The sequence below is a fragment of the Bombina bombina genome, chromosome 1 (assembly GCF_027579735.1).
Source record: "Bombina bombina isolate aBomBom1 chromosome 1, aBomBom1.pri, whole genome shotgun sequence".
NCBI classification, from domain to species: Eukaryota; Metazoa; Chordata; class Amphibia; order Anura; family Bombinatoridae; genus Bombina; species Bombina bombina.
In genome coordinates this window covers 74266758-74555115 of record NC_069499.1, presented here as the reverse complement: position 1 = coordinate 74555115, position 288358 = coordinate 74266758, and the positions used below count along the sequence as shown (strand labels likewise).

At 38.2% G+C, this 288358-nt stretch overlaps 2 protein-coding genes across 7 annotated transcripts; one reads left to right on the top strand and one right to left on the bottom strand.

Moving 5' to 3' along the window:
- Positions 1 to 71568: 71568 nt before the first annotated feature.
- On the bottom strand, positions 71569 to 134912 carry SLC25A29 (solute carrier family 25 member 29). Of its 2 annotated transcripts, XM_053697459.1 has the most exons (5): positions 134663 to 134912; positions 103877 to 103920; positions 97852 to 97936; positions 77578 to 77661; positions 71569 to 73929 (listed from the first exon to the last, which is right to left on the bottom strand). In XM_053697459.1, the coding sequence occupies exon 5, from the start codon at positions 73924 to 73926 to the stop codon at positions 73186 to 73188; it is 741 nt and encodes a 246-aa protein (XP_053553434.1). In that variant the 5' UTR covers positions 73927 to 73929; positions 77578 to 77661; positions 97852 to 97936; positions 103877 to 103920; positions 134663 to 134912; the 3' UTR covers positions 71569 to 73185. The 2 variants fall into 2 exon arrangements, with proteins under 2 accessions (XP_053553434.1, XP_053553433.1); XM_053697458.1 differs by lacking the exon at positions 97852 to 97936.
- Positions 134913 to 135848: 936 nt separating this feature from the next.
- On the top strand, positions 135849 to 280365 carry SLC25A47 (solute carrier family 25 member 47). 5 transcript variants are annotated; one of them, XM_053697454.1, is made up of 8 exons: positions 135849 to 136133; positions 209978 to 211355; positions 212626 to 212870; positions 247264 to 247307; positions 253683 to 253754; positions 254124 to 254306; positions 261049 to 261319; positions 273664 to 280365. In XM_053697454.1, exons 3-8 carry the CDS (start codon positions 212840 to 212842, stop codon positions 273942 to 273944), a joined length of 882 nt encoding a protein of 293 aa, XP_053553429.1. In that variant the 5' UTR covers positions 135849 to 136133; positions 209978 to 211355; positions 212626 to 212839; the 3' UTR covers positions 273945 to 280365. The 5 variants fall into 5 exon arrangements, with proteins under 5 accessions (XP_053553429.1, XP_053553430.1, XP_053553428.1 ...); XM_053697455.1 differs by lacking the exon at positions 209978 to 211355 and having other exon boundaries at positions 261049 to 261310; XM_053697453.1 differs by lacking the exon at positions 209978 to 211355.
- Positions 280366 to 288358: the final 7993 nt, after the last annotated feature.

The window sequence follows — 288358 nt, the reverse complement described above, 5'->3', positions numbered from 1 at the left end:
GAAGGTTCTAGGGTCCCTTCTGGCGGTTCTAAGGCCACGGGGCATAGCTTTAGCCCCTTACCTAGACGACATTCTGATTCAGGCGTCGACTCTTCAAATCGCCAAGTCCCATACGGACATTGTTCTGGCTTTTCTGAGGTCTCATGGGTGGAAAGTGAACATAGAAAAGAGTTCTCTCTCCTCTCACAAGAGTTTCCTTCCTAGGAACTCTAATAGATTCAGTAGAAATCAAAAAATTTCTGACAGAAGTCAGGATATCAAAGCTTCTAACCTCTTGCTGTGCTCTTCATTCCACTCCTCAGCCATCAGTGGCTCAGTGTATGGAAATGATCAGCCTAATAGTAGCGGCAATGGACATAGTTCCGTTTGCCCGCCTACATCTCAGACCACTGCAACTTTGCATGCTCAACCAGTGGAATGGGGACTACACAGATTTGTCTCCTCTGTTAGATCTGGATCAAGAGACCAGGGATTCTTTTCTCTGGTAGTTATCTCGGGTCCATCTGTCCAGGGGAATGAGTTTCCGCAGGCCAGAGTGGACTATAGTGACGACAGATGCCAACCTTCTGGGCTGGGGCACAGTCTGGAACTCCCTGAAGGCTCAGGGTTCGTGGACTCAGGAGGAAGCCCTCCTTCCGATAAACATTCTGGAACTAAGAGCGATATTCAATGCTCTTCAGGCTTGGCCTCAACTAGCTGCAGCCAAGTTCATCAGATTTCAGTTGGACAATATCACGACTGTAGCCTATATCAACCATCATGGGGGAACAAGGAGTCCCCTGGCCATGATGGAGGTTTCCAAGATAATTCTATGGGCAGAGATTCACTCTTGCCATCTCTCAGCTATCCATATCCCAGGAGTAGAGAACTGGGAGGCAGATTTTCTAAGTCGGCAGACTTTTCATCCGGGGGAGTGGGAGCTCCATCCGGAGGTATTTGCCCAGCTGATTCATCTATGGGGCAAACCAGAACTGGATCTGATGGCGTCTCATCAGAACGCCAAGCTTCCTCGTTACGGGTCCAGGTCAAGGGATCCCCAGGCAACGCTGATAGATGCTCTAGCAGTGCCCTGGTCTTTCAACCTGGCTTATGTGTTTCCACCATTTCCTCTCCTTCCTCGTCTGATTGCCAAGATCAAGCAGGAGAGAGCTTTGGTGATTTTGATAGCACCTGCGTGGCCACGCAGGACTTGGTATGCAGATCTGGTGGACATGTCATCCTTCCCACCATGGACTCTGCCGCTGAGGGAGGACCTTCTACTCCAAGGTCCATTCAAACATCCAAATCTAGTTTCTCTGCGTCTGACTGCTTGGAGATTGAACGCTTGATTTTATCAAAGCGTGGTTTCTCCGAGTCGGTCATTGATACCTTGATTCAGGCTCGAAAGCCTGTCACCAGGAAAATCTATCATAAGATATGGTGTAAATATCTTCATTGGTGTGAATCCAAGGGTTACTCGTGGAGTAAAGTCAGGATTCCTAGGATACTATCTTTTCTCCAAGATGGATTGGAAAAGGGATTATCGGCTAGTTCCTTAAAGGGACAGATTTCTGCTCTGTCTATTCTTTTTCACAAGCGCCTGGCTGATGTTCCAGACGTTCAGGCATTTTGTCAGGCTTTGGTTAGAATCAGGCCTGTGTTTAAACCTGTTGCTCCGCCATGGAGTTTAAATTTGGTTCATAAGGTTCTTCAAGGGGTTCCATTTGAACCCTTGCATTCCATAGATATCAAGCTGTTATCTTGGAAAGTTCTGTTTTTAGTAGCCATCTCTTCGGCTCGAAGAGTTTTAGAGTTATCTGCCTTGCAGTGTGATTCCCCTTATCTGATCTTCCATGCAGATAAGGTAGTTTTACGTACCAAACCTGGGTTTCTTCCTAAGGTAGTATCTAATAGGAATATCAATCAGGAAATTGTTGTTCCTTCACTGTGTCCTAATCCTTCTTCAAAGAAGGAACGTCTATTACACAATCTTGACGTGGTTCGTGCTTTAAAGTTTTATTTACAAGCTACTAAGGATTTTCGTCAAACATCTGCATTGTTTGTCGTCTACTCTGGACAGAGGAGAGGCCAAAAGGCTTCGGCATCTTCTCTTTCTTTTTGGCTGAGAAGCATAATCCGTTTAGCTTATGAGACTGCTTCGCTTCATACTTTTTCCAAATTTTCCAAATTTGATACTTTTGCTTCTTCGGAGGCTATTTTTGGGAGAAAGGTCTTACAGGCAGTGGTGCCTTCCGTTTAAGTACCTGCCTTGTCCCTCCCTTCATCTGTGTCCTAAAGCTTTGGTATTGGTATCCCACAAGTAATGGATGAATCCGTGGACTGGATACACCTTACAAGAGAAAACAAAATTTATGCTTACCTGATAAATTTCTTTCTCTTGTGCTGTATCCAGTCCACGGCCTGCCCTGTCACTTTAAGGCAGGTGTTTTTTATTTTTAAACTACAGTCACCACTGCACCCTATAGTTTCTCCTTTTTTCTTGCTTGTCTTCGGTCGAATGACTGGGGGTGGCAGTTAGGGGAGGAGCTATATAGACAGCTCTGCTGTGGGTGTCCTCTTGCATCTTCCTGTTGGGAAGGAGAATATCCCACAAGTAATGGATGAATCCGTGGACTGGATACACCACAAGAGAAAGAGATTTACCAGGTAAGCATACATTTTGTTTTTTTACATAGAGATGTTCAGGAGATATTTTCTAGTCAACTTTTTACAGCTATACTACATCACTTTCAAGTGTTTAAACATTTGGGTATTATGGCCCTTTAAATTTTGTGCAGATCTTAAATTTATTACCATTACCAGTGTGTAATTATGATCTTTTGACATGACAGAGTACTCAGTCTTGGACCTTTTGTCAACATCACAATGTTTTGTTCCACAAACTCATATCCAATGGTGTTTTATTTTACTCTCTAGCTTGAGATCTTGGTTTTCTCTTATTTAGACGGTATTTTATCTGACATTTTTACTTACATTCCAGTGAGTAGTCTCTGGCCCCTCTCAGAGCGGGACCTAGGATTTTATTGAGACCTTTCGTAGTCTCTAAGAATTTTTTTTTCAAGGGTCCATCCTTAAAATAGAATATATCAGATCCATTTTCAGTTGGTTTAGGAGGGTCAGTTCATGACCTCTATAGCCCTGAGGGATGCATACCTTCATGCCCTGATCTTCAGGGATCTTTTTAAAAATTTTATGGGTTTGCCCTTCTGGGCAAACATTTTTGATTTGTAGCCCTGCCATTTGGCCTGGCCTCTGCTCCAAGGATCTTTAAAAGGGTGTTTGGAGCGTTTATTTCAGTGGTCAGATTGCGAGGATTCTATCACTCTCTAAACCTGACGTGGTTATTCTTGATTAATGTGAATTATGTTATATGGACATTGTCTTTTTTTTTTTAAATGTTCCTATCGGAGCTAGGCGAGTCATACTCTCTTGGCTTGACTTACACATCAACCTTATGCATATCCACCTGTGACATTAGGGCATGGAAGTAGTGGACCTCATGGCATCTACCATGGATATTATCTTTTTGCTCATCTTCTTCTACACCTATGTGGGCTCAGACTTTGGAACAGAGATCATTCTGACCTTCGTCCTGGAAACCATTTGAGAGATTGTATATTTTGAAGAATGTTCATTTTGAGTTAGTCGTGGAGTCGACAGGCGTCAGCCTCCGGGCTGGGGAGCGGTTTTAGGTTCCCTGAGGGCTCAGGGAATCTGGTCCCCTGAAGAGTCTTCTCTTCCCATTATCAGTCTCATTCAAAAACGATCATCAAGGCGCTATGCCTTTGCCTCTACAGATACCTTCGGAACAACTTACAGTCTGTGTTTTTTTTATTAATCATCAAGGACAAGAGTTACTTGGCTATAAAGGAGGTCTCTCAATTATCTATTGGGAGGTATATCCTGAGCAGAGAGACGTTCAATCCAGGCGAGTGGGCCCTTCCTCCAGTGGTGTTCTTGGAGATAATCCTCAGCTCCTGGAAGATGACTTAATGGTATATCTATCAGTCTGTTTCTCTAGGACCAGGGTTCAATACTGTATAAAACATATATTATGTTTTATCGTATAGTTAGGGTTCATTGAATTGTTCATATTATTTATCTGTTCCCTCCGTTTGCTCCTCCCCCCAGGGTCATAGCTCATATCATCAGTGAGGTGGTTGGAGACAGATCTTATGGCCTCTCGTTTCAATACTAAACTGCCCAGATAGAGTCTAGGCCAGCTTGGCCTCGCAGGACTTGGTTCATAGACCTTGGGAAGATGTCATCCTCCCCTTAGTGGAGGTTGCTTCAAAGAGTGGACTTTCTATTTCAAGGTCCATTCCTGATCTGATTCTTTGAGGTTGACTAGGTGGAGATTGATAGTCTAGTCCTGTCTAAATAGGATTGTTGATCTCGTTTCTAAGGGATGTATCTCAATGTGTGGTATACCTACCTATCCTGGTGCGAGAAATCTTATGGACGTTCAGTCCTTTGTTAATCCTGTTGCTCCTTCTTGGAGCCTTAATCTTGATTTTCGGGTTCCTCATCGGGCTCAGTTTGAGTCTATGCAATCTGTTGAGATCAAACTTTTATCTTGGAAAATTTTCTACTCAGGGTGGTCTCTGGCTGCTATATCTTCAGGAGATGTAGTCCTTTCCCTTTGTCCTATTCTACTCAGAAGGGACGTTCATGGCACAACCTGGATGTTGTGCGTACTGTGGAGTTCTATTCTGACTTCCATGGATTTTATACAACCTACTCCATGTTTGTTATGTGTGCTGGTAGGCACAAGGGTCAAAGTGAGCATTGCCCTATCCTTCTTTTTCGCTGAGGAGTATCACGCACTTGGCTTCTGAGGGAGTTGGTCAGCAGCCACCTGAGAGGATTATGACTTCCTCTTCCTGTGCAGTGTCCTCTTCTCTGGCTTTTAAGAACAAAGCATCTATGGATTAGATCTTCCTGGGCCTTTTTGCATACTTTTTATAATTTTTTTCAAGTTTGATGTTTTTGCCTCTACTACGGCTTCTTTTAGGAGAAATGTGCTTCAAACGGTGGTGCCTTCAGTTTAGGGCCGCCTGCCTGATTTCCCTCCCAGTTCATTTTGTGTCCTCTCTAGCTTGGGTACTGGATTCCCAACAGTAATGAATGAATTTGCGGACTCTCCATGCCATTGGAAAGAAAACAAAATTCATGCTGATAAATTATTTTCTTTGCTGGCATGGAGAGTCTACTAAACTGCCCTATTGTTTTTAAGGCAGCATATTTTCCTACTCTTCTGGCGTCTCTATACCCCTAGTGTTTCTCTTACTTTTCCTTATTTCCTTGGCTGAATGACTGGGGAAGTATGGGAAGTGGAAGGGATACTTAATGTTTTGATTGGGGTGTATTTGTCTCCTCCTGGTTGCCAGGTGTTAAATTCCAAACAGTAATTTATAAATCTGTTAACTCTCCATGCCAGGAAAGAGAATAATTTATCAGGTATACATATTGTTTTTTTCTTATCCTCGGCTTGAACTACTGAGAGGGTAGGGGAAGTGGAAGGGATATTTAATGCTGTGCTTGGGGTGTCTTTGCCTCCTCCTAGTAGCCAGGTGAAATATTTTTCATAGGTAATTAATTAATTAATTTGTGGACTTTCACTGCTAAGAAAGAAAATAAATTGTCAGGTAAGCCTAAATTATGTTTTTAATGGCTTGTTGCCTATCGAGTTGGGAACAGTTGACAGACATCCAGCTGGCTGACTTGGACCCCAGGTTCATAAGGTTCACAGTACACTGTAACATATATTAAGGGGGCAAGTCTGAATGGCCTTCGGTACTTCAGGGACCTTAAGTTGAGGGCAGAGTTTTATGGCTCAGTAAAGGTAGCTACAGTCTATGGAGCTCATGTTTGAGGAGTCTTTTTATTTGCATGCACTTAGTGAGGGTGCCTGACACTACAGAAGCACCACCGGGTCCTCCGACTGGACTTACCTTCCGGACCACTGTGGTGTGAAGCAGTGAAACTTAGCTAAGTGCTTCTTTTCTAACATCTTACCTCCATGTACCTGCGTCATACCGCGCATTGGCCTTGTGGCGGGGCGCGGGCCCTACGGCTTGTGCTGCACACTATTTTGGCACATTTCTTGTCTCTGAGTGAAAGGGTGTGATTTACACTGCATAGTTTGTGCAGATTGAAGCGGAAGCGTGGGGAAACCGGCCTGACACGGAGGTGTTGAGACACCTCAGACAGGGCATTTTAGCAAATTTGGGCAGTAATCGACATAGCTGTGGGGTTTCATATTGTTTGCTCAAATTTCCTTTGCATACACTATGCATACACTATGCATGTTAGCAGTAGTTGCTCCTCCCCATTGTACATTATAGAGGACTCTGATAGAACCTAGTCAAGAGGATAATTACTCTATTCCTGTATTTGACTCAAATAATTGTATGTTATGCAAAGTACATACAGTGTGTCCCGAGCTCAATTATACAGTTCATGCCTTCTGTTCTGCAGTGTCAGTCAGGGTGCCCTGGTTATCGGATATCTGCGTTGTCCCCACTACCTCAGTCTACCCCTGGATGTTCTATTGACTATCTGACCTCAGTATGTCCAGATATACCAGTACTACAGCTGCAGATGGCAACCCCTTTTACAACGCATGCTGTTCTCTGCGAACCCCTTTCTCAATCTCATCCTGGGGAATGAACTTTTCCACATGATTTCGCAGCCTATCTACAATCTGCAGATTCTGCGTCCCTGAGAGCTATGCTAGTTGCAAGGAAGAGCCATGTTAAACACTGTTCCTTTAAGTTCCTGGCGTACAGAGGTTATTATTCTCCTGATAAACATTCTGGAGCTGAGGGCCATCTTCAATGCTCTTCTGTTGTGGCTTCAGGTACGTTATGTCAGTTATATTCGATTTCACTCGGACAACTTCACTACCGTGGCATATGTCAACCATAAGGGTGGAACTCACAGCTCTCTGGCGATGCTGGAGGTGTCTCACATTTTTCAATGAGCAGACACATTCCAATGCCAAATATCAGCCATCCCCATTCCAGGTGTGGAGAACTGGAAAATGGATTTTCTGAGCAGACAGACTCTTCACTCAGGGAAATGGTCTCTAAACCAGGAGATTTTTTGTGAGATCACCCGCAGGTGGGGGTCTCCGGAGATAGATCTGATGGCTTCCCGCCTCAATGCCAAACTACCGAGATACGGGTCGAGATCAAGAGATCCTTAGGCAGAGTTGGGGGACATTTTAGCAGTTCCTTGACTTTTGAATCTAGTGCATCTTTTTTCACCAATTGTTCTGCTCCCTCGAGTAATAGTTCGAATCAAACAGGAGGGAATTTGGTATGCAGACCTCATGAGAATGTTGTCTGCTCCTCAATGACGGCTCCCTCAGAGGCTGGACCTTCTGACTCCGGGTCAGTCGTTCTATAAAAATCTAGATTTTCTGAGGCTGACTGCATGGAGATTGAATGAATAGTTTTGTCTCTGAGAGTTTTCTCTGAACAGTGATTGATACTCTGGTTCAGGCACAAAAGCCCGTTACCAGACATATTTACCATAGGGTTTGGAGGGCTTACCTGTCTTGGTGTGCGGAGTGTGGGTTCCGTAGCACAGGGTGAAGTTTCTTCAGTTCCTACAGGATGGTTTGGAGAAGGGCCTGTTGGCTAGTTCACTTGAAGGGGCCATTTATCTTTCAAAGTCTAGATTCTCTGAGGCTGACTGCATTGAGATTTAACGCTTAGTTTTGTCTTAGAGAAGATTCCATAAGAAGGTGATCAATGCGCTGATTCATGCCAGGAAGACGGTTACCAGGTGTATTTACCATAAGGTATTGAAGGTGTATCTGTCCTAGTGTGCAGATCGTGGTTTTCCTTGGGACATGGTAAAGTTTGTGTGTATTATTAAATTTCTTCAAGATGGTTTAGAGAAGGGCCTGTTGGCTAGTTTTCTTAAAGGTCAGATTTCTGCTCTTTCTGTATTGTTGTATAAGAGGTTGGCTTGTTTGATGTTCAGTCGTTTGTTCAAGCTATTGCTAGAATTAGAGCTGTTTTCAAACTTATTCCTCCTCCACAGATTCTTAAAGGGACAGTCTATCCCTGAAATGTTATTGTTTAAAAAGATAGTTAATCCCTTTATTATCCATTCCCCAGTTTTGCATAACCAACACAGTTATATTAATACACTTTTAACCTCTGTGATTACCTTGAGGCCAATTTATCGAGCCCCATATGGGCCCCATTGCAATAGGAGTTAAGAAGCAGTGGTCTTAAGACCGCTGCTCCTTAACTCGTCCGCCACTTCTGAGGCAGCGGACAGCAATCCGCCCAATCGCATACGATTGGGTTGATTGACATCCCCTGCTAGCGGCCGATTGGCCTCAAATATTCAGGGGGCGGCATTGCACAAGTATTTCTAGTGAAATACTTGTGCAATGATAAATGCAGACAGCGTATGCTGTCGGTATTTATCAATGTGCGTCGGACATTGATAATTTGGCCCCCTTGTATCTAACCCTCTGCAAACTGCCCCCTTATTTCAGTTCTTTCGACAGACTTGCATTTTAGCCAATCAGGGCTGGCTCCTAGGTAACTCCACGTGTGTGAGCACAATGTTATCTATATGACACATGTGACGAATCAAACATTCTCAACGTCACAATAGAGGAGTGAGGGCATGAAGGGGTTAATGGCACACAGCTCTGGTTCCCTTTACCTTGCAACTCTGCAAAAGGACCTTAAAAGGGACACCTCATTAGTCCCCAAATCTTGTCCACACTGCTCTAATTAACAATTTCCCTTCTGCCACCACCAAAACTTTTAAATTAAAGGGGAGTTTTAGGGAACCCCTAAAAACTCACACTATTTAACAATTAGGTAATGTGCCTTTAACCTTGTCTCAACAGGAGTGTGAATTTGGATATTAGAGCCCAAAAGACAGAATGGGATTTAATATGTGTTCAATAACAAAAATATCAATACAGGTTACACAGTGCAAAATTATAAAGACATTCAAAATAACATACAATTGCAAAGCAACAGTTCTTTAAAAAGAAAATGGGACATGAAAAGAATTACACACAATATCTAACTTATTACCAAGTTCCTTTAGATATGTGGAGAGCTGCCATTCCAGATGTTTAGTGGCTTGAGTCCCAGGCAGTTCTGCCCACCAAGTCTTTCTGTTACATATTTTAAACCAAACTTTCTTTGTCTTGTCAAAGACAACACCCTGGTTATAATTTACAACGAGTGCAGCCAATGCAAGCAAGTCTTAGCTCCCAGTAGGGGAGGAGCTTTTTGCATTCCTACACACAGGGCTAAGGAGAGAGAAGGAAGGGAGGAGGGGGAAGGAAGAAGGGGGGGGTCTCAGCTTACAGCAAGCAGATTTCACACAGAGAAAAAAAAGGCAATTCACATTAACCTCTTCCAGGCTGAGGACACAATACCACCTCTGCCGGGTAGCCAATCCAGGTATCAACTACTCAACATGATTGTATCATGACACCTCCCCTTTTAAAATGGTAGAAATAGGGGGTCAGCCCACGCTGATCCCCTATGTCAACCTAAATCCTAGTCTTTCCTTGTTCATAAGACCAGATCTGCCTTTTCTGCACACTCTCTGCATTCATTTGCCCACTGTAACATTTAGCATCAGCTGACACAATTTCCCTTGTGGAGGACATTTCCTTGCAGGGTATCACACACTAGCTCTCACTCATAAAGGGATCTAGCACCCCCTCAGGGTAACTCACTAGGGGACTAAGAGAAATTCTTGCTATTCTTAGGCCAGATACTCCACTGTTCACACCTACCCCAATATGCTCTGTAGGAGTAGCAGGTTCATTAGTCACTGCAGCTACATCTCCCTCCCCCTCTTCTTCACATCTGCCATTCCTGTAGGGGAGGTCCACAGCCACACCCAGGGTCCCATCCTGTTTTACTCTCTGTAACAGGGCAGGATGTACTCTGGCCCCTACACCAGCCATGCCATTCACTCCTCCTTGCATATGCAATGCTGGTTCTAGCACAGAAGGGTATACACACTCAGTCTGCCCTTCTGCCCAACCCTGCTGCTCTCTCACAGTCCCACACACTGCATCAGGCATACCATTGTCACAATCAATGGCAGTATAACCCTTTCTTTCATGTAATTGGCAAGAGTCCATGAGCTAGTGACATATGGGATATACAATCCTACCAGGAGGTGCAAAGTTTCCCAAACCTCAAAATGCCTATAAATACACCCCTCACCACACCCACAAGGTGAGGTGGTGAAGTAAGTTTGTGCTAAGATTTCTACGTTGATATGCGCTTCTCAGCATTGTTGAAGCCCGATTCCTCTCAGAGTACAGCGAATGTCAGAGGGACGTGAAGGGAGTATCACCTATTGAATACGATGATTTCTCTAATGGGGGTCTTTTTCATGGGTTCTCTGTTATCGGTCGTAGAGATTCATCTCCTACCTCCCTTTTCAGATCGACGATATACTTTCAATTTACCATTACCTCTACTAATAACTGTTTTAGTACTGGTTTGGCTATCTGCTATATGTGGATGGGTGTCTTTTGGTAAGTATGTTTTCATTACTTAAGACACTCTCAGCTATGGTTTGGCACTTTATGCAAATTATATAAAGTTCTAAATATATGTATTGTACTTATATTTGCCATGAGTCAGGTTCATGTATTTCCTTCTGCAGACTGTCAGTTTCATATTTGGGAATATAAACACTTTAAGAAATGTATTTCTTACCTGGGGTTTAGTCTTTTTTCAATTTGACTACTTTTTTGCAATTGCGGGTGTTAGGCCCGCGGGTGCGTCAAATGTTAGACTTTATTGCGTCATTTTTGGCGCAAACTTTTTTTGGCGCGAAAAAATACGTTTTTGACGCAACTTCGTCATTTCCGGCGTCATACGTGACGCCGAGACCTTTCACACGGCGGCGTCATTAGTGACGCAAGTGTGTCATTTCCGGTCATTTTTTGGCACCAAAAAAGTTTACGTTACGTTGTGCGTCATACTTGGCGCCAAATTTTTTTTCATTATTTCAATACCCCATTGTTGTTTGCCTCCTGCTTTCTTTTCTATCAAGAGGCCTATGCTTTTGCATTTTTTCCCATTCCTGAAACTGTCATTTAAGGAAATAGATAATGTTGCTTTATATGTTGTTTTTTTCTCTTACATTGAGCAAGATGTCCCAATCTGATCCTGCCTCTGAAGTTTCTGCTGGAACATTGCTGCCTGACATCGGTTCTACCAAAGCTAAGTGCATTTGTTGTAAAATTGTAGAAACGATTCCACCGAATGTCATTTGTAATAGTTAACATGCAGATAGTGTTTCTATCAGTAATAGTACATTGCCAGTTGCAGTTCCTTCAACTTCTAATGTGCATGATATACCTGTAAATTTTAAAGAATTTGTTTCTGATTCTATTATGAAGGCTTTGTCTGCATTTCCACCTTCTAATAAACGTAAAAGGTCTTTTAAAACTTCTCATTTAGCTGATGAAATTTCAAATGACCAACAACATAATAATTCCTCCTCTTCTGATGAGGATCTATCTGAAACAGAAGATCCTTCCTCAGATATTGACACTGACAAATCTACTTATTTATTTAAAATAGAGTATATGCGTTCTTTATTAAAAGAAGTGTTAATTACTTTGGATATTGAGGTAACCAGTCCTATTGACGTTCAGTCTAATAAACGTTTAAATGCTGTTTTTAAACCTCCTGTGGTTTCACCAGGTGTTTTTCCCATTCCTGAAGCTATTTCTGATATGATTTCTAGGGAATGGAATAAGCCAGGTACTTCCTTTATTCCTTCTTCAAGGTTTAAGAGATTGTATCCTTTACCAGCAAAATCTATAGAGTTTTGGGAAAAGATCCCCAAAGTTGATGGGACTATTTCTACTCTTGCTAAACGTACCACTATTCCTATGGAAGATAGCACTTCCTTTAAGGATCCTTTAGATAGGAAGCTTGAATCTTATCTAAGGAAGGCCTATTTATATTCAGGTCTATTTGTTTGGGTGATGTTGCGGCTGCATCAACTTTCTGGTTGGAAAATTTAGCGCAACATGAATTGGATTTTGACATATCTAGCATTGTTCGCTTACTGCAACATGCTAATCATTTTATTTGTGATGCCATTTTTGATATTATCAAAATTGATGTTAGATCCATGTCTTTAGCTGTATTAGCTAGAAGAGCTTTGTGGCTTAAATCTAAATCTAGATTACTATCTCTTTCTTTCCAAGGTAATAATTTATTTGGTTCTCAGTTGGATTCTATTATTTCAACTATCACTGGAGGAAAAGGAGTTTTTTTGCCTCAGGATAAAAAACCTAAGGGTAAATCTAAGGCTTCTAACCGTTTTCGTTCCTTTCGTCAGAATAAGGAACAAAAACTCAATCCTCCTCCCAAGGAATCTGCTTCCAGTTGGAAGCCTTCCTCAAATTGGAATAAATCCAAGCCATTTAGGAAACCAAAGTCTGCCCCTAAGTCCGCATGAAGGTTGCGGCCCTCATTCCAGCTCAGCTGGTAGGGGGCAGATTAAGGTTTTTCAAGAATTTTTGAATAAAATCTGTCCAAAATCATTGGATTCAGAGCATTGTCTCTCAAGGGTATCGAATAGGATTCAGAGTAAGACCTCCTGTGAGAAGATTTTTTCTCTCATGCATCCCTGTAAATCCAGTAAAAGCTCAGGCTTTTCTGAAGTGTGTTTCAGACCTGGAGTCTTCAGGGGTAATCATGCCAGTTCCTCCTCAGGAACAAGGTTTGGGGTTTTATTCAAACCTATTCATTGTACTAAAGAAAGAAAATTTGTTCAGACCAGTTCTGGATCTGAAAATTTTGAATCGTTTTGTAAGCGTACCAACTTTCAAGATGGTGACTATAAGGACTATTCTGCCTTTTGTTCAGCAAGGACATTATATGTCCACAATAGACTTGCAGGATGCATACCTTCATATTCCGATTCATCCAGAACACTATCAGTTTCTGAGATTCTCTTTTCTAGACAAGCATTACCAATGTGTTGCTCTTCCATTTGGCCTAGCAACAGCTCCAAGAATCTTTTCAAAGGTTCTGGATGCCCTACTATCTGTAATCAGAGAACAGGGTATTGCGGTGTTTCCTTATTTGGACGATATCTTGGTACTAGCTCAGTCTTTACATACTGCAGAATCTCACACGAATCAACTAGTGTTGTTTCTTCGGAAACATGGTTGGAGGATCAATTTACCAAAAAGTTTCTTGATTCCTCAGACAAGGGTCACCTTTTTAGGCTTCCAGATAGATTCAGTGTCCATGACTCTGTCTCTAACAGACAAGAGACGTTTAAAATTGGTCGCAGCATGCCGGCTCCTTCAGTCTCAGTCATTCCCTTCAGTGGCTATGTGCATGGAAGTTTTAGGTCTCATGACTGCAGCATCGGACGCAATCCCCTTTGCTCGTTTTCACATGAGACCTCTACAGCTTTGTATGCTGAATCAATGGTGCAGGGATTATACAAAGATATCACAAATAATATCCTTTAATCCCAATGTACGACACTCTCTGACATGGTGGATAGATCCCCATCATTTGGTTCAAGGGGCTTCTTTTGTTCGCCCAACCTGGACTGTGATCACAACAGATGCGAGTCTTTCAGGTTGGGGAGCTGTTTGGGGATCTCTGACAGCACAAGGGGTTTGGAAATCTCAAGAGGCGAGATTACCAATAAATATTTTAGAACTCCGTGCAATTCTCAGGGCTCTTCAGTTCTGGCCTCTGCTAAAGAGAGAACCGTTCATTTGTTTTCAGACAGACAATATCACAACTGTGGCTTATGTCAATCATCAGGGTGGGACTCACAGTCCCCAAGCTATGAAAGAAGTATCTCAGATACTTGCCTGGGCGGAATCCAGCTCCTGTCTAATCTCTGCGGTGCATATCCCAGGCGTAGACAATTGGGAGGCGGATTATCTCAGCCGCCAGACTTTACATCCAGGGGAGTGGTCTCTCCATCCAGATGTGTTTTCTCAGATTCTTCAGATGGGGGGGCTTCCAGAGATAGATCTCATGGCCTCTCATCTAAACAAGAAACTCCCCAGATACCTGTCCAGGTCCAGGGATGTTCAGGTGGAAGCAGTGGATGCGCTGACACTTCCTTGGTGTTATCAACCTGCTTATATCTTCCCGCCTCTAGTTCTCCTTCCAAGAGTGATCTCCAAAATCATCATGGAACAGTCTTTTGTGTTGCTGGTGGCTCCAGCATGGCCACACAGGTTTTGGTATGCGGATCTGGTGCGGATGTCCAATTGCCCGCCTTGGCCACTTCCGTTTCGGCCGGACCTACTATCTCAAGGTCCATTTTTCCATCAGGATCTCAAATCATTAAATTTGAAGGTGTGGAAATTGAACGCTTAGTTCTGAGTCATAGAGGTTTCTCTGACTCAGTGATTAATACTATGTTACAAGCTCGTAAATCTTTCTCTAGGAAGATTTATTATAGAGTTTGGAAGACTTACATTTCATGGTGTTCTTCTCATAAATTCTCCTGGCATTCTTTTAGAATTCCTAGAATTTTACAGTTCCTTCAGGATGGTTTGGATAAGGGTTTGTCTGCAAGTTCCTTGAAAGGACAAATCTCCGCTCTTTCTGTTTTATTTCACAGAAAGATTGCTATACTTCCTGATATTCACTGTTTTGTACAGGCTTTAGTTCGTATTAAGCCTGTCATTAAATCAATTTCTCCTCCTTGGAGTCTTAATTTGGTTCTGAAGGCGTAACAGGCTCCTCCATTTGAGCCTATGCATTCTTTGGACATTAAACTACTTTCTTGGAAAGTGTTGTTCCTTTTGACTATCTCTTCTGCTAGAAGAGTTTCTGAGCTATCTGCTCTTTCTTGTGAGTCTCCTTTTCTGATTTTTCATCAGGATAAGGCAGTTTTGCAGACTTCTTTTCAATTTTTACCTAAGGTTGTGAATTCTAACAACATTAGTAGAGAAATTGTTGTCCCTTCCTTATGTCCTAATCCTAAGAATTCTTTGGAGAGATCCTTACATTCTTTGGATGTGGTAAGAGCTTTGAAATATTATGTGGAAGCTACTAAAGATTTCAGGAAGACTTCTAGTCTATTTGTTTTATTTTCTGGTCCTAGGAAAGGCCAGAAGGCTTCTGCTAGTTCCTTGGCTTCTTGGTTGAAACTTTTGATTCAACAAGCTTATTTGGAGTCGGGTCAGGCCCCTCCTCAGAGAATTACAGCTCATTCTACTAGATCAGTTTCCACTTCATGGGCTTTTAAGAATGAAGCTTCAGTTGATCAGATTTGCAAAGCGGCGACTTGGTCCTCTTTGCATACATTTACTAAATTCTACCGTTTTGATGTATTTGCTTCTTCGGAAGCAGTTTTTGGTAGAAAAGTTCTTCAGGCAGCTGTTTCAGTTTGATTCTTCTGTTTTTTATTTAAGTTTTTTTCTTTCAAAAATGAAAATAAACTTATTTTTTTGGGTTGTGGATACATTTTTTCAGCGAAATATGGCTGTTTTTATTTTTATTCCCTCCCTAGTAACTCTTGAGTGGAAGACTCCACATCTTGGGTATTGATATCCCATATGTCACTAGCTCATGGACTCTTGCCAATTACATGAAAGAAAACATAATTTATGTAAGAACTTAGCTGATAAATTCATTTCTTTCATATTGGCAAGAGTCCATGAGGCCCACCCTTTTATGGTGGTTATGATTTTTTGTATAAAGCACAATTATTTCCAAATTTCCTTTGTTGATGCTTTCTACTCCTTTCTTTATCACCCCACTGCTTGGCTATTCGTTAAACTGAATTGTGGGTGTGGTGAGGGGTGTATTTATAGGCATTTTGAAGTTTGGGAAACTTTGCCCCTCCTGGTAGGATTGTATATCCCATATGTCACTAGCTCATGGACTCTTGCCAATATGAAAGAAATGAATTTATCAGGTAAGTTCTTACATAAATTATGTTTTTCACTAGCACAATACAGTACTGGTACAGGTTCAAGTAAATCTTCATTTACCCTAGGCTCTCCCTCCCAACACCCAGGTTCAATAGAAGCAACATTGTTACAAACATTTTTAATACATCCCTCCCTAGGCTCTCCCTCCCAGCGCCCAGGTTCAATAGAAGTAACATTGTAACAAACATTTCCAATACATCCCTCTTCATCAGAACAAGACATTACTCGTGTACACAAAGGCAGAACTGCATTAACCCTCAGGCCCCCCCCTCCCAGCAATCATGTTCAAGGGAATCATTCTTAATTCTTTGGTGAGATACCTCCAGCTCTGGTGCAGCTAGCGATGTGTCCATCCCTAGCTTCCCCTCTGGGTCCCCCAAAGTTTCACACAGTACCTCAGTTGGTGCAGGCCCTCTACTGGCCCTTCCAGGTTGCAGGTGTTGTCTTCTGGGGTGTACTGACAAAGCATCCGGCCCACATCATCCCCCAGCAAAACAACAGGGATATCCGCAGAAATCCCCACCTCCTGCAAACCTTTTCCCACACCCCAATCCAGGGGCACACATGCCGCAGGGCACTCCCAGCAAACTTCTTCATTATCTACAGTCTCTCCTGGGATAATATCCTCTGCCACTTCAGGGCACGCCAAGCGATATCCAGCCCCAGTGTCCTGAAGTCTCATGGTCACACAGTCTCCCTCTGTGACACACTGCAGATTACCTGCTGACCCACCCACAAACAAAGCTGCTGCAGGGTTCCCTGTTGTATTCCCACCCCAGACTGCGTGTTGAGGTTTCTCCTTGGTGGGGCAGGCAAAACTCAGGTGCCCAAATGCATGGGCGGGTATCCCCCTTGCCCAATGCAACTTCCACCCCCTTGATGGGAGATGTTTCAGGGAAGGTACTTCTGTAGAATCGGTTGTCAGTTGCTGGCACATTCCCTCCCTCCAGGGAGGTGATACAGCTTGCACAGTGGAACACTTGGCTACTGGGGCTTCATTGTTAGTGCTGTCTGTAGCCCCTGCTGCTGAATCAGGTTCCATTCCCAGGAGCACTCTTCTGGCCAACAGGGCTCACTGTCTGGAAAATATATTGCAAAAATTCTGGGTGCAGGAGAGGCTGCCTCGGTTATGGTAAACCTAAAAACCTCTAGCACATGTCTCCGCTGGGTATTCCTTATAGCTATTGCATGCTCTCTTTTTCTCTCAGCAGCTTCTCTCTTTTTCTCTCCGCAGCTTCTCTCTCTCTTCTTCTCTTCTCCTCTTGATACTTGAGGATCAGTTCCATTCTTAGTTTGGGTTCAACATCCCCCAAGTATCTGAGTGCTGTCTGTAGCTCAGACTCCATGACACTTACAGGGTTAACAGCACCAGGTAACAGTCCTTGGGCTACAGGAGGGTCAACAGTGTTGGGTACCAGGTCTTGAGTTACAGCTTCCACAGTAACCCTTTCTGTGAATGTTTCAAACTCTGTTGTGAGGCCCTCTGCCTCCAGCAATTTCAGAATCAGATGTTCTTTCCCTTTGCCAAGAATAGTAATTCCTCTTTTCTTGCAAAGAAACTCCAGAGACCATTCAGGCATTTTCCTATATTCTTCCATACTGAGCGTAGCAACAAACAACAAGAGGGAGGGAAAAATAACTGCTTCTCTGCACTGTATGTCTCTGTAATTAGGCACTGAGTTCTGTCTTTGGGAAATTACACAAAAACATGTCATTTCTTTTAGTACTATACAAATAGCACTAAAAAAATCTAAATATCCCCACCGCTGCCAGCCAGTTTGTGACAAATCAAACCTTCTCAACATCACAATAGAGGAGTGTGGGCATGAAGGGGTTAATGGCACACAGCTCTGGTTCCCTTAACCTTGCAACTCTGCAAAAGGACCTTAAAAGGGACACCTCATTAGTCCCCAAATCTTGTCCACACTGCTCTAATTAACAATTTCCCTGCTGCCACCACCAAAACTTTTAAATTAAAGGGGAGTTTTGGGGAACCCCTAAAAACTCAGTAACGTGCCTTTAACCTTGTCTCAACAGGAGTGTGAATTTGAATATTAGAGCCCAAAAGACAGAATGGGATTTTCTATGTGTTTAATAACAAAAATATCAATACAGGTTACACAGTGCAAAATTATAAAGACATTCAAAATAACATACAATTGCAAAGCTACAGTTCTTTAAAAAGAAAATGGGACATGAAAAGAATTACACACAATATCTAACTTATTACCAAGTTCCTTTAGATATGCGGAGAGCTGCCATTCCAGATGTTTAGTGGCTTGAGTCCCAGGCAGTTCTGCCCACCAAGTCTTTCTGTTAACCAAGACAACGCCCTGGTTATAATTTGCAATGAGTGCAGCAATGCAAGCAAGTCTTAGCTCCCAGTAGGGGAGGAGCTTTTGCATTCCTACACACAGGGCTAAGGAGGGAGAAGGACGGGGGAGGGGGTAGGACGGAGGGGGGTGGTCTCAGCTTACAGCAAGCAGATTTCACACAGAGAAAAAAAAGGCAATTCACATTAACCTCTTCCAGGCTGAGGACACAATACCACCTCTGCCGGGTAGCCAATCCAGGTATCAACTACTCAACATGATTGTATCATGACAACACACATGAACTAATGTTCTCTAGTGGTGAAAAACTGTCAAAATGCTTTCAGATAAGAGGTGACCTTCAAGGTCTAAGAAATTAGCATATGAGCCTACCTAGGTTTATCTTTCAACTAAGAATACCAAGAGAACAAAGCAAAATTGGTGATAAAAGTAAATTGAAAAGTTTTTTAAAATCGCATGCCCTATCTGAGTAATGAATGTTAATTTTGGACTAGACTGTCCCTTTAATCTTGTTCTTAGAGTTCTTCAACAGGCTCCGTTTGAGCCTATGCATTCTATTGATATTAAGTAAATAACTTGTAAAGTGTTGTTTCTGTTAGCTATTTCCTCTGCTCGTAGAGTTTCGGAATTGTCTGCCCTCCTGTGTGACCCGCCTTATCTGGTGTTCCATTTGGATAAGGCAGTACTTCGTACGAAGACAGGGGTTTTTATCTAAGGTTGTCTCAACTCATAATGTCAATCGAGAGATTTTTGTTCCATCTTTCTCCCAATCCTTCTTCCTCCAAGGAGAGGTTATTGCATAATCTGGATGTTGTTAGAGCTTTGAAGTTTTATCTTCATGCTACCAAGGAATTATGGATACCAGAATATAAACCTAATATTGTGTGAAAGAGATACGCCAGAGATAAATCTAAAAAAAAGGGTGATGTGCTAAGTGCAGTGTATATGAATAATAAAATATATGTGTAGATGCGTAGGAGGCAATTAACAATGCCTATATAAAAATATATAACAAAAGATTATTATCAAATAACAACAAACAGCAGCAAATAAAAGTCCAAACTATGTGAAAAGTGTCCTTGTGAATCCGTGTAACTGCGGGTGGCAGCAGGCAGCACTCCTAAAGCAGAATGAAGATCAACAACACTGTCCTAAAAGACAAGATAAAAGAGGCGCCCAATGTGTGATATCGTATGGAACAAAGTGAGTATAATGACTAGAAACAGCAGGGTACTCACAAACGTCCTTGCACATCCAATGCAATAAAGCACAAGCCGAGGCTTTAGAGCCGCTCGGCTGACTCAGACATGCCAGCTGGAACACAAAGCCACGACAGATATCGTCACTGATGGTGTCTCGGGCAAGGAAGGAAAACCAGCCAATCCATAGGAACCTATGATAGGTCAACATAATACGGGCAGCCAAGCAAATCTCCCATAGATGGCAAGTCAAAGCAGGGTACGGTAAAACAAGTGAATTTTATTAAAACATTTGTTAAACCAAAGTGTTGCACAGCAACGTGTTTCTCAGCACCAGTTGCCGTTTCATCAGGCTGTATATTAAAATTGAGTAACCCTGCTCCATTTAACCTGTAACTGTCCAATGGAATAACTGGTATATCACACGCCCACCAATGCACCCAATCCCGTTGGTTCATAAAGGTATCAGTAACAACCAAACAACTGAAACTAAAACATTCAGCACACCAAATAAATATATCTAACAAATATCAATGGTATATGTAGAGTAACAAGACAAATAACTTCATTATGCCACATCAATATCATAAAAATGTCAACATATTACAAAAAAAATACGTTATCGATAGTCTACATAATAAACTCATATAAGAGTCGACCAATAGTTGGCCAATAAGCACGCCCACCTATGCACCAAGTCCCATTAGCTGATATGAACATCAGTGAAAACCAATAATATGGTGCATGTGTGGGCGTGACACAAATCCGAGCATTCCAACAAATAAATGAAATCATACATCTACTATCAATTATATCTGTAGTGTATCATAATAGGAGACTTCATTGCGCCCACAAAAATATCACAAAGGCGTCGACATATGGCATACACGAAACAATTGAAAATTTCATGCCTAGCAAATTCATGGGGGCGTAGACATATGATGCACCCACCACTTTAGCAAAACCCTATTGGGTAACGTGGGCATGCAAAAAGCCCAATTCTTAAATGTATGTGAGGTTGGCCTAAAGTGACCTAATTAACAAAAAACATAATTTATGTAAGAACTTACCTGATAAATTCATGTTTCTTTCATGTAATTAGCAAGAGTCCATGAGCTAGTGACGTATGGGATATACATTCCTACCAGGAGGGGCAAAGTTTCCCAAACCTCAAAATGCCTATAAATACACCCCTCACCACACCCACAAATCAGTTTTTACAAACTTTGCCTCCCGTGGAGGTGGTGAAGTAAGTTTGTGCTAGATTCTACGTTGATATGCGCTTCGCAGCAGGCTGGAGCCCGGTTTTCCTCTCAGTGTGCAGTGAATGTCAGAGGGATGTGAAGAGAGTATTGCCTATTTGAATTCAATGGTCCCTTCTACGGGATCTATTTCATAGGTTCTCTGTTATCGGTCGTAGAGATTCATCTCTTACCTCCCTTTTCAGATCGACGATATACTCTTATGTACCATTACCTCTACTGATTCTCGTTTCAGTACTGGTTTGGCTTTCTACTACATGTAGATGAGTGTCCTGGGGTAAGTAAGCCTTATTTTTTGTGACACTCTAAGCTATGGTTGGGCACTTTTATATAAAGTTCTAAATATATGTGTTTAAACATGTATTTGCCTTGATTCAGGATGTTCAATATTCTTTTTTCAGACAGTCAGTTTCATTATTGGGATAATGCATATGAATTAAAACATTTTTTCTTACCTTAAAAATTGACTTTTTTCCCTGTGGGCTGTTAGGCTCGCGGGGGCTGAAAATGCTTCATTTTATTGCGTCATTCTTGGCGCAGACTTTTTTGGCGCAAAAATTTTCTTTGTCATTTCCGGCGTCCGGAAGTTGCGTCATGTTTTTGACGTTTTTTCGTGCCAAAAATGTCGGCGTCACCGGATGTGGCGTCATTTTTGGCGCTAAAGCATTTAGGCGCCAAATAATGTGGGCGTCTTTTTTGGCGCTAAAAAATATGAGCGTCATTATTGTCTCCACATTATTTAAGTCTAGTTGTTTATTTGCTTCTGGTTGCTAGAAGCTTGTTCATTGGCATTTTTTCCCATTCCTGAAACTGTCATTTAAGGAATTTGATAAATTTTGCTTTATATGTTGTTTTTTCTATTACATATTGCAAGATGTCTCAGATTGACCCTGAATCAGAAGCTACTTCTGGAAAATCGCTGCCTGATGCTGGATCTACCAAAGTTAAGTGTATTTGCTGTAAACTTGTGGTAACTGTCCCTCCGGCTGTTGTTTGTGATGAATGTCATGATAAACTTGCTAATGCAGATAATATTTCCTTTAGTAATGTTCAATTACCTGTTGCTGTTCAGTCAACATCTAATACTCAGGGTGTTCCTGTTAATATAAGAGATTTTGTTTCTAAATCTATTAAGAAGGCTATGTCTGTTATTCCTCCTTCCAGTAAACGTAAAAGGTCTTTTAAAACTTCTCATTTTCCAGAAGAATTTTTAAATGAGCAACATCTTTCTGATTCTGTTTCTGATGATGATTTGTCTGGTTCAGAGGATTCTGTTTCAGAGATTGACACTGATAAATCTTCATATTTATTTAAAATAGAATTTATTCGTTCTTTACTTAAAGAAGTCTTAATTGCATTAGAAATAGAGGATTCTGGTCCTCTTGATACTAAATCTAAACGTTTAAATACGGTTTTTAAACCTCCTGTAGTTATTCCGGAGGTTTTTCCCGTCCCTGATGCTATTTCTGAAGTAATTTCCAGGGAATGGAATAATCTGGGTAATTCATTTACTCCTTCTAAAAGGTTTAAGAAATTATATCCTGTGCCATCTGACAGATTAGAGTTTTGGGACAAAATCCCTAAGGTTGATGGGGCTATCTCTACTCTTGCTAAACGTACTACTATTCCTACGGCAGATAGTACTTCCTTTAAGGATCCTTTAGATAGGAAAATTGAATCCTTTCTAAGGAAAGCTTATTAATGTTCAGGTAATCTTCTTAGGCCTGCTATATCTTTGGCGGATGTTGCTGCAGCTTCAACTTTCTGGTTGGAGGCTTTAGCACAACAAGTGACAGACCATAATACTCATAGCATTGTTAATCTTCTTCAACATGCTAATAACTTTATTTGTGATGCCATCTTTGACATCATTAGGGTTGATGTCAGGTATATGTCTTTAGCTATTTTAGCTAGAAGAGCTTTATGGCTTAAAACTTGGAATGCTGATATGTCTTCTAAGTCAACTTTGCTTTCCCTTTCTTTCCAAGGTAATAAATTGTTTGGTTCACAGTTGGATTCTATTATTTCAACTGTTACTGGGGGGAAAGGAACTTTTTTACCACAGGATAAAAAATCCAAAGGTAAATATAGGGCTGCTAATCGTTTTCGTTCCTTTCGTTACAATAAGGAACAAAAGCCTGATCCTTCCCCAACAGGTACGGTATCAGTTTGGAAACCATCTCCAGTCTGGAATAAATCCAAGCCTTTTAGAAAGCCAAAGTCAGCTCCCAAGTCCACATGAAGGTGCGGCCCTCATTCCAGCGCAGCTGGTAGGGGGCAGATTATGATTTTTCAAAGAAATTTGGATCAATTCGATTCACAGTCTTTGGATTCAGAACATTGTTTCTCAAGGGTACAGAATAGGTTTCAAGATAAGGCCTCCTGCAAGAAGATTTTTTCTTTCTCGCGTTCCAATAAATCCGGTGAAGGCTCAAGCATTTCTGAAATGTGTTTCAGATCTAGAGTTGGCTGGAGTAATTGTGCCTGTTCCAGTTCTGGAACAAGGTCTGGGGTTCTACTCAAATCTATTCATTGTGCCAAAGAAGGAGAATTCCTTCAGACCAGTACTGGATTTAAAGATATTGAATCGTTATGTAAGAATACCAACATTCAAAATGGTAACTATAAGGACTATTCTGCCTTTTGTTCAGCAAGGGCATTATATGTCCACAATAGATTTACAGGATGCATATCTGCATATTCCGATTCATCCAGATCACTTTCAGTTTCTGAGATTCTCTTTTCTAGACAAGCATTACCAGTTTGTGGCTCTGCCGTTTGGCCTAGCAACAGCTCCAAGGATTTGTTCAAAGGTTCTCGGTGCCCTACTATCTGTAATCAGAGAACAGGGTATTGTGGTATTTCCTTATTTGGACGATATCTTGGTACTTGCTCAGTCTTCACATTTAGCAGAATCTCATACGAATCGTCTTGTATCGTTTCTTCAAGAACATGGTTGGAGGATCAATTTACCAAAGAGTTTGTTGATTCCTCAGACAAGGGTAACCTTTTTAGGTTTCCAGATAGATTCAGTGTCCATGACTCTGTCGATAACGGACAAGAGACGTCTGAAATTGGTTTCAGCTTGTCGAAACCTTCAGTCTCAATCATTCCCTTCGGTAGCCTTATGCATGGAAATTCTAGGTCTTATGACTGCTGCATCGGACGCGATCCCCTTTGCTCGTTTTCACATGCGACCTCTTCAGCTCTGTATGCTGAACCAGTGGTGCAGGGATTATACAAAGATATCACAATTAATATCTTTAAAACCGAATGTACGACACTCTCTGACGTGGTGGACAGACCACCATCGTTTAGTTCAGGGGGCTTCCTTTTTTCCTCCAACCTGGACTGTGATCTCAACAGATGCAAGTCTGACAGGTTGGGGAGCTGTATGGGGGTCTCTGACAGCACAGGGGGTTTGGGAATCTCAGGAGGCGAGATTACCAATCAACATTTTGGAACTCCGTGCGATTTTCAGAGCTCTTCAGTCGTGGCCTCTTCTAAAGAGAGAGTCGTTCATTTGTTTTCAGACGGACAATGTCACAACCGTGGCATATGTCAATCATCAAGGAGGGACTCACAGTCCTCTGGCTATGAAAGAAGTATCTCGAATACTTGTATGGGCGGAATCCAGCTCCTGTCTAATTTCTGCGGTTCACATCCCAGGTATAGACAATTGGGAAGCGGATTATCTCAGTCGCCAAACATTAGATCCGGGCGAATGGTCTCTTCACCCAGAAGTATTTCTTCAGATTGTTCAATTCTGAGGACTTCCAGAAATAGATCTGATGGCTTCTCATCTAAACAAGAAGCTTCCCAGGTATCTGTCCAGATCCAGGGATCCTCAGGCGGAAGCTGTGGATGCATTGTCTCTTCCTTGGAAGTATCATCCTGCCTATATCTTTCCGCCTCTAGTTCTTCTTCCAAGAGTGATTTCCAAGATTCTAAAGGAGCGTTCGTTTGTTCTGCTGGTGGCTCCAGCATGGCCTCACAGGTTTTGGTATGCGGATCTTGTTCAGATGGCTACTTGTCAACCATGGACTCTTCCGTTAAGACCAGACCTTCTATCGCAAGGTCCTTTTTTCCATCAGGATCTCAAATCCTTAAATTTGAAGGTATGGAGATTGAACGCTTGATTCTCAGTCATAGAGGTTTCTCTGACTCCGTAATTAATACTATGTTACAGGCTCGTAAAACTGTATCTAGGAAGATATATTATCGAGTCTGGAAGACTTACATCTCTTGGTGCTCTTCTCATCATTTTTCCTGGCATTCTTTTAGAATTCCTAGAATTTTACAATTTCTTCAGGATGGTCTGGATAAAGGTTTGTCTGCAAGTTCTTTGAAAGGACAAATTTCTGCTCTTTCTGTGTTGTTTCACAGAAAGATTGCTAATCTTCCTGATATTCATTGTTTTGTTCAGGCTTTGGTTCGTATCAAACCTGTCATTAAGTCAATCTCTCCTCCTTGGAGTTTGAATTTGGTTCTGGGGGCTTTACAAGCTCCTCCGTTTGAACCTATGCATTCTCTGGACATTAAATTACTTTCTTGGAAAGTCCTGTTCCTTTTGGCAATCTCTTCTGCTAGAAGAGTTTCAGAGTTATCTGCTCTTTCTTGTGAATCTCCTTTTCTGATTTTTCATCAGGATAAGGCGGTGTTGTGAACTTCATTTAAATTTTTACCTAAGGTTGTGAACTCTAACAACATTAGTAGAGAAATTGTGGTTCCTTCATTATGTCCTAATCCTAAGAATTCTAAGGAAAGATCGTTGCATTCTTTGGATGTAGTTAGAGCTTTGAAATATTATGTTGAAGCTACTAAAGGTTTCCGAAAGACTTCTAGTCTATTTGTTATCTTTTCCGGCTCCAGGAAATGTCAGAAGGCCTCTGCCATTTCTTTGGCATCTTGGTTAAAATCTTTGATTCATCATGCTTATGTTGAGTCGGGTAAAACTCCGCCTCAAAGGATTACAGCTCATTCTACTAGGTCAGTTTCTACTTCCTGGGCGTTTATGAATGAAGCTTCGATTGATAAGATTTGCAAAGTAGCCACTTGCTCTTCTTTGTATAATTTTTTCTAAATTCTACCATTTTGATGTGTTTTCTTCTTCTGAAGCAGTTTTTGGTAGAAAAGTACTTCAGGCAGCGGTTTCAGTTTGATTCTTCTGCTTATAATTTCATTTTTTTTCATTATAAGATTAAAACTTTATTTTGGATAGTGGATTATTTTTTCAGCGGAATTGGCTGTCTTTGTTTTATCCCTCCCTCTCTAGTGACTCTTGCGTGGAAGTTCCACATCTTGGGTATTTATTATACCATAAGTCACTAGCTCATGGACTCTTGCTAATTACATGAAAGAAAACATAATTTATGTAAGAACTTACCTGATAAATTCATTTCTTTCATATTAGCAAGAGTCCATGAGGCCCACCCTTTTTTTGTGGTGGTTATGATTTTTTTGTATAAAGCACCATTATTCCAATTCCTTATTTTTTATGCTTTCGCACTATTTTCTTATCACCCCACTTCTTGGCTATTCGTTAAACTGATTTGTGGGTGTGGTGAGGGGTGTATTTATAGGCATTTTGAGGTTTGGGAAACTTTGCCCCTCCTGGTAGGAATGTATATTCCATACGTCACTAGCTCATGGACTCTTGCTAATGTGAAAGAACTGAATTTATCAGGTAAGTTCTTACATAAATTATGTTATTTCATATTGGCAAGAGTCCATGAGCTAGTGAGGTATATGATATACAATCCTACCAGGAGGGGCAACGTTTCCCTAACCTCAAAATGCCTATAAATACACTCCTCACCACACCCACAATTCAGTTTAACGAACAGCCAAGTAGTGGGGTGATAGAAAAAGGAGTAGAAAGCATCAAAAAAGGAGCTGGAAATATAATTGTGCTTTATACAAAAAATCATAACCACCATAAACAGGGTGGGTCTCATGGACTCTTGCCAATATGAAAGAAATTAATTTATCAGGTAAGTTCTTACAAAAAGTATGTTTTCTTTCATGTAATTGCTAGTGACGTATGGGATAATAATACCCAAGATGTGGCACTCCACAGAAGAATCACTAGAGAGGGAGGGATAAAATAAGAGCAGCCATTTTCTGCTGAAAAAATGTAATCCACATCAAAAAAATAAGTTTTTCTCATAATTGAAAAGAAAAAACTTAAAACACAAGCAGAGGAATCAAACTGAAACAGCTGCCTGAAAAACTTTTCTACCAAAAACTTCTTCTGAAGAGGCAAATACATCAAAACGGTAGAATTTAGTAAATGTTTGCAAAGAAGACCAAGTTGCTGCTTTGCAAATCTGATCAACTGAAGCTTCATTCTTAAAAGCCCACGAAGTGGAAACTGATGTAGTAGAATGAGCTGTGATTCTCTGAGGTGGGGCCTGACCCGACTCCAAATAAGCCTGATTAATCAAAAGCTTTAACCAGGATGCCAAGGAAATGGCAGAAGCTTTCTGACCTTTCCTAGGACCAGAAAAGACAACAGACTAGAAGTCTTCCTGAAATCTTTAGTAGCTTCAACATAATATTTCAAAGCTCTTACAACATCCAGAGAATGCAAGGATCTCTCCAAAGAATTCTTAGGATTAGGACACAAAGAGGGAACAACAATTTCCCTATTAATGTTGTTAGAATTCACAAATTTAGGTAAAAACTTAAATGAAGTCTGCAAAACTACCTTATCCTGATGGAAAATCAGAAAAGGAGACTCACAAGAAAGAGCAGGTAATTTGGAAACTCTTCTAGCAGAAGAGATAGCCAAAAGGAACAACACTCTCCAAGAAAGTAGTTTAATATCCAAAGAATGCATAGGCTCAAAGGGAGGAGCCTGTAAAGCCTTCAAAACCAAATTAAGACTCCACGGAGGAGAGATTGATTTAATGACAGGCTTGATACGGACCAAAGCCTGCACAAAACAGTGAATAGCAGGAAGCTTAGCAATCTTTCGGTGAAATAAAACAGAAAGAGCAGAGATTTGTCCTTTCAAGGAACTTGCAGACAAACCTTTATCCAAACCATCCTGAAGAAACTGTAAAATTCTAGGAATTCTAAACGAATGCCAGGAGAATTTATGAGAACACCATGAAATATAAGTCTTCCGAACTTGATAATAAATCTTCCTAGAAACAGATTTACGAACCTGTAACATAGTATCAATCACTGAGTCAGAGAAACCTCTATGACTAAGCACTAAGCGTTCAATTTCCATACCTTCAAATTTAACGATTTGAGATCCTGATGGAAAAACAGACCTTGAGACAGAAGGTCTGGTCTTAAAGGAAGTGGCCAAGTTTGGCAACTGGACATCCAGAGAAGATCTGCATACCAAAACCTGTGAGGCCATGCTGGTGCTACCAGAAACTCAAACAATTGTTCCATGATAATCTTGGAGATCACTCTTAGAAGAAGAACTAGAGGCGGTAAGATATAAGCAGGTTGTAAAACCAAAGAACTGTTAACGCATCCACCGACTCCGCCTGAGGATCCCTGGACCTGGACAAGTACCTGGGAAGTTTCTTGTTTAGATGTGAAGCCATCAGATCTATTTCAGGAAGACCCTACATCTGAACAATCTGAAAAAACACATCTGGATGGATTGACCACTCCCCCAGATGTAAAGTCTGACTGCTGAGATAATCCACTTCCCAATTGTCTACACCTGGGATATGTACCACAGAAATTAGACAAGAGCTGAATTCCGCCCAAGAAAGTATCCAAGATACTTATTTCATAGCTAGGGGACTGTGAGTCCCACCCTGATTGACATATGCCACAGTTGTGATATTGTCTGTCTGAAAACAAATGAGCGTTTCTCTCTTCAACAGAGGCCAAACCTGAAGAGCCCTGAAAATAGCACAGAGTTCTAAAATACTGATTGGTAACCTTGCCTCTTGAGATATCCAAACCCCTTGTGCTGTCAGAGATCCCCATACAGCTCCCCAACCTGAAAGACTTGCATCTGTTGTGATTACAGTCCAGGTTGGACAAACAAAAGAGGCCCCTTGAGCTATACGATGGTGATCCAACCACCAAGTTAGAGAGAGTCAAACATTGGGATTTAAGGATATTAATTGTAATATCCTTGTATAATCCCTGCACCATTGATTCAGCATACAAAGCTGAAGAGGTCTCATATGAAAATGAGCAAAGGGGATCGCGTCCAATGCTGCAGTCATGAGAACTAAAACTTCCATGCACATAGCCACTGAAGGGAATGATTGAGACTGAAGGTTTCGAAAAGCTGAAATCAATTTTATTCTTCTCTTGTCTGTTAGAGACAAAGACATGGGCACTGAATCTATCTGGAAACCTAAAAAGGTGACCATTGTCTGAGGAATCAAAGAACTTTTTGGTAAATTGATCCTCCAACCATGTCTTTGAAGAAACAACACTAGTTGATTCGTGTCAGATTCAGCAAAATGTAAAGACTGAACTAGTACCAAGATATCGTCAAATAAGGAAACACTGCAATACCCTGTTCTCTGATTACAGAAAGTAGGGCACTGAGAAACTTTGAAAAAATTATTGGAGCTGTCGCTAGGCCAAATAGAAGAGCGACAAATTGGTAATGCTTGTCTAGAAAAGAGAATCTCACAAACCGATGGTGGTCTGGATGAATCGGAATTTGAAGATATGCATCCTGTAAGTCTATCGTGGACATACCTTGCTGAACAAAAGGCAGAATAGTCCTTGTAGTCACCATTTTGAAAGTTGGCAATTTACAAAACAATTCAACATTTTCAGATCCAGAACTGGCATGAATGAATTTTCTTTTTTGGGACAATGAATAAATTTGAATAAAACCCCAGACCCTGTTCCTGAAATGGAACTGGTATGATTACCCCTAAAAGCTCTAGATCTGAAACACACTTCAGAAAAGCATGAGCCTTCCCTGGATTTGCTGGGACATGTGAGAGAAAAAATCTTCTCACGGGAGGTTTTACTCTGAAACCTATTCGACACCCTTGAGAGACAATACTCATAATCCATTGATTTTGGACAGAATCTGCCCAAATGTTTTGGAAAAAATTTAATCTGCCCCCCACCAGCTGAGCTGGAATGAGGGCCGCACCTTCATGCAGACTGGCTTTGGTTTCTTAAAAGGCTTTGGTTTCTTAAAAGGCTTGGATTTATTCCAACTTGAAGAAGGTTTTTAATTGGAACCAGATTCTTTGGGGGAAGGATTGGCTTTCTGTTCCTTATTCTGTCAAAAAGAATGAAAATGAGTAGAAGCTTTAGATTTACCCTTAGATCTTTTATCCTGTGGTAAAAAAAAAACTTCCTTCCCCCCAGTGACAGTTGAAATAATTGATGCAGCTGCAACATCAGCCATGGATATAGCAGGCCTAAGAATGTAGCCAGAAAATAAATAAGTTTTCCTTAGATAAGATTCAAGTTTCCTATCTAAAGGGTCCTTAAAAGAAGTACTATCTTCCATAGGAATTGTAGTACGTTTGGCAAGAGTAGAAATAGCCCCATTAACTTTGGGGATCTTTTCGCCAAAACTCCAATCTAGCTGCTGGCAAAGGATACAACTTTTTAAACCTAGAAGAAGGAATAAAAGAAGTACCAGGCCTATTCCATTCCTTAGAAATCATATCAGAAATAGCATCAGGAACTGGAAAAACCTCTGGAGTAACCACAGGAGGTTTATAAACAGAATTTTATGGTTTACTAGTTTTAGTATCAAGAGGACTAGTTTCCTCAATATCCAAAGTAATCAACACCTCTTTACACAAGGAACGAATAAACTCCATCTTAAAGAGATAAGTAGATTTGTCAGTGTCAATATCTGAGGTAGGATCTTCTGAACCAGATGGATCCTCATCAGAGGAGGATAATTCAGTATGTTGTCAGTCATTTGAAATTTCATCAACCTTATGAGAAGTTTTAAAAGACCTTTTACGTTTATTAGAAGGCGGAATAGCTGACAAATCCTTCTGAATCGAATCAGCAATAGAATATTTTATATTCACAGGAATATCATGTACATTACATGTTGAAGGGACAACAGGCATTGTACTAGTACTGATGGATACATTCTCTGCATGTAAAAGCTTATCATGCACACTGTTACATACTACAGCTGGAGATATAATCTCCACTAACTTACAACAGATACACTTAGCTTTGGTAGAACTGTTATCAGGCAGCAGGGTTCCAACAGTGATTTCTGAGACAGGATCAGATTGAGACATCTTGCAAATGTAAGAGAAAAAAACAACATATAAAGCAAAATTATCAATTTCCTTATATGGCAGTTTCAGGAATGGGAAAAAAAATGCAAACAGCATAGCCCTCTGAGCATAAAAAAGGCAAGAGGCATATTTGAAGTGGGGTTTAAATAATTAAATTATTTGGAGCCAAGTATGATGCACAACGCAAAATGAAATTTTTTGGCGCTAACAACATCCGGAAATGACGCAACTCGGGTCATGGCAGATGCAACCTTGTGCAAGGAAACCTGGCGTCAACTAAAATGCCGGAAATTATGAATTTGCATCACTGAACGTACCTTCACGCCAAAAAAATTCTCGCACCAAGAATGACGTAATAAATATCAGCATTTTGCGACCTCGCAAGCCTAATTTTGCCCATGAAAATGAATGAAAAAGCAGTCAATTTGAAGAAAAGACTATACCCCAGGTAAGAAAAAATAACTTCCTAAATATGTTTCCCAATTTTGAAACTGATAGTCTGCAAAAGGAAATATACATAAACCTGACTAATGCCAAATATAAGTACAATACATACATTTAAAACACTGTACTCTGAGATCGGGCTTCAAATTGCTGAGAAGCGTATATCAATGAAGAAATTACCTTCTATAGCGATGATGGTATAGCAATTGGGATTGCCACTTTGTTTGTTGTGGCAATGTCGGATGACACTATGTGATTTATGGTTATGAATGATACTGCAGTAGTGTTCAGAGCATCTATGGCTCAGATGCCTAATGGTGCGGCCTACACATGTACCCCACAAACACAAGTTAACAAATAAATCACATAGTGTGATGCACAAGTGAGCTTATTTCTAATAGGGTAACTTTTCCTGTTTGTATGGGACAGAAAACAAGTCTGCCCATGTCCAATATGGTCACACATTTTGCACCTTCTAACTCCACACCTAAAAGCTCCCTTCTTAGAATTTGAGGTATGTATTCCTTGGTTCTTTATGGTGTGTTTTAATATGATTTTGATTATTATTACATTGCATATTATTAAAGGGTTTGGAAGTATAATTCCTATGTTTAACAATCCTACTCTGTGCTAAAATATTTTTAAGATTGGACGCTCTCTTGAAAACCACAGTAGGCCTATCTCCAATCAACTCACTCAAAACAGGGTCTCTCTTTAGAATCCTCCAGTAGTTATTCAATGCTTGGCGGATATATTTGTGGTTAGAATTAAACCGACTAATAAATCTCAATTCTGGTTTGTTAGATTTACATGGTTCTATCAAGTTCTCTTTCTTATGGTCAATAAAATATTCCTCCCTATTGTCATTTTTGGCCCGAAGATAACCCTCCTCTATTGTTTCTACAGGGTAATGTTTTTCTAGAAACCTTTTTTTCAATATAAGGCTTTGTTCTTTATATTTACAGAGTACTACAATTACGCCTAATTCTTTTGAACTGCCCATAAGGGACGTTTTTCTTCCATGGATGGTAGTAATTGCTGGAAAAATCTAAGTAGCTGTTACAATCTACAGTTTTGAAGTGTGTTGAACTATCTATTCCTCCAGTTTTGTTGAAACTCAAACACAAATCTAAAAACACTATAGATTCATGATGAATACTACTTGTGAATACAAGCCCTCTTTCATTTGTGTTTAAGTGACCAACAAAATCCTCAGCTGATTCCTTGGAGCCATTCCATAAAAAAATCAAATCATCAATGAACCTGCCATAGAATATATTGCTGTTCAAAAAAAAACATAAAGAGGTTTGCAAAACTCGGGGCGCACCTGTAAATAAAAGTCATCCTGAAAAAGAAAATTATGTTTCAAAATAAACAAAATGAGTTGCAATATAAATTTATTTTGTAATGGCGGAATATTGGTCATCCTCCAAGAAGCTAGAGACGGCTTCCAACCCCAAATTGTGAGGAATATTTGAATATATTGCCTGTACGTCACAGGCAATCTACAAAAGGTTGTTGACTATCTGGATGCCGCCCAGCTTCCTCAGGAGATCAGAAGAATCTCTGATGTATGACTCAAGACCCACAACATATTTTTGGAGATAGAAGTCAATGTATGCAGAGGCGTTATCGGTTTAACTTTCTATGCCCGCTATTATCGGCCTGCCCGGAGGATTGGATAAATCCTTGTGGATTTTGGGCAGGTGATAATAGAAGGCATAGTTCAGTTCTCTAGGGACCCAAAATTATTTTTCTTGTTTGGACACAATCCCTTCATGATAAGCAAAATTGACCAACCCAGTTAAGGTTTTCAAATATTGGGGATGGGATTGTCCTTCAAAGGGACATAATAAGATTGATCCCTTAAAATCCTTTCTGCTTCTTTAAGATAGTCACAGTAATCTTGGAGGACGATCCTGCTCCTCTTGTCCGCTTGACGAATAACCAGCTGAGTATTCTTCTTCAAAGTGTCCAAAGCTCTTACTTCATTGGGAAATAAATTCCTATTTTATTATTATTACCCTTAGGAATGGACTCAAGATACCTGAGGATTGAAGTTAGATTTATTTTTAAAATTAGTCTGTATATACCCCTCATATAAATGTTACTACAAAGTATCTGGTTCATAAACTAAAATATTGGACTAGATCCTAGTCTCCATTGAGTCAACCAGAATCGGCTCCAAGGTTGAATCTTTGAGTTTCTTCTCTGCAAAGTATTTTTGCATAGTAAATTTTTGTGTATATCTATTTACATCTATGAAAAGATTAAAACGTTTGTGGGAATAAGAGGGGCTAAAAGATAGTCCCTTTCCCATCTGTTAAGACTGTGTGATGACAAATTATAGATGCCCTTATTGAATCTCTGTAGTCTTGCCTTTTTGGAGGCAGTCCCACACCCTCTGCTCCCCCATCTGTGTATGGTCTTTTGCCTTTTGGGGATTGGGTATGTGTGGTTAGTGGCTCTAAATAGCTCGCTGTTGTTTCGGTCTCTGTTCTAAAAAAACAGCCTTATCAGGGGTGTTTGTTTTTATTATAATTACCATTATGGTTTAAATTGTAAGATGTAGAGGGTCTCATATTGGGTGTAAGGGGGGTATCAGAATCATCCAACACATCATATTGATTTGATAATCTCACATCACTTGAATGGTCAACATTACCTCTCATGGCAAGCTAATGTCTATTATCCTGATCATGATGGTATTGATTTTTGTGCCAAACTGATCTAGATTGATTAGAGCCATGGTGTGTAGGGCCAAATTGTGTCTGACCATTCCTATTAGTGGAATGACTAGAATGTGCATTATAGTTATGTATTGGTCTATCTCTCTGATTAGTTTGATCAGTATGGTGGTGCTGATATTGTCTGTTGTTGACATTTGTTCTATAGCTATTTCTTCTCTTAACCACAATACATTCATTGTCTCTGGATCCAGTAGGCTGTGTAGTGACTGTAACATTGCCATTATTGTGATAAGTGTGTATCCTCTCATTCGGGGTATCATGACTATTGGTGATATGATTACCACCCACACCCATGTGTGTTCTCATTTGAATTCCCATTATATATTAATATTATTTGATTTGCTATAGTTCTTACTTTTATTCTTGTTCCTATGTCTGCCATGATTATAGGTGTGGATCTCATCTCTACTGTAGTCACCCTCATACGGTATCAGTTTACGATTTTTGTTAGCCAATAGCTCTTTCTGATAGCTATCAGTTTTTTGTAAGGTCAATTTGTTGATTTCTTCATACTTAGTGGAGGATTTAAACTTATCAAGGTTTTTGTAACTTCTCTATCTCAATCGTGACTTTAGCCACTAATGCTTCTCTATGTGAAATCAAAATTATAATAAGCTGGAAAAAACATTCCCCTAATGTGTCTTCCCATTTAACTGATAAATTGGCATCTTCCTTAAATGAACAGTTTTTGAATATCCTTAAGCCTCTAGGGTTATGTTTTTTCTCAAGGTATTTTTTCAACATTTCAGCATCCCACCAATGTCTATACTCTGTGTTGATAAGTTCTTCTAGTCTAGAAAAAGATGACTGTATAGATAAATCTTCTATATTATTGTTATCCCCACAGAGTACAGGATTAGTGGGAGCAGTGGAAGAAACTAATAAAAGTCTCTTATTGACCCTCTCGTTGACTGATAACATGATGGCAGCTCAAAAAACCTACAAAAAAAAAAGAATATATAGATACCACAATATAAGCCTAATATTGTGTGAAAGAGGTACGCCAGAGATAAATCTAAAAAAAAGAGTGATGTGCTAAGTGCAGTGTATATGAATAATAAAATATATGTGTAGATGCATAGGAGGCAATTAACAATGCCTATATAAAAGTATACAGTATAACAAAAAATTATTATCAAATAACAACAAACAGTAGCAAATAAAAGTCCAAACTATGTGAAAAGTGTCCTTGTGAATCCGTGTAACTGCGGGTGGCAACAGGCAGCACTCCTAAAGCACAAGAACAAAGATCAACAACACTATCCTAAAAGACAAGATAAAAGAGGTGCCCAATGGTGTGATATCGTAGGGAACAAAGTGAGTATAATGAATAGAAACAGCAGAGTACTCACAAACGTCCTTGCACATCCAGTGCAATAAAGCACAAGCCGAGGCTTCAGAGACGCTCGGCTGACTCAGACATGCCAGCTAGAACACAAGGCCACGACAGATATTGTCACTGATGACGTCTCGGGCAGGGAAGGAAAACCAGCCAATCCAAAGGAACCTACGATAGGTCCACGTAATTTGGGCAGCCAAACAAATCTCCCATAGATGGCAAGTCAGAGCAGGGTATGGTAAAACAACTGAATTTTATTAAAACATTTGTTAAAACAAAGTGTTGCACAGCAACGCCTTTATCGGCACCAGTTGTCATTTCATCAGGCTGTATATTAAAATTGAGTAACCCTGCTCCATTTAACCTGTAACTGTCCAATGGAATAACCAGTATATCATACTCCCACCAATGCGCTCAATCCCGTTGGTTCATAAAGGTATCAGTAACAACCAATAATATGTTATGGTTCATCCGTGGGCGTAAGGTATAACCGAAACTAAAACATTCAGCACACCAAATAAATATATCTAACAAATATCAATGGCATATGCAGAGTAACAAGACAAATCACTTTTTTTTTTTAAATTCTTTATTTCTCCATACTGACACATACATATCATACAAGGAACAATTAACCAAAAAAAAGAAAACAGTTCCACAATGTACAGTTGATTGCAATTAGAAAGAGTCATTGATCTGATGTACTATCATTTTTAATATAGGATGTCAGTATATATTTTCTACATTTTACCTATGTTCACACACAATAAAAGAAATTATTATACTTTTCACCTCTATGTCCAGTCTATCCCGAAGAATTTGAAAATATACTAACTCAAACTAAATCAAAATAAAACAAAAGAAAAACATACTAAAACAAAACAAATTACTGTTACTGTAGTCCTCGGAGAGCGGCAGCACCCATCTTTGAGTCGTCTAAGACAAATCACTTTATTATGCCACATCAAAATCATATAAATGTCAACATATTTCAAAAATAAATACGTTATCGATAGTCCATGATAAACATATGTAAGAGGTAGTAGCGACAAACACTGTGGGGGACTTTAAAAATGCATGGGACAAGCATAAGACTATCCTACAAACTAGATAAGTTTATACTGTTAGGTAATATCGGACAGACTTGCTGGGCCTATGGCTCTTATCTGCCGTCAATATCTATGTTTCTATGTTTCTAAGAGTCGACCAATAGTTGGCCAATAAGGGCATCGGGGAAATGCACGCCCACCTATGCACCAAGTCCCATTAGCTGATACGAACATCAGTAAAAACCAATAATATGGTGCATGTGTGGGCATGACACAAATCCGAAGCATTCCAACAAATAAATTAAATCATACATCTATTATCAATTATATCTGTAGTGTATCATAATAGGAGACTTCATTGCGCCCACAAAAATATCACAAAGGTGTCAACATATGGCATACACAAAACAATTGAAAATTTCATGCTCTCCCTCATTTCAGTAGCTCTCATACTATTGGCTGTTTTGAACATCCAATAGGATTTCAGAAGCTTTCATCCTATTGGCTGATTTGAATTTGAAGAATCAAATCAGCCAATAGGAATGCAAGGTACGCCATTTTGAAACAGCTACCTTGCATTGAAGCTTCAGTGTATGGCGGGGATCGTATGAAGAGGAAGATCCGTGCTGGATGTCTTCGCCGCTCCACCAGGATGAAGATAGAAGACGCCCCTGCGATGGATGAAGATGTCGCTGCCTGGATGAAGACTTCTCACCGCCTGGATGGAGATGGATGTCTGGACTTTAGGAACTGTGAGTAGATATGGAGTTAGTGTTAGGTAGTTTTTTTTATTTTTTGGGGTGTTTTTTTTTCAGATTGGGGTTTGGGCAATTTGAAAAAGAGCTAAATGCCCTTTGAAGGGCAATGAAAAAGAGCTGAATGCCCTTTTAAGGGCAATGTCCATACAAATGGGGCAATGGGTAGCTTAGGTTTTTTTTTAGATTTAGGTTTTTTTATTTTGGGGGGTTGGTTGGGTGGTGGGTTTTACTGTTGGGGAGGACTTTGTATTTTTTACAGGTAAAAGAGCTGTTCAACTTAGAGCAATGCCCTACAAAAGGCCTTTTAAGGGCCTATTTGTAGTTTATTGTAGGCTAGGGGGTGTTTTTATTTGTGGGGGGCTTTTATATTTTTATAGGGCTATTAGATTAGGTGTAATTGTTTTTATATTTGATAATTTCTTTTATTATTTTTTGTAAGCTTAGTGGGTTTTTTTTGTAATTTTAGATTTTTATTTTTTTTCGTAGTGTTAGGCTTTTTTTAAATTTGTAATTTAGATTTTTTAATTGGTAGTTTTTTCAATTTTATTAGAATAGTAAGGTTAGGTTAATTTATACATCTCTGTTTTTGTGTTGCAACACTTTTTAATTTTAATTTAAATTTTTCCTATTTTCCAGTGCAGCTTTTAATAGGAAGTTAACTGTATTCACTTTATATTGTGGAGCTTTTTATGTGGTACAATAAATTGATGTAAAACATTTTTTTCAACCTATTTAAGTGTATCTTTCTATATGTATGAACACATCTTCTATTATATTTGACTCTAGTAAAGGATCGCTTAATACTGATTTGCTCACATACCAAATTATAATTGCTGAAACTAATATACAGGTAAATACACCTTCGAAGTTAAAGGGAAGGTACACCCTACACATTTCTCCATAGACCATTAACTTCTAGTGCTTTCTCTAGCGCCTCATCTTCGCCCCACTTTTTTGTACATTTTAGGTTAATTTATAGTTTGTTAGGTTTATTTTTATTTCACAGGTAACTTTTTGTTTATTTAAATTAAGTTATATTGTAATTTTAATTTAAAGTTAGGGGGTGTTAGGTTTAGGGGTTAATAGTTTAATTTAGTGTTTTTGCAATGTGGGGGGCCCGGCGGTTTAGGGGTTAATAGGTTTATTTAGTGGCGGTGATGTGGGAGGCCGGAGGTTTAGGGGTTAATAACTTTATTATATTGTCGGCGATGTCGGGGAGCGGCGGGTTAGGGGTTAATAGCTTTATTATAGTGTCAGCGAAGTCGGGGGTGGTAGATTAGGGGTTAATACATTTATTTAATAGTTGCGATGTGGGTGGGTGGCGGATTAGGGGTTAATACGTTTAATATAATGTTTGCGATGCGGGATGGCGGCGGTTTAGGGGTTAATAGGTAGTTTATGGATGTTAGTGTACTTTGTAACATTTTAGTTATGAGTTTTGTGAAACATTTTTGTTACACAAAACTCATAACTACTGCTATCAGATGGTGGTATGGAGCGTGTCAGTATAGGCTGTAAATAAGCATTTTAGCCAGACCACACAACCTGTAATACCGGCGCTATGAAAATCCCACACAAAAATGTAATTTTTTTAAATGCGGAATGGACGTTGCGTAACAGGCTAAAATGCTTGCGGTATAGCTATACCGACACAACTTGTAATAGTGTGTTACTGCCATTACGCTGAAATTGACATTTTTTCAGCGTTAAAATCCATAACGCAAAACTCGTAATCTACCTGACTGACAGTTAATGTTTCTCTAGGCTGCATTTGCTTAGCACTTTAACGTCCATGCAACGCTATATAAAGGGGGCATTTTTTTTTCCTATTCTCAACAGCTTGCCTTAAGGGGGTTATAATTGTAATTATTGCGTTCATTTTACTAAAAAAATTACTTTAAAAAAGTTGCTATAAAGGAGCAGCACCAATCTGTCCCTAAATGTACCTAAGGAATGGAGTCTACTGAACACCTTTCTTCCAAAGCTAAGTGTGCTTATTGTAAAACAACTGAAGTAGCTTCTTCAGCTCATTTGTGTGACTCATGTTTAGATCTTTTAGCGCATACCGATCAATCTAATGATGTTTCTATGTGTACTAATGCACATACTGTCTCCACCTTACAGATAAATGCAGATGGAGTACCTACAGCAATAAAAATTATTATTATTGCAACCATCACAAAGTCCCTAGCTACACTCCTGCCTTTGAATATGCAAAAAAGATCAGTTCACATTTTACCTTCTACAAGTTCTGACCTACAAAATACTGAAGTATCTTTGAATGATGAGGATTCCTCTAACAGTGAGGCTCCCTCACCTGACGTAGTACCTGATAATTCCTCCTTTTTATTTAAAATTGAACATATTTGTTCTCTTTTAAAGGAAGTCTTTAATCACTTTAGGGATTGAAGAATCTAAACCTTCTGATGATAAACCCTGTAATCGTTGAAATGCAGTATTTAATACTGTTGTCAATCTACCTGAGATTTTCCCTGTACCTGATGCTGTCTCTGACATGATTGCAAAGGAATGACCTAGACCAGGCGTCTCTTTTAATCCTTCTACAAGGTTTAAAAAACTATATCCTCGGGGGAACTTCCGGGCGGCAGCCATGACAGGTCGCTAAATCATCAGCTCCTCTATCTCTATGCATAAATCTGTGTGACATCCCTTTTCCACCATACCATCGCATATATCTTTTGAGTTGATGATATGCAGCAAAGCAAGCTCTTTCACACCATGTTACTATTTTTGGAACAGTAATAGTATTTAATGAACCGGAGAGACTTAGAGGTTGCGGCCTACCACCATGCTAACCCCCCGGCAGGGCATTGATTTGCCTCTGTCATTATGAGGCAGTGAATACCGCAAGACACTGCACATTTTTCTTTTCTCAAGGCGCAATATATTCCTAGAACAACATTGCTTGTCTCATTTTTACTTATTGTGTTTCACAATCTACCCACTATGGAGATCCCATCGAGTTTCATGGAGGAGCTGCACAGTTTGCTTCGGAGTCATCATGCTGCCTTGGAAGAGGAGCTTACTATAGCATTTGACTATAGCAGTGACAAATCGCTCTGCAAGTTCACCCAACCCGAGATCTGCACAGTGGAAGGGGGGGGTGTGGGCGCTTTGGGGCCCTGGCGCTTACACCCTACCCCTAGTATTTCAGCGGGTGTCAGGGAGCCGAGATCTGTGAAAGCAGCAGAACGCCTCGATTCAGTGTTGGATATAAGAGTAACGCTTGCCTTGCAGACCCCCACTAGTTCATCCCGTGTCAGCATGCTACAAGGGCTCCGTTTCAAAGGCTCGCAGGAGCTGAAGATAGCAAGAGGCATCTGACAATCGCCCTCAGGGCAAAAACAAGACCGTGCTGATATGACCCCTCTCCGGCATACTCTATTTTCTCCCCCAGCTGCAATGGGACCGCATGAGCTTCCCCATGGTACAGATCCACATTGGTCTGCAATACTGTGGCCATACTTGCACTCTCGCCTCTCTTGGGACCCTGGACCTCCGTTTTGTTGTTGTGCTGGAGGGGCAATTCTGAGACCTCTTGGTTATGGACGTTGGCTACTGTCGGCATAGCAGAATAAAAATATTGACTTTTATGTTAGCGGTAAGGTAACTCTTGAGTATACCGCTATTCTAAGCTGTACTTGATATCCCTGTCCCACACTTATATAAACTTCTGAATATTCGCATATGAACCTTGAGCTTACACTGAACATTGCATATGCTGTTTATTACCTGGGTACTTATATTCCATCAACCCTCGGCAATTCCATAGTTGTTTATGTATCTGGTGAACTGTCCTGTTAATTATTACATATGAATCTATTGTGATATGGCATTTCCTATGTTCTGACACCGCATATATTGAGAATTTTATTCTGAAGCTCTAGTTTCCTATATGTTCTACTATAAATATTACCTCACACTAATCCAGCATTTTAGCGAAGGCTGGTGCTTCAACTATTACACTATCTTGAGCTTCATGGGGTTTCATACTATCTATGCCATGTTTGAGTATTAAATATACCTAAGGGGTTGCATCTGGCTTCCCTAGCTTTTCTACTTATGACTTCAAATGTTACTGTAGGAGGTTCAGTCTACTATATGTTGTCAGTTATAACTTATTGCCTGTTTTTCAGTTTTGTCCTATGGCTATCCACTATAACGTAACCAATGTCACTGAGGTGTAACTTAGGAGCAGGGAATACCTCTTCTTCTGTGTTATTTTAGAAATGGAGATCTTTAGTCATGGGGAAGTGGCCTTTATCAACAGGACTCATGCTGTAAACCTTTTATCAAGTGCAATGTCGGGAGTATACCATAGTACTTATATTTTTCTCATAGTTACCAGGGTCAGCAGATAGGTTTAATAGGGATATATTGCACATATGCACATATGGTATGGGGATCTGTAATCAGCTCTTAAGTAATTTCAAAACGCCATTTAGTTTATGAAGCCCATATACTTGTAATTTTGATCCTCCTTATTCACTCATGTCATACCAAAGATCTCCAGGCCCACAGTTATATCCCCTGTCCATAGCAAGCATATTCTCACTAATCAACCGTTTTGTTTGCACAATAAGTATTAGCACCAAGTTTATTGTGTCCTTTTCACAGTTATCAGTTGTAGCCTTCTACTAAATTTCTAAAAAAGAGGTTCTCATTTAAAGATCCAAAAGTGGTCTTTTATAATTGAAATAGCCCCCTATATATAGTTATATATCGCTGGCTGAGGTCCAAGAGTGGCCTTTTTCACCATCTAGGGAGCATACAGAATATTAGGCATTGCACTTTCATCACATTATTTTGAATTTTCTTTTCAGGTATGCATTGTGTTTCTATTCAAACCTGTGTTGTAATCTACCTGTTATTTATCATTGTGGCACTTTGTTTATTATACTCTATATATGCCTTATTCAGAACCTCAATAAAAATTTATTAAAAAAAAAAAAAAAAAAAAAAACTATATCCTCTACCTGCTGCTAATTTAGAGTTATGGGAAACGGTTTCCAAAGTTGACTCTGGCTAAACGCACTAATATTCCTCTAGATGACGGTACTTCTTTTAAAGACCCTTTAGACAGAAAACTTGAGTCTTATCTAAGAAGGGCATTTTTACATACTGGCTATATATTTAGACCAGCTATAACTATGGCTGACGTGGCGACTGCTTGTACTTACTGGTTAACCAGTATTGCACAGCAGTTATCCACTGACCCTGAATATTCTAATCTATTGAATTTACTTCAAATACAAACAATTTTATTTGTGATGCAGTATTTGATATTATGAAAATAAACATCAAAAGCATGTCTTTAGTAATACTTACCAGAAGAGCCCTATGGCTTAAATCCTGTAATGCTGACATGGTGTCTAAAACTAGATTATTACTGCTTTCTTTACAAGTAAAGAAATTGTTTGGGTCTCAATTGGATTCTTTTATTTCTACTATTACTGGAGGTAAGGGAGCTTTTCTTCCTCAAGACAAAAAAAGCCCAACGGAAAATTCAGAGCTCCTAATAGTTTTAGTTCCTTTCGTCAGAATACAAATCCAAACAGAATAAGAAATTGAATCCAGTCTCTAAGACCGCATGAAGGTATTGCCCCAACCCAATAGTATCGGTACAGGGCAGATTAAACCATTTTTTAGAAAGCTTGGTTACAATCTGCCAAAAATCCCTGAATTCAAAACATTATTTCTCAGGGATATGAAATTGGATTCAAAATAAATTAAGGTTTTTTCTAACCCATATTCCAAAACTTCTAATAAAAGTTTAAGCTTTTCTTCACTCTGTCTCAGATCTGGAAGATATGGGAGTAATTGTTCCAGTTCCTTTGCAGGAACAGGGGATGGGATTTTATTCACATCTCTTCATTGTACCAAAGAAGGAACACTCTTTCAAAACAATTCTGGATCCGAAAAACAAATTTGTAAGAATACCAACTTTCAAAATGGAAACTATCAGGACTATTCTGCCATTTACATAAGCCATTGTATCTGTAATCAGAACTCAGGGTATTGCAGTATTTCCTTACCTGGGCGATATCTTGGTACTGTTTCAATCTTCTCATTTAGCAGAATTTCACACAAAACAACTGTTGTGGTTTCTTCAGACATGGTTGGAGGATTAATTTACCAAATAGTTCCTTGATTCCTCAGACAATGGTCACCGTTTTAGGGGTTCTAGATAGATTCAGTGTCCATGACTCTCTCTGACAGAAAATAAACAAATAAATTGATATCAACTTATCTAAATTTCTTTCCAATGGCATGGAGAGTCCATGAATCCATTCTAATTACTAGTGGGAATTCAACTCCTGGACACCAGGAGGAAGCAAAGAACACCCCAGCAAAGCTTTAAGTATCCCTCCCACTTCCCATAATCCCTAGTCATTTTTTGCCTTCGTATATCTAGGAGGTGTGCGAAGAAGGTCCTCTGAAGAAAATTAAGTTTTTACCCTTTAATGGGTAGTTTCTCTGCAAGCAAGGATTGGGGTAATGCTGTGTCCATGTAATCCTCTTGAGTAAGAGTTGTGGTGGCTATTAGCTGTTGGAGGTTGGCAGGGTAGTCCTTGCTTCTTCTCTAACAATTTATGCTAACCCCTATATGGAAAACCAGGGTTGCCTACTCTGCTTTTCCTTTCTTTCCTAAGATATGGAGAGTCCACAATGTCATTCAATTACTATTTGGAATATCACTTCTGGCCAGCAGGAGGTGGCAAAGAGCACCACAGCAAAGCTGTTAAGTGTCACTCCCATACCCGTAATCCTCTCTCTGCTGGTCATGTGACTTCTCTCTGCTGTCGGATATTCATGGAGCGGAGCGGCGTCATTAAATTTCAGTCTCTTCAGTGTTGATCTACTATACAATTGTTTTAGAGACTTCTGGCAGCCAAATTGTGGTATTTACAAATTCTTAAAGTGACAGTGTATTTAAAAAATTTCTACAAGTTGGGGAATTTTTTATTTAGCATTATGGACATGGACCAAGACTCTGTGTTTTTTGACAAATGCATATGGATTCTCTGTTGTTCACTCTCCGTTCTCACGGGTGGATGGAGAATATAGACAAGAAATCCATGATTTCAAGTACCAAGGTCTGTTTCTTGGGGACAATCATAGATTCGATCTTGATAAAGATTTTCTTAACAGAAGCAAGAAAGTCCAAACATCTTTTTGCCTGCCTTTGTCTTCAGTCCTCGGTGCGACCCTCAGTGGCACAGTGTATGGAAGTAATTGGTCTCATGGTGGCCTCCTTGGACATTATTCTTTTTGCTTGCTTTGATCTGAGACCTTTACAGCTATGCATGCTCAGACAATGGAACGGAGACCATTCAGACCTCTCTCAAAGGATATTCCTAGACAACCTTGCAAGAGACTCTCCTGGTGGTTCTGTAAGGATCATCTGTCTCAAGGAACGTGCTTCTTGAGACCATCTTGGGAGATTGTGACTACGGATGCCAGCCTTTCTGGCTGGGTAGCAGTATGGGGTCCTTTAAGAGCTCAGGGGACCTGGACTCAGGAGGAGTCTGTCCTCCCAATAAATATTTTAAAACTAAGAGCTATCTTCAATGCCCTGATACCATGGCCTCAACTGAGTTCAGTCTGGTTTATCAGATTCCAATCGGACAACATCACATCAGTGGCTTATATTAACCATCAGGGAGGAACAAAGAGTTCCTTAGCTATGAAGGATGATAGCCCGGATCAAACAGGAGCAGGCTTCAGTGATTCTAATTGCTCTAGCTTGGCCTTGCAGAATTTGGTTTGTGGACCTGGTGAAGATGTCATCCTCTGCTCCTTGGAGATTACCGCTGAGGAAAGACCTTCTACTTCAGGGTCCTTTTCTTCAACCAAATCTAGATTCTCTGAAGCTGACTGCATGAAGATTGAACGACTAGTCTTGTCTAGACGAGGTTTTTCTGAAAAGGTTATTGACACCTTAATCCAGGCTCAAAAGCCAGTGACTCGCAAAATATATCATAAGGGTTGGTGCACTTACTTATACTGGTGCAAATCTCTGGGTTTTCCTTGGTGTAAGGTAAGAGTTCCCCGTATTTTGTCTTTTCTCCAGGAGGGTCTGGAGAAGGGTGTGCCAGCCAGTTCTCTGAAGGGTCAGATCTCTGCCCTTTTGGTTCTATTGCATAAACATTTGGCCAACTTACCAGATGTTCAGTCTTTTGTTCAGGCCCTGGTCAGAATCAGGCCTGTGTTTAAACATGTTGCTCCACCTTGGACCCTTAATCTTGTTCTTCGGGTTTTGCAGCAGGCTCCGTTTGAGCCTATGCATTCTGTTGATATTAAATTGTCTTGGAAAGTTTTGTTTTTGTTGGCTATTTATTCTGCTCGTAGAGTCTCAGAACTTTAGGCTCTGCAGTGTGATGCTCCTTATCTTATTTTCTATGCAGATAAGGCGGTCCTTCGTACCCAGTTGGGATTTCTTCCTAAGGTGGTTTCGGAAAACACTATTAATCAGGAAATTGTTGTTCCTTCATTGTGTCCTAATCCTTCTTCTCAGAATGAGCGTCTGTTTCACAACCTGGATGTGGTCCGTGCTCTAAAATTCTATCTCCAGGCTACTAGGGATTTTTGTCAATCTTCTGTCCTTTTTGTAGTGTTTGCTGGCAAACGTAAGGGCCAAAAAGCCACGGCAACTACTCTTTCTTTTTGTTTGAGGAGTGTCATTTGTTTGGTTAATGAGACAGCTGGACAACAGCCTCCTTAGAGGATTACGGCTCATTCAACTCGGGCTGTTTCTTTTTCCTGGGCCTTTAATAACGAGGCTTCCGTGGAGTAAATTTCCAAGGTGGCCACTTGGTCCTCATTACATATCTTTTAAAAATTTGATGTTTTTGCCTTAGCTGAGGCTTCTTTTGGGAGAAAGGTCTTCAAGTGGGGGTGCCCTCAGTTTAGGTACGCCTGTCTTCTTTCTCCCTCCCTTTCCATTCTGTGCCCTCTGGTTTGGGTATTGGTTCCCACTAGTAATTAGAATGGATTCATGGACTCTCCATGCCATTCGAAAGAAAACAAAATTTATGCTTACCTGATTAATTATTTTCTTTCCTGACATGGAGAGTCCATGGCCCACCCTTGTCTAAATTCAACACGGCTTATTATTTAGTTTCTAATCTTCAGGCACCTCTATACCTCTGGTGTTCCTCTTCTCTTTCCATATTCCCTTGGCTGAATGACTGGGGATTATGGGAAGTGGGAGGGATACTTAAAGCTTTGCTGGGGTGTCCTTTGCCTCCTCTTTGTAGCCAGGAGTTAAATTCCCACTAGTAGTTAGTAGGATTTGTGGACTCTCCATGCCAGGAAAGAAAATAATTTATCAGGTAAGCATAAATTTTGTTTTTCAGTCTCTCTCATTCCCTTTAGTGGCTCTGTGTAAATAAGTACTAGGCCTCATGATTGTAGCTTCGGACACAATTCTGTTTGCTCGATTTCATATGAGACCTCTTCAGCTTTGTATGCTGCATCAGTGGTGCAAGGATTATACTCAGATATCCCAAAATATATTCTTAGGTTCCCAGCAGGCACCTATCTCTAACTTGGTGGCTTCTTTTGCTCGCCCTACCTGGTCTGTGATCACCACAGAGGCAAGTCTTTCAGATTGGGGATCTGTCTGAGGGACTCTGAAAGCACAAGGAGTTTGGAATCCTTGGGAGGCGAGGTTACCAATCAATGTTTTGGAACTCTGTGCACTCTTCAGGGCCCTTCAGGCTTGGCATCTATTGAAAAGGGAACCTTATCTCCGTTTTCAGACAATGTTACAGCAGTAGCTTATGTCAATCATCAAGGGGGAACTCGCAGTTCCCTAGCCGTGATAGAAGTATCACAAATACTCTCTTCGGCTGAAACCACTTCCTGCCTTATTACTGCAATTCACATCCCAGATGTAGACAACTGGGAGGCAGACTACCTCAGTCATCAGTCCTTACATACAGGAATGTGGTCTCTCTACCAAGATGTGTTCTATCTGATTGTAAAACACTGGGGCTTACTAGAAATAGATCTGATGTCCTCTCATTTGAACAAGAAACTTCCCAGGTAATTTGCGAGGTCAAACCCTCAGGCAGAGGTATTGGATGCTCTAGCAGCTCCCTGATCTTTCCAAAAAGAAGAAGGGGTACTAATGGCACTACTCTGAATACAAAATAAGGAATGCCTAAAATTATTTGCTGATATCTGCTTGTTAGTCTCTAATATATAGGACTACAAGCGTAATAAATTACCTGGGGTGCTGTGTACTGGGTTAGAACAGGCTGAAGGGAATCAGTGCATGACTGATATTAGTGTACACTTGTAAAGCACTTGCTTTCCTAAAGGGCTATTAAATTAAAGATCAGTATGGTAGAAAGTGGTTAGCGGGGATGCGCTTAGATAAAATATAACCTTTATTAGGATATTATAAAACAAAATAATAATCAACACACATATACACAACTTAAAAACACAGAGGAGTAGGTCTGGCTATAAGTGATTATGCACTTATATAGTGGATGGGATAATTGAATTTATATATCGGTCATGACCTAGGATGTCAATGTCAATCCATAGCCTTAAGATATATAAGTAATTCAACTTGATGTTTGTTAAGAATGTATTCCCAGTGAATGATAATAAACACACTTGTATTTGATAATATCAATGACACTTTCCTTGTGCTGAATGAATAATATAGGGTATTTAGAGGATGTAGGTATTAGTAATCTGCTGCTTAGTCATGTAAGAATTTTCAGCTTTTAGGAATGCTGATTATTATAGGAAATATTGTGAAATAAATATATCTTACATTCCTATCATTACAGTTACTGTTACATGCTACGTACACGCTTCAAGTATGTATTATGTCAGAGAGACAACATTCATATAACTGTCCTCGGATTGAGTTTATATAGCATTGTATGCCAGAAGATGTTCTGTAATAAATACACTTTCCATGGCTATGGTTAACTGCAATGTTATGACTGTTAAGGGATTTGTGCACATTAAAAGTTGCTCATAAAATATACTATTTCTGCAATAGTTAGATTATTTTCTGTGATTATATCACTTGCTTAAGTTCGTACTACTGATTTTCTCTTAAACACCTATCAATTCTTATACAAGTGTACTTGGTAATATAGCTATTGGCCGAATGGATGTTCGTAGTACTGATTTTCTCTTAAACAACTATCAATTCTTATACAAGTGTGCTTGGTGATAAAGCTATTAGCCAAACTGAATGTTAAGGTAGGCTATCAACACGTGCCTCTATAATTCAAGTATCCGTTTAGTTCCGTTCCTGTTATTCAAAGGGATGTTTCAGTTATAACAAGCTTCCTAAACACTTTCTTCGTATTGTATCTGAGAGACAGTATTCATAACATTGTACTAGTGGTAGGCGTTATATAAAATTATTTTTACTGAATAGCGTAAGAGATGTTAAGCAATAAATACCCTTACTATACCTATTGTTATCTACACGGTAGCGAGTTTTACGGCTTTCATGCACATTTATGATCTTGAACATTGCTCATAGAAAGCGTACATATTAATGCTGCTATCACTGCAGTGGTTTCTGTAATGGTCTCACTCGCTGTTGCTTGTAATACTGATTGCCTTTTAAATACCCATCAACTACTATACATATATGTTTGACAACTATTATATTAGCCAGATGGTGTGTTTAAATAAGCTGTAGATATGTGACAACATTCGCAGCGTGTTTGAGATTAAAGCATCAGTGACCATTGGCTTATGTATACTAGAAGACCAGAGACTCCTCGCAAGTTAAAAAATACAATTTACATTACACCTCACTAAGCCCTGACATGTTTCGACCCCTTTGAAAAAGCCAAGAGTGGCGAAACATGTCATATATACTGTACTCCGAGGAGAGTTATATGAATGTTGTCTCTCTGACATAATACATACTTGAAGCGTGTACGTAGCATGTAGCAGTAACTGTAATGATAGGAACGTAAGATATATTTAATTTCACAATATTTCCTATAATAATCAGCATTCCTATAAGCTAAGATTCTTACATGACTAAGCAGCAGATTACTAATACCTACATCCTCTAAATACCCTATATTATTCATTCAGCACAAGGAAAGTGTCATTGATATTATCAATCACAAGTGTGTTTTATCATTCACTGGGAATACATTCTTAACAAACATCAAGTTGAATTACTTATATATCTTAAGGCTATGGATTGACATCGACATCCTAGGTCATGACCGATATATAAATTCAATTATCCGTAGGTCCGTAGGTCATGACCGATATATAAATTCAATTATCCCATCCACTATATAAGTGCATAATCACTTATAGCCAGACCTACTCCTCTGTGTTTTTAAGTTGTGTATATGTGTGTTGATTATTATTTTGTTTTATAATATACTAATAAATGTAAAATTTTAACTAAGCGCATCCCCGCCAACCACTTTCTACCATACTGCTCTTTAATTTAATAGCCCTTTAGGAAAGCAAGTGCTTCACAAGTGTACAACAATATCAGTCATACACTGATTCCCTTCACCCTGGTCTTTCCAGCCTGCTTATAAATTTCCCCCACTAATCCTACTCTCCAGGGTGATTTCCAAAATAAAAAGTAATTTGAAATCCTAATAGCCCCAGCGTGGCCACACAGGATTTGGTATGCGGGCCTGGTCCGAATGTCCAGTTGCCCACCATGGCCTCTTCCTCTAAGACCAAACCATCTGTCTCAATGTCCCTTCTTCCATAAAGATCTAAAGTATCTATACTTGATAGCATGGAAATTGAATGCTTAGTTCTCAGTCACAGCATGGCCGCACTAGTGTGAAGCTCCGTGAAGCTGACTCCTTGAGTGAAAACTTTCAGCTGCCTGGGGAATAAAACCCACACCATATGGGTGCCATTTGAAGCCACTGACCACCCTCACACCTCCAATCAGGCAAAGAAACCTCTACGGAGCCGTACACCCTACCGATGTGAGCTGGTCTCAATCTAAGCGCAAACTGCGCAACACCTATAGCGGCCCTTCCGCGTCAGCTTACCAGCTTGAACTCCGCCCGGAGATCATCTCCAAATTGAAAGGCATTTAACGGACACAATACTTTTCTTTCAACTGCCTATCAGGCTGAACACTTACTGGAGATCCCAACAGCCGACCATGTGAGTTTTGTGCACACTATACCCCACCGCCTGATGGATGGCTGCGGCCATGCAACATTCAATGCTCTGAAAAAACTTATCTATCCTTTAGATGAGGCCGTAGATACCATAATACAACTAATGGGCAGCTTAAAGCCAACTTACATAAGTGCACATTACAGGAGCCTGAATTAAAAATGACACTCAGATAATAAATATACACAGCGAATCACATTGACAGTCTCGCATAAATTTCCAAAAGCTGTAAACATGAAGCATGGCTACATGACTACTTATGACTCATAACAGTGCACTATAATAACCTACCATAGCTACTCATAGCCTGCTTAAAAGACCACACATCTGACACAAGCCGGCTAGGCCTCATAACATCGCAGGCAGAACACTCCAACATTAGACGGACTATTATTCCTGCAAAGTACAACAGCAAAAAGCCCAATTTAGTAAAAACTCAAATCCCTACAGGGGAGCATACATAATAAGATCTGGACCTGAATACAACCACTCTTCTGGGGAATTACCCTCCATATGCCAGCAACTGCTGTTTCTTTACACGCATCATCACTTATTAATATCTGCAACGCACAGGAATCCTAGGAACCTACAATCAACTCTTAGCAACAAACAACTTAATCTACACTAAATATGGCAACCAGAAGGCAACCAAAATCAGATAAGAATCTGAAACCTGCTCTTACTTCAAGCGCCAAGCTGAACTTCTATTTCAAACCTGTAGACATCTCTAATGCCTCTTCGCCAGTGTCCTCACATTCTGATACTGGTGAAGAGATAGAGGAACCAGGCATCATACAACATGATGATCACTCTTTAACCAGAGCTGACCTGAAGTTTTTACCTTCCAAGGAAGATTTTTCAGCTTTTATGACACGTCAGCCAACTGATTAAAGACGGGCAAGCTGATGTTAAGAAAGATATCACAGACCTTGGCAATAGGGTTGTACAACTAGAGAAACATGCTGAAGAGCTTTCAGAATCCACAAACTTAACTTCAATGCAAATGCAGCACCAATCTGCTGAAATCATCCAACTACAGAACCAGATAGAAGACCTGAACAACAGAGGCCGTTAACAGAACCTGAGAATTAGGGGAATTTCTGAGACCATTATATCTACCGACTTACCTCAATATGATCAAAAGTTATTTTGCTTCCTGTTGGACGCTGAGACAGACACTATAACAACCTAAGATAGAGTTTATAGAGCTCTGTGCCCTAAACCTGCAACATCAGCACCACCAAGGGATGTCATATTAAGATGTCATTACTTCAAAGATAAAGAAAACATATTGGCGGCAGCTAGGAAAAAATCACCAGTTAAATTTGAAGGATCCTCCCTGCAAATTTATGCTGACATGAGTCCTCTCACGTTGACAAAACGTAAAGAGGTAGGCTTCCTCACAACACACTTAAGAGGACTTGGCTTCCCGTTGGGGATTCCTCTTCTCACTCAAAGTCCAAAAAGAATGAAGAAGTGATGTACAGGGACTTGGAAGATCTAGAAAGTTTTTGCTCCCACCTGAACATTCCACAACCAAAACTGCCCCAGTGGAACGACAGAAACCCTGATCTACAAACACAGAACTCAGAACTCTAACCAACCCAAAACTCAACGGCAAAGATAGACCATGTTCCCTAAGAAACGCAACTCCTCAGACACAGAAAAAAAGCATGTGGATTCTCGCAGCAGAACACCACCCTAAACGGTTACACACCTAACCCAGAAGAATGAGACATTGGCATATTAGAATAAATCTTACTGCCAGCTATATTAATAATATGAAACTTCTCCTTAGATTCCCTAACAACACAATTCGCAATTGAATTATACACACCCGCCCATAGAGAAATGTTAAGTAAGATTTCGATCCTGGATGTTATACATAACATCCCTAGAGAACATTCCTAGCCTGGGCTTGAATTATAACACAATGCAAAGTCCAAGAAAAACTAGCAGTCTAAGCTGCTACATCCCCCCCTACCCTTTCTTACTTGAATGACCCCTATTGTGTCTAGCATATTGTATTCTAATGTAGTTTTTGTTTTATTTATTAGTTACTCATTATTTACTATTTATTTACCCATTTCAGCTAACATATCTACCCAGATCCACCCTTCATGCTGCAACACTCTACAAAAGTTATCCTCTCTCCCTTGTCTCGCAGATCCTGAGGTCGAGAGCTATATTCCTTCGCTCTCAACTACACACCAAGGTAAGACGCTACATACACTAAGACACCCTCACACTCATCATGAATAGACCCATACGCATAGTCTCACATAATACAAAGGGACTTAACTCCTCCACTAAGCGCTCCATTGCTCTGCGGTGGTTTGCAAAACAGAAAAGCTCAGTTGTTTTTGTCCAGGAGACTTTCCCAAATCCGCTGAACCAAAATTCTCTTCAAGAGACTTCCCAACGGAATACTTTAATTCTAATGGGGAAAAAAACAACGGAGTGGAAATCCTCCACCAAAATATCCCCTTCCAACTAATAAATACCACCTCAGATAAAGAGGGCAGAATCTTTAAATCTATAATAGACCGATCACTATGGTAAACGTATATGCCCCCAATTCTAACAGGACTTCCTTTTTTAAACGCCTACTAACCCTAGTACTGGAGAACAAGAAAGGCATACTAATACTGGATGGAGACCTAAATGTCACGATGGATCCATCACTAGATTCATCCTCTCCAAACACGGGACCCTCATCCAGACCCCCTGATTCAGTGTATAAATGTTGCAAACAGCTCGGACTAGTCGGTGTTTGGAGGATACAACATCCTCAACAGAGGAACTACACATTTTATTCATATCACTGGTCCATGTATTCCAGAATAGATTACATATATATAGATCAATGTAGCCTATCTCTCACCTCTGACACAGACATTAAACCGACGGCATGGACAGACCATTCAATGGTTATTCTTGAGTTTACATGGCCAGACTCACCAATAAAACCATTTACATGTAAACTGGACGAATATCTAATACACCATCCACTGACCCTTCAATTTCTAAAAACCTCTATCTCAGACTATTTCCAATTTAACAACACCGCTGACTCCTCCCCTCTCACAGTTTGGGAAGCGCATAAGGCGGTTATACGGGGAGACTGTATCAAACAAAAAACCCATCTCAAAAAATGTATAATCTTATAATGACTACCCTGACCACCAGATTACACCAACTAGAACTCTAACATAAAAACTCCCCAAAAGACACCAAGCTCTTATCCTTAATAACAACCAACACGGAAGGAACTTAACAATATCCTTCTTAAAGAAGCACAAAGGAAAGCACTACTGCTTAGGAAAACCTTCTTTTATGAAGGCAATAGAATAGGTCCCCTTCTAGCGAGAGCACTAAAACCAAAAACGAGCCTGACACATATCCACAAACACATCCACAAAAACACAGATGATTCATATATGTATGACAGTAAAGGCATTCTCAACCATCTTAGGGATTTTTACAAATTTACGGCTAGATTACGAGTTTTGCGGTAAGAGGGGTGCATTACTAACTTGCACATTATTCTCACCGCTCACTTTTCTATAGCGCTGGTATTACAGGTTTTTATAAACCCGGCGTTATTAGGCAAGAAGTGAGTGTAGAGCAAAATTGTGCTCCATACCGCACTCCAATACCAGCGCTGCTTAAGTCAGCAGTCAGCTGGTTGTACTTGCTCGTTTTTCCCCATAGACATCAATGGGGAGAGCCGGCTAAAAAAAAGTCTAACACCTGCAAAAAAGCTACGATTAGCTCAGTAACGCAGCCCCATTGATTCCTATGGTGAAACACATTTTATGTTTACACCTAACACCCTAACATGAACCCAGAGTCTAAACACCCCACACTTATTAACCCCTAATCTGCCTCCCCTGACATCGCCGACACCTACAATATACTTATTGACCCCTAATCTGCCGCTCCGGACATCCCTGCCACTATAATAAACATATTAACCCCTAAACCACTGCACTCCCGCCTCGCAAACACTAGTTAAATATTATTAACCCCTAATCTGTTGTCCCTAACATCGCCGCCACATACCTACATTTATTAACCCCTAATCTGCCGTCCCCAACGTCGCCGCCACTATACTATATTTATTAACCCCTAAATCTAAGTCTAACCCTAACACCCCCTAACTTAAATATAATTAAATTAAATCTAAATCAAACCTACTATTAATAACTAAATAATTCATTTTTAAAACTAAACACTTACCTATAAAATAAACCCTAACGCCTAGATTTAGAGTTTTGTCGGTAACGACCCGCGTAGCTAACGCTGGCTTTTTTCTGGCCGCACCTTTTAAATACCTCTGGTATTGAGAGTTCACAGAATGGCTGCGTTAGGCTCCAAAAAGGGAGCGTACAGGCATATTTACCGCCACTGCAACTCTCGATACCAGAGTTGCTTACGGACGCGGCCAGCTTCAAAAACGTGCTCGTGCACGATACCCCCATAGAAAACAATTGGGCTGTTTGAGCTGAAAAAAAACCTAACACCTGCAAAAAAGCCGCGTTCAGCTCCTAACACAGCCCCATTGTTTCCTATGGGGAAACACTTCCTACGTCTGCACCTAACACTCTAACATGTACCCCGAGTCTAAACACCCCTAACCTTACACTTATTAACCCCTAATCTGCCGCCCCCGCTATCGCTGACCCCTGCATATTATTTTTAACCCCTAATCTGCTGCTCCGTACACCCCCGCCACCTACATTATCCCTATGTACCCCTAATCTGCTGCCCTAACATCGCCGACCCCTATATTATATTTATTAACCCCTAATCTGCCGCCCCCAACGTCGCCTCCACCTAACTACACTTATTAATCCCTAATCTACCGACCGGACCTGAGCGCTACTATAATCATACCCCTAATCTAACCCAAAGCCCCCTAATCTAACCCAAATCCGGCGGCTGAAGAGGTCCAGAAGAGGCTCCAAAATCTTCATCCTATCCGGGAAGAAGAGGCGATCCAGACCGGCAACCATCTTGATCCAAGCGGCATCTTCTATCTTCATCCGATGAGGACCGGCTCCATCGTGAAGACCTCCAGCGCGGATCAATCTTCTTCCGATGATGTCCAACTGAAGAATGACGGTTCCTTTAACCCCTTAATGACAACTGACGTACCAGGTACGTCATGCATTAACAAGCAGTTAATGACAATGGACGTACCTGGTACGTCAGTTGTCTAACAGAGTGCTGGAAGTGATCACAATCACTTCCAGCAGCTCTGAGGGTATTGCAGTGATGCCTCGATATGGAGGCATCCTGCAATACCCCTTTACAAGACTCCGATGCAGAGAGAGCCACTCTGTGGCCCTCTCTGCACCGGTAGTGATGGTGCCTTTGTCTGGTGGGAGGAGGGAGCGTGTGTGCGCGCGTGCATGATGTGCGTGCACGTGCACGATGCGCGCTTGCACGTGTGCAGGTGTGCGTGTGCACGTGGGCGCGCGTGTGCACGTGGGCGCGCGTGCATGTGCACGTGCGCACATTAGCCACACTGACACCAATTAAAAAGGAAGGGGAAAAAAAGTTTTTTGTTTTTTTTTACATTTAAAAGGATCTGGGAGGGGGAGGGGGTGGGGGTATTGTGGGGGGGCTGCTACACTACAGAAATAATTAAGCATACAAATAAAAGTTATAAATAACATTAAAATAGTTTGGTTTGTGGGGCCAAACTGGGTACTGGCAGACAGCTGCCAGTACCCAAGATGGCGGTAATTAGGTAGGGGAGAGGGTTAGAGAGCTGGAGGGGGGGATCAGGGAGGTTGGTGCTAAGGCAGGGGTCCATCACAACTAAAATATTTTATAATTTTTATTTAAAAAAAAAAAAAAAACTCTTTTATTTAGTACTGGCAGACTTTCTGCCAGTACTTAAGATGGCGGTAACAATTATGGGGTGGGGGAGGGAAGAGAGCTGTTTGGGAGGGATCAGGGGGTGGGATGTGTCAGGTGGGAGGCTGATCTCTAAAATTAACCCTGCAAGCTCCCTACAAGCTACCTAATTTAACCCCTTCACTGCTGGGCATAATTCACGTGTGGTGCGCAGCAGCATTTAGCGGCCTTCTAATTACCAAAAAGCAACGCCAAAGCCATATAAATCTGCTATTTCTGAACAAAGGGGATCCCAGAGAAGCTTTTACAACAATTTCTGCCATAATAGCACAAGCTGTTTGTAAATAATTTCAGTGAGAAACCTAAAATTGTGAAAAATGTAAAGTTTTTTTTTTTTATTTGCTCGCATTTGGCGGTGAAATGGTGGCATAAAATATACCAAAATGGGCCTAGATCAATACTTGGGGTTGTCTACTACACTACACTAAAGCTAAAATTAACCCTACAAGCTCCCTACAAGCTCCCTAATTAACCCCTTCACTCCTGGACATAATACACGTGTGGTGCGCAGCGGCATTTAGCGGCCTTCTAATTACCAAAAAGCAACCACAAAGCCATAAAGTCTGTTATTTCTGAAAAAGGGGATCCCAGAGAAGCATTTACAACCATTTGTGCCATAATTGCAGAAGCTGTTTGTAAATAATTTCAGTGGGAAACCTAAAGTTTGTGATAAAATTTGTGAAAAAGTGAACTTTTTTTTTTTTTATCGCATTTGGCGGTGAAATGGTGGCATGAAATATACCAAAATGGGCCTAGATCAATACTTTGGGATGTCTTCTAAAACAAAATATATACATGTCAAGGGATATTCAGGTATTCCTGACAGATATCAGGGTTCCAAAGTAACTAGCGCTAATTTTGAAAAAAAGTGGTTTGGAAATAGCAAAGTGCTACTTGTATTTATTGCCCCATAAATTGCAAAAAAAGCAAAGAACATGTAAACATTGGGTATTTCTAAACTCAGGACAAAATTTATAAGCTATTTAGCATGGGTGTTTTTTGGTGATTGTAGATGTGTATTAGATTTTGGGGGTCAAAGTTAGAAAAAGTGTGTTTTTTACCATTTTTTCCTCATATTTTATCATTTTTTTTTTTAGTAAATTATAAGATATGATGAAAATAATGGTATCTTTCGAAAGTCCATTTAATGACGAGAAAAACGGTATATAATATGTGTGGGTACAGTAAACGAGTAAGAGGAAAATTACAGCTAAACACAAACACAGCAGAAATGTAAAAATAGCCATTGTCATTAAGGGTAATAAAATTGAAAAATGGTCAGGTCATTAAGGGGTTAAGGGACATCATCCAAGATGGCGTCCCTCGAATTCCAATTGGCTGATAGGATTCTATCAGCCAATCGGAATTAAGGTATGAAAAATCTGATTGGCTGATGGAATCAGCCAATCAGAATCAAGTTCAATCCGATTGGCTGATCCGATCAGCCAATCAGATTGAGCTTGCATTCTATTGGCTGTTCCGATCAGCCAATAGAATGCAAGCTCAATCTGATTGGCTGATCGGATCAGCCAATCGGATTGAACTTGATTCTGATTGGCTGATTCCATCAGCCAATCAGATTTTTCCTACCTTAATTCCGATTGGCTGATAGAATCCTATCAGCCAATTGGAATTCGAGGGACGCCATCTTGGATGATGTCCCTTAAAGGAACCGTCATTCTTCAGTTGGACGTCGTCGGAAGAAGATTGATCCGCGCTGGAGGTCTTCACGATGGAGCCGGTCCTCATCGGATGAAGATAGAAGATGCCGCTTGGATCAAGATAGTTGCCGGTCTGGATCGCCTCTTCTTCCCGGATAGGATGAAGATTTTGGAGACTCTTCTGGACCTCTTCAGCCGCCGGATGATGGATGTCTAGCCCCCGCTTGGGTTGGATGAAGATTTTGGAGCCAGGACCGATCGGTGTGATACCCGGCGAGGTGAAGATAAGGTAGGAAGATCTTCAGGGGCTTAGTGTTAGGTTTATTTAAGGGGGGTTTGGGTTAGATTAGGGGTATGTGGGTGGTGGGTTGTAATGTTGGGGGGGGGGTATTGTATGTGTTTTTTTACAGGCAAAAGAGCTGAATTCTTTGGGGCATGCCCCGCAAAGGGCCCTGTTCAGGGCTGGTAAGGTAAAAGAGCTTTGAACTTTTGTAATTTAGAATAGGGTAGGGCATTTTTTTATTTTGGGGGTCTTTGTTGTTTTATTAGGGGGCTTAGAGTAGGTGTAATTAGTTTAAAATTGTTGTAATTTTTTTCTAATGTTTGTAAATATTTTTTTATTTTTTGTAACTTTGTTCTTTTTTATTTTTTGTACTTTAGTTAGTTTATTTAATTGTATTTATTTGTAGGAATTGTATTTAATAAATGAATTTATTGATAGTGTAGTGTTAGGTTTAATTGTAGATAATTGTAGGTATTTTATTTAATTAATTTATTGATAGTGTAGTGTTGGGTTTAATTGTAATTTAGGTTAGGATTTATTTTACAGGTCATTTTGTAATTATTTTAACTATTTTAGCTATTAAATAGTTCTTAACTATTTAATAGCTATTGTACCTGGTTAAAATAAATACAAAGTTACCTGTAAAATAAGTATAAATCCTAAAATAGCTATAATATAATTATAATTTATATTGTAGCTATATTAGGGTTTATTTTACAGGTAAGTATTTAGCTTTAAATAGGAATAATTTAATTAATAAGAGTTAATTTATTTTGTTAGATTTAAATTATATTTAATTTAGGGGGGTGTTAGGGTTAAAGTTAGACTTAGCTTTAGGGGTTAATACATTTATTAGAATAGCGGTGAGCTCCAGTTGGCAGATTAGGGGTTAATACTTGAAGTTAGGTGTCGGCGATGTTAGGGAGGGCAGATTAGGGGTTAATACTATTTATTATAGGGTTATTGAGGCGGGAGTGAGGCGGATTAGGGGTTAATAACTTTATTATAGTAGTGGTGCGGTCCGCTCGGCAGATTAGGGGTTAATAAGTGTAGGCAGGTGGAGGCGACGTTGAGGGGGGCAGATTAGGGGTTAATAAATATAATATAGGGGTCAGCGGTGTTAGGGGCAGCAGATTAGGGGTACATAAGGATAACGTAGGTGGCGGTCGGCAGATTAGGGGTTAATTATTGTAGGTAGCTGGCGGCGACGTTGTGGGGGGCAGGTTAGGGGTTAATAAATATAATATAGGGGTCGGCGGTGTTAGGGGCAGCAGATTAGGGGTACATAAGTATAACGTAGGTGGCAGTCGGCAGATTAGGGGTTAAAAAATTTTAATCGAGTGACGGCGATGTGGGGGGACCTCGGTTTAGGGGTACATAGGTAGTTTATGGGTGTTAGTGTACTTTAGAGCACAGTAGTTAAGAGCTTTATAAACCGGCGTTAGCCCATAAAGCTCTTAACTACTGACTTTTTTCTGCGGCTGGAGTTTTGTCGTTCTAACACTCACTTCAGACACGACTCTAAATACCGGAGTTAGAAAGATCCCATTGAAAAGATAGGATACGCAATTGACGTAAGGGGATCTGCGGTATGGAAAAGTCACGGCTGCAAAGTGAGCGTTAGACCCTTTCCTGACTGACTCCAAATACCGGCGGTAGCCTAAAACCAGCGTTAGGAGCCTCTAACGCTGGTTTTCACGGCTACCGCCAAACTCTAAATCTAGGCCTAAGCTAGCTACAATATAAATAATAGTTACATTGTAACTAGCTTAGGGTTTATTTTTATTTTACAGGCAAGTTTGTATTTATTTTAACTAGGTAGAATAGTTACTAAATAGTTATTAACTATTTAATAACTACCTAGCTAAAATAAATACAAATTTACCTGTAAAATAAAACCTAACCTAAGTTACATTAACACCTATCACTACACTACAATTAAATAAATTACCTAAATTAAATACAATTAACTAAAATAAATACAAATACCTAAATTACAAAAAAATAAACCACTAAATTACACAAAAAACAAAACAAATTACAAGATATTTAAACTAATTACACCTAATCTAATAGCCCTATCAAAATTAAAAAAAAGCCCCCCCAAAATAAAAAAACCCTAGCCTAAACTGAGCTACCAATAGCCCTTAAAAGGGCATTTTGTGGGGCATTGCCCCAAAGAAATCAGCTCTTTTACCTGTAAATAAAAATACAAACAACCCCCCAACAGTAAAACCCACCATCCACACAACCAACCCCCCAAATAAAACCCTAACTAAAAAAAACTAAGCTCCCCATTGCCCTGAAAAGGGCATTTGGATGTGCATTGCCCTTAAAAGAGCATTTAGCTCTATTACAGCCCAAACCCCTAATCTAAAAATAAAACCCACCCAATACACCCTTATAAAATCCTAACACTAACCCCGAAGATCCACTTACAGTTTTGAAGAGCCGACATCCATCCTCAACGAATCTGGGAGAAGTCTTCATCCAGACGGCATCTTCTATCTTTTTCCATCCGGCGTGGAGTGGGTCCATCTTCAAGACATCCGACGGAGAGCATCCTCTTCTGCCGACGACTACCCGACGAATGAAGGTTCCTTTAAGTGATGTCATCCAAGATGGCGTCCCTTAGATTCCAATTGGCTGATACAATTCTATCAGCCAATCGGAAATTAAGGTTGAAAAAATCCCTTTGGCTGATGCTGAGTCAGCAGGGGGCGGCGTTGCACCAGCAGCTCTTGTGAGCTGCTGGTGCAATGTTAAATGCGGAGAGCGTATTGTCGGATCAGGTCCGCAAGCCCTTTGATAAATGGGCCTGAATAACTTCTCAGTGAATAAGTCAAAATCAGAAATCTTAAACATATCCCTCACTACATCCGAATACTGCAACCTCTCATCCATATGCCCACTATGCTTACAAACAGAATACATCAAATACTTGGGGATACACCTCTCCCCCCTCCTCACAACCCTATTTAAAAAAAAACTACAACACTTTACTACACTCTACACATAGAGACCTTACTAACTGGGTGACTAAACCTCTCTCTTGGTTGGGACGGAGTCAATCCATAAAAATGACCACCCTCCCCAAAATCCTATATGTCCTACAAGCCCTACCACTACACTTATCTAGTTGGTTTCTAAATCGCCTACAAAGCTACATCAATTCCTACATATGGGGAAAATGCAAACCTAGAATCAGCCGTAACACCCTTTATAGACTGTCGGCACAAGGTGTTCTAGGACTACCAAAAATTAGACTAAGACTAATATATTGTGGTAACCCTTCAGAGAGTATTAGACTGGCATGGAACGGGGCACCACAAAGCATGGGTTTTCATAGACTCCCATATTCTCAAAGCCCCAATTGTACATGCCCTATGTTGGGTACCCAACGACCTAAGACTACCACAAAGCCAACACTTGGAAATTCATAAACACCTATTTAAAAATTGGGATAAGATAATAGCTACTAAACCACATATAACCTTGAGCAGGTCACCACTGTTTCCTATTGTACTGAACACTGAGATGATTGGTGGCTTGGACAGGGGATTCAGGAGATTGAATGAGTGGGGGTATACAATCCCTTTGTGCAGGTTCACAGGAGGAGGGAAATTACTAGAAAGACACAAACTTGACACCATAGTGGACGGGATTTACAGGCTGGCTAAAATATGCACAATTACACCACTTTATACAAACATCAGCGTATAAAGAAGATTTACTATGTCCTCTCACACTTTTGAGAGTCTATGTGATAAAGGCATTACAATTCAAAACCCATTATCATTATCCCGCAAACTAATACTATAAAATCAGAAAACACAATTACCACCTTATACAACTAAATGGTCTAATGACCTCAACACACCAATAGAACAAAAGGAATGGGACAAAATCTTCCAATACACAAAAAAAATCTTCAACATCTCCACAGATACTTAAGATGAACTATAAAATACTAACACACTGGTATCTTACACCAACCAGACTAAACACCATATACACAGAATCTTTGCGCAAATGCTGGAGAGGATGCGGGGAGTCAGTCAGCATATTACATATGTTGTGGCACTGCACCAAAATAACACCACTATGGAATGAGGTAGAACTCCACTTACAATCAATTCTTTGAAAGGACAAATCTCTGCTCTTTCTGTATTATTTCATAGGAATATTGCTAACCTTCCTGATGTTCATTATTTTTTTCAGGCTTTAATCCGGGTTAAACGTTTTATCAGGCCTATTTCTCCTCCTTGGAGACTTAACCTAGTATTAAAAGTTTTATAGGCTCCTCCTTTTGAGACTATGGGGCCGAATTATCATTGTCTGGTGGACTTGATACGCTGTCTGCATTTAACATTGCACAAGCAGTTCTAGTGTCAATCAGCCTGATCATATAGGATTGGGCGGATTGATGTCCGCAACCTCAGAGGTGGCAGACAAGTTAAGGAGCAACAGTCCTAAGACCGCTGCATCATAACTGCTGTTTCCGGCAAGCCTGAAGGGCATTAGGGGTAAATCAGGATAAATCGGCCCCTATGCATAAATTTTACATTAAACTACTTTCATAGAAAGTGGTGTTGTTTCTTTTGACCTTCTCTTCTGCTTGAAGAGTTTCGGAATTGTCTGCTCTCTCTTGTGAGCCTCCTTATTTGATATTCCATTAAGATAAAGCTGTTTTGCATCCTACGTTTACATTTTTACCTAAAGTGGTTTCCTCACACAACAGTAATAGGGAAATTGTTCCAAAAAATGCTACTTAAAGATCTTCTTTGGATATTGTTAGAGCATTGAAATATTATGTTGATGCTACTAAGGATTTCAGACAGACTTCTAGTCTATTTGTTCTTTTCTCTGGTCCTAAGAAAGGCCAGAAAGCCTCTGCTATTTCTTTAGCCTCTTGGTTGAAACTCTTGATTCACAAAGCTTATTTGGAGGCGGGTCAGCTTCTGCCACAGAGAATTACAGCTCATTCTACTAGATCGGTTGCCACATATTGGGCTTTCATGAATGAGGCTTCAGTTGATCAAATTTGCAAAGCAGCCACTTGGTCTTCTCTGCATACCTTTACAAAATGTTACCATTTTTATGTTTTTGCTTCGTCAGAAAGGTCCTTCAGGCAGTTGTCTGATGATTGTGCCTTTATATGGAGTTTGTCATAAAAGACATTATTTTTAAGTTATGGATTTAATTTCTCAGTGAAAAAAGCTGTTTTTTTTTTTAATCCCTCACTTTATTGTTACTTGTGGACTCCCACATCTTTGGCATTTATATCCCATATGTAACAGGTCGTGGACTCTTGCCACCTATATGAAAGAAAGCATCATTTATATTTTAACTGATAAATTAATTTATTTCATGGTGGCGAGAGTCCACGGGCCCAACTCGTTTGGGGTTAATTTTTGTTTAAGCACTTCTATTTTTCCTGCTCCTAATTTTGACTTTTACTCCTTCTAAACACCTCTCTAATTGGCTATACGTCAAACTAAGTTATGAGTGAGGAGGAAGGGGTTTTATAGGCTTTTTGGAGTTTGGCAAACTTTGCCTCCTCCTGGTAGGAATGTATATCCCATACGTAACAGGTTGTGGACTCTCGCCACCATGAAATAAAATAAATTATATTTTTCTAATTATGAACTTAAGTACAACCATTGTAAGTGTTAACTGCCATACATGGTTATTTTGCCTACTAGCTGTGTTGCTTGACCCTAATGTCTGATTTGTCTTTTCAGAACAAACTGTGCACTTTTGGAACTTATCCAAAACTACCTTGCAGTAACTATTTAAGATACATATTGCACTATTTATATATACTGTAATGCTGCAGGTTCAGCCTCCTTTTAATTACCCTACATTTGCAATAACTTTATGCTATATATTGCAGTATTTAGGTATACCTTAATGCAGGAGTTCCCAACCCCGGGTTGCAGACCAGTACCGTGGCCTGTTAGGTACCAGGCCGCACAGCAGGACACTGTGTGTCTATGTCCTGCTGTGCGGCCCGGTTTCTACAGCTCCTATAGTTGTCCCCTTGCAGTGCCCAGCCAAAAAGTACCCGCTGCCAGGGCAACCGACAATCACCATGCCCCTAACCTCCTAGCTGCTGATTGGCTGTAGAGTCTATAGCATTTAGAAGTGGCTTGCTTTAGTGACTCAGTCAATGCAGTAACTGCATCAGAGAGACTCCTCCTCGCCCTGAAACCGCCGTTTCATGCACATGAGGAGAAGAGCCAGAGAGTGACTAGTCTGCAGTGCAGTCATTTAAAGTGCTGCTGGGGTGATTATTTTTTATTTTAAATAAGTGTATGCTGTGCTTACTCTGCTGTCTGTCTTGACATTAATATAAATGTTACTTGTGTGTGGAATACATCAGACTAGAATACCAGAGAGGTGGGAGGGAAGTGGCAGGAGTTGAATCCCAAGAGTAATAGCTCATGAACTCTCACCACCATGAAAGAAATGTATTTATTAGATAAACATAGATTTTGTTTTATGTACTTAAGCTGGCCATGACCCTAAGCCATCTGAGGAAAAATCTATCAAGCAATTGGATTTGATTTTCAAACTTAATACTCAGTCTCATGAGGTCTTTCCTATTCCAGAGGCTATTACTGACATAATTACCAAAGACTGAGCCAAGCCTAGTCTTCCATTTAACGCGTCCTCAAAATTTAAAGTATGTTTCCCTTATCGGCTTCTAGTATAGAGCTTTGGGAGACTATGGAAAGAAAATTGTAGTCCTTCCACATTTTCAACAATCGGATTACTTGTTTAAACCATATATTAGCATTAATATCAAATGATTCTGTGTATGAAGATTTTCGACATTTATTTATGATGCTATTGTTGAAATAATCAGAAATAATGCAAAATATGGCATTGGTGTTACTGACCAGACAAACTTTGTCTTGAGCTTTTCTCCCTCAAGACAAGAAATCTAAGGGAAAGAACAGATCAAATAGTTATTTTCTGTACTTTTGTCGGACTAGGAACCAAAAAAAGTGTGTTGCAGTCATCAGATTTGAAATGAGTGCATATTTTCAAAATACATTAAATTCACAAGGTAAAACATCAAATAATGTGTTAATACTGTGTTTTCAATATAGTACAGGGTGAATTGAATTTTCAAATGACTGTTGTTTTTTTTTTGCATTTTCCGTATTATCCCAACTTTTTCAGAATTGGGGTTGTAGGAAAAGGGTTATGGTACATGTCAAAGTCATTGACTGGGAAGGGATCAAAAGTGTATATTTCTATATACAATCGTACGCAAAAGTTTAGGCACCCCTGACAAGTTCCATGATTTTCATTTATAAATAATTGGGTGTTTGGATCAGCAATTTCATTTTGGTCTATCAAATAACTGAAGAACACAGTAATATTTCAGTAGTGGAATGAGGTTTATTGGATTAACAGAAAATGTGCAATATGCATCCAAACGAAATTAGACAGGTGCATAAATTTGGGCACTCCAACACAAATATTCCACCAATATTTAGTAGAGTCTCCTTTAGCAGAAATAACAGCCTCTAGACGCTTCCTATAGCCTGTAATGAGTGCCTGAATTCTGGATGAAGGTATTTTGGACCATTCCTCCTTGCAAAACATCTCCAGTTCAGTTAGGTTTTTATTATTATTATTTTTATTATTATCGGTTATTTGTATAGCGCCAACAGATTCCGCAGCGCTATTAACAAAGGCGGAGTACAACAAAACAATTATAGGGATCAAATGGGTAGAGGGCCCTGCCAAGAGTTGCACTGTTGTAGTCAGCTCTTGAGAAGGTGATCAATAAACAGCTGGACTCTTAGGCTTACATGCTAAGGGGGTTCAGGGGATAGCAATGGAGGACAGGAACTGGTATAAAGAAAGGTTAGCATAGGTTGTATGCATCCCTGAACAGTAGAGTCTTTAGGGAGCACTTGAAGCTTTTAAAACTAGAAGAGAATCTTGTGGAGCGAGGCAGAGAGTTCCACAAGATGGGAGCCAGTCTGGAAAAGTCCTGTAAACGGAAGTGTGATGAGGTGACAAGAGAGGAGGAGAGTAGGATGTTGTGAGCAGAGCGAAGGGGATGGGAGGGAGAGTATCTGGAGACAAGGTCTGAGATATAGGGGGGAGCAGTGCAGTTGAGGGCTTTGTATGTCAGAATGAAATTTTGTGTTTGATCCTAGAGGCAAGAGGAAGCCAGTGAAGAGATTGGCAGAGAGGTGCAGCAGATGAAGAGCGAAGTGTAAGGAAGATGAGTCTGGCAGAGGCATTCATTATGGATTGTAAAGGAGCTAGGCGGTAGGTGGGGAGACCAGAGAGGACAGAGTTGCAGTAATCGAGGCGGGAGAGAATGAAAGAATGGATTAAAATCTTAGTTGTGTCTTGTGTAAGGAAGTGTCTAATTTTAGAGATGTTTTTAAGGTGGAAGCGGCAGGCTTTAGCCAATGACTGAATGTGAGAAATGAAAGAAAGATTTGAGTCAAATGTGACCCCGAGACATCAGGCATGTGGGGTAGGGGTAATGATGGAGTTGTCGACAGTTATAGAGAGATTGGGGGTGGAGAGTTTAGAAGAAGGGGGGAAAATTAGGAGCTCAGTTTTGGAGAGATTTAGCTTGAGGTAGTGAGAGGGCATCCAGTTGGAGATGTGAGACAGACAGTTAGTGACACGGGTTAGCAAGGGTGTCATCTGCATACAAATGATATTGTAAACCGTGGGACTTTATTAGGGAACCTAGTGATGACGTGTAGATTGAGAAGAGAAGGGGACCGAGGACAGAGCCTTGCGGTACTCCGACAGAAAGTAGTGACGGGGCAGAGGAGGACCCAGAGAAGGCTACACTAAAGGTACGGTGAGGGCTGTGTCACATATGACGAAGGATTGGAGGGTTTGGAGCAAGAGAAGGTGGTCAACAGTGTCAAAGGCTGCGGACAGATCAAGGAGGATAAATAGAGAGAAGTGGCCTTTTGATTTTGCTGTAAGTAGATCGTTGGTAACCTTAACAATTGCTGTCTCTGTGGAGTGATGGGGACGAAATCCAGATTGCAATGGGTCAAGGAGGGAGTTTATTGTAAGGAAATGTGATAGGCGTGCATAAGATAGTTTTTCGAGAAGCTTTGATGCAAGAGGGAAGAGGGAAATAGGGCGGTAGTTGGATGGGGAGGTAGGATCAAGGGAAGGTTTTTTGAGGATAGGTGTGACCAGTGCATGTTTCAGCAATGAGGGAAATATACCAGTGCTGAGGGAGAGGTTGAAAGTGTTTGTGAGTACAGGGGTAAGGGTGGCAGAGAGGGAGGGGAGTAGCTGTGAGGGGATAGGGTCAAGGGGACAGGTAGTGAGGTGAGAGCGCAGTATAAGTGCCGAAACTTCTTCCTCAGTAACAGGGGAGAATGAGCTAAGTTTAAGGTTATGTGGGTTGTGGTTGATTGAGAGCATTTGAGGGGGTGAGAGAATGGAATTATGTTGAGAGCTGATTTCATTTCTGATGGAGTCGATTTTGTTATTGAAGTGGTTGGCAAAGTCTTGAGCTGACAGAGAATTTGTATTAGGAGGTGGGGGAGGGCGGAGAAGAGTATTGAAAGTGGAGAACAAACGTTTTGGGTTTGAAGAAAGATTAGATATAAGAGTAGAGAAGTAGTGTTGCTTATGAAAATTAAGAGTAGTAGGAGTTCAAGATAAATTTGTAATGTTGAAAATCAGCTGAACTCCTAGATTTTCTCCAGTGCCGCTCAGCAGTACGGGAACATCTGCGTAGGTATTGTGTCAGAGGAGTATGCCAGGGCTGAGGATGAGTGTTTGATTTCCGAGCTATGGTAAGAGGGGCGAGATTGTCAAGGACGGATGTAAGGGTAGAATTATAGTGGCAGATAGATTGGTCAGGGTATGAAAAGGAGCAGAAGGATGAGAGGAGAGGTTTGAGGGAATTAGAAAGCTGTTGTTGATCTAATGACATAGGTTTGATGGCTGCTGAGCATGGACAGCCCGCTTCAAATCACCCCACAGGTTTTCAATGATATTCAGGTCTGGGGACTGGGATGGCCATTCCAGAACATTGTACTTGTTCCTCTTCATAAATGCAAGAGTAGATTTTGAGCAGTGTTTTGGGTCGATGTCTTGTTGAAATATCCAGCCCCGGCGTAACTTCAACTTTGTGACTGATTCCTCAACATTTTTCTCAATATCTGCTGATATTGAGTGGAATCCATGTGACCCTCAACTTTAACAAGATTCCCAGTACTGGCACTGACCACACAGCCCCACAGCATGATGGAACATCCACCAAATGTTACTGTGGGTAGCAAGTGTTTGTCTTGGAACGCTGTGTTCTTTTGCCGCCATGCATAACGCTCCTTGTTATGACCAAATAACTCAATCTTTGTTTCATCAGTGCACAGCACCTTCTTCCAAAATGAAGCTGACTTCCAAATGTGTGTTTGCAAACCTTAAGCGACTATTTGTGGCGTGTGTGCAGAAAAGGCTTCTTCCGCATTACTCTCCCATACAGCTTCTCCTTGTGCAAAGTGCGCTGAATTGTTGAACGATGCACAGTGACACCATCTGCAGCAAGATGATGTTGTAGGTCTTTGAAGGTGGTCTGTGGGCTGTTTTTTACCGTTCTCACCATTTTTTGCCTCTCTGATATTTTACTTGGCCTGCCACTTCTGGCCTTAACAAGAACTGTGCCTGTGGTCTTCCATGTCCTCACTATGTTCCTCACAGTGGACACTGACAGCTTAAATCTCTGTGATAGCTTTTTGTAGCCTTCCCCTAAAGCATAATGTTGAACAATCTTTGTTTTCAGGTCATTTGAGAGTTGTTTTGAGGCCCCATGTTGCCACTCTTCAGAGGATAGTCAAAGAGAACAGCAACTTGCAATTGGCCACCTTAAATACCTTTTTTCATGATTGGATGCACCTGTCTATGAAGTTCAAGGTTAAATGGGCTCACCATACCAATTGTGTGTTCCAATTATTCAGTACTAGGTAGTTACAGGTATTCAAATCAACAAAATGACAAGGGTGTCCAAATTTATGCACCTGTCTAATTTCGTTTGGATGCATATTGCCCATTTTCTGTTAATCCAATAAACCTCATTTCACTACTGAAATATTACTGTGTCCTTCATTTATTTGATAGATCAAAATGAAATTGATGATCCCAACACCCGATTATTTATAAATGAAAATCATGGAAATTGTCAGGGGTGCCTAAACTTTTGCATACAACTGTATATTTGTATGTATATATGTGTATTTATATGTTTAAATATGTATGTGCATACATACATACACACAGACACACACACACATATATATGTGTGTATATATATATATATATATATATATATATATATACATACACATACATACATACACACACATATATACACTTTTGAGCCATTACAGTCAAACACCTTGAAATATTCAATATCAATTTTAAACAAATGTAATGTTTTTTCTTTTTTTAATAGAAACCTCAAATACCTATGCTCTTCCCTATTTCAATAATTACGCAGTATTTTTGTGTTTTTATTTGATTTATTTGTGTAAATCTCAATAATCTGACTTGATTGGGTACTTCAAATCGTAGGCGTACTTGAAAAGGATCTTTACATTTTGCCATTATCCTCTCAAAGTAACAAACGTATAAAAACTGAGCTTAACTTTATTACCATCAATATGAATGGATATAAACAAGGGAATTTGAGTGCCATAATTTGGAGCAACAACTAGAAAATTTGTTGCTTGATTCTCATTGGTCACTGCTCCATTTGAATTTTATGGTGGTTTCTGCTAGATTTTAGGCCTATGCACTACGAAACACTGTTTTTAATTTTATGCCAGGAGTCAGTTGCACAGGGCTGTTTTTAAAGGCTCTTTTAGTAACTAGCCTCAAGATTAGAGTCTAGACATATACCCAAACCAATGGGGCATTTGTCTCTCTCCTGTCCACCCAACAGATCTATGCGTTTCATAAGTAGCACCTTCTTCAAATGTTTCTTGTGTGATTCAGACAAATTATCAAGCTCCGCCGGAAACAGCAGTTATGAAGCAGCAGTCTTAAGACCCGCTGCTCCATAACTGGTCCAGCTGCTCTGAGGCTGCGGACATCAATCCGCCCGATCCTATACGATCGGGCTGATTGACACCCCCTGCTAGCGGCCGATTGGCCAAAAATCTGCAGGGGGCAGCATTGCCCAAACAGTTCACAAGAATTGCTTGTGCAATGATAAACGCCGAAAGCGTATGCTGTCGGCATTCATCGATGTCTGTCGGATATGATTCGCTGAGCGGATCATGTCGTACAGACTGATGATAAATTGGCCCCAGAGAATACAATTATTTTTAATAAAAGGTTTCCAGTTGACATCCATTATCAAATTCTTTCACAAAAGGTTGGTAATGTGCACACGTCTGGAGTCCCGCAAGGCAGCAAACACTGCTGCCACCTAGTGCTCTTGCAAATGTATAATAACATTGTTAAAAGTATTCTTGCAAAACTTCTGCTATATGATGTTTCATACACCAATACATTGAAGAAAATTTGATTATTTTTTTTAAATTGTATGCTCGGAGTCATAAAAAAATATTGGTTCTATTTTATGTCCCTTTAAGGAACACCTCTGCTAAGTCAACTCTATGACACTACAATATATAATACAAACTTTAAAAAGAATGTAAAAACTGGTCCAGTGTTCAATTCAATTCTACATATTCCCTTTGTTCTGTGAGTTACAATTGTCTGTCTTATCTCGCAGAACAGTGCATCTATGCATAACATAAAATATACAAAAGTCAGTCCACCAATTAAATTCATAAAAAACAAACCATATGAAAGAATTATGAGTGCTGCCATTTTGGAACCTAGGTTACACTGCAGGTATCTGAAGGAAAGTTGCAGCACAGATACAAACATGTCAGCACTGGAATGCAGTCAATGCTAGATTTCAACATGGCGGCACCCATGTCTAGACTAGGCTTGCAAAATGTATTTAGTATTAAATGTCCCTTTAAAAACCAGGTGGTGGCTTGAAACCTTGGCATCTTTCTTTGGACCCTTATGGTTCCTTTTATATGATTTTCATAGCTGAACTGATTTTGTATAACATAAGGTAACAAAGAACTGATACATAATCTAAACCCATCTTTCAGAAGACACATAGAAATAAATTTAAGGAAGATCATATGTAAATATTAGAATTTATTTTATTAAGAAAATACAGTGATATTTGTTTCGAAAACAAAAAGGGAAAAAAAATTCCTCTCTGCTTAAAAACATACAATATTTTTAAGCCATTGGTGCAGCCAGCTTTTTAATATATTGGTTACCCATAATACATACATATGCAACATTTCTAAGACCAATTGGCATCAAAACTGCTCGAGAATAAAATAAATATATAAAATGTATTCTTTCCATGTTTTTGTCTGTTTGTTTTTTTATGAAAGAAATATATATATATATTCATATTGCACCATTTCCATATATATTTTAATTGTCTATATAACAATTCAAATATTTTTAATTTATAGCCATTCGGAAAGAATTCACAAATGCTTAGGTATCTTTACTGTAGAATGTGACATTTTTCACCAGGTGTATCTGGATGGCACACATGTAGATAGGTAATAGATAAAGGGGTCCATATAGATAGATTTGTTCTATTTATAGGTGATAGATAAAAGGAAGATATAGACATATATGAGTTTGATTGGCTGACACCTGTCGTGACACAGGGGACAGGAAAACGAAAAGGAAAAGAAAATGTCAGAAAAAAATCCACTGCTCCTTTAAAACTTAAAATAAGTGTTATTCCATTGTTTTAGTATTATGCATCTGTTGATTAATACAATTAATGGTCCTTAAACTCTTTGGCCATGATCGTATGTTGTAATGCATTTTATTGTGGCCCTATGTTACATATTGAATTTACAGGATCTATACAATTTTTATTATCAGTTCAAATATTAAAGAATATTTTTTTTGTATTTAATCTACTATGGGTAACATTAATGAGCAAAAAACTTCTAGGACATAAAATCTGTACAATTTAAAACTTCTACCAAAAATTAAAATATATTGTCTGAATAAGTAAAACATTGTATATAAATAAATATTTGAATTCAGTAGCCCCAAATGATCTTTGATATAGATATTCACATATTGTCATAAACAGTACAGGTTCCTTAGGTAACGCCACAATTACATTGACCTATCAGTTCAGCTTTCAGAGGAGTTTGGTTGTTCATCCATTATAAATATATAAAAACATACACTTTTATATATAGGAATGAAAGATTTGTTCTACAATTAAAATACAGTATAACTGCCTACCAAAAGGATTTTCGACAGAAATGAATGTCACATTGACCAGTACTTATATATATATATATATATATATATATATATATATTATATATATATATATATATATATATACACAAATACACACACATATATACGTATGTATGTGTATATATATGTTTTTCCCAACACTCAAAAGCATATACAGAGTTATATTGCACATTTAAAATATGCTATAATTATAATATTTATACTGTTGTTTTGGGAATACTTCCCGGTAATATTGTTATTATCCAGAATCCAAATATTGATTTACATTGCAAAATGCATATTGGTGATTCAATGATACAGTCTAGTTGCCAACTAATGGAGATGAAGACCTGTCTAAAATACAATACAAAAACAAATTATACATAAAATTTATGTACATTAAATGTATACAGCACTAATATAAAAATCTCTTTCTACAAGGTATTGTTTTCACACAAGCTGAGGATTATTCACATGCTGGTTGGCTGTTGTATTGCTGGTCCTGCCTCGCATTCGTTGATGTTGTTTTCCCCTCTCATGTACATAAGAAACATCGTAACAGTGGCAAACGTGGCTGCATTGACTGGGAAGGCTCGAAGCAAAGTAGAAGTCAGTCCTCTAGTAAAGACTCTCCAGCCTTCTACCTCGTAACTCTTCCTAACACAGTCTAAGATTCCATTGTAATTGTTCACTCCTCCAACGCCATCAGCCTGAAGCCGTGACTTGATCACATCAATGGGATAGGTTGACAACCAGGATACAATTCCAGACATGCCCCCAGCAAATAACAGCTTTGGAATAATTAGTTTATCATTGGGTTCACAACTTAGATATCTTGTTAGATAATCATATGTTAAAAAATAAAATCCAAAACTTGGTGTTTCTCTAAGGAACGTGGTTACCATACCTCGGTTGATACCTTTCCAGCCCTCTTTACGGTGGATTTTTACCAAACAGTCTAATGAATTTTTGTAGGTTTTGGACCTTGATTTGTATTCACCTGTTCCCTGAAGTTGCATTCTGGTTTTTGCCAACTCCATGGGGCAGCAAATCACACATTGGATGGAACCAGCTGCAGCGCCCGCAAGAAATTGATTTAACGGTGTGTCTTGTCCCAGATATCGGATGGCGTTACCTTGGACACCAAACACAAGAGCATTGATGAACGTAAGTCCCATCATAGGGGAGCCAACCCCTTTGTACAGTCCCATAGTCTAAAACAAACAAAAACGGTAAGAAAAATAAATGTCTTGGAAAAGTAAAAAAGTCTTGTCTTCAATAAAGGCAGCTTCTGTATATAGACTTTAAAAGGAATATTCTATGCAAACATTACATAATTAGTAACAGACTGTAAGTTTGCGTATTTGTAACAGCTGTTTGGCAGGTATGTACGACTGTTACTTCTGATTGACTCACTGGCTGTGTTCACCCCAAGAGCTACAATACTTGCATTTTTTCAAACAGGACTTTACCTACATGTTTAACCCATTTGAAAGAAGTAAAACTTATCTAGGGTCAGTGAAAAATTACAGCATGTCATTTCTGCATTAGTATGTCCCTTTAAATATATTTGGGATTTAAGGCTGAGTTTCATTTCTTGTCTTTTTTATACAAGGAATTTTACAAATAATAAACAAAATAAAAAACAAATAAGAATTATTTTAACTACTATCGACCCTGCTCTACTGTGTGTTTAACCCGATGGTCCTGATTGGAACCTGCTGTTGACCCAATCAGCGTAACTCAGATGTGAACTAGTGCTGCTGATTGGATTGGCAGCGGGTTGCATTCAGGACCAACAGTGCACCACAGGTCCCGACTCCCGAGCAGCAGGGGGTTAAACACAAAGTACAGCAGGGTCGATAGTCATAAAATTGTATGCTCTAACAGGCTAGAACATGTATTCTTTTGATTATTTTGGCTCTTTAAACTATTTTTTTTTTGTGCAAAAGAAAGAGGTATTTCATGTCTATATAAGGGCCTGATGTTCAAAACCTCTCCGATCAGGTGAGATTATATAAAATGACCCTCCAGCACTGTGAGATACCAAGTGAGATTTTGCTATATTTCTCCAAGGGGCATTCCCTGCATTTCTGTATATGAAGGAGAGACAAGCCCAGTGCAATATAGCAGCATTGCATTACAGGACAGCTCTGCAGCATTTACACTTTGTGCTTTGTATTTTATATCACTTTACACTTCAGATTAACTTTTATTATATTTGAAATTTGCCCTCTCTATTTTGTACTTTATTTTGTATACAGCAGTGTATTTAGGATTGTGATATTACAAATTCAGATTATGCCTTCACAGTTTCTGTGAAACTTTAATAACAAATTAGTCTAATACTTTGTATATTTATGTACATCTTTTACAAATTACATTGCACTTTGCATTTCTTCTATTTAAACTAAAACTGTCAGCTTCAGTTTCTCAGAGAGATTAATCACTTTCTATGTGCCAGATAATCAAACGTTCTCTAGATTGGAGATTATAGTGCAGACTTCACAGGTGTTGAACTCACTGAATTTTCTGAGAAAATGGGAGGCACCTGGAAGTCACAGAGAGATGAGAGATACTTTCCATAAAAAGTAATGAAGATCTCTGGTTTACAAAATATAAAGGCTCTGTTTTACAAATTAAACTGAATTTTTTTCACTAAAATGTAATCTGTTAATTAAAATAAGTGTATTGTGAAGTTTGAGTAAACATCACCTGCATACAGCTGGCAAGATAATTCAGTGAGACCATCTTGTTTAAAATGCTATACCCTGGGAACTCCATGTGCCCCTACCACTTTCTGAAACTGTAAGTTGTAGTTTACAATGGAGCAAATACAAAATTAAATGTAATTTGTAAAAGACACACAGAAATATACAAAGTATGATCAAAGTAACACAGAAAAACATAAGCCGAATTTGTTAAATTACTACTAAATCTAAATCTAAATGTAATAAAATATAAATGAGAAAGTGCAAAGCTTAAATGCAATAATACTGAAAAGACCCAATCTGAAGTGTTCAGTAATATAAAATACAAAATACAAAGTATAAGTGTAACAAAACTCTCATAGCATGCATGCAGTGCTATATTGCACTGGGCTTGTCTCTGCTTCTTATACATAAATGAGAGAGATCTCGCAGTGCTGGAGAGTTCCACCCTTTTTTCACTCAGTGGGGTCAATTTATCAAGCTCCGTACGGAGCTTGATGCCCCGTGTTTCCGGCGAGCCTTCAGGGTAGCTGGAAACAGAAGTTATGAAGTGCTCCATAACCTGTCCGTCTGCTCTGCAGGGGACGGCATTGGCCGCAAATCTGCAGGGGGCGGCATTGCACCAGAAGTTCACAAGAACTGCTGGTGCAATGATAAATGCCGACAGCGTATATGCTGTCTGCATTTATCGATGTGCGGCAGACATGATACGCTACATTGTATAATTTCCGTTCGCACTATAATAAATAGACCCCAGTGAGTTCAGCCCCTGTGAATTCTGAACTGCAATTTCTATCCAAGTTGTAGAATCCTTTAAATATCAGGGCCTATGACTTAAAGGGGCATAAAACACCTCTAACATTTGGGGCCAAAAAGAAAAATCTGTAACCTAGGTTTTTAAAATTCTGCAAATTTCCTAACCCAGCCATCTGATTTGCAGCATTAGTCGGTTACCGTATTTGCTTTTTGGCCTCTCTAGGGTGTGTGAGACAAGCACAATTTTTTTCACAAAAGCAAGAGGTGTTAAAAGGACAGTTAAAGGGACACTGAACCCAAATTTTTTCTTTCATGATTCAGATAGTGCATGCGACTTTAAGCAACTTTCTAATTTACTCCTATTATTAATTGTTCTTCATTCTCTTGCTATCTTTATTTGAAAAGCAAGAATGTAAGTTTAGAAGCTGGCCCATTTTTGGTTTACAACCTGGGTTGTACTTGCTGATTGCACAGCACCAATAAACAAGTGCTGTCTAGGGTTCTGAACCAAAAATTGTCTGGCTCCTTAGCTTAGATGCCTTCTTTTTCAAATAAAGAAAGCAAGAAAACGAAGAAAAATTTATAATAGGAGTAAATTAGAAAGTTACTTAAAATTGCATGCTCTATCTGAACCATGAAAGAAAAAAAATTGGGTTCAATGTCCCTTTAAGTCCAAAATAAACTCATGATTCAGATAGGGAATGTAATTTTAAACAACTTTCCAATTTACTTTTATCACCAATTTTGCTTTGTTCTCTTGGTATTCTTAGTTGAAAGCTAAACCTAGGAGGCTCATATGCTAATTTCTTAGACCTTAAAGGCCCCCTCTAATCTGAATGCATTTGGACAGTTTTTCACCACTAGAGGGCGTGTCATATAGATAACATTGAGCTCACGCACGTGAAGTTACCTAGGAGTCAGCACCGATTGACTAGAATGCAAGCCTGTCAAAAGAACTGAAATAAGGGGGCAGTTTGCAGAGGCTTAGATACAAGGTAATCACAGAGGTAAAATGTGTATTATTATAACTGTGTTGGTTATGCAAAACTAGGGAATGGGTAATAAAGGGATTATCTATCTTTTTAAACAACAACAATTCTGGTGTTGGCTGTCCCTTTAAGGTCCTTTTAATATACCCTTAATTTCTCAGCCAGATATATTATTTTTTAGGAACAAGAAGTAGGTTAGCCAGGGTTGCCTCATTGACAGGGGTACACAATTATAAGTAGATAGGCCATTAATAATTGCAATATGCATACAGTGGTGTGAAAACAACCCAGGGGATGATCATGGCGGGGAGGGTCACATGGGGCAGTCAATTTACGCATAGGGTCTGGTTCTAAAATAAATGGTTCAAAGTAGGAAATATAAAGGTGGCTCATTAAGGCAACTTACAGATTCCTGCTTGATAATCGACTGAAAACAATGTATGGTTCCTCGGTAGAGTGGTTTTGAGACGCTCTGAACTTGTAGGCGGACCTAAAAGAAATGTCAACAGTCAAAAAGTTGTAAAAAGTATACAGAATGTTGAAGGTGCTAATCAATTTTCAAATTTTATATCTGGGTTGATTTTAAATGAGAAGTTACAAATTGTAAATAGATTACACAAAATGGCAATTATTTGATGACATTTAATCATTAACAATGCAATTATACATGATATAAAGATTTGTTGTATTGAATATTACTCTATTAAAGTGAATGTCAAGTTTGATGAATCAGTGCCCGGTTTTTAAAAATCCTATAAAAAACAGGGGCTCTTTCATTCATCAAACTTTACATTTCACTCGTTTTGTTAAAATACTTACCTTTAAATCTTGAAAGCCTCCAGCGATTCCCCCTCCTGCCGCTCGTCACTTCATATGTCAGTAATGACGAATACAGCATCCTCCAATCACGGCCCCCCCCCCCCAGGGGAATCATTGCCTGAGGCAACGCCGTGATTGGAAGAAGCCGGATTCGTCATTTTTGACATATGAAGAGGCTTGCGACGTGTGGGGGAAGCGCTGGAGCGTCTTTCAAGATTAAAAGGTAAGTATTTTAACAAAAAGGAGTGAAATGTAAAGTTTGATGAATGAATGAATGAAGGATTTTTAAAAACCGGGCACTGATTTCTCAAACTTGACATTCACTTTAACTGCATAAACATAGACTGCAATATATGTAAGCAGTTAGAAGACAATAGTCACATAGCTAAGCTAATTAATTGTAGCGAAAATGCTAAACAGGTTTAGCCAATATCTAAAATACTCGTTTCAAAGACTATTAATGAAATATTTGAATGTTCTGCTATTTTAAAAGGAACCCAAAATGAATTAAATACTTTATAGAAGAGTTTAAGTTATTTAAATCTGCTGTACATGTTCTATGTTTTGAGTGGAGAGATGAGTGAAGTCAGTTGCAAAGAGGATGCATTGAAGCAGTCTCTCAAATATAAGTTACGAGCAGAAAAGCTTATTTGCATCTGATGTCTTATTGTCTACACAAAGGACATCAATTATACCTATTTGCTCCTTGAAGAGTGTTAAAAGGGTGTACTACTTAAAGGGATACTAGACCCACATATTTTCTTTCATGATTCAGACAGAGCATGCAATTTTAAACAACTTTATAATTTACTCCTATTATCAATTTGTATTGTTCTCTTGCTATCTTTTTTTAAAAAGCATGAATGTAAGGCTTAGGAGTCGGCCCATTGTTAGTTCAGAACCTGGGTTATGCTTGCTTATTGGTGGCTAAATGTAGCCCCGAATAAGCAAGCGCTACCCAAGTGCTGAACCTAAAATGAGACGGCGCCTAAGCTTTACATTCCTGCTTTTTAAATAAAGATAGGAAGAGATCAAAGAAAAATTGATAATAGGAGTAAATTAGAAAGTTGCTTAAAATTGCATGCTCTGTCTGAATCATGAAAGAAAAAAATTTGGGTTTAGTTTTTCTAACTCTTCTAGATGTGCAAACCTTAAACTTTTATGTTCAGTCAGTGTTTAATTGCTGATAAATTATAAATCTATATCTATCTATCTAGGTTACTGTTTTTTAAACCTGTCCTCGTGCCTCCTTAACAGGCCAGATTTTCAGGATTACCTTTGGTGAGAGCAGGTCAAATAACCATATTAACTAATCAGCTGATTATTTTACCTGTGCTCTAGTTCAGATATCCTGAAAATCTGGCCGGGTATGAAGGCCTGAGGGCAGGTGTGAAAACCAGTAATTTAGATAAATGATATACCTATATCATTATATATATATATATATTCAAAGTAGCAAGGAATGCATTCTCTGTTTCAATAACCTTATTTGTTTATTAAGGTGAACGTTTTCGGGGTCTCCCCTGTCCTCAGACCACTTACAGTGTATCACATAGAACATTTACTTTATAGCACCTTACCTCCACCGTGTATCATCTATGTCAGAGCCCCCAGTGTCCGTGTAACGCAACTGCGCATGCGCACCCGGATTTAGGGAGAGCCGACAGGGACAAAACTAGACTGCAAAAAATAAAAGCATTGATCGTTAAAAGCAGCTAAGCGGTGCGTGCTATCAAACTGTCAGCATATCCAAAGAAGCAGGTATACATTGCTCAGCAGTACAAGTGGCATAACATGTTTTACACAATAACCAGTATTACGAATATACATATACTCATCCTAGAGCCGATATCCAAATTACATCACATGACAACCAGCCAAATACTACTTAATACCTAGTCGGTCTGACCTGCAAGTAAAACAAAATCATACTATGCTGGAAAAGATATCATATCATTTTTAACCCCATAATGCCCAAAAAATACCTATTAACCATAAAGCTGGACCTCACAAGAGCCCTAATCAGCCTAAGACTAGCTATCCTTTTGATTATAACCATCTATGGTACATATAACCATATTTACCTGAGCACGAAACATGTCTGCTCTGTGTGCCTGCTACACTAACCTGGATTACCTTTTGTCCTTTGTGGACATTCTTTGTTTTTAGATGTCCTAATAAAATACTCAAGTTCTTTTATTCATCAACTTTGGCTTCGAAGCGCTTATTTTGGTTCTTTCTGTGAATCATGGATTTTGCTTTCTGGCGTGTGCAAACAGACACGCTGAACCAACAGCTGCCATAGCCTGTAAGTAAGGGATTTAAATATCCCGCCCTCCCCTTTCTAAATAGAGCCGTCTTTATCTCCAGGGAACAGAGGATTATTTGTGCGCTCCGTTGTGCAGGTTATTGTTGGACTATGGTACATATAACTTGGCACTTATAGGGGACCTAACCACAATTGGATTCCACTTCTGCAATTGTTGTTTTAATAGCCTGCTACCTACACTCTTAAAAATGACATTAAATAAGCACATAGTCAAAGTACTGAAATCAGCTATCACTCTAACCCCCAACAAATGTCATAGGCAACATCCCAGATCAACAAATCCATTCATGAGGGGAGCAGCAACATTAAGCACATAGTTAGAGACAGGGCATAGATGTCAGCTACAGGAAACATTGGTAATCCAAGTGTACATTTAGTCCCTTGGGATACATAGTATCCAAATTGAAGATCCATTGGGACTCACGCTGTAGCAGACGTTTGGCCCTGTCCCCACCCCATGCACACCTAGGAATGTGGTCAATAATAATATAGCGCAGATCAGACACCGCATGATTGTTAGTGCAGAAATGGCGAGCCACCGGCTGGTCAGAATCACCAGACTTAATAGCCTTCCGAATGGCTGACCGGTGGTTCGCCACCCTTGTCCTAAGGTCATCTTGGGTCTTACCCACATAGAACCTGCCACATGGGCAATGTAGCAGGTAAACAATAAATGTAGTAGTGCATGTAACCCGATGCTGGATGTAAAAAAATTTGTTAGACCAAGGATGTAGGAATACATTACTCTGGGATAAGCCACCACAGGTAGTGCATCCACTACACCGGAAGCAACCCTTTTTGGTGGTACTCAACCAAGTAGTTGGCATATAACTCTCAGCATTGTCAGGTCTCAATAACATGTCCTTTAGTGATCTTCCTCGCTTGAATCCCACCATTGGTGTTTCACATGTGGCAAATGGTAAAGAGTCATCACTGGACAAGATATCCCAATGCTCCTTCAGGATATTTGAAAACTGTAGTTTTTCAGGTGAGAATGTAGTAGTGAAGATCATCTTACGGTCACCCATTTTCTTATCCATCTTCTCAAGAGCCTGGTCTTGGGTCAGAGATAATGCCTCAGCCAGTGACTGATCCAGTTGTGTCGATCCATACCCACGATCCCTAAATTTCTTGTGCATCTCTCTCAATTGATTCTCCTTCCTGGATTGGTCCGTATTGTTGCGAACCACCCTACATCCTTGGTCTAACCACCCTACATCCTTGGTCTAACAAAAAAATTTACATCCAGCATCGGGTTACATGCACTACCACATGTATTGTTTACCTGCTACATTGCCCATGTGGCAGGTTCTATGTGGGTAAGACCTTAGGACAAGGATGGCGAACCACCGGTCAGCCATTCTGAAGGCTATTAAGTCTGGTGATTCTGACCAGCCGGTGGCTCGCCTTTTCTGCACTAACAATCATGCAGTGTCTCTTGTAGCTGACATCTGTGTCTCTAACTATGTGCTTAATGTTGCTGCTCCCCTTATGAATGGATTTGTTGATCTGGGATGTTGCCTATGACATTTGTTGGGGGTTAGAGTGACAGCTGATTTCAGTACTTTGACTATGTGCTTATTTAATGTAATTTTTAAGAGTGTAGGTAGCAGGCTATTAAAACAACAATTGCAGAAGTGGAATCCAATTGTGGTTAGGTCCCCTTTAAGTGCCAAGTTATATGTACCATAGATGGTTATAATCAAAAGGATGGCTTGTCTTAGGCTGATTAGGGCTCTTGTGAGGTCCAGCTTTATGGTTAATAGGTATTTATTGGGCATTATGGGGTTAAAAATGATATGATATCTTTTCCAGCATAGTATGATTTTGTTTTACTTGCAGGTCAGACCGACTAGGTATTAAGTAGTATTTGGCTGGTTGTCATGTGATGTAATTTGGATATCGGCTCTAGGATGAGTATATGTATATTCGTAATACTGGTTATTGTGTAAAACATGTTATGCCACTTGTACTGCTGAGCAATGTATACCTGCTTCTTTGGATATGCTGACAGTTTGATAGCACGCACCGCTTAGCTGCTTTTAACGATCAATGTTTTTATTTTTTGCACTGTCTAGTTTTGTCCCTGTTGGCTCTCCCTAAATCCGGGCGCGCATGCGCAGTTGCGTTACACGGACGCTGGAGGCTCTGACGTAGATGATACACGGTGGAGGTAAGGTGCTATAAAGTAAACGTTCTATGTGATACACTGTAAGTGGTCTGAGGACGGGGGAGACCCCGAAAACGTTCACCTTAATAAACAAATAAGGTTATTGAAACGGAGAGTGTCTTCTTTGCTACTTTGAATATTATACTTATTGGAAGTGCACCCCGGAGGCTATTTGAAGGATTGAGTGCTGGTTCCCCTTTTTTGTGCAGTATATATATATAGAAGATAGAAGACAGCACTCACTGGTCTTGAATAATGCAATAAAGGCTTTTAATTAAAAGCCTTTATTGCATTATTCAAGACCAGTGAGTGCTGTCTTCTATCTACTATACTTCATCCTGCATTCACTGTTCGTGAGAGTGCACCTGCCTCTGCGACTATGTATATATATATATATATCTCAAAGTTGCCAACAGTTTTAAATTTCCCATGACAATTGCGGGATTTTGCTTTTTGTCCCATGTATTTATTTTATTTGTCCCGGGAGTTGTCCCAGAAGTTCGGGCTGTGTGGCCACCCTGCTGCTGCTGACTGCATTGATCTGACATGGCAGTCACAGTAAGAAGAAGATCTGCAGCACTGCATGGGGGGCTCCGCAACGTTTACATTCTGGTCCAACACACGTCACTACCTTTTCCAGCATCCCCGCTACTTCCTTCCTCCGATCTCAACTCCCGGTGTCCTATTTTTACCTTAACCAATGCTGGGGGGTCAGGTGGTCCAGAGAGGAGTGGCATTCTGGCAGCTGACAAATAATTAGCATGCAAAGTGCTCTTAGCTGACCACGCCCGCTTGTGACATTCGTGTATATTTAAAAATAGAAAGAACATTTTCTTCTAAGTAATTAAATATTTACAGTAACAACAAATTAAAAAACATTAAAATTATTAAAGTGTTACAGTGATCCCTGCTTTTTATCTCTGGATTTTCAGTTCTGATTTTGTAATAAATTACTTTTTGCTTATATTTTGAGTTGACCTCCATATACTTGGGAATATGGGACCTCTATTTTTTTATTATTTAGCTTAATATGGGGTTGCTGGGTATGGTTCACTTTGTGTATCTTATATGTTGAATATATATTTTTTTTTTTAACCAGGTTATTCACTTTCTAATGAGCAGTGTAGATGTGTGTCCAGAGCTAGTAATATCCCTTGTCATACATACATAGTAGATGAGGTTGAAAAAAGATGGAAGTCCATCAAGTTCAACCTATACAAATCCTAATATATTTACAATAAAAGCTTCAGTTGAGTTTACATTTATCCCATTAAAAATGTGACCCATTTAACACATGCAATCATATCTGGCCAGAATAGATCTAAACCATTTGTAAATGTATCTAAGGTATTGGCATTTACTACCTCCTTAGGTAATAAGTTCCACAATTTGATTGCTCTTACAGTGAAAAAACATTTACGTTGCTGGAGATTAAATCTCCTTTCCTCAAGCCTTATATTGTGACCTCTTGTCACAAAACATTTTCTTGGAATAAACAGAGCCTGTGCCATCTCTGTATATGGGCCTTGAATATATTTATATAAAGTAATCATGTCACCACTCAAACACCTCATCTATAGAAAACAGACTATAGAAAACAGACCCAGTTTGGCTAATCTCTCCTAATAGCTTAAATTCTTCATTCCCCTTATTAGTTTTGTGGCCTTCTCTGAACTTTTTCTAAGTCTACAATATATTTTTTTAAGATTGGTTCCCAGAACTGCACTCCATACTCAAGGTGAGGTCTTACCAGGGATTTATTTAGTAACAGAATTATGCTTTCCTCCCTTGCATCAATGCCTCTTTTAATACATGCTAGTATCTTATTAGCCTTAGAAGCCACTGCCCTGCATTGTGCACCCATCTTAAGCTTGTTAAGTATAAGTACCCCCAAATGCCTTTCCTTCTCTGTTTTGCCAAGTCTAATCCCTTTTAAATAATAGGTTGCTTGCTTATTTTTACTTCCTAAATGTAGAAACTTACATTTTCTAGTATTAATCTCATTTTCCATTTACCTTCCCATTTATCTAATTTTTGTAGATCCCCTTGTAAATCAGTTTCTTCCTGCACTGACCTAATGACCTTTGTATCATCTGCAAAATAAAGATGTTGCTATTTATTCCTTGCTCCAAATCTTTAATAAAAATATTAAAAAGAACAGGGCCCAGTACTCATCCCTATAGAGTCTATAAAAGTAGTCCCCATCTATAATACAAGTGAAATACAAATTTTGGATACCCAATAAAGTATAAGGAAATATGGTTCACCCAGTGAAATTATATTTTATTGAACATCTAAATTTGTAATCAACTTGTATTCAGACTAATTTTCTATCTCTATTAAGATAGGTGTGGTGTTTTCAATTTCAGCAGCATAAGCAGTTTATATATGGACAGGGATTTATGTACAAAACTATTTATTAGTCTCAAAAGTAATCTGATATTTTCATCTACATATTTAAATCCTGTACATTCAAACTGTATGTGCTTGCTGTGTTTACTACACCTTATTGTATGTTGCTTACATTAATTACATATGTCTGTAACAACTTTAAGGGGACACAGTGTTGTGTTTAGGTTTTGAGCTGCTAGGAAACCTGCTCTCCCCAACAAAACTCTACACAACAATTTTAGTGCATATTTGCCTTTTTGTTTCTCACAACTGGAAGACAGAGAGACAACCAGGGATCATTTTGCTGTAATAAAATTAATAAACAGAACATTTGGAATGAACAAGAGTGGGATGGCTACATATATTATTTTTTATGGACAAGAAGTAGGATAGTGAGAGGTGCCTCATTGACGGGGGTACATAGACATAAGTAGATAGGCAATTAAAAATTGCAAAATGCATACAGTGGTGTGAAAACAACCCACAGGATGATCGTGGCGGGGAGGGACACACGGGGCAGACAATTATGAATAGGGTCTGGTTCTAAAATAATTGGTTCAAAGTATGACATTTAAAGGTGGCTCATAAATGCAACTTACAGATTCCTGCTTGATAATTGACTGAAAACAATGTAAGGTCCCTCGCTAGAGTGGTTTTGAGACGCTCCAAACTTTTTTTATCCATATCTTATTATACAGATAACAGCACCAAGGAGAGAAGGAAGAGAGGTGATGTAACATTCTAATTTATTCCTATTATCAATTTTTCTTCATTCTCTTGGTATCTTTGTTTCAAAAAGCAGGAATGTAAGCATAGGAGCCGGACCATTTTAGTTCATCACCTGGGTAGCACTTTCTGATTGGTGTCTAAATGTAGCCACCAATCAGCAAGCTCTATCCAGGTGCTGAACCAAATATGGGCTGGCTCCTAAGCTTACATTCAAACAAAGATAGCAAGGGAACAAAGAAAAATTGATAATAGGAGTAAATTAAAAAGTTGCTTACAATTGCCTGCTCTATCTGAATCATGAAAGTTTAATTTTGACTAGACTGTTCCTTTAATAAAGTGGAAGCACAAAAAAAATGAAAATACCAAACCAAGGGGTTACAATTGTTAGAGGGTAACAGATTCAGGAGAAATGTGAGGAAGCAGTTTTTTTCTACAGAAGGGGTGGTGCATTTATTACAAATTCATCTTGAACTCCTACTACTCTGCCCTTAATCTCCACAAGCAACACTACTTCTCTACTCTTATCTCTAATCTTTCTTCAAACCCAAAATGTCTGTTCTCCACTTTCAATACTCTTCTCCGCCCTCCCCCACCTCTTAATACAACTTCTCTGTCAGCTCAAGACTTTGCCAGTCACTTCATTAACAAAATTGATTCCATCAGACATGAAATCAGCTCTCAACATAATTTCATTCTCTCCCCCCCTCAAATACTCTCACTCAACCACAACCCTCATAACCTGAAACTTAGTTCATTCTCCCCTGTTACTGAGGACAAAGTTTTGGCACTTATACTGCGCTCTCACCTCACTACCTGTCCCCTTGACCCTATCCCCTCACAGCTGCTCCCCTCTCTCTCTGCTAATCTTACCCCTATACTAACACACATTTTCAACCTCTCCCTCAGCACTGGTACATTTCCCTCATCGATGAAACATGCACTGGTCACACCTATCCTCAAAAAACCTTCCCTTGATCCTACCTCCCCATCCAACTACCGCCCTATTTCCCTCCTCCCTCTTGCTTTAAAGCTTCTTGAAAAACTAGTATATGCACGCCTATCCCATTTCCTTACGTTAAACTCCCTTCTTGACCCGCTGCAATCTGGATTTCGTCCCTATCACTCCACAGAGACAGCTATTGTTAAGGTCACCAACGACCTACTTACAGCTAAATTAAAAGGCCACTTCTCTCTGCTTATCCTCCTTGATCTGTCCGCAGCATTTGACACTGTTGACCACCCTCTTTTGCTCCAAACCCTCAAATCCTTCGGCATCTGTGACACAGCCCTTTCGTGGCTCTCTTCCTACCTGTCAAACCGTACCTTCAGTGTAGCCTTCTCTGGGGCCTCCTCTGCCCCGTCACCACTTTCTGTCGGAGTACCTCAAGGCTCTGTCCTCGGTCCCCTTCTCTTCTCAATCTATACGTCATCACTAGATTCCCTAATTAAGTCCCACGGTTTCCAATATCATTTGTATGCCGATGACACCCAAATCGACTTCTCTGCACCAGAACTATCTCCTTCCTTGCTAACCCGTGTCACTAACTGTCTTTCTCACATCTCTTCCTGGATGTCCTCTCACTACCTCAAGCTAAATCTCTCCAAAACTGAGCTCCTCATTTTTCCCTCTTCTTCCAAAATCTCCACCCCCAATATCTCTATAACTGTCGACAATTCCATCATTACCCCTACCCCGCATGCCCGATGTCTCGGGGTCACATTTGACTCAGATCTTTCCTTCACTCCTCACATTCAGTCCTTGGCTACAGCCTGCCGCTTCCACCTTAAAAACATCTCTAAAATTAGACACTTCTTTACACAAGACACAACTAAGATTTTAATCCACTCTCTCATTCTTTCCTGCCTTGATTACTGCAACTCTGTCCTCTCTGGTCTCCCCACCTGCCGCCTAGCTCCTTTACAATCCATAATGAATGCCTCTGCCAGACTCATCTTCCTTACACGTCGCTCTTCATCTGCTGCGCCTCTCTGCCAATCCCTTCACTGGCTTCCTCTTGCCTCTAGCATCAAACACAAAACTCTCACTCTTACATACAAAGCCCTCAACTGCACTGCTCCCCCCTACATCTCAGACCTTGTCTCCAGATACTCTCCCTCCCGTCCCCTTCGCTCTACTCATGACCTCCTACTCTCCTCCTATCTTGTCACCTCATCACACTCCCGTTTACAGGACTTCTCCAGACTGGCTCCCATCTTGTGGAACTCTCTGCCTCGCTCCACAAGACTCTCTTCTAGTTTTAAAAGCTTCAAGTGCTCCCTAAAGACTCTACTGTTCAGGGACGCATACAACCTATGCTAACCTTTCCTAATACCAGTTCCTCTCCTCCACTGCAATCCCTTGAACCCCCTTAGCATGTAAGCCTAGGAGTCCAGCTGTTTGTAGATCACCTTCTTAAGAGCTGACTACAACAGTGCAACTCTTGGCAGGGCCCTCTACCCTATAATTGTTTTGTTGTACTCCCCCTTTGTTTATAGTGCTGCGGAATCTGTTGGCGCTCTACAAATAACCGATAATAATAATAATAATTTATGGAATAAACTTCCCATAGAGTTGGTAACACTAGGGCTGTAAAAAAATAAAAAGAGCCTGGGGCATGCATAAGGCTGAGAAATGAGTATGTTTATACTGCACAGGTAATACAGGTAATGTGGGTAGACTTGATGGGCATTTTGGTTCTTATCTAGCATCTATGATTCTGTTTTAATTGCGTCTTTTACTTCTTTGCAGGGATTAAACACACAGGATCATAAAAAGAAAATTCTCTAAATAACGTAAATTTAACAAAACATTATTATTTCAAAATGTAAGTCTTCATTTAAGGTTTATTTTGTCTGTGGCTACATCATGACCTTTAAACCAGGGCAAATCCTTTTTTTAATTTTCTGCATATTTGTTATATGTATTTCCCCACAACATAAGCAAGCAAAGAGATAGTATGTTCCAGCTTTATCTAGTGGGTATAAGGTTAAGAATGAGAAAGAGATAAAGAGTGAAAAAAACTTTGTACTTATGATACATTTAGGCCTTTGTTTTACTGGCAACACTAGACTAACAAACTGACTTTTAACCAATTCATTCATTTGTAAAATTTAAATAGAAACATTTGATTTTAATCAAATTATACTACAATTACGAAATAATAGTAACTCATTTCTACATGTTTGTTTTTTTCAAGACTTAAATAAAATACATAAACCCGGGCAAAAAATGCCTTACTATGAGTGCTGTTTAAAATTATTATTATGAAAAAAACTAAAAAACAATGACGTTAAAAAGATTTTTTTTTCCCCCATTTTATATTGGTGTAAATAAAGACAGTTTTGAACAGGGGTGGTGAACCATTTTTAAAACGTGTGCTCAAATTGGTAGTAATCCAAATTACTTTTCTTTTTAAATCCAAATTGTATATCAACAAGTAAAGCTTAACTGCTTATATAAAACATAGATTTTTTTTTTTTTAAAGAAACACTAAAAACATTTCCTTTACCACTCGCTGATTATGGTTGCTGCCATTTTGTAACCTAGGTGATATTGCAGGTATCTGAAGCTGAGTTGCTGCAAAAAAATCAGCTATCTAAGCTAAATTTCAATATGGCAGAACTCATGATTAGAGGGAGCCAGGAAATAACCTTAGAACGATGCTTACAAAATGTTTATATTGTTTAATGTCCCTTTAAAGGGACAGGAAACCCCAAATGTTTCATTTATGATTTGGATAGAACATTTAATTTGAAACCCCTTTCCAATTTAATTCCATTATTAAATTTGCTTCTTTCACTTAATATCCTTTGCTGAAGGAACAGCGTTGCACTACTGGCAGCAAGATGAACACATCTAGTCGCAAAATCACAAAAGACAAATGTGTGCAGGCACCAATTAGCAGCGGCTCCTACTAGTGTAGGATATGTGCATATTCTTTTTCAACAAGGGATACTTAGAGAACAAAGCACATTTTAAAATAGAAGTGAATTTAAAAGTGTTTTACAATTACAAGCTCTATTGGAATCATGCACGTTTAATTTTGGCTTTCCTATCCCTTTAAGCACTATAATTATAGCCAATCAAAACAAGCAGTGTTATAATAGAGCAGATGCACAGTGCCGTCAGATTTGTTATGAGTACAACCCTGGGCACTCGATCCACCCCTGGTTTAGAATAAACAAAAAGATGTAAATCACCTGATCTATACTTACTCGGAGGTAACTCTGTGAAGAGGCTTATCTATCATCTACAACAAAGTAAAACTTTTGCTGTTAATGAAGACAGCCCCTGGCTCAAAAAGTAAAAGTAGTTAAAATGAACAATTCATCAATATTCCAAGACAGTTAGTGATTGACATTGAAAACAATTGGAACTTCAATTTTAAATGGAATCTGACACCTACTATTCTGTTATATTTAAAAATAACTCAAGTTGTTTTGAGGTGTCAGCGTTCTCATAAACATTTTAATAAACTGGATATATGCTATAGTTTCTGTTTAGCTATGCTATTAAATTATTAACATTTTTGCAAATATTAAAGGGGCATTTTCTTTTATGATTTCTTTCCAGTTTACTAGGTTCTTTGCTGCTACTAAGCTGACCTAGATAAACCTTTCAGAAAAGGATAAGAAAAGAAGGAAGCAAATTAAATAATAGAAGTAAATTGGAAAGTTGTTTAAAATTGCATGCTCTGTCTGACTCATGAAATAAAAAAATTGGGTTTCCCTTTAAGCTGCATTTGTATTTGCTTTAAAGGGATATTCCAGTCAAACTTTAAATGCACATAGATTTATTACATCTTTGAATAGAAACATATTTGCAATATACATGCATGGGCAAAAATGCTTCTAGTAAGAGTTATCACTGTTTAAGTGTTAGCATTTTTCTCTGCACGTGCATGTGAGCTATAGCTAGATATTCTCAGTGCACCAACATTTTAAATAATGCAAGTGCTCGGATCGCCAGTGGGGCTTGTATCATGTCAAATTGGCAGTAATCCAAACTTAACTTATTGAGTCATTACCAGATGCTACAAACACCTTAGGCTCTCTGAGCAGGTGTTGTGTTTAAAATGCTGGTGCACGGTGCATACTTAAATACAGATTTGAAAGGGCTATAGCTTTTGTAAGAAGCATTTTTGCTAATACATGTATATTACAAAAATGTTTTTATGCAAAACTGCATCGCATCCATGTGGATTGAGTGCTAACGACGGCTCTGAGCCGTTGCAGAGTTTTCGCACTCTGGTGCTAACGACGGCTCAGAGCCGTCGCTAGCACTCTCCCATCTTGAGGGAGATCTGGGGGCTCCCACCTGCTCCTACCCCGGTGATCGGGCCTGTATAGTGACATGCATCCCCGGGGCTTCACGTTTTGCGTGGTGACGTCACACGCAATGACATGATGACGTCACCGCACAACTTTATTGAAAAAAGACAATGGACAATATAGGGAAAGGGGGCATGCTGCTTAGAAGCCTGTATCTCAGGCATCTAAGCAGCTACAGACCCCTAAGACCTACCGTTGGAACAGTAATTGAGGATCTGAATGAAAAAGAAAAAAAGTAAAAATAAAAAAAAGTAAAAAAAAAAATAAAAAACCCTCAAATCAGCTCAGCACTTAGATGGGAAAGTGCTTACCACTCAAAGGGTTAATTTCAGCTTATCATTACAATACTAAATAATTGGCAAATTATAATTATATTGCTGAATAATCTTTAAATAGAGGCAGGGAAAGGAATAGATTGTGTTGTCTATATTGCTTACAGAATGGATAATGGTGTGGATCTGTTGTGTTACATTAATATCGTTATATACAAGGATGCAAAAATATCATTATAGTTGATTAGGTAGGGAATGAAAAGCTACTAATCCGCTCAATAGGGAAAAAGGGCACATTTCACACCCATCTGCTGAATTTTTTTTACTAGTCAGGGACCATTAAAAAAACCTTCTCTGTCTGTGTTTATCTAATAGATGTACTGAGAAAGGCCTTCTGGGCTTGAGCACAGCATGGGAAAAGGGGGGGCGGAGACTCAAATGGTAACAATGTTTTATGATTTAAAAGGGACACTCAAGTCAAAATTAAACTTTCATTATTCAGATAGAGGAGGCAATTTTAAACAACTTTCCAATTTACTTCCATTAACAAAATGTGCACAGTCTTTTTATATTTAAACTTTATTTTGAGTCACCTGCTCCTACTGAGCATGTGCAAGAATTCACAGAATAAACGTATATATGCATTTGTGATTGGCTGATGACTGTCACATGGTACAGGGGGAGTGGAAATAGACATAACTTTTAAAATTGTCAGAAAAAAAAAATCTACTACTCATCTGATGTTCAGACTAAGGGGGCGATTTATCAAGCTGAGGCGGACAGGGGTGCTTATGTGCACATATGCGCCCCTGTCCGCCGCAGCTCGCCTCTGGCGGGCTGAATTCCCCTGGCAGAATTCAGCATTGCACAAGAGCGCTATTTTGCAGTTGCGTGCAATCCCACCCCTGCCCGCGTGTGATTGGCTGTGCGCTGTCAATCTCCCTGGTCGGAATATACCAGGAAGATTGAAATTCGCCACTTTAGAGGTGGTGAAAGATCAGGAAAACAGCAGTGTGATGACGTATGGGATCGAAAAGGCTTGTGAAGCCTTTGATAAATCGACCACTAAGTTCTATTGCATTATCTCTTTATCATGTATTTGTTGATTATGCAAATCTGTGTTTACTGGTCTTTAACTGTGAGTTGAAGATGTCTGGTGTTTGTATTGTGTATACATAGGAGGGGTCAAGATTGAGCTCTATAAAGAAGGCAGGTCAACACGCCCCATGCTCCCTTCTTTTTTATTCAGGGGCATAATAATTGGTGTCTCACAGGTCTCAAGTGAGACTAGGCTCACACCTTTAAGTGGACCCTCTGAGACCACAATAGTGGTATCACTCCACCTGCATTATATCTGGCCCCTTTATGTGTTTAAAGGGACAGTGTACTGTAAAATGTTTTTTTTTCCTTAATGTGTTTCTAGTGACTTGCTATACCACTGCAGAGTATAAAATGTATGAGAAAATGCATATTTAGATTTATTTTTATACACACACATGCTTCTTTATATTATCTCTGTTTGCATACAAACATTTAGAGAGGACACACACTGGGAGTGTCATTTCTTCTGATGGCTATGTTTACACAGATTTTCTATAGCCTATACTTAAGTATAGAAATGTTCAGTATAGTTGTGGATACTACAGACCAAATCATCTATTTTAAATGCTGAAATAAAGTAAAAGGAGCTATTTGCAAACAATTAAATACATTTCAGGAGGTAATATGGGTCATTGGGAACAAATTAAAGGGGAGACAAATGTCCCTTTAAGAAAAGCGTATGGATTTGACTTTACAATATGGTGGCAGGGATTCTAATATGGCTGCCAGAGTGTTTTTCGTACATAAAACCTGCCACCATATTTGTACAGGAAGGCTGCACATTTCTTCTGACATAGATTAGGCAAGGGGGAAGGACGACTCACATTCTTAGGGAAGTATTTACTCTTTCTATTTGGCTGCTGCAAAGAACCAGAAAAGGCTCTGCTGAAATGAGGGAACTCAACACAGCCTTTGCTCTGAGGCAAGGTCTAGTTATGCCCCTGTTTTTATTGATTGTTGTTTGGGAGATGTTTGTTGTCTTTGTCTCAGTGTTATTGTAAGGTAGGTAGAACGTTGCTGACATAAATCTCAGAGGTTTGTAGACGTAAAGCTGGTGTTACCCATCACTTGTTATGTGGTTTGGGTTCAAGGTTGGGAAAGCTTTGCATGCAAAGTTATCAGGAACATTAGATTTTTTGTTTTTTGTTTAAATTAAGAAAACATAATAAATCCTGTGACCTTTCATCCCAGGCAATGAGGGTTTCATTTGTTTATTTTTTTAAGGAGACTGGGAAGTAATTAAAAGGACACTCGAGTCAAAATAAACTGTTATGATTCAGATAGAGCAGTAGGTTTTAAGACACTTTCCAATTTAATTCCATTATCACATTTTTGCACATTCTTTTAATATACACTTTCTGGGGAACAAGATTCTACTGAGCATGTGCATAAGTTTACAGGGTATACATATATTAGTCTGTAAGAAATTTGTGGGAAATTCATCATAGCGGTTTTCCACTGACTCTATAACTGAAATTGATGAAGATCCGTAAAAGGTCTTCTAGGCTGCACTTTGAGCAGGAAGACGCTGAGATAGGAGCACCGCAGAGGCTTTGCGGAGATATTTACCGCGGTGGTGGTGGCGGACCAGATATGCTATGACCAGTGACGGTTGGGGAAGGAATTACCTAAGCAGAATGATATCCGGTCGTAGGAAGGGAATTCACAAGACGCATACGAGTGTACCCATTGAGTGGGAAGGTAAACACAGAGAGGAGATCTAGCCGAGTGGCTCTAAAGTCCGGGCATGCTTGAATAAGTACACATCTGTGCTTTACAGTACACTTTAAGTGAGTGGTATTTTACTCTTTGTCTGTATTCATTAAACCAGATGATATCTGCACGATTAGGCGCCTCTGTCTTGCTCTTCTTGTTATAGGAAGCTACTATCTACTTGACAAATATCCCAGAGTGCAACACAAAAAACCCTTACAGATCCTTATCTGCACATTGCCCCCCTAGCTTGGAATTATGGATCCATCCCGCAGTATGGACTAGATTGTATTTTTAGTATTGTTACTCATGATACTGTATTTGGTCAACTATACAGTTTTGTACCCCCTGTACAGATATTAGTGGCCTTCTAGCTAGAATATCTTATATATTTCTTTATAATTGAAATAGACCCATTTTATTCTTATGTATGAATTATAATTAGATTTTAAATTGTATAAAATATTTTTTTATGTGTGTTCTGCTATGATCAAATAGTTTACTCTGGAATTACTACTAAACAAACAGCAATACTGCATTGCAGAAACAATAAATAAAGAGAAAAAAGAAAAAAAAACCAATATATATTTTAAACCAGAACAACTCTTAGATCAAGCTAATAAGTATAGCAATTAAATACATTAAGAATCTATTAAGATGAAGTAACCAGGATTTTTCACTCTTGTTACATAGTAGTATAGATGTTTGTATATTTTGTTTTGTTATCTTAAAGGGACATTATACACTAGGATTTGTATAGTTTTGCTTATTTTTAAATAATATTGCTCTGATTTTCAGACTCCTAACCAAGCCCCAACGTTTTAGGAGAATACTGATGTATACTTACTCCAGCTTGCTCCTGTTTGTGTAAAGAGTATTTTCAAATGCAGAGGTAGGGGGGTCTGCTATTTTCCACTGGCAGTGGGTGTTCCTGCTACCTTTATAACAGAGCTAAACCGGGCGCTTCTAAGTAAGTTTTTAACTGGATTTTTTGATCAGTATTTGTGCATCTTATTCTTTATAGTAGTGTCTATTACATGCAGTTATATGAAAATTGGTAAATAGATAAATAAATTAAAAAAATGTATTCATAAAAACAGACTTTGTAGGTCTTACTATAACAATCATTTGTTCTGTTTGTCAAGGATTGCCCTTTTTAGTACTCCAGCCCAGCTTTTCTGCCCTCTGGAACCTATATCAAGGTTTTTTTTACCATTCACAAGGTTATTACCCAGAAATTATGTTGCTTGCAGAATACATAATGTAGGTAATAACATATGAAATATATACATAAATGCCCTGATATGGTGGGATTTTAATTAAGTTTAACAGATACTGTGTGGATAGATGTGGCAGTTTCATTCACTGCTAAATGTGGAAGTAGGAGGTTATTTTCTGTATTTTCGGAGCCGAATATCCAAGTGAAACACACTAAAATCTGTGCAAAACCACAAGAGCATATTCAGCTCCGAAAAGAGCAGAACACAGAAAATAGCCTCCTATTTCCACATTCGGCAACGAAGGAAAATGCTGCACATTTCCTATCAATAATAACTGTAGTTTGTGTTTTGTTTTTTTTAATAAACCCCTCTGGCGTGTTGACCTCTATTTTTTCCGCTGTGTACAGGAGACGCCCATGTGTGGACCTATGATTGCAGTCACTTTTTCTAGACCACAGTACAGAGATGAGAAGTGACCATATGAAAGTGGAAAATTTGCCCCTTGAAATGTGGGGTCATATGTCCATCTAGGAAGCACATGACCACCAGAAAAGCCTGCTGGAACAGGTTGAAAATATTTTAAACAGCAACTTGTTAATACAGTATATGATCCTGAATTATTTATTGTATTCGGCAGAGCACAAAATAACACACCACTTGTAAACTGGCCCAAATAGCGTTTTTTTTTTTTAAACAAAGGTGCATCATTTAACAATGCTATATTTATATTTAATTAATAAAAAAGTGACTTCTCACTCTGAAATCAAAAGTTTTAGCTTTAGTGACGATTTAAAATTCAGCCAATAGGATTGAGCTCACATTCTATTGGCTGATTAGAACAGCCAATAGGATGAGAGCTGCTCAAATCCTATTGGCTGATTGGAACAGCCAATAGGATTTTAGCGGCTCTAATCCTATTGGCGGATTGGAACCTTTCAGCCAATAGGAATGCAAGGGACGCCATCTTGGATGACATCACTTGCATTCAAGTTCCAGTTTACGGCGGCGACAGTATTGAAGAGGAGCTCCGCGCCGGATGTCTTCAGGATGGACCCGCTCTGCGCCGGATGGATGAAGATAGAAGAGGCCATCTGGATGATGACATCGCCGGCTGGAAGAAGATGGACTTCGATAACTGTAAGTGCATCGTCGGGGGTTAGTGTTAGGTTTATTTAAGGGTTTTTTGGGTGGGTTTTATTTTAGAATAGGGTCTGGGCATGTAAAAGAGCTAAATGCCCTTTTAAGGGCAATGCCCATACATATGCCCTTTTCAGGGCAATGGGGAGCTTAGGTTTTTTAGATAGGCTTTTTATTTGGGGGGGGGTTGGTTGGTTGGGTGGTGGGTTTAACTGTTGGGGGTGTTTGTATTTTTCTTTTCAAGTAAAAGAGCTAATTTCTTTGGGGCAATTGGTAGGTTATTGTAGGCTTGGGGGGGTTTATTTTGATAGGGCTATTAGATTAGGTGTAATTCCTTTTTATTTTTGATACTGTGGGTTTTTTTTCTCGTAATTTAGTGTTTTTTATTTTTTGTAATTTAGTCATTTTTAATAGTAGATTTAAATAATTTGAGTAGGGTTAGGTTTTTTTAATATGTAATATAGTTAATTTAATTGCTAGTTTAATGTAATTTTAGTATAATAGTTAGTTTAGGTTAATTAATAGTTTAATATAGTTTATTTTAATTCTAAAGGTAAGTTTTAATTTATTATAAGATAGGGATGTTGTAATTTTAATGTAAAGTTAGCGGGTTGCTAGGTTTAGGGGTTAATAGCTTAATTTAGTTTATGGTGATGTGGGGGGCTGGTTGTTTTGGGGTTAATAACTTATTTAGTTGTGGCGGGGTCCGAGGGCGGCGGGATAGGGGTTAAACATTTTAGTATAGTGGCGGCGTTTAGTGACAGGGTATAAATAAAGTTGCTTGGTGCGCAGCTTTTTTTTATAAATATGGAGATCGTATTCAGGTCCGCGGCCACAATGTTAGGCGAGTGTATTGGTGCCGTCCAATGCAACAAAGTTGACGGCTTGCCACAAACCTTCAATTTGTAAAAAAAGCAATATTTGCAAAGCGCAACAAAGTAAGGTACAATAAAACAAGGTATTTGTAAATAATACTTTTTGTCATGTTATATTTTTAAATTGTAACTGTAATGTTTATTTTAAATATAGAATCCTGAATTCTAATGTTTTTGATCATACATAACATGTGGAACGATACAGCGTTTGCAATATTTATGAAAAAATGTCTCTCATGCTGGTGTCTACCAAGTATGCCAAAGAAAATCACACAAAAGCACTTTGTTGAATTCAGCTTAGCCTTTTTCTATTTCCTATATTTCTGAAAACTAAAGTCGGTTTCTAAAAGTGATTGGTCTGCTAAAAAAAATAGCAAAAAAACCCCAACATATCTAACTGCAATAAGTGTTAAAGACTGTATGATAGAACTATATGGATGGCTACGTATAGGATTTTCACCAGAACATACAGAAATATTTTCTAAATAATGTAAGACCTCTTTGCAAAGTAATGCAAAGCATCCCCCCTCCCCCTGTAATCTAAACACCCATAACACACAGTTGCTATAGTAAATATGTAAACCTGCTGGTACCTTACGGAGTTGTGGGGTGTTGGTATATACACACAGGAATCCAGCAAGATTACACAAGATGCCATCAGCTGGATACAGGGGGGATCTGAAATAGGACATACTCAAAATATATTTAACCCTAAAGCCTGTACTTTTCACAACCTGATAATAATGTATCCAAGATCCCAATTATAAATAAATACATACAACTAAAGTCAAAGTTAAACTTTCATGATTCAGATAGAGCAAACAATTTCAAACAACTTTCCATTTCATATCCATTATCTAAATCAGGGGTCGACAAATCTGTTTAAAATTTAAGAGCCAGTAAGAATATTTAGGGGACATACAGTGGTATTAGTACATAGATATACGTAGAATAACCCAAAAAGTTAGTAGTCAGTGGCTCCCTGGCTCCTGGGCTTGTCAAGCCCTGATCTAAAGGTGCAGTTTTTTCATATGCACTTTTTGTGGCACAAACTCCTACTGAGCATGTGCAAGATTCACAGGATATACGGTTATGCATTTTGTGTTCCACTGATGGCTGTCATTGGCTCACCAGATGTGTTTATCTAGTTCCCACTAGTTCATTACTGCTCCTTCAACAAAGGATACTAAGAGAATGTAGCACAATTTGATGAAGTAAATTTGAAAACTGTATAAAATTGTATGCTCTATATAAATTAAGAAAGAAAAAAAAAATAGTTCCATGTATCTTTAAAGTGAAAGTAAATTCTAGTGTTTTACAAACGCTAGAATTTACTATTGAAACAAATAAAGGGCACTTTCATTCATGAAGTATAAGATACTTCATGTAGAGAGCTCCGTTTATTTGATTCAATGTATCGCCGCTCTTAGCTCCTACAGCAGAGCACGGCTAAAAAAAATTTTGGCTAAGAGGTGACATTTTCACCTCTTAGCCAATAGCAGTGCGGTAAATCCGGCTTGGCGCCCATGGGAGCAAGAAAACGGCGATAGATTGAATCAAATAAAGGAGCTTTCTACATGAAGTATCTTATACTTCATGAATGAAAGTGCCCTTTATTTGTTTCAACAGTAAATCCTAGCGTTTGTAAAACGCTAGGATTTACTTTCACTTTAAGATAGTAGTGCAAGTTTGTGACTTAAGACTTGCTTTAGAGGTTAGTTTAACCATTTAGTTTCAGCTCTTCCATATTGTTGAAGCAGAATTCATTTTTATTTTGCAAATTGTTTAATTTTATTAAAAAAAAATTATGTCAAAGCAGAAATAAACACTTGTACTCTGTTGTATTTGGGGACACTGCCATTTAAGACTTACAACATTCCGCATACAACATCACAGCAGGCACTTTTTGGCTGCAATATTACAGTGAAAAAAACATATCTTTTATAGTTTAGAATAAACAATGATTACATTTGAATGGCAATGTAATGGAATACTTCTCAATTTGTCCCAAAATTTGAATTTTGAACAGACCCATGACATAATTAAAACTTTACAAATGTTCGGCATTATCTAATATATATATATATATATATATATATATATATATATATATATATATATATATACACACACACACACATATTTACACACACACACATATATATATATGTATATATACAAATCCCCAAAAAATTGCAAGGTGTCCCAATGTTGACTGGTCCTAGCACTACAAAAACTTTGCCTTTATGGGCAGAAATTTTTTTGCATCATTTAAAAATGTTTAGTTTAGGATGTACCCCAATACCCTCCGTTTTGTGTGTGCATATATATATATATATATATACACAGTATATACACACAGACACACACACACACACACGATGTGCATAGAAAACATACATGTACTGTTAATTTGTCACTTTATATACAATCGGCCAGATTACGAGTTTTGCGGTAAGAGGGGTGCGTTGCTAACGTGCACATTATTCTCACCGCTCACTTACCTGCAGCGCTGGTATTACAGGTTTTTACAAACCCGGCGTTAAAGGGCAAGAAGTGAGCGTAGAGCAAAATTGTGCTCCATACCGCACTCCAATACCAGCACTGCTTAAGTGAGCGGTGAGCTGGTTGTACGTGCTTGTGCACGATTTCCCCATAGACATCAATGGGGAGAGCCGGCTGAGAAAAAGTCTAACACCTGCCAAAAAGCAGAGTAAAACTCAGTAACGCAGCCCCATTGATTCCTATGGGGAAATGAAAGTTATGTTTACACCCTAATATGAACCCCGAGTCTAAACACCCCTAATCTTAACCCCTAATCTGCCACCCCCGACATCGCCGACACCTACATTATACTTATTAACCCCTAATCAGCCGCTCCCGACATTGCCGCCACTATAATAAACATATTAACCCCTAATCCACCGCACTCCCGCCTCGCAAACATTAGTTAAATATTATTAACCCCTAATCTGCTGTCTCTAATATCGCTGCCACTATATTAAATTTATTAACCCCTAAATCTAAGTCTAACCCTAACACCCCCTAACTTAAATATCATTTAAATAAATCTAAAGAAAAATTACTATTATCACCTAAATTATTCCTATTTAAAACGAAATACTTACCTGTAAAATAAACCCTAAGCTAGCTACAATATAACTAATAGTTACATTGTAGCTAGCTTAGGATTTATTTTTATTTTACAGGCAAGTTTGTATTTATTTTAACTAGGTAGAATAGTTATTAAATAGTTATTAACTATTTAATAACTACCTAGCTAAAATAAATACAAATTTACCTGTAAAATAAAACCTAACCTAAGTTACACTAACACCTAACCTAACCCTACAATTAAATAAATTACTTAAATTAAATACAATTAAATAAATTAAAATAAATTAGCTAAATTACAAAAAAAAAACAATAAATTACAGAAAATAAAAAACAAATTACTAGATCTTTAAACTAATTACACCTAATCTAAGAGTCCTATCAAAATAAAAAAAGCCCACCCAAAATAAAAAAAAACCCTAGCCTAAACTAAACTATCAATAGCCCTTAAAAGGGCCTTTTGCGGGGCATTGCCAAAAGAAATCAGCTCTTTTACCTGAAAAAGAAATACAAACAACACCCCAACAGTAAAACCCACCACCCACACAACCAACCCCCCAAATAAAACCCTAACTAAAAAAACCTAAGCTCCCCATTCCCCTGAAAGGGGCATTTGGATGGGCATTGCCCTTAAAAGGGCATTTAGATCTATTGCTGCCCAAAAGCCCTAACCTAAAAATAAAACCCACCCAATACACCCTTAAAAAATCCTAACACTAATCCCCAAAGATTCCAAGTGACAAGATGTCCTCAACGAAGCCGGGAGAAGTGGTCCTCCAGACGGGCAGAAGTGGTCCTCCAGACGGGCAGAAGTCTTCATCCAGACGGCATATTCTATCTTCATCCATCCGGCGCGGAGCGGGTCCATCTTTAAGACATCCGGCGCAGAGCATCCTCTTCTTCCAACGGACTAACGACGAATGAAGATTCCTTTAAATGACGTCATCCAAGATGGTGTCCCTTAGATTCCGATTGGCTGATAGAATTCTATCAGCCAATCGAAATTAAGGTTGAAAAAATTCAATTGGCTGATTGGATCAGCCAATAGGATTGAGCTTCAATCCTATTGGCTGATCCAATCAGCCAATAGGATTTCTTCAACCTTAATTCAGATTGGCTGATAGAATTCTATCAGCCAATCGGAATCTAAGGGACGCCATCTTGGATGACGTAATTTAAAGGAACCTTCATTCGGCGTTAGTCCGTCGAAAGAAGAGGATGCTCTGTGCCGGATGTCTTGAAGATGGACCCGCTCCGCGACGGATGGATGAAGATAGAAGATGCCGTCTATATGAAGACTTCTGCCCATCTGGAGGACCACTTCTGCCCGTCTGGAGGACCACTTCTGCCGGCTTCGTTGAGGACATCTTGCCGCTTGGATGAAGACTTCTCCCGGTAAGTGAATCTTCGGGGGTTAGTGTTAGGATTTTTTAAGGGTTTATTGGGTGGGTTTTATTTTTAGATTAGTGGTTTGGGCTGCAATAGAGCTAAATGCCCTTTTAAGGGTAATGCCCATCTAAATGCCATTTTCAGGGCAATGGGGAGCTTAGGTTTTTTAGTTAGGGTTTTATTTGGGGGATTGGTTGTGTGGGTGGTGGGTTTTACTGTTGGGGGGTTGTTTGTATTTTTTTTTTACAGGTAAAAGAGCTGATTTCTTTGGGGCAATGCTCTGCAAAAGGCCCTTTTAAGGGCTATTGGTAGTTTAGTTTAGGCTAGGGTTTTTTTTATTTTGGGTGGGCTTTTTTTTATTTTGATAGGGCTATTAGATTAGGTGTAATTTTTATTTTCTGTAATTTAGTGTTTTGTTTTGTAATTTAGCTAATTGTATTTAATTTATTTAATTGTATTTAATGTAGGGAATTTATTTAATTGTTGTGAAATGTTAGGTGTTGTAACTTAGGTTAGGTTAGGTTTTATTTTACAGGTAAATTTGTATTTATTTTAGCTACGTAGTTATTAAATAGTTAATAACTATTTGATAACTATTCTACCTAGTTAAAATAAATACAAACTTGCCTGTAAAATAAAAATAAACCCTAAGCTAGCTACAATGTAACTATTAGTTATATTGTAGCTAGCTTAGGGTTTATTTTACAGGTAAGTATTTAGTTTTAAATAGGAATAATTTAGTTAATGATATTAATTTTATTTACATTTATTTAAATTATATTTAAGTTAGGGGGTGTTAGGGTTAGACTTAGGTTTAAAGGGTTAATAAATTTAGAATAGTGGTGGCGATGTTGGAGGCGGCAGATTAGGGGTTAATAACTGTAATGTAGGTGGCGGCGAGGTTCGGGACAGCAGATTAGGGGTTAATAATATTTAACTAGTGTTTGTGAGGCGGGAGTATGGCGGTTTAGGGGTTAATATGTTTATTATAGTGGCGGCAATGTGCGGAGCGGCAGATTAGGGGTTAATAATTTTATTTTAGTGTTTGTGATGCGGGAGGGCCTCGGTTTAGGGGTTAATAGGTAATTTATGGGTGTTAGTGTACTTTTTAGCACTTTAGTTATGAGTTTTATGCTACAGCGTTGTAGGGTAAAACTCATAACTACTGACTTTAAAATGCGTTACGAATCTTGGTGGTAGTGGCTGTACTGCTCACTTTTTGGCCTCCCAGGACAAACTCGTAATACCGGAGGTAATATGGAAGTCCCATAGAAAAAAGCCTTTACGAAATTACGTAAGTAGGTTTGCGGTAAGGCCAAAAAAGTGTACGGTGCACCTATACCTGCAAGACTCGTAATACCAGTGGGCATAAAAAAGCAGCGTTAGGACCTGATAACGCTGCTTTTTTACCTTAACACACAACTCGTAATCTAGCCGAATGTGTCCTATGTGTACCTATTTTGTCTATATTTATGCATTTTATTTTCTGTAAAACAGTGTGTTCTTTTTCACGTAAAAATAAATAACTGAATAGATAAATAAAAGCTCTATCAGTTTTAAATAAATAGGTTTAAATGTCTGTTAAAACATTCATACAGATTTTGATCATCAGTAATCTGTCAACAACTATCATGGATCACTTTAAATTTGATCCCTGAAGAGTTTATAGTGATAGGGTTACTTTAACCACTTTCCTACCAGTACAGTTGCACAGAAAACACAGTTCTGGTTTCATCTCATGCAGTAGCTCTGTACAAAAACATCTGTCTTTCAGCAGTGGGTTTCTGTAGAACTGCTGCATATTTAATGTACACTTTTTTGACCTTGTAATATAATTCTTTATGTGGTTAGTTTAAAATGTTATAACTAGTCTAATTAGCTGTAGTGAGTGAGTTTATAGCTTTATATATATATATATATATATATATATATATATATATATATATATATATATATATATATATATTTATTACATATATAAAAGTTGGTACAATATTGTGTTTTGAAGACTACATGAGTTGTCAACTGAACAAATAAATATTAATGCATGTTTAACAATAAATAAAACATAATTTAAGATTAGAAAACAAATTAAAAAAAAAAAGGTAAACTCACCTTAACGGTATCAAAGGGATGCCCTACTAACACGCCAGCTGCACCTGCAAGATAACAAGACCAAGGTTAAAATCAGGTGTTTCTTTAAAGCAACAGTAAAATAAAAATTAAACTATTCAGATTATGATGCGTATGCAATTTTATTAGGAAATTTGTTTAGTTATCTTGGTATGTTTTGTTGAATACTAAATGTACTTAGGCTCTGGGGTGTGCACGTCTTTAGCACTCAAAGGGCAAGATTACAAGTTGCGCGGCAAATCAGTTGCGAACACCCCGCACGTGTTAAGGCTTTTTCGCATTTGGCATTGCTCAGATATTATAAGCTTCAAAATAACTTACTTTTCGTGCACATTATGCCGCGTAATCCAAACAGCAAAAATGTGTGCTCATTCACGTATTCCCTATAGAAGTCAATGGAGAAGACAAATAGAAAAAAAAAAAAAAACTAAAACCCTAATCTGTTGCGCAAAGCCCATGACGTATTCTCCTTGAAAAGTGTACATGAAAATGCGAATATTTAATATTGCAAATTTATTTTCGCAATGGAATATGTTCTATTTATTTATAAATAAATATTTATCTATATATGTGATGATTGTAGGACTGATATATCTAAGTATAGCGAGATATGTATATGAATATATATATGTCTAGACATCTCAAGATCTATATGTGAATATCTCTTTGAAAATACCTCTGAGATATTGTTTAATGTGCATAAGATTGTAATGTGAAATATTTTCATTATCTCCATAGTTAAACATATCTCTATACATATAAATGCATGTTTGTCTATGTATATGTATGTATGTCAATGTAAAATACCTTTGTCTGCTTATTTTTCCTAACACCCAAGCGCTCATATCTTTGATCCCTTATAATTTTTGTGTGCAATATTTGTTTTTTTAAATAATTTTTATTAAACAGTGTTAATATGAGTGTAGGTGTACTTTGTAATGTATTTTTGAAGTGATTTGTGAAACTTTTTTGTTTTGCAAAACACATAACTACAGCTCTTCAAGTGCAGAATGGATTGTTGTGTCAAAGGCGAATGCGCACACGCAATCACAATTTTTTCAGACTTGTGATATAAGGCATTGAACATTGCTTGCGAAAAGACCATATCGCTGGCGCGAAAGACAGAACGCGCGACTTGTAATCTTACCCAAAGACAGCTGTGTTTGCAGCAGTTAAACGCGCAAGCTCCTCAGACTACCTAGATATTTACAGTCCTTTTATGATCTTGGTATTGCAAGTGCTGGATATGTGGATATGCCAAGTAAGTACAAGTAAGTACAAGAAGGAAAAAAACATTTAAAGGGACAGTCTACTTCAAAATTATTATTGTTCAGAAATATACATAATCCCCTTATTATCCATTCCCCAGTTTTGCATAATCAACACTTTTATATTAAGCTAAAAGATTTTACGTTAGTCTCTATCCAGAATTCCATTTATGTGGTAAAAATAACATAGGTCTCATTCATAATTTTAGTTCATTATTGCTTTAAATCGAGTTATCAATATTTTTCCGGCAATTTACTAATCTTCTTTATTCAACCCATTTTTTTTATTTTTTTTTCATTCCGGTCACATTTTTAGCTCGTCCTATTTAAATTTAGGCCGTTAGGCAGCCGTCACTGCACGTCATCCACCTACTCTTTAACCCTTTGAGTGCTAAGCACTTTCACACCCGGGTGCTAAGCTGATTTGAGGGGTTTCTTATTTATTTATTTTTTAATTATATATCTTTTTAACTTTTTTTTATTTTTAGATCCCAAGACTTACACCGTTGGCAAGGTTAGGCGATTATTATTATTTTTATACTTTATTTATGAAGCGCCAAAATATTCTGCAGCGCTGTCCATGGATACAACTCATTTAAATAAAACAATAATATAAAACTTGTAAGAGACAGGACAAAATTTACAAACACATACAGGAGGTGGGTCTTGGGGGTTTGTAGCTGCTTAGATGCTTGAGATACAGGCTTCTAAGCAGCATGCCCCCTTTCCCTATACTTGTCATTGTCATTTTTAAATAAAGTTGCGCTGTGACGTCATCACATCATTGCACGTGACATCACCGCGCAAAACGTGAAGCCCTGGCAATGCATGTCACTATACAGGCCCGATCGCCGGGGTAGGAGCCCCCAGATCTCCCTCAAGGTGGGAGAGTGCTAGCAACGGCTCTGAGCTGTCGTTAGCACCTGAGTGGGAAACTCTGCGACGACTCAGAGCCGATGTTAGCACTGAAAGGGTTCAAGAGCGCATGCGCAACTTTGTTTTCATTACATTCCAGACCGCGCTGGCTCCTGAGTTGCGCATGCGTTCTATTTACAGGTTTGAATGCAATACGTGATCCGCATCATAATCATTAAATCATTGATTAGCGCATGCGCAGATGAAAGTTAGATGGGCGAGTAGTGCATGGCACACTAGCAGAGATATGAGGTGGCCTGCAGGGGCTTAGAAACAGCAGAAATTTAAAGTGAAGGTAAACGTTGATGAATGAAAGCCCAGTTTTTAAAAATACTATTAAAAACAGGGGCACTTTCATTCATCAAAGTTCAGAAAGCAGCCATTTTGTTTAAAAACGTACCTTTCTTCTCTTCACAGCCGGAGTAGCTTCCCCCGACCGGAGATCCTCTCTTCACACGTCAGCAATGACTAATCCGGCTTCCTCCAATCACGGCATGGCCTTAGGCCATGATTCCCCTGGGGGGAAAGCCGTGATTGGAGGAAGCCGGATTAGTGTCTTGCCTACAGTAAAGCATGGTGGTGGGAGTGTCATGGTCTGGGCCTGCATTAGTTCTGCCGGCACTGGGGAGCTACAGTTCATTGAGGAAACCATGAATGCCAACATGTACTGTGACATACTGAAGCAGAGCATGATCCCCTCCCTTCGGAGACTGGGCCGCAGAGCAGTATTCCAACATGATAACAACCCCAAACACACCTCCAAGACGACCACTGCCTTACTAAAGAAGCTGAGGGTAAAGGTGATGGACTGGCCAAGCATGTCTCCAGACCTAAACTCTATTGGGCATCTGTGGGGCATCCTCAAACTGAAGGCGGGGGAGCGCAAGGTCTCTAACATCCACCAGCTCCGTGATGTTGTCATGGAGGTGTGGAAGAGGACTCCAGTGGCAACCTGTGAAGCTCTGGTGAACTCCATGCCCAAGAGGGTTAAGGCAGTGCTGGAAAATAATGGTGGCCACACAAATATTGACACTTTGGGCCCAATTTGGACATTTCCACTTAGGGGTGTACTCACTTTTGTTGCCAACGGTTTAGACATTAATGGCTGTGTGTTGAGTTATTTTAAGGGGTCAGCAAATTTGCACTGTTATACAGGCTGTACACTCACTACTTTACATTGTAGCAAAGTGTCATTTCTTCAGTGTTGTCACATGAAAAGATATAATGAAATATTTACAAAAATGTGAGGGGTGTACTCACTTTTGTGAGATACTGTATATTACAATATCTATAAAAATTATTACTAATTATTATTAATTATTAATAATTTTTAATATTTAATATTTTACATAATACACCTTAAGATAACTCAATCTTCATGTGCGCTAACTGGACACCATGTTAGACCTAAAGAGCGAAATCCGAAGCATGTTATGCATATTATACATACAAATGTTCTTCACCTAGAATTTTTTTTACTTTTTATTATTAAAGGAGTAGTCTAGTCAAAATTAAACTTTCATGATTCAGATGGAGCATGCAATTTTAAGCAACTTTTAAGCATCTGGGTAGCACTTTCTAATTGGTGTCTAAATGTAGCCACCAATCAGCAAGCGCTACCCAGGTGCTGGACCAAGAGAACAAATAAAAATTGATATTAGGAGTAAATTAGAAAGTTACTTAAAATTGCATGCTCTTTCTGAATCATGAAAGTTTAATTTTGACTAGACTATTCCTTTAAATATATATTTCTGTATATATTTGATAATGTTAATGTAAAATATATATCTATACCTATATATACAGGTAAATATATTTAATAACAAAATAAAATTTTCCAGTTTGTGAAGAACACAGGAATGTTAAATATATACAGTCAATACACAGTAGAACACATTATTAAATATTATTATAGAATTATTATTTAATCACATATATATTTTATAGTCCTTTGCACTCAAATACATGGCCACATATTATACACCTTTTAACTCTTATAAAAGATTTGTATGAATATTAATATGATTTATTTGTATTAGATAGTATTTATATGATTATAACAGTATATTTTAATGCATTTATGTTGTGGTGCACGTTAACTCAAGCGAACGTGTTTACTTTAGACTTGCAATATGAGCACAAGTTAGCGTGGGTGTGATATTCCTATATCGCTTGAGCACAAATGTTAGCGCGCCACTTGTAATCTAGGCCTCCATGAGCAATGAATTATTGAGTTTAATGTCCATTTAAACCAGCACTCTGTCCAGATCCTGAAATAAAGACAAGCTAAATTACAATTTTGATTGCAGGGTAGAATTTTGTCTACTTGAACTGATACTAATCAGGCCTGGGTTTGGGAGGTGAGTGAAAATTAATCTCCCAGCTTCTATTTTTAATATAGTGATACATTATACATGGAAATGTATTGCAGTGCCAAAACATATCCTGTGTTCGTGACATAAATTCTAGAGAACTCCATTGTCTAAGAAAATATAAAACAAAACATATTGTGAGTGATGTTTACCCTTTTAGAGCAAGCACTGGCCAAAAGCTATTAGAGAAAGGACCAAAACAACTCCAATAAAAATGTATTTTGGATGGAGTTTTGTGGGCAGAAATTTCTGGTTGTGCGCCCTTGGGAAAGTTACTCCGGAACCCACAGCAATTTAGGAAAATCAATTGTTAGGAGTCTTGCTGCTGCTGATAGCAGCAGTGGAAAAAAAACAGACGCTTGATTGTAAATAAATATATCTATATAGTTTATATAATCAGAGCATTCTTTAAAAAAACAACAACAAAAAAACTATCTATCTATATATAAATTATCTATATATATATATATACATACACACACAGTATATATATACATACACACACAGTATATATATACATACACACACAGTATATATATACATACACACACACACAGTATATATATACATACACACAGTATATATATACATACACACACACACACAGTATATATATACATACACACACAGTATATATATATACATACACACACAGTATATATATACATACACACACACACAGTATATATATACATACACACACAGTATATATATATATATACATACACACACAGTATATATATACATACACACACACACACAGTATATATATGTGAAGTAGAATACTGCTTTCTAATTCTATCAATGTGAATTGTTGGTGAAATTAGCGAAAGACTACACAGACACACACAGACATATTTCTAAACGCACTCATGCAGACATACGTATACAGACACACACAGACTCACTCAAATACACACAGACTCACAAATACACACACACACAGACAGAGACAGACACACATATACAGACATACACTCACAGAGTCACTCATATACACACAGACTCAAAAACACACACAAGCACAGGGACAAACTTAGACTCACTCAAACACACTAATAAACAAAAAGAAAAAGTCAGCTATATATAGATGTACAATAATATACACCAATTATATTTGCAGAAAAAAATCACTCAGACACACTCACAAACACACAGACTTACATATACACAAACACACACATACAGACTCACATATATACACACAAATTCACTCAAACACACACAGACTCACACAAACACATACAGACTCACATATACACACAAATACATACAGACTCACATATACACACAAACACACAAAGTCTCATATATACACACAAACACATACAGACTCACATATACACAAACATACACAGACTCACATATACACACATACATACACAGACTCACATATACACACACAAACATATACAGACTCACATATACACACATAGACACACACATATACACACACACAGGCTCACATATACACACACACAGACTCACATATACACACATACATACACAGACTCGCATATACACACACAAACATATACAGACTCACATATACATACATAGAATCATATACACACACATATACACACACACAGGCTCACATATACACACACACAGACTCACATATACACACAAACATATACAGACTCACATATACACACATAGGGCCATAGTTATCAAAGTCTGGCGGACCTGATCCGACACTGCGGATCAGGTCCGCCAGACCTCGCTGAATACGGCGAGCAATACGCTCGCCGTATTCAGCATTGCACCAGCAGCTCACAAGAGCTGCTGGTGCAACGCCGCCCCTGCAGACTCACGGCCAATCGGCCACCAGCAGGGGGGTGTCAATCAACCCGATCTTACTCGATCGGGCTGATTTCTGGCAATGTCTGTCCGCCTGCTCAGAGCAGGCGGACAGGTTATGGAGCAGCGGTCTTTGTGACCGCTGCTTCATAATTGCTGTTTCTGGCGAGTCTGATGACTCGACAGAAACACGGGGCATCAAGCTCCATTCGGAGCTTGATACATATGCTCCATAGACTCATATACACACACAAAAACATACAGACTCACATATACACACACACAGGCTCACATATACACACAAACTCATATACACAAACACATACAGACAGACTCACATATACACACACAGACTCACATATACACACACAGACTCACATATACACACAAACTCATATACACAAACACATACAGACAGACTCACATATACACACACAGACTCACATATACACACACAGACTCACATATACACACACACAGGCTCACATATACACACAAACTCATATACACAAACACATACAGACAGACTCACATATACACACACAGACTCACATATACACACACAGACTCACATATACACACACACAGGCTCACATATACACACAAACTCATATACACAAACACATACAGACAGACTCACATATACACACACAGACTCACATATACACACACAGACTCACATATACACACACAGACTCACATATACACAAACACATACAGACAGACTCACATATACACACACAGACTCACATATACACACACAGACTCACATATACACACACACAGGCTCACATATACACACAAACTCATATACACAAACACATACAGACAGACTCACATATACACACACAGACTCACATATACACACACAGACTCACATATACACACACACAGGCTCACATATACACACAAACTCATATACACAAACACATACAGACAGACTCACATATACACACACAGACTCACATATACACACACAGACTCACATATACACACAAACTCATATACACAAACACATACAGACAGACTCACATATACACACACAGACTCACATATACACACACAGACTCACATATACACACAAACTCATATACACAAACACATACAGACAGACTCACATATACACACACAGACTCACATATACACACACAGACTCACATATACACACAAACTCATATACACAAACACATACAGACAGACTCACATATACACACACAGACTCACATATACACACACAGACTCACATATACACACAAACTCATATACACAAACACATACAGACAGACTCACATATACACACACAGACTCACATATACACATAATGACTCACATATAAACATATAGGGGCCTATTTATTATGTGTCTGTCTGACATGATCCGATCAGCGGATCATGTCCGACAGACATTGCTGAATGCAGAGAGCAATAATACGCTATCCGCATTCAGCATTGCACCAGCAGCTCTTGTGAACTGCTGGTGCAACGCTGCCACCTGCATATTCGCGGCCGCTAGCAGGGGGGTGTCAATCAACCCGATCGTATTTGATCGGGTTGAATTGCAGCAATATATGTCCATTGGCAACAGAATATTATGACCCTGATATTCAAAACCTCGCTGCTCAGGTGAGATATTCTAAAATGATCATCCAGCACTGCGAGATCCCTAGTGAAATGTTCAAAAGACAGATTTAGCTTTACTTCTCCAAGGGACATTCCCTGCATTTCTGTACGTGAAGGAGAGACAAGCCTGGTGCAATATAGCACTGCATGACATGAGAGTTCTGCAGCATTTACACTTTGTGCATTCTATTTTATATCACTTTACACTTCAAATTAAATTTGATTACATTTAAACTTTGCAAAGTCACCTCTGTGACATGTTCCCAATGATCCATTTTACTGGCTGGAGTGTATTTGTACATTGTTTTAAAATAGCTCCATTACCTTTACTTTGACATTTGAAATAGCTGTTCTTCCTGTTTAAACCTCCACCTATACTAAAAATGTCAGTTATCTAAATAATAGATTCTGCAAGGAGGTTGTTTACAAGTTTAGCAACTGCTTTCAGTTTCTATGGGAAAACCAGAGAGCCTTATTATAAAACCCCCAGCAATTTATGTTAACCATAACAATAACATAAAGAGAAGCAGAATATTTTCATACTAGTGAATCACTGGAATTGCAAGTCTCCATTCATAACTCGATGTGCTGTAGAATTCCCTCATTTATAAAGTAGGCACAATGCAGGAATCAACTGATCTGTACTGTATAATATGAGATGGTCATTTTTACATAAACTTTTTACAATCAATGAAATATTCAAACAGGAAAGTTGAAAATGGTGTGAACAAATAAGGCTGTTCATTTTAATTTGAAAGGGCATTACATGATCAGTAAACACAGTAGATTTGCATAATCAACAAATGCAAGATAAGACAATGCAATAGCACTTAGAGGCCTATTTATCAAAGGTCTGGCAGACCTGATCCAACAGTGTGGATCAGGTCCGGCAAACCACACTGAATACGGACAGCAATACGCTCTCCGTATTCAGCATTGCACCAGCAGCTCCTGTGAGCTGCTGGTGCAACGCCGCCCCCCCGCAGACTCACGGTTAATCGGCCGCCAGCAGGGAGGTGTCAATCAACTGATGTCTGTCCGCCGATGTCTGTCCGTCTGCTTAGAGCTTCATAATTGCTGTTTCTGACTAGGCAAACACGGGCCCTCAAGCTCCATTTGGAGCTTGATAAATGGGCCTCTTAGTCTGAACTTCAAATGAGTAGATTTTTTTTCTGACAATTAAAAGTTGTCTATTTCCACTCCCCCTGTACCATGTGACAGCCATCAGCCAATCACAAATGCATACACGTACCATGTGACAGCCATCAGCCAATCACAAATGTATATATGCTTATTCTGTGAATTCTTGCACATGCTCAGTAAGAGCTGGTGACTCAAAAAGTGTAAATATAAAAAGAATGTGCATATTTTTTTAATGGAAGTAATTTGGAAAGTTGTTTAAAATTGCATGCTCTATCTGAATAATAAAAGTTTAATTTTGACTTGAGTGTCCCTTTGTTATTGTAATATTACATTATTAATTATGGGCTAGATTACAAGTGGAGCCCAAAATTATTGCGCTCCCGCAAACGGACAAATTTGCCCATTTGGGGAAGTGCAATAATTAACCAGCCATTACAAGTGGCTGGTTATTGCTGCCGCGATCTCTGGTTAATTTTTTAAAAGTTCCCCAAATGCCCTCAAAATATAGGGGCTTTAAAGTTGGTGGGAGTGGGGTGTAAGAAACAAAAAACAGCACTGAAAAGTGCCTTTACATTGCGATCTATGGGAACCATGTGTTCCTATAGACCGCAAGTTAATATACTGTATATGTATATGCTTATATACATAAATATTTATGTGTTAAGAAGTGTATATACACATATTAACACATAAATATATATTTATATATTCATATACATTTAAAAATGTTGCGCTACATACCTCCTTCGCTGCGCGATGTTTTAAAGACGTCTGTGACGGCATCAGAACGAGTCTCCCATAGTAGCCTATGGAAGTGCACTCTCAATTAACTTGAAATACCAATGCATATTATCATGCTCTGGTATTATAAAGTGGAGCGCTAATATCGCTTGCATGCAAGCGATATTTAGCGCTTTACTTGTAATCTGGTCCTACGTGTATTAAAACAAAACTAGTGATATATTATTTGTTTTGTCTCCTTTCCCTTTAAATTACTGTAACTCTAAAAAATTGTGGTATTTCCAATCCCACTGAGTTTCTTCAAAGTAACAGGCACCGTCATATTGAAACCTAGGTTTTACTTATCTACATTCTTCTGGTGAGGAAAAATAGGACTTTTTAAAGTGTGCAAACAACTGCTGTAATGAGTGTAGCAATGGTACAGGGACTGATAAATAAAATTACTTTTACATTGGTATATTCCACACACACATTAGCACACTTTATCTGACCCTAAATATCCTCAGTAGAAGAGATTTTAGCAGGGAAACCTACATTTCAATATGGCGGCAAGCATTACTTTACCAAAACGAATGTACTTTACAGAAACTAAAACATTACCCTTATTTCTATTTTAATAATCTAATAAAACAAAATACACCTGCATACAATTCTCAAGATAATCTTTGCTTTGAATAAATCATTTTATCTAGAATGTAGTTACTGTTTTTTTAATTTAAAAACAATTCTGGAGCATGGGTTTTCTTAATGGAGGCCTGGCATTGCCAGACTTCAGGCTGTACAATTGGGCAGCTCTGATTCGCCTGGTGCTTGACTGGCAAGTGGGAACTCACCATTATTGCCGGTCCTCTGTGGAGCAAGCCACTCTGGGGGATGTCTCCCTGGCATACCTACCACATGTCTCAAACATGAGATCGGTGAGGGCTCTAGGCCTTAATATGTTATTTAGCGAACCACTAAAGGCCTGGCATCAAGCTCATAAGTTCCTCAAGAAATCTTGTCATGCCTCAAGCTATCTACCTATTATCAAGAATCCGGATTTCCCGGCGGGTTCGGAAACCCAACCTTTCATGGTTTGGGAGCGGAAGGGACTGACCTCACTTAAACAATTATTAACCCCGCTAACAAAAGAGGTTAAAACCTTTGGTGCTTTACAGAGAGAGTTCGGGATACCAAGAACACATTTCTTTGCCTTTCTGCAGGTACGTCACTACATCAACTCTTTAATTCGGAGCACACCTGAATTTTGGGAGGGTTCCCCCTTCCGCATCTCACAAACACTATACACCATGGGTAGGTTCTCCTTATCGGAAATCTATCAAACACTCATACAACATAGAGCACAGAACACAAGGGATTCGATACAGACAGGGTGGTCCCGTATGGGAATTGAGGGTATTACTTGGGAAGACATAAGAAGAGGCCTCGAAAGAACCAAATCAGCCACATTGTCCGCCATGTACAGGGAGTCTCAGACACGTTTCCTCCATAGGGCCTATCTCACACCAAGAACCTTAGCCAAATGGGCGCCTACACACCCCAACCAATGTGTGAGGTGTGCAGCAGAGGCGCCTACTCTCTTACATTATATGTGGGAGTGTCCGTCAGTCAGACAGTACTGGAATAAAATACAATATTGGATCAATAAGTCCTTACAGATACACCTCACGCTTAGCCCAGAAACTATCCTATTTTTGAATTGGGAAACACAACATAGGCAACAAGACGCAATATTGAGCCTGGTAATTCTATTAGCTAGAAAATGTATCTTAAAAAAGTGGACAGTAAGGAAGGGTCCTTCCTTTGTGGGCTTTAGGAACCTACTTAGAACACAAATATTCACGGAACAAATGGATGTTAGGATGGATATTCAGAACAGGCTGGGTTTATTTTTGCGCAAATGGCGTAGACTCATACTTACATTCGAGTTGGAGATTCAGAGACTTATTCTGATCCCCTTTAGGGACTCAGTTCTTTTCATAGAAGCGGGACTGAGAGGGGAGTGGGCACATTTATTTTAAAACGACAATTGTCTCATAGGGGACCTGATTCCCCCCCCTCTCCTCCCTCACCTCCTACAGTCTCCCCCCCCCCCCCCACTTTCCCCTCTTCTTTTTTTTTTTTTTTTTTTTTTTTTTTTTTTCTCCTCCGCCGGGCCTCAAGGATTTATTTATTTAGGTTATTAGTTAGAATAGGTTACTTAAGTGTTTAGTTGTAGGTATGTTTAAAAGAAAATGGAAAAAGATTATGTCGGGGAAGTGCAATCACTCAGACCAAGTAAATATCATGTAAGATAAGAACGTAGTGTGGTCCAGTGAAGAAAATATTCCACCTCTTATAAGGTGACATTGCTATGTTTCATACTGTGTTTAATTTTGGATCTACAATGTAAATCCTGTCACCAGACATGATATCCACACAAAATGTAATAACTGGCATGTGTGTATTGCTTTGCCTGACAACAATAAAAAGATATTTGAAAAAAAAAAATAAAAACAATTCTGCACAGTTAGATCTATAAGCTAATGAGGCATTCCAGTGCTACAATAAAATGTCCTATTTCATTTACAGCATTTTATTTGTAAACACATAGTCAAAGTAATGTTCATGGAACATCCCCCATACAGAAGATGTGAACAATTATTGGAACATACTTACGAATGTCTGCTACTGACTAGCTCACTGACCATATCCTTATCTGCAGCAACACTGGAGCACAACCATTACTATAAAGTAAATAACAAATAACAAATATATGCAGACATCTACATCATTACTCCCTCAGGTAATTGCAATTTCCCCAGGCTATTTTGACTTGTTTCCAAATTATCCCAGTGTCCATCCCCAAACATTCAAAAAAGAATGTTTAAGTCTATGCTCAGTAATGCTTTCAAGAATACAGATGAACATTAAACTACAAACTATAGGTTAGTATAGTTGTGAAACATTTTTACGAGGGATATTGACTTTATTTGATACTAGTTGGCTCCATTTTGAAGGTGGTTTATTAAATAAACTGAAGCTGCATCTAGTACCACTTAAAGGACCACTCAATACAGTAGAATTGATTGGCCGCAAATCTGCAGGGGGTGGCGTTGCACCAGCAGCTCACAAGAGCTGCTGGTGCAATGCTGAATACGGAGAGCGTATTGCTCTCCGCATTCAGAGATGTCTGTCGGACCTGATCCGCACTGTCGGATCAGGTCTGACAGACATTTGATACATAGGCCTCCTACTCTGAATTTCAAATAAGCAGTAGATTTTTTTTCTGATAAATTTATTTTTTCTTCTATTTTCCGGCCCCTTGTATCATATGACAGCCATCAGCCAATCACAGACTAGTATACGTATACCCTGTCAGCTTGTGCACATGCTCAGTAGGATATTGTTCCCCAGAAAGTGTGAATATAAAAAGACTGTGCAAAATTTGATAATGGTAGTAAATTATAAAGTGTCTTAAAACTGCTGCTCTATCTGAATCATAAAGGTTTATTTTTAATTGAGTGTACCTTTAACATGGCTCCCAACAAGTTTACATTTTACAGTTAAAGGTACAGTCTACTCCAGAATGTTTATTGTTTAAAAGGATAGCTTATCATTTTATTACTTACTAGGCGATAAGCCTGCCCAGAGAACAGTCTATTTAAAAAAAAAACTACAAACCCTCAAAGCTACACAAAATAAAAAAATTCAAATTACAGAAAAAACAACAACAAAGCTATCCAAAATAAAAAAAATTAAGCCTAAACTAATACCCATATAAAAAATCCCCCCAAAAATAAAAACACCCCCTAAATCTAATATTAAACTATCACTAGCCCTAAGTTAAACAGCTCTTTACCTAAACAAATTACCAATTACCCTTAACAGTAAAACCCCCCACCCACCAAACCCCCCAAAATAAGAAAAAACTACACACACTAAAAAAAACTAAACTACCCATTGCCCCATAAAAGGTCATTTGTATGGGCATTGCCCTTAAAAGGGCATTCAGCTCTTTTACCTCCCTTAAAAGGGCAATCAGCTGTTTTCCAGCACAAAAAACCCTAATCTAAAAATAAAAAAAAAGCCACCCCAAAAAATAAAAAATAAACCTAAGACTAAGCCCCAAATAGGTACTCACCGTTCCTGAAGTCCGGCGGAGGTCTTTTTATCTTTTCATCTTTTGTCTTCATCCGGAATGAAGGCGGTGCGGAGGTGCGGAGCTGTCTTACCCGATGCGTGGATCCTCAGCGGCGGTCCTCAACAGCGGCTGTCCTCGGGTGGCGTGGAGGCTCCTCTTCATCCGATGTCCGTTGTACACTGAAGATTGAATGCAAGGTACCACAATCAATTTGGGGTACCTTGCATTCCTATTGGCTGAAATTTTGAAATCACCAAATAGGATTAGAGCTACTGAAATCCTATTGGCTGTTCAAATCAGTCAATAAGATTTTAGTAGATCTCATCCTATTGGCCGATTTCAAAATTTCAGCCAATAGGAATGCAAGGTACCCCAAAAAATATGGGGTACCTTGCATTCAATCTTCAGTGTGCGACAGACGATTTTATATCACCACCTCAAAGTGTTAAATCCTCTGAGGAAGGGACTGGTTTTGTCCCGAAACGTCACATTAATAAAAGAATCTTATAAAGTTTTATATAGGTATAGATATATACAAATATATATCGGAATATCTATTTAGATGTGGCGAACATTGTAATGCAAAATGCCCAGTTAAACATATCTGAGCCCTTGTAACTGTACTGTGTAATATATTTTTGATGTGTTTGTGCAACTTTTTAGTTTAGCAAAACAGTTAACCACAGCTCTGAGATTGCGGTAAGAATTGTAGCGTAAATCTCGCTCAACTTGTAATATAAGCGCAATTAAAAAGGATTGCAAAAAAACAATATTGCATGTTATGAAATGTTCAAAATACAGAAATTTCCCAAATTTAACCCCCGTGGCTTCTAGTTACAAGTGCATTGCCGAACCTGAGATAAATACTCTTTATGATTGCCAGCTATTCATACCTCTATTGTTCACAAGTTTGAGAAAACCTACATTTTTGCAATTTTTATTGAAACACAAGCAGTTCAAGTCCAGTGAATAACCTGAAAAGAAAGTGGTAAACTGCCAGAGGTTAAAGAAACAAGTTTAGGCTGCCAAAAACTGAAAAACAATGTACATGTCAGAGTTATAAACAACGGAAACGGATTAACAATTTACAGTTGTTCTGCAGCAATAAAAGTAAATTAGGGCTTGAAAGTTGCTAATGCTAATAATTCCTACAGGTTCCATTTTTGTTGATTATTTACAAACCTAGACTTGACATAGCTAAAGCTAAAACAGAATCAGAAGACAAGTTTCTGAGAGCCAATAGCTTGCGTGATAGGTGGCTCACAACACTACAGCTTCAACCACAACATATCACTGATGGACGTAAGCAAGTCTCACTTTCAGCTGCGAAGAGAAGAATTGCAGGTTTGGTTGGTCAAGTGGCAATTGCTAAGATAGCAGAGTAAGAAAAAGAGGCTTACCAGGACAATTAAGCTATGCCATTAGAGTACTGAAGACAGGGAAAAGGTTTTATAGACCAATGAATCAAAAATGTAAATCTTCAGTTTATCAAGCAGGGTTCTTTTACATCATTATGTAAGCATAAGGATGGTCCCTCATTGTGCAACATCCACTGTGAAACATGGAGGAACAAGCGTGATAGTCTGGGGCTTTCTTTTATTATCGGTTATTTGTAGAGCACCAACAGATTCTGCAGTGCTATAAACATAGGCGATATACAAGGTAACATTTATAGGAATCAAATGGATAGCGGGCCCTGCCGAGAGTCGCACTATTGTAGTCAGCTCTTATGAAGGTGATCTGCAAACAGTTGGGCTCTTAGGCTTACATGCTAAGGGGTTTCATGGCGGATAGTAATGGAGGAGAGGAACTGTTATTAGGAAAGGTTAGTTTAGGTTGTATGCATCCCTGAACAGTAGAGTCCTAAGGGAGCGCTTGAAGCTTTCAAAACAAGGGGAGAGTCTTGTGGAGCGAGGCAAAGAGTTCCACAAGATGGGAGCCAGTCTGGAGAAGTCCTGTAAACGGGAATGTGAGGAGGTAACAAGTGAGGAGGAGAGTAGGAGGTTGTGAGCAAAGTGAAGGGGACGGGAGGTAGAGTATCTGGAGACAAGGTCTGACATATAGGGGGAAGCAGTGCAGTTGAGGGCCTTGTGTGTCAGATTCAGAAATTTGTGTTTCATCCTGGAGGCAAGAGGAAGCCAGTGAAGGGATTTTGCTGGATCCATAGTACAAGACTTAGGCAGACACCCTGAATCAAAAAGACTACCACAGCATTTTGCCTCACAATGCAATACCCTCTGGTATACACCTACTTGGTCAGAGTTTAATTCTACAGCAAGATAATGATCAAAAACATACCTCCAGGCTATGTCAGACCTTCCTTAGAAAAGAAGTACAAGATGGTAGGCTTCAAAACATGGAAAGGCCAGCACAACCTGCAGATTAAAAAACTCCAGATTGAGCTGGTTTGCGGTGAACTTAACAGAAGGGTGAAAGCAAAGAACCCAACAAGTGAAACTCATTTGTGGGAACTTCTGCAACAGTGTTTGGAAGAACTTTCAGAACAATGTTTGATTTCCATTGAAGAATGCCATGAGTGTGTTCCGCTATTATATCTGCAAAAGGTGGCTATTTTGATGAGTTAAAAATAAAGATTATTTTTGTAAAAACATAATAATAATTCCATGATTTTCTTTGTATCTCCAATGTGTTCTATGTTGTTCTTTCAAAGTACATTGAGATATTGAACTGTAAAATGTAAATAAACTACTAAAAACTAGAAAAATGTAATTAAAACTTTTGAAAGGTAGTGTATATGCCACTTAACATATGGCTCAGCTGCCATATTCAGCTTTCATTGCTGGACCAGAGCAGACATTGGGCCCCATGTATTAAATGGCGTGCCTTGCCTGCATATGGGCAGTGGATCTGTACATCCGCTGGCCTGAATGCATCATTAAACATTCCCATGTTTGCTCAAAAGAAGGGACCATCAATAACCGAGAGCTCGCTTCTTCGTACATTGCGGGAAGCTGGCTTCGTACATGGAGCCCATTAACTGTTTGCAGGGATTAAATTGATTGTTCTTCTTGTGCAATAATAAAAAGAATTATACCCAAGGTCAACAAATCTGTTTAAAAGTTAGAAGCCAGTAAGAATATTTAGGAGCCAGACAGTGGTATTTCTATATAGATATGGAGAATAACCCAAAAAGGTAGAAGGTGTAAAATTCTAGGAGCCAGTGGCTGCATGGTTCCTAGGTTTGTCAAGCCCTGTTTTAAAGCATCAGAACCGTTAACTTTGGCTGTTTTGTGTCCTTTCAAATCAATTAAAGGGTTAGAAATCTTTTATTTTGTAAAGCTTTAAGAATTACATTATTAGTTAAAGTATTAGAGAATTAAACTCACTAATTTTTTTAAACGAAACTTGCATATATTAAATAATTATATTTTAATTTTAGCTGAAAACGCCACCAACGACCGCCCCAAAATCATTTTGGCTGAAAACGTCACCAACGACCGCCCAAAAATAAACGATGGACTCACTCATTATTCATGCAGTCGCATTGGCCAATAGCATGGAAGAACAAATTAGCACAATTTGCATACAAGGATTCACCCATATTCACGTCATCCATCCTCGCATGCGTATTAGTTACTGTGGGCAATCGCATGCGCAATAGACAGTAATGGCACAGTCTCCATCTTCAAATGTCTGCTTCCACGCCTCTTGGATTTTATCTGACACAGGGTTCATGACGTGCCTGCATACTCCTAAGCCGGACAATCAGTTTTGCGCATGCGTGGGTTCAGGACAAGGCATACTGCGCATGTGGGCCGCCATTATTGTTCTAGCTAGGTAGAACACTCCAATTCGATCTGCATAATGACGATTCAGGGCAGAATAAGTAATTTCTAAGCAAAATTACAGCTAAACCAAAAACAATTGCTTAACGATGTTATTTGTGAACTATAAGTATAGTTTGAGATGGTTTTTAAATCTGAAAACTTTTTTGGGGGGTTTCCTATCCCTTTAATGTTAACTTTCAAAAGATCCTAAGTTGTCCCTTAAAGGGATATTAACCCCAATTTTCTTTTCTTTCATGATTCAGATAGAGCATGCAATTTTAATAAACTTTCTAATTTACTCCTATAATCAATTTTTCTTCATTCTCTTGGTATCTTTATTTGAAAAATAGGAATTTAAGCTTAGGAGCCGGCCCATCTTTGATTCAGCACCTGGGTAGTGCTTGCTGATTGGTATAGTCACTGTAGAAACCAATCAGCAAGTGCTACCCAGGTTCTGAACCACAAATTGGACGGCTCCTATGCTTACATTCAAATAAAGATATCAAGAGAACAAGAAAAATTGATAGTAGGAGTAAATTAGAAATTTGCTTAAAATTGCATGCTCTATCTGAATCATGAAAGAAAAAAAATTCGGTTTAATATCCCTTTAAATAAGTTTATTCCAATATTTCTTATTCCCCTGTTATGTTTATACAGACTACGGCCTAGATTTGGAGTTCGGCGGTAAAAGGGCTGTTAACGCTCCGCGGGCTTTTTTCTGGCCGCACCATAAATTTAACTCTGGTATCGAGAGTTAAAACAAATGCTGCGTTAGGCTCCAAAAAAGGAGCGTAGAGCATTTTTACCGCAAAAGCAACTCTCGATACCAGAGTTGCTTACGGACGCGGCCGGCCTCAAAAACGTGCTCGTGCACGATTCTCCCATAGGAAACAATGGGACTGTTTGAGCTGAAAAAAAACCTAACACCTGCAAAAAAGCAGCGTTCAGCTCCTAACGCAGCCCCATTGATTCCTATGGGGAAACACTTCCTACGTCTGCACCTAACACCCTAACATGTACCCCGAGTCTAAACACCCCTAATCTTACACTTATTAACCCCTAATCTGCCGCCCCCGGTATCGCTGACCCCTGCATATTTTTTTTAACACCTAATCTGCCGCTCCGTAAAACGCCACCACCTACGTTATCCCTATGTACCCCTAATCTGCTGCCCTAACATCGCCGACCCCTATGTTATATTTATTAACCCCTAATCTGCCCCCCACAACGTCGCCGACACCTACCTACACTTATTAACCCCTAATCTGCCGAGCGGACCTGAGCGCTACTATAATAAAGTTATTAACCCCTAATCCGCCTCACTAACCCTATAATAAATAGTATTAACCCCTAATCTGCCCTCCCTAACATCGCCGACACCTAACTTCAATTATTAACCCCTAAACTTCCGATCGGAGCTCACCGCTATTCTAATAAATGTATTAACCCCTAAAGCTAAGTCTAACCCTAACACTAACACCCCCCTAAGTTAAATATAATTTACATCTAACGAAATTAATTAACTCTTATTAAATAAATGATTCCTATTTAAAGCTAAATACTTACCTGTAAAATACATCCTAATATAGCTACAATATAAATTATAATTATATTATAGCTATTTTAGGATTAATATTTATTTTACAGGTAACTTTGTAATTATTTTAACCAGGTACAATAGCTATTAAATAGTTAAGAACTATTTAATAGTTACCTAGTTAAAATAATAACAAATTTACCTGTAAAATAAATCCTAACCTAAGTTATAATTAAACCTAACACTACCCTATCAATAAAATAATTAAATAAACTACCTACAATTACCTACAATTAACCTAACACTACACTATCAATAAATAAATTAAACACAATTGCTACAAATAAATACAATTAAATAAACTAGCTAAAGTACAAAAAATAAAAAATAACTAAGTTACAGAAAATAAAAAAATATTTACAAACATAAGAAAAATATTACAACAATTTTAAACTAATTACACCTACTCTAAGCCCCCTAATAAAATAACAAAGCCCCCCAAAATAAAAAATTCCCTACCCTATTCTAAATTAAAAAGGTTACAAGCTCTTTTACCTTACCAGCCCTGAACAGGGCCCTTTGCGGGGCATGCCCCAAGAATTTCAGCTCTTTTGCCTGTAAAAGAATAAATACAATACCCCCCCCCCCAACATTACAACCCACCACCCACATACCCCTAATCTAACCCAAACCCCCCTTAAATAAACCTAACACTAAGCCCCTGAAGATCTTCCTACCTTGTCTTCACCATCCAGGTATCACCGATCCGTCCTGGCTCCAAGATCTTCATCCAACCCAAGCGGGGGTTGGCGATCCATAATCCGGTCCAGAAGAGGCTCCAAAGTCTTCCTCCTATCCGGCAAGAAGAGGACATCCGGACCGGCAAACATCTTCTCCAAGCGGCATCTTCGATCTTCTTCCATCCGGTGCGGAGCGGGTCCATCTTGAAGCAGGCGACGCGGATCCATCCTCTTCTTCCGATGTCTCCCGACTAATGACGGTTCCTTTAAGGGACGTCATCCAAGATGGCGTCCCTCGAATTCCGATTGGCTGATAGGATTCTATCAGCCAATCGGAATTAAGGTAGGAATTTTCTGATTGGCTGATGGAATCAGCCAATCAGAATCAAGTTCAATCCGATTGGCCGATCCCATCAGCCAATCAGATTGAGCTCGCATTCTATTGGCTGATCGGAACAGCCAATAGAATGCGAGCTCAATCTGATTGGCTGATTGGATCAGCCAATCGGATTGAACTTGATTCTGATTGGCTGATTCCATCAGCCAATCAGAAAATTCCTACCTTAATTCCGATTGGCTGATAGAATCCTATCAGCCAATCGGAATTCGAGGGACGCCATCTTGGATGACGTCCCTTAAAGGAACCGTCATTAGTCGGGAGACATCGGAAGAAGAGGATGGATCCGCGTCGCCTGCTTCAAGATGGACCCGCTCCGCACCGGATGGAAGAAGATCGAAGATGCCGCTTGGAGAAGATGTTTGCCGGTCCGGATGTCCTCTTCTTGCCGGATAGGAGGAAGACTTTGGAGCCTCTTCTGGACCGGATTATGGATCGCCAACCCCCGCTTGGGTTGGATGAAGATCTTGGAGCCAGGACGGATCGGTGATACCTGGATGGTGAAGACAAGGTAGGAAGATCTTCAGGGGCTTAGTGTTAGGTTTATTTAAGGGGGGTTTGGGTTAGATTAGGGGTATGTGGGTGGTGGGTTGTAATGTTGGGGGGGGGTATGGTATGTTTTTTTTTACAGGCAAAAGAGCTGAAATCCTTGGGGCATGCCCCGCAAAGGGCCCTGTTCAGGGCTGGTAAGGTAAAAGAGCTTGTAACCTTTTTAATTTAGAATAGGGTAGGGAATTTTTTATTTTGGGGGGCTTTGTTATTTTATTAGGGGGCTTAGAGTAGGTGTAATTAGTTTAAAATTGTTGTAATATTTTTCTTATGTTTGTAAATATTTTTTTATTTTCTGTAACTTAGTTCTTTTTTATTTTTTGTACTTTAGCTAGTTTATTTAATTGTATTTATTTGTAGCAATTATGTTTAATTTATTTATTGATAGTGTAGTGTTAGGTTAATTGTAGGTAATTGTAGGTAGTTTATTTAATTAATGTATTGATAGGGTAGTGTTAGGTTTAATTATAACTTAGGTTAGGATTTATTTTACAGGTAAATTTGTTATTATTTTAACTAGGTAACTATTAAATAGTTCTTAACTATTTAATAGCTATTGTACCTGGTTAAAATAATTACAAAGTTACCTGTAAAATAAATATTAATCCTAAAATAGCTATAATATAATTATAATTTATATTGTAGCTATATTAGGATGTATTTTACAGGTAAGTATTTAGCTTTAAATATGAATAATTTATTTAATAAGAGTTAATTAATTTCGTTAGATAAAAATTATATTTAACTTAGGGGGGTGTTAGTGTTAGGGTTAGACTTAGCTTTAGGGGTTAATCCATTTATTAGAATAGCGGTGAGCTCCGATCGGAAGTTTAGGGGTTAATAATTGAAGGTAGGTGTCGGCGATGTTAGGGAGGGCAGATTAGGGGTTAATACTATTTATGATCGGGTTAGTGAGGCGGATTAGGGGTTAATAACTTTATTATAGTAGCGCTCAGGTCCGCTCGGCAGATTAGGGGTTAATAAGTGTAGGCAGGTGTCGGCGACGTTGAGGGGGGCAGATTAGGGGTTAATAAATATAATATAGGGGTCGGCGGTGTTAGGGGCAGCAGATTAGGGGTACATAGGGATAACGTAGGTGGCGGCGATTTGCGGTCGGAAGATTAGGGGTTAATTATTGTAAGTAGCTGGCGGCGACGTTGTGGGGGGCAGGTTAGGGGTGAATAAATATAATACAGGGGTCGGCGGGGTTAGGGGCAGCAGATTAGGGGTACATAAGTATAACGTAGGTGGCGGTCGGCAGATTAGGGGTTAAAAATTTTAATCGAGTGGCGGCGGTGTGGGGGGAGCTCGGTTTAGGGGTACATAGGTAGTTTATGGGTGTTAGTGTACTTTAGGGTACAGTAGTTAAGAGCTTTATAAACCGGCGTTAGCCAGAAAGCTCTTAACTCCTGCTATTTTCAGGCGGCTGGAATCTTGTCGTTAGAGCTCTAACGCTCACTGCAGAAACGACTCTAAATACCAGCGTTAGAAAGATCCCATTGAAAAGATAGGCTACGCAAATGGCGTAGGGGGATCTGCGGTATGGAAAAGTCGCGGCTGAAAAGTGAGCGTTAGACCCTTTAATCACTGACTCCAAATACCAGCGGGCGCCCAAAACCAGCGTTAGGAGCCTCTAACGCTGGTTTTGACGGCTACCGCCGAACTCTAAATCTAGGCCTACATGTGCACAGACAACAAAAAATTGTTCATAACAAAAAATAAATTAATTTAATTTTGCCCGATATACTCTAATGGGATTGTTTGGAACTACTTCCTAAGGGCAACAACGGTAGTACTATAAGCCATCAGCAGCACACAAAAAACACATATTATTATCAATTTCTTTATTATTACTATTTAAAGGGACATCGTAGTGCAAACATTACAGCTGCTGATTCGCTTGGGACGAGCAGTTCTCTGCAGTTCCTGAGCGGGATTTTACAGGACCACTTAACACAGTAGAATAGCATAATTAATAAATGTCTAATAAAAAAGAACGCAAAAGCACTAAGTTTGAATTTCAAATGAGTAGTACATTTGTTCTGACAAATGTCAGTTACATTTTTCTTTCTAATGCATCATGTGACAGCCATCTGCCAATCACAAAATGTATATACATATATTGTACATGATTAGTAGGCGCTGGTGCCTCAGAAACTGGATATAAAATGATTGTGCACATTTAGATAATGTAAGTAAATTGTAAAGGTGAACATGTAGTAAGCTTCCAGAAGTCCATTGCTGCTTCTTCCTTGGTACGTTTTTTTCAGACTAGAATGAAGGTTATTTCTTAAAGGGATACTAACCCCTCATTTTTTTCTTTCATGATTCAGATAGAGCATGCAATTTTAAGCAACTTTCTAATTTACTCCTATTATCAATTTTTCTTTGTTCTCATGTTATCTTGATTTGAAAAAGCAGTAATAAATGTTTAGGAGCCGGCCTATTTTTTAGTTCAGTACCTTGGTAGAGCTTGCTGATTGGTTTGCTACATTTAGCCACAAATCAGCAAGTGCTACCCATGTGCTGAACAAAAAATGGTCTGGCTCTAAAGCTTACAGTACTGCTTTTTCAAATCAAGATAGCATGAGAACAAAGAAAAATTGATAATAGGAGTAAATTAGAAAGGTGATTAAAATCTCATGCTCTATCTGAATCATGAAATTAAAAAAATGGGTTTAGTATCCCTTTAAGAGAAGTAAATTGCAAAGTTTAAAATGATATGATCTATTGGTATAATGAAAGATGGATGTTGGGTTTCATGTCCCTTTGACATTCCCCTAGACTTTCAGGGTTGGTAGTGCTAAAACTACACATTCTAACAAATGAACGTTAAAGGGACATGAAACCATTTTTTCTTTCTTTCATGATTCAGACAGAACATGTAATTTTAAAGGGACACTCAATCAAAATTAAACTTTCATTATTCAGATAAAGCAGGCTATTTTAAACAACTTTCCAATTTACTTCCATTAACTAAATGTGCACAGTCTTTTTATATTTAAACTTTTTGAGTCACCAGCTCCTACTGAGCATGTGCAAGAATAAGTGTGTATGCATTTGTGAATGGCTGATGGCTGTCACATGGTACATGGGGAGTGGAAAAAGACATAACTTTTAAAATTGTCAGAAAGTTTGAAGTTCAGACTAAGTGCTATTGCATTGTCTTGTTATCTTGCATTCGTTGATTATGCAAATCTACTGTGTTGACTGGTCCTTTAAACAACTTTCTAATTTACTTCTATTATCAAATTGTATTTGTTCTCTTTGTATCTTTTGTTGAAAAGCAGGGACTTTAGTTTAGGAGCCGGCCCATTTCTGGAGCACTATATGGCAGCAGTTTTGCAAGAATGTTATCCATTTGCAAGAGCTCTAGGGACAACACTATATCCTGCCATTTAGTGCTCCAGATGCCTACCTAGGTATCTCTTCAACACAGAATATCATAAGAACAAAACAAATTTGATAATAGAAGTAAATTGGAAACTTTTTAAAAAATTGTATGCTCTGAATTACAAAAAAATGGGTTTCATGTTAGCTGACACCTAAATCAATAAACTGGCAAGGACATTGCTTAATTCTTATTGAATAGTGTAAAATTGAACTTCCAAAGCTTTCCCTCCCTTTAGATTAAAGGGACAGTCTACTCCAGAATTTGTATTCTTTAAAAAGATAGATAATCCCTTTATTATCCATTTCCCAGTTTTGCATAACCATCATGGTTATATCAATCTACTTTTTACCTCTGTGATTACCATCTAGCTAAGCCTCTGCAGACGGTCCTCTTGTCTCAGTTCTTTTGACAGATTTGCATTTTAGCCAATCAGCGCTGATGCATATGTAATGGCACACATGAACTAGCGCTGTCTAGCTATAAAAAAACTGTCAAAATGCACTGAGATAAGAGGTGGCCTTCAAGGTCTTAAACATTAGCATATGAGCCTATCTAGGTTTAGCTTTTAACAAAGAATAACAAGAGAACAAAGCAAATTTGATGAAAGAAGTACATTGGAAAGTTGTTTAAAAATTGCATGCCCTATCTGAATCATGAAAGTTTTTAATTTTGACTAGACTGTCCCTTTAACTGTTTTAACCACATGAACAATCAACTTTTTTTGTTGTTGCATGTATTAATTTGTTTAATTTTCATTAAAGGGACCTCTTCTAGGTTGTTTTTTTTTTTACATTCATACAAATCGGAATGCACGTCTAATGTAGATAGTGAAGAAATATGAGTCAACAGAAGGCATGTAGAGACTCAACCTGCATTACCCTAAATACACTCAGAGATACATGAACAAAACTGTGCAGCAATCATTCTGTATATGTCAGAGACGTATCATAGGGACACGAGGATTGGACGGTTTGGGGGTGTGTTTGAAACACAATACTCATGTAAATACACTGCGCATTTCCAAGTTTAAAAGCCAACAGGTTCTGCAACATTTCATAAGATATTGCATCTTCATAATCTCCCTAAGTTCATTCACAGTTTATTTACTGTATGCAGAACAAAACATTAGAAAAAGCTGTTTAAATTGAATCATTTACTATTCATTGGTACTTTCACAAGCAATTAAATTTGCATATAATTTCAAATTCACTGCAAAAATATTATTTCCACAAAATCTACCCAGTGGATACTGGCAAGTACAGCTGGTTTAATAAAAACACTTTCTTCCACTAACATATTCTGATCCTGTCAACTGGACAGTATTTTCTTTATTGACTCTAAACGAGTTGAAAAATGGATTACAGCTTCCGTTTTCCTTTCTTTTTCCAAATAAGCCTAACTTTCCAAACGTATGGAGGCTTGTCTCTTCTAACCAATACAACTGTGGTATTTATAACATAATTAAAATGATGGTAATCTTTACATGTTTTAAAATCAGGTCCGGAATCTAAGATATATTTAAGAGGGACTTTAATTGATCAGTTCTAATGAAGATGCGCTATAATTTACTCTTTAATCTAGCAGTGCCATTCTAATCTCTGCATTTCGGCCACCCACTTTAAAACTAATTTTTTTAGGTGAGCTAACGGTTTGATATTGTTCTCCAATTTGCGCTCAAGCCGCACAGCACTTTATTTTTAGCTAGAGCGCCGATTGGAAAACTATTTCAAATCGTTACCTAACCAAAAAAACAGGGTAGATAAAAATAAAAAAATAAAATTTTAATAATATATAAATATATATAATATATAAATAAAAAAAATTCTATTATAATCCAAAGGTTATTCATCCTGAAATATAGATTATTTTTTAATTATATAGCAAGATACTGTATATTCATGGCTGTAATGTTTTGTTTTTGGTAAATTAATTCCATTAATCCATTCACAATGTCATGCTCTCGCAAAGGTTTCTGTCAGACTATTTTGGACAATTTTTGTATCTTGACGTTATCACATATTATTGGTTTTGTAGTTCTCCAAACTGTGAATTTGTGTCTGCAGAAATAACGTGCCCCTTCTTCACAGCAAAATGTTATAAAATTAACACACAGAGTTGATAAATACCTTAAAGGGACATAATCACGATAACATTTGGGTTTCAGATAGAGCATACAATTTTCAGATTTACTTCTATTTTCAGATTTCCTTCATTCTCTTGGAATCCTTTGTTGAAGGTCTGTGGTCTAGCTGAATACATTGGGTGAGACAGCGACAAGCAGCTAGCTCACAGTAGTGCATTGCTTCTGAACCTACCCATGCAGGCTTTTCAACAATGGATACCAAGAGAACAAAGCAAATTAGATAAGAGAAGTCAACAGGAGATTTGTTAAAAATTGCATGTTTTTTGTGAATCATGAAAGTTTAATTTTGACTTGACTCTTGATATTGCTCCCCTGCAAATCTATGCACACAGAATCAACCAATATTAAGTTTCAAGAAGCTCACTGAATAGAAGATTGTTTGGAGTGGAATACATCTGCATAAGGACCTAAGTGTGAGGAGGGAGGGGCAAGCATTAAAAATGAAAAATAATGTTATTGTTTTAGTTAAAAGGACGCTCAAGTCAAAACTAAATTTTAATGATTCAGATAGAGCAGCAATTTTAAACATTTCTCTAATTTAGTTTCATTAACAAAATGTGCATAGTCTTTTTATATTTACACTTTCTGAGTCACCAGCTCCTACTGAGCATGTGCAAGAATTCACAGAATATACCTATATGCATTTGTGATTGGCTGATGACTGTCACATGATACAGGGGGAGGGGAAACAGACAAAACTTTAAAATCTACTACTCATTTGAAGTTCAGGCTAGGTGCTATTGCATTGTCTGTGTATCATGTATTTGTTGATTCTGCAAATCAGCTGTATTTACTAGTCCTTTAAATAAAACTATTTCAATTGTTATTATTAAAGGGACAGCCTACTCCAGAATTGTAATTGTTTAAAAAGATAGATAATCCTTTATTACCCATACCCCGGTTTTGCATAACCAACATAGTTATCTTAAAGGGATATGAAACCCAATTTTTTTTCTTTCATGATTCACATAGAGCATGCAATTTTAAGCACCTTTCTAATGTACTCTTAATTCTTTTGGTATCTTTATTTGAAAAACAGGAATGTAAACATAGGAGCCAAACCATTTTTGATTCAGCACCTGGGTAGCGCTTGCTGATGGGTGGCTACCCAGGGTGCTGAAATAAAAATGGTCTGGCTCCTAAGCTTACATTCCTGCTTTTTCAAATACAAAACAACATTCTATACAATCATATCCCATGCATATACTCTGTTTTCTTACATTATCAAAAATAAATTACCAATATTAACCAAACCGTGCTGCATATTTTAAAAATAGCATCAACATTGATAAATAGAGTTTTATTTTGTAACTATTGCAGTCATCATCCGTATGGCATGTTCTGGCCAAGTACACAGCTGATCCTGTTGGCTTACTAAATAAATGATGACGTACAAATTTTAAAACTTGTTTGTCTAGTAAACTGTGATGCTGCTAGTTGCCTGTGCATTGCAGTTAATTAATTCCCCATAGCTAGAACAATGGAACATATATACAGACAGTTGGCACTACTACTCCTACCTGGGGCACCATGACAAAACAAGCAGGTATTAGCTTATCCCTTTTATTTTGTCATGTAAACAATAGATCTCATATTTATTACATTTGTCATGAATGAAAAGTAGGGGAACAGCTGTATGAGTCACAGTTATCATCCCTACTTGTTGGGAAACAGGACTGATAAACAATTTTCGAGTCATTATACTGGATGGTAGGGTTGCACCGATACCATTTTTTTATGACTGAGTACAAGTACCGATACTTGTTTTCAAATACTCGCCGATACCAATTACCGATACTTTTTTTTTAATGTCATGTGACAGTTTACCAAGCACAATACAGACTAATTATTTAAGATTCCTTCTTTATAATTATAAAGGACTGTAATTCAAAAGACATTATGAAATAATAAAACAGTTGTATTTGTCACAAAGTTCACTGAACATGTTTATAAATAAAAAATATTACAATAAAATATTACATTTAAAGGGGTGATACAATTGGGTTGTAGGGATGTTATATAACATCAATCTGACATTTGTATGGAGGTTCGACTCTAAGTTGAACAGTCTTTCACTTTCCACACTACTGCATGGTGCAGAAAGATATTTTTGGGCCATTTTAGCCAGAGCTGTAAATCTGTTTATTAACTGCCCAGTACTTCAGGGGTTTGTCTGAACGATGTACAATGATCTCTCCTACAATAATACAAGTAACAGCAATTTGTATTGGCAGAACAGTAGTAAACAATGTTTAGTTTAGTCTCCACTCCAGTTTAAAATGAAATGGGAACATGTAGTTTGAAAAAAACGCCACAAGGTAGCATATGGGTAGGAAGTGGAGGTATGCAAGTACTCATGCAAATACTTGGTATCGGTACCGATACTAGTATCGGTATCGGTGCAACCCTACTGGATGGGATATGTTCATTTAAAAGTAAAATAAGCTTGCAAGTCTGAACATAACTTTATCATTATCCATTACACATGTTCATCAGTATGCAGATGTAAAGTATATAAGTATATTTCTTTTGTTATGGACGTTGATTTTGGATACTAAGATGCTAGAAACATGAATATGATTTAAAAAACAAATAAACACTAGACAGGGCTCGACAAACCCAGGAGCCAGGTAGCCACTGGCTCCTAGAATTTTATCTCTGGCTCCTAACATTTTGGGTTATTGTCCATGTTTCTGTATACAGTTACCACTGTCTGGCTCCTACAAGTATAACTGGCTCCTAAATATACTTACTGGCTCCTAAATTTTAAACAAATTTGTTGACCCTGACTAGCATATTGTTACATAATCAACAGCAAAAATGAATAACTGCTTTTTGATAATATATTGAGATTTAATTTACCTAGTGGAGGTCATCTATATGCAGAATTTTTGGGAACCATTTAAATGATTTTTGCCACTTTGGAATAACTTAGTTATGCTTAGCAGTCAGTAATGCACTTTAAAACACACACACACACATATATATATATATATATATATATACACACACACACACACACACAATTGCATATTCTCTTATTTTTACTAAACTGTACCATTTGCTCTCAGCTGTCAGAAGTGATTGAAACATGGAGGAGGCAGTAAATATGTTGTGAAACCACAAATGCCATATTTTCTCCTTTGCTCATGTTTAATTCTGTGAGCAATTTATAATAAATCTGTGAGTCATCAGTAGTGCTATTGTCACTGGATTGTGCTTTCACTTTGACAATGTTGATTTTACAAATGACTTCTTGTACTCAGCAGATAGCAGCAACAAGATGACCAAAACGTAATTCCTGGGCTGTAGTTGCAGTAACTTATTGGTCTGCTAATTAAACAGTCTCCCTGTGGAGAGGATATAAAAGGTCTGAGGAAACACACACTGCACTGCAGTCATCTGAAGAGGCGCAAAGTCCAAATTCCCACCTCAGTGAGGGTTATTCTTAGGTCTAACAGCAAAACCTCCACCCCCTCCCACCCCCCACGGTTATAGCAAAAAAACAAATACACATAGAAACAAACAATATGTGAAAATATAATGTATTAAATAGCTTTCCCAGAAATACCGAAAGTGAAAATAGGCTTGGACCGAGGAGAGGCGGGTGGAGATTACATGTGCTCCGTGCCAACATCTCCTCCAGACAAAGCAACATTAATTCCCCTGCCCCCTCCTCCCCTAGCACTGAGGATGCACAGCCTAAAATCTGCAGCCCTCTAACAAAGCGATAAGTATAGGCTGAGACCCCCAGCAGGGAAGACTCACAACCCCCAGGAAAAAGGGTGAAATATATTGACCAAACTGAAATGCCAACTCTCTGGCACATTTAAAAAAAACCTCAATATTGAAGAGGGGGCATAACCTTCACCCCAGTATATATAATATGTTTGTTTTAAATGCATCAAATACAAAGCAACCACCAAACCATACAATTTATTTCTGTAGCCACTAATACCCCATTTATCACTGAGCAATCCTGGCCCTATGTAAATAATATATCATGGTGTGATTTAGTCTCATATGCTTGAGATGCCCCTGGTATCTCATCATCATGTGCATGGGAAGTGCGTGGCATCTGTTGCCCAATATGCCATATGGGAAATGAATAAGAATGTAGATCACATTAATGCTGATCGTGTGCCATACGGGATCTATGTATCATAAAGGGGCATTACATAGGAATGCTATAGGGCACTTAGATCCTGAGCTCATCTAGAATACTATGGATCTCACCTCCAGCGCATCCTGCCAGGAAATCTAACGCCATTCCTCCTGCCAAAGCTAGATAGGTGCACAATGGCTGATCTATACGATGTATCCGTCGGTGTCTCAGGTCACTTATCTCCCAGCCTGGCAGTCTCAGGTGAGGTTTTGTTTCCCTGCTGGCTACAAATAACACCGATTTTTTTCAGCAACCAGAACCCCCCCTTCTAGAGCCTGGCCGTGCGCAATAGATTAATCTGGGTTATTCTATTCCTGACACCACCCAAGAAGGTGCAATGTTCCTTATTTGGTAGAAGGCACTGGCCCAATGGCAGCAAGAGGACAGGACAACACCCCCGGGCCCCGCCCTCTGACACGCCCCCGTGGGGAGGAGACTAACGAGGAGGCCACTTCAAAGCTTTGAGGTGGGAGGGAAACTTTGCCTGCGGTGATGATATACACAGTACAGAGAGAATCCCTGTATAAGGGGTCAGGCTGCTTATTGCAATGAGGAGACAGGCACAGCAGAGTACTATGTGACTAATATGGTTAAATAGAAACCAAAAGTTAGAGTCAGTCCTGGAAGAGAAGATAATGAGCAGATGGTAAATAAAATAATAGATGGCATTAGAGGGGGTATATGAGCACATGTAAAGTCATATAACACAGGGGGCACTGGAAGTTTGGGGAGGGGAGTGGCAGCAGCAGGGGAAGGTATGGGGTTTTACACTGTGGGTACACTGGGTACATCTGTAGTGACATAAATCAGAGGTTTGTACTAAAGAGGATGAGCCGTGAGAGGAGGACACACAGGTGAATGAGGAATGACAATAGCTCTGAATGGGAGGCATGAACATAAAATGGGGATTTAAATAACACTTGAACTATACCGCGGGGGAATTGGTTCAGGGAACAGGGTAATGAGAGTAAGTTTACTAATGGCAAATGGAATGCTGATGCATCAATATATTATCATTAATTATAAAATAGAGAGGGGTAGATTGTTCTAGGGCAGAGATGGCACAAGTCCTATCCCATCGCTTGTCTCATGGCAGAGAGCAGTATCAGCTGGACAACCTGGCTGAGCTCTGCTTATGTGACTATGGGAGGGAAGAGGGCGGGATAGCTCAGCACCTATAGGGAGAAAGGTGAATCTCAAGGAGGTGGGTGGGAGAGGATGAGGGTATGCTGAGAGCTCAGACACCCAGAGGGAAGGGACCCAGTGAGAACTCAGATATCCCGGGGGAAGGGGCCAAGTGAGAACTCAGATACCCCGGGGAGGGGATCAGTGAGGACTCAGACACCCCGGGGAGGGGATCAGTGAGGACTCAGATACCCCGGGGAGGGGATCAGTGAGAACTCAGACACTCTGAGGGAGGGGTAAAGAGTTGTCATTGACAGAGCTGCCTAAGTCCCTTCTAAGCAGATCATGCCCAGAGAGCAGACAGACAACACCATGGCCAGATGCCCACACTGTAGGCTAACAACATGTGTACTCTAAGTAAGTGTCACTTTTACAAATTATTCCTGGGGTTAATGAGCTGCTAATTAATCACATCCTTAATGTAATGCAACTGTCCCAGTGAGCCAGTAAATATATGTGCATAATATGAAAAAGTGAGGACAATGTGCAAAGCTAGATTCTCAGATTTATAATGAGAATAATTGCTGTTTTACACCTCATGAATATCTGCAGTGAACCTAGATGCATTGCTGCAGAGTTGAATCTCCTTTGTAGCACAGAAACATATTTCTTTATAATGGTTGTATCATCTGTTATATCCTGGAATAATTGTGTATTACATTATTAAACATTCAGACATAAAGCTGGTATAAAGTGATCTCATTATAATGAAATGTGGCTGCTTTATTAGATAGTAAAACAATTTAACAAAACAACACTGCATTAATTATGAACTTAATTTACAGCTTTCACACAGACATTTACTTAGACTATTCCCAAAAACAACAAGCAACAATTTCATTTCTACACAAATATCTATTTCTCCTATGTTTTTATTGTCAATTTAATTTCTTTGTTGCTTTTTTTTTGCATCTAGGTAAGGGTAGTGTTGCTTTTTGTTTGCTTGTGAAGTTGTGAGATGTTTAACTGTCCACCAATAGAGAAGTGGGCATTCTGCTTATCAGGCTGTACACAGTCATTAACTTCCTTTTATGTCAAGATCAAAACAAATAACTGTAACTTCTTTTTAAATTCAACATCTAAAACCTTACAGGGAAATTTCCTTAAAACTGAACAGGCTTTTACAAGGTGTTCATAAAGGGATTGTGAGTCTGCTATTGTGATAGTTTGCTAGAATTTGTTTTTTTTCTTTAGTACAAAGTCCCCTTAAGGGTCTGAATGAAGATTGTTTTCATGGACTAAACACACAGTTGAGGGAAAAGCGCTAAGAAAATGTAATTTGTATTATAGAAATAATAAAACATTTTATGGGAACTTCAGTTTTAAATATTTTATCTAAATTCAATTTGAACCAAGAATTTTTTTTTTTTATTATTTATCATATTCAAGTCTTAAAAAAATAACTTCGGTGTGACAAAAAACAATGTGTAAAAAGGAATGGTCTCTCTGTCTTCCACTCCCCACTAGGAGTTTTTTTTTTCTGTTGCCTTTTGTTTACATAGTTTTTCTGTAGCAATTACTGCAGTATTGTACTATTTAATATAGATAGAGGATTCATGAGAAAAAGCAATTATTTCAAATGACAAAATAAAGACAAATAATCTATTTGTAAACAATACACTGCAGTGGGTAAAATGGATCAACGTAAGGGAAATTTATAGTACATTGTCCCTTTAAAGGACTAGTAAACACAGTAGATTTGCATAATCATCGAATGCAAGATAACAAGAGAATTCAATAGCACTTAGTCTAAACTTCAAATGAGTAGTAGATTTTTTTCTGACAATTTTAAACGATATGTCTTTTTCCACTCCCCCTGTACCATGTGATAGTCATCAGCTAATCACAAATGCATATACGTTTATTCTCTGAATTCTTGCACATGCTCAGGAGCTGGTGACTCAAAAGGTTTAAATATTAACATTTTGTTAATGGAAGTAAATTGGGAAGTTGTTTAAAATTGCATGCTCTATCTGTATAATGAAAGTTTAATTTTGGCTTTAGTGTCCCTTTAAGTTGAGTGTTTTCATTATACTCACATTTCTATTCAAAATACTATTCGCTATAACATGCTTAAAGGGACATGAACCCCCAAAAAAACTTTCATGATTCAGATACAGCATACAATTTTAATCAACTTTCAATATTACTTCCAATATGTAAATTGCTTTGTTCTCTTGATACCCTTTGTTAAAATAATACATAGGTAGCCTCAGGATCAGCAATGCACTACTGGAAACTAGCTTCTGATTGGTGGCTGCACATATGTGCCCGTTATCATTGGTTCACCCAATTTGTTCAGCTAGCTTCCTGCAATGTTGCTCCTTCAACAAAGAATGTCAAATAAATAAAGCAATTTTGCTAATTGAAGTAAATTGAAAAGTTGTTTAAAATTGTATGCCCCATCTGAATCATTAAAGAAACAAATGTGTGTTTCATATCCTTTTCATTATGGATAGTAAAATGCCTATGTAATATACTTTCACTACGTATTATATGCCCCATTTTCCTGTAATTTAACTCTAAAAATGATCTGGCTTCTCTACTGCAACCAAAGGGGCTTTTGTGCATTCTGCAGGATTGAGGACATTGAATCTGCCACATTCTACACAGAGATGACTTGATCTTTGTCGGAACCCTATTTTATATCTAGAGTACTTATACTACCATATACTTTAATAGCTTTGTAAAGAATTTTGTACATTAAAATAGAATTCAAATATAATACTAGAAAAGTCGGTTCTCAAATTGTTTTCTGCATTAAAACATTTGAATGAATGCAACTTTTTTGTTTCAAGATTCATATTATAATCATTATGTAATACATAAAATTCAAATTTCAGGCATATACATTTTGAATAATATAATCTGTAAGCATAAATTTTTGACAAAAGGCAGAACAATAGGTAATGTTTAGTTTTTCTTCTAAATATTGATTTTCTTTTACACAGTGGCCAGACCATTCAGTATTGCTTGTAAAGTGGGATTGGATTATCAAATGTCTTTGGTCATCCAGTCCCACATTAAAGGGACAGTATACTGTAAAATAGTTTTTCCCTTAATGTGTTTAAAATAGCTTTTTTTTACCAATTACAGAGTAAAAAATGTATGAACATTAGCATTTTAAGGTTTATTTGTGTATATTAAAGCTCTGAATTTGTGTGTTGAAGCCACAACCTAATAAAATGGGTCAAACTTGTAAATATAATCAAATCTCATTACTTTATTACATTATCTACATATACCTGTTTCTTTACCTTATATCTGTCCCTAAACCAATCACCGGTACTTGGAGAGAACAATGGAAAATCAACATTTTATTACCTTATCTCTGCTATATCCCACTGGGAGTGTAATTTCCTCTGCTGGCTGTGCTTACACAGCTTATCTATAGCTTGGATCTGCGGCCACAAACTTTCAGAATAGGTGGGGATACCACAGGCTAAATCAACTATTTCAAATGCCAATATAAGGGTAAAGGAGCTACCTGTAAACAATTGAATACACTCCAGCAGGTAAAGTGGATCATTGGGAACAAATTAAAGGGGAGAAAAAATGTGAGTAAACTGTCCCTTTAATAGCTAGATTACAAGTGGAGCGCTAAATATAGATTGCACACAAGCGATATTAGCGATCCACAGAGTAATACCAGCGCACGCTAATGTCGTATTACAAGTAAAGCGCAATGCGAACGCGAGCTAGGAAACATTGCACTCAATAGAGAGTGCTTCCATAGGCTCCAATGGGAGCCTCTTTCTGATGCCGTCAGAGACGGCATCAGAACCTAAGTGCAGAGAAGAGGGTAAGTATTGTAGCGATTGCAGCATTTATAAATAAATATGTATATGATTATGAACATATATATTTATGTGTTAATATGTGTATATATTAACACATACATGTATATGTATATAAGCAAATACATATATATTTACTGAGAACACATACTTCCCCTAGACCGCAATGTAAAGGCACTTCTCTGTGCTGTTTTTTTTTTTTCTAACATCCCACACCCGGCAGCTTTAATTCCCCAAAACTGCCTAGTATAGTTGTTTTTTAAAGAAATGCTATTTTTTTTAAATAAAAAACTATAACGCCCTCTGTTTTGAGGGCATTTAGGGCACTTTTAGAAAATGAACCAGAGATCTAATCTCTTAATTACTTTTCTGAGCGCTAATTGCTACCGCAAGCTCGCGGTAGCAATAACCAACCACTAGTAATGTATATATGTTTGCAAATTTGCCCGTTTGCGGGCGTGTGATAATTTAGCACTCCACTTGTAACACATTTGAGATAAATTGGTTAAGTATTTTTGGAATTTAACTTTTAAGGAGAGCTGCTTCACCAATCTTTATTAAATTTGGCCTGCATATATAGTTTATTGTCCAATATGTGCTTTTTTTGTTTGGCAACAATTTTTGAAGCCTTCTTATGTTATTATATTTTGAGCATGTTCAGTAGAAGCAAAAAGTCAGCAGAGGTTTCCGATAATTGAAGTTACAGATATTGATCTTTATGGTTTTGTAGACTGAAGGGCAGTGAGTACATGCAGCTGTGTCCTGTAGCTTGTATATAAGTGGAAGGCTGATCACCAACTAGGGATGCACCGAAATGAAAATTCTGGACCGAAACCGATACCGAAAATTCAGGATGCCCCTGGCCGAAAACCGAAACAAAACCGAAATATTTTTTTTCTTTTTTAACGCCCAACAAATGGGCATGGTCACTTGTACCGTAGGGTGTGATCTGCAGTAAAACTGGTGAAGCTCTACAAGGGAGAGCGTGGTTATAGCCAGACAACAATACGAGGTGGACATGTGTTTTGTTTTTGGGTGTACTTATCTGTGCGATGGGCGTGGCTGCACCTGATCGTCTCTCATCGTATCTCCGCCTAGTTCCTGGTTCGGGTCTCACACTGACCCGTCAGATTATATGTCCAGAGCCCCAAATGGAGTCTGTCTATCGCCAGGACCACCAGACTTAGCTACGACCTTACGTGCAAGGTGGTTATAGAAAGTTACTGTGCTTTTTTGTATACACTGTCTGGTGAGTGCTAATTTGTACCAACTGTGTGCGAGCTTGGGGCTTATGCATATATAGTGTGCACGCATATCTGCCTCAGGCAAATAGAATGTCTATGCACAAGAGGCTGATGTATGAGCACTGTATATAAGGCTTATACATATTCACTGTGTGTGCTTAGGGCTGTGGCTGATAATATCAAGTGTTTATAAACATGTTACTTATCCTCCTTTGAATACTGTATACAGAACTTTGGTTTCCTTCGAAAAAATATCATCATGTCATGGTACTTATGTGTGTGCTTTGTGTATAATGCCAGTGCTGTGCTGCTCACCTTATGCTAAGGATACACATGTAACTCAATAGAACAGGGGAGGGCTGTACATTTTTAGCCATTTTGGTCCTCTTTGGGCCGAAATTGGAGTTGCACATTTTCGGCGGCCCAAATTTTGGTGCATCGCTAGTATTATTCTTTATTTAGTTCTGTGTAACAGAATCAGATTTAACTGGGTTTTTGTTTTTTTTACCAGTTATCAAAATAAAGTGTAACAGTAAGTCAAGTAATGGACTCAAACAGCAGCTCTAGGCTGGCATCAAATTTGAAATATGCTACACAATAATTTTACCGAAAATAAAAGGCAAAAAAAACGAAACCGAAATAACAAAAATGTAATTTTCGGCCGAAACTTTCTGCGGCCGAAATTTTGGTGCATCCCTATCACCAACATATTGCAGTTAAACACATTACACAAACACACACACAGTACATAACACACATTACACAAACACACACACAGTACATAACACACATTAAAGGGATATGAAACTCAAATGTTTTCTTTCGTGATTCAGATAGAGCAGGTGATTTTAAGCAGCTTTCTAATTTACTCCTATTATCAAATTTTCTTAGTTCTCTTGGTATCTTTATTTTGGAAAAGCAGGAATCTAAGCTTAGGAGTCAGCCCATTTTTGGTTCAGCACCCTGGGTAGAGCTTGCTGATTGGTGACTACCCAGGTTCTGAACCAAAAAGGGGCCGACTCCTAAGCTTACATTCCTGTTTTTAACTAAAGATACCAAGAGAAAGAAAATTGCATACTATCTGAATCATGAAAGAAAAAATGTGGATTTCATATCCCTTACAGCACACACAATACACACATACATTATACAGTACACTACAAACATTAAACACAAATTATAATTACTACACAAACACACAATAAAAGCCATTTTCAAAATGTCCTCCCCCTATACAGAATTTAATAATAAATAATACACTACCTGCATAACATATTATTTTGTGTGGGGGTTTGATTACAGAATTTCTATACTTTTTAGAGTTTGATTAATAATTATGGCTATAATATATGTTTTGCCATTCAATTCTGTATTTGCTTCCCCCTGCCCTGTATACACGATTGATGTTTCCTATGTTTCATATGCCCACTACTGTCTAACAGAGTAACTAGCTTCTCGTTGTTAAATCAATGCTGTAGACTCATCTGTTAACAGCAGTGTTCAGTTTGATATTTACAGACATGACCAGCAGGGGGTGTGCCAAACTGTCCTGTAATATACATCTTCTCCAAAAATAAAATATGAGATCATACATAAAGGGGCATTAATCACTTAGTAAACACTTATTATGTATTCAAATCAAAGATTAGCCTGAAAATAGGTGTATTTTGTTCATCTTATATTACTTGTTTAAATATTAAAGACCTAAGTGTAAAGTCTTAGGGGTCGATTATCTATTCCTCAGCAGATCAGACATAGTTTTTCTCGCTGACCCTTGCAGGGGTTGCCCTGGTGGAATAAAAGTGGCAGTCCCTGCAAGTGGTGAGATGTCTCCTATTAAATTAATGAAGCTCGCCGTAAAGGGCCACTTCGCTGTGTAGGGTGAAGTTAGCCGTGAGCAGGCTGTGCACTTTTAAAATGAAATCATGCACCCACTATAAATCACATTACGCTGCTTTTTGTGTATAGCATCTTACAATTGCCTATATTTTTGTATGCATGTGTTTTACTTTTAGGGTATTAAAGGGACTACTTCAGAATTTTTATTGTTTAAAAAGATACATAATCCCTTTATTAACCATACCCCAGTTTTGCATAACCAACACGGTTATTTTAATATACATTTTACCTCTGTGATTACCTTGTATCTAAGCCTCTGCAGACTGCCCCTTATTTCATTTCTTGTGACAGACTTAAATATTAGCCAATCAGTGCCCTCTCATAAGTATCTCCACGGGCGTGAGCACAATGTTATCTACATGGCACACATGAACTAACACCCTCTAGCTGTGAAAAACCAGTCACATTAATTCAGATAAGAGGCGGCCTTCAAGGGCTTAGAAATTAGCATATGAGCCTACCTAGATATGACTTTCTACTAAGAATACAAAGAGAAGAAAGCAAATTTGATAATAAAAGTAAATTGGAAAGTTGTTTAAAATGACATGCCCTATCTGATTCATGAAAGTTTAATTTTGACTAGACTGTCCCTTTAAGTATTTTCAGTATTTTAACAAAAGCTCAGCACTTTTTCGTTGGTGAGACAAAACACTGAGAACTGCTTAAAGGGACACTGAACCCAAATTTTTTCTTTTGTAATTCAGAAAGAGCATGCAATTTTAAGCAACTTTCTAATTTACTCCTATTATCAATTTTTCTTCGTTCTCTTGCTATCATTATTTGAAAAAGAAGGCATCTAAGTTTTTTTTGTTTTAGTACTCTGGACAGCACTTTTTTATTGGTGGGTGAATTTATCCACCAATCAGCAAGGACAACCCAGGTTGTTCACCAAAAATGGGCCGGCATCTAAACTGACATTCTTGCATTTCAAATAAAGATACCAAGAAAATGAAGAAAATTTGATTTTCATTGTGCACTTTTGTAATGTATTCAACTCCTTCCCATACAAAAATGCAGAATAGCCACTTATCGAGACACCCTGTGTTTCATGATGGTAAAAAGTGACTTTATAGAATTCCACCAGGGGAATAGAATAACTGGCAAGTATTCTTAAATAATCTCACTAGCCCAGAGACCTTTTGATAATCGTCCATAAAGCAATTGGTGCAGCCATGTTGTAACCTAGGTTTTCTTCTCTAATTGGGAGAATAAGGGAGAGTTATAAATGAGTCTTTAGAGAGTGCAACCAATTACTGTGTGAAATATAGCACTTCCGCTTCTACCAGGAATCAGAATACAATTTTCATGAAAAGGGGACAAAATTTAAAAATGAAGCTGTATTGCAAAGGATTTGACTACCTATAATTAATCATTTTATATTACAATCTCTAAGCATTTAATGCCCCTTTAAAAGGACAGAAAGCTGACAGGTTTTGTCAACATGGATGTTTAAAATATATTAAACTGATATTCAAGTGCTTATTAAACTGTATTTTCATGATTATGTTTTTGTGTCACTATCAGCTGATAGCGTTGTGATTGTTTTTTATTGCTCTGTGAGAATTGGATGTACAAAATTGATAGTTTCGAAATCAATACTGTAGGTGTAACTTAACTTAGCCATAATTTAAAGGGACACTGAACCCAAATTTTCATGATTCAGATAGAGCAGGCAATTTTAAGCAACTTTCTAATTTACTCCTATTATCAATATTTCTTTGTTCTCTTGCTATCTTTATTTGAAAAAGAAGGCATCTAAGCTTTTTTTTAGGTTCAGAACTCTGGACAGCACTTTTTTATTGGTGATTGAATTTATCCACCAATCAGCAAGAACAACCCGGGTTGTTCACCAAAAATGGGTCAGCATCTAAACTTACATTCTTGCATTTCAAATAAAGATACCAAGAGAATGAAGAAAATTTGCTAATAGGAGTAAATTAGAAAGATGATTAAAATTGCATGCTCTATCTGAATCACGAGAGAAAAAAATTGGGTTCAGTGTACCTTTAATATTTTGTTATTGAGTTATCATATACAGATTAATACATTATACTGTAAAATTGTTTTTCCCTTAAATGTATTCAAAATTACTTGCTATATCTGCTGTAGAGTATAAAATGTATTGCACTTTGTTCTTTATGTTTATTTTTATATTTTAAATATATTTTTTTGCTGATTAAAGCCTCAAGTCATTGTCCTCAGGAACATGCCCATATAAATGTGAAGAGGCTGCAGAAATAGCAGACCTCCTAATCTTATCTATCTCTCTATACATTAAGGCCTCCTTATGTTATCCTTCTGTAGTTAGACAATGAGCAATACTTAGACAGAGCAATTCTATAAAATTGTATTGCCGATATCTTCTAGCTACCACTGGGAACTTGATTGCTACTTGCTGCCTCTTGTCTACATAACGTTTCTATAGAGAATACTAAAGTATTCATATTTTAAATATGGGTGGTGGTTTCAACATTCCAAAGCAGTTATTTTAAATGACAAATAAAAACTAAAGTATATAATTATAAACAATGTAAAATAGATCATTGGGAACACATAAAAAGGGACAGTCTACTCCAGATTTTGTACTTTTTTAAAAAGATAGATAATCCCTTTATTACACAATTCCCAGTTTTGCATAAACAACATGGTTAGATTAATATACTATTTACCTCTTTGATTACCTTGTATCTAATCCTCTGTAGGCAGCCCCCTTATTTCAGTTCTTTTGACAGACATGAATTTTAGCCAATCAGTGCTGTGTCTATTAATATGCAGGGGGGGGGGGTTCTCCTCTTAGCCCCTTTCAGTGGATGTTCTAGACAAATCTCATCAACAGTGCTAAATTGGGAGCTTCTAAGTAACTTTTTTTAAATGGTTTTATACTGGATTTTTAGCTCAGCATCTTTGCATATTCTTCTTTATAGTAGTGTCTATTACATTCAGTTAAATTAAAATTGGTGTATACTATCCCTTTAAGGAAACAAACTGGGGTAGCCTGTCCTCTTCTCTTCCCTTAAAGTGGTTTAGCACTAAGTTAACTTACAGCTGGATTACGAGTTTTGAGTTCTATGGGGAAATTAACGACCGCCACAAAAGCGTCGTTATTTCACCTCCCTATAGCACTGCTATTACAGGTTTTGTAAAACCTGGCTTGTGCGGGCGATATGGTGGCGTTGAGCTCCATACCGCACCCAAATACAAGCAGTGTTTTGACGTGCTCGTGCACGATTTCCCCATAGACATCAATGGGTTGAGCCGGCTAAAAAAAGCCTAACATCTGCGATTGCGGAATGAAAAGTTCCGTAATGCAGCCCCATTGATGTCTATGGGGAAAGAAAAAGTTATGTTTAAACCTAACACCCTAACATAAAAACTACGTATAAACACCCCTAATCTGCCGCCCCAACATCGCCGCCACCTACATAATGTTATTAATCCCTAATCTGCCGCCCCTGACATCGTCGCCACCTACATAATGTTATTAACCCCTAATCTGCCGCCCTTAACATCACCGCCACCTACAGTACAGTTATTAACCCCTAGTCTGCTGGCCCGAACATCGCCGCCACCTACCTACACTTATTAGCCCCTAATCTGCCGCCCCCAATGTCAACGCCACTATACTAAAGTTATTAACCCCTAAACCTCTGGCCTCCCACATCACTAACACTACCCTGAACCTAACCATAACACCCCCTAACTTAAATATTATTAAAATAAATCTAAATAAAGCTTACAATTATTACCTAAATAACCTATTTAAAGCTAAATACATACTTACCTGTAAAATAAAACCTAAGCTAGCTACAAAACAACTAATAGTTACATTGTAGCTAATTTAGGTTTTATTTTTATTTCACAGGTAAGTTTCTATTTATTTTAACTAGGTAGACTAGTTAGTAAATAGTTATTAACTATTTATTAACTACCTAGCTAAAATAAATACAAACTTACCTGTCGAATAAAACCTAACCTGCCTTACACTAAAAACTAACATTACAATAAAATAAAAAAATTTAATTAATCAAATACAATTATCTAAATTACAAAAAAAACAACACTAAATTACACAAAATAAAAAACGAAATTATCCAAGATAAAAACGAATTACTCCTAATCTAATAGCTCTATAAAAAAAAAAGCCCCCCCAAAATAAAAAAACCCTAGCCTACACTAAACTGCCAATAGCCCTTAAAAGGGCCTTTTGTGGGGCATTGCCCCAAAGAAATCAGCTCTTTTACTTGTAAAAAAATACAAACAACCCCCCAACAGTAAAACCCACCACCCACAGAACCAAACCACCCAAATAAAAAAATAGGATTTTTTCACCTTTAATTCCTATTAGCTGATATAATTCTATCAGCCAATCGGAATGTAAGGGACGCCATCTTGGATGACGTCACTTAAAGGGAAACTTCATTCTACAGCGGCGATCGGAAGAAGAGGATGCTCCGCGCCGGATGTCTTGAAGATGGACCCGCTCCGTGCCGGATGGATGAAGATAGAAGATGCCGTCTGGATGAAGACTTCTGCCCGCTTGGATGAGGACTTCTGCCCGCTTGGATGAAGACTTCTGCCCGCTTGGATGAAGACTTCTGCTGCCTGGATGAGGATGGATGTCTGGTCTTCGAAAACTGTAAGTGTATTGTCTGGGGTTAGTGTTAGCTTTTTTTAAGGGTTTATTGGGTGGGTTTTATTTTTAGAGTAGGGTTTTGGGCAATGTAAAAGAGCTAAATGCCCTTTCAAGGGCAATGCCCATCCAAACGTCCTTTTCAGGGCAATGGTTAGCATAGGTTTATTTAGATAGGTTTTTATTTGGGGGTTTGTTTGTGTGGGTGGTGAGTTTTACTGTTGGGGGGTTGTTTGTAATTTGTTAAAGATACACAGAAATATAAAAAGTAGGATCTTAATTTGTTAAAGTAACAATGAAACTTTCAAAACATAATCAGAATCTGTAGAATCACTGATGGATCTAAATCTAAATGTTATAAACTATAAAAAAAAGTGGAAAACTTAATGGGACATGAAATCCGTTTTTTCCTTTCATGATTTAGAAAGAGCATGCGATTATAAACAACTTTCCAATTTACTTCTATTTTCTAATTTGTTTCATTCTCTTGATAAACTTTGTTGAAAAAATATCTAAATAGGCTCAGTAGCTGCTGATTGGTGGCTGCACATAGATGCCTTGTGTCATTTGCTCACCCATGTGCATTGCTATTTCTTCAACAAAGGATATCTAAAGAATGAAGCAAATTAGTTAATAAAAAAATAAATTGGAATGCTGTTTGAAATGATATTATATATCTGAATCATGAAAGAAAAAAATTATGTTTCATGTTCCTTTAAATGAAATAACACTGAAAGGACCCAATCTGAAGTGTAAAGTAATATAAAATAGTATGTACAAAGTGTAATTGAAACAAAACTCTTATATCATGCAGTGCTTTATTGCAATGGGCTTGTCTGTCCTTTATCTATAGAAATCAGAGATCTTGCAGTGCTGGAGAGTTCCACCATTTTTCTTTTGAGCATCAAGTGAGTTCAGCCCCTGTGCAGTCTGCACCACAATTTCTCTCCAAGCGGGAGAATTCTTTGTTTATCAGTTCCATAGAGTGAGCTAATTACAAGAGGCATATTTGTGCAGCCACCAATTAGCAGCTAGCTCCCAGTAGTGCATTGCTCATCCTAAGCCTATCTAGGTATGCTTTTCAATAATGGATATCACACTTACAGGTTATGTTTCCTGAATGTACTAAATTAACAGTGAACTTCCATTATGTGTTCTTATGTCCTTTATATAAAATAATACACAAGAACCAACAACCCCCCCCCCCCCACATAAATAAATAAAATAAAAATAAAGACAAAATATAATATATATATATATATATATATATATATATATATATATATATATTTATATATACACATCTATCTATTTACTACTGTGTGTATAAAGGTTGTGGCAGGTATAATACAATTCTGTAAAGTGAAAATGCTTTTAAAAATAGAAATGACAACAGTTTATTTTTATCAATTAACAAAATGTGTGGACAGAAGAAAAATCTAAATCAAATCAAAATTTGCTTTCAAAACAGCATAAACTTCTCTTCTTGAGAAAACTCAGGGATTTTGTAGACATATAGTCAGGTGCATGATTAAACAATTATACCAAACAGGTCATTAATTTAATATGCTGGATGAAACACAATTATTAACTGAAACATAAACAGCTGTGTAGGAGGATACACCATGGAGAGAATGAGCACAGCAACAAGACACAAGGTAGTTACACTGTATCAGCAAGGTCTCTCTCAGACTGAAATTTTCGAGGCAGACAGGGTTTTCCAAATGTGCTGTCCAAGCTCTTTTGAAGAAGCACAAAAAAACAGGGAACATTGAGGATCAAAGACACAGTAGTCGGCCAAGGAAACTTATTGCATCATATGAAAAGCACATGCTTAGTTCGCTTCACATTTGGAAGATGTCCAACAGTACCATCAGTTCAGAATTGGCAGAAACCAGCGAGACCCTGGTACACCCTCTTCATGAAAGACTTGCGGCAAAAAAATTCATACCTCAAAGATGGAATAATGCTAAGCTACTCAACTATGCATGAAAACACAGGAACTGGGGTGCAGAAAAATTGCATCAGCTGCTTTGGATATATGAGTCAAGATTTGAAATATTAAACTGTAGTAGAAGGCAGTCTGTTCATCAAAGGGCTGGAGAGCGGGCAACAGTGCAGCATGGTAGATGTTCCTTGCAAGTTTAGGGCTGCTGTCTGCAAATGGTGTCAGGGATTTGGTCAGAATGAATGGTCTCTTCAGTGTTGGCAGCCAAAGTCATTAAGAACTATTTTCAGCAAAAAGAAGAACAAGGAGTCTTGGTATGGTGTTGCCCCACAGAGCCCTGAACTCAACATCATTGAGTCTGTCTGGGATGATATGAAGAGACAGAAGCAACTGAGGCTGCCTAAATCCATAGAACTATAGTAGTTCTCCAAGATGTTTGGAACAACCTGCCTGCAGAGTTCCGTAAAAAACTGTGTGCAAATGTACCTAGAAGAACTGATTCTGTTTTAAAGGCGTAGGGTGGTCACACCAAATATAGATTTGATTTAGATTGTTCTTCTGTTGTTATTTGATAAAAATAAACTATAAACATTTCTGTTTTTAAAAACATTCTTACTTTACCTGCCTAAAATTACCAGTTTCTCTGGTTTTACTATTTATAGGTATGTGTTTACTCCCAAATAAAAATATTGTCATTTAGAGCATGTATTATATTATATTATATTATATATACCACTGCTGTGGTCATCACTATCCTCTTGCAATAGGACCAGCTGGATGGCAAAAACAGTGCTGGTAGTACATTAAAGTAATTGGAATAAAAAATAACTACTGACCATGCCAAAAGAGTTGAAAAGAAAAGTTTTCAGTAAAGAAAAGAAGGGTTTATTTCTGGCTTTACTGGCAGAGGGATACAGTGAGTTTTGGGTTGCTTACATTCTTAAAAGACAGCGGTTCATAAGAACAATATCAAGCAGCAGACGTTGGGGGCAACAAAGCTACAGACTTTTAGAGGGTGAAAATGACTCTCGACTGCCCGAGATGACCACAAATCAGAATGTCACTCAATAACCGCATTATGACATCAAGTGACCTACTAAAAGAATGGCAGCCTGGAATGAAGTACATGGCAAGGACGGTTCTGAACAGACTCCTAGGGGCTGGGCTGAGGTTGTGAAAAGCTACAAAAAAGCACTTCATCAATGAGAAGCAAAGATGAGCCAAGTTGAGGTTTGCAAAAGATCATTCGGATTGGACCGTAGAGGACTGGAGTAAGATCATCTTCTCTGATAAGTTAAATTTTCAGCTTTGCCCAACACCTGATCATCTACTGGTTAGAGTCACCTTGAGAGGCATACAAGCCACAGTGTCTTGCACCTACTGTGAAATTTGGTGGAGGATCGGTGATGATCTAGGGGTGTTTTAACACAGCAGATTTATCTTTGTGAAGCACGCATGAATGAAGCCACGCAAGGTTATCTTGGAAAAACTTATTTCCTTCTGCTCTAATAATGTTTCCCAACTCGGAGGATTGTTTTTTTCAGCAGGACAATGCTTCATGCCACACAGCCAGGTCAATCAAGGTGTGGATGGAGGACCACCAGATGAAGACCCTGTCATGGCTAGCTCAATTTCCAGACCTGAACCCCATTAAAAACCTCTGAAATGTGATCAATAGGAAGATGGATGGTCATCAATCAAAGCTGAGCTGCTTGAATTTTTGCGCCAGGAGTGGCATAAAATCACCCAACAGGAATGGAAAAGACTGGTGGAGAGCATGCCAAGGCGCATGAAAGTCTAAAATTTTATTTAAAGAGCTGGATTCAAGAGAACATTTTTTATTTTAAAAGTCGAAATTGATGGTGTTTATGTGTGTATTATTTATGCCCCTAATCAGTATTCTCCAGACTTCCAGTTGAACCTACAGGTGAAATTAGAAACATTATAGTTGGAGGGGATTTCAATATTGTTTCCCAGGTACCACTGGATAGATTTAGACCATTTCATAGGTTAAAAAGCAAATTCAAAAAAGAAAATATCACTGGCACTATGATAAATTAGTATGTAGAAAAAGACTATACCGAAAACAAATTGTATTATCTGGCGCTACTCCTTTAAATATAAATAACACAAACAAAAATAATAAAAAAGAGCAGAGGCTTATAGCATTCATTCTACTATATAAGGTGTATTTGAATAAAATGTAACTTTTATATATAAAAATAGAGGTAAAAACCTCTTCAGTCCTTTATTGCTTAAGTAGATTTAAAAGATAAAGGAATGTTTAGTTAAAAGCTAACCTTTCAGAAACATATCTGGAGAGTACTTTATCATGGTACAAGGGAATACAGATGTGCATCTAAAACCTATAAAACATATTCCAGGATTGATAGATTTTTATACTCTAAAGGCTAGTGAGGATCAGTTCACAAGAAAAAATATATCAGTTTGCAGTTTCAGATCACAACCCGATTTTGTTATGTGTTGCAATAAATTTATCGGACTCACTACAATCCATGTGACAAGCTACCGTAAACCTTATGTCTCTGCACCCTAAACTTGTAGACTGTAAGCTCTTTGATGCAGGACCATTCTCCTTCTGTACTAGATTTATTTAGTTTGGTATATTTTTGTATCTTACATCAAATATTTGTCATTGGGGGGCGGAGCTAGTTGGCTTCCAGAACAGACGTGTGAGACCAGAGCTCCTGACATAATTAGGCATAAAAGAGCTAAAAATCAACATTACTGCATAAAAATTGTACTAGACCATTCCTGTACCTAAGTGATTAGTCAGGCTATCATTGAAGCGCCAACAAACACAGAGAGTTATGGAACTGGAGTCACAGGGGCCACAAGGACCATCAGCGGCTGGACATAGACACTGGATCTGCTGCCTGAGTGAACCCAGCTACTACACAGCACTGCACAGTGTTATCACTCGCACTGCGCAGACCACAATAATACTCAGAATGAAATATCTATATAGCGCAGCACAAGCCTTGCTGGAAGAATATGAGGCTGAAATACTGGCCAGATTTGATACTCTCTTAATAAAAATGCAGCCTGCTGGGGTCCGTGCCACTGCTGCAATAGCGGCAGAAGAGGAGGGCCCTGTTAGAGCCAAATGCAGGGACACGCAGCCTAACCTATACTCGCTGCCTAACGAGAGCAGATTTATTCATACCACGCTGACCTGCGCTGAGAAACCGCTCTGCTCCCTATGCGAGGAGAGACTGCTGGAAGGGCCCATGGTTGAGTCTCCTGGTCGTGGGCTATCTCTCGAGGATAGCGGTGCCTGCTCCATATTTCCTGGGTCCCCTGGTTCAATGGAGTTCGAGAGACCACAACCTATCGTGAGTTTGCAGGAAAGAAGTGTTTGGCGTTGCCCTCCGCCGGAATTCAGTGCAGGTCAGCCATTTTGGGAATTGTCTGGGCTGCTGTTCTGGAGACTAGCCGCGACTGAAACTGCCTCAACGGGCTGGGTGGACTCTGGCCGTACCGCTCTATCACTGGCCTGTAGGACAGGAATAGGCTGAAGAGAGACGCTAGATGTTGATTTGAGTTGCAGGACATTGACGTTTTTGCTGATGTTGATGTTTGGTGATTCGAATCTCGTAGGTTATTGGAGGCCAGTTACTGAATAGTATATGCTGTTTTTATGAAGCCCTCAGGCTGATTTTGTATTGCACCCTCTGTACTGGACAACAAAGACAGTATGTGGAATTAAAGGATATGTGGGTGATACCTATATGCTATAACTTCAGTATCATGCCAAGCTGATAAATGAGTACTTTATGTAGGGCCTTTGATGGTTAGGATCATTGTGTATATGCTTGTGAACTGCTTAATTTTATTTTGTAAACAGACACTCACTATAGTTCATATTCCTAAAGCCCTTATTATATGTTTCTTGGGGCTCTTCTCCACATACAACTGTAATGAGCCAGCTCCCTTAAAATTTAGAATTTTGGTAGTCCCCTTCTGATACTATATGATGTGAAGAGGAAAGCATTAACATTAAATATAAGCTAGGCTATATGGCTCACTCAAAATAGGGGACTCCATCACTAGCCCTGAAGCCGCCCCCCTTAATCCTCTCCACTGTGTGGTAAGGGATGCACAGATTATCCCCCATACTCCCTATTTGACAGAGTTATGCAGTCTCTGTCCTGTCCGTGAAGCCCCTGTTAGGATTTGTGCCTGTATGCATGAAAAGAATGGTTCTCCGGATCTCACAATTTAAAGAAGTATTATAATCATTGTTCTGTGTCCCAAAGTTTGCAACCTGTATATCCCTACAACTTTGGTAAAGATACTAGCTCATGCATGTGTTTAATGTATAAGATTGATCAATTAATAGGATACTTAAAAGGTAGAGGGTCTATGGAAATTATTATAAATGTTTTTTACGCTTTCCACAAGAATAGGATCCTGTTGGGGCGAATGATAACAAATAGAGGCACTGTCTAGCCTTAACTATAAACTGGTTACATATGACTACCTATTGGTGACATATTCGCTCCTTCAACAACATAACGCAGCTAGACCCCTCTGCGATTAGTCGTATCCCTTTACCTACTAATTTTCAGATTTAATGGTGAAGCAGTGTCTGCAGCTTTGTTTCTCTGTTATAATGATTAGTGTATGTATATCTAATATTGCTATGTTTAAGTCCAACACCTCCTTCAATTTATTACTAGTTTCCCGGACCTACCCATGGTCCTAGTTGACATTCAAAGGAACTTATAGAGTGTAGGCATTAACTGGGCCTGCACTACCCAAAAACCCTCAGAATAGTAAACTGAATCTATTGGGGTCCAAAAGTGGCCTCAGCTGTCTTTGAGGGAAAAAGAGGGTGTTTTTAGGTTTGCTCCCCAATCCCTGTTCATTTGAACTATGACCCAACTTGGGAACGCTATGTAACTGATGTGATATGTGATCTATCCCTGAATATGTTTACTTGTCTACGATATTTCATTATGCATTTACTGTATGCCAAGAGTTTGATCGAGCAAATTGTTTGTTGATTTGAAATTTTTTCCCTCAATAAAAAACTTTTAAAAAAAATAAAAAAAATATTTGTCATTGTATACGCCTATCTCTGTATCCAGCTAAGGAATTTTGCATCGCTATACAAAGAAATGATAATAACAATAATAATACGTCTCTTGTCGCAAAGGGGCTACCAATGGTTTAAGGGCAAGGGTCTTGATGACAGCACAGAAAGTGCGCTATTTCTGCATGCCTCATTGTCTGAGCTGTTGGCGAGACCCGTGATCTTACACCCCTGGAAGCGCAACAGACAAGCCTTTTAGATGTAAAAAAAGTTTTGTGTTTCCTTTAATATACATTCAACTTCTGGTTTGGAGATAAAAGTAAAACATTTTTTTTAAAAAATATTGATCAGATGGTACAAATACAAAGTTTTACACAACTTATGGATTTTAAATAGGTGTTTGGAAGTTCACAAAATGTTTATTATAAAACTACCTCAGAATATAAAATTGTTAACATCAAAATGTTCAATTGCATATATTTTGCTTCTGTGTCAGCATGTGAATCCCCCGCCCCACCTTAAAAACCTGTTTCTTGCAGAATTTACCCATAAATGACATAAAAGGGCTGCAGGGCCTATGCATTCTTAGCCTATCAAACTGGAGCGTTACAGAAGTTTGCTGGGCTCCAGGGCAAAGTCTGTGGCTGTGCCCCCCATATCAACAGCTGACTTTCTGTCTGTTTGCAATCAATAAATGGTGACCCGGCAGCCACACAGGAGAAAGAGGACTTGCTTCTCTATGAATGTAAGCTATCCCCACCCACCCCCTGGTTGCAGGGCCTATATGGGCCCCTATAGGTGTTGAATCAGTCTCAGTTGAGCCCTCTGTGACCCTTGTAGATACACCCCTGCTATCAAGGTCTCAGGAAAAGGAGCTAAGTTTCAACAAAGGATAGTAGGATACTAAGAGAAAGACCCTAATTTGATAACAGAAGCAAATTGTACTTCATAGTATGAAACTGTGTAAAACAGATGATATCCAGTTGGTGGTAATTGTTAATACTCACATTTACTAGAGCTAAAGCCAGTTCTGGGTTTTAAACGCTCAACATATAAAAAAATCCCACAGCAGGTACAAGATATCTTCTATAAAGAGGGTTGGATTTATGGTTAGGGAATAGGGTTTACATTATGGACTGGAGTTAGGGCATGAGGATAAGGATAGATATTGGGTTAAGGAACTGTGTTAGGGTTAGCAAGGTAGGGAATTGGATTTGTGTTAGGGTTAAATTTAGTAATTGTGGTTAGGGTTAGAGAATGGGGTTAAAGTTATTATGTGAGTAAGGTATTGGGGTAGGGTTAAAGGGACAGTGAACACCAGAATTTTTGTTCTTTGAAAAGATAGATAATCTCTTAATTACCTATTCCCCAGTTTTGAATAACCAACACAGTTATAATAATACACGTTTTACCTTTGTAATTACTTTGTATATAAGCATCTGCAGACTGCCCCATTATTTCAGTTTTTTTGACAGACATTTTAGCCAATCAGTGCTCACTCTTCAGTAAATTCACGTGCATGAGCTCAATGTTATCTATATGAAACTCATAAACTAATGCCCTCTAGTGGTCAAAATGCATTCAGCTTAGAGGCAGTCTTTAAGGTCTAAGAAATTAACATATGAACCTCCTAGGTTTAGCTTTTAACTAAGAATACCAAGAGAACAAAGCAAAATTTGGGATAAAAGTAAATTGGAGAGTTGATTAAAATTACATGCCCTATCTGAGTCATACAAGTTTTTTTGGGATTTAACTGTCCCTTTAAATTAAGGGTTAAGAAATGGGGTTAGCACCATTGGGTGCATTTCTTTTGTGAGTACCCATTTGCCTTATATTCATTGTTTCCTGGTTTGGTGGTACTAGGTCATTGTGGCGCCTCTGTGTTTTTTCTTCTCCTAATTTGTAAAAGATACACAGAAATATAAAAAGTATGATCTTAATTTGTTAAAGTAACACAGAAACTTTCAAAACATAATCAGAATCACTGATGGATCTAAATCTAAATGTTATAAACTATAAAAAACTTAAAGGGACATGAAACCCAATTTTTTTTTCTTTCATGATTTAGAAAGAGCATGCCATTTTAAACAACTTTCCAATTTTCTTTTTTTTTTTAATTTGTTTCATTCTCTTGATAACCTTTGTTGAAAAAATAACTAAATAGGCTAAGTAGCTGCTGATTGGTGGCTGCACATACATGCCTTGTGTCATTTGCTCACCCATGTGCATGGCTATTTCTTCAACAAAGGATATCTAAAGAATGAAGCAAATTAGTTAATATAAATACATTTAAATGCTGTTTAAAATGATATTCTATATCTGAATCATGAAATAAATGTTTTAGGTTTCATATCCCTTTAAATTAAATAATACTGAAAGGACCCAATCAGAAGTGTAAAGTAATATAAAATAGTATGTACAAAGTGTAAGTTAAACAAAACTCTCATATCATGCAGGGTTATATTGCACTGGGCTTGTCTGTTCTTCATCTACAGAAATGAGAGATCTTGCAGTGCTGGAGAGGTCCACCATTTTTCTTTTGAGCATGAAGTGAGTTCAGCCCCTGTGCAGTCTGCACCACAATAGAGTGAGCGAATTACAAGAGGCATATATGTGCAGCCACCAATTAGCAGCTAGCTCCCAGTAGTGCATTGCTCATCCTAAGCCTATCTAGGTATGATTATCAACAATGGATATCACACTTACAGGTTATGTTTCCTGAATGTACTAAATTAACAGTGAACTTCCATTATGTGTTCTTATGTCATCTATATAAAATAATACACAAGAACCAACAGCCCCCCTCCACATAAATAAATAAAATTAAAATAAAGACGAAATCTACTATAATAATATATATATATATATATATATATATATATATATATACACACATCTATCTATCTATCTATCTATCTATCTATACACTACTGTGTGTAAAAGTTGTAGTAGGTATAATACAATTCTGTAAAGTGAAAATGCTTTTAAAAATAGAAATGACAACAGTTTATTTTTTATCAATTAACAAAATGCATTTAGAAAATCTAAATCAAATCAATATTTGCCTTCAAAACAGCATAAACTTTTCTTCTTGAGAAAACTCAGGGATTTTGGGCGCGATCCAATATACGGCGCAGGTTTCGGCGCAAGCGTGAAAACCTGCGCCGCCCGTAGTTTCAGCTCGCAACTCGAGCTATCCCATATATGGCGCCGTTAGATGCTAAAGTGCCGTAAGTCTGACAAACTAGCGATGTCCAGAAATCTGCATAAGTACAAATTTCTGGAGTCGCCAGTGACTTACGGCACTTTAGAAACTGCCGGCGTCTACAAAAACTGACTAAAGTATTAAATCTCCCGTACTGTCTAACACGCCTCCCAAACATAGCCCGACACGTATACCCCTCTATCCGCTATCCCCCCTCACTCTCCTAATAATAAATGCATTTACCCCTAATCGCCGCTCCTGAACCCCGCCGCACCTAATAAAGTTATTACCCCCTAAACCGCCGCTCCTGGACCCCGCCGCTACCTACATTAACTACCCCCTAATGTGAGCCCCTTACTCCGCCGCCACCTACATTACCTACCCCCTAATGTGAGCTCCTTGCACTGCCGCCACCTACATTACCTACCCCCTAATGTGAGCTCCTTACACTGCCGCCACCTACATTACCTACCCCCTAATGTGAGCTCCTACCCCGCCGATATATTAAAATTATTAACCCCTAATCTAATCCTTCTACCATGCCACCAGCTATATTAAAATTATTAACCCCTAATCTAATCCACCTACCCCGCCGCCAGCTATATTAAAATTATTAACCCCTAATTTAATCCCCCTACACCGCCGCCAGCTATATTAAATACATTAACCCCTAATCTAATCCCCCTACACCGACGCCAGCTATATTAAATTAATTAACCCCTAAAATACTAAAATATCCCTACCACTAAACCTAAGTCTAACCCTACAAATAGCCCTGAAAGGGCTTTTTGCGTGGCATTACCCCAAAGTAAACAGCTCTATTGCCAGCTCTTAAAAGGGCTTTTTGCGGGCCATTGCCCTAAAGTAATCAGCTCTTTTACCAGCCCTTAAAAGGGCTTTTTGCGGGGCATTGTCAAAAAGTAATCAGCTCTTTTGCCTCTAATCTAAATCCCCCTACACCGCCGCCACCTATATTAAAATTATTAACCCCTAATCTAATCCCCCTACACCGCCGCCACCTATATTAAAATTATTAACCCCTAATCTATTCCCCCTACACCACCGCCAGCTATATTAAATACATGAACCCCTAATCTAATCCCCCTACACGCGGCCACCTATATTAAAGGATCAGTCAACACAGTAGATTTGCATAATCAACAAATGCAAGATAACAAGACAATGCAAAAGCACTTAGTCTGAACTTCAAATGAGTAGTAGATTTTTTTTCTGACAATTTTAAAAGTTATGTCTTTTTCCACTCCCCCTGTACCATGTGACAGCCATCAGCCAATTACAAATGCATACACATACCATGTGACAGCCATCAGACATTCACAAATGCATACACACTTATTGCAAATGCTCAGTAGGAGCTGGTGACCCAAAAAGTTTAAATATAAAAAGACTGTGCACATTTTGTTAATGAAAGTAAATTGGAAAGTTGTTTAAAATGGCATTCTCTATCTGAATAATGAAAGTTTCATTTTGATTGAGTGTCCCTTTAACTATATTAACCCTAATTATATTAGGGTTAATATAGTTATTATATTATATATATTAACTATATTAACCCTAATTATATTAGGGTTAATATAGTTATTATATTATATATATTAACTATATTAACCCTATCTAACTCTAACACCCCTAACTTAATTATTATTAAAATAAATCTAAATAATATTAATAATATTAACTAAATTATTCCTATTTAAATCTAAATACTTACCTATAAAATAAACCCTAAGATAGCTACAATATAATTAATAATTACATTGTAACTATTTTACGGTTTATACTTATTTTACAGGTAACTTGGTATTTATTTTAACTAGATACAATAGCTATTAAATAGTTAATAACTATTTAATAGCTACCTAGTTAAAATAATGACCAATTTACCTGTAAAATAAATCCTAACCTAAGTTACAAATACACCTACACTATCAATAAATTAAATAAACTACAAATATCTATCTAAAAATACAATTAAATAAACTAAACTAAATTACAAAAAAAACCCCACTAAATTACAAAAAATAAAAAAAGATTACAAGAATTTTAAGCTACTTACACCTAATCTAAGCCCCCTAATAAAATAATAAAGCCCCCCCCCAAAAAAATGCCCTACACTATTCTAAATTAAAAAGTAACCAGCTCTTTTACCAGCCCTTAAAATGGCTTTTTGCGGGGCATTTCCCCAAAGTAATCAGCTCTTTTGTAAAAACAGCCTCATGGGAACAAAGTCCAAGGACTTTCAGGTATAGCGGTATGTGCAGCACGCCAGTGCTTAACCCTCAAAAATTAGCACAGTTATGAGAAAACCGTCTACATGCACCAATCCAATGCAAGAGCTGGTTGTCAAGCAGCAAAAAATTCAAAATTTAGGCGTGTATATGCACATTTTAGTTGGTCGGCAGAGAAAAACAGTCATCATAGTAGAAAACAAAGTCCCATCCAGTTCGTGTCATTAAAATATAACTTTTATTAAAGGGTATTCGTAAAACACAAAAATTGGTACAGACCTGGATAGAGTTCAATTCTGACACAGTTCATACTCGAGTAATTACCTCCGACTCCCACTGTTGCGTCACTAGACGCGTTTCGCAGAAGCTTTCTCAATAGTGACTTACAGTGTAAGTTAAACCGCCAACATTTAAACGTCCCTCTAGTCACGTGACCACCTCTCACTAAGAGCTGTAGCCTCGTTTCAGTTAGCTTTTTGTCCAATAGAAAAAGACCGTTGTCATACTCAGATGTTGCTATGCAGACTTTCTATCAAACAAATAGATAGATCCCATGTTTTTATGTTTACCGCTACGTTGTATCTACAATTCCACTTGCTGGGTATATAACAAAATAGTATTTAGAATTGTTACTATGTAAACATTATGTCAATAGGTCCTATTTGTTCTATTATCGATTCATTATATCCACAGTTCTATTTGCTTAGTATATAACTGAATTGTATATAGAACTGTTAACATACGGCATAACTTTTTTTCAGCATAGTCTTATGGACATATCTAGAGATATCAGATTTAAAAGAAACCTTTTTACTATTATAAATTGCTATACATTTTTAAAAACAATATAGAGGAACCTGAGTAAATAAAAAGAATCCAAAGGATCAGTGAACCACACGCTATCTTTGCATATTGCTTGTGATAAAGCTATGTATCGTAATCATACTTTTGACTGCAGATATAGGAATATTCTACTGTGAACAGTTTTGCAAAACTAATTTGGTGCAGTTTTCAAAGTCTGTTCACTTAGATACAGTATAATTATAGTTGTCAGCAATCTCTACAAATGTTTGCCTGTAAACATGGGGTTTCATTGGCAGATACATTACATGTGGATATAATGAATCGATAATAGAACAAATAGGACCTATTGACATAATGTTTACATAGTAACAATTCTAAATACTATTTTGTTATATACCCAGCAAGTGGAATTGTAGATACAACGTAGCGGTAAACATAAAAACATGGGATCTATCTATTTGTTTGATAGAAAGTCTGCATAGCAACATCTGAGTATGACAACGGTCTTTTTCTATTGGACAAAAAGCTAACTGAAACGAGGCTACAGCTCTTAGTGAGAGGTGGTCACGTGACTAGAGGGACGTTTAAATGTTGGCGGTTTAACTTACACTGTAAGTCACTATTGAGAAAGCTTCGTCAAAACGCGTCTAGTGACGCAACAGTGGGAGTCGGAGGTAATTACTCGAGTATGAACTGTGTCAGAATTGAACTCTATCCAGGTCTGTACCAATTTTTGTGTTTTACGAATACCCTTAAATAAAAGTTATATTTTAATGACACAAACTGGATGGATGGGACGTTGTGCCCCAGCTCGGCCCACAACATGCCCAACCCTAAACATAATACACTCAGGACTTCGCCCTTCTGCACACAGTTCTGGCCACAAACACCTCTGGACCACAAACCGCAAGTTCATATTTGCCTTCAAGTCTTGGAAAGCCTCAAGGAGATTCTGGTAGGCAAATGTTATACATGAGCACCAGTTCTGGGTACTATCAGATTACCTATCTATCTATCTATCTATCACTAAATTAAGACATTGGCGGAAGCCTTACATTTCCAAAAAAGTTCTAAAGTCTTTTGAAAAGGTTACAGGTATCTTAGTCACTTTTTCCCTGACCCCAAAAAAATCTTTTTTTCTATGTGTGTCCACTGCTTTGCAGGAGAAGCATTCATTTAATTGAATGAGATTGGCAAGAATATTGTAAACAGAAGTTTCAAAGGTTCCCTAGAAAAGGAACCCAATAACCTTTCAATGTGTTCTCTTAATTCCAACTAGGCCAAAGGTGTGTAACTCATTGCGCTGCTATTATCTGTTAAATATTACACGGCTTTACTCTACAATTCATCTTTTAAATATTTATGACAGCAGTCTGGAAAATGATGATAAATATAGTATTTCTTTTCATGTCCTCTCAATTATAAATAAAATAAGTTTTTCATTGTTGTATGTGTGAATGCCTTTAAAGATTATCAACAGTTTACTGTGTCATGTTGGAAAAAAAAGTTAAATTAAGAGCAAAAAAAGATAACTATAAAGGATAGTTCCATGTTCTAGCCAAGTTATGATCTAAAGAATATGTTGTTTAAAGGATACAGAGTTTGTTTTAGTGAAAATAAAAAAAAAATGTGTGTAATACAATGGGAAATATGTGTGAATTAAAAACAATTTTTTACTTGGAAGCAGGATTCAGATGATCAGGGACACTTCCCTAAAAAAAATCATTATGTCAAAGTCCAATTTTAGGAGGTTCCAAGAAATGAACCCAGAGAAACTTTCATACAAACAGATGATATCCAGGTGGTGGTAATTGTTAATACTCATGTTTACCAGAGCTAAAGCCAGTTCTGGGTTTTAAACGCTCAACATATAATAAATCCCACAGCAGGTACAAGATATTTTCTATAAAGAGGGTTGGATTTCTGGTTAGGGAATAGGGTTTATGGACTGGAGTTAGGCATGAGAATAAGGATAAATATTGGGTTAAAGGGACAGTCAACACCAGAATTTTTGTTGTTTAAAAAGAAAGATAATCCCTTTATTACCCATTCCCCAGTTTTTCATAACCAACACTGTTATAGAAATACACTTTGTATCTCAGTAATTACCTTGTATTTAATCCTCTGCAACTGCCCCCTTATTTCAGTTCTTTTGCCAGACTTGCATTTTATCCAATCAGTGCTCACTCCAGGGTAACTTCACGTGCATGAGCTCAATGTTATCTATATGAAACACATGAACTAATGCCCTCTAGTGGTCAAAATGCATTCAGATTAGAGGCAGTCTTCAAAGTATAAGAAATTAGCATATGAACCTCCTAGAATTAGCTTTCAACTAAGAATATGAAGAGAACAAAGCAAAATTGGTGATAAAAGTAAATTGAAAAGTAGTTTAAAATGACATTTCCATTTAAATCATATAAATAACATTGTGGAGTTATTTAAGTTATTTAAGAGTCAGCGCTAATTGCCTGAAATGCAAGTCTGTCAAAAGATCTGAGATAAGGAGGAGGTCAGCCGAAGCTTAGATACAAGGTAATTACAGAGGTAAAAAGTATATTTCTATAACAGTGTTGGTTATGCAAAACTAGGGAATGGTAAATAAAGGGATTATCTATCTTACTTATTTGGTATATATTTTGTATTCCTCCCCCTTTTAAGAGTGGTGAACTACGTAATGTAGCTTGAAGTAGGTGTTTCGCTATTACATTGGTGGATTGGCTAACATAACAAAAATTGGTGTTGATGATTCAGCATAAATAAAGACCAGACTACCCACTCCAAGCTATCTTTGAAAAAGCTCCAGAATGGCGTGAAACACGTCAGATGACATGGCACCTGTTCCATTCGTACCTACACTCCTCTCACTTCCAATAAATGCGAAGTTTTACTATAACTTTGTACTGAGACAAGATTGTTGCAAGTGTGTTCTCCAATCTTCTGGATATTTGCTCTTTATCATTTATGTGAATATATGCACCGGGGTGCTCCAGGTGCTGTACACATTACGGCCGGTGAAACAACGGCTGCTATCCGATTGTGTAGCACTTTCAGTGAGTGATGTGTTTATCTTTTTCTTTTATATATATATATATATATATATATATATATATATATATATATATATATACACTGTATATACAGGGAGTGCAGAATTATTAGGCAAATGAGTATTTTGACCACATCATCCTCTTTATGCATGTTGTCTTACTCCAAGCTGTATAGGCTCGAAAGCCTACTACCAATTAAGCATATTAGGTGATGTGCATCTCTGTAATGAGAAGGGGTGTGGTCTAATGACATCAACACCCTATATCAGGTGTGCATAATTATTAGGCAACTTCCTTTCCTTTGGCAAAATGGGTCAAAAGAAGGACTTGACAGGCTCAGAAAAGTCAAAAATAGTGAGATATCTTGCAGAGGGATGCAGCACTCTTAAAATTGCAAAGCTTCTGAAGCGTGATCATCGGACAATCAAGCGTTTCATTCAAAATAGTCAACAGGGTCGCAAGAAGCATGTGGAAAAACCAAGGCGCAAAATAACTGCCCATGAACTGAGAAAAGTCAAGCGTGCAGCTGCCAAGATGCCACTTGCCACCAGTTTGGCCATATTTCAGAGCTGCAACATCACTGGAGTGCCCAAAAGCACAAGGTGTGCAATACTCAGAGACATGGCCAAGGTGACAAAGGTTGAAAGATGACCACCACTGAACAAGACACACAAGCTGAAACGTCAAGACTGGGCCAAGAAATATCTCAAGACTGATTTTTCTAAGGTTTTATGGACTGATGAAATGAGAGTGAGTCTTGATGGGCCAGATGGATGGGCCCGTGGCTGGATTGGTAAAGGGCAGAGAGCTCCAGTCCGACTCAGACGCCAGCAAGGTGGAGGTGGAGTACTGGTTTGGGCTGGTATCATCAAAGATGAGCTTGTGGGGCCTTTTCGGGTTGAGGATGGAGTCAAGCTCAACTCCCAGTCCTACTGCCAGTTTCTGGAAGACACCTTCTTCAAGCAGTGGTACAGGAACAAGTCTGCATCCTTCAAGAAAAACATGATTTTCATGCAGGACAATGCTCCATCACACGCGTCCAAGTACTCCACAGCGTGGCTGGCAAGAAAGGGTATAAAAGAAGAAAATCTAATGACATGGCTTCCTTGTTCACCTGATCTGAACCCCATTGAGAACCTGTGGTCCATCATCAAATGTGAGATTTACAAGGAGGGAAAACAGTACACCTCTCTGAACAGTGTCTGGGAGGCTGTGGTTGCTGCTGCACGCAATGTTGATGGTGAACAGATCAAAACACTGACAGAATCCATGGATGGCAGGCTTTTGAGTGTCCTTGCAAAGAAAGCTGGCTATATTGGTCACTGATTTGTTTTTGTTTTGTTTTTGAATGTCAGAAATGTATATTTGTGAATGTTGAGATGTTATATTGGTTTCACTGGTAAAAATAAATAATTGAAATGGGTATATATTCGTTTTTTGTTAAGTTGCCTAATAATTATGCACAGTAATAGTCACCTGCACACACAGATATCCCCCCTAAAATAGCTATAACTAAAAACAAACTAAAAACTACTTCCAAAACTATTCAGCTTTGATATTAATGAGTTTTTTGGGTTCATTGAGAACATGGTTGTTGTTCAATAATAAAATTAATCCTCAAAAATACAACTTGCCTAATAATTCTGCACTCCCTGTATACATATACATGTTTAGACATGTATATGTATGTATCTCTATGTCACAGCCCTTTGCAGTCCTTTTTCTTTCTAACACCTGAGACCTCATATTATTATTATTATCAGGTATTTGTAGAGCACCAACAGATTCCGCAGCCCTATAAACATAGGCGGTATACAAGATAACATTTATAGGGATCAAATGGGTAGAGGGCCCTGCCGAGAGTTGCACTGTTGTAGTCGGCTCTTATGAATGTGACCTACAAACAGCTGGGCTCATAGGCTTACATGCTAAGGGGTTTCAGGGGATAGCAATGGAGTTATAGAAAGGTTAGTGTAAGTTGTATATGTCCCTGAATAGTAGAGTCTTTAGGGAGCGCTTGAAGCTTTCAAAACTAGTGGAGAGTCTTTTGGAGCGGGGCAGAGAGTTCCACAAGATGGGAGGCAGTCTGGAGAAGTCCTGTAAACGGGAATGTGAGGAGGTAACAAGAAAGGAGGACAGTAGGAGATCGTGAGCAGAGCAAAGTGGATGGGAGAGAGAGTATCAGGAGACAAGGTCTGAGATGTAGAGGGGAACAATGCAGTTGAGGGCTTTGTATGTCAGAGTGAGGATTTTGTTGTTAATCCTGGAGGCAAGAGGAAGCTAGTGAAACGATTGGCAGAGAGGTGCAGCAGATGAAGAGCGACGTGTAAGGAAGATGAGCCTGGCAGAGGCATTCATTATGGATTGTAAAGGAGCTAGGCGGTAGCTAGGGAGATCAGGGAGGGTGGAGTTGCAGTAGTCGAGGCGGGAAAGGATGAGAGAGTGGATCTTAGTTGTGTCTTGTGTAAGGAAATGCCTAATTTTAGAGATATTTTTAAGGTGTAAGCGGCAGGCTTGAATGTGAGGAGTGAAAGAAAGATCGGGCATGCGGGGTAGGGGTAATGATGGAGTTATTGACAGTTATAGAGACATGGGGGGTGGAGATTTTGAAAGAAGGGGCGGAAATAAGAAGCTCAGTTTTAGAGAAATTTAGCTTAAGGTAGTGAGAAGACATCCAAGATGAGATATGAGAAAGACATTTAGTGACAAGGGTTAGCAAGGAAGGATATAGGTCTGGGGTAGAGAGTTAGATTTGGGTGTCATCGGCATACAAATGATATTGAAACCCGTGGGACTTTATTAAGGAACCTTATATCTTTGAGCCCTTATAACTTTTTTTATGCAATATTTATTTTTAATAATTTTTATTAGACTATTAGACAGGTTTATTATGAGTTCATCTGTACTTTTAAATGTAATATTGATGTGTTTTGTGAAACTTTTTTGTCTCATGTAACAGTTAACCAGAGCTCTGAAGTAGCTCTTTCCCGACGCGCGTTAAATTTAATTGCACTCAAGTAAACGTGTTTACTTTTAACCTGTAATATGCATGCTACTTCTGATGCACGCCAAGTGCCACAATAAACCACTTTTCACTTGCGCGCAACAGTTAGTGCAAAGTGAGAGAAAAAAATATTAAACAAATATCTATGAATAGGCCCAGCAATCCTCCTAATCTGAGAGTAAGACAAACCCACTGCTAAGATATTGAATAAGATACGAGGTGAAATAAAGCAAGTAGAGTCATAGGTATAGGGATGCTTACAATAGTTCTACAAGGTCTACAAACAGAAGAACCCTGAATCTTAACACATTAAAACACTCTGAAGGAGACATTAATATTCTTATATTAACCTAACGACCTTCTCTTGAAAATAAGAAAGACAAAGCCTTAATTAAAGTAGACTCTTATTCTTTAATAATAATCAGGGTCTATATTTCTGCTGTAGATTCCCAACTAATGGCAATATTACGAGTGGAGTGCTATTTATAGCTCCTGCTGGCACGCCAACTTCAATCGACTTCGTCTTTTTGTGTTTGTCACCTAACCCAACGTGCACAAAAATCCGAAGTTACAATATCACGACCGCATTAACATATTCTCCCATAGACTTCAATGCAGCGCATAAAGTAAAAAAATAAAAAAAAAATAACACCAAACATGTTGCGCAAACCCGACATTTTCTCAAGTGCGCTAACCCAAAATGAAATATGGATATTTCACATTCCAATGTTCTTAAAATAGAAGAATACATTCTAGGGGGCCGATTTAAGATACTGCGAATGTAGAAGTTTCTGTGCGAGCCATCAGGCTCGCTGGAAACATAAGTTAAGAAGCAGCGGTCTTAACGCCGCTGCTCCTTAACTTATCTGCCACCTCTGAGGCGGCGGACAGCAATCATCCCGATCAGATACGATTGGAATGATTGACACCCCCTGCTACCAATTGGCGGCAAACCTGCAGGGGGCGGCATTGCACAAGCATTTCACTAGAAACATCTGCTGGTTTTATAAATACTAAGAACATATTCCCCTATACGAAAAACATAATTTAGCACTTTATTAAATCTGAATATTGCATAAATATGTTTTTACATATTTTCATCTACTTGACTGCAAAGGCCCCTAATGCACTTACATACATATGTATACATATAAAGACATATATGTTTGTATGTGTATGCATGTCTGTAAATACACATATAAATACATATGTACACACACATATATATATATACACACACAGTACATATACATATTTAGACATTTATATGTATGTATCTCTATGTTAAAGACCTTTGCATTCCTTTGTCTTTTCTAACACCTGAGTCTACACTTCATATCTTTGCGCCCTTATAACTTTTTAATGCAATTTTTTTTCAATACTTTTTATTGGATGGGTTTTTATGAGTGTAACCGTACATTTTAATGTAATTTTGGATGTGTTTTGTGCAACTTTTTATTTAAGCGTAACAGTTAACCAGAGCTCTGAGGTCGCGATTTACCGGCGCACGTTAAATTCAGTTGGGCTCAAGTGAACGCATTTACTTTCAAATACGCATGCTACTGCGCAAACAGCCGCGATAAACACGATATTGCTTGCGTGCAACAGTTAGCGAGTCACTCGTAATCTGGCCCTAAGTGGGCTCATGAATGAAAATGTTGTCCCCAGTCTAAACCAGCGGTAATCAATGCATAAATATGTCATCGGAAACTGGCAGGCCTAACATTCTGACTCCTCAGTACTTTGAGCCTTTTGATCACAGGAGGTACAGAGAGGGAGAGATACGGAGAAAAATAAAAGACTCTGATCAAAAGGAAAAACAATTAATAAGGTGTGCCAAGTATAGGGTACAAGAGGACTATGAGAAACAAAATTGGAGGGACCCCCCTTGTGCTAAGACATCTGGGGATACATCCACCAAAGCCATATCTGATATTAGATGTTATGAAACTACTAACGTAAAGCAAGCCAGCGAATAACATCAAAGAGACAAAAAAAAAAGCAGCACAAAGAAAAGACTGCAGGCTACTGGACTAGTTAAATACTTCAAACCCACTTGTATAAATATTCCCAGATTGACAGAAAAAGGTTCAAATATTGTCAAGATATCACAGGCATACTCATTTACACTAAATAACTTTATTAGGAGAAAAAAGTCCAGCAGGACTGGTACTCATGCACACACACATACTGTTAAAACTTGCTGAAACTCAGATAATGACATTATCTAGAATGCACTGATTATATTGTAATTTGTTGCTCACAAGAGATATATATAATATATGTGTCTGTTTAAATAATTGGCTCTTGGAGTTACCTAAATTGATGTAGGCAGGGAAAATGGAATGTCTGATTTGTTTGTTAGCCTTCACAAAAAGCACCACAGTATTGCAAGCAAATCAAATGTATGCATTCGTGTACTTGGATATAAGTTTGTTAATTAGTTTCAAGGGCACGACATATAAATATATAGGTATTTCAATCGTATGCAAAACAGTTGTGGTTGCAATGTAGTTTGGCTTTTAGTTTAAAATGTTGCAACTTGTGGTTATTTAACTCTTCACATGAGAGGGATCCTAAGTGGTTGTTAGCAAGTACCGTTTGTAGTAATGAGGTGTGGTATATGCCTTTAAGGCTAATGAAATAAGTGGCTGTGTGTTTGCAGGTTTGCCCCAATTATGTCTCCACTGTTGTTTAATACCAAAATAGGGTTGCTATCATCAAAATTGTTTATTGATTGTTGCAAAAACTGTAGTTATTATAATAACAAATTCTGACTTACAGATATGAACAAGTAATACTGTATCTATATATTAGCAACCGATATAAATGATGTATTGATTTAACCCCTACAAAGGTTTATTTATGTGAGAAAATACTTCGTATTATGCAAAAGGAAAAACCACAGCATTAGGTAATTTAAATCTCTATATACCGCGTATACCTTGGAGTATTAACTCTTTCAAAGAGAAAGGTAAGTGTAGGCACCTAACACCAACTCCTATTATCTAGGAGGTCAACAAGTTAGCAAAATTCCAAATAGTAGTAATCAGACTAAACTACAAAAAGGTCTCTTCTATAGCGGAGACCTGATTAACGTTTAACTGCCACTGTTTAGCTGTATCATAATTTAAGTGCTATTCAAAAGATTAACTAAGGGGCACTCTCATGAGGTTTTGGAACCTCTATTTTAGATAGCTGACTCAGTTAATCTTTTGAATAGCACTTAAATTATGATACAGCTAAACAGTGGCAGTTAAACGTTAATCAGGTCTCCACTATAGAAGAGACCTTTTTGTAGTTTAGTCTGATTACTACTATTTGGAATTTTGCTAACTTGTTGACCTCCTAGATAATAGGAGTTGGTGTTAGGTGCCTACACTTACCTTTCTCTTTGAAAGAGTTAATACTCCAAGGTATACGCGGTATATAGAGATTTAAATTACCTAATGCTGTGGTTTTTCCTTTTGCATAATACGAAGTATTTTCTCACATAAATAAACCTTTGTAGGGGTTAAATCAATACATCATTTATATCGGTTGCTAATATATAGATACAGTATTACTTGTTCATATCTGTGAGTCAGAATTTGTTATTATAATAACTACAGTTTTTGCAACAATCAATAAACAATTTTGATGATAACAATCCTATTTTGGTTTTAAACAACAGTGGAGACATAATTGGGGCAAACCTGCAAACACACAGCCACTTATTTCATTAGCCTTAAAGGCATATACCACACCTCATTACTACAAACGGTACTTGCTAACAACCACTTAGGATCCCTCTCATGTGAAGAGTTAAATAACCACAAGTTGCAACATTTTAAACTAAAAGCCAAACTACATTGCAACCACAATTGTTTTGCATACGATTGAAATACCTATATATTTATATGGCGTGCCCTTGAAACTAATTAACAAACTTATATCCAAGTACACGAATGCATACATTTGATTTGCTTGCAATGCTGTGGTGCTTTTTGTGAAGGCTAACAAACAAATCAGACATTCCATTTTCTCTGCCTACATCAATTTAGGTAACTCCAAGAGCCAATTATTTAAACAGACACATATATATATCTCTTGTGAGCAACAAATTACAATATAATCAGTGCATTCTAGATAATTTCATTATATGAGTTTCAGCAAGTTTTAACAGTAAGTGTGTGTGTGCATGAGTACCAGTCCTGCTGGACTTTTATTTTTTCTCCTAATAAAGTTATTTAGTGTAAATGAGTATGCCTGTGATATCTTGACAATATTTGAACCTTTTTCTGTCAATCTGTGAATATTTATACAAGTGGGTTTGAAGTATTTAACTAGTCCAGTAGCCTGCAGTCTTTTCTTTGTGCTGCAAATCTTTATGCATCTCTCTGTACATTCTGATGTATACTACTGCTTCAGGTTCTGGAATTTAAGGGTTTAAAATAATAAGAAATAATTTAGATTTATCCCTTAAATTTTGATTTAAAAACCCACTCAACTTTCCCTCACCCCTTCTATTCTAAACAAACAAAAAAAAAGGCTTGGAGGATTAAAAGGTGGTTCTCACTCCCACCCCACCCTCTTTATAAGGATCATGCTTTAACATCGGAGACTGACTTATCCTCACATTTATAGGTAGCATAATAGCATGATGTATTTTATTTTACTTCCTGCCTGTTGGGGCCTTTGCGAGCAAGCTATGTTTGAGGTCCACCTGTTTTATATGCGCCCCAAGGTGCCCAATTAAAGCATAGGAATCCATTCTGTCCAAAGTAAAGTGTACATGCTCTTCCATACCCCTAAAATATTGATAGGAATAGGATAGTCAAAATTAAACTTGCAAGAATCAGATCTCTTGGTATACCTTGTTGAAAAAAAATATGCACAGATCCTACACTACTAGGAGCTTGCTGCTGATTGGTGCATGCCGACATTTGTCTTTTGTGATTGGCTAACTATATGTATTAATCAAGCTGCTAGTATTGCAATGCTGTTCATTCAGCAAAGGATAACAAGAGAATGTTGTTATATACAGACTTGATATATCTGGCCTGGACTATATGCAGGCAGTTTATAGCAAGCCTGGACTATATGTAGGTAGGTTAAAGCTGGCCAGGACTATATGCAGGCAGGTTATAACTGGCTGGGACTATATGCAGGCAGGTTATAGCTGGCTGGGACTATATGCAGGCAGGTTATAGCTGGTTGAGACTATATGCAGACAGGTTGTACCTGGCCAGGACGTCATGCAGGCAAGTTATAGCAGGCCAGGACAATATCCTTGGACTAAATGCAGTCAAGTTATAATTGACTGGGACTATATGAATACTTGTTATATCTGGCGGGGACTATATGCAGGCAGTTTATATCTGGCCAGGACTATACGCAGGCTGATTATAGCTTGCTGGGACTACATATATGTAGACTGATAATTGCTGGCTAGGAATATATACAGGCAAGTTATAGCTGGCCAGGACCATATGCAGACTTGTTATATGTACCTGGCTGACACTATATACATGCAGGTTACAGCTGGCTGGGACTATATACAGCCTTGTTATAGTTGACATTATTTATTCAGGATGCTGGGAGATTTCCCGTTTGGTCGGGGGGAGGGGCACATCCTGGGTAGTGGTAGCCTCCCAGCCAGGACACGGAGGGAGTCTTGTGTGCAGCATAGTGCATCTATTCAAGGCTGCTCCACTCCTGGAAGCTGAAAGGTAATGGGCGTGGGTTCACTGGACTGGGGGGAGGGATTTGGGCTGGGCCAGTCTTCAAAAATGTTCAGGGCTAGTCTAGCCCCAAGAGCATCTTTCTACTTTCTTTTTCATCAGGCCTGGCCTAAAATGGCTTGCAGGTACAAAAGACAGGTTATGGCTAGCAGGTGTGGGGTGGGGGGAGAAGGAGATCAACCAGAAATTGAAAAGACTATAAAAGAACAGAAGAGATGTTCGTACACCCTTTAGACTTGGACACCTAGTACTTCTCTGAAAACAGAGATCAAAGTCAACACTGTACTCAAGTTTAAAATGCGTAAAGCAATGTGATATTCACAAGCAAATGTTTGTTAATATACTTACAGTTTTAAAAGTAATATATAAACAAGAGTCATATTGCAACTAAAGGTACAGTAAACAGCTTCAGGTTTTAATATAAAATATTTAGTTATGCATTATACTTTCATTGTTTATTTTGCCCCCTTTTCATTGAATTTAGCTATGAAAATTGTGTTTTTTTAATTCTCAGAACTGAAATAAACACGCACACTGCAGACTTCTCAAGACTAATCCTGCTACATATCTTTTCTAAATTGGCATTAACAGATAACAAATGCAAAACTATTCACTTTATACTAAAATTGGCCTCGATCACAATCAATCGATTATTTACTCCTGAAAATGAATTTTCAACAAAAAAGCTTCTGAAAAGGCCCTTTTCTTGCGATAAGTACCTGTTTTAAAAATAGATACTAAGAGGTTGACTGAAACTGGCTGATACAATAGCCCATTCACACCTCTTAAAGGTTACAGGGCCGCTCTATTAAAGTAACCCCTTTGTTCATTCTGTAAAAGAAATACTCATTTACACAAATGCTTGTCCAGTTTACAAGTTCAGTAATGTAGATGCAGGCACTTTGAAAGGCACTCTTGTGAGCGAGCTTGGACTTAGCCTGCATGGATGTGTGTCCCCTATTAAACCTGGTCATGAAGGTGCAATCTCATTTAAGAGTCTCCTAGGCAGATACAATGTAGCAAGGAAGCGGGTTCATGATGTACAGTTTAAAGAATGTTCAAATCCCGTAAAAGAAGATATTATTATCATTATTAAATCCTTTGCATAGAAACCCTTAGTCCTCATCTTGTTTTCAGTTCATGCCATAATTTTAATGGTGCTTTAATAAACAATTGTCAAAAACAATATTCATGAAAGCTGAAAAGTGACCATGTAGTGCTAGGAAACTGGTGCACAGTCTGCCCATCCTGACAACATAAAAGAGGCATTTAGATGATTTAGCAGTGGTGCGGATGGAAACAGTTTACAATAGGTTCCTATGAAAGTCACAGTTGAACAATTTTGAAACCTGATTTAAAAAACATCAGTATTTATAGGGTAAATCAAGCACAAGTGTGACTTACATTCAAATATTAAAATAACATATAAAAATATGCCATTTATAGATGTTGGGGTCCTGAAGTGACTTTTTTTGCAGATCCCATTAGTTGTACAGGATATCACATACTCAACACATATTCATATGTACAAATATCTATACAGATGTAAATGTGTGCCTTGCTCACTGCATAAAGCCTCTCCAGTAGGGATGAATGGAGTTTTAATGAATCAATACCATGTATGCTAATAAACCTCTAGAATGTGTTCTGTGTCCATTACAGACTATTTTAAAATAGCTGTGAAATAGTTTTAAACATGTCCAAAATGCCACTGAGAACTATTCGGCCCCATAGAAGAAATGGGCCTTTTATTGAAGATCGGAAAACACATTTGCACAGGAAAGTGACAAAAACACGCTATTGTGAGTACAAAAAAAATCAAAAAGTAGTCTTTTTGGCTGAAAAAGCGCAGATGATAGATTGTGATCAAGGCCATTATGACTGGCTTCTCCAAACAAGGCAAGTAGAGGGTAGAATTTGACTATAAAAAAACTAATTGCAGCACACATGATGTTAATGTTTTTAAAATGTTTAGACTTGGCTGAAACTATTTGCAATAACATTAGGCTATTATAGGGACATACATGTATTACTGGGTATTAAAAGGGGAGCGCTGGAAAGGGGTGCATCTCTCCTATATGTAACCTTTTCAATAGGTGACAATAGATTAAAACAGATTAGTTAGCTCCTCTATGTAGCGAACTGATACTATAACATCCAATTCATAATGCAAATTCAACATTGTCAGAGCTTCGTATATACTTAATATGCAACATTATAGTTCTTAATAATTTTGGTTTGAGAGGGTGGGAATTTGATAACACAACTCTATCTTTACTACTTTATTTAGTTATGTAAATATTGCGTTAGGGGGCTCACTAGAGCATTTCCATCTATTCAGCATAAGTCTATTAAACCATTCTTGTAAGGTAGTGTAAACTAAACAAGTTTATATCCTATTAGTCCATCAGAAATGGTGCATAAATAATTCCTTCATTAAGCCCTAGTGGTTGTAACAAATTCATGTTGTAAATCCACTTACATTCGGCTTTAAGAAGCAATCTGTCAATGTCACCACCTCTGTTTTTCAAATCAATCAATTCTAATCCCATCCATCTGAAATCAATGTCTTTACTGTTACCCCACTGCTCTTTATTCTTTCCTTAATGGTATCTCCACAATGTTCCTTAATGCGCTCGTGTACTTCCCTATTTGCCGATATCGAATTTCAGACAGGAACAGGTAACTAGATAAACAACACCCTTGCTTTTGCATGAGATCCGTCCCTTTATCGTGATTTGCTTGTTTTTTGCTAAGCCAGTTCTGTTGTTTATTTTTATTTGGGTTAGTGAAATGGCTGTGGACTAGTTTGTCTTTCAGGGATGGAGCTCTGCCGGCTGTTAGGGAGGGAGTTTCTCCAAATATGTATGTTACTTTTTTATCTATTGTTAGTACTTGCCAATGTTTAGCAAGAATAGCTCTATAAATAAAGCCTACTTTAGATTCCCTACGTCTAGTTTCCCAATATAACAGTTCTTCCCTAGGTGATAGCCAATATTAATTTAATTTCTAGGGTAGCCACGATCCTTAAACCTACTTCTTTGCTCAGCCACATGTTCCTGAAATGTAGAAAGTGTTTAGCAATTTCTTCTATGTCTCAAAAATTGTCCAATTGAAATGGGTCTGACTTGGGTTGGAGGATGATGGCTACTCGCCTATAATAATGTATTAGCTGCTGTTGACTTCCTGAAGGACTCAGTGACTAGTTTCTCACCTACTTTTCTAATATTTAAATACAAAAAGCTCAGTTCAATATCACTGACTGTGTAAGTGAATTTGAGGTTCCACTTATTTTGATTTAGTTTATCCATAAAGTCATGCAATTCATCAACTGTGCCCTTCTAAAGTAGTAGCACATTGTCAATGTACCTGATCCATAGATCAATTAAGGTTTCTATTTCTGGAGGGTTGTCCATTGCGTCTCCATCTCCCATTTCACCAGGTAAAGACAGGCATAAGTGGGAGCACAGCAGGCTCCCATTGCCGTACCAAGTACTTGTCTGTAGTATAATTTGTCAAACACAAAATAGTTGTGTTCTAATAAAAATTTAAGTAAAGAAATAACAAAATTTGTGTGTTGTGTATACTTTGGTCCTCTCTGTTACAAAAAATAGAAATGGATTCTAGACCTAGGTTATGGGGGATGGAGGAATATAACGATTCCACATCAATTGAAACAAGTAAGGTTTGCGGTGACACCACAAGATTATCTAATTTCCTCAGGAAATCCCTAGTATCCTGCACATAGGATGGGAGGCAGGATAGAAATGGTCACAAATACCAGTTTACATATTTCCCAATATTCTCACATAGAACTTGTTGGCCAGAAACTATCGGGGGGGACACACATTCTTATGAAGCTTGGGTATTGTATAGAAAGTAGGGGTTACTGGAAAAGTTGTAGTCATAAATTTAAACTCATGATTGTTGATACAGCCATTATTTAAGGTCTCTCTCAGTAATGCATCTAAGATATTTTTATATTCCAAAGTTGGATCCTTCCTCAAGATCTCATACTGTTTTTTAACCTGTAACTGTTTCTTACATTGTTGTAGTCATGCATATAATCTTGATAGTTTAAAAGTACTAAATTTCCTCCCTTATCCGAAGGTTTGATCACCAGACTTGTATCATCTATTAAATCTTTTAGTGCAGACCTTTCATCACTGCTTAAATTATCCGGAGTTTTAACAATATCAACCATGTTCTTAAAGTCTTCAACCATGTTATTAAAATTTGCTACACTGGAGTCCATCGATAGGGAGAGCATGTATGCCGACATAGGTTTCAAATAACTAAAACAAATCCCAGATTGTTCTTCAGTTTCCCCTCCACTTTCATTAAGTAATGCTTCTAATTCCTGCAAAGTTTTTTGATCATGCATATCCAATTTAGTAATGTTTTCCTTATTAGAATATATCTTTTTAAGTACAACGCGTCTTGCAAACATATGGAGATCCTTGGTTATTGTGAATCTGTCCACTTTATTTATAGGACAAAAAGTCTGTCCTTTATTCAAGAGGTTCACATGGTCCTCATTCAATATTTTATTAGACAGATTGACAACTTCCATAGTATTTTTCTGTTCTATTGCTTCTCCACTGTTTGCGAGCTGTGCAACAGGTAGATTTTTTGTGTTTTCTGCCTCCTCTCATTCTTTTATTCGTGTACCTTGTCTCCTCTGATCTAAAAAATTCCCCCTTCTACGTTGTCGTCTACCTCTATTGCTATAGTTATCTCTCTCAGATCTATCTGAATCAGAAGAATTAGATGAGTTTCTCCCTGCTTATTCATAAGTTCACGTAAGAACTTTTTCCTTTTTCTGGATTTAGTCCCTTTCTGTAATTTCCTAGTTTCCATAGTTAACTCATCACTCAGTCTCTTAAATTCCTCTTTGTCCTGCCATTTATTGAATGCTTTCTCTGATTCCTCAATTTGTGTGTATATATATATATATATATATATATATAAAGAGTCTGGTAAAGCTCGGATATAGGGGTGAAATGCGTTGATTACGCTGTGGATCAATACGTTTATCACTCACAAAGAGAGATATACAATAATCAAACCACTGGCCAGCTTCAGGGACAATCACAGAGACGCTGAGAGGAGTACAACACCAGGAATGAACGGTTAGTAATGAACGGTATAGCCAACTGTGAAAAGTGGTTTACACCTAGTGAAGAGCTTAGGAGCAGAAAGGTAAAGTGGCGGTTTGAAAGTGATGGGATATACATTGGTGTTCTCTAGTCCGGCAACCCACAAGCTAAGATTTTGGGTGAAGTTTAAAAGGATACAAGGTCTCAGGTGTTAAAAAAGGCAGGCAAATGGCTTCAACATTGAGATACAAAAGACACATGTATAAGTGTATTGGAGCCCTCATTGTTAATAAAGTGTTATACTGTGTATTTACTGTAAATATTTCACATTCCAATGTTCTTCAAATAGCAGAGTATGTCTTATGTATTTATGAATAGCTATTCATACATATATCTGTATATATCTATACCTCCCTGTGTATTTAATCATATATATATATATATATATATATATATACACACACCCATGTATATATAGGTATAGATATATATTGTACCAAAATACAATCAGATATACCGTAAATAGAAATCTGTATTTATGATATTTATGAATAAATGTTACCACACGCGCAATATTCTAATTGCGCTAGAAGTAAGCTGTGTGCGCACGTCAGGTTAGCGCAAGCGCAATAACTTTTTACTTTTAAATCATAATACGAGCGTAATCCATCACACGCAAAAAGTTTACTTTTAGCACCCTAGCAAAAGCGATAAATATCACGCCACTCGTAAACTGGCCCTTATCTTTGACACACTTATACATATATATATATATATATACATACTTTTATGGTGTCTAAATAAACTCCACATCAGATGACATTTTTAACGGACCTTTTGAATTAAATCAGGATTTTTTAGCTGCAGCATCATATTTTTAAAGGGAGACTCATATGCTAAATCACGTGAAACGGATGCAGTATAAATGTAAAAAAATATCACCTGAGCATCTCTATGTTAAAAAGGAAGATATTTTACCTCACAACTTCCTCAGCTCAGCAGAGTAAGTTCTGTGTAAAAAGTTATACTCAGTTACTAACCAGCTGCAGGTAAAAAAAAAAAAAAAAAAGGAAGAAATGAACAACAGCCAATCGGCATCAACAGTGCTGTGGTCATGAACTCTTTTACTGTGATCTCATGAGATTTCACTTAAATCTCATGAGATTTCATAGTAAACTTCCTTACACTGAATAGGGAAATAACATAAGTGTGCATGAGGCTCACTCCCTTGCCAGTCCAGGGACAGACATACTGATTTGCTGAAGTCCTTTGCAATGGGGTGTGAATACTTAGGACATTTTGAGGTAAAATATCTTCCTTTTTTACATAGAGATGTTCAGGTGATATTTTCTAGTCAGCTTTTTACAGCTATGCTGCATCACTTTCAAGTGTTTCAACATTTGGGTATCATGGCCCTTTAAAGCTACATATAGTTTTATTGTTATTTGCATAATACATTTGTTTGCATAATTTGCACATTGAAGTTTCTTTTGAAGTTATTATTTTTTGTTTTATTGCTTCCACCTAAAGAAATAAGTATTCAAAATTAAAGGGAAACCTATTTTTCTTTCATGATTTAGGTAGAACTTACAATTTTAAACAACTTTCCAGTTTACTTCTATTATCAAATTTGCTTCACTCTCTTGCTATCATTTGTGAAATAGCAGCAATGCACTACTGGTTTCTAACTGAACACATGGGTGAGCCAATGACAATCAGTATATATATATATATGCAGCCACCAATCAGCAGAACCTAGGTTCTCTGCTGCTCCTGAGCTTGCCAAGATAAACCTTTCAACAAAGGATAACAAGAGAAGCAAGCAAATAAAATAATACAAGTAAATTGGAAAGTTGCTTAAAATTGTATGCTCTATCTGAATTATGAAATATCTTTTTGGGGTTTCATGTCCCTTTAAAGCAACATGAAATACATTGAGATTGGGATATTAAAGGCTTAGATACAATGTAATCACAGAGGTAAAAATTATATTAATATTATCTATCTTTTTAATCAATAAACATTTTCAAGTAGACTGCCCCTTTAAATAGTTATACATAGTAAAAACTTTCTGTAACTTAAAGGGACAGTCAACACCATAATTTTTGTTGTTTAACAAGATATATAATCCCTTAATTACCCATTCCCCAGTTTTGCATAACCAACACAGTTATAATAATACACTTTTTACCTCTGTGATTAACTTGTTTCTAAGCCTCTTCTGACAGCCCCCTGATCACATGACATTTTATTTATTATCTATTGACTTTAATTTTAGCCAATTAGGGCAGTGTCTGCCACAAGCCACGCGCGTGATCACAATGTTATCAATATGGCTCACATGAACTAGCTCTCCCCTGTTGTGAAAAGCAAATAAAAAAACGTGATAAGAGGCGGCCTTCAAGGGGTTAGAAATTATCATATGAGCCTTGCTAGGTTTAGCTTTCAACTAAGAATACCGTGTTCCGGTGGAGGTGGAGCTACACAGGTGTGGCTGCTCAGGTGTGCTATCCAGGTGCTGGTCTTAGGTGTGGCTCAAGCTGCAGCTCCAGTCCAATAGACGCTGGCGGTGGATCTCTCGCTCCCTGCCCCGAGTGTGGGGGCTACTCTCCCAGGACAGCCAAAAAGATCTGATCCAGAACCCTATCCAGTGGCCTGTTATCCCACTGGTTTTTGCAAATCCTAGCTACCTGGACCCCTGCTTTTGGCAGCAACTACCCCCTGTCTGTACCCTAAAATAGGGCCGCACCTTACTATTTTTGCCTCTCTCTGGGGCTTGGGACCCTACCTGCCCTCTACGTAGGAACTTTCCCCTCCTCAACACGCTAACCAATTTTGCCAGACGAACTTTGAACTCCCTCTCCCACCCCAATCTTACCTGCTGCTATTCTGCGGCTTTTTCCTGCAGTGTCGACAACCGGCTTCTTCTCTCCCCCTCTCCCTCCCCCACCGGTGCTGCGTGGGAGGGAGCCGGCCCCGGCCCTGGAGCGGGGCTAGGTGAGGGGGCTGTTTTTGCTGGCTGGTCACGGTGTCCGGTGCGGCGCTGTTCTCTCCCCTCCCACCAGTGATGCGTGAGGGGAGGTGACTACGGATGCCCGGTAGTGTGGCAAAACAGGAAGCGATAGGAACGACATTCCCTGGGCTGAGCCGTTCACCGGGTCATTGAGGCTGGAAGACAACCGACTGATGGTGAGACAACACTGGAAGGGGTGAGTTCCCATCTCAGTCCATCGTTCCTGGCACGTTTAGTGGTTTTACCACCTGGCATTTTCTAGAGGGGGGAAGTGGATAACTGCAGAGGGGGTTGACGGAGTTTAAACACAGAGACTCTAAAAAGATCTTGGGATATAAAACTTTGCCATTGGAAGAGCCTGCTGGAAAATAAAGGGGGATATATATGCTCCCTCACTTGTCAGCATAATATGCAACAAAACCCATGAAACTATTTACTGATCTAAGGGGAAGAAAAGAAAAGGGAAAAGGATATAGACACATAACTCACTGTGAAGACATATCTGGTTGACATTACTCTCTATTTGCTTAAAATATTTTGCATATAGTCACAGAAATGTAACTACCTATTGTTACAATGTATTCTCCTGTGCATTAACTGTCTGGGCTTAATAGGTTTATATCCAGAAATACTAAAATGGTATTATAAATTAATCTGCATCTCCCCGGGTCATTCAAAAATACAAAAAAAAAACTGCACTACATTAGCACTTAGCAACCAGTCGGCTAGATTTAGAGTTGGGCGGTAGCCGTCAAAACCAGCGTTAGAGGCTCCTAACGCTGGTTTTGGGCTACCGCTGGTATTTGGAGTCAGTCAGGAAAGGGTCTAACGCTCACTTTGCAGCCGCAACTTTTCCATACCGCAGATCCCCCTACGCCATTTGCGTATCCTATCTTTTCAATGGGATCTTTCTAACGCGGGTATTTAGAGTCTTGGCTGAAGTGAGCGTTAGAAATCTAACGACAAAACTCCAGCCGCAGAAAAAAGTCAGTAGTTAAGAGCTTTTTGGGCTAACGCCGGTTCATAAAGCTCTTAACTACTGTGCTCTAAAGTACACTAACACCCATAAACTACCTATGTACCCCTAAACCGAGGCAACCCCACATCGCCGCCACTCTAATAAAAATTTTTAACCCCTAATCTGCCGACCGCACACCGCCGCAACCTACATTATCCCTATGTACCCCTAATCTGCTGCCCCTAACACCGCCGACCCCTATATTATATTTATTAACCCCTAATCTGCCCCCCAACGTCGTCGCCACCTACCTACAATTATTAACCCCTAATCTGCCGACCGGACCTCACCGCTACTATAATAAAGTTATTAACCCCTAATCCGCCTCACTCCCGCCTCAATAACCCTATAATAAATAGTATTAACCCCTAATCTGCCGACCGGACCTCACCGCTACTATAATAAAGTTATTAACCCCTAATCCGCCTCACTCCCGCCTCAATAACCCTATAATAAATAGTATTAACCCCTAATCTGCCCTCCCTAACATCACCGACACCTAACTTCAAGTATTAACCCCTAATCTGCCGACCGGACCTCACCGCTACTCTAATAAATTTATTAACCCCTAAAGCTAAGTCTAACCCTAACACTAACACCCCCCTAAGTTAAATATAATTTTATTCTAACAAAATAAAATAATTCTTATTAAATAAATTATTCCTATTTAAATCTAAATACTTACCTGTAAAATAAACCCTAATATAGCTACAATATAAATTATAATTATATTGTAGCTATTTTAGGATTAATATTTATTTTACAGGCAACTTTGTATTTATTTTAACCAGGTACAATAGCTATTAAATAGTTAATAACTATTTAATAGCTACCTAGTTAAAATAATTACAAAATTACCTGTAAAATAAATACTAACCTAAACTACAATTAAACCTAACACTACACTATCAATAAATTAATTAAATAAAATACCTACAATTATCTACAATTAAATCTAACACTACACTATCAATAGATAAATTAAATACAAATACCTACAATTAAATACAATTAAATAAACTAACTAAAGTACAAAAAATAAAAAAAGAACTAAGTTACAAAAAATAAAAAAATAATTTACAAACATTAGAAAAATATTACAACAATTTTAAGCTAATTACACCTACTCTATAGCTCTATACATAGCCCTGTAAAGACAACGTGGTTGAAAGGTGCCAGGACAATCGAGGGAGGTCTTCATATAAATAAACTTGATTTAGTTTTATTTATTTAACTCCTCTGACCTCTCCCTTTAATAATAAGTGTCAGGGACATACCACATAAAACTGACTGATTTTACAATTCTTACCCTTCTACAGTAAAACCATACAGGGTCTGGGCTTACTTCTTCAATTAACAGCCATAAGTCTCTAGGCAATACTATAGAGTAATTATTGTGTACAGGTGAGCAATTTCCTCTCAAAATATTTTTATTATCTTCATTATTATTATTGTTGTTATTGTGTGTGTGACTCGGCGAGCGAGCCCTAATTCACTTCCTGATTATTGGTTGCTTCCCTTCCTCTTTTTCTCTCCTTTTTACTAATCAGGGTAATAATTAGCACAACCCCTGTCCCTGCACCATTCCTCAGATTCATCCACTCCCCTACCTCACTTCCTCTTGTCCTTTTTCTTTTTGTTGCACTGGGAGGTCCTTCTCCCCAGTATATATAGGCTACCCCCCTTTTCTTGATTTTGGCACATGGATAAATTTTTTCACTCTCACTCTAAGACTCCCTCGCCAGCCATGAACGCTAGGCAAAGAGATAGAAGAGTAAAGAACACTTCAGATGCTCCACCTGAATCACAAGTAACATCTGCCATTGTACTCTCTACGACTGATACACTTGATATGCAAGTCTTAGTCACCAAAATTACAGAAGCCCTAGCTCCCAACTTTGATGCACTTAAACTTGAGATTAGACAAGATATTACATTGCTATCACAAGAAGTTAGACAGTTTGCCAATAGAATTAACGAAATTGAACAAAGGGTGTCAGACGTGGAAGATCTCACCACCATCCATAGCGCTAATATAGAATCCACTAATCTCTCTGTCACCACAATACAGGCTAAACTTGAAGATCTCAAGAACCAGGCCCGTAGGAATAACATTCGGCTAATAGGGGTCCCAGAGGATAAGAAATATGAGGATTTAAATTCTTTTATCTCCGAAGTGTTACCCAAACTCCTTAAAATTCCATCTAACTATCCACATATCATAGTGGAAAGGGCACATAGGTTAGGCAGACCCTGGGTGGATAATAAAGGTAATCACAGACCCAGACCGGTGATAGCAAAACTTTTAAATTTCCAAGATAAAGTTACATTGTTGCAATTTTACAGAAATAAACAACCTATCACACTCGGAGAATCTAAAATCCTCATGTTTCAGGATTTTTCAGCTGAGACAACATCTAAAAGGAAGGCACTAGCCCCCATTTGTACCAAACTAATCCAACAAGGATATAAAGCCACTATTATTTATCCCGCAAAACTTAAAATCACAGAGGGTGAGAATGTTTACATTTTAAATACTATGCAAGAGGTAGAGCAACACTTGAAAGACTTTAATTTGATAGGAACACAATTGCCAGGCCGGAAATAGGCCATTATTGTATGGTTCTTTTTTTACTTTTTTTCCTCTTTTTTCTTAGCTGTCATGAGCATCAACCATGCTGGTCCAGAGGGGCGTCCCCCAGTTGGGGTTATCTACTTTTTTCTTTTTCTTTTCAACTAAGAATACCAAGAGAACAAAGCAAAATTGATGATACAAGCAAATTGGAAAGTTGTTTAAAATGACATGCCCTATTTGAAACATGAAAGTGTTTTTTGGACTTGACTGTCCCTTTAACTAAAATTGCTGGTTTTCCAGTTCTGCGAATTGGATGAGCACATTGCAGACTTTACAAGCCAAGTATTGCTACCTCTGTCCCTAACTGGGCTTAGCAGAAATTCTAAGCTGTAACAGATGGATTTATAAAGCAGTTTTGGAAAAGAACAACTTTCTTAATAACAATAATAATATAATAATAATAACCATACAATAATATTAATAATATAATAACAATAATAATATTATAATAATAATAACAATAAAATAACAATAATAATAATATAAAAATAATAATTATATTTTGTTCCATGTACCTGTTGGTAAAGCGGAATGATATACATGGTGTATAGTTATCATCTTTAAACGGATGAAAAGTGTTACAACAGCAATATAATAAAATTCAGATACTTCTGAGTTGCCTCCAGTTTGCTGAATTCTTCCTGCATCGTACCCATGGGCACTGTTCCTCCTCCTTTTTTAAACAGTCTTCACAAATATTTTGTAAAATTTTTGCCAAGGAACTAAATTGGGTGCGCAATTTAATCTTGAATGTTGTCAAACCTGAAAATGTTGTAAAGGTATTAAAAAAAACTCAGTCATGAACGTGTCACACGATCCAGGGTGGTCTAATATGTTGTTCTCTATTTAAATGAGGTAGGAATGAACACAAACAAAAAACTTACTGTAAGGGATAGATAGATAGATACACACTCTCACTCTCTCTTTTACTCGCGCACACACACACACTTTCTGGGGCCGATTTATGAAAGTGGGAACAGATATGATCCGCTGTAGCGATCATGTCCGCCACACATCGATAAATGCCGACAGCATACACTGTTTGATTTATCATTGCACAAGAATTTCACTAGAAATGCTTGTGCAATGCCGCCACCTGCACATTCGCGGCAGGGGATGCTATTGGGCGGATTGATGTTCGCCGCCTCAGAGCTGCTTCTTAACTCCTGTTTCCAGCGAGCCTGAAGGCTCGCACGGAAACAGGTGAATATGGCCTTATTCTAGTGAAATGCTTGTGCAATGCCGCTCCCTGCAGATTCGCGGCCAATCGGGATCTTATCAGGATGATTGCTGTCCGCCCCCTCAGAGGTGGTGGATAAGTTAAGGAGCAGCAGTTAAGACCCCTTACTCTAACTCTCACACTCTCTCACACACACACACTTTGTGCCTTGTCCACTGCAATTTCTCACTAATCTGATACTAGTGGAAAAGTGGAAATTTTCAGCCCTATATATATATATATATATATATACACATACATACAGTATCTCACAAAAGTGAGTACACCCCTCACATTTTTGTAAATATTTTATTACATCTTTTCATGTGACAATACTAAAGAAATTACACTTTGCTACACTTTGCTACAATGTAAAGTAGTGAGTGTACAGCCTGTATAACAGTGTAAATTTGCTGTCCCCTCAAAATAACTCAACACACAGCCATTGATGTCTAAACCGTTGGCAACAAAAGTGAGTACACCCCTAAGTGGAAATGTCCAAATTGGGCCCAAAGTGTCAATACTTTGTGTGCCCACCATTATTTTCCAGCACTGCCTTAACCCTCTTGGTCATGGAGTTGACCAGAGCTTCACAGGTTGCCACTGGAGTCCTCTTCCACTCCTCCATGATGACATCACGGAGCTGGTGGATGTTAGAGACCTTGCACTCCCCCACCTTCCATTTGAGAATGCCCCACAGATGCTCAATAGGGTATAGGAGACATGCTTGGCCAGTCTATCACCTTTACCCTCAGCTTCTTTAGCAAGGCAGTGGTTGTCTTGGAGGTGTGTTTGGGGTCGTTATCATGTTGGAATACTGCCCTGTGGCCCAGTCTCTGAAGGGAGGGGATCATGCTCTGCTTCAGTATGTTACAGTACATGTTGGCATTCATGGATCCCTCAATGAACTGTAGCTCCCCAGTGCTGGCAACACTCATGCAGGCCCAGACCATGACACACCCACCACCATGCTTGACTGTAAGCAAGACACACTTGTCTTTGTACTCCTCACATGGTTGCCGCCACACACACTTGACACCATCTGAACCAAATAAGTTTATCTTGGTCTCATCGGACCACAGGACGTGGTTCCAGTAATCAATGTCCTTAGTCTGCTTGTCTTCAGCAAACTGTTTGCGGGCTTTCTTGTGCATCATCTTTAGAAGAGGCTTTCTTCTGGAACGACAGCCATGCAGACCAATTTGATGCAGTGTACGGTGTATGGTCTGAGCACTGACAGACTGACCCCTTACCCTTTAAACCTCTGCAGCAATGCTGGAAGCACTCATATGTCTATTTTCCAAAGACAACCTCTGGATATGACTCTGAGCACGAGCACTTTACTTCTTTGGTCAACCATGGCGAGGCCTGTTCTGAGTGGAACCTGTCCTGTGAAACCGCTGTATGGTCTTGCCCACCGTACTGCAGCTCAGTTGCAGGGTCTTGGCAATCTTCTTATAGCCTAGGCCATCTTTATGTAGAACAACAATAATTTTTTTCAGATCCTCAGAGAGTTCTTTGCCATGAGGTGCCATGTTGAACTTTCAGTGACCGGTATGAGAGAGTGTGAGAGCGATAACACCAAATTTAAGACACCTGCTCCCCATTCACACCTGAGACCTTGTAACACTAACGAGTCATATGACACCAGGGAGGGACAATGGCTAATTGGTCCCAATTTGGACATTTCCACTTAGGGGTGTACTCACTTTTGTTGTCAATGGTTTAGACATTAATGGCTGTGTGTTGAGTTATTTTGAGGGGACAGCAAATTTACATCATCATACAGGCTGTACACTCACTACTTTACATTGTAGCAAAGTGTAATTTCTTCAGTGTTGTCACATGAAAAGATATAATAAAATATTTACAAAAATGTGAGGGGTGTACTCACTTTTGTGAGATACTGTATATATATATATATATATATATACACACACACACACACTTCCACATGCATTCACTCCTACACATTAATGACGTTGCCTAGGTGACTCCTCAGTTTTCAAACGTAGAATAAAGTACACAAGAGGGCACTCATGGGTCTCTTCATCAAAAAATGTGTTCTTTTATTCACATGATACAATTCATAAAGAAGTCAACGTGTTGGCTGGTACAGTCAGCCTTTTTCAAGACAATTTTAGTATGTTTTGTTTGCAGCTTCCCAAAGAAGAAGACGCTAGAACGGCTACGTAAAAAAAGAAGTAGATTTATTAATTAAAAAATAAAAACCAAAACAGATTTTTTTTTTTACCAGCGTAGGCATAACAACATACAGTAGGATTAAAACAAACAGGAAGCAGCACACATCCCAAGCCACAGGAAGGACGCGTTTCGGGTTTCCCCATACTCACAGATAATAGGGGGAAGGTGCCTCTCATACCCTTATAGGGAGATATCCCAATAACACCTGGTGCTTTTAATTAGTGCACATAACAATTAGAAGAGCGCAACTTGAAAAGTAACAACTAGTACCATATACTATTTACTCACTTAAATTTAAAGGAGCTCTACAAATATCTACATAGATTGTATCAAGCGTGAGGACATATTATTATAATGCGGTTAAAATATTAACAAAACATCATTGTTACAAATGTAACAGTACTAAACTTAAGATGTACACATATACAAAAGATCTTAAAGCGATATTAGAGCATTACATACATCTCTAAATCAATATTGTCTGATTATGTAGAACATATTACATTGTATTATCAGATGGATTTCTGACAAACCAACAATAACTCCATAGATATATATTTCCAGCACATTTACCTACAGAATTTATAACATAATCTTAAGGAGTACTAAACATATATTATAGTTGATTAACAAACCAAAAAACAAATCTCGTTATCAGAAAAAAAAAATAAGCAAATATAAGTGGGCATGTAGAAGGGGATATATACTGTTTATAAATGTCAGGAATTTATAGGACATATTTAAATAATGCACCCAACATTCTATTGTCATCAAATACCAATATAACAATGTATTTCATAAGACACAATTATGTAAAGATAATCTAAAATAGGGTTTTTAAACACGTTTACAACAATAGTAACTAATTGCTAGAATCTATTTACATAATACAATTTATAGACATATAGGTACATTAAAATGCGGGGAGGGTAGCATGATTAACAGTGACAGGGAGAAGGCTGAGACTAAACCAGTTTTTTTCTTCAGTATACACAAGAGAGGAACCATTGGATGATACTTTGGAACAAAATAGAACATGCCAGCCCATACCATTAATTGGGTTATGCATAGAGGATATCAGGAACAAATTGGATAATATTAAGGTAAATAAAACTCCAGGCCCAGATGGAATACACCCAAGGGTGTTAAGGGAATTTAGCACTGTTATAGACAAACCTCTACTCTTAATTTTTCAAGACTCATTATCCTCAGGCATGGTACCCAAGGATTGGCATAAAGCTGATGTGGTGCCACTCTTCAAAAAGGGAAGTAGGGATGATCCAGGAAGCTATAGACCAGTTAGTCTGACATAAATAGTGGGCAAGATATTTGAAGGGATTATAAGGGATTATATTGATGATCATATTCGTGTAAACAAGATTATGAGTTCTAATCAGCATGGTTTTATGAGAAATAGATCATGTCAAACTAATCTAATTAGATTATATCAGGAAGTAAGTAAAAATATAGATAAAGGGGAATCAGTTGATGTGATATACTTAGATTTTGCAAAGAGATTAATGCACAAAATTAAGGGACTGGGAATAGCTGAAAATGTTAGTTTGTGGATAAATAACTGGATAAAAGATAGGGAGCAACGAGGAGCAGTAAATGGATCATACTCGGATTGGACAAAGGTAATCAGTGGAGTACCCCAGGGATCAGTGCTGGGTCCTATTCTTTTTAATATTTTTATAAATGACTTGGAGCTAGGATTAAATAGCGACATCTCTATTTTTGCAGATGGTACTAAGTTAAGTAAGTTTACAAAGAATCAGTAAGAAACTGACAAAAGGGTACAAATATAGCACTCTAAGAACGTTTAAATATAACAAGATAACAAATCAATGATTTTATTATTTAGTTTTTATTCATTATTTTTTATTCTCAAGCGGTCACTAATTTTATTTTAGTTAATAGAACATAATAACAATTTGTATTCACCAGGTAAACAAAGGATCCAACACAATTAGATGATTTCATTTGAATAAATTCTCAGCATGATTAAAATAGGATCAATAAAATATGCAACAAAGTACGATATTCATCTATCATGGCTAAACAAATAAGATGTAAGAATCAATATACCATGGGTCTTTCATGTCATAATGATGGACAGGTCTAAAATCCAATAGCAGTGTATGGTGAACAAGATATGGGAGGGACACAGTAAAGATGACGCGTGTCTAGGAAATCCAACACAAGCGGAAGATTGACAGTGCCGTCTGACAAATCACTATTCACGTCTTCCCTCGCAACCAAACCATCATGACTGACAGATCCGGCACCCTATGACAGTTAAGCTATGACGATGAATGACTCAATTGACGAATAAATTACGCATATATCTCTAAGATTCATATAAGGGTTAGACGTGATAACGAGAAAGCAAGATTGACAAAATCAACATCCAATGACAACCTTGGTAAAGGAAACATTGATAGCTTTCTAAACCAATCACAATCTACGGACAATGATAGGAACGTTTAAAATGAAATACATAATTAAAGAATGACATAACAAGTATCACTTTATAAAAGACATAATAGGGCTATTTAGCCAGCGAATAAGTAAGGAGAATTACGAGCAGATAATCATATTTACAATATAAACATAAACAAACGACTATAACAAATGGACCAATTAAAACGCATCTTCATTACACACCCACTCTCTCCACCAATCAAATTGGCTGATATAACCAAGGCCTCCATCAGCAGCCAATCCGCAAACATTGAAGGGTATTTAAATCTCACGAAGACAGAGTGAGACTGCCCTTTGAAACAGCCACCACAGCAAAACGCGTCAGTGGCGTCCCCCCGTTCTTCCCTGTTTGTTGAATTTTAAATTAATTTGTTGATCTACTACCTTAACTTAAAATGACATCATTTTGTTAAAAAATCTATCTGCCGCATTCGCGGCTCTTAGTTAACGCCGATCCAGCCAAGTCAGCTGGACAACTATACCTTTGATAACTTATATAGACAATATAGACACAAGGGTTAGGCCTTACTCTATCTAGAATTTTACAAGTGGTACTTAGAAAGTAATACAGGTATAAGGGTTAGGCTTATCCTAATCCATTTTTTCAAGCGATATTTGTTTAGCGGTATTAAAAGGTAACATATGGTTAGGCTTAACCCATTCTAGATATTCATTAACGGTAATCACAAGGTAATCCACATATATGGGTCAGGTTTATCCCAATCTAGATACCAACCAGCAGTATTATTAGCGGTATTAAAAGGTAATAAATTTAGGAGTTCATTTATTGACTCCCCACAGTAGCATTATAAGGCAGGAAAGTGGAATCACAAATAAAGGTATTAATAGGTATAGAAGAGGAGCTTATCAGGCTTTCTCACTCCTTACAGAGATACAACAGTGATAACTACACCCTCTCTATAAGAAGAGAAAACAGTCAGAAATTTGTGTACTAGGGTATCTAAGGCCACTGAGTCAAACACACTCAACACAAATAAAAGATACACTAGGTATAAGTTTTACTTTTGGTGATATTTTATCACAAATATGATGAATATCTAAGGTACAAATTTATTTTAATGTGATAGCATGGCATTATAGCACAACCCAGAGCCTACCTACCTTGATATTATAAGGCTAGAATTCTGAGAATAAGCTAACCTAACCACCGAGGATAATAATTAACCTCTTAGAGCCATATATCTTTGATCGAAAGATTCATTCCACTTATGAGCAAATTATATCCTTAATGTTAACCTATAAATATCCCTAACAACAAGGGATATACCGCATACCTAACACTTATACAATCCTATATATATCCCTGACCCAGGCCAACCCAAATTAGGTATCATTATTACCACTAAATGAGTAAAATCCAAAGGGATAACTGTGTCATTTTTTAATTTGAGACCTCACAATAACCTAACCAGGGTGTTTGTCTCTATAAGCCAGCAGGAATAATGTCTGGCCTCTGGTAGTAGACCCAAATTTTGATTTTAAATGTATGTAAATCCCCTGTTTTTAATTTGATCTAATAAAAGTTATTTTTTATCACATCCATTTCTATCTTGTTATATTAAAACGTTCTTAGAGTGCTATATTTGTACCCTTTTGTCAGTTTCTTACTGATTCTTTTTAAAGTTAGCCGGTAGGTACAAGCACCAACCCCTATTAGATTCTTAACTCTGGAGTATACTAATATTAGGTGTACACATTACTTTGATAAATCATAAGGGGAACGTTCAATATATACCATTAATTTGAGTAGTGCCATTGTTTCCTTTCTCTTCACAAGTACTTAATATCTAGTTCACACTAGATTTCCTCAATAGAGCACACTCTTCTTTCCTTGATCCTATTTCAAAGAAAGTAACAATTTCTTAATATCCATTATGACCTCATTAGATCAGGATCTGGCTGCAAGACAGCAAAAGAGAATGAAAGATCTAAATGCAGTATTCAATACACCAACTGGAATGTGTAATGATACACCAGATATGAATAGTATATTAAGAGAACTACACAAATCATTATACAAACAATCTAAAGTATGGTGGAATCATCATTTCTTTGAACGCTACATTGCTAATAATTTGATTCCACGTGGACTACGTGTTCAACTTTTTCCAGCTTTCCAATTCAAAGATAAAAATTTAACTATTGAATGGGAAGAAGCACTAACAGAATGCTCACAAAAACTGATGTCCATCTTAGTTAAACACGATAAATCTGAGGTAACAAGATTCCAAACAGAGATTGATGAGTATAAATCCAAATTAACAGAATTTGAACATCTGGAAGATTTCCAGAAATTATACCAACAATATCAAAAAGAACTTGACAAATTAGAGGAAGAGATAACTAAAACTAAAGGTCAAAAACTATACAGAGACAAAACTGATTATGCTAATCAAAAAGTATACAGATGGAGACAAAAAGGTTTTTTCAAGAATAATAAAACATCCAGTAACATTATACAAACCGATGTATCTGACACAGATGGAGAGGAATCTGATGTAACAAATTCAGAGAACACCCACAACACAGCCCCAACCCCAAGTACAAGTATTCCACCACGCACTAAGTCTAGTTTTTTAGGTCTCAGTTCAGGATCAGAAACAGACACACCAGGCGAGGGAAAGGTAAAAACAAGGGCAAAACGGAAACCCCAAGAACACAACAGAAGGGAAACCAGGGGTGCCAAACAGAGGAAAAGAACAGTGAGCCCATTCTCCCATATCAGACTGAACAACTAAATATAATCAATCTCTCTGACCATATTTTATCTGAACATCACTCATCTGTGTTAGTTAAGGGATTATCGTTTTGTCCCAATAACAAACTAGATAAATTTCTATTAACAAAAGACATTCATTTATTTGTCAGAAAATTAATGCTTAAAAAGATTCACAGCATGAAAAACAATGCTGACAATACAGAATGGTCCAGAGAAGAACTTCAAAGCCTACTAGACTTAGAGGAACTTTTAAAAGAAAGTGAAGATCTGGAAACTAATCAAAAGTGGCGTGACTTAATTCAAAATAAATCAGAATACATACCTAACATTTCTCAATTTCACAATATACAAACCTTTAACCAAATAGTGTGTAATGAGATCAACTCACTCACTGTTAAAAATATGGGTACAAATATGTTGGCACAAGAACATCAGGCACTTAGAGAAATTGAAAGTTGGGATGATGTATTGATTAAAGGATCTGATATGTGAGGCAAATAAACAACTGAATGATGTTAACTGCTATAAAAAACTAATATTCAACCCATCAGCAACATACAAAAGACAGTATGATACCATGATAGAAATAGCTAAGGACAATCATATCATAAGCAATAAAGAATTCAAATTCCTACAAGTCAAAAATCCAAGAATTTCAACACTGTATTTAATCCCAAAAATACACAAAAACATAAAAAATCCACCTGGCCGACCCATCGTGTCAGGCAATGGATGTCTAACTGAAAAAGCCAGTGTATACGTCGACAAAAGATTGAGATGTTTCGTAGAAGAATTACCCTCATATGTAAGAGACACAACAGAGGTACTTAAGCGACTAGAAGGGATTCAAGTAGCCAGAGAAACATGGCTAATCACCGCGGATGTTGAGTCTCTGTATACGAGCATTGAGCATAACTATGGTATAGAGGCAGTCAAATATTTTCTTGATCTAGACTCCTCAGAGTCTCATGAACATAATCTCTTCATCCTTGAATTAGTCAAATTCATATTGAATCATAATTTTTTTGTATTTAATGATCGCTATTACTTACAAGAATTATCCCAGGTGGGGATAAAGAAAGCGCGCTGAAAAACAAGTATAAAACATATAAAAATGTTAACAAACAAAGTCAGTGTGTAACTCTACCGTAAACCGGCTAGTGAATATGTCCTTGAAAAAAGGAAAAAAGGCAGCTCCTCTTGGTCCCAGAGAGTGGGGAATATACTAGTGCAAGAAGGAAAAAAGAGAGAGGGCGCCACTCTCTCTTTTTTCCTTCTTGCTATTACTTACAAACACGTGGAACTGCCATGGGCACAGCATGTGCACCCACGTATGCTAATTTGTTTCTAGGATGGTGGGAGAAGGAGACAGTTTTCTCAGACGCCAATGCAATCTATATGGAACAAATACCACTTTGGATCCGCTATATTGACGACATCCTCTTTATCTGGGAGGGATCCAAACCAGATTTGGATGAGTTCCTAAACATACTCAATTGTAATAACATCAACGTCAAATTAACATATGAATGCAGTCAATTGGAGGTAAATTTTCTGGATTTGAAAATAACCAAAGATGAGAATGGCAACCTAACAACCGATCTCTTCCGTAAACAAACTGCTACAAATTCTATTCTACACCACAGCAGTGCTCACACCAAAAGTACTCTCAGATCCCTACCAGTAGGTGAATTCTTGAGAACACGTAGAAATTGTTCTTCAGATTCAATATTCAAAATAAGAGCAAAAGAATTGGAAAACAGACTGAAAGCAAGAGGGTATAGCAACAGAAGCCTAAAAAAAGCTAAATACAGAGCTCTACATACTCCTAGACAAGACCTCTTATTTCCTAGACATAAGAAGATGGATAATAAAACAAGGTTAATAACCACCTTCAACTCACAAATCAAGGACGTAACACACATTATACAAAAATCTTGGTATATTCTTCAAAATGATCCAGATTTGAAAGAGAGTCTGGGTGATAGAATATCCATCTGTTATCGTAGATCTAGAAATTTAAAGGACAGACTATTCCAAAGCCACTTTGTAAGAAAGAAGGTGAAAGTCACTCACCCTGGAAATTATCCATGCCGAAACTGTACGTATTGTCCAAATACCTTACAGATCAAACAAATCAAAGATAGATTTGGCAAAAAACACCACATCAAACAACATATCACATGTACCACTGCAAGTGTAATATATGTATTACAATGCAGCTGCAAGTTAAACTATGTAGGAATGACCTCATGCCTGCTCAAAAAGAGGGTGGGCGAACATATGTGCAACATAAGAAATGCTGAATCAGATCTGAAAAAAGGTAAAAAAATCACACAGATAGCCAAACATTTCCTGCACATACATGACTCGAATACTGATTTTCTATCTTTCTTCGGCCTAGAAAAAATATCATTAGGCATCAGAGGTGGAGACTTAGAAGATGCATTACTTCAGGCAGAATGTAAATGGATCTATTTGCTCAATTCTGTTAATCCATATGGCCTCAATGAAAATAATAACTATTATGTTTTTTTGCCCAAATAAGTGACATACATATAAAATACAATGCCATCCTTCGTTAACCTCTCATTGGATTAAACTACACTATTATATATCCAATCAGATCATAACCAATAGATTAAAATATTATTCATCTCAGAATGTCAATTATATTCATCACAGATCAGTATCGATTTTTATGGTTTCATATGTTAACACTATTATATATCTCAGGGAACCATTGCACACCTTTATATATATACATTTTATGTTGGTACATTATTCCAACAAATTATATCAGGATTATCAACACAACAGCACTTTTTGTAATTTTATTAAATATCTTTTTATTTTTCAATTATAATTTACACATTATCACAATAACACATTGAGCACCTAAGGCATTTATTCAATACCGTTTCACTTACTGACTAATTCTAGTCCACACATGAACATCACTTACTAACACAACATTTTCCAGAATTTCATTACCTCTCATAATCACTCCCCCTTTTACAACTTCACCACCACAAGTGTCATCACAATTATCGATTTTATTTCATTCACCTTATTTCCACTTATTCACATATTCAAACACCCTCACACAGCATCACTCTAACACAGTATCACTCTAATACACATTCATTCTAAAGTAAAACACATAAATCAATGTTTTTATTATTTAGTTTTTATTCATTATTTTTTATTCTCAAGCGGTCACTAATTTTATTTTAGTTAATAGAACATAATAACAATTTGTATTCACCAGGTAAACAAAGGATCCAACACAATTAGATGATTTCATTTGAATAAATTCTCAGCATGATTAAAATAGGATCAATAAAATATGCAACAAAGTACGATATTCATCTATCATGGCTAAACAAATAAGATGTAAGAATCAATATACCATGGGTCTTTCATGTCATAATGATGGACAGGTCTAAAATCCAATAGCAGTGTATGGTGAACAAGATATGGGAGGGACACAGTAAAGATGATGCGTGTCTAGGAAATCCAACACAAGCGGAAGATTGACAGTGCCGTCTGACAAATCACTATTCACCTCTTCCCTCGCAACCAAACCATCATGACTGACAGATCCGGCACCCTATGACAGTTAAGCTATGACGATGAATGACTCAATTGACGAATAAATTACGCATATATCTCTAAGATTCATATAAGGGTTAGACGTGATAACGAGAAAGCAAGATTGACAAAATCAACATCCAATGACAACCTTGGTAAAGGAAACATTGATAGCTTTCTAAACCAATCACAATCTACGGAAAATGATAGGAACGTTTAAAATGAAATACATAATTAAAGAATGACATAACAAGTATCACTTTATAAAAGACATAATAGGGCTATTTAGCCAGCGAATAAGTAAGGAGAATTATGAGCAGATAATCATATTTACAATATAAACATAAACAAACGACTATAACAAATGGACCAATTAAAACGCATCTTCATTACACACCCACTCTCTCCACCAATCAAATTGGCTGATACAACCAAGGCCTCCATCAGCAGCCAATCCGCAAACATTGAAGGGTATTTAAATCTCACGAAGACAGAGTGAGACTGCCCTTTGAAACAGCCACCACGGCGAAACGCGTCAGTGGCGTCCCCCCGTTCTTCCCTGTTTGTTGAATTTTAAATTAATTTGTTGATCTACTACCTTAACTTAAAATGACATCATTTTGTTAAAAAATCTATCTGCCGCATGCGCGGCTCTTAGTTAACGCCGATCCAGCCAAGTCAGCTGGACAACTATACCTTTGATAACTTATATAGACAATATAGACACAAGGGTTAGGCCTTACTCTATCTAGAATTTTACAAGTGGTACTTAGAAAGTAATACAGGTATAAGGGTTAGGCTTATCCTAATCCATTTTTTCAAGCAATATTTGTTTAGCGGTATTAAAAGGTAACATATGGTTAGGCTTAACCCATTCTAGATATTCATTAACGGTAATCACAAGGTAATCCACATATATGGGTCAGGTTTATCCCAATCTAGATACCAACCAGCAGTATTATTAGCGGTATTAAAAGGTAATAAATTTAGGAGTTCATTTATTGACTCCCCACAGTAGCATTATAAGGCAGGAAAGTGGAATCACAAATAAAGGTATTAATAGGTATAGAAGAGGAGCTTATCAGGCTTTCTCACTCCTTACAGAGATACAACAGTGATAACTACAGTCAGAAATTTGTGTACTAGGGTATCTAAGGCCACTGAGCCAAACACACTCAACACGAATAAAAGATACACTAGGTATAAGTTTTACTTTTGGTGATATTTTATCACAAATATGATGAATATCTAAGGTACAAATTTATTTTAATGTGATAGCATGACATTATAGCACAACCCAGAGCCTACCTACCTTGATATTATAAGGCTAGAATTCTGAGAATAAGCTAACCTAACCACCGAGGATAATAATTAACCTCTTAGAGCCATATATCTTTGATCGAAAGATTCATTCCACTTATGAGCAAATTATATCCTTAATGTTAACCTATAAATATCCCTAACAACAAGGGATATACCGCATACCTAACACTTATACAATCCTATATATATCCCTGACCCAGGCCAACCCAAATTAGGTATCATTATTACCACTATATGAGTAACATCCAAAGGGATAACTGTGTCATTTTTTCATTTGAGACCTCACAATAACCTAACCAGGGTGTTTGTCTCTATAAGCCAGCAGGAATAATGTCTGGCCTCTGGTAGTAGACCCAAATTTTGATTTTAAATGTATGTAAATCCCCTGTTTTTAATTTGATCTAATAAAAGTTATTTTTTATCACATCCATTTCTATCTTGTTATATTAAAACGTTCTTAGAGTGCTATATTTGTACCCTTTTGTCAGTTTCTTACTGATTCTTTGTAAAGTTAGCCGGTAGGTACAAGCACCAACCCCTATTAGATTCTTAACTCTGGAGTATACTAATATTAGGTGTACACATTACTTTGATAAATCATAAGGGGAACGTTCAATATATACCATTAATTTGAGTAGTGCCATTGTTTCCTTTCTCTTCACAAGTACTTAATTTCTAGTTCACACTAGATTTCCTCAATAGAGCACACTCTTCTTTCCTTGATCCTATTTCAAAGAAAGTAACAATTTCTTAATATCCATTATGACCTCATTAGATCAGGATCTGGCTGCAAGACAGCAAAAGAGAATGAAAGATCTAAATGCAGTATTCAATACACCAACTGGAATGTGTAATGATACACCAGATATGAATAGTATATTAAGAGAACTACACAAATCATTATACAAACAATCTAAAGTATGGTGGAATCATCATTTCTTTGAACGCTACATTGCTAATAATTTGATTCCACGTGGACTACGTGTTCAACTTTTTCCAGCTTTCCAATTCAAAGATAAAAATTTAACTATTGAATGGGAAGAAGCACTAACAGAATGCTCACAAAAACTGATGTCCATCTTAGTTAAACACGATAAATCTGAGGTAACAAGATTCCAAACAGAGATTGATGAGTATAAATCCAAATTAACAGAATTTGAACATCTGGAAGATTTCCAGAAATTATACCAACAATATCAAAAAGAACTTGACAAATTGGAGGAAGAGATAACTAAAACTAAAGGTCAAAAACTAGACAGAGACAAAACTGATTATGCTAATCAAAAAGTATACAGATGGAGACAAAAAGTTTTTTTCAAGAATAATAAAACATCCAGTAACATTATACAAACCGATGTATCTGACACAGATGGAGAGGAATCTGATGTAACAAATTCAGAGAACACCCACAACACAGCCCCAACCCCAAGTACAAGTATTCCACCACGCACTAAGTCTAGTTTTTTAGGTCTCAGTTCAGGATCAGAAACAGACACACCAGGCGAGGGAGAGGTAAAAACAAGGGCAAAACGGAAACCCCAAGAACACAACAGAAGGGAAACCAGGGGTGCCAAACAGAGGAAAAGAACAGTGAGCCCATTCTCCCATATCAGACTGAACAACTAAATATAATCAATCTCTCTGACCATATTTTATCTGAACATCACTCATCTGTGTTAGTTAAGGGATTATCATTTTGTCCCAATAACAAACTAGATAAATTTCTATTAACAAAAGACATTCATTTATTTGTCAGAAAATTAATGCTTAAAAAGATTCACAGCATGAAAAACAATGCTGACAATACAGAATGGTCCAGAGAAGAACTTCAAAGCCTACTAGACTTAGAGGAACTTTTAAAAGAAAGTGAAGATCTGGAAACTAATCAAAAATGGCGTGACTTAATTCAAAATAAATCACAATACATACCTAACATTTCTCAATTTCACAATATACAAACCTTTAACCAAATAGTGTGTAATGAGATCAACTCACTCACTGTTAAAAATATGGGTACAAATATGTTGGCACAAGAACATCAGGCACTTAGAGAAATTGAAAGTTGGGATGATGTATTGATTAAAGGATCTGATAAAGGTGGAAACATTGTTATTTGGCTGGTTGAACAATATCTATGTGAGGCAAATAAACAACTGAATGATGTTAACTGCTATAAAAAACTAATATTCAACCCATCAGCAACATACAAAAGACAGTATGATACCATGATAGAAATAGCTAAGGACAATCATATCATAAGCAATAAAGAATTCAAATTCCTACAAGTCAAAAATCCAAGAATTTCAACACTGTATTTAATCCCAAAAATACACAAAAACATAAAAAATCCACCTGGCCGACCCATCGTGTCAGGCAATGGATGTCTAACTGAAAAAGCCAGTGTATACGTCGACAAAAGATTGAGATGTTTCGTAGAAGAATTACCCTCATATGTAAGAGACACAACAGAGGTACTTCAGCGACTAGAAGGGATTCAAGTAGCCAGAGAAACATGGCTAATCACCGCGGATGTTGAGTCTCTGTATACGAGCATCGAGCATAACTATGGTATAGAGGCAGTCAAATATTTTCTTGATCTAGACTCCTCAGAGTCTCATGAACATAATCTCTTCATCCTTGAATTAGTCAAATTCATATTGAATCATAATTTTTTTGTATTTAATGATCGCTATTACTTACAAACACGTGGAACTGCCATGGGCACAGCATGTGCACCCACGTATGCTAATTTGTTTCTAGGATGGTGGGAGAAGGAGACAGTTTTCTCAGACGCCAATGCAATCTATATGGAACAAATACCACTTTGGATCCGCTATATTGACGACATCCTCTTTATCTGGGAGGGATCCAAACCAGATTTGGATGAGTTCCTAAACATACTCAATTGTAATAACATCAACGTCAAATTAACATATGAATGCAGTCAATTGGAGGTAAATTTTCTGGATTTGAAAATAACCAAAGATGAGAATGGCAACCTAACAACCGATCTCTTCCGTAAACAAACTGCTACAAATTCTATTCTACACCACAGCAGTGCTCACACCAAAAGTACTCTCAGATCCCTACCAGTAGGTGAATTCTTGAGAACACGTAGAAATTGTTCTTCAGATTCAATATTCAAAATAAGAGCAAAAGAATTGGAAAACAGATTGAAAGCAAGAGGGTATAGCAACAGAAGCCTAAAAAAAGCTAAATACAGAGCTCTACATACTCCTAGACAAGACCTCTTATTTCCTAGACCTAAGAAGATGGATAATAAAACAAGGTTAATAACCACCTTCAACTCACAAATCAAGGACGTAACACACATTATACAAAAATCTTGGTATATTCTTCAAAATGATCCAGATTTGAAAGAGAGTCTGGGTGATAGAATATCCATCTGTTATCGTAGATCTAGACATTTAAAGGACAGACTAGTCCAAAACCACTTTGTAAGAAAGAAGGTGAAAGTCACTCACCCTGGAAATTATCCATGCCGAAACTGTACGTATTGTCCAAATACCTTACAGATCAAACAAATCAAAGATAGATTTGGCAAAACACACCACATCAAACAACATATCACATGTACCACTGCAAGTGTAATATATGTATTACAATGCAGCTGCAAGTTAAACTATGTAGGAATGACCTCACGCCTGCTCAAAAAGAGGGTGGGCGAACATATGTGCAACATAAGAAATGCTGAATCAGATCTGAAAAAAGGTAAAAAAATCACACAGATAGCCAAACATTTCCTGCACATACATGACTCGAATACTGATTTTCTATCTTTCTTCGGCCTAGAAAAAATATCATTAGGCATCAGAGGTGGAGACTTAGAAGATGCATTACTTCAGGCAGAATGTAAATGGATCTATTTGCTCAATTCTGTTAATCCATATGGCCTCAATGAAAATAATAACTATTATGTTTTTTTGCCCAAATAAGTGACATACATATAAAATACAATGCCATCCTTCGTTAACCTCTCATTGGATTAAACTACACTATTATATATCCAATCAGATCATAACCAATAGATTAAAATATTATTCATCTCAGAATGTCAATTATATTCATCACAGATCAGTGTCGATTTTTATGGTTTCATATGTTAACACTACTATATATCTCAGGGAACCATTGCACACCTTTATATATATACATTTTATGTTGGTACATTATTCCAACAAATTATATCAGGATTATCAACACAACAGCACTTTTTGTAATTTTATTAAATATCTTTTTATTTTTCAATTATAATTTACACATTATCACAATAACACATTCAGCACCTAAGGCATTTATTCAATACCGTTTCACTTACTGACTAATTCTAGTCCACACATGAACATAACTTACTAACACAACATTTTCCAGAATTTCATTACCTCTCATAATCACTCCCCCTTTTACAACTTCACCACCACAAGTGTCATCACAATTATTGATTTTATTTCATTCACCTTATTTCCACTTATTCACATATTAACACCCTCACACAGCATCACTCTAACACAGTATCACTCTAATACACATTCATTCTAAAGTAAAACACATAAATCAATGTTTTTATTATTTAGTTTTTATTCATTATTTTTTATTCTCAAGCGGTCACTAATTTTATTTTAGTTAATAGAACATAATAACAATTTGTATTCACCAGGTAAACAAAGGATCCAACACAATTAGATGATTTCATTTGAATAAATTCTCAGCATGATTAAAATAGGATCAATAAAATATGCAACAAAGTACGATATTCATCTATCATGGCTAAACAAATAAGATGTAAGAATCAATATACCATGGGTCTTTCATGTCATAATGATGGACAGGTCTAAAATCCAATAGCAGTGTATGGTGAACAAGATATGGGAGGGACACAGTAAAGATGACGCGTGTCTAGGAAATCCAACACAAGCGGAAGATTGACAGTGCCGTCTGACAAATCACTATTCACGTCTTCCCTCGCAACCAAACCATCATGACTGACAGATCCGGCACCCTATGACAGTTAAGCTATGACGATGAATGACTCAATTGACGAATAAATTACGCATATATCTCTAAGATTCATATAAGGGTTAGACGTGATAACGAGAAAGCAAGATTGACAAAATCAACATCCAATGACAACCTTGGTAAAGGAAACATTGATAGCTTTCTAAACCAATCACAATCTACGGACAATGATAGGAACGTTTAAAATGAAATACATAATTAAAGAATGACATAACAAGTATCACTTTATAAAAGACATAATAGGGCTATTTAGCCAGCGAATAAGTAAGGAGAATTACGAGCAGATAATCATATTTACAATATAAACATAAACAAACGACTATAACAAATGGACCAATTAAAACGCATCTTCATTACACACCCACTCTCTCCACCAATCAAATTGGCTGATACAACCAAGGCCTCCATCAGCAGCCAATCCGCAAACATTGAAGGGTATTTAAATCTCACGAAGACAGAGTGAGACTGCCCTTTGAAACAGCCACCACGGCGAAACGCGTCAGTGGCGTCCCCCCGTTCTTCCCTGTTTGTTGAATTTTAAATTAATTTGTTGATCTACTACCTTAACTTAAAATGACATCATTTTGTTAAAAAATCTATCTGCCGCATTCGCGGCTCTTAGTTAACGCCGATCCAGCCAAGTCAGCTGGACAACTATACCTTTGATAACTTATATAGACAATATAGACACAAGGGTTAGGCCTTACTCTATCTAGAATTTTACAAGTGGTACTTAGAAAGTAATACAGGTATAAGGGTTAGGCTTATCCTAATCCATTTTTTCAAGCGATATTTGTTTAGCGGTATTAAAAGGTAACATATGGTTAGGCTTAACCCATTCTAGATATTCATTAACGGTAATCACAAGGTAATCCACATATATGGGTCAGGTTTATCCCAATCTAGATACCAACCAGCAGTATTATTAGCGGTATTAAAAGGTAATAAATTTAGGAGTTCATTTATTGACTCCCCACAGTAGCATTATAAGGCAGGAAAGTGGAATCACAAATAAAGGTATTAATAGGTATAGAAGAGGAGCTTATCAGGCTTTCTCACTCCTTACAGAGATACAACAGTGATAACTACACCCTCTCTATAAGAAGAGAAAACAGTCAGAAATTTGTGTACTAGGGTATCTAAGGTCACTGAGCCAAACACACTCAACACGAATAAAAGATACACTAGGTATAAGTTTTACTTTTGGTGATATTTTATCACAAATATGATGAATATCTAAGGTACAAATTTATTTTAATGTGATAGCATGGCATTATAGCACAACCCAGAGCCTACCTACCTTGATATTATAAGGCTAGAATTCTGAGAATAAGCTAACCTAACCACCGAGGATAATAATTAACCTCTTAGAGCCATATATCTTTGATCGAAAGATTCATTCCACTTATGAGCAAATTATATCCTTAATGTTAACCTATAAATATCCCTAACAACAAGGGATATACCGCATACCTAACACTTATACAATCCTATATATATCCCTGACCCAGGCCAACCCAAATTAGGTATCATTATTACCACTATATGAGTAACATCCAAAGGGATAACTGTGTCATTTTTTCATTTGAGACCTCACAATAACCTAACCAGGGTGTTTGTCTCTATAAGCCAGCAGGAATAATGTCTGGCCTCTGGTAGTAGACCCAAATTTTGATTTTAAATGTATGTAAATCCCCTGTTTTTAATTTGATCTAATAAAAGTTATTTTTTATCACATCCATTTCTATCTTGTTATATTAAAACGTTCTTAGAGTGCTATATTTGTACCCTTTTGTCAGTTTCTTACTGATTCTTTGTAAAGTTAGCCGGTAGGTACAAGCACCAACCCCTATTAGATTCTTAACTCTGGAGTATACTAATATTAGGTGTACACATTACTTTGATAAATCATAAGGGGAACGTTCAATATATACCATTAATTTGAGTAGTGCCATTGTTTCCTTTCTCTTCACTAAGTTAAGTAAGGTCATTAGGTCAGAGCAGGATGAACTTTTGTTACAAAGGGACCTGCAAAAATTTGAAGTATGGGCAGGTAAATGGAAAATGAGATTTAATACGGGAAAATGCAAGGTTCTACATTTTGGAAGTAAAAATAAGCAGTAAACATATTATTTAAATGGGACAAGACTTAGCCAAACACAGGAGGAAAGGGATTTGGGCGTAGTAATAGATAACAAGCTAAAGATGTGTGCACAATGCAGGGCAGCAGCGTCAAAGGCTAATAAGATACTAGCATGTGTTAAAAGAAGCATTGACTCAAGGGAGGAAAGCATAATTCTGTCACTATATAAAGCCCTGTTAAGACCTCACCTTGAGTATGGAGTGCAGTTCTGGGGACCAATCGCAAAAAAAAGATATTACAAAACTAGAAAAAGTTCAGAGAAGGGCCACAAAGCTAATAAGGGGATTGGAGAATTTAACCTATGAGGAGAGGCTAGCCAAACTGGGTCTGTTTTCTTTAGAAAAAAAGGTGCTTAAGAGGTGACATGATTACTTTATATAAATATATTCAAGGCCCATATACAGAGATGGCAGAAGCTCTGTTTATTCCAAGAAAATTGTTTGTGACCAGAGGTCACAATTTAAGGTTGGAGGAAAGGAGATTTAATCTCCTGCAACGGAAACGTTTTTTTACTGTAAGAGCAATAAAAGTGTGGAATTAATTTCCAAAGGAGGTATTGAATGCCAATACTCTAGATACGTTTAAAAAATATTTGGATACATTTCTGTCTATAAACAAAATTCATGGATATGATTGCTAGTATTAAATGGGTCACCTTTTAGTGGGATTATTTAATCTTAACTGGAACTTTTTGTGTATATTTTAGATTTGTATAGGTTGAACTCAATGGACTTCAGTCTTTTTTCAACCTCATCTACTATGTTACTATGTTACTATGTTACATAGGCAAAGGATATCCCTCTATTGTACTGTACATATGATAGAAGGACCCATGTACATACAATTAGCATTCCCAGTGATTCATAATATCATAGGTAGAATTGAAGCCTTTTGGACATCTAGTCTCCAATTTGAATATCCAAAATGCTTCTCTACGATATAATTCTTTAATCCTATCTCCACCTCTTCTGGGGGTTCGTACTAATTCAATAGCCTGCCATTTCAATGTCTCTACTGACTGTTGGTGTTGATGTATAAAATGTGTTGCCAAGAGAGAACACTCTTTTTTGCAATTAATGTTGCTAAGGTGTTCACTTATTCTGGACCTCACCTCCCTAGTAGTGAGGCCCACATACTGAAGTTTACATTGGACACAAGAGATAACATATACAATATAGCCAATACTGCAATTTATGCACTGAGAAGCTTCAAATCTTTTTCCTGTCCGAAAGGACTCAAACCAAGGGCTCACTGTTATATAGTCGCAAGCTTTGCACCTCAAGCTATTACATTTGTAAGTACCTTTGTGTGTTAGCCAGCTGCTAACTATATCTTTTTTCGGAAGAACTGTAGGAGATAATATATTTCCCAGTGTCATACTGCGTCTATATGAAAATCTGCAGCCTGAACTAGCAACATCTTTCAACCTAGTGTCAGCCAAGAGAATCGGAATGTGTTTTCTAACGATGCTGCAAATTTGTGAATATTGGTCACTGTAACTAGTAACAAAAGTAACCTGGGGCTTAGTCCTATCATGGGTAAAACTACCCATTTTCCTCAGTTGACTTGTTCTATCCTTCAAAAGATCAGATCTAGGGATACAATCTACCTCTTTAAGTGCATGCTGTATGGTTTTTTTATGGTAACCTCTCTGAAATAGATCTTCACTCAATTTCTTGCATTCCTCTCTATAGTCATCCTCTATAGAACAATTACGTTTCATTCTAATAAACTGCCCTTTGGCAATTGCTCTAGCTGTATTCTTAGGATGACTACTTGAGGAATGCAACAAATTGTTTTTTGCAATTGGTTTTTGAAAGCTCTTAGTTTCAATTTTATTAGTAAGAGTATTTGACATCAAAGTAATGTCTAAGTAGTCAATGGTGGTTTTGTGCCAATCCATTGTAAATTGAATCCCCACCTCATTTTAATTCCAAAAATAGAGTTGCCTCCTCTAGGGTGCCCTTCCATATCAATATTAAGTCATCGATAAATCTTTTGTAAAAGACCACCGATGGCCTGAAATGGTTCCTATCTCCAAAGATGTGGGATGCCTCCCACCAACCTAAAAACAGGTTGGCATATGAAAGCGCAAATTTAGCACCCATGGCTGTCCCACATGTCTTGAGATAGAATAATCCATTAAACTCAAGGTAATTGTGTTCAAGCAAATAGCGAACTACCCTAATAAAAAAATCAATTTGATCACAATCAAAACTTGTAGCAGAAGTCAGAAAGAACTCAATAGCCATAAGACCCCACATATGGGGGATAGAGGAATAAAGAACAACATCTATGGTTACTCAGCTATGACAGACCTCCCATTCAAAATCAGCTAGTAAATTTAACAGATGTTTGGTATCTCGTAAGTAACTAAACAATTGAGCAACGATAGGTTGTAACACACTATCCACCTATTCTGAAAGTGGTTCCAATACTGAATCAATTCCTGACACTATGGGCCTTCCTTTAATATCTTCAAGGGACTTATGAACTTTGGGTAGTAAATGAAAAACAGGAATTTTGAGGAATTGTACACACGAAAATTCAGATGTTTTTTTTATCTATATACCCCTTTTCTACTCCTTCATCTACAAGGGAACAAATTTGTCGTTGAATAATATGTGTTGGATTACTGGGTATATGATTATATGTAATAGGATCATTAAGCTGTCGGTGGGCCTCAGAAACATAATCATTTCTGTGTAAAACAACAGTTGTACCCCCCTTGTCAGACTTTCTTATTACAAGATTTTTATTATTTCTAAGCTCATCAACAGCTTGTTTTTGTAGTTTCGTGAGATTGCACCTATGGGTTTCATTTAGTCGATGAAGGTTAGTAAATTTGTTTTCTACACTCTTATGAAACATCTCAAGAACTCCTCCTCTGCTCTGAATAGGATAGAAGTGAGATTTAGTCGCCATAGTTTGCATTAAAGTTTTAATTTCCGAAATTAAGTTAGCAGAGATATGTTATCGTTAGATGCAAGTAGATCCTCCAGATCTTGTATACTACAAACATCCTCAAACCTTAATTCCTCTGAACCCTCAATATTTTTAATGTGTCGTGTTTCAGGTGCCAAAACTACACTTTCAGTTTGTTCAGCACTAGTACAAAAATGTCGTCTCAGTGTAAGATTCCTTACAAAACCATTAACATCAATCAATGTGTTAAACACATTGAATTTACAGGATGGAGAGAAGCCTAAACCCAAATTAAATACAGAATATTGAGCATCAGTAAGAACAAGGCCAGATACATTAATAACATTACCTACAATATCTATAGCTTTACCATGTTTATTAAAAAAGCTTTCCCTTGTTAATTCTTGCTTGCTCTGAGTTGGTAACGCTCCCTGCCTTGTAAGTTTCTTCCTGATCCCCCCATTTCTGGTTTTTCTTGGGGTAAGTAAAAAAACCTGTTCCATACTAGACTGGTTTTTCTGGTCCTCATATGCCCCTCCTATTGCTGCCGGAAGCTTAGAACCATCTGATCTATTACCAACATTTGAATATTTCTTTGCTGGATCTACCATACCTCTTTTATTCTGACCTCTTCCTCTACCTACTGGCTGTGATTTATTTAAAATCCCTGAGTTAGCATTTTTATTTTCCTTTTCATTTATATGGGTATTTTGTCTGTGCTCATGCCCTACAGTCGATCTATTACTGTCTGTAACATTACTAAAATTACCCTGCTTGTTAATCTTAAGAATAGATGGCCTATTACCACCGCCTTGATTATAAGCTACAGAGTCCATATTGATATATGTCCCATGCTCATACTCCTGATTCCTCTGTAATGTTTGTTCTTCTTCACCTGATTCGGCCTCAGTATCAGAGAAGTACACCCTTTTTGATAATTGATTCTCTTCTTTATTTTCCCACTGCCTTGAACGAGACCTGGACCTCCATCTTCTTGTACGTCTATTTCCCATTCTGTTCTGTAGAAACCTATCTTTTTTTCTCCATACAAAAACTAGATTGTTAGTATAATCATCATTGTCTCTCAGATATTTTGAATGTTTTACTTCAATTATATTCTTCTTTATTCCTTCCACAGTGGTCTTTAGGATCATATCCATCTCCTTGTAATCTGGGCCTTGTGTATAGTTATCCAAGGACAGTTGTAAATTAATAATTTTATCTCTAGTTTTAGTAAGTTCCATTGTTTTAAATTTGATTACCAATAAAAGTAATCTAATAGAAGACTCTGCTAAGACACTGTTCCATTCTTTGATATAATCCTCATCAGTGACATCGAAAGTACAGTATTTATTTAAACGTAATCCCCTAGGTATCATTTTCAAATTGTGATAACGTTCCTATGTCCATTTATCTATTTTAAACCTTGCTTATTTAATTTTCAAACTTTCCATCTCAAAGAATAGGTTCCCCAGAGCAGACTGTGTTCTACTAGTTGAATTTTTTTTTTTCAAATTCTGAGGTCTCAAGTTCTTTATCAAAAACTCGATCCAATGAATAATACCTTGGGGCTTCAATATCAGATTCCATGTTGTTTGTCATGCAAAAATAATATATATGTATATATGTCCTCGTATAAAAGTAAAATATACCACGTGCAAAAATATAGCACCAAAGTTATGTATCCGTATCTGTATGTTGTTATAAGGGTTTAATATAATAAAATGCCCTTCATTATACTCATTAATGCAATAATGAATTGAGACACTCTATAGAAGTGATAATATGGTGAGTGAATAAACTGTGCAGATACACTTCTCCTGACACAGAGAGACAACATACAAAGAAAAGCAGCAATAGTGTATTTAAGCACCAGTATAAAACTCTCCTTTAATTCAATTACCCGGTGATCATATACTGTCCAAATAGACTAGTGCTCACATAGGATAATAAGAAATGGATGAACTGCTATATAATAATTTGTTTAGTAGTGAGGTTACTATTTACTCACTTAAAGGATTACTTTCTGTTATAATTTTTAAGCTAAACAACTAACATATTAGAGTTAATAAACATTAATTAAAACCTACTGACCTATATTTTCTCCAAAACGAAGTTTCATAACGTTCTAAAAGTTATATCTTTTATTTGCAGATGATGTCACGTTATCCTGCCCACTATTTTCAGCATTGCGTGTTCAAAATACTTAAACCAATAACTTTTTGCTTAAAGCGCCATTTTGAAACCTAGGTATTGTAAACGGATTGGTACAGAGCAAAGGATACCCACGGAGTGGGTTTGGAAAACAATTAAATTTGCAGACAAGATTTCTGATATACGGTAGAGATATGTTAATGAAATGCTATTGATAAAAAGCGTATTTGGGGTAGTTAGTTAGTAACAGGCATAGAAAATATTTACTTACAGTGGCCCTTTAAATTTAAAGGATCTCTACAAATATCTACATAGATTGTATCAAGCGCGAGGACATATATTATTATAATGCGGTTAAAATATTAACAAAACATCATTGTTACAAATGTAACAGTACTAAACTAAAGATGTACACATATACAAAAGATCTTAAAGAGATATTAGAGCATTACATACATCTCTAAATCAATATTGTCTGATTATGTAGAACATATTACATTGTATTATCAGATGGATTTCTGACAAGCCAACAATAACTCCATAGATATATATTTCCAGCACATTTACCTACAGAATTTATAACATAATCTTAAGGAGTACTAAACATATATTATAGTTGATTAACAAACCAAAAAACAAATCTCGTTATCAGAAAGAAAAAAAAATAAGCAAATATAAGTGGGCATGAAGAAGGGGATATATACTGTTTATAAATGTCAGGAATTTATAGGACACATTTAAATAATGCACCCAACATTCTATTGTCATCAAATCCCAATTTAACAATGTATTTCATAAGACAGAATTATGTAAATATAATCTAAAATAGGGTTTTTAAACACGTTTACAACAATAGTAACTAATTGCTAGAATCTGTGAGTACGGGGAAACCCGATACGCATCCTGTGGCTTGGGATGTGTGCTGCTCCCTGTTTGTTTTAATCTTACTGTATGTTGTAATGCCTATGCTGGTAAAAAAAAATTCTGTTTTGGTTTTTATTTTTGAATGAATAAATCTACTTGGTTTTTACGGAGCCGTTCTAGCGTCACTTCTTTGGAACATTGCACTTTTTGGACCTGGCTACTGGGCTCGTATTAACTGATCAAGACACTTATTCTAAACTGGAAGTATTACCTGCCCGGCAGGCTGCTGGTGATCTATCTCTGGGACTGTTTGGCGGAGTACGAAAAACACAGGTAGTGTTATCCTCACGGAGGTTGTGTGGCCTTGCACCTGTTCACCAGGAAAGGACTCTTGGCAGTGGATGTCTGCTTGCCCGGCGGATCGAGTAAAACACTGTGAGAGTGTTATCCCTAATTAGGGTTTTGTGGCGGGGATTCTCTGCTTTTGGATTTTACCATAACGTCAGAAGCTCATGTAAGTGTCGTTTTATCATCAATATTATATAGCAGTTCATCCATATCTTATTATCCTATGTGAGTCTATTTGGACAGTATATGATCACCGGGTAATTGAATTAAAGGAGAGTTTTATACTGGTGCTTAAATACACTATTGCTGCTTTTCTTTGTTTGCAGCTTTTCAGGCTGCCATGATACTCTGATCCCGAATGGCGGCCCGAGAAGCTGCAAACAAAACATATTAAAATTGTCTTGAAAAAGGCTGACTGTACCAGCCGAAACATCGTCTTCTTTATGAATTGTATCGTGTGAATGAAAGAACACATTTTTTGATGGAGAGACCCGTGAGTGCCCTCTTGTGTACTTTATTTTATATATATATATATATATATATATATATATATATATATATATATGTACATGTAACCCTCAGTTTACGCTGGGGTTAGGTTCCAGAAGGAATGGTTGTAAAACGAAACTGTTGTAAATTGAAACCCAGTTTATAATGTAAGTCAATGGGAAGTGAGGGAGATAGGTTCCAGGGCCCTCTCAAAATTGTCATAAGCAACACCTAATACATTATTTTTAAAGCTGTGAAATGAAGACTTTAAATGCTAAACAGCATTATAAACCTAATAAAATAATCACACAATACAGAATATATAATTAAACTAAGTTAAACGAACAAAAACATTTGCTAAACAGCATTACAAACGTAATAAAATAATCACACAATAAAGACTTCACTTGCATTTTCTGCAAACAGTTCTTTCTATGCCTTCCAATCTGGACTGATTTATAGACAGGAAGATCTTGTTCCATTGAAATCTGCTCGATAGCTCAGGTCTGGCTAAACTGATTAATTTCAGCTTGCTTGGCTTTGCTACAACACAAGCGGACAGCTCCACCTTGATAAATGCACTGTTTCTCAATGCTTTTCAATAGCAGTCACATGACTGGAAAAAAAGGTTGTTATTCTGAAACGGTGTAAATTTAAACGTTGTAAAACGAGGGCCACCTGTATATATATATATAAAAAAAGTAGTAAGATTTCAATAATCACTTGTCTGATAAAATATACTTTTTCTATCAAATGTATTTAAAACATAGACAGCTTAGCAGTCACCTTTATAACAGTAAAAGTGTTGTCATCTGATGTGTTTTAAGGTAGCAGGTCACAATCTGACCTGGTAGATTTGGCTAGTCAAGCGTTGCTATTATATATTTGTTCTTTTCACTTATTTTGCTCTTTACCCCTTCTCTTTCCTTTTTTTGTCTTCTGTCCAGGAGGTGGGCGTCACAGTGCAGATAAATAGAGGATAATAATCAGCTTGGATGACATTAATGCTATTATAACCACCAGCAGCTGCACATGATATTTGTGAAACCGAAGCTTCAGGACTGTGTGACTGGTGCTGAGGGAACAGTGTGACTGGAGCTACAGGACAGGAAAATCAGAACCTTGTGATATATGTAGCAGTGTAACTGAGGACCTTGGCAGATGGCTGACTTCATTGCTGGTGCTTTAGGAGGTACAGCTTCATTTACAATTACACATTTGTGCTACTAACATTGTGTTTCCTGTGGTGCAGAATTATAAGCTAATAGGGGATTATAGAAGATTTTTAGAGACTTTTCAATTGATTTCTATTATCAAATGTACATTCTCTGGGTAATCTTTGAAAAGCATACCATGGTAGGCTCAGGAACAGCATTACACTGCTGGGAGCTAGTTGGCGATTGGTGGCTACATATGTGTCTCTTGTCATTGACTCACAGGATGCGTTCAGCTAGCTCCATGTATTTCATGGCTGCTCTGAAGCAGGGGCTAAACAAACAGTTATATATAAGCAAAGGTGCAATAATAAAATGCTCTAACACATTAGACCTCGCTGAATGCGGAGAGCAATACGCTCTCTGTATTCAGCATTGCACCAGCAGCTCACAACTGCTGTTTCTGATGAGTCTGTAGACTTGCCAGAAACACGGGCCCACAAGCTTGATAGATAGGCCCCTGTCTCTCTCTCTTTGTCTCTCTCTTTCACGCCCTTGCTGTTTCTTTCTCTGTATGTCTCTTTCTTTCTCTCTCTCTTTCACACACACACACACTCTCTTTCTTTCTTTCTTTCTTTCTTTCTTTTTCTGTATGTCTCTCTCTCTATTTCTCTCTCTCTTTATCTCTCCCTCTCTCTCCCTCTCTCTCTCTCTCACTCACTTTCTTTCTCTTTTTCTCTCTCTCTTTCACTCTCTCTCTTTTTCTCTCTCTTCCTCGCCATCTCTCTCTCTAAAAATATATATATATATAAAGATAAATTGTGTATCAATACAAATTACAAACAAGTGACAACAAGAAGATTTAATATATATATATATATATATATATATATATATATATATATATATATATATATATATATATATGTTTTCTAGAAGCCTTACAGGTAAGCAGCAATTCAGAAGGAGGAATGGTTAACTATTTGATATATTTTCATAACATAATTCCACAGATTTTGCAAGTACCTCAAAAGTCCTGTTACTTGGATCACAATATGTATCATATTATTTGATGAATTTTCTTGCCAGTCAAATGGCTATAAAAACATTTTTTTTTGTGATGTGTAGAAACTTTTATGTTCTCAAACAAGAAAATATTAATCCTGTCAAGTTGCAGTTTACTTTTTAGAAACTTCAAGAGGAAATAAAAAGTTTTGCACCAAAATTGAAAAATCCTTGGGCATTGCCAAATATAATCTAAGAAACCTGGATCAGACACATTACATTTAAGCATCTATTTGGACATTTACACCTCCATGTAGATAATTTATTCAGACTCAGACCGTCTCGGGTTAAAACTCTTGTTTGTGATTCTCTGAGGTCTGATGATAAAGAAGATTTTTTTTTTTACTACTTTTATATTCATACTCGCCATTTCATTTGTCACTTTGTACTGCAGAATATTAGTCCAACTTGTAGTATAATTGGACATAATCTTGGTTATAAAGTTATTTAATAGTGAATGATACAAATAAGTTAATTTACATTTTGTTTCACTGAATAACGTTTACAAAGATCATAAAACAATGATGAATAGGATATTTTCTTACAATATGCTTTATATAATATTATTTACTTCTTTATGTGAATAAAGAATTACATTTGGGAGTGGAGTATAAAATATTTCTCCTTAAAAACCTCAAACATTATAAAATTTTATTATTAAAATCCATTAGGTGTGATATATTTATCTGTCCACAAAGAACAGAATGGGTAACCGTTGGATTTCCCCTTATTGGCACAGTCTTTTTTATATTTACACTTTTTGAGTCACCCGCTCCTACTGAGCATGTGCAAGAATTCACAGAATATACGTATATGCATTTGTGATTGGCTGATGGCTGTCACATGGTACAGGAGGAGTAGAAATAGCAATAACTAGTTCATACTAAGTGCTATTGTATTGTCTTGTTAACATGCATTTGCTGATTATGCAAATCTAATGTATGTAATGGTTTAAGCTTTTGAGGAAACTATGATTGTTTAGCATGGGTATAAAATTTAATGAAATTGGGTAAGCCATATCACCATCTAAATCTTTTTTCTTATGCAATTTAAAGCTGTATTTCATTAGAGAGGAAATGTTATAGTACTTGATATTTGGTAAGCCCATTCTGCCCTTTGTGTAAGTCACTTGTAATTTCTCCAAACCAATTCTAGCTTGCATATTGTTCCAAACAAAGGCTCTAAACATTGAATTTACTCTGAACATGTCTCATTTTGTTATTAGTTAAGGAAGCATTTGTATTTGATACATCAGTCTAGGTAAAATCGCTATTTTAATTAAAGGGACAGTCAAGTCCAAAATAAACTTTCATAATTTAAATAGGGCATGTCATTTTAAACAACTCTCCAATTTACTTGTATCACCAATTTTGCTTTGTTCTCTAGGTAGGCTGATATGCTAATTTCTAAGCTCTTGAAGGCCGCCTCTAATCTGAATGCATTTTGACCGTTTGTCACCACTAGAGGGCATTAGTTAGGCTGACCATATTGCCGCTTTAAAAAGGGACACATATGAAAAATACATAAGTCAGGGTTCTCATAATGGAAAATTATACCAAACCATTTCTTTAAACAGCCCTGACATATGTATTTTTCATATGTGTCCCTTTTTAAAGCGGCAATATGGTCAGCCTAGCATTAGTTCATGTGTGTCATATAGATACCATTGAGCTCACGCACGTGAAGTTACCTAGGAGTAAGCACTGATAGGTTAAAATGCAAGTCTGTTAAAAGAACTGAAACAAGGGGCAGTTTGCAGAGGCTTAGATACAAGGTAATTACAGAGGTAAAACGTGTATTATTATAACTGTGTTGGTTATGCAAAATTTGGGATTAGGTAATAAAGGGATTATCTATCTTTTTAAACAACAATATAGAGAAATTGGGATGTTTTTCCATGTATTCAGATCTCTTCCAAATTTTTCAAGGATTGATTTAATATTGAATCTGTATAGGTTATTAGGATTAGCACATATTTTAATTCCTAAATTCTCTATATACTCATTTACTTCTTCAAAAGGATACTGCAAGCTGTCTCCTGATTTAGACAACCACAATATTTGTGACTTAAAGGGACAGTCTAGTCAAATTTAAACATTCATTATTCAGATAGGGCATGCGATTTTAAACAACTTTTCAATTCACTTTTATCACCAAATTTGCTTTGTCTTTGAAGGCCACCTTTTATCTCAATGCATTTGACAGTTTTTCATAGCTAGAGGGTGTTTGTTCATGTGTGCCATATAGATAATATTGAGCTCATGCCCCTGGAGTTACTTATGAGAGGGCACTGATTGGCTAAAATGCTAGTCTTCCAAAAGAACTGAAATAAGGGGGCCATCTCCAGAGGCTTAGATACAAGGCAATCACATAGGTAAAAAGTATGTTAATATAACCATGTTGGTTATGAAAAACTGAGGATTGGGTAAAAAAGGCATTATTTATCATTTTAACAATTAAAATTTCTTTAATTCTTTAATTCGATTAATCTTATCCCCAGCAAATTTGCTTAACAGTTCTATAGTAATAAGAATATTATCTATTTTTCAGGTTCAACAATAATGTCGTTAGCATATAATACCATTTTCAATCTGGTTTTACGCCAATTTAGTTACCAGGTATTACTTGTTTTAATAAAATTACTAACGGCTAGATTTAGAGTTTTGTCGGTAACGACCCACATAGCTACTGCATGCTTTTTTTTCCCCGCACCTTTTAAATACCGCTGGTATTTAGAGTTCACAGAATGGCTGCGTTTTCAGTGCGTTAGGCTCCAAAAAAGGAGCGTAGAGCATAATTTACCGCCACTGCAATTCTCGATACCAGCGGTGCTTACGGACGCGGCCAGCTTCAAAAACGTGCTCGTGCATGATTCCCCCATAGGAAACAATGGGGCAGTTTGAGCTGAAAAAAACCTAACACCTGCAAAAAAGCAGCGTTAAGCTCCTAACGCAGCCCCATTGTTTCCTATGGGGAAACACTTCCTAAGTCTGCACCTAACACCCTAACATGAACCCCGAGTCTAAACACCCCTAACCTTACACTTATTAACCTCTAATCTGCCGCCACCGCTATCGCTGACCCCTGCATATTATTATTAACCCCTAATCTGCCGCTCCGTACACCGCCGCAACCTACATTATCCCTATGTACCCCTAATCTGCTGCCCATAACACCGCCGACCCCTATATTATATTTATATATTAACCCCTAATCTGCCACCCCCACTATCGCTGACACCTGCATTATACTATTAACCCCTAATCTGCCGCTCCGTACACCGCCGCAACCTACGTTATCCCTATGTACCCCTAATCTGCTGCCCCTAACACCGCCGACCCCTATATTATATTTATTAACCCCTAATCTGCCGCCCCCAACGTCGCCTCCACCCACCTACAATAATTAACCCCTAATCTGCCGACCGGACCTCACCGCTACTCTAATAAATGTATTAACCCCTAAAGCTAAGTCTAACCCTAACACTAACACCCCCCTAAATTAAATATAATTTAAATCTAACAAAATAAATTAACTCTTATTAAATAAATTATTCCTATTTAAAGCTAAATACTTACCTGTAAAATAAATCCTAATATAGCTACAATATAAATTATAATTATATTGTAGCTATTTTAGGATTAATATTTATTTTACAGGCAACTTTGTAATTATTTTAACCAGGTACAATAGCTATTTAATAGTTACCTAGTTAAAATAATTACAAAATTACCTGTAAAATAAATCCTAACCTAAGTTACAATTAAACCTAACACTACACTATCAATAAATAAATTAAATAAACTACCTACAATTATCTACAATTAAACCTAACACTACACTATCAATAAATTAATTAAATACAATACCTACAAATAAATACAATGAAATAAACTAACTAAAGTACAAAAAATAAAAAAGAACTAAGTTACAAAAAATAAAAAAATATTTACAAACATTAGAAAAATATTACAACAATTTTAAACTAATTACACCTACTCTAAGCCCCCTAAGAAAATAACAAAGACCCCCAAAATAAAAAAATGCCCTACCCTATTCTAAAATTAAAATAGAAAAGCTCTTTTACCTTACCAGTCCTGAAAAGGGCCCTTTTCTATTTTAATTTTAGAATAGGGTAGAGCATTTTTTTATTTTGGGGGTCTTTGTTATTTTATTAGGGGGCTTAGAGTAGGTGTAATTAGTTTAAAATTGTTGTAATATTTTTCTAATGTTTGTAAATATTTTTTTATTTTTTGTAACTTAGTTCTTTTTTTATTTTTTGTACTTTAGTTAGTTTATTTCATTGTATTTATTTGTAGGTATTGTATTTAATTAATTTATTGATAGTGTAGTGTTAGGTTTAATTGTAGATAATTGTAGGTAGTTAATTTAATTTATTTATTGATAGTGTAGTGTTAGGTTTAATTGTAACTTAGGTTAGGGTTTATTTTACAGGTAATTTTGTAATTATTTTAACTAGGTAACTATTAAATAGTTATTAACTATTTAATAGCTATTGTACCTGGTTAAAATAATTACAAAGTTGCCTGTAAAATAAATACCGGTATTAATCCTAAAATAGCTACAATATAATTATAATTTATATTGTAGCTATATTAGGGTTTATTTTACAGGTAAGTATTTAGCTTTAAATAGGAATAATTTATTTAATAAGAGTTAATTTATTTTGTTAGATTTAAATTATATTTAACTTAGGGGGGTGTTAGGGTTAAGGTTAGAATTAGCTTTAGGGGTTAAAAAATTTATTAGAGTAGCGGTGAGGTCCGGTCGGCAGATTAGGGATTAATAAGTGTAGGTAGGTGGAGGCGACGTTGGGGGCGGCAGATTAGGGGTTAATAAATATTATGTAGTTGTCGGCGGTATTAGGGGCAGCAGATTAGGGGTACATAGCGATAACGTAGGTGGCGGCGGTGTGTGGTCGGCAGATTAGGGGTTAAAAATTTTTAATAGAGTGGCGGCGATGTAGGGGGACCTCGGTTTAGGGGTACATAGGTAGTTTATGGGTGTTAGTGTACTTTAGAGCACAGTAGTTAAGAGCTTTATGAACCGGCGTTAGCCCAGAAAGCTCTTAACTCCTGACTTTTTTCTGCGGCTGGAGTTTTGTCGTTAGATTTCTAACGCTCACTTCAGCCACGACTCTAAATACCGGCGTTAGAAAGATCCCATTGAAAAGATAGGATACGCAATTGACGTAAGGGGATCTGCGGTATGGAAAAGTCGCGGCTTGGAAGTGAGCATTAGACCCTTTAATGACTGACTCCAAATACCAGCGGGTGGTAAAAACCAGCGTTAGGAGCCTCTAACACTGGTTTTGACGGCTACCGCCAAACTCTAAATCTAGCCATAAGGGTTCTAGGGCAATGTTAAATATTAAAGGGGAGAGAGGACAACCTTGACAGGTAAATAAACTTCTGTGCAGACTTTTTTTGATAAACTGCAGTCAATAGCCCTTAAAGCCAAATGTATCCAAAGAAAAAAAAGAGATAAGACCATTCAATTCTGTTGAAGGCTTTCTCTGCAACCAGAGCAAGAATACCTCCACTGTAACTGATAATCTGAAATCCACATAGCCTGTCTGGACCTTTGATATTAATTCAGGTAAAATATATTTCTTCTTGCAAAAATGTTCATTATTATTTTATAGTCAACATTGACTAGAGAGCTTGGCCTGTATGATTGTGTCTTAGATGGGTCTTTATTTTGCTTCAAAATTACTATTATTTTAGCTGATTCAGATTCTGAGAAATATGTCTAATATAGATTATGGAGTGGCTGTTACTTTGCTGGAACTATTTCTTTTAAAATTCTGCAGGAAGGCCATAGGTGCCTGCCGCCTTGGACAATGGGAGTTGTTAAATGGTTAATAAGATTTATTGCTTAGCTATTGGCTGATTTAGACCATCTATTTCGGGCTTTGTTAATTGAGTGAGTTTAATGTTTTGCCAGATATCACATTAGGTTTAGCTTTTAACAAAGAATACCAAGAGAACAAAGCAACATTGATGATAAAAGTACATTGAAAAGTTGTTTAAAATTGCATGCCCTGTCTGATTCATGAAAGTTTAAAGGGACACTTAAGTCAAAATTAAACTTTCATGATTCAGATAGAGAATTAAATTTTAAACAACTTTCCAATTTACTTCCATTAACCAAATGTGCAGTCTTTTTATATTTACACTTTTTGAGTCTCCAGCTCCTACTGAGCATGTGCAAGAATTGACAGAATAAAACGTGTATGTATTTGTGATTGGCTGATGGCTGTCACATGATACAGGGGGAGTGGAAATAGAAATACATTTGAAATTTGTCAGAAAAGTTCAGACTGTGGCCTGAGTGCTACCGGCAGCACAATATTCCACGACATTGCCACGTGGCTGATAGGCATTTAATATACACGCCATTGGTCAGCAATGCTGGCTTAAGAAACACCGAGCATCGCCAACCACTCCAAATAAAAAAAATTCTAAACTAAAAAACCTACCCCAAAAAAACCCAACTAACTCCTAAAATATTACTCACATATGGGGCCCCATCCGATATGCAGCGTTGCCAGCAAAAGCCGGCGATGCCGGTTTTTGCGCGTTTTTGGTATCCTATATACAGAGCCGCATCTAAATGCGGCACGTCTATTTCACCCATCGCTCGCAATTTTTACTCCCATAAGCTAACATGGGACCGCATCGTAAATCGGTATCCAATATCCAGCGCAAGGCCTTACGTGGCGAAAATGGAGAACTCTTACTCCATTTTCACCTCAACATAAAGTGCAGCCGTAGCAGGCCTTGCGCTGAGTATGGGAGCACCGTAACTCCCTAAAATGCCTGCCAAAAAAAAATTAACACCTAACGCATGCACAATGTCTATCTACCTGTCAACCGCAATCCCCCACCGCAATAACTAATAAAGTGTATTAACCCCTAAACCGCCATAGCCCACACCGCAATAAACCTATTCTATTATTAACCCCTAAACCGCCATAGACCACATAGCCTATTAAATCTATTAACCCCTAATCTGTCGCCGCCAACGTCGCCGCCACTATAATAAAGTTATTAACCCCTAAACCTAAGTCTAACCCTAACACCCCCCTAACGTAATTATTATTTAAATAAATCTAAATAATATTAATATTATTAACTAAAGTATTCATATTTAAAACTAAATACTTACCTATAAAATAAACCCTAAGATAGCTACAATATAATTAATAATTACAACAAACAGAGAGGGGGCGCCCTAATATAGTCAGGGATGGTGACTAAAGCTCAAACAGGCCAAGATAATGTTAGGAGATCAATAACCTAGTATATTCTACTAGGAATATATGGTAATAATGTGGATACAATGTGTAAAATAAACTATGTAGTTGTTACTACTAAGGTGGTCTCGTACATCAATAGTGGCAACAAAAGAGTGTATATTAACCTCAGTATTATAGATAGCAATATATATGTACAATTATTAATCTAACAAATAGAAAATAAGTGATATATACAAGAATGGCCTCAGGTAAATTAGTAAGACTAATATTACAGTAGTATCACTAAAAGCTGAATAGCACAATGATGCGTCAATTAAGATAATATATATAAAAATGAGGATAAAGTCTCTGATAGAGGGATGGAGGCAGCTATCTGCCAGGCCGGGATCCAAAGCAGCAATCTACAAAAGCAAGAGAAGACAGAAGCGCCACATGGCCCAATATTGTTTGATCCAAAGCAGATTGGTATGTATATAAGGAGTAAACTCACATTTGTGAAAGCACCTCAGTCAGTGCTGTACAATATAATTAATAATTACATTGTAGCTATTTTAGGATTTATTTTTATTTTACAGGCAACTTTGTATTTATTTTAACTAGGTACAATAGCTATTAAATAGTTAATAACTATTTAATAGCTACCTAGTTAAAATAATTACAAAATTACCTGTAAAATAAAAATAAATCCTAAAATAGCTACAATGTAATTATTAATTATATTGTACAGCACTGACTGAGGTATTGCCCCAAAGTAATGAGCTCTTTTACCTGAATTTTTTTTTTACAATACCCCCCAACATTACAACCCACCACCCACACACCCCTACTCTAAAACCCACCCAATCCCCATTAAAAAAACCTAACACTACCCCATTGAAGATCACCCTACCTTGAGCCGTCTTCACCCAGCCGTGCACAAGTGGTCATCCGATTCGGGCAGAAGTCTTCATCTGATGGGGCAGAAGAGGACATCCAGACTGGCAGAAGTCTTCATCCTATCCGGGCAGAAGAGGACATCCGGACCGGCAGAAGACTTCATCAAAGCAGCATCTTCTATCTTCATCCATCCAACGAGGAGCGGCTCCATCTTGAAGACATAAGGCGCGGAGCATCCTTCCAGCACGACGGACTAACAACGAATGACGGTTCCTTTAAATGACGTTATCCAAGATGGCATCCCTCGAATTCCGATTGGCTGATAAGATTCTATCAGCCAATCGGAATTAAGGTAGGAAAAATCTGATTTGTTGATTTAATCAGCCAATTGTATTGAAGTTCAATCCGATTGGCTGATTGGATCAGCCAATAGAATGCAAGGTCCATTCTATTGGCTGATCCAATAAGCCAATCGGATTGAACTTCAATCTGCTGGTCTGGATGTCCTCTTCTGCCCCATCGGATGAAGACTTCTGCCCAGATCGGATGACCACTTGTGCCTGGCTGGGTGAAGACGGCTCAAGGTAGGGTGGTCTTCAATGGGGTAGTGTTAGGTTTTTTTTAAGGGGGGATTGGGTGGGTTTTAGAGTAGGGGTGTGTGGGTGGTGGGTTGTAATGTTGGGGGGGGTTGTAAATTTTTTTCAGGTAAAAGAGCTGATTACTTTGGGGCAATGCCCCTCAAAAGGCCCTTTTAAGGGCTATTTGTAATTTAGTATAGGGTAGGGCATTTTATTATTTTGGGGGGGCTTTTTTATTTTATTAGGGGGCTTAGATTAGGTGTAATTAGTTTAAACTTCTTGTAATTTTTTTTATTTTCTGTAATTTAGTGGGGTTTTTTTTTGGTACTTTAGTTTATTTTATTTTATTGTATTTAATTTTAGCTAATTGTAGTTAATTAATTTAATTTATTTAATGATAGTGTAGTGTTAGGTGTATTTGTAACTTAGGTTAGGATTTATTTTACAGGTAATTTTCTAGTTATTTTAACTAGGTAGCTATTAAATAGGTATTAACTATTTAATAGCTATTGTACCTAGTTAAAATAAATACAAAGTTGCCTGTAAAATAAAAATAAATCCTAAAATAGCTACAATGTAATTATTAATTATATTGTAGCTATCTTAGGGTTTATTTTATAGGTAAGTATTTAGTTTTAAATAGGAATACTTTAGTTAATAATGGTAATATTATTTAGATTTATTTAAATAATATTTGTTAGGGGGTGTTAGGGTTAGACTTAGGTTTAGGGGTTAATCACTTTATTATAGTGGCGGCGACGTTGGCGGCGGCAGAATAGGGGTTAATAGATTTAATAGGCTATGTTGGTTATGGCGGTTTAGGGGTTAATACTAGAATAGGTTTATTGCGGTGTGGTCTATGGCGGTTTAGGGGTTAATAATTTAGTTATTACTTGCGGTGTGGGCTATGGCGGTTTAGGGGTTAATAATTAGGCTTATTGTGGGGAGTTGTGGGGAGTTGTCGGTCTAGGAGTTAATACATTTATTATTAGGAGTGAGAGGGGGGATTGCGGATATAGGGGTATACGTGGCTTATTTTTGGAAGGCGTGTTAGACAGTTACGGGAGATTTAAAACTTTAGTTACTTTTCTTAGGCGCCGGCAGTTTCTAAAGTGCCGTAAATCACTGGCGACTCCAGAAATTTGTATTTACGCTTATTTCTGGACATTGCTAGTTTATGAGACTTACGGCAGTTTAGGAACTGCCGGCGGGGTATATGTAATACCCCGATGTGCAAGGTGAAATTACGGGCAGCGCGGGTTCCCTCGCTTGCGCCGAAACCTACGCCGTATATCGGATCGCGCCCATGATGGGGACTCCGGCTCCTCTTGATCTTTCATAGGCCTACCATCCAAGGTATATATATATATATATATATATATACCGTATATAAAAGCATATACATATATATTAATCTGTTAATATGTGTATATACAGATATTAACACATACATACACACACACACATATATATATATATATATATATATATATATATATATATATATATAGCAGCATATACATATATATTTACAGGGATCACACAGTTCCCATAAACCACAATGTTTTTTTCTAACACCACTTGGGGGGCAATTGAGGGACATTTAGCAAATTAACCATTGATCTGATCTCTGGTTAATTTTCTGAGCACTAATCACGGTAGCAATAACCAGCCACTTATAATTTATTTATCATAAATGGGTTGCACCCGCACTATAAATTAGTGCTCCACTTGTAATCTAGCCCACAATGTAGCATACATAAATTATAGGGTAAGGCACCATATTTTTGAATAGAAACATTGCCAATCTATGAAGCATGTGAAGACGTTGCAGACCGTTATGTTGACAGTAATTTAGAGTTTGAATTCACACGTCCTGTGCAAGTAATCAAAGGGTTTGCATCTCACAAAATTAACAGTGACTGTTGTTATCATATGAGTACACGAATTCATAGCGTAAGTTCTACCTGGTGGTTAGGAGGGGAGGATGAAGAGAAGAAAAAGGGGAGGGGTGTATTTTGGATCATAGTGTTCCATTAGAGGTCAGGGAAAAGGCTGTATGTTCCTTATATATTGGTGGTGGATTTCCAATTTGTGGAATTCCACTGCGCCAGAAAACAGACCGTGATATCTCTCCAGTTGGAGAAAACCTTCCACCTGTTTCAGCCATATCCTCAGCATCTGCAACGCTGGATACGTCCACCTTTGCGTTATTAACATTTTTGCCCCATTTAGCATAATATATAATTTTTTTACTTTGGGGCAGAATACATGTGGCGCATTATTTATTTATTTTTTGCTCGCACGCAAAAACCGCTGGAAGTAAACTTTTCAAAGCGGGCGAATTAGCATCTGTATTACAAGTTTAAAGCAAATTGTGTGCGCTCAAGTAAAACCCGACGCTTATTAACTTGAGGACTTCGGATCTCGCGACTGTGTTAACTTCTCGCCATAGACTTTAGTTGAGCACGCTGTTAAAAAACTAACACTAAATTCTTGTGCGCTAACCCGACACAGTGGTAGAGCTACAATGCTAAACCCGAAGGTAGTTATGAATATTTTACATTCACATTGGAGAAAATGTTCTTTTTATTTATATATATATATATATGATTATTTTTTGTAATATATATATCTATACCCCTATAAATATATGGATGCCCCGTGTTTCTGGTGAGCCTTCAGGCTCGCCAGAAACACAAGTTATGAAGCAGCGGTCTAAAGATCGCTGCTCCATAACCTGTCCGCCTGCTCTGAGGCGGAAATCAACACGACCCAATACGATTGGGTTGATTGAAACCCCCTTTTAGCGGCCGATTGGTCGCGAATCTGCAGGGGGCGGTATTGCGCCAGCAGTTCACAAGAACTGCTGGTGCAATGATAAATACCGAGAGCGTATGCTGTTGGCATTTATCGATGTTTAGCGGACATGATCCACTATATCGGATCATGTCCGCTCGCACGTTCTTAAATAGGCCACTGAATGTTAATATAATCCATGACATTTGAGTGGGTGGATGATTCACTGAACAATACTCAAAATAGACACATAAAGCCTTATAAGCACGCTTCTAGTGATGTTTTTGTGATATTAGGGCCCTTTATTCACTATTATGTAATTTATTATTTATGTTAGCGCTGCGGAATCTGTTGGCGCTCTACAAATACCCGATAATAATAATAATGTACAGAAACGTGTCTTTGTTATAGTTAGTGTAAGCTGTGGAGAGGACAGATGCTCCGCCGTATAATATCCAAATGAGAATTATGTAGCATTAATGGAACTTGGTAGGTGTCGGTCTGTTTGGCCTATGGTTTTGTTTTACAGACACACCCATCTACCGCATTGGCTTTTGAGACACATTGGGGAGGTGCAATGGCATTTGTTGCAATACTGTGAAATTCACGTACTTCTGAGTTGCCTCCAGACTCTTGTACTCTTGTATCCCTGGGCAATGTTCCCTCTAATTTTTTTTTGAGCATTGTGCCAAACATTTTGATTTTTGCAATTTTTTGGCCAAGTGACTAAAATGTGTGCACAATTTAATCTTGAATGTTGTCAAACCTGAAAATGTTATGAAGGTAATAAACAAGTTATGAAAAGTGTCATGTATGTGAGAATGGTCTACTATGTTGTTTTCTATTTATATGAGGCAGGTATAAACACACTCAGACACACACACATACAGGGCCAGATTACAAGCGGAGCTCATGCGCTAACTTTGCCAGAAACTTTTTGCGTTCGTCAGGTTGTGCTCGTATTACAAGTTGAAAGTAAAAGGTTTTCGCTTGCGCGCTAACCCAATGCACACAAAAAGCCGGACTTAGAATATAGCGAGGATGGTAACCTAATTCCCCCTTAGAAGTCAATGGAGCAAAAAAAGTGGGGGGAAAAAACCTACTCGCGCGCAAATCCGATCACATATTCTCATTTCAAAAACTGCTGATTCACTTGGATTTTCACGCACAACTATATCTAAGGTTTACAGAGAATGGTCCACAAAAGAGAAAATATCCAGTGAGCGGCAGTTGCATGGACGAAAATGCCTTGATGATGTCAGAGGTCATAGGAGAATGGGCAGACTGGTTCGAGAGGATAGAAAGGCAACAGTAACTCAAGAACCACTCGTTACAACCAAGGTATGCAGAATACCATCTTTAAACACACAACAAATTGGAACTTTGAAACAGATGGGCTACAGCAGCAGAAGTGCCACTCCTGTCAACTAAGAACAGGAAACTGAGGCTACAATTTGCACAGGCTCACCAAACTTGAACAATAGAAGATTGGAAAACATTGTCTGGTCTGATGAGTCTCGATTTAATCTGCGATATTCTGATGGTAGGGTCATAATTTTGGCGTAAACAACATGAAAGCATGGAGCCTTGTATCAACGGTTCAGGCTGATGGTGGTAATAGTTTGGGGAATATTTTCTTGGCACACTTTGGTCCCCTTAGTACCAAGTGAGCATTGTTTAAACTGAGTATTGTTGCTGACCATGTCCATCCCTTTATGACTACAGTGTACCCATCTTCTGAAGGCTACATCCAGCAGGGTAATGCACTGTGTCACAAAGTTAAAATCATCTTAAAATGGTTTCTTGAACATGACAATGAGGTCACTGTAGTCCAATGGCCTCCACAGTCACCAAATCTCAATCCAAAAGAACACCTTCGGGATGTGGTGGAATGGGAGATTCGCATCATGGATATGCAGCCAACAAATCTGCAGCAACTGTGTGATGCTATCATGTCAATATGGACCAAAATCTCTGAGGAATGATTCCAACACCTTGTTGAATCTATGCCATGAAGAATTAAGGGGGTCCAACACGGTACCAGCAAGGTGTACCTAATAAAGTGTCTGGTGTGTATGTATATATATATATTCACAGTATATACATTCATGTATATGTATGTATCTCTATGTTAAAGTCCTTTGCCTGCCTTTTTTTCTAACACATGAGAGCTTATATCTTTGAGCCCTTTTGTGTGCAATATTTTTTTTGAATAATTTTATTAGATGGTGTTATTATGAGTGTAACTGTATTTTGTAATGTATTTTTTATGTGTTTCGTGTAACTTTTTATTTTTGCAAAACAGTTAACCAGAGTTCTAAAGTAACGGTAATCATTCTAGCGTAAATCGCGATTGCACTCAAGCTATAGCATTTACTTCAACTCTTAATATGAGCGCAATTTAACCTACGTGCAAACGAACGCAAAAACCCGGTATGGCTTGCACTCCAATCGTAATCTGGCCCAATGTTAATTTTAGTTGAAAGAGGTGAAATGCATGAAGCTAAGCTTCCCTTAAAAGGATACTAAACCTACATTTTTTCTTTCATGATTTGGATACAGCATTAGATTTTAAGCAACTTTCTAATTTACTCCTAGTATCAATTTTTCTTCGTTCTCTTGGTATTTTTATTTGAATAGCAGGAATGTAAGCTTAAGAGCTAGCCCATTTTAGGTTCAGCACCTGGGTAACGCTTGCTGATTGGTGGCTAAATGTAGCTACCAATCAGCAAGCGCTATCCATATTGCTGAACCAAAAAATGGGCCAGCTCCTAAGCTTACATTCCTGCTTTTTCAAATAAAGATACCATGAGTACAAAGAAAATTGATAATAGGAGTAAATTAGAAAGTTGCTTAAAATTGCCTGCTCCATCTGAATCATGAAAGAACAAAACTGGGAATAAAACCCTTTAATCTGAGGAAGTATTTTCAGCTTTACAGAAGTAGTTGGCACCAATCCCTTAAAATAAAAGATCAAGTTCACTTTTTTACTGAATACAAAACTGAGTGACTCACAGATGATTCATAACATCCTCATGACAATGAGTTACTTTTTATGTCTAATGTCACTATAGGGATTATGCTCAGGTTGTAAAATGACAAATACTTGTTTGGCTTGTGACATTCATTCCCTGGTCATGCTTTTCCTAGGTGCAAAGTGTTGCTCAATCTTTTTATATAACCACTTCTGTTTTACAATAATGTTAAAAGATTTTTTTTTTTCTTCACTCTAAGATGACTAAATATTACATCAGCTGTTTCTCTAATCGTATAGTTGTGAAATATGATATTCACAAAAATAAAGCACTAGGGAGGATCTGTCTAATGACGACAAAAACAAAAGCTCCAACCAACCTCAACAACAATCCCAACTCAGACACAACACAACACTGTCTTGTGCAGAAAAAGGACAAAACATTTTATTACCAGAACTTCCAATTGTCCTATACTTTGTCACAATTTCTTTAAAAAAACTAGCCTGACTTGACCCCACCAACGTGCTCAGTATTGTCCAAGTTAGTTTAGACCTCACCCACAGGGATGGCTTTGACTCCACTCCTAGACTGTCCCCAATGTACCTGTATTCCATGTAGACTGTGCTCTGATCGTCCTGTCCTGAATTCAAAGAAAACCGTTCACAAGCTATTAATAGTGACAGAACTATTATTAGTGAGCTGAATATATTGCACAGTGGTGCGACCTTGAGCAGGTTGTGAAAATGTTGCTGTAGCTAGATTATTTTATATAGCATTTTATGGGCCAGATTACAAGTGGAGCACTATTTATCGTACACCTGCAAACGGGCAATAAATAACCAGCCATTACAAGGGGCTGGTTATTGCTACTGTGAGCTCATGGTAGCAATTAGTGCTCCGAAAATTAACCAGACCTCTGGTTAATTTTCTAAATGGCCCCCAAAATTTAGTGTTAGTTTCCTTTTTTTTTTAACTGCACTAAGCAGTTTTTGGGGGCTAAAGTTGCTGGTAAGTTCCTTTACATTGCGGTCTATAGGAACTGTGTGTTCCCTGTAAATATATCTGTATATGCTTTTGAAAATTATTATTATTTACAGACAGCAGGAACAGCTATGGAGTCGAACATGGCCCCAGATTATGCTAATATTTACATGTTGTGGTACGAGTCTGAAATAATTAAACCTTTACAACATCCTAACATAACTTTTTACACAATATATATTGAGTATCTGTTTCTCCTGTGGAGGGGCAGCCTTGAAAGTCTAAAAGGTTGGATACAGGCCTTCAACCAAATGGATACACCCATTAAGTTTAAGATGGAATGCGATTTAAACTAAATACACTTCTTAGATTTCAACATTTTCAAAAAAAGATATGACCAGGGAATTAAATTTGGTAACTCCCTATACTCTAAAACCCCAGATAGAAATGATTTATTTTTAGCCTCTAGCTACCATCCTAGGCACCAAAAGATGGGGGTCATCTCCTCTCAACTGACAAGAGTGGTAAGAAATAATTCCAAACCAGACTTACTTACGTCCCAACTTGACTCTATGTGTGACAAACTTGAACTGAGAGGCCATGATAGGAGAGATATTATGACTGCTAGAAGCAAACTGGATCATTACACTCGAGACATGCTACTAACTTCCATTAAGAAGGAACCTACAACAACAGATCAACAACTTAACTTTGTCACTACTTATACTCCGATGCATTCCACCATACAACAGGCCATACGCAATAGATGGGACATTCTGGGGACCGATAAAAGTCTTGCTAATTGGAAACAGAAACCAGCGAGGCTGGTATACCACAGAGCAAGGAACATAAGGGACCTGCTAGTAAAAACAGACCCCAAGAAATTTTACCAGCAGGAAACGTGGCTAAAATCCAAAAGTTTGGGATGTTTTGGTTGTGGAGACTGTGTGACCTGCAATAGCATGCATGGAGGAGATTCTTTCCAACATCCACTTAAGAACAAGAGATACTCTATACGGCATCGGCTCACATGCAGCAGTACATGTGTCATATACATACTTATTTGCCCATGTTCCCTTTTTTTACGTGGGGAAAACAAAAACTTATTTCAAAGACAGAATGGCCAACCTCAGGTTCTCCATTAAAGAGGCATTAAAAAATGGGGAATTGGATCTCCCGGTGGAACACCATTTTGTCACACATAGACACAATGGCCCCTATTTATCAAAGGTCTTGCGGACCTGATCCGCTAAATGCGGAGAGCAATACGCTCTCCGCATTTAACATTGCACCAGCAGCTCACAAGAGCTGCTGGTGTAACGCCGCCCCCTGCTGTCTCGCGGCCAATCAGCCGCCAGCAGGGAGCTGTCAATCAACCCGATCATTGCTAAAATGAAAGGCTGTAGTTTGAATATACTGGTAAAATCAATATTGAAACAGTCACAGACCTCTGTTGTTCTGGAACAAAAATTCAAAGCTAATTCAATGCACATTAGGCCTGAGATGATTTAAAAAGAGGCTGAGGGAATCAGGTGCATGAATGATTAATTAATTTGGCAGGTAAGTTGAATGCAGATACTCCCCAAACAGTATGATTGTCAATAGCAGGGAAGGCAGTCTTAAAGGGACAGTGATATCAGGCAGGCATATGTTACACTATCAGACACTCAATCTATATAAAATAGTGGTGAAAAAGGGATATTAAGTTCAAATGCAAAACTTGAATTAATTTTTTACAGTAGTAGACTTGCATGTTATAAAAGATACAAAATTTGAAGTGCTAGCTATACAGGTTAAAATATATGAACAACAAAATGAACATTATTTCAAATATGAGGATATCAAATTGATCCTTCATAAATATATGTCTAATATGTACAGAATTAGTACACATTTCTCTTACAATTTAAAGAATATATATATATATATATATATATATATATATATATATATATATAAGGGTGTGCACTTTGGAGAAGACTGAACATCATCCAAAAACATCCTATTTACAGGAAGAATTATAATATTTATTCATAGTCATTTATTAGATCATAGTCAGAATCCAATCCTAGTGGGATCCTACTTTTGAGTTTAAACACCCAGAACATCTCTCTTTTACATAAGAGCTTGTACCTATTTCCACCTCTTTTGGGTACAATTTTTTTTCTATAGCACACTATTTGAGAGAATTCAAAGACTTATTGTGATATCTAGAAAAAACATAATTTATTCTTACCTGATAAATTTATTTATTTCTTGACATGGTGAGTCCACGGATCATCTTAATTACTGTTGGGAATATCACTCCTGACTAGCAGGAGGAGGCAAAGAGCACCACAGCAAAAGCTGTTAAATACCACTCCCCCTACCCACAATCCCCAGTCATTCAAAAAAAGGGAAAGGAGAAAGGAAGTAATCTAAGGTGCAGAGGTGCCTGAAGTTTATAGAAAAGCAAACTGTCTGAAAAACAGGGAGGGCCGTGGACTCACTGTGTCAAGAAATAAATAAATTTATCAGGTAAGAATAAATTATGTTTTCTTTCTAATGACACAGTGAGTCCACGGATCATCTTAATTACTGTTGGGAACCAATACCCAAGCTAGAGGACACGGATGATAAGTGAGGGACAACGCCACGCCGGAGCAATGAGTATCACCAATGCCCTCTCTTGTTTGACCAGAGCAATGACCCGAGGAAGAAGAGCAAATGGAGGGAACACATATGACAGACTGAATGTCCAAGGAAGTGCCAGAGCATCTATCAGAACAGCCTGAGGATCCTTTTACCTAGACCCGTACCTGGGGAGCTTGGCATTCTGACGAGATGCCATGAGATCCAACTCCGGTTGCCCCCAAGTGAGAATGAAACTGGAAAATACCTCTGGATGAAGTTCCCACTCCCCCAGGATGAAAAGTCTGTCTGCTCAGAAAATCCGCTTCCCAATTGTCCACCCCTGGAAAATGGATAGCAGACAGACAACAGTTGTGAATCTCCGTCCACTGAATAATCTTGGCTACCTCTGTCATGGCCAAGGAACTCTGAGTTCCTCCCTTATGATTGATGTAAGCCACTGACGTTATGTTGTCCGACTGAAACCTGATAAACTGGGTTGAAGCTAGCTGAGGACACACTAGAAGAGCATTAGAATTTGCTCACAGTTCCAAAACATTTATTGTAAGAACCCACTCCTCCCGAGTCCATAGACCGTGAGCCCTTAATGAACCCCAGACAGCACCCCAGCCCAGCAAACTGGCATCCCTGGTTACAATCACCCAGGTAAGCCTGCAAAAGCAAGTTCCCTGAGAGAGAAGATCCTGAGACAACCACCATGGAAGAGAATCTCTGGACATCTGATCTAGAACAATCTTTGGAGATAGATCCGCATAATCCCCGTTCCACTGCCTGAGCAAGCATAACTGCAGAGGTCTGAGATGGAACTGAAAAAACTGAATGATGTCCATGACTGAAACCATCAGACTAATAACCTCCATGCACTGAACCACTGAAGGTCGAGGAAGGGACTGAAGAGCAAGACACGTATTGAAAATCTTTGACTTTCTTGCTTCTGTCAGAAAAATTTTCATCTTTAGAGAATCTATAATGGTCCCCAAAAATACCACTCTTGTAGCCGGAATTAAGGAGCTTTTTCCTAAATTCACCTTCCAACCTTGAAAGTGCAGAAAAGACAACAGCAACTCTGTGTGGGATTTTGCTAGTTGAAAAGGTGGAGCCTGAACTAGCATGTCGTCCAGATAAGGAGCCACTGCAACACCCCTCAATCGAAGCACCGCCAACAATGCTCCCAGGACCTTTGATAAAATTCTGGGAGCTGTTGCCAGACCAAAAGGAAGAGCTACAAACTGAAAATGTTTGTCTAGAAATGCAAATTTTAGGACCCTGTGATGATCCCTGTGAATGGGAATATGCAGATGCGCATCCTTTAGATCCACTGTGGTCATGAACTGACCTTCCTGAACCAAAGGAAGAATGGAACAAATAGTTTCCATCTTGAAAGACAGAACCCTGAGAAACAAGATAGGAATAAACACCCAGACCCTGTTCCTAACCCGGAACAGGAACTATCACTCCCATGTCGGAAAGGTTCTGAACACAATGTAAGAACGCCTCTCCTTTTATCTGGTTTACAGATAAACTGGAGAGAAGAAACCTGCCTCTTGGAGGAAAATTCTTGAACTCCAATTTGTAACCCTGGGACATGATATCTACCACCCAGGGATCCTGAACATCTCGAACCCAAGCTTGAGCGAAGAAAGAGAGTCTGCCCCCCACAAGATCCATTCCCAGATTGGGGGCAGACCTTTCATGCTGATTTTGAGTCAGCAACAGGCTTCCTGGACTGCTTTCCATTATTCCAAGACTGATTTGACTTCCAAGATGGCTTGGGCTGTTCCTTCTTAGAGGAAGAAGAGGAAGATTTACCAGAAAAGTTACAAAAGGAATGAAAATTACTCTGCCGACCCTTCTGTTTATTTATTTTATCCTAAGGAAGAGAATGCCCCTTCCCTCCCGTAATATCAGAAATAATCTCAGTCAAACCTGGCCCAAACAAGGTCTTACCCTTGTAAGGAATAGACAAAAGCTTAGACTTAGAGGACACATCCGCAGACCAGGATTTTAACCATAAAGCTCTGTGAGCTAAAATGGCAAAACCAGAAATTTTAGCTCCCAACTTGATGACCTGTAGAGAAGCATCTGCAATAAAGGAATTAGCCAACTTCAAAGCCTTGATTCTATCTTGAATTTCTTCAAGAGTATCTTGCTGAATAGAATCAGACAATGCATCAAACCAATATGCAGCCTCACTAGTAACCATAGCAATACATGCAGCTGGTTGCCATTGATACCCCTGGTGAACATAAATCTTTTTGAAGCAAAGCTTCCAACTTCTTATCCATAGGATCTTTAAAGGAACAGCTGTCCTCAATAGGAATAGTGGTCCTCTTGGTTAGAGTGGAAACTGCTCCCTCCACCTTAGGAACCATCTGCCAAGATTCCTTAATAAAATCAGCAATACGAAACATCTTCCTAAAAATTGGAGAAGGGGAAAAAGGAATCCCAGGCTTCTCCCATTCTCGTGCAATAATATCTGAAACACGATCTGGTATAGGAAAAACTTCCACCGAGGAAGGGACATCAAAAAACTTATTAAGTTTACTAGATTTCTTAGGAATAACCATGACTGATGCCTCAGAGTTATCCAAGGTAGCCAAAACCTCCTTGAGTAACAAACGGAGGTGCTCCAGCTTAAACCTAAAGGAAACAACCTCAGGTTCAGAAGAATGATTTACACTATCAGAATCCGAGATCTCACCCTCAGATGCTACTGAAGTATCTTCCTCCTCAGACTTATGAGAAGAAACACTAGACACAATTGCAACAGAATCAGAAACCTTATACTTCCTCTTGCGCTTCCCCTGTAACACAGGAAAAGCAGACAAAGCCTCAGATACTGCTGAGGATATATGGGTAGCCATATCCTGCAAGGAAAAACCAACCTGAGACGAAACACAGGGCACTGCAGAAGATTGGGACGTATGAGGAGAAAGCTGCGGATTAGCCTGAACAGGAGACTCCTGAACAACATCCGCCCTAGACAATGAAGGCTCAGAATCAAAAAGTCTACTGATTGTTTGCTCAATACAAGAGGAACAAAAAGGGATAGAAGGCTCAACATTAGTATTTAAACATAGAGAACAGCTTGCATGACCTCTTGGTCCATCTTATTCCAAAGGAAAAAACCTTAATCAATAAAAAAATTCTAAGTTCAAATCAGAATTTAAATTAAACAAAAAAAAGTTACTGTCCCTTTAAATTTTAAATCACAAAATGAATGCAAAAAGAGACACAAACGTTATAGTCCCTGAAATTCAGACAGAAACTTAAATAAACAACAGGCAACCTCCACACCTATATATATATATATATATATATATATATATATATATATAACTGTGAAAGGGTTAATTACTCTTTATCGCCACCTAGTAGTGTACAGGTATATAAAGGTGTGTGAAATGTTTGTTTGGCATGGCATGAGTAAGGGATAACTTCCCGAAACGTCGCCTATTTTTGTCCTCTTTAAATAAATTACTATTTATGCCGTACCCTTTTGCCTTTTTGTGATATTGTGGGACCTGGAGCAGTGGCCCTGTGGTGACGTGCATTCTATCTCAGTGTGCTGGTATCTTGTCTGATAACCTCCACACCTCAGCAAGCTCTGCTGAGATGCCTACCTGACCTCCTTGCTGCTGGAAACAAAGTCAGAAAAAGATCCGGACCCCCATACAGCCGCACTGGAGAGAACGCTGAACCACCTCTGAGGAGCTATGCAACAGAGCTGCAACATCAAGGAACAACAGAAAACAGCTAAAAGGGCGCCAAAAACGCCCTTGCTATCTCAGATAAGGCTGCCTATTGTGGGCGTGGCCTAACAAACTTCCCGGTAGCCATTACTACACAAATAAAAAACATGTACACCAAAGTTCAAACATAATAAACTGAGCCAAACATCCCCAGTGCCTGCAAAACTGCCATACAATAAACCGTTAAAGTGAATGTAAATTTTGATGCTAAAGTGCCCGGTTATTAAAAATTCGATTAAAAAAAGGGGCACTTTAATTCATCAAAATTTACATTTCACTCCTGTTGTGAAAAAAAACGTACCTTTTAATCTTCACAGCAGCTCCAGCTTCCTCCACCCGTGGCAAAGCCTCTTCCTGGGTCTAAAATTAGGAATCCGGCTTCCTCCAATCATGGCATTGAATCAGACACTGATTCCCACGGGGGGGAAGCTGTGATTGGAGAATGACCTATCCATCATTTCTGACATCAGAAATGGCTTGCGACGACCGGAGGAAGCTGGAGCTGCTGTGAAGATTAAAAGGTAAGTTTTTTTTCACAACAGGAGTGAAATGTAAATTTTGATGAATTAAAGTGCCCCTGTTTTTAATCAAATTTTTAAAAACCGGGCACTTTAGCATCAAAATTTACATTCACTTTAACCTAGAAGGCTGATTATATACTTAGACAGAATTAACTGTCAAAGTGCCAAATTCTCCTATATCAAAACAGGGAAAGAAATAGGCACTTACCTCAAAAATCTGTCTGGCAGCAGGACAGCTCACTTGGTATGAGAGGGGCTTCCTACTGCGCATGGACCTGTGTAAGAAAGAAAAGGCTGAGTAAACTTATTCAAACTTTCAACCAAGGGCAGCATGAAATTACTTAGGAGGCCCAGTGGGGATTATACCCCACAAGTTTCCAAATGCTTAAAAGCCACCACTTGCTCTACTGAAGAGACTGACATGGACTACGGCTAAACCCCAAAGAAAACCAGAGCAAACTTGCTCTGCTTAAAAAATAACAAACTTTTGATTGAAGAATCAGACACCTAACTTTACCCCTCCTTGCAACTGATACAAGCAAAGAGAATGACTGGGGATTGTGGGTAGGGGGAGTGGTATTTAACAGCTTTTGCTGTGGTTCTCTTTGCCTCCTCCTGCTGGTCAAGAGTGATATTCCCAACAGTAATTAAGATGATCCGTGGACTCACCGTGTCATTAGAAAGAAATGTTTTACTAACGGCTTGGAGATTTTACCTGCTCCTATGGTAGAGAAATGCTCTCTCATCCTTGAGTTAATATCTCTGGTAGTTAGACCTACCAGAGAACTGCCAATCTCAAATTCCTGGGTAACATAAGAGGTAAATGTCTTTGTAATATTTGCAAAATCACAAGGCTTACATTTATTGTGGCCACACCTATACATACCCTTATGGCGTAACCAAGTATTAACTGTAGATGTAGGTAATTGGGAAGGGGATACTATGTTGCCAATAGTTTTACAGCGTCTATAAGAGCATCGGACACAAGTTTGTCATCCGCTGTAAGAACTGGGAGATGTTTCCTGATAATCTTACATACCTCTGTTTACTGCTCACTATAATCAGTGAAAAAAGTTACACCCTCAAAATCATTACCTTTTTGTTCTTTGGAGTGACCTAGAAGAGTTTGTCTGTTAATCTCTAAGGTTTCCTTTTTGGCTCTACCTATATCATGATCAGTATAACCCCATTGTTTCAAACGTTGTTCTAAGGATGATACCTCTTTTTTTAAAAAACAAGTGTATTTGTGTATTTCCTATAAGTGTAACATCAAGGAAATTAACTTCATTCTTTTGGTATTCATGGGTGAACCTGAATCCTGCATCATTGACATTAAGCCAATCCATAAATTGGGATAATTGTTCCTGGTTACCTGTCCAAACTATAAGGAGATTGTCAATATATCTCTTGTAAAAAGAGATATATGACCTGAAGGGATTTTCTATTCCAAAAACGTTTTTTTTCTCCCACCATCCTAATACCAAATTGGCATAGGATGGCGCACATTTTGCGCCCATGGCAGTACCGTGTTTTTGCAAATAGAAAATCCCCTCAAACTCAAAATAATTGTGTGTGAGGAGAAATGTCGCTATTCTGATGATATATTCCCTGAAATCATATGTATAATTAGTCATTGTGCAACACATTCCTCAGAGCCTCTAAACCAAAATCATGTGGTATCGATGAGTACAATGACACAACATCGTTGGTAAGCCAGTCACTGTCATTGTTCCAAATTATGTTATCCAATAATGTCAAAACATGTGAAGTATCACTTAGATAGCTATGCTGTTTATTCACAAATGGTTGAAGCACCGCATCAAGCCACTGACTAAGAGGCTCCAGAAGAGAGCCTATTCCACTCACTATAGGTCTACCTTGTATATTCTCCAGGGACTTGTGGACCTTTGGGAGATGATGGAATATTGGTAGTCTAGCAAAATCAGGCTTTAGAAATTCCAAAGTATTATGGTCTAAGAAGCCTCCCTCTGCACCATCATCGAAAAGGTCTACAAGTTCCCTCTGAAAAAGTTTAGTAGGATTATTGGCTAATACCTCATAGGCCTCCAGGTCAGTGAGTTGACGAAGCGCCTCATTGATGTAGTCAATTTTTGTTAAGGATCACAATAGTGCCTCCCTTATCCGTACCACAGATAACTATGTCTAGGTTGTTCTGTAATTGAGTGAGTGCAGCTCTTTCTTGTTTTGTTAAGTTGAAATTCATTTTGTCATTTTTCAGAATCTGTAAATTGGACTCAACTATTTTAAATAACAACTCCAGCATAGGGCCTTTGGACTTTTTCTTGAACATTTTTCCTATTTCATTGGAATATTCAGTTACCTGTCCTTCACCATAAAGCTGTTCAAGGGCTACTAGATCACTCAATTCATTGTACGTAAAACCATCACCATTAGAATGTCCTGCTCCTGATGTGATAGTATTGCTAGTGTGTATATCTGAGAAATGTTTGTGCAATGTCAAATACACACATATATATATACAGGGAGTGCAGAATTATTAGGCAAGTTGTATTTTTGAGGATTAATTTTATTATTGAACAACAACCATGTTCTCAATGAACCCAAAAAACTCATTAATATCAAATAGAATGAATAGTTTTGGAAGTAGTTTTTAGTTTGTTTTTAGTTATAGCTATTTTAGGGGGATATCTGTGTGTGCAGGTGACTATTACTGTGCATAATTATTAGGCAACTTAACAAAAAACAAATATATACCCATTTCAATTATTTATTTTTACCAGTGAAACCAATATAACATCTCAACATTCACAAATATACATTTCTGACATTCAAAAACAAAACAAAAACAAATCAGTGACCAATATAGCCACCTTTCTTTGCAAGGACACTCAAAAGCCTGCCATCCATGGATTCTGTCAGTGTTTTGATCTGTTCACCATCAACATTGCGTGCAGCAGCAACCACAGCCTCCCAGACACTGTTCAGAGAGGTGTACTGTTTTCCCTCCTTGTAAATCTCACATTTGATGATGGACCACAGGTTCTCAATGGGGTTCAGATCAGGTGAACAAGGAGGCCATGTCATTAGATTTTCTTCTTTTATACCCTTTCTTGCCAGCCACGCTGTGGAGTACTTGGACGCGTGTGATGGAGCATTGTCCTGCATGAAAATCATGTTTTTCTTGAAGGATGCAGACTTCTTCCTGTACCACTGCTTGAAGAAGGTGTCTTCCAGAAACTGGCAGTAGGACTGGGAGTTGAGCTTGACTCCATCCTCAACCCGAAAAGGCCCCACAAGCTCATCTTTGATGATACCAGCCCAAACCAGTACTCCACCTCCACCTTGCTGGCGTCTAAGTCGGACTGGAGCTCTCTGCCCTTTACCAATCCAGCCACAGGCCCATCCATCTGGCCCATCAAGACTCACTCTCATTTCATCAGTCCATAAAACCTTAGAAAAATCAGTCTTGAGATATTTCTTGGCCCAGTCTTGACGTTTCAGCTTGTGTGTCTTGTTCAGTGGTGGCGTCTTTCAGCCTTTCTTACCTTGGCCATGTCTCTGATTATTGCACACCTTGTGCTTTTGGGCACTCCAGTGATGTTGCAGCTCTGAAATATGGCCAAACTGGTGGCAAGTGGCATCTTGGCAGCTGCACGCTTGACTTTTCTCAGTTCATGGGCAGTTATTTTGCGCCTTGGTTTTTCCACACGCTTCTTGCGACCCTGTTGACTATTTTGAATGAAACGCTTGATTGTTCGATGATCACGCTTCAGAAGCTTTGCAATTTTAAGAGTGCTGCATCCCTCTGCAAGATATCTCACTATTTTTTACTTTTCTGAGCCTGTCAAGTCCTTCTTTTGACCCATTTTGCCAAAGGAAAGGAAGTTGCCTAATAATTATGCACACCTGATATAGGGTGTTGATGTCATTAGACCACACCCCTTCTCATTACAGAGATGCACATCACCTAATATGCTTAATTGGTAGTAGGCTTTCGAGCCTATACAGCTTGGAGTAAGACAACATGCATAAAGAGGATGATGTGGTCAAAATACTCATTTGCCTAATAATTCTGCACTCCCTGTATATATGTAATATATATATATATATATATATATATATATATATATATATATATATCCACTGGAACACACAATAGCGTCAGCACAATGCTTAAAAAATTCTTCTTTTATTTAAACAACATCAGGATAAAATACAGCTGTATTTTATCCTGATGTTGTTTAAATAAAAGAAGAATTTTTTAAGCATTGTGCTGACGCTATTGTTTGTTCCAGTGGATTTATATATAGGAGGGTGGCAGGCCTCCTCATAGTGCGTGCACAAGTTTTGAAAAGCTTGAAAATGTACTACTCTCACTCCAAGAGAGGTATAGTTGAAAGGTGCTGGACTTAACAAGTTTGTTGGTTTTATATATATATATATATATATATATATATATATATATATATATATATATATATATATATATATACATATATATTTACATTTGCTGCCCAACGCTGGGTGATTTACCCCCTTTGCTGTACTAGTTTTCATGCTGTGTCTATGTAAGCGCGCTTACGCTTCTGTGCAATGCAAGCGCGAGTGCTGGTATTACAAATATCACTTTAGAGAAAACGATATTTTGCACTCCTCTTGTAATCTGGCCCTATATAGGAATTTGTGCAATGCTCTGAGGTATCTGCACCAGCGTTCTACATCCACCAACCAACCATATGTAACAGCATAACTCAACACAAAGAAAAGACAAAGGAAAGAAAGAAAATTTGCACCACTCCATCCATTGTCATTTAACATATTGCCTTTCATATGCTTTTATTTTGCATTTAGGAATTGAAAGATTTAATCTACCTTTCCTATTATGAGCCGGGATAACGTAAAGATTTAGAAAGTATATATCCAGCAGATCACTAATTATGGGGTTGATCACAATCCTTTATAAAAAAATTATCTGATTGTCTAAAAAAATCCCCATTAAGGTCTATGGGGATCTATGCAGATAAATAATTTCAAAATCTTTTCTACAAGCTTCTGATTGACTCCTTAAAGGTACAGTAAAGTCAAAATTAAATGTTTATGATTCCAATTTTCTTCTTTTATCATATTTGCTTTGTTCCCTCAGTATCCTTTATTGAAGAGTAAAGCTAGGTAGGCTGATAGGAACTTAGGAGTGTGCAGGTGTCTTTAGCATTCTCATGGTAGCAACTATGTATAACATTGCTATAAACATTGTTGCAAACAATGCTGCCAGATGGCTAAAGACACATGCACGCTCCTGAGCTCACTTAGGATTTCTCCTTAACAAAATATACCAAGAAGATAACTAAGCAAAACTGATAATAGAAGTACTATAAGCTAATTAAGCAGAAGATGAACTACAGGAAGTCATCAGAGAGATAGGAGAACAATCCATAGACAGGCCAGGTGTCAGAACCAGAAGAGCTGTCCAAAACCAAGCGTCAGAGTTGGAGGATGAGGCAGTTCCAATAATCATTAGCCAGTAAATAAGTCAGTGGGTAGCTGCCACAAGGACAGGTAAGGAACAGGAATCCTTCAGTCTTCATATGAAATAGTAAAAGTACATAAGAAGCTAAACTAGCGCACTCATCTCCCATGCTAGAAGTCCAGAGAGCTGATCACACACTCAGGAGACAGGCTAAGCCAAAGCTCCTTTAGCACGGCCCCTGGTCCCCACATCAGCAGCCACTCAGCTTGTAGCCTGCCCGCAAGTTCCACCATCAGAAACAGCGCGGCTCACTGCTCGCTGCAACAACTAACGCCAGGTAAGTTTGACACGGCATCTGCTATGTCTCAGGCCACAAGTACATTGCAAACTTGTTTAAAACTTCAAGCTCTATCCAATACATTTAAGTTTCATTTTGACTTTACTATCCCTTTAATTATACCTATTATGCAATTGTTTGATGTGATGCCTCTGGAGAAAAGGTTCTTATATTCAGAAGATAAAGAACATCATTACTCCTACATGCAGGTGTATATTTTGATCTAGGACAGTTAGGCACTCCCATGCTGTACCAATTTTAATTCTATTGTATTTCAACGATCCCTAATAGTCTAGTGTGTGTGTGACCTTCTATTTATAATCTCTGGCTGTGACAATATGACATAAATATAAGCATCACAAAACTAAATACACAACTACCTAGATAGGTGAATATATTTCTAAAGGTTAAAATGGAAACAGTAAATTATTTATTTGTTGTTGACATATAGTCTGGCTCCTGGATAATGTGAATGTTAACTTAGAGGTCGCTGGATTTCAAACTACTCTTTGACCTCACTATTCACAGCAAACGGATCTATCTGAAATGTCAACACTAATCATTAGCACATTGCCCAAGCACGGATTGGCAGCCATCCAGGCCATTAAAGCTGCTTATACAAAGCTGTCTGTATTTTGTTGCCTCCATTATGACATAGTGTAGGACAAACATGTTGTAAATACTAATGAGCTTGTGCTATACACAGGGAACCTGCTTTGGATGAATCATGCCTGACCCAGTCCCAAATAAGGAACTTAACATGAATTTTAGGACACTTTGGGGTCACAATACTACAGTATCAGTTGTGCACAAATTAAAATCCCCCATTTGTGTACATTACATAGATGTAGTCAGATTACATCAGACTTGTTATTACACTTGATTTTAAGTGCACTTCACATTGCTTAAAGGGACATGTATAGTAAGTTTTCGACTTAATGTGTGCCCAATGACTTGTTTATATCAGCTGTCTAGTAGTAGATGTATTGGAAATTGCTCCACCAGGTATATTTTTGCAATATCTGTTTTCGTTTATTGTAGCCACAATCATAGTGAAAATCTCAATACCTAGGTATTGTGTTTGTGTATAGAGAGACTTACTCATTAGATAAGATACGGAGGGCTGCTCTTTCTGCACACTTAACAGTTCACCCAAAAAAATTCTCCCATTTAAATTGTTCTCAATTATCCCTTTTACCTGCTGGAGTGTATTAAATTGTTTACAAGTAGCTCCTTTACCCCTATTTTGGCCTTAGAAATAGCTGATTTAGCCTGTGGTATCCCAACCTATACTGAAAGTTTTGATACTGGAATCTCAGCTATTGAATAGCCTAAGTAAACACAGCCAGCAGAAGAAATTAAAGTGAAGGTAAAGTGAGAGCGGTCTTTTTCAAGTATTGTACTTTTACACATATGACATACAGAATCGCTAAGTTATTTTAAAAAAAATATTACTTATAATTATAATATTAGGCTTTGATTTTTCCCTACCATTCCGTTTAAAACTCCTCCTACAAGCCATTTCCTGATTTTACATATTGTGACGTATAGAGCAGTCCCACCTGCTCTATACGTGTCTACAATGCTCGTTCACGGCGAGTATACGATTTGCGCATGCGCATTAACACGGTTACGTCAACAATGCGCATGCGGTAATCCCGTCCTGTTGCAGTTTCTAAGAATAATAATGGTTACTACCCTCTCTGAAATACAAGTTTGTAACGCATGCGCAAAACGGGGCCGCGCTCGCCTTGCCAGTGTGAGCGAGAACAACAAACTCATGCGCATAGCATACAAGACAATGCTGACGTCAACTGACATTTTTTCAGAAGTTCAATAGTTCATGTTGTAGGGCGGGAATCTAGTAAATTGATACATAATAGATACAAATATATCATTTCGAATGTTTCCATATAGAATATTGCATAATTCGAATATTACATTTAAAGAAAAAGCATTAGAAATACTATTACAATCTAAATTCAAATTTTTCGAAAAGAATATTTTCGAATGTAATCGTAAAATTCGAAACCGAACATTCGAAAATCGAATGTTAGAATGTTATGTAAACATTCGAAATTCGATTCGAACGAACGAATGCGTTAAAATTTGTGCCGTTTTTCGAATGTTGCAAAACATTCGCCCATCCCTACCGCCGGGAATACCAGTGTGGGACCTAAACTTGCAATACCTTTTACATTTCTGTTTTAATCCCCCATTCTACCTCATTTATTATGTTTGCTCAGAGCATCTGGCAGAGGTACTGCAATAATAACTGGGTCTGGGCAGCATAACACCCCCAGTCCCCCCTAAAGCTGCCACTGATTCTGTGCTTCTGTAGATGTTTGCATGAATGATATCTAGAAACATTTCTATTTCATTTAGTGGGTATTTTTGAAGTGAAAGTAAAAACACACAATATAACGTAAGCATGACATCAGAAATAAAATATTTAGGTCTAGATTACAAGTGGAGCAGTATTTAGCGTTTTCGCTATAGTGCAAACTTAGCTGGGATTTTGCGCTAGTCAGATTGCACTTGTGTTACAAGTTGAAAGTAAACAGTTTTTTTCTTCAGCAGTAACCAAAATCATGTTTAAAGTCAAAATTCGAAAATCGCGATCGTGTTTCAGCATTCCCCCGTAGAAGTCAATGTCGAAAAAAAACACCATGACATATTCTAATTAGCACAAAACCCGACATGAAAATATGAATATTTCCCATTCCAATGTTCTTTACATAACGGAATATGCTCTATTTATTAATAAATAATTACAGGTATACCTCACTTTACAGCGCTTCACTTTACAGCGCTTCGCTAATACAGCGCTTTGTGGAGCTGAAGTTCAACCTCCAAGGATTATGAAACAGTGCTGTAATCATTGTGAGTTTGCGAGAAAAGTGACTGGCACCATTTTGTTATGCACAGTTCACTCTGTTTACAGCTTTACAGTGCAATCTGTGTGTCAGTGCTATAGTTTGGCAAATTTTACTACAGTAATTGTCACTATTTTACAAGTACAGTATTTATTGATTACTAATTGAATACTGTGCTGTGCTAGTGTTAAACTAAACCTAGCCCTATTGCACCCCTAATATATGTTAGTTCAAACATGTTTTCAAGTTTTTAAACACACTGGCAGGTGGAAAGAAAGCTCAAACTGTCTTGTTTCACTTTAAGGCGGTTTTAACTTTACAGCGGGGCTCCGGTCCCTAACCCGCTGTATGAGCGGGGTATACCTGTATTTCTACATATATCTGATGGGTTTTTTAAACAAATATATATTTATACCTATATATATAGGTATAGATATATACAGATATATATAGGAATATCTATTTATAAATACATAGAACATATTCTGCTATGTGCAGAACATTGGGATGTGACATATTTACAGTAAATACATAATTAAAACCTTTATTAAATATGAATAGAGCTTAAATATTAAAGTTTCATCTACTTATGGGGAAAAGGCTGCAAAACACTTATATACATGGCTATATATGTGTACATATATATTAATGTTTTTATATGTGTACATATGTCTGTAAATACATATATACACATATAAATACATATATATGTATATATATATATATATATATATATATATATATATATATACAGTATATATAGATACACACACACACACACACATATATATATATATATATATATATATATATATACATACATACATACATACATATACATGTTTAGACATGAATCTGTATTTATCTCTATGTTAAAGTACTTTTTCTAACACCCAAGAACTCATATTTTTGAGCCCTTATAACCTTTTAATGCAATATTTTTTACAAATAATTTTTAGTAGATAGTGTTATTATGAGTGTAACTGTACTCTGTATGTATTTTTGATGTGTTTTGTGACAGTTTTTTTTCTTCCGGAAAACAGTTAACCACTGCTCTGAGATTGCGGTAAGGATTCTAGCGTAAAATTACACGCAACTTGTAATATGAGTGCATTTAAAACGGAGCTCAAACAATTGCACAAAACCCTTGCAAAATTGGTTGCGCCTCACTTGTAATCTAGCCCATAATATTTATTTATTAGAAATCCAGATACATGATGTAGACAATTAAACATACATAACTTTGTTTAATGGCTTTAAAAAACTAACAATACTTACTTTTGCCATGTTGCTGTACTTTATATTTATCCTTTATGATTTCAGCAGCAGCTCACTAGAAGGTATAATATAAAAAAAAGTCTAGGCAGATCTGAATTAAAGTGAAATATTGTTATCTATTCCTATATTAAATGGAAAAAATAATATGATGTACACATGAACGAGCAATAATTAAAGGGACACTGAACCCAATTTTTTTCTTTTGTAATTCAGAAAGAGCATGCAATTTTAAGCAACTTTCTAATTTACTCCTGTTATCAATTTTTCTTCGTTCTCTTGCTATCATTATTTGAAAAAGAAGGCATCTAAGCTTTTTTTTGGTTTCAGTACTCTGGACAGCACTTTTTTATTGGTGGATTAATTTATCCACCAATCAGCAAGGACAACCCAGGTTGTTCACCAAAAATGGGCCGGCATCTAAACTTACATTCTTGCATTTCAAATAAAGATACCAAGAGAATGAAGAAAATTTGATAATAGGAGTAAATTAGAAAGTTACTTAAAATTTCATGCTCAATCTGAATCACGAAAGAAAAATTTGGGGTACAGTGTCCCTTTAACTAGCCATGTTAAAAACTACATGAAAACTAAAGCTGCAAAGCATGTGGCAGGGTTAGCAAAAAGGACCATTCTAGTAAAGAAATAAAAAGCTTTATTTTATTAGAGCAATGTATTTGTAAAAAAAATAGTATATTTCTCTGCTTCCCAGCATGCTATGAGCTACACATGAGGATGCAGCTGGTGATTGGAGCATACATACCTGCTGTTGGCTCCCCAGCTTATTGGTCCAGTGTGCGGTTTTGACTATGTTTTTAACAATTTAGCAGGGGACAAACACGTAGTAAAATAATATATTATTTTAAAGAAAATGCTCTAGAAAAATAGAAATTAATGTATACAGCATTTTCTTTTACAATATTATATCAACATTAAATCTCACAAAACTGTTTAAGTGCAACGGTATTTACTTTATCTAGTACAATATGTTTTTTATTTAATTATGTTTTTAATATTCTGTGTGTTTATTTTAGGTGCGTGTGGGGTAATGGTTGGATACCCTTTGGATACAGTGAAAGTAAGATCATAGTTTACATATTGTATAATTAGTAAAATGTGTTTGTTTTTGGCTTTTTCTCCAAGATTTTATCATGAAAGCACAGGAAGATAATGTAATAGGGACAGTAAACATACATTTTTATTCTTACACTAATTTAAAATGACACAGAACAAATCTGGCACACAAATCCCAATCTCAATGGGTTGCTGCATGGACAAAATTAGCCAAACAACAGAAAAGAGCAGTTACCTGCTCACTATTCCCATACTTGTGTGAAAAATGTCAGTTTAGTACTATAGGTTGACTAATGTATGTAAGCTCGCCTGCTCATGTCAATGCATTTGACAGTTTTCACAGCTAGATGGCATTTGTTCATGTGTGCTATATAGATAACATTGTGCTCACGTCCGTGGAGTAACTTATAATAGTGCACTGATTGGCTAAAATGCAAGTCTGTCAAAAGAACTGAAATAAGGGGCAGTCTGCAGAGGCTTAGATACAAGGTAATTACAGAGGTAAAAAGTGTATTAATATAACCATGTTAGTTATGCAAAACTGGGGAATGTGTAATAAAGGGATTATCTATCTTTTTAAACAATAACAATTCTGGAGTAGACTGTCCCTTTAATCTTGCCAGAGCGGAGAGCTAAGTGTTTTACCTTTCTTTTAAATACTGTGAGTTGTCAACATTTATCCAGAGGAAGAAATGTCATTAAAAAACAACAACTTTGCAGCAGAGCAAACAGGTCACAGCAGTAGTTAATATACAATTGTTTCGCCCACTTTTCGCCTCCCTAGAACACCCAACGTAAATTTCATATAAAAATGCACAAAGTGTCAAATAAAATATTATTCAATCTAATCTGTAAATTACAGGAGACTCTGCAGTTTCCACAATGTCCAAAAATATATATCTCCAATAAAAACTTTGGGGCCGATTTACCAAACGGTCAATCGGACCCAATGCAGCTGTTTCCACACGAGCCTTCAGGCTCGCTGGAACAGCAGTTAAGAAGCAGCGGTCTTAAGACCGCTGCTCCTTAACTGGTCCGCTGCCTCGAATACGATCGGGTTGATTGACACCCCCTGCTAGCGGCCGATTCACCGCAAATCTGCAGGGTGTGGCATTGCACAAGCAGTTCACTAGAACTGCTTGTGCAATGTTAAATGCAGACAGCGTATGCTGTCGGCATTCAGCAATGTTGGGCGGACATGATCCGCTCAGCGGATCATGATCGCCCGACATACAATGAATCGGCCCCTTTATGTTTGATTCCAAAAGTGGCATCCACAAGTCTAAAGCCACTATACAACAGATATGATCATGTCTCACAATAACTGGACTGCTGTTACTGAGACACTAGAATGACATTCCCTGAAGGTGATGATCAGAATACTTATAGTGTATTATGCATAATTATCAAGTGCTCAGTTTTACATAAATGTGCACTGCAGTGTGAACTCACGTCTGCTCTCTTTGGCCTAGATTTAGAGTTCGGCGGTAGCCGTCAAAACCAGCGTTAGAGGCTCCTAACGCTGGTTTTGGCCGCCCGCTGGTATTTGGAGTCAGTGATTAAAGGGTCTAACGCTCACTTTACAGCCGCGACTTTTCCATACCGCAGATCCCCCTACGCCATTTGCGTAGCCTATCTTTTCAATGGGATCTTCCTAACGCCGGTATTTAGAGTCGTTTCTGCAGTGAGCGTTAGAGCTCTAACGACAAGATTCCAGCCGCCTGAAAATAGCAGGAGTTAAGAGCTTTCTGGCTAACGCCGGTTTATAAAGCTCTTAACTACTGTACCCTAAAGTACACTAACACCCATAAACTACCTATGTACCCCTAAACCGAGGTCCCCCCACATCGCCGATACTCGATTAAAAATTTTAACCCCTAATCTGCCGACCGCCACCTACGTTATACTTATGTACCCCTAATCTGCTGCCCCTAACACCGCCGACCCCTGTATTATATCTATTAACCCCTAACTTGCCCCCCACAACGTCGCCGCAAGCTACTTAAAATAATTAACCCCTAATCTTCCGACCGCAAATCGCCGCCACCTACGTTATCCCTATGTACCCCTAATCTGCTACCCCTAACATCGCCGACCCCTATGTTATATTTATTAACCCCTAATCTGCCCCCCTCAACGTCGCCGACACCTACCTACACTTATTAACCCCTAATCTGCCGAGCGGACCTGAGCGCTACTATAATAAAGTTATTAACCCCTAATCCGCCTCACTAACCCTATCATAAATAGTATTAACCCCTAATCTGCCCTCCCTAACATCGCCGACACCTACCTTCAATTATTAACCCCTAATCTGCCGACCGGCGCTCACCGCTATTCTAATAAATGTATTAACCCCTAAAGCTAAGTCTAACCCTAACACTAACACCCCCCTAAGTTAAATATAATTTTTATCTAACGAAATAAATTAACTCTTATTAAATAAATAATTCCTATTTAAAGCTAAATACTTACCTGTAAAATACATCCTAATATAGCTACAATATAAATTATAATTATATTATAGCTATTTTAGGATTAATATTTATTTTACAGGCAACTTTGTAATTATTTTAACCAGGTACAATAGCTATTAAATAGTTAAGAACTATTTAATAGTTACCTAGTTAAAATAATAACAAATTTACCTGTAAAATAAATCCTAACCTAAGATATAATTAAACCTAACACTACCCTATCAATAAAATAATTAAATAAACTACCTACAATTACCTACAATTAACCTAACACTACACTATCAATAAATTAATTAAACACAATTGCTACAAATAAATAAAATTAAATAAACTATCTAAAGTACAAAAAATAAAAAAGAACTAAGTTACAGAAAATAATAAAATATTTACAAAGATAAGAAAAATATTACAACAATTTTAAACTAATTACACCTACTCTAAGCCCCCTAATAAAATAACAAAGCCCCCCAAAATAAAAAATTCCCTACCCTATTCTAAAATACAAATATTACAAGCTCTTTTACCTTACCAGCCCTGAACAGGGCCCTTTGCGGGGCATGCCCCAAGAATTTCAGCTCTTTTGCCTGTAAAAAAAAACATACAATACCCCCCCCCAACATTACAACCCACCACCCACATACCCCTAATCTAACCCAAACCCCCCTTAAATAAACCTAACACTACCCCCCTGATGATCTTCCTACCTTGTCTTCACCATGCCAGGTTCACCGATCCGTCCTGGCTCCAAGATCTTCATCCAACCCAAGCGGGGGCTAGACATCCACTGAAGAAGTCCAGAAGAGGGTCCAAAGTCTTCCTCCTATCCGGCAAGAAGAGGACATCCGGACCGGCAAACATCTTCTCCAAGCGGCATCTTCTATCTTCTTCCATCCGATGACGACCGGCTCCATCTTGAAGACCTCCAGCGCGGATCCATCCTCTTCTTCCGACGACTAGACGACGAATGACGGTTCCTTTAAGGGACGTCATCCAAGATGGCGTCCCTCGAATTCCGATTGGCTGATAGGATTCTATCAGCCAATCGGAATTAAGGTAGGAATTTTCTGATTGGCTGATGGAATCAGCCAATCAGAATATAGTTCAATCCGATTGGCTGATCCAATCAGCCAATCAGATTGAGCTCGCATTCTATTGGCTGTTCCGATCAGCCAATAGAATGCGAGCTCAATCTGATTGGCTGATTGGATCAGCCAATCGGATTGAACTATATTCTGATTGGCTGATTCCATCAGCCAATCAGAAAATTCCTACCTTAATTCCGATTGGCTGATAGAATCCTATCAGCCAATCGGAATTCGAGGGACGCCATCTTGGATGACGTCCCTTAAAGGAACCGTCATTCGTCGTCTAGTCGTCGGAAGAAGAGGATGGATCCGCGCTGGAGGTCTTCAAGATGGAGCCGGTCGTCATCGGATGGAAGAAGATAGAAGATGCCGCTTGGAGAAGATGTTTGCCGGTCCGGATGTCCTCTTCTTGCCGGATAGGAGGAAGACTTTGGACCCTCTTCTGGACTTCTTCAGTGGATGTCTAGCCCCCGCTTGGGTTGGATGAAGATCTTGGAGCCAGGACGGATCGGTGAACCTGGCATGGTGAAGACAAGGTAGGAAGATCATCAGGGGGGTAGTGTTAGGTTTATTTAAGGGGGGTTTGGGTTAGATTAGGGGTATGTGGGTGGTGGGTTGTAATGTTGGGGGGGGGGTATTGTATGTTTTTTTTTACAGGCAAAAGAGCTGAAATTCTTGGGGCATGCCCCGCAAAGGGCCCTGTTCAGGGCTGGTAAGGTAAAAGAGCTTGTAATATTTGTATTTTAGAATAGGGTAGGGAATTTTTTATTTTGGGGGGCTTTGTTATTTTATTAGGGGGCTTAGAGTAGGTGTAATTAGTTTAAAATTGTTGTAATATTTTTCTTATCTTTGTAAATATTTTATTATTTTCTGTAACTTAGTTCTTTTTTATTTTTTGTACTTTAGATAGTTTATTTAATATTATTTATTTGTAGCAATTGTGTTTAATTAATTTATTGATAGTGTAGTGTTAGGTTAATTGTAGGTAATTGTAGGTAGTTTATTTAATTATTTTATTGATAGGGTAGTGTTAGGTTTAATTATATCTTAGGTTAGGATTTATTTTACAGGTAAATTTGTTATTATTTTAACTAGGTAACTATTAAATAGTTCTTAACTATTTAATAGCTATTGTACCTGGTTAAAATAATTACAAAGTTGCCTGTAAAATAAATATTAATCCTAAAATAGCTATAATATAATTATAATTTATATTGTAGCTATATTAGGATTTATTTTACAGGTAAGTATTTAGCTTTAAATAGGAATAATTTATTTAATAAGAGTTAATTTATTTCGTTAGATAAAAATTATATTTAACTTAGGGGGGTGTTAGTGTTAGGGTTAGACTTAGCTTTAGGGGTTAATACATTTATTAGAATAGCGGTGAGCTCCGGTCGGCAGATTAGGGGTTAATAATTGAAGGTAGGTGTCGGCGATGTTAGGGAGGGCAGATTAGGGGTTAATACTATTTATGATAGGGTTAGTGAGGCGGATTAGGGGTTAATAACTTTATTATAGTAGCGCTCAGGTCCGCTCGGCAGATTAGGGGTTAATAAGTGTAGGCAGGTGTCGGCGACGTTGTGGGGGGCAGATTAGGGGTTAATAAATATAACATAGGGGTCGGCGATGTTAGGGCAGCAGATTAGGGGTACATAGGGATAACGTAGGTGGCGGCGGTTTACGGAGCGGCAGATTAGGGGTTAAAAGTGTAATGCAGGGGTCAGCGATAGCGGGGGCGGCAGATTAGGGGTTAATAAGTGTAAGGTTAGGGGTGTTTAGACTCGAGGTACATGTTAGAGTGTTAGGTGCAGACGTAGGAAGTGTTTCCCCATAGGAAACAATGGGGCTGCGTTAAGAGCTGAACGCTGCTTTTTTGCAGGTGTTAGGTTTTTTTTCAGCTCAAACAGCCCCATTGTTTCCTATGGGAGAATCGTGCACGAGCACGTTTTTGATGCCGGCCGCGTCCGTAAGCAACTCTGGTATCGAGAGTTGCATTTGCGGTAAATATGCTCTACGCTCCTTTTTTGGAGCCTAACGCAGCATTTGTTTGAACTCTCGATACCAGAGTTAAATTTATGGTGCGGCCAGAAAAAAACCCGCGGAGCGTTAACAGCCCTTTTACCGCCGAACTCCAAATCTAGGCCTTTCTGTGTAAATGGAAAAATACATTGGATTTTCACCTGGGTATTGTGTAAAAGTGGGGTTATTAATAGCAAAAATAAGAGGATTTGTCAATGAAAGAGAGACTGAAAACTGTCAGTTTTATTAAATTAAAGGGACAGTAAAGTAAAAAATAAACTTATATTGATTGGATAGAGCATGACACTTTAAACAACTTTCCAATTCACTTCTATTATCAGTTTGTCTTAGTTCCCTTTTTATCCTTTATTAAAGAGTAATCCTAGGTATGCTCAGGAACATGCACGTGTATCTACCCATATGGTTTATAGCAATATTATACATAGATAAAAACACTGCTGCCATAGACTGTTAAAGACACATGCACGCTCCTGAGCTTTATCAGCCTACCTAGGTCTACTCTTCAACAAAGCATATCAAGAGAACAACACAAATTTAATAATAGAAGTCAATTGGAAACTTGTTTAAATTCACATTTTCTATCTGAATCATGAATACTTGACTTTAGTGTCCCGTTAACAAAAGGACAATTTTAAATGCTTTTAGAGTTTTAAAACATTTTTTTTTTTTATTCAAATCTTTTGTAATGCAGTAGTTAATTTCAGATGCATATAGAAAACGTACTTTAAGTCACTTTATACCTCTTCATGCTAATATCTCTCCATTCTACAATAGGTACGAATTCAGACTCAGAGGAACTACAATGGTATTTGGCATTGCATATATTCAACCTACAAAGTGGAAAGGGTATGTACTTGGTTTTCCTATATCCTGTTAAATGGTTATCATTAAAGGATCTTCATAGTGAAAATAAATTACACACTCTCATTCGACCCAGCAAATCTATGTGTTTAACCCCTCCAATGGGGTTAAACACATAGCTAAAGTACAGTTCAGGCACCTCAGAGAAGTGCTGGTCCAGAGTGGAAACTGCTGCTGACCTAATCAGCAGCACTAGTCACATGACCCAGCTGAGCAGTACTTTAGCTATGTGTTATATCGCTGTGCGGGGTCGATAGTAATACATTTACATGCTCTAACAAAAGAAAGCAGGTATTTAATTCAATATAATAGCACGTTAACATTAACCTTCTGTCCTTCCCTTGTTTTACATAGCTATCCGGATTTTTCAAAGGAATGTCAGTGCCTATATCAACAGTATCTGTCAGCTCATCTATTGTTTTTGGCATGTACAGAAATTGCCTCTACAACTTATGCAAGTTAAAATATGGAACAACAAAAGTAAAACCATCAAAGTTTGATATTTTCCTCTCGGGGTACGCAGCTGGTGCAGCGCAGGTAATGCACTTTTTTTTTTACACTGTGATTTTTGTAAACTCTATAAAAATTAGATTCTGTTTTCCCTAGTTTATATATTAGGTTTTTTGTTATTCCAAAATATGAATTCTTAAATGGATATGAAACTGAAATTGTTTCTTTCATGATTCAGATAGAGCATGCAATTTAAAGAAACGTTCTAATTTACTCCTATTATACAATTTGTCTTCGTTCTCTTGGAATCTTAATTTGAAAAGCAAGAATGTACAACTTAGGAGCTGGCCCATTTTTGGTTTAACACCTGGGTAGCGCTTGCTGATTTGGTGGTTAACTGTAGCCACCAATCAGCAAGTACTACTCAGGGTGCTGAACCATAGCCACCAATCAGCATACGCTACCCAGGTGCTGAACCAAAAATGGGCTGGCTCCTAAGCTTACATTCTTGCTTTTTCAAATAAAGATACAAAGAGAACGAAGAAAAATTGCAACTAGGAGTAAATTAGAAAGTTGCTTACAATTGCCTGCTCTATCTGAATCATGAAATAAACAAATTGTAATTTAATTTATAATAAATATTTTTTTTCTTAGTTATGTTCCCTGCTACATATATTTTCATATTCTCTTTTCGAATGTATCATTAGATGCACTGCATTTTTTTTTAATACAATGATTTTGATAAAAACAAAAACACTTGACGCTATTTACCAGGCTAGAACTAACAATTCTATCCTGCAATGCAATTTAAGAATATATTAAAAAAAAAAAAAGTTAGATTATTGTGTTGTTTTTACTTTCAGACAACCAAAGTGTTGTTGAATAATAATAATAATCTCCTTTTTTCATTTGCAGTATTACAAAACATAATTTATGTAAGAACTTACCTGATAAATTCATTTCTTTCATATTAGCAAGAGTCCATGAGCTAGTGACGTATGGGATATACATTCCTACCAGGAGGGGCAAAGTTTCCCAAACCTCAAAATGCCTATAAATACACCCCTCACCACACCCACAATTCAGTTTAACGAATAGCCAAGAAGTGGGGTGATAAAAAAGTGCGAAAGCATATAAAATAAGGAATTGGAATAATTGTGCTTTATACAAAATCATAACCACCACAAAAAAAGGGCGGGCCTCATGGACTCTTGCTAATATGAAAGAAATGAATTTATCAGGTAAGTTCTTACATAAATTATGTTTTCTTTCATGTAATTAGCAAGCGTCCATGAGCTAGTGACGTATGGGATAATGATTACCCAAGATGTGGATCTTTCCACACAAGAGTCACTAGAGAGGGAGGGATAAAATAAAGACAGCCAATTCCTGCTGAAAATAATCCACACCCAAAATAAAGTTTAACGAAAAACATAAGCAGAAGATTCAAACTGAAACCGCTGCCTGAAGTACTTTTCTACCAAAAACTGCTTCAGAAGAAGAAAATACATCAAAATGGTAGAATTTAGTAAAAGTATGCAAAGAGGACCAAGTTGCTGCTTTGCAAATCTGATCAACCGAAGCTTCATTCCTAAATGCCCAGGAAGTAGAAACTGACCTAGTAGAATAAGTTGTAATTCTCTGAGGCGGAGTTTTACCCGACTCAACATAGGCAAGATGAATTAAAGATTTCAACCAAGATGCCAAAGAAATGGCAGAAGCTTTCTGGCCTTTTCTAGAACCGGAAAAGATAACAAATAGACTAGAAGTCTTTCGGAAAGATTTAGTAGCTTCAACATAATATTTCAAAGCTCTAACAACATCCAAAGAATGCAACGATTTCTCCTTAGAATTCTTAGGATTAGGACATAATGAAGGAACCACAATTTCTCTACTAATGTTGTTGGAATTCACAACTTTAGGTAAAAATTCAAAAGAAGTTCGCAACACCGCCTTATCCTGATGAAAAATCAGAAAAGGAGACTCACAAGAAAGAGCAGATAATTCAGAAACTCTTCTGGCAGAAGAGATGGCCAAAAGGAACAAAACTTTCCAAGAAAGTAATTTAATGTCCAATGAATGCATAGGTTCAAACGGAGGAGCTTGAAGAGCCCCCAGAACCAAATTCAAACTCCAAGGAGGAGAAATTGACTTAATGACAGGTTTTATACGAACCAAAGCTTGTACAAAACAATGAATATCAGGAAGAATAGCAATCTTTCTGTGAAAAAGAACAGAAAGAGCAGAGATTTGTCCTTTCAAGGAACTTGCGGACAAACCTTTATCTAAACCATCCTGAAGAAACTGTAAAATTCTCGGTATTCTAAAAGAATGCCAAGAAAAATGATGAGAAATACACCAAGAAATATAAGTCTTCCAGACTCTATAATATATCTCTCTAGATACAGATTTACGAGCCTGTAACATAGTATAAATCACAGAGTCAGAGAAACCTCTTTGACGAAGAATCAAGCGTTCAATCTCCATACCTTTAAATTTAAGGATTTCAGATCCTGATGGAAAAAAGGACCTTGTGACAGAAGGTCTGGTCTTAACGGAAGAGTCCACGGTTGGCAAGAGGCCATCCGGACAAGATCCGCATACCAAAACCTGTGAGGCCATGCCGGAGCTACCAGCAGAACAAACGAGCATTCCTTCAGAATCTTGGAGATTACTCTTGGAAGAAGAACTAGAGGCGGAAAGATATAGGCAGGATGATACTTCCAAGGAAGTGATAATGCATCCACTGCCTCCGCCTGAGGATCCCGGGATCTGGACAGATACCTGGGAAGTTTCTTGTTTAGATGGGACGCCATCAAATCTATTTCTGGAAGTTCCCACATTTGAACAATCTGAAGAAATACCTCTGGGTGAAGAGACCATTCGCCCGGATGCAACGTTTGGCGACTGAGATAATCCGCTTCCCAATTGTCTACACCTGGGATATGAACCGCAGAGATTAGACAGGAGCTGGATTCTGCCCAAACCAAAATTCGAGATACTTCTTTCATAGCCAGAGGACTGTGAGTTCCTCCTTGATGATTGATGTATGCCACAGTTGTGACATTTTCTGTCTGAAAACAAATGAACGATTCTCTCTTCAGAAGAGGCCAAAACTGAAGAGCTCTGAAAATTGCACGGAGTTCCAAAATATTGATCGGTAATCTCACCTCCTGAGATTCCCAAACTCCTTGTGCCGTCAGAGATCCCCACACAGCTCCCCAACCTGTGAGACTTGCATCTGTTGAAATTACAGTCCAGGTCGGAAGCACAAAAGAAGCCCCCTGAATTAAACGATGGTGATCTGTCCACCACGTTAGAGAGTGTCGAACAATCGGTTTTAAAGATATTAATTGAGATATCTTTGTGTAATCCTTGGACCATTGATTCAGCATACAAAGCTGAAGAGGTCGCATGTGAAAACGAGCAAAGGGGATCGCGTCCGATGCAGCAGTCATAAGACCTAGAATTTCCATGCATAAGGCTACCGAAGGGAATGATTGTGACTGAAGGTTTCGACAAGCTGCAATCATTTTTAGACGTCTCTTGTCTGTTAAAGACAGAGTCATGGACACTGAATCTATCTGGAAACCCAGAAAGGTTACCCTTGTCTGAGGAATCAATGAACTTTTTGGTAAATTGATCCTCCAACCATGATCTTGAAGAAACAACACAAGTCGATTCGTATGAAATTCTGCTAAATGTAAAGACTGAGCAAGTACCAAGATATCGTCCAAATAAGGAAATACCACAATACCCTGTTCTCTGATTACAGACAGAAGGGCACCGAGAACCTTTGTAAAAATTCTTGGAGCTGTAGCTAGGCCAAACGGCAGAGCCACAAACTGGTAATGCTTGTCCAGAAAAGAGAATCTCAGGAACCGATAATGATCTGGATGAATCGGAATATGCAGATATGCATCCTGTAAATCTATTGTGGACATATAATTCCCTTGCTGAACAAAAGGCAAGATAGTCCTTACAGTTACCATCTTGAACGTTGGTATCCTTACATAACGATTCAATATTTTTAGATCCAGAACTGGTCTGAAGGAATTCTCCTTCTTTGGTACAATGAAGAGATTTGAATAAAACCCCATCCCCTGTTCCTGAACTGGAACTGGCATAATTACTCCAGTCAACTCTAGATCTGAAACACAATTCAGAAATGCTTGAGCTTTTACTGGATTTACTGGGACACGGGAAAGAAAAAATCTCTTTGCAGGAGGTCTCATCTTGAAACCAATTCTGTACCCTTCTGAAACAATGTTCTGAATCCAAAGATTGTGAACAGAATTGATCCAAATTTCTTTGAAAAAACGTAACCTGCCCCCTACCAGCTGAGCTGGAATGAGGGCCGCACCTTCATGTGGACTTAGAAGCAGGCTTTGCCTTTCTGGCTGGCTTGGATTTATTCCAGATTGGAGATGGTTTCCAAACTGAAACTGCTCCTGAGGATGAAGGATCAGACTTTTGTTCTTTGTTGAAACGAAAGGAACGAAAACGATTATTAGCCCTGTTTTGACCTTTAGATTTTTTATCCTGTGGTAAAAAAGTTCCTTTCCCACCAGTAACAGTTGAAATAATAGAATCCAACTGAGAACCAAATAATTTGTTACCCTGGAAAGAAATGGAAAGTAGAGTTGATTTAGAAGCCATATCAGCATTCCAAGTCTTAAGCCATAAAGCTCTTCTAGCTAAAATAGCTAGAGACATAAACCTGACATCAACTCTGATAATATCAAAGATGGCATCACAGATAAAATTATTAGCATGCTGAAGAAGAATAATAATATCATGAGAATCATGATGTGTTACTTGTTGCGCTAAAGTTTCCAACCAAAAAGTTGAAGCTGCAGCAACATCAGCCAAAGATATAGCAGGTCTAAGAAGATTACCTGAACACAGATAAGCTTTTCTTAGAAAGGATTCAATTTTCCTATCTAAAGGATCCTTAAACGAAGTACCATCTGACGTAGGAATAGTAGTACGTTTAGCAAGGGTAGAAATAGCCCCATCAACTTTAGGGATTTTGTCCCAAAATTCTAATCTGTCAGACGGCACAGGATATAATTGCTTAAAACGTTTAGAAGGAGTAAATGAATTACCCAATTTATCCCATTCTTTGGAAATTACTGCAGAAATAGCATTAGGAACAGGAAAAACTTCTGGAATAACCACAGGAGATTTAAATACCTTATCCAAACGTTTAGAATTAGTATCAAGAGGACCAGAATCCTCTATTTATAAAGCAATTAGAACTTCTTTAAGTAAAGAACGAATAAATTCCATTTTAAATAAATATGAAGATTTATCAACATCAACCTCTGAGACAGAATCCTCTGAACCAGAAGAGTCATCAGAATCAGAATGATGATGTTCATTTAAAAATTCATCTGTAGGGAGAGAAGTTTTAAAGGATTTTTTACGTTTACTAGAAGGAGAAATAACAGACATAGCCTTCTTTATGGATTCAGAAACAAAATCTCTTATGTTATCAGGAACATTCTGCACCTTAGATGTTGAAGGAACTGCAACAGGCAATGGTACTTTACTAAAGGAAATATTATCTGCATTAACAAGTTTGTCATGACAATCAATACAAACAACAGCTGGAGGAATAGCTACCAAAAGTTTACAGCAGATACACTTAGCTTTGGTAGATCCAGCACTAGACAGCGATTTTCCTGTAGTATCTTCTGACTCAGATGCAACGTGAGACATCTTGCAATATGTAAGAGAAAAAACAACATATATAAAGCAAAATTGATCAAATTCCTTAAATGACAGTTTCAGGAATGGGAAAAAATGCCAAAGAACAAGCTTCTAGCAACCAGAAGCAATGAAAAATGAGACTTAAATAATGTGGAGACAAAAGCGACGCCCATATTTTTTAGCGCCAAATAAGACGCCCACATTATTTGGCGCCTAAATGCTTTTGGCGCCAAAAATGACGCCACATCCGGAACGCCGACATTTTTGGCGCAAAATAACGTCAAAAAATGACGCAACTTCCGGCGACACGTATGACGCCGGAAACGGAAAAGACTTTTTGCGCCAAAAAAGTCCGCGCCAAGAATGACGCAATAAAATTAAGCATTTTCAGCCCCCGCGAGCCTAACAGCCCACAGGGAAAAAGAGTCAAATTTTTGAAGGTAAGAAAAAATGATTAAATCAAATGCATTATCCCAAATATGAAACTGACTGTCTGAAAAATAAGGAAAGTTGAACATTCTGAGTCAAGGCAAATAAATGTTTGAATACATATATTTAGAACTTTATAAACAAAGTGCCCAACCATAGCTTAGAGTGTCACAGAAAATAAGATTTACTTACCCCAGGACACTCATCTACATGTTTGTAGAAAGCCAAACCAGTACTGAAACGAGAATCAGCAGAGGTAATGGTATATATAAGAGTATATCGTCGATCTGAAAAGGGAGGTAAGAGATGAATCTCTACGACCGATAACAGAGAACCTATGAAATAGACCCCGTAGAAGGAGATCACTGCATTCAAATAGGCAATACTCTCCTCACATCCCTCTGACATTCACTGCACGCTGAGAGGAAAACCGGGCTCCAACTTGCTGCGGAGCGCATATCAACGTAGAATCTAGCACAAACTTACTTCACCACCTCCATCGGAGGCAAAGTTTGTAAAACTGAATTGTGGGTGTGGTGAGGGGTGTATTTATAGGCATTTTGAGGTTTGGGAAACTTTGCCCCTCCTGGTAGGAATGTATATCCCATACGTCACTAGCTCATGGACTCTTGCTAATTACATGAAAGAAAATATGAATCATTGTCTTTTTTTTTTTTTATTTAAGGCCTTAGTATCATCTCCTGCTGACATGGCCAAAGTCCGTCTTCAAACCCAAACAAAAGCACACAGTTCTATATCATGTTCTTTGGTGGCCAGGCCAAAGTACTCAGGTCCTATCCACTGCCTGATGACAATTGTTAAAGAGGAAGGATTTCTTGGACTATACAGGGGCTTGTGTGCTTTAATGTTCAGAGACTGCCACTCGTTTGCAACATATTTCTTATCATACGCTGTTCTTCGGGAATGGTTTGTGCCAGAGGAACCAAGTAAGTCAGGTATGGGACTTACTGGAACTATATTGCTTTCGCTGGCTTCAAAGCTATTAATTGCAGTCATATCTAGCAGCCACAGGGTTAAAAAAAATGTTTCTTGCTTGACTATATTTTTCCAGCAATTGCTTTTTATGTTGTAAATAAAATTACCTTGTCCTGGACTAATCCTAATAGAAATATCTGTCTTTAATCAAACCAGTATATTTATATTTAACACAGATGTGTGACCTGTAATCAAGATAATAATTAACACAGATGTGTGACCTGTAGTCGAGATAATAATATTCTCCATTGAATAATCCTCTAGTGACCACTTGAGACATCATTTATTTAATTAAAATTCATAGACAATTTGCAATTTATGTTCAAAATGGAAAACTAGAGCCTTTGTCTATTGAGCGAAGTTGTCCTTGAGTATCGAACTAAGTCCTGTACAAATGATAATCACCTTACCACGCACTCAACTAAAACAAATGTAAGAGGCTTTAGCAAGATTTTTATATTTATTTATTTATTTATTTATAAAAAATATTTTACCAGGAAGGATACATTGAGATTTCTCTCGTTTTCAAGTATGTCCTGGGATTTCAAGTATGTCCTGGGAAGTGCTTGAAATGTACTTACAAAAATCAGATATTGAGCCGGAAATATAGATTAAATAAGGTATATAGAAGAGTGATATATTTTAGTGCACAGAACTAGAATATATACTGTATATAGCTATATTTTGTTGGATATAAATGTTTTAAATAGCATTTAGTCCTAACCCTATATCATAAGTGTTCCAAAAATTTTCTAAAATACTGCGCACCCAAGACACAATGGCCGAGATTACGAGTGGAGCGCAAAATTGCGCTTTCGCAATTGCGATATTTGGTACAATAAAATTCTTCATTCAAGTCACCTTCATTCACACGGTCTAGCTTAAAGTGAATATAAACTTTTTTTTTTTAAATACATTTTTATTGTGCATCCAGCATACAAAAAGATAGTGCAATAACATCCATAGTTCAATTACATAAATCTAATATACAGTTGTCACATGTATTATTACAACAGAATGAACCAATGGAGATCATACATTAGATGCCTTTCCTTACATGGTTATACATATGACATTAAAACAAAGAGGAACATCAATAAAAGCTAACGAAAACAAACAAAAAATAAAAGAAAAAAAAACTGACACAAAAAAGAAAAAAACTGCTGGTTAGCTCTCAGGGGTTAATTATCCCGCTATCTGACCCTTGGAGCATAAATTTCTGTCTCACATACTCGTCCCACATCAACTGTAACTGAACATACATATTTATACATTTGATCTTAATGTAGTGATATTCCTCCAGTCTTACAATGTCACTACATTTGTGTACCCACTGCGCTATGGTAGGGACCTCTCGTGACTTCCACTTCTGTGCCATTAAGATTTTCATACCACTGCTCAGAATGTGTAGCATCTTTCTTTGTGCTGTTGTGAACCTGCTAGGGGTGCAGAGGAAAATCCATAACTTGGGGTCAGTTGGTAGTTCTCTACCCATTACCTTGGAGGCTTCTGCTGCTATCTTTTCCCATACTGGGGCTATATTGGTGCAGGACCACCATATGTGTGACATAGTCCCCCTGTCTAGACCACAACGCCAACATGTTGTACTTTGTGTGTTGAAGAGTTTATGTACCCTGAGAGGGGTCATGTACCATCTATGTAATATTTTTAAGTTTAGTTCTATGATGTTGGCTGAAACTGAGGACTTTGGGATATTATGTAGGATGGTGTTAATCTCCCTATAGCTGATGTCAATGCCTAGTTCCGCATTCCATCTCTCCAGATAGTAGGGTATATGTCCTGGGGGTTGTATTTGTAGTAATTTATATATTAGGGATAGTGAGTGATGTATTGGTTTCGCTGAGGAGCACATTATCTCAAATTGTGTCTTGAGTCTAATCAGGTTTTTCCTGTCCCCATGTTTAAAGATGTACGAAGTGCATTGGTGATGGAACAGCCAGTTTTTAAAGATCAGAAGACCCCCTTCTATTAATTCCCCTCTTGTGTGCAGTTTAGTCTCGTTCCCCAACTGAAACACCTGCACCGTTCTGTTTGTCATGTCCGGGGCATGAAATGGTAAACCCACCCCTGGGGCAAACTCTTTATTTTCCAATAATGGTGTCAGAGGGGAGCTGGTAGAAGAGATGTGTGGGAATTTCATTAGTACCCTATCCCAGATCCTGAAAGTTTCAGTACACGTCAGGCTAAATTTATTATCCCTGATCCGCCCCCCTGGGGTAAGCCAGCATTGTGCCCCTAGGTGTTTTATATTTGCAACTTCATGTTCGATTTGAACCCACCTTTTATTTTGGTAGTTATATGACCAATCTAAAATCCTCTGTAGGTGGATGGCATATCTGTATTTGACTAGGTCTGGTACCCCAAGTCCCCCGCTCAGGAGTGGTGTACACATGATATTTGTATTTATTCGGGCGCTTTTCTTATCCCATACAAATTCTAATATTTTTGATTGCAGTGAGGGGAGGAAGTGAAGTGGTAGGTTAATAGGTAGAGCCTGTAGTACATATAGAATTCGTGGTAGTACGTTCATTTTGAAAATATTTATTCTTCCTAACCAGGATGTATGTAGAGATCTCCAAGAGGAGAGATCAGCTATAATCTTACGCTGCAAAGGGATGTAATTAATTTGAAAGAGGTCGTGGATGTTCGCGAGGTAAATCCCTAAATATTTTATGTATTTATCCTGCCATTTGAAGGGGCAAATTTGTTTCAGCTGTATAAGTTTTGTCTGGGGAAAAGAGATATTAAGTATCTCTGATTTTGACTGGTTGATTAAGAAGTTTGACGCGGACTGGAATTCTCTCAGATGGTGCATTATTAAAGGTATCAAGTCTATTGGGTTTGTGAGGGTGAATAATATGTCATCCGCATATAGCATTATTTTGTAATCGGACTCCCTAATTCTGCCTCTTTCAATATTTGTGTCATTTCTAATTTTTACCGCTAAGGCTTCTACTACACAGGCAAATAGCAGTGGAGACAGGGGGCACCCCTGTCTCGTACCATTACTTATCTGGAAGGGCTTAGACAATATGCCGTTCACTCGGACCTGTGCGGTGGGGGAGTGATATAGGGTCATAATTTTTGCTATAAATGAGGTCCCCATACCGAACTTTCCCAGGACTGCCTCCAGGAATCTCCACCGGACGCGGTCGAAAGCTTTCTCCGCGTCCGTGGAGATCAGAACCAGCGGCACGCCCCCTGACACTGCGTGATCTATCAAATCCACTGCCCTCACTGTATTGTCTCTTGCCTCTCTGTTTATCACAAATCCCACCTGGTCCTTGTCAATTATCCGGGGTATAATGGAGTTTAATCTATTGGATAACAATTTGGCATAGATCTTGATATCATTGTTGAGTAGCGAGATAGATCTGAAGTTCTCTACTCTATCTGTTTTTTTACCTGGCTTAGGCAGTACAACTATGTGCGCTTTCAATGATTCATCTAGGGGGGGGTTATGTTCTGCTATATGCTGGAACAAATTAAGCAGGTGTGGGGTAAGGGTGTCTACGTATTTTTTATAGTAGTATATTGTGAAGCCGTCTGGGCCTGGGGCTTTCTCATTTGGGAAGTCTTTGATAAAAAATTTTATTTCATTTATCGTGAAGGGTTCATTTAATTGTGCCCTATCTTCCTCCTCTATTTCTGGCAGGTTTAAGCTATCTAAAAATGTGTCTATTCCGTCTAGGGAGTGTTCCTGCAGATTGTATAGTTTCTCATAGTATGTGCGGAACGCCTCAGCAATTTTTTCGGAAGATGTATGTTCTTTCCCGTTCGTGTCATTGATTTTTAAAATATGTGTCTTGTTAATTCTACGCCTCAATTTCCTCGCAAATAGTTTGCTGCATTTATTATTCCCTTCATAGTTCTGCTGTTTAAGCTTGAGAGCTATAGTTTTGCACTCTTTATCAATTTTACCATGTAGCTTGTTCTTACATTCCACTAAAAGTTCCAATATATTAGCATCCCCTGGGTTTTTTTTATGTTCTTTTTCTAAGTCTTCTATCTTGTATAATATCGAATCATAATAGGTTCTCTGCTGCTTTAGTTGATGTGCCCTAACGCTCATGAGCTCTCCTCTCATAACTGCTTTGTGCGCCTCCCAGCAGTATCTAGTGTCCACTTCGCTATTTGAGTTAGTCTGGAAGTAGCAGTTTAGTGCCTTCTCTATTCTCTCTGAATATATCGGATCATCTAATATTCTGTCGTCTAGTATCCATAAATATTCAGTTCTATCCCTAGTATCCCACCTCAAACTGCAACTCACCGCTGAGTGGTCTGTCCACGACACTGGGAGAATCTGGCAGCTTCTGACTAGCGCTAGACTGGTGACATCTGTGAGGATATAGTCAATCCTCGAGAATCTAGTGTGAGGGTGGGAGTAGAATGTATAGTCTCTCTCGGTCCTATGTAAAATCCTCCATGTATCGTGTAATGTAAGCTCTCTGAGGCATGACTTGAGTTTAGAAATAATTGCGTGTGTAGTGGATGAGGTGCCCGTGGAGTTGTCTATTGTGGGGTCTAGTGTGCAATTTAGATCGCCGCATACTATCAGGGAGCCCTTAACGACCTCCAGTATTGTGTTGGTCAAAGTTTTGAAAAAGGTTCCTTGTGCTGCGTTCGGGGCATATACGTTGACCAACGTTATTTGTTTATGACACAATGTGCCCACCAGAATGAGAAATCTGCCCTGCTTGTCTTTTATGACTTTATGTGTCTGGAATGGTATACCCCTTTTAAATAATATGCCTACGCCTCCTTTTTTTGTGTTATTGGATGCGTAATAAGATTCCCCGAATTTATATTTGAACGTACCAGGTTCTCTATTTTGTAGGAAATGTGTCTCCTGTAGGAAGATCACCTCCCCCTTCTTTTCTTTAAAGTCTCTTATGGCTAAGTTCCTTTTGAACGGGCTGTTAAGACCCTTGGCGTTAATTGTGAGGAAGTTTATCCCCCTATGTTTGTCTACAGTCCCCATAAGTGTGCAAGAAAGCCCCAGCTAGTGTGTACGTGCATTGTGTCGGGTCTGGCCCCCTGAGTGTTGTGCCCCCTTTTCCTGTCTGATTTAAAGAAGAGTAGTGTGTCAAACCATGCAGTCTTTCATAACATTTCAACATAGAAAAACAAACAAACCATGTCACAGTATTATAACATAACTTAACTAAAAAAAAAAAAAAACCCAAAATAATGAGTAAAAGTCTCATCATTGTTAAATTAAGGGGAATGCATTAACAACATCATTACCCTACTTTAATAATAGAAAGTTCAACCTTGAAGTGGGCGCACAGTCTATAAAGTCCAAAGTTGACATGCACTCTGCCTTTTCCCAGTATCACCCGGCTATGTTTGGGGGGGAACAGTGTGGAAAGTACATATATTTATATTTATATTTTTAAGTATCAAAACGATCTCACCCAATGCTGATCAACTTCATGTCTCCTGCGTGGTGGAGGCTGATGCCTCCGGGGAGTGTGCTTGCCTTTGTCTGTCTTTTCGACGTTTGTTGGTGTGTACCACCTGCCAGCGAGGTTTTCTATGTAGCTGCATAGATTCTGTGTTTTCATCATCTGACCTACACCCCGGGGCATTAAATTCCGGGGGGATGTTAAAAGTTACATTGAGTCCCTTAGCAAGATCCTCAATGTCATGTGGTTCCTTGTAGGTGAAGACGTGCCCCCCATGGGAGGCAATCAAGCTGAAGGGGTAACCCCATCTGTATTTTATCTTCTTTTCTCTGAGTACCCTAGTGATGAAAGCAATCTCTCTCCTTCTTTGCAGGGTATTAGGACACAGATCCAAGAAGATTTGAAGTTCATGGTCTAGATAAGTGATATCCCTCATTTGGCGGGCTAGGGTCCAAACTTCCTCTTTGTCTTTATATCTAAGAAAATGTAATATCACATCCCTAGGTGGGGCTTTATCTGGCGGTGGAGATCTGAGGGCCCTATGGACCCTGTCAAGTTCCACTTCTTCTGCTTGTTGGTCTTTTTTCAGATGGCGAAAGAGTTGTTGTACATATTCCTCCAGCTCCTCATTAGCAACTTTCTCTGGGATCCCACGAATCCGCAGATTATTCCTGCGGTTTCGGTTGTCTAAATCGTCCATTTTGTCTTGAAGAGTTGAGATCCTAGTTTCGGATATATTGGCCTGTGTTGTAAGGGAGCCAGTTATGTTAGACAGAGTGTCCTGTGTCTCCTCCAGGTCTTCTACCCTATATATGTCCGAGATTTCTTTTCTTATAGATGTGAGTTCTGATTTTATTAAGCTTTTTAGTGAGTCAAAGTCGGACTTAGAGGGCAAGTTGGCTATATCGGCTTTAAGTTGGGTCATCAGATCCAGTGGGGCTGTTTGCTGGTGAGCTGTATCTTGTGGGATCGGGGTATGTCCCCCCATGTCCTTCTGCTCCATACTAGATGTGTCATTAGTGCTAAAGAAATTGCTGACAGATATGGGGAGGGAGGCCTGTTGCTTGTTGTTTTTATCCAACTTATTGCCCTTTCTAGATGCCATATCTGAGTGGTTTTTTGTGAGTTCGCCTTATGTATTTTTTATTTTTTTTTCCCCCTTTTGTTATATATAAGCACTTGTCAGTCAGACCAAAGCGAGTTAGGGCAGGATTATGAAGATATGAGCATGCATGCGACTATTACTTGTTCATGTGATGACCATAGTGTGCTGAGATATAGGAGATATGTTTCTCTCTCTTATGCAGCCAGTTCCTCAATTAATGCATTATGTGTGCATCAACCAGTGACGTGCAGTGAGGTCAGAGGCTGGTGAGGCACTAGATATGATACGCCGGAGAAACACATGTACAGAGGGACGCAAGTACCCCCAACAGATCAGGTTTATATGATAGCTGAACCAGTGCACAGGTGACATAATCAGGTGATGGGTGAGAGCAAGTTAGTAACCACTGAGTTACTGATCAGCTGATTACTTCACCTGTGCACTGATTCAGCTATAATGAAAACCTGGCCTGTTGGGGGTACTTGAGGACCATTGTTGAGAAACACTGCACTAAAGCACCAGCTCATCGGAAATGTATAGATTACCTGGAGAATAAAGCACACATACTCTGCTCACTGACACCCACACACACTCTGCTCACATACACACTCACACAATTCTGTGGCACAGTGTCAGTTACTAAGCAATTAGAATGATACACAATCTCTTCTCTACTCCCTACTGTATTGTAAAAATAGAAATAATTTACCATACAAGTTTTACACAAAGGACAAGTTATCAATACTGCCAACACAGCTGCTGCTGCAATATGATGTTCAAGAAACGCACGTGCACATCCCACTTAGGTATGCTCTTCAACAAAGGACACCAAAGGATACCAAAAGAATGAAGTACATAATAATAAAAGTAAAATAGAAAGTTTTTTTGGTTTTTTTTTGCAATTTCTATCTGAATGATGGAAATGTAATTATGACTTCCATGTTCCTTTCAAAAACTCATTTGATTTGCTGACATGGGGCCAGTAACAGTTGATGCTAATTCTCAAAATATAAATAACTAGAAAAGTCTATTAAAATAGCATGGTCTACCTAAATCATGAAAGTTTAATTTTAAATGTCTCCCTTTGACTATGTGTTTAACCAGTTACTTTACAGTGGCATTATTTATAAAAACATTTAACAACTGCAATAATTACATATATTTTTTAAATGACTCATTATCTCCTTTTATTAATATAAACTTGTATAAAAGCAGCACATATTAAAAACACAATGCAACAGCTTTCAATTGATTTGTGAATTACAAGTTAACAGCAGTCTTTAAATAAATGGAGACACAGAGAAAAATAAAAATAGATACTGCATCCTCTGACTGAACAGACATAACATATATGGAGTTTGTACCTAATTAAATCAAATAACCATGAAAAAGGGAGGCTTAGCAATATTCAATGTCAAAAACTTTAGTTTAAATAATGTGGACACTGCACACTTAATTTAAAACTCTGGGTTTCAAATTATGGATTTAAATTTGAATTGACCCTTTGACTTCCTGTCAGTATTGGGTTATGCTCACTTACTGTCCCCCCTGTTAATGAGCTGTGTCTGAACACAAATTGTGAATCACAAGAGATGTAGAATACTACTTTACTCTTCTGCTTGGTGTCATCTGTTCTTAGGTTACCTCAGCTTCCAGTTGTGTCACATGACCCTGCTCACTGCATCCTCCTTCTGATTAATCTATATATCCTTCACTTGCTAGGAGGCATCAAGAGGGGTGCCTCCTATTGGTACAAATTCCTGCTGCTAATATATTGACAGAACACAGGTGGCGCTGCAGCACAGCTTTTCCTTTGACCCATGTACTGCAATGGAGAGAAGCGTTCCTGTACCTGCCTCTCCATAGCATTACATGGGGGGGGGGGGGAATATTTTTTTTGGTGACTTTTTTGTTGTTGTTTTAATTAAAATTTAATTAAGCTTTATCCACATATGGCAGGGTAGGCACTGCCTCCCCTGCCTCCTATGAGTGCACGTCCCTGGCATCAACTAAGTTGGCACATTGTCTTTTAGATGCCCGGGGCCTAAAGTACTGTTGTCAGACTACATAACAGTGCACAGAAGTCTTATGGCGTTTGTAGTAGCTTACAGCTCAGTCTGTCGTCTGTGCGGTAGTTATAGCTGCCCCTGCGTGTGCAGCTGTTATCCCCTATGTGGTCAATTTGTCTTTATTTTCCCCCACCGGCTCTTTCCATCGCCACTTGTACGTGGCTTGTCTGTAATGTCTGGGGTGGTAATTGTATTCCTCCTCTCACCTGCCGCTATCTACTGTGCTGTTCACTTTTCCCCCATGTATCCTGTGGGGCAAGATGGCGCCGAGCTCCGCTCCGTAGTGTGCGCAGGGAGGACTAACAGGCCCGATGAGAGCCGCAAATCACGCCATTAAGCGGTAGATGGGTGCCCGCTGTCTCCTCAGTCCCTTGGCAGGCAGTCAGTGATTTTTTCCAGGTCGAACGATCGTCTGATATATAGGGCTTGATGTTGTATAGCCCGGAGCACTATGTCTGTGCGGCCATGTTCTGGCACGGCCAGGCTCCGCCCCTCTCAAAGTGAATATAAACTTTAATGATTTAAAGGCCAGTATCAAATAATAATCTTAAAAACTGGGGCACTTTAATTCATTAACATTTACAAAGATGCTTATTTTTTAAAATACCTTTGCGTTATGGTAAACATAACGCTGATCCTCTGCCCGCAGCTCCTGCTTTCTTTAGCAGAATGATTATGAATCTGGCTTCCTCCAATCGTTGTGTGCCCCCTTTGGTGTCCAGCTCGTAGGGCAAGCAGGATTCTTCATCCATATGCTAATGAAAGCAGGAACTGCAGGAACAGGGTTGGCGTTATGTTTACCATAGCGCAAAGGTAAGTATTTTAAAAACTAAGCATCTTTGTAAACCTTAATGAATTAAAGTGCACACGTTTTTAAGATTAAAATTTGATACTGACCTTTAATTCATTAAATTTTACATTCACTTTAATCCATTCTACAACTTTTTGCAAATCTGTGAATTATATTTGCTTCTGTTACCAATTTGCTTCATTTTCTTGGCATCCTTTGTTGAAAGGCATACCTAAGTATGCTGTAGGCTCAGGAACAGCATTGGATTTTAAAACAATTTTTATTACATATGATAATGAGTATAAATTCAGGTACCAAGTGCTTTAGGACTATGAGGCATATTTATCAAATGTCTGTCGGACCTGATCCGACAGCGCGGATCATGTCCGACAAACCACGCTGAATGCGGATAGCAATACGCTCTCTGTATTCAGCATTGCACCAGCAGCTCTTGTGAGCTGCTGGTGCAACGCCGCCTCCCTGCAGACTCGCAGCCAATCGGCCGCCAGCAGAGGGTCGTCAATCAACCCGATTGTACTCGATCGGGTTGAATTTCGCCGATGTCTGTCCGCTTCATCAGAGCAGGCGGACAGGGTTATGGAGCAGCGGTCTTTAGACACGGGCCATTCGGAGCTTGATAAATGGGCCTCTATATCTTGTTAAAATGAGTTCTTGTGGTGGATTTGAAATATTAATGTATTTTATCCTGGAGTAGCTTGATGGATGCCCTTTAACTTGTTGTTAAAGGGACATGCTGATCAAAATTGAAATGCACATAGATGAATTACATCTTTTAATTGAAACATATTTACGATATACACGTATTAGCAAAAATGCTTCTAGTAAAAGTTATCACTAATTTAGTGTTAGCATTTTTTTTTTTTGCACGTGCACGTGACCTTACCTAAAATATTCTCACCTGTATGTCATAGGCAGTAGGATGTACATAGCCCTTGAAAATCCTCTTCATTATCTTATCTCATCTGCTGTGGCTAATTAGAGACAGATTTAAATTAGCTCCTACACTAATCAAGCAGTCACTGTGTAGAATAGTGTACAGACAGGATTCTAAAGTCTATCTGTTATAACAGCCGCAGAGAATAAAATATATTAGAAATGGCTTGTTTGTGTTTATTTATGTATATGAAAAGCTTATTTTTTTTTTTTAAACAACAACCCATTAAAATAGGTTGTTCTTGCAGGGAAATCAGATTTCCTTAAGTTATCACTTTCTGTACACAATTTATGTCTGTATACGAAAGCCCAATACCTCTTAAGGACATATGACCGAATTTTTCCGTCATAAAACAATTGAGCAAACAAAGCTGTGTTCTTAAAGGGACATTATACACTCATTTTTTCTTTGCATAAATGTCTTGTAGATGATCTATTTATATAGCCCATAAAGTTTTTAAAAAAAAATAAATGTATAGTTTTGCTTATTTTTAAATAACATTGCTCTGATTTTCAGACTCCTAACCAAGCCCCAAAGTTTTATGTGAATACTGTCAGCTACCTTCTCCAGCTTGCTCCTGTTTGTGTAAAGGGTCTTTTCATATGCAAAAGAAGGGGGAGGGGGGGGGGAGTGTCTTATTTGCCATTTGCAGTGGGCTTTCCAGCTGCCTTTTCAACAGAGCCAAACTGACAGCTTCTAAGTAAGTTTTTAAACAGTTTTATACTGGATTTTTATATCAGTATCTGTGCATCTTATTCTTTATAGCAGTGTCTATTACATGCAGTTATATTAAAATGAGTGTATACTGTCCCTTTAAAGGGTTAAAAGCACGCCACTCAGATGAGATGGTCTAAGACGTACGGAGAGGTCTCTAAAAAAATGTTAAAAACACTATTTTTTGTTTGAAAGATGTCTGTCTCACTATGCAGGAGTTTTGATTGATTTTGATTACAATTTAAGGTCTAAAACAAATCCTAAAATGTTTGTTTGATTTCTCTCAATGCCAGGAAGGTTTTGAATATTAGTCCCTTAGAGAGAACAATTTAAAATTAAAATGCTATCTCTCCAACCACCCACTGGGAGTGTAATTTCTTCTTCTAAGCTTAAATCTTAAAGGGACATTAAACCCAATTTTTTTCTTTCATGATTCAGATAGAGAATACCATTTTAAACAACTTTCTAATTTACTTCTATTATCTAATTTGCTTCATTCTCTTGATATTCTTTCCTGAAAAGCATATCTAGATAGGCTCAGTAGCTTCTGATTGGTGGCTGCACATATGCCCGTGTGCATTGATATTTCTTTAACAAAGGATATCTAAAGAATGAAGCAAATTAGATAATAGAAGTAAATTGAAATGTTGTTTAAAATTGTATTATATGTCTGAATTTTGAAAGAAAATTTTTGGGTTTAATGTCCCTTTAAAGGAGAAGACCAGCATATTAACCAATTAAAGGGATATTAAACTCATAGTTCATTCCCACTAAAATATTTGATTATGTATCATTAAAAAACATTTCAATACATTACTTTTGCCTGCTTGTAATGGAATTTAACTCGGAAAACTGTAGTATTTCCACATTCCCAGAGAGGCTGGAGTGCCTCCTGTGGAATGCAGAACACTGACACTCATACATATTGCCCAGTGATTGGTGAATTTTTGGTCATTTATATTTGTCCCTAATTGGCCACAGCAAAGGAAGCAAGATAAACAATATTCAAGAAGCTTTTAAAGGTCTTTTCCCCAGGGCTACAAAGCAATGCAAAATATTAAAAACGAATTTTGCGTATATATTGCTTTTAATGCATTAAATCATTTCTGATACATAAACAATTAATTTGAATGTCCCTTTAGGTTTTAATTATAATGTATTTTATTATTAATGCTCTCATAATCATCTGCAAATAATTTTAGATCTGAGCATTTATTTACAACTGTTTTCCTTGTATTCCAGATGTAGTGGGTGTTCTGCTTGCGGGTGGGTTTGCCGGAGTCGTGGCCTGGAGTATTGCTACACCTATGGATGTGATCAAATCTCGGCTTCAGGTGGATGGAGTGACCCAGAGGAAGTACAGGGGGATCATTCACTGTGTTACAAAGAGTGTGCAGCAGGAAGGGGTTCAGGTTTTATTTAAAGGACTCTCACTGAATTGTCTCCGCGCCTTTCCTGTCAACATGGTTGTATTTCTTACATATGAAGCAATCCTGAAACAACTCAAACCTTTTGTTGTGTAAATAGGTAATAAGATCATACACTGGTACACATAGCTCTTTTATTAAAGAGACATGAAACCCAAAGTTTTTCTTTCATGACTCAGAGAATACAATTTTAAACATTACAATTTACTTCTGTTATTTAATTTGCTTCATTCTACAGATATCCTTTGTTGAAGAAATAGCAATTCATATAGGCGAGCCAATCACACAAGGCATCTATGTGCAACCACCAATCAGCAGCTACTGAGCCTATTTAGATATACTTTCCAATTAAGGACATCAAGAGAATGAAGCAAATTAGATAATAGAAGTACATTGGAACAAATTTGTTTTGGCTTTCATGTCCCTTTAACATCTTGGATATTCAGGGCTTCCAACTCAACCATGTTTCCCTGAACAAATGTGAGTTACACCAGCTGCAGGGAATAAAAACAATACTGCTGTTATTTATGTTGCTCCTTACACACCCTGCAGCTGGTGTAAAATATAACTATCTAGGAAAACATTGCCAAGGTGGCAGGCGTACGAATATCTGTTCCAGAGCTAAGGTTTGTTGGGTGAAGGACAAGTCCCTGTTTAATAAACTGTAAAACTGCCTAAACAATCCTCTTGTAATAGTGTAAAGTGGACTCATGGGCCTGAGTGATTTGACCATATTAAGAGGAGATCCTGCTATTTTTTATCTAGTTCCTATAACAATGGTTCACTGTTCAATATTACAATTGTATTTGAGGATTGGAATTTTTTTTTCTTTTTTAGTAGGTTCCGAATACAAAGATATCTTCAGTCTATTAATACTTTGTATATACGGTTGTTACTTTTTATATCTGCTCTGCTAACTGGCATCAACAATTATACAGCATAACTCAGAAACTAATGCTGGGGGGGGGGGGGGGGGGGGGGCTAGTTTTAAGTAACTGTTTATAATTAGATTCCAACAAACTTAGATGTTGTACCACAGCAGGTCTCTATTTCTAAATGTATTATTTATGATGTACATTGACCTGAACCCCAAAAACATCAGCCATGACGGTAAATTATGGGCTAGGTGCCAAGGCTTTTAAAATATGGCCTAGGTAGCAAACTTATTTGTATTTCATTTTTTTAATTGACCTATTTTAAGACATTTGAGTTGAAAGCATCTATTTTAAAGGGATAGGAAGGTCAAAACCATTTGTGCAATATACTTCTAGTAATAGTTATTACTGCTTTTAAGTGGCATATTCAGAAAGTCAGCAGTGGCTTGTATGACACAAAATAAAGGACCATTAAATACAGTAGAAATACATAATAAAAAGATAATGCAATAGAACTTAAACTTTAAATGAGCAGTAATTTGTTTCTGACAAATTTCAAAATGTACTTAAATTTGCCAGCCCACTGTGTCATGTGACAGCCTTCAGCCAATAGCTGACTCACATACATATACACTGGGAACTCTTGCAGATGCTCAGTAGTAGCTGTTGTACATATAAAAGGACTGTGCATGCATTTATGGGCTCAAGATTAGAGAAGTTTATTGGTTGCTATCAACATAGCCAATTTTTATATAGTTCATAATTGATGAAATGAAAATTTGTATTGTTAAAAGCTAAGAAATAATAATAAAAAAATTACTGTGCACACGTTGATAATAAACTTGAAATTCTCTTAAAGCGGCATGCTCTAAATGAATCATGAAAGTTTAAATAACAATTTTGACATGTGTCTTCAATGACACAATACACACCACTATCAGCTCTATGAGCAGGCATGATGTTTTAGTCTTGATCCTTTAGTCACATGTAGCATATGCACATATGCCACTGAACCAGTAATAACTGCTATTAGAAGCATTTTTGATAATGGAAATATATTGCAAAGCTGCTTCTATTTAGCCGCTTGGGTAATGTCTGTTTTACCCAGGTAATCCTAGGATTACCCAATATCTGACTTTACCCGCAACAAATATATATAGACACGAGAACGGTCCAGCTCCCTCTCCAATGCATTCACACTGCTGTCTAGTGCAGGGCATATCGTCCCTTGATTAACCTTCAAGTTTATTGAAGGGTTAAAATTGTCCTTCAATTGTCATCAATGAGATGTGCTATTACTACATGCCTCACTACAAGAGGTATTTGGCAATAGTGCAGTCTTGTCGCTGTCGGTAAAAGTCGTGCTATTTAACACCTTAGTGTGAAAAAGACAGCTGACATAGAGGGTAGGTCGGCAGTTGTTAAATGGACATTAAAGGGACAGTCTACTCCAGAAGTTTTATTGCTAAAAAAAGATACATAACCCCTTTATTACCCATTCCCCAGTTTTGCATAACCAACACGGTTATATTAATATACTATTTACCTCTTTGCTTACCTTCTATCTAAGCCCCTGCAGACTGCCCCCTTATTTTAGTTCTTTTGACAGATTTGCATTTTAGCCAATCAGTGCCCTCTCATAAGTAACTCCACGGGCATGAACACAATGTTATCTATATGGTACACATGAACTAACGCCCTCTAGCTGTGAAAAACTGTCAAATGCACTGAGAAAAGAGGCAGCCTTCAAGGGCCTCAGAAATGATCATAGAAGCCTACCTAGGTTTATCTTTTAACTAAGAATACAGAGAACAAAGCAAATGTGATGATAAAATCGAATAGGAAATTTGTTACTATCTGAATCATGGAAGTTCAGACTGTCCCTTTAACAACTGGCTTCTGTAATTGGTTAAAATAAAAGAACAGCTTTAAAGAGAGCTACAGGTACAGGAGAACACAGTAGTATAGTGACTAGTAACCTTGCTACTGTACTTTTACCCAGCTATTTAATGTCCCTTTAAATAGTAGGCTCAGGAGGAGCACTGCATTACTGAGAGCTAGTTGAACACATCCTGTGAGTCAATGGCAAGAGGAATATATGTACATGCACCAATGAGCAGTTGGTTACCAGTAGTGCACTGCTGCTCGTGAGTCTACCTAGCTATACTCTTTAAAGGGACAGTCAACTCTAAAATGTTTATTGTTTAAAAAGATAGATAATGCCTTTACTACCCATTCCCCAGCTTTGCACAAATAACATTGTTATATTAACCCTTTCATGCCGGGGTTAACATGTCTACATCGGAACAACTGTTCCGATGTAAACAATTTGAAATCTCGCGATCGTGCATGTGATCACGAGCTTTCAATGATGGGATCGCGTCAGGGGGGCGTCCCTATGATGCTAGGCACACCCTCCAGACCGCGATCCCATTAGGGAAGCGCCAGTGGCTTCAGGAAAGCCAAGCTGTTAGGACATTGTATTCCGTCCATCAGCGCTAAAGCCCAGCAAAATTAAAACAGAATACAACATCGTGACCCTACCAAGGCACTACACAGGATGCTGATGCAAGGTTAGAACACCAGAACGACAGACCCCCAAAGGAAGTCCAGAACACATTCCCGCACAGAAAAACAAAGGCCCCGAGTAGCCATAAGAAGGGGACCAGACACTCCAAAGAGAGAAAAGGAAGAACCCTTTCCAAACGCAACCCGAACCCCAGAGGGAAAAAAACTGGGACAAGCATAGACAGAACTATACTAACACCACCCGGAACCCCAGCCCAATCCCAGATCCACAAATTCAGGTCAGACACTTCTTACATGAGGAAAGAACCCCAAAAAGAACCGATCTCAAGGCGATAGAACCCACAACACAGAACAAACTCAGCAAAATTCAGAAACTAGGGTCCCACATTGGCTCCCGACCCCAAGAGGGTGGAAAAATTCTGGAAAAAAACAGAACCAGAACCGAAACGAACAAGGCGACCCCAATAAAATCGGGTTCCAGCTAGAAGAGACCTCCAGCAGCGAAAAAGGCGAAAAAGGCGAACCAGGCCCCCACGTGGTAAGTCACAGGCTAGCCACCCACACAGCACCGCTGCCAGATCACAGAGAATGCAGGCATGATCCCACTATTTCTCGCATACCATCAAGTGCTCCACCGCTAATCCACGAAGATCCATTAAAGCGGAACGAAACGAGGTCCAGAGACCCTAGGAGTCTAAAACCACCCAAAGGGTAGCAAGAAGATTAAGGCCCAAAAACTACCCTAGCGGAGAAGGCCCCGCCCCCTGAAAGGAGAACCAAAGCGATGTGGCGGAAGCCACTGACCCAGCCCCGGGAAGAGAGTGGCATGTCTAATCTCTCCCGGTATGCGTACCCAAAGGCCCTGATGTAGATGTATATAGTAGTTTCTGAAAACAAAACAATAAAACAAAAAAAAAAAGGTCCCGCCAAACCCACCAGGCGTCACTGACAACACAACAAAGTGCACACAAATTCCGGACCTAACAGTCCGCGAACAACTTCCAAGGAAGTAACAAAAAGCAAGTCCATCGCAGAAATTCCCGAGGGAATAAATCAAATAAAAAAATATCCTAACCGGATGAAAGAAAAGAAGGCAGCCCGAAGGCATCCGCCAAAAAAAACTCTGGGAAAGGACACGAGCGACCGACAGGAGACGATCAACATCCCAAATAGTCTAGCTCAAAGCACCATTCGATGACACATTCCCCGACTGATAGAGGAGAGGATCCCCCAATAAGTCGAAAAGACGACGGAATAGAACATGCAGCCACGCGATCCCATAACTAAAGGTCTATTAATATATTTAAACGGAAAGGACCCGCCATCTCCAGGTGAAACAAACCAACACTTCTCTGCCAACCTCCTTGGACGAAAGTGGGAGGAGTATTTAAGCCTTTGGCTGGTGTGTCTTTGCCTCTTCCTGGTGGCCAGGTTCTTATTTCCCACAAGTAATGAATGCGGCTGTGGACTCTTTCCCATTAGAAAGAAAAGGTATACTAATATAACCGTGTTGGTTATGCAAAACTGGGGAATGGATAATATAGGGATTGTCTATCTTTTTTAAACATTAACAATTCTGGGGTAGACTGTCCCTTTAAAAAAAGCTTACCAAGTGAATGAAGCAAAGTACATAATAGAAGTAAATTAGAAAGTTGTTTAAAATTGAATGTTCTCTATCTCAATCATGAAATGTTTATTTTGACTTGACTGTCCCTTTACACTGCAGTTATATTAAATAACTGTGTGTTAAAAACAGACAGGGAATTAAATCACTGTTCTGTGTATTTTCAGATTAGAAAAAAATAACTGCTCTGAAAGTGTTTCTGACAAAGAAAATGTGTTAAACAGTGTACCATCTGTGTTCTTTGTGTGTCCCTGGCAGAGTGCAGAATTAACCACTACTCTGTAAGTAGGTGGCAGGAAAGAGTTAAACAGACATTGTAATGCTATTCTATCAAGAATTTGACAGAACAGCTATTAAACATTAAACATCTTTAATTCTGACATGAAACTGTCAGGAACTGCAGAGGATACCTGGTTATGTTTGCTCACTATCTGCAGCACAAGAATATACATTTTTCAAAAATATATAATACATTTTGAAGTACTAATTTTTGAGTATCACATCCCTTTAATAACTAAATAAATAATGCAAATACTATACAACTTGCTGGTGAGGTGGCTCAGATTACCGTGTGTATAAGGCAGCACAAAACTTCAATATAACTGGTTGGAAGATATATAAAAGTATTTTTATTCAGCATTACAACTAATATTTTATACACAACAAAATAAAAAGTAGCTTTCAGTGACTGCATAAGAATATTGGCAGGGTACCTCTTATTCCTGGTGTTTTTACAGACAGGCTGTACCAGGCAGTTACATCCATTCTATTTATTCCACATTACATGTTTAGAAAAAGTATTTGTGCCTGTAATGTTCTTTAGTCAAGGACAACACAACAGACGTTCAGAGCAAAAAATGTCTCAGGGAATAGAAATGCTCTGAATGCACTTTAAAACGACTAAATCACATATAATGTGCAATAACCTTTTTCCATTCTGTTTCTACTGTAAACTAATTGTAAATACTTAAAGGACCACTAGATTACAGTAGAACTGAACAACTGACAACTACACAAGAACAAGACAATGCACTTGAATTTGAAATAGATTATTTTCTGGCAAATTTTAAAGTGAATCCATTTCCTCATCCCTTGTGTCATGTGACAGCCATCAGCCAATCATACATATATACTGTACACTTTTGCACATGCTCAGTAGGAGCTGGAGCCTTAGAAATTGTGTATATAAAAAGATTGTGCACGTTTTGATAGTGGAAGTATATTGTTAAGTTGGTTTAAATTGCATGCTTTATCTGAATCATGAAACTTTCATTTTGATTTTAGTGGCCCTTTAATATTCCATGTAATTTAGCACTTTAGATAATGTATATGTAACTTCAGAAGGGCATTGTAGCCCATTTTCTTAATGCACTGAGCAATATGTTAAGAAAAAAAATGATTATTTGAAATCATTTATCCTTGTTTCACAATATGTCACTGGTTTATAACAAAACAACATGTTTTTGTGAAATAAAATTGCCATACTAAAGATTTTCTGGGTTTTATTCACTACCAGACTCTCTCACCCGTTTCACCAGTTCATATTTTATTCCATTAAAGTCTGGGAGAAATAGGAACAGGTGAGACAAGTCAGCGACTGTTCACTACTCTGAATGTGAAGGTGGTGGGATGTGAACGTGACATCTTTTTAAAGGGATAGTAACACAGAAGCAAAAAAGTGACACGTAAATGATGTAATTAGAAGATTACAATAAGCAATGTTATTATTTTGCAGCAAAAAACTCACATCAATCAAAGCAGCTGGACTCCCCATGTTTAAACAGACAGTCTACAATAGAATTGTTTTTGTTTAAAAAGATAGATAATCCCTTTATTACCCATTCCCCAGTTTTGCACAACCAACACAGTTATATTAATATACTTTCCACCTCTGTGATTACCTTGTATCTAAGCCTTTTCTGACAGCCCCCTGATCACATGACTGTGACTATATAAAATCTATTGACTTGCATTTGGCATTGTGTTGTGCTAACTCTTCAATAACTCCCTGTGCCTGAACACAGTGTTATCTATATGGCCCACAGTATCTTGTTGTGAAAAGCAATTTAAAAAAGCATGTGATAAGAGGCAGCCATCAATGGCTTAGGAATTAGCATGTGAGCCTACCTAGGTTTAGTTTCAACTAAGAATAACAAGAAAACAAAGCTAATTTGATAATAAAAGTAAATTGGAAAGTTGATTAAAATTACAAGTTCTATCTGAATAAAGAAAATTAAATTTTGACTAGACTGTCCCTTTAAATGTGTTTTTTTGTCAGTCCTTTCCTTATGACAGGCCCCTTAGCAGTTGAGGGACCCTGTGCATGACAAATTTATGGGGTCCCTCAGCCTTGCCCTCTTATCGGCCTCTCTTCTTTACGGCCCACCTCTGTCTCAATATTCAGTGTCTCCTATATAAACAATAACACTACATATTACACCTCCTGATACCATAAATACTTCTTCATAAGTGCTGGGCCAGGGGCTGGTGCTCTTTATAAAGGGCAGGCCTTGTGATACCCCTTCTGTCCAGACTAGATATGTCTGTAACTTCAGATTATTTTATTCATTAGTAAAATAAATGCCAAACATGATGGTGATCTGAGGCATTTGGCTCATTTCTGTGCTGAATTTCAGACGATTATTTTCTCCCCCAGTATTTCTATGGAGGCTGCATATATACACATCAGCTGAGCCAGTGACAAGATGCATTCAGCTAATAGTGTATATCTGCTCCTTCAACAAAAGATACTAAGAGAATGAAGACATTTGATAACTGATGTAAATGGAACGTTGTTTGAAGTCAAATGCTCTATCTGAATCACAAAAGATTCATGTCCATTTAATATGTTAGAATTAATTGATCAAGTTTGAATTCAACTTCAGGCTTGCCGGAAACAAGAGTTAAGAAGCAGTGGTCTTAAGACTGCTGCTCCTTAACTCATTCGCCGCATCTGAGGCGGTGCATAGAAATCATCCCGATATGATATGATCAGGATGATTGACACCCCCTGCCGCGAATCTGCAGGGGGCGGCATTGCAATGATAAATGCAGACACCGTATTTATCAATGTCAGGCGGACATGATCTGAAACAGCGGATCATGTCCGCCCAACACTTGATAAATCGGCCCCATAGTCTCATTGTGAAAGTAGAATTAGATTCTAATGAAGTTGTCATCACATATTATAAATATTTTATTAATTTATTGTATGCTGTGATAAAACAGAATTTATGTTTGCCTGATAAATTTCTTTCTCCTACGGTGTGTCCGGTCCACGGCTTCATCCTTACTTGTGGGGATATTCTCTTCCCCTACAGGAAATGGCAAAGAGAGCACCCAGCAAGAGCTGTCCATATAGCCTCCCCTCTGGCTCCGCCCCCCAGTCATTCGACCGACGGTTAGGAGAAAAAGGAGAAACCATAAGGTGCCGTGGTGACTGTAGTGTACAAAAAACAAAAATTTTAAACCTCACTAAAAGCCAGGGCGGGCCGTGGACCGGACACACCGTAGGAGAAAGAAATTTATCAGGCAAACATAAATTCTGTTTTCTCCTACATTGGTGTGTCCGGTCCATGGCTTCATCCTTACTTGTGGGAACCAATACCAAAGCTTTAGGACACGGATGAAGGGAGGGAACAAGTCAGGTAACCTAAACGGAAGGCACCACTGCTTGCAAAACCTTTCTCCCAAAAATAGCCTCCGAAGAAGCATAAGTATCGAATTTGTAAAATTTGGCAAATGTATGCAGAGAAGACCAAGTCGCTGCCTTACAGATCTGTTCAACAGAAGCCTCATTCTTGAAGGCCCATGTGGAAGCCACAGCTCTAGTAGAGTGAGCTGTAATTCGTTCAGGAGGCTGCCGTCCGGCAGTCTCATAAGTAAATCGGATGATGCTTTTTAGCCAAAAGGAAAGAGAGGTAGCAGTAGCTTTCTGACCTCTCCTCTTACCAGAATAGACGACAAACAAGGATGATGTCTGTCTGAAATCCTTTGTTGCTTCTAAATAGAATTTTAAAGCACGAACCACATCTAGGTTATGTGACAAACGTTCCTTCTTCGAAACTGGATTCGGACACAGAGAAGGAACAACTATTTCCTGGTTAATATTCCTGTTGGAAACCACCTTTGGAAGAAAACCAGGCTTGGCACGTAAAACTACTTTATCTGTATGAAAAACCAGATAGGGTGAAGTACACTGCAAAGCAGACAATTCAGAAACTCTTCTAGCAGAAGAAATAGCAACCAAAAACAGAACTTTCCAAGATAGTAACTTAATATCTATGGAATGTAAAGGTTCAAACGGAACCCCTTGAAGAACTGAAAGAACCAAGTTTAGACTCCATGGAGGAGTCATAGGTCTGTAGACAGGCTTGATTCTGACTAACGCCTGTACAAACGCTTGTACATCTGGCACGGCTGCCAGACGTTTGTGCAACAAGACAGAGCAGATATCTGTCCTTTTAGAGAACTAGCTGACAGACCTTTCTCCAAACCCTCTTGGAGAAAAGAAAGTATCCTTGGAATCCTAATTTTACTCCATGAGTAACCCTTGGGTTCGCAGCAACAGATATATTTTTGCCATATCTTATGGTAAATTTTCCTTGATAGAATCAAGCGTTCAATTTCCAAGCAGTCAGTTGCAGAGAAACTAGGTTTGGATGTTCGAATGGACCTTGTACTAAAATGTCCTGTCTCAAAGGTAGCTTCCATGGTGGAGCCGATGACATATTCACCAGGTCTGCATACCAAGTCCTGCGTGGCCATGCAGGAGCTATTAGAATCACCAAAGCCTTTTCCTGTTTGATCCTGGCTACTAGCCTGGGAAGGAGAGGAAACGGTGGAAACACATAAGCTAGATTGAACGACCAAGGCGCAACTAACGCATCTACTAGTGTCGCCTTGGGATCCCTGGATCTGGACCCGTAGCGTGGAACCTTGGAGTTCTGACGGGACGCCATCAGATCCATATCTGGAATGCCCCATAGTTGAGTTAACTGGGCAAAGACCTCCGGGTGAAGTTCCCACTCCCCCGGATGGAAAGTCTGACGACTCAAATAATCCGCCTCCCAGTTGTTTACTCCTGGGATGTGAATTGCAGATAGATGGCAGGAGTAATCCTCCGCTCATTTGATGATCTTGGATACCTCTCTCATCGCCAGGGAACTCCTTGTCCCTCCCAGATGATTGATGTACGTTACAGTCGTCATGTTGTCCGATTGAAATCTTATGAATTTGGCCTTCGCTAGTTGAGGCCAAGCCAGGAGTGCATTGAATATCGCTCTCAGTTCCAAAATGTTTATCGGGAGGAGAGACTCTTCCCGAGACCATAGACCCTGAGCTTTCAGGGAGTCCCAGACCGCGCCCCAGCCTAAGAGACTGGCGTCGGTCGTGACAATGATCCACTCTGGTCTGCGGAAACTCATTCCCTGAGACAGGTGATCCTGAGACAACCACCAGAGGAGTGAGTCTCTGGTTTTCTGGTCCATTTGAATCTGGGGAGACAAGTCTGCATAATCCCCATTCCACTGTTTGAGCATGCACAGTTGCAATGGTCTTAAATGAATTCGAGCAAAAGGAACCATGTCCATTGCCGCAACCATTAGTCCTATTACCTCCATGCACTGAGCTATGGAGGGCTGAGGAATAGATTGAAGAACTCAACAAGCGTTCAGAAGCTTTAGCTTCCTGACCTCTGTCAGAAAGATCTTCATTTCTACGGAGTCTATTATTGTTCCCAGAAAGGGAACCCTTGAGGACGGGGACAGGGAACTTTTTTCTATGTTCACCTTCCACACGTGAGATCTGAGAAAGGCTAAAACAATGTCTGTATGAGCCCTTGCTTTGGGAAGGGACGACGCTTGTATTAGAATGTCGTCTAGATAAGGTGCTACTGCAATGCCCCTCGGTCTTAGCACCGCTAGAAGGGACCCTAGCACCTTTGTGAAAATTCTGGGAGCAGTGGCTAAACCGAACGGAAGATCCACGAACTGGTAATGTTTGTCCAGAAAGGCGAACCTCAGGAACTGATGGTGATCTTTGTGGATAGGAATATGCAGGTACGCATCCTTTAAGTCCACGGTAGTCATGTATTGACCCTCTTGGATCGTTAGAATTTTTAAGTCCAGAATTGGCCTGAAAGTTCCTTCTTTTTTGGGAACTACGAACAGGTTTGAGTAAAAACCCAGTCCTTGTTCCGCTGTTAGAACTGGGTGTATCACTCCCATCTTTAATAGGTCTTCTACGCAATGTAAGAATGCCTGTCTCTTTATCTGGTCTAAAGATAAGCGAGACATGTGGAACCTTCCCCTTGGAGGAAGTTCCTTGAACTCTAGAAGATACCCCTGAGAAACAATTTCTAGTGCCCAGGGGTCCGGAACATCTCTTGCCCAAGCCTGAGCAAAGAGAGAAAGTCTGCACCCTACTAGATCCGGTCCCGGATCGGGGGCTACCCCTTCATGCTGTCTTGGTAGCAGCAGCAGGCCTTGCAATGGCTTCCATGCTGGTTTAGGCTGGGAAGTGTTACCCTCTTGTCTAGAGGCTGCAGCGTTAGACGCCGGTCCTTTCCTGAAATTGCGAAAGGAACGAAAATTAGACTTATTTTTTGCTTTGAAAGGTCTATCCTGTGGAAGGGCATGGCCCTTTCCCCCAGTGATGTCTGAAATAATCTCCTTCAATTCTGGCCCGAAAAGGGTCTTACCTTTGAAAGGAATATTAAGCAATTTTGTTTTGGACGACACATCCGCCGACCAAGATTTTAGCCAAAGCGCCCTGCGCGCCACTACTGCAAAACCTGAATTTTTCACCGCTAATTTAGCCAATTGAAAAGCGGCATCCAAAATAAAGGAATTAGCCAACTTTAATGCATGAATTCTGTCCATGACCTCATCATATGGAGTCTCCTTTTGGAGCGAATTTTCTAGTTCATCGAACCAAAAAGACGCCGCCGTGGTGACAGGAATAATGCACGAAATTGGTTGAAGAAGGAAACCTTGCTGAACAAAAATCTTTCCAATTTTTTATCCATAGGGTCTTTGAAAGCGCAACTGTCCTCTATAGGAATAGTTGTGCGCTTAGCTAACGTTGAAACTGCCCCCTCTACCTTAGGGACCGTTTGCCATGCATCCCTTCTGGGGTCGACAATGGGGAACATTTTCTTAAATATAGGAGGGGGAACAAAAGGTACACCTGGCTTCTCCCACTCCTTATTCACTATGTCCGCCACCCTCTTGGGTATCGGAAACGCATCAGCATGCACTGGGACCTCTAAGAATTTGTCCATTTTGCATAACTTCTCTAGAATCACCAAAGTATCACAATCATCTAGTGTAGCTAGCACCTCCTTAAGCAGAGCGCGGAGATGTTCTAGCTTAAATTTAAATGCCACGATATCAGTTTCTGCCTGCTGAGAAATTTTTCCTGAGTCAGAAATTTCTCCCTCGGACAGACCCTCCCTCACTGCCAACTCAGATTGATGTGAGGGCATAACAGATAAATTATCTTCTGCGCCTACTTGCTCATCCTCTGTATTTAAAACTGAGCAATCACGCTTTCTAGGAAATGCTGGCAGTTTGGATAAAAGAGCTGCTAGAGAATTATCCATTACTGCTGTTAATTGCTGCATAGTAACAAGCATTGGTGCGCTAGATGTACTAGGTATCGCTTGCGCGGGCAAAGCTGGTGTCGACACAGAAGGAGAGGATGATGAACTATCCCCACTACCTTCATTTAAAGAATCATCTTGGGCAACGTTATTAAATGTGACAGTACTGTCCTTAATCTGTTTGGACGCCATGGCACAATTTGCACATACATTTAATGGGGGAACCACCTTGGCCTCCATACACACAGAACATAAGCTATCTGAAGGTACAGACATGATAAACAGACTTAGGCAGACTTTTAATGCAATAAAAACGATTTTAAACAAAACCGTTACTGTCTCTTTAAATAATAAAAAGGGCACACTTTATTTCTGAATGATAGAAAAAACATCAAAGAAATATCCGATCTTTATGAAATTTATACCCCAGTGTCTTAATGCTTTGAAAGTATTGCACACCAATTTTCAAGCCACTTAACCCCTAAATGTCCAAACCGGAGCTAAAATAACAATTAACCGGTTTAAACACACTACAGTCCCTGCCACAGTCTTTGCTGCGGCGTTTACCTTCCTTAGGGGTTATTCACAACAGTAATAAGCCTCTCTGAAGTCCTTTTCTAAGCCTCTGGACCTTTCACGTGAAGTTGCATGACCTGCCTAGTGAAAAGTAACTGCGCAACTGAGGCGCGAAAATGAGGCCTCCTCCCTCTGCATTCCAGAGTGAAGGGGCCTTTTTGACAAGATTAGGTGTCTAAACGACTGCCAGGCGCAAATAAAGTTCCCCAAAAGTGTTTCAAAGTTTGCAAAACACTCCAAATGTCACCTAAACATGATAAAAACCAAACGACTTAGCCCATAATACAACCAGCATAGAGCCCAAGTTATAAGCCTTAATTCTGTTACTGAGTCTAAGAAAATGGCTTACCTATCCCAGAAGGGAAAACTGACAGTCTTCTAGCATTACTAGGTCTTGTTAGAAAAGTGACTGATCATACCTGAAGCAGATAAGCCTGCAAACTGTTCCCCCCAACTGAAGTTCTCTGGTTTCAACAGTCCTGCATGGTAACAGCAATGGATTTTAGTTACTGGTGCTAAAATCATATTCCTCTTTTAACAGAAATCTTCATCACTTTCTGTTGTAGAGTAAATAGTACAAACCAGCACTATTTTAAAATAACAAAGTCTTGATAGAAGAAATAAAAACTACAACTAACACCACATACTCTTTACCATCCCCGTGGAGATGCTACTTGTACAGAGCGGCAAAGAGAATGACTGGGGGGCGGAGCCAGAGGGGAGGCTATATGGACAGCTTTGCTGTGTGCTCTCTTTGCCATTTCCTGTAGGGAATGAGAATATCCCACAAGTAAGGATGAAGCCGTGGACCGGACACACCAATGTAGGAGAAATATAATCTAAACTAGTTTTTCGATTCTGATAACATTCTAGTGTTTTTAATATCAAAAAAACTTTAAGGGTTTATATTTGATAATGTTAATCAAATCAGACATAGTTGTGTGATTTAGTGAACAGACCTTATATGATTTTTCTTTGCATAAATGTTTTGTAGATGGTCCATTTATATAGCCCATAGTTTTGTTTGTTTTTAAAAATGTATAGTTTTGCTTATTTTTTAATAACATTGCTCTGATATTCAGACTTCTAACCAAGCCTCAAAGTTTTAGAATACTTCCTTCTTATTGGAATAATACACACTAGAAATAGTGTTAAGAAGGCAAATATAATAACCTACCTGAGGAAGGTGACAATTACATATTTACAGTCCCGATCTTCTCGTCCAACATCAGTGCCTTACCTCACAAATGCTCTTTAGGGTAAATGGCCGCAAATTCTCTCAGACCTACTCCAAAATCTTGTG

Bases quoted from the DNA above. Each gene is read 5' to 3' on its own strand.
- SLC25A47 (XM_053697453.1), top strand. From the start codon at position 212,840: ATGGCTGACTTCATTGCTGGTGCTTTAGGAG. The intron at 212,871-247,263 runs GTACAGCTTCAT...TGTTTATTTTAG, and splicing joins CATTGCTGGTGCTTTAGGAG to GTGCGTGTGGGGTAATGGTT. The intron at 261,320-273,663 runs GTATGGGACTTA...CTTGTATTCCAG, and splicing joins AGAGGAACCAAGTAAGTCAG to ATGTAGTGGGTGTTCTGCTT.
- SLC25A29 (XM_053697458.1), bottom strand. From the start codon at position 134,696: ATGGCGTTAGATTTCCTGGCAGGATGCGCTGGAG. The intron at 103,921-134,662 runs GTGAGATCCATA...GTTATCTTGCAG, and splicing joins CCTGGCAGGATGCGCTGGAG to GTGCAGCTGGCGTGTTAGTA. The intron at 73,930-77,577 runs GTAAGTTGCCTT...TGTTTGTTTTAG, and splicing joins CGATTATCAAGCAGGAATCT to ACTATGGGACTGTACAAAGG.